General features: G+C 38.1%; 2 protein-coding genes across 3 annotated transcripts; one reads left to right on the top strand and one right to left on the bottom strand.

Annotated features, from left to right (window-relative positions):
• Positions 1 to 47760: 47760 nt before the first annotated feature.
• On the bottom strand, positions 47761 to 283321 carry PDGFD (platelet derived growth factor D; the record flags this gene model as incomplete). 2 transcript variants are annotated; one of them, XM_079707658.1, is made up of 7 exons in its annotated part: positions 47761 to 47886; positions 57125 to 57339; positions 72299 to 72497; positions 76522 to 76584; positions 118569 to 118749; positions 121846 to 122050; positions 283198 to 283321. In XM_079707658.1, the coding sequence occupies 7 exons, from the start codon at positions 283319 to 283321 to the stop codon at positions 47761 to 47763; spliced, it is 1113 nt and encodes a 370-aa protein (XP_079563784.1). The 2 variants fall into 2 exon arrangements, with proteins under 2 accessions (XP_079563784.1, XP_079563785.1); XM_079707659.1 differs by having other exon boundaries at positions 121846 to 122032.
• DDI1 (DNA damage inducible 1 homolog 1) lies at positions 160522 to 161861 on the top strand (the record flags this gene model as incomplete). The annotated part of the gene is made up of 1 exon (XM_079708563.1): positions 160522 to 161861. The coding sequence occupies exon 1, from the start codon at positions 160674 to 160676 to the stop codon at positions 161859 to 161861; it is 1188 nt and encodes a 395-aa protein (XP_079564689.1). The 5' UTR covers positions 160522 to 160673.
• Positions 283322 to 288358: the final 5037 nt, after the last annotated feature.

Here is a 288358-nt window from a genome sequence, read left to right as displayed (position 1 = left end):
TACATGCCAAGTCACTGAGGTGGGCCCTGGGGCTGTGGGGGTCAATAGGAGCAACATCAGATACACGAACTGTTCACAGAAACTATAGATTAGTTAGGAAGTTAGGAGAGTTATGCAATAGCTATCAACAAGCAGGCCACACAGTGCTGGGAGAAATCCAGAGGATTGTTTGTGTCTGCAGAGGAAACCACCTTTCTCTTTTACCTACAGGTGTTAGGGAGAGGACATGGCCCTTGCATGCCTAGACAGTCTTTCTCTCTGTCCTGGGTAGCAGGTCAGTGGAACTGAGCAGCCACTTCCCACTCTTCAGTCCAGGGATGAAGGAGATGCTGTGACTCACTTGGAGCCCTTTCTCTCCTGTGAGTTTTTTCATCGTCTTAACTCTAAGCTAAATAAAAGTCAAGTGAATTAGTCAGGGTTCTCCAGAGAAAAAAAGACAACAGGAAATGTATCATATATATATATCTCATCCTTCCTCATATATATATGAGGGAGAATTTATTTTAAGAAATATTCTCACACAATTATGGGAGCTGGCAAATTTGAAATCTGTAAGGCAGGCTGGCAAGGCTGGAAGTTCAGGTAAGAGTTGATATTGCAGTCTTGCATCTGAAATCTGCATGGTGAACCTGCAGGCCAGAAACTCAGGCAAGATTTCTATGTTGCAAATTTGAGGCAGAATTCCTTCTTTAGGAAACCTAAGTCTTTGTTTTCAGGCCTTCAAATGATTGCATGAGGCCTACCAACACTATAAAGCGTAATCTGCTTTACTTAAAGTCAACTGATTATAAATGTTAATCACATCCACAAATACCTTCACAGCAACATTTACGCTGGTGTTTGACCAAACAGTTGGGCACCATAGCCTAGCCAAGTGGTCACACAAAATAAACAGTTAAAGCAGGGAAGAATAGTGACTAACTTTGCTTGGCATGGTTAAGAAAACTCACAGAATGATACAACAGATTTAATCTTTAAGATTAAAGGAGAAGTTAGTTCTGTAAGGAAACAAAGAAAGCAAAAAATTTTTGTCAGAAGGAGCCACAACCCCACAGAGACATGACCAAGAGATTGTGCTCCAGCAAGAGACAATTTCTCAGTGTGGCTGAGCAGTACAGCCCATGAGGTGGGGGAAAAGCAGGCAAGAGAGGCTGTGTGGCACCTCCAATTGTGAGCAACATAGAAGACCATTTTCACCAGTTAGAATTTGTTTGACACACAACTGAAAACCATTTAAAGTCATTAAATATGAGAGCACCATGGGATGATCTAAGTTCTAGAATAATGACTCAAACTCGAATGCATACAAAAATTACTTAATAGTTGATAAAAATGTCAATCTCAGGCTGCTCACCTAGATGATACTAGTCTATAGGTACTGTTTGAGGTCTAGCCATTGAACAGATTTTTTTTTAATTTTTAAATTTAATTTTGTTTATTTTTTTATACAGCAGGTTCTTATTAGTCATCAATTTTATACACATCAGTGTATACATGTCAATCCCAATCGCCCAATTCATCACACCCCCACCCCAAACCCCCTGCTGCTTTCCCCCCTTGGTGTCCATACATTTGCTCTCTACATCTCTGTCTCAATTTCTGCCCTGCAAACTGGTTCATCTGTACCATTTTTCTAGGTTCCACATATATGTGTTCATACATGATATTTGCTTTCCTCTTTCTGACTTACTTCACTCTGAATGAGAGTCTCTAGGTCTATCCACGTCTCTACAAATGACCCAATTTCGTTCCTTTTTATGGCTGAGTAATATTCCATGTATATATGTACCACATCTTCTTTATCCATTCCTCTGTCGATGGGCATTTAGGTTGTTTCCATGACCTGGCTATTGTAAATAGTGCTGCAATGAACATTGGGGTGCATGTGTCTTTTTGAATTATGGTTTTCTCTGGGTATATGCCCAGTAGTGGGATTGCTGGATCATACGGTAATTCTATTTTTCGTTTTTTTAAGGAACCTCCATACTGTTCTCCATAGTGGCTGTATCAATTTATATTCCCACCAACAATGCAAGAGTGTTCCATTATCTCCACACCCTCTCCAGCATTTGTTGTTGGTAGATTTTCTGATGATGCCCATTCTAACTGGTGTGAGGTGATACCTCACTGTTGTTTTGATTTGCATTTCTCTAATAATTAGTGATGTTGAACAGCTTTTCATGTGCTTCTTGGCCATCTGTATGTCTTCTTTGGAGAAATGTCCACTTAGATCTTCTGCTCATTTTTTTTATTAGGTTGTTTGTTTTTTTAATATTGAGCTGCATGAGCTGTTTATATATTTTGGAGTTTAATCCTTTGTCTGTTGATTAATTTGCAAATATTTTCTCCCATTTTGAGGGTTGTCTTTTCGTCTTGTTTATGGTTTCCTTTGTTGTGCAAAAGCTTTTAAGTTTCATTAGGTCCCATTTGTTTATTTTTGTTTTTATTTTAGTTACTCTAGGAGGTGGATCAAAAAAGATCTTAGTGTGATTTATGTCAAAGAGTGTTCTTCCTATGTTTTCCTCTAAGAGTTTTATAGTGTCCGGTCTTACATTTAGGTCTCTAATCCATTTTGAGTTTATTTTTGTGTATGGTATTAGGGAGTGTTCTAATTTCATTCTTTTACATGTAGCTGTCCAGTTTTCCCAGCACCACTTATTGAAGACTTTCTTTTCTCCACTGTATATCCTTACCTCCTTTGTCATAAATTAGCTGACCATAGGTGCATGGTTTTATCTCTGGGCTTTCTATCTTGTTCCATTGATCTATGTTTCTGTTTTTGTGCCAGTACCATATTGTCTTGATTACTGTAGCTTTGTAGTATAGTCTGATGTCAGGGAGTCTGATTCTTCCAGCTCCACTTTTTTCCCTCAAGACTGCTTTGGCTATTCGGGAGCTTTTGTGTCTCCATACAAATTTTAAGATATTTTGTTCTAGTTCTGTAAAAAATGTCACTGATAATTTGATAGGGATTGCATTGAATCTGTAGATTGCTTTGGGTAGTATAGTCATTTTCACAATATTGATTCTTCCAATCCAAGAATGTGGTATATCTCTCCATCTGTTGGTATCATCTTTAATTTCTTTCATCAGTGTCTTATAATTTTCTGCATACAGGTATTTTGTCTCCCTAAGTAAGTTTATTCCAAAGTATTTTATGCTTCTTGTTGCAATGGTAAATGGGAGTGTTTCCTTAATTTCTCTTTCAGATTTTTCACCATTAGTGTAGAGGAATGCAAGAGATTTCTGTGCATTAATTTTGTATCCTGCAACTTTACCAAATTCATTGATTAGCTCTAATAGTTTTCTGGTGACATCTTTAGGATTCTCTATGCATATTATCATGTCATATGCAAACAGTGACAGTTTTAATTCTTCTTTTCTAATTTGTATTCCTTTTATTTCTTTTTCTTCTCTGATTCCCATGACTAGGATTTCCAAAACTATTTTAATAAAAGTGGTGAGATAGGACATCCTTATCTGATTCCTGATCTTAGAAGAAATGCTTTCACTTTTTTACCATTGAGAATGATGTTTGCCACGGGTTTGTTGTATATGGCCTTTATTATGTTGAGGTAGGTTCCCTCTATGTCCAACTTCTGGATAGTTTTTATCATAAATGGGTGTTTAACTTTGTCAAAAGCTTTTTCTGCATCTATTGAGATGATCATATGGTTTTTATTCTTCAGTTTGTTAATATGGTGTATCACATTGATTGATCTGCATATATTGAAGAATGCTTGCATCCCTGGGATAAATCCCACTTGATCATGGTGTATGATCCTTTTAATGTGTTGTTGCATTCTGTTTGCTAGTATTTTGTTGAGGATTTTTGCATCTATATTAATCAGTGATATTGGTCTGTAATTATCTTTTTTTTTTTTTTTGTAGTATCTTTGTCTGGTTTTGGTATCAGGGTGATGGTGACCTCATAGAATGAGTTGGGAGTGTTCCTTCCTCCACAAATTTTTGGATGAGTTTGAGAAGTATGGGTGTTAGCTCTTCTCTAAATGTTTGATAGAATTCACCTGTGAAGGCATCTGGTCCTGGACTTCTGTTATTGGAAGATTTTTAATCACAGTTTCAATTTCCTTACTTGTGATGGGTCTATTCATATTTTCTACTTCTTCCTGGTTCAGTCTTGGAAGTTTATACCTTTCTAAAAATTTGTCAGTTTCTTCCAGGTTGTACATTTTATTGGCATAGGGTTTCTTGTAGTAGTCTCTTAGGATGCTTCATATTTCTGCGGTGTCTGTTGTAACTTTTCCTTTTTCATTTTTAATTTTATTGATTTGAGTCCTCTCCCTCTTTTTCTTGATGAGTCTGACTAATGCTTTATCAATTTTGTTTATCTTCTCAAAGAACCAGCTTTTAATTTTATTGATATTTGCTATTGTTTTCTTTGTTTCTATTTCATTTATTTCTGCTCTGATCTTTATGATTTCTTTCCTTCTGCTAACTTTGGATATTGTTTGTTCTTCTTTCTCTAGTTCCATTAGGTGTAAGGTTAGATTGTTTATTTGAGATATTTCTTGTTTCTTGAGTTACGCTTATATAGCTATAAACTTCCCTCTTAGAACTGCTTTGGCTGCATCCCATAGGTTTTGGATTGTCGTGTTTTCATTGTCATTTGTCTCTAAGTATTTTTTCATTTCCTCTTTGATTTCTTCAGTGATCTCTTGGTTACTTAGTAACATATCATTTAGCCTCCATGTGTCTGCAATTTTTATGTTTTTTTCCCTGTAATTGATTTCTAGTCTCATAGTGTTGTGGTCAGAAAAGATGCTTGATATGATTTCAATTTTCTTAAATTTACTGAGTCTTGATTTGTGACCCAAGATGTGATCTACCCTGGAGAATGTCCCTTGCACACTTGAGAAGAAATTGTAATCTGCTGTTTCTGGATGGAATGTCCTATAAATATCAATTAAATCTATCTGGTCTATTTTGTCATTTAAAGCTTCTGTTTCCTTATTTATTTTCATTTTGAATGATCTGTCCCTTAGTGTAAGTGAGTTGTTAAAGTCCCCCATTATTATTTTGTTACTGTTGATTTTCTCTTCTATAGCTGTTAGCAGTTGCCTTATGTATTGAGGTGCTCCTATGTTGGGTGCATATATATTTATAATTGTTATGTCTTCTTCTTGGATTGATCCCTTGATCATTACATAGTGTCCTTCCTTGTCTCTTGTAACATTCTCTATTTTTAAGTCTATTATTTCTGATATGAGTATTGCTACTCCAGCTTTCTTTTGATTTCCATTTTCTGGAATATCTTTTCCCATCCCCTAACTTTCAGTCTGTATGTGTTCCTAGGTATGAAGTGGGTCTCTTGTAGACAGCATATATATGGGTCTTGTTTTTGTATCCATTCAGTGTGTCTGTGTCTTTTGGTTGGAGCATTTAATCCATTCACATTTAAAGTAATTATTGATATGTATGTTCCCATGACCATTTTCTTAATTGTTTTGGGTTTGGTTTTGTAGGTCGTTTTCTTGTCTTTTGTTTCCTATTTAGAGAAGTTCCTTTAATATTTGTTGTAGAGCTGGTTTGGTGGTGCTGAATTCTCTTAGATGTTGCTTGTCTGTAAAGCTTTTGATTTCTCCATTGAATCCAAATGAGATCCTTGCTGGGTAGAGGAATCTTGGTTATAGTTTCTTCCCTTTTATCACTTTAAGTATATCATGCCACTTCCTTTGGGCTTGTAGAGTTTCTGCTGAGAAATAAGCTGTTAACCTTATGGGAGTTCCCTTGTATGTTATTTGTTGTTTTTCCCTTGCTGTTTTCAATAATTTTCTTTGTCTTTTATTTTTGCCAATTTGAGTACTATGTGTCTCAGAGTATTTCTCCTTAGGTTTATCCTGTATGAGACTCTCTGTGCTTCCTGGACTTGGGTGGTTATTTCCTCTCCCATGTTAGGGAAGTTTTTAACTATAAACTCTTCAAATATTTTCTTGGGTCCTTTCTCTCTTCTCCTTCTGGGACCCCTATAATATGAATGTTGTTGCATTTAATATTTTCCTAGAGGTCTCTTAGGCTGTCTTCATTTCTTTTCATTCTTTTTTCTTTATTCTGTTCAGCAGCAGTGAATTCCACCATTCTGTCTTCCAGGTCACTTATCCGTTCTTCTGCTTCAGTTATTCTGCTATTGATTCCTTCCAGTGTAGTTTCCATTTCAATTATTGTATTGTTCATCTCTGTTTGTTTGTTCTTTAATTCTTCTAGGTCTTTGTTAAACATTTCTTGCACGTTCTTGATCTTTGCCTCCATTCTTTTTCCAAATTCCTGAATCATCTTCACTATCATTATTCTGAATGCTTTTTCTGGAAGGTTGCCTATCTCCACTTCATTTAATTGTTTTTCTGGGGTATTATCTTGTTCCTACATCTGGTACATAGCCCTCTGCCTTTTTTTTTTTTTTTTTTTTTTTTTTTTGCAATACGCGGGCCTCTCACTGTTGTGGCCTCTCCCGTTGCAGAGCACAGGCTCTGGACACGCAGGCTTAGAGGCCATGGCTCATGGGCCTAGCCGCCCCGCAGCATGTGGGATCTTCCCAGATTGGGGCATGAACTCGTATCCCCTGCATCGGCAGGCAGACTCTCAACCACTGTGCCACCAGGGAAGCCCAGCCCTCTTCCTTTTCATCTTGTCTATTTTTCTGTGAATGTGGTTTTTGTTCTACAGGCTGCAGGATTGTAGTTCTTCTTGCTTCTGCTGTCTGCCCTCTGGTGGATGAGGCTGTCTAAGAGTCCTGTGCAAGTTTCCTGATGGGAGGGACTGGTGGTGGGTAGAGCGGCTGTTGCTCTGGTGGCCAGAGCTCAGTAAAACTTTAATTCACTTGTTTGATGATGGGTGGGGCTGAGTTCTCTCCCTGTTGGTTGTTTGGCCTGAGGTGACTCAACAATGGAGCCTGCAGGCTGTTTGGTGGGGTTAATGGCAGACTCCAGGAAGGTTCACACCAAGGGGTACTTCCCATAACTTATGCTACCAGTGTCCTTGTCCCCACAGTGAGCCACAGCCACCCTCCCACCGCCTCTGCAGGAGATCCTCCAACACTAACAGGTAGGTCTGGTTCAGTCTCCTATGGGGTCACTGCTCCTTCCCCTGGGTCCTGATGCACACACTACTTTGTGTGTGCCCTCCAAGAGTGGAGTCTCTGTTTCCCCCAGTCCTGTCAGAGTCCTGCAGTCAAATCTCTCTAACCTTCAGAGTCTGATTCTCTAGGAATTCCTCCTCCCATTGCCAGACCCCCAGGTTTGGAAGCCTGACGTGGGCCTCAGAACCTTCACTCCAGTGGGTGGAATTCTTTGCAGAAGTGTTCTCCAGTTTGTGAGTCACCCAACCATCAGTTATGGGATTTGATTTTATTGTGATTGTGCCCCTCCTACCATCTCATTTTGGCTTCTCCTTTGTCTTTCGATGTGGGGTATCTTTTTTGGTGAGTTCCAGTGTCTTCTTCTTGATGATTGTTCTGCAGTTAGTTCTGATTCTGGTGTTCTCGCAAGAGGGAGTGAGAGCTCCTTCTACTCTGCCATCTTGGTTCAGGCTCCATTGAATAGATTTTGAACAAGCATCTAATGACTCCTAGGCAGGTATTTTGGAGGTCACACTTTGAGAGTAGCACTGTTCTACAAAGATAACTCTGGCAGCAGAGTGTGAAATGAACAGAGGAGAATCAGACAGCAGGCTGAGCTCAGTCAATGGGCTTTGCCCTTGTGCATGACCTGTGCTTGGGTGCCTCAGGTATCTAGGGTTCGAGGGAGTGGCAGCATTCTCAGGAGACAGATGCGATCATGGGCTCACTGACTGTCTCTTTCCTCACTTGGATGTCATTTTGTTACATACTAATTGTATAGTGTTTCATTTGCTTCAATGTCTTACAGAATGGTCAGTAAAACCATTCTTTGACCTTTTACTTAAAATGTACCACATAAGTCCTTAGAAAGACCAGGATGGGAGGCAAATCCAAGTGACAGAAAATATTCCAAAAGCACAATCCCTACTCCCCATCTGACTGTGTCTAAGGCTTTGTGGATGAGCAGAATTGAACACTTTGATCCTCTTTTTATAGAACTAGTTTTCTCTCAGATTCCTTGCCTCCTGATACAAATAAGTTCCTGATGGGCCTTTTCTACTAGTTTATCCAAGATGACCAGATGTTTTTGAATCTCAGTGGGGAAAAAGCTTAGGCTCTGGGGACAACTCCCAACCTACATAAATGCCAGTAATTCTGTACAGTGTATGATGAATAGATTTGTCCTCCTGTCTTTTCATATGTATTTTCCTGTTTTTGCTTTAGAGCTAATCTGGTTTAAGTATAAATCTGGAGGCTCACACCCACCATAATAGTCGGTCTTGCCACCAGAGTCAGTAGGCTGAGCCTTCAATGCAGCTTGACTGACCAAGTCTTGGACTTCTCCCTCAGCCCTACCACAGCCACTCCATTGTTGCTTGGGCCTTGATTTGCTGATGGGCTTTCCAATTTCTTCCTTGAGACTGCAGGTTTGTCATGAACTATGTCCACTTACTTGGGGCCTGACTCACAGTGTAGCTCTCTCCAGTTCCCTTCCCCACAGGCCAGACTCTGCTCAAAGTTAAGGGGGACATCAGAGTCTCCAACTTTGACCTGCCCCCTGTGTGCCTGGCACCCATCTGGAGCCATACCAGATTACAGCTCTTGAATGGTGATGTTGGCCTGGGTGAAGCTATTTGTTTATTTCATTCCTTAGGACTTTATAATTTGCATTTCACCACACTCCATAGTCCTATTAGTCTGCAGAGAAAGCTCTACCTTTTCCCAGCTCCATCTCTTACAAAACAATGGAAAAGGAGCTAATGGCTTTCACTTTTAAGCCTAAGTAGGATGTGGTATTGCATGAATGATCAAAATGCTGTGGTAGATCAAATATATTAAAGTTTAAGTTTATATTTTAAGTAAACTCATTATTTAAATCCACATAAAATTTCATGAAATACTTTAAAGAGAATCCAAACTTCTATATTGTTTTTCTGGAAAGACTCACTCAGAGCCACCTCTATTCCTGCTTCTCCCTTTTGAAACTGGGCAGGCACATGAGGTCAGCACAGCACCTGCTCTGTAAGCCTAACTCTCTTAAAGTCAAAAGAGGAGGAAGAGGGTTCTCCATTCAGACTTCCTAGTCTTGATCATGTGCTTCAGCACATATATTATTAATAAAATGATATTTTACTTCCTGCTTGGTAATGGTTCCTTGTGTATCCAGCTCTTTGGGTTAGGACCCTAGTGAGAGAGATGGGGTCAGTGGTAGGATTTGGATACCAAATCCTTAACTCTAATCTCTCAACTCTAAGATTATGTATTTGAATGTATTTATGAATGCCAGACTCTTCAAACTGTGATGTCACAATTATTTCAGACTCAACCTAAATGCACAAAGAAAAGTCAATCTGTCCTTGATGATACAACCTACTCATTGTCTCCCTGCAAGGTTTTGGCTGTGCCCCTTAACTAGATCTTTAGGAGAGAGAAGATCATCATTTTCTACCAAGTCCTAGAGGGTATGGAGCAAGGTGACATTGTTAATAAATTCTATGAACTTTTTGGCAGGAAACTACCAGATGAATACTGAGTTTCATTATTACTTTGCAATGTGCACAAAGGGAGCAATTTTGCATTATCACCATAAGGGCAAGAAATAAGCAACCATTTTATTAGTACTTGTGATGCTCTGCCACAGACTCTCTCCAGAAAAGCTGTTGCATTTTGATAGACCATCAATCTCAGCTCTTGGGCAATTGGCTTCCACCTATGCTGATGTGGAAAATCAAACTTGATTCCCAGAGGGTAGAGCAACTGTTACCAAAGGTCATAAAATATTTGCAGTTTGCTTTTCTGCAGCAGTGAATGTAAAAGGGCTTCTGCCAGCCTTGGATAAATTTATTTCTCTGTATTACCCTATGCTCTTCTCTTGGTCAAATTAGGAGAAGGGATGATGGAGTCCAAATCACTGATGATGGGAAAGTCAAACGAAAGGGCTGTCATGAAAAACAAACAAACAAACAAAGTACAACAGAGGCTAAACTGAACTTAGAAATACAGAAAATAATGCTATTTCAAGTTTCCCATGTATCTGGCATGGATTCCGCCTAAAGCCAAATTCAATATATTTTAGCTCTCTTCAACACCCTGATTTCTGACAATAGACAATATCATTCCAGCAGACCACTTAGAATCAGCTGGGGTTTCATTTCCATTCTTCCTTTACTCAATCCAATAGACTGCCAATTTCTATAATTTTTTTCTCTTCAGAACATCTCTCCCATCTATCCCTAATTTTCCTTTCTTTCTGGTGAAATAATAGTCTAGATTTACACTTAGATTACTGAAATAACTTCCTTAAAGGATCCCTCCTTCAAGACTCTTCCCCTCCAATCCATTCATTTAACTCACCATTGCAGGCCTGCTTTGCACCAAGCAATTTTTCCTATACCTTGAGAGTTACATATTATATGCCTATTTAACTGAGAAAAACACTAAGGCTCAGAAAGGTTAATTGTGCAGGACACTCAGAGTCACACACCTAATACTTGGCAGGTCAGAATTTGAACCTGCATCTGAGGGTGCCAAAGTCTGCTGTTTTCCTTCTACCACAGCCATGCCCCTTCCAACTGACTCACTTACTGACCTTCTGCCACAGCGTGTCTGTCACAGCTCTCTCAGAAATCCCCAACAGCTCACCCATTGCCAAATTCCTGTCTGCCGTTACTATAACCCAGTGCTAAAGTCTCTCAGAAATCTTGTATTCCTTTCCTCTTTCTTCGAAGCTTTTCACCTGAAAAGCTGGTCTACAAATTGCCACATTGGACAGCTCGTGTATCTTGCCATTTCTGGACCATTGTTCATATGTTTTATACTTAATTTGAAAAGTTTTTCCAACTCCTTTCTACCTATTAAATTCACACTCATCCTGGAAGGCCAAGATTCATCCCACATCTTCCTAGAAGGTTGTATGATTTTCCTGATTCCTAATGATTTTGCCTTATTCTGAACTCTGGAAACACACTATCTGTACAGATGACTAGATGTAGCTTATGCAGACTTGTCTTCACTATAGATTCCTCTTGGGGTGTATCTTGCCTACAAATCCTCACTGCCCATAAGGCATCTCTATCTGGACAGCTTGAGGTTACTTGACATAATGTGGAGTAATGATTTCCTAAACCCTACTTCCTGCATTTCTACAACTTGCTCCTTTTTTCATTGTATATCTTTCACTGATTTCCATGAAGTTCACTCAGTTATTAAAAAAAAAAAAAAAACTCCATAGAGATCCCTCTCCTCTTCTGCCATGTAAGAATACAGCAAGAAGATGGCCATCTATGAGGAAGCGGGCTCTCACCAGACACCAAAATCTGATGGTACAATGATTTTGGACTTCCAAGCCTCCGGAACTGTGAGAAATGCAAATTTTTGTTGTTACAAACCACGAAGTTTATGGTATTTTTGTTATTAGCAGCCCACGTAGATTAAAACACTGATGTTCCAGGCAGGATAGCAGTTGTGTGTTCACTGTGTGCAATTCAAAGACAAAAATGATTGCAAACCATAGTGAAAGGTGACAGTGCAACTTAAGCACACAAGAGCAAAAAGTGACAGAAGTTTTATTTTATGTATGTTTTCTGATAACTCAATTTAAAAATGTTGGAATTGATAGTTGGCTCAAGAATCCAATCCTCAAACCGAACAGAGAACAGTCACATTTTACACAAGGGTTAGGTTTTAGAGACAGCATGTAAGGTGGAAACTATGCAGAACATTCCTTAGAAAATGTTGCACTGACACACAGTCCATCAGTAAGTCAAACATGGCTATTTTTCCTTTCTTTTTTTTTTTTTTTTTTTTTTTTACTGGCAACTAGATGAAGTAGTTGGCTTGAGTTTAGGACACGTTGTAGGGAAAAAAAAATGTAACTTTAAAGAACTTGCAGAGTTCAGCTCAGCAAAATGCTCACATTATGAAAGTCACATGAGCAATGATACTGGCCTTGGGAAGAGCAGATTTACATTTATTTTAGAGCATAAGTTCATTTTCAGGAATGGCAAGCTCTGCCCAATTATCACATTGTACAGAGAGTTGGCTGCTCCTTCTTCCAAAGCACCATGTAGGTCACATAACAAGTACTCAATAAATGCCTGTGATTAAATTCATGAGTGGTACCCTTGCATTTGAGAAATTAGATCCCTTCTCAATCTCTCTTTCTACCTGCCCATTTCCGACCTTTGTACCCTCATGTACCTGATGGCAGTAGAGACCTTCATTGCCATGGCTTTCACAGCAATGCAGAGTACTCAGGTCCAAGCCAGGCATGAGTATTTCCTGTGTGGTCTTAGATGATGTGGACATTTGCACTCATTTTCTTCATTCAAAGCCAGAAAAAAAGAACTGAAGGCTCACCCAATTAGGGCCTTCTATGGGAAAGTGCTTACTAAGCAAAGAGTAGTTTATGGAAGTACACCTGTGATAAAGCTCTTTAATAATATCACCAGTGTATGGTTCTTAGAAAAAGCACATTACCCTCATGTGAGTGATAAAAGCCCATGGAATCTTTAAATTTCCTAACTCTGAGCAGTATTTATATAGTGGTCATACTCTTAAATTTTCATTAAGGTAGAAAGAATTGTATATGCTTGTCATATCTATATAGGCTGTCCCAAATTTATGAATGGAGGCATCACCAACATTTACTTGTAAGTCACTTCTTTGGAATTTGGAACAATTTCCCCAGTAGCAACAGTGTAACCCGTGGCAGCTCAGGCCCCAGGCAAGCTCACAATAACCTTTATAATCCATGATGTAGGTGAAATTGGACAGATTTCACACCCTAAACCTTGAGTAGCACTAGACCCAGCTTGAGAATTTCAGGACTAATGTTTCACACCCAACCCCCAAACTCCTGTTCCTGAGCCTTGAATTCTTAGGAGGATAAGATTAGAGGCTGGCTGGAGGGTCCCTCAGTTAGATCTCAAGGCAACAGGAGAAAAGCCTCAAAAAGAATCTGAGGGTTGAAGAAGCTGCTGCAGAGGACCTGGTACCATGTACGTGACTTCTCTTGAATATAACAGATGTTCAAAGTCACACAGTGGAAAGGAAACTCCCATTCTTTCTGTCTTTCCATGTAATTTTCTTTTCCTGAAAGAACAGAGATTTTGAAATCTTCCCTTTTCTAATGGGGTGAACTTAGTTACCTTTTTGGTGCTTGTGGCAGGTTATAATAAATAGAATTTAGTTAGCACATAGCAGTCTTTTAATACATAGTAGCTAATATTATTAAAATTATGTTTTGCCTATTAAATTATATAGGAATTTTTAAACCTAAGCAGTTTTCACATGCAGGCAGACTCACTATTGTAGTATTTCTTTAAGTTTAATGTATTAGGTACTAAACCAATCTACTGGCAGCCCTGGAGAGAAAAGAACAGACTCACATGGAATACAAAATGTGCATATTGCAGCACCCTCACTGAGGACAACTCTGCTGACCTTGCTAATGATGAGCAACCTCTCCAAATGGAAGAGACTGTCCTGGTCAGAATAAAGGTTCTGAGCTGCTCCTTCATTAGGAGGTTGGGTTGACCAGAACCCTCCATCTTAGTGTGGTATCCTATCACTAAGATCACTTGTGAGATGAAGGTATGAACCCCTAACCTTGTCTCATTCATCCTCAACATGATCTCACCTCCTCCATTGACTTGCTGGAGATGCTGCCCAGGTCTGCCTTCTACACACTATATCTAGTCTTGTGGAATTTTCAACTTAGCTTCTTTTTTTTTTACAGGCTTATCAAAACTCTCATAGAAATAAAATCTTTGGTTCTGGTTGTCCTCTGTCAGGGAGTCCTAGAAGTTAAAACTGTTTCCTGTCTTGTACTGTGTCTGCTGCTCAGAATTCTAAGATTGGCTCTCTTGGTTCTCAATCAATCTGGCCATTTCTACTAACCTCAGAGACAGGGCCATTGCAAGAAAAACAGTAAGAGCCTTGGGAATTGACTAATCAGTGTAGCTGAAATAGATGCTGGTGAACCAGCCTCTTTTACTGTTTTAACTTTTACAGTTGATAACAGAATCTCATGTGGCACATAAATGATAGAGAGATGACAGGTCTAAGTCTCGAGGTAGTGCAGAATAACAGACAGCCTACAGCCCACGGGAAAGTGGACTCTAACTCTACCATTACTTAAGGTATGACCTTGAGCAAGTACTTAATCTCACAGGGCTTTAATTTCATTATCTGGAATAGAAATGGTACTACCTGCTCCAACTATCTCTGTATCATTTCCTGAATCAAATTAAAAAATAGGTAATAATGTATTTTGGCAAGCATATGGCATATTAAGCAAATACAAGGGACTATAATGTCGACCATCACCATCATTTTAAACCTATTCCATAACCTTTTAACTTCTCTGAAGACAAATTCCATGCTGACCTCCACATATGCCAGCTACTTTCCCCAAAGGATACACTGACCTTTTTGAAACAGTTTTCTATTTCTTGGTCTACTGCATTCCCTGTTTATTGGCTTATGTCCTGCCTTCTCAGCAGTAATCTGATTTCAGCTTTGTTTCTAAACTTCTAATTCCACTTATTTTTCTTTTACTATATGTTAGCATCAATTTGTAAATGTTCATTGAGCACCTACTATATGTGTTAGGCACTTTACTAGTTCTTGGAAGTTCAAAGATGATGAAGGCACAGCCCTCGAACTTAAGAAGTTTATAGTCATTCTCAGGTTGCCACAGTAAAAGAAAGAAAAATAGGAGGCTTATTGAGATATTCTCAAGGGCCATGTCTGGGAATAGCTTTCATTGCTTCCATTAACACTTTATTGGTTAGGAGTCAGCATCTGACCCTAATACAGCAATAAAGGAGGTTGAGAAATATATTTTTTCTGTGTGCCCAGGAAAAGAAAAAAGAGATAAAATGTGCTGACCACTTAGTATTTTCTCTGCCATATGATCATTTAATAATAAAATATGATAATTGGCTGTAGTGTGTGCATAGCGCTAAGGGAGCAGGGATGATGCAGTCACTTAAATCTGCAGAGGGGTTAGAGAAACTGACATTAAAGTGGAGCCTTGAAAGATGAGTACACTTTGAGATTTGAGCAAAGTAGAGGAACAGCACTTTTCACAAGGGAATAGTGTAAGGCCATTGTTGAGGCATGGAAATGCATATGCTTTTTGGGAGAACAGAAGAGTTATTAAGTTAAACTGCATAGCTTCATAGAATACAGGAAAATATAAAACTGGAAAGACGGGTTGAAAGTAGAGTTCTAACGTCCTTGAATGTCAGGTTAGAATTGAAATTTATTTTACCATGCAATGGGAAGCTATTAAAGATTTTTAATGAGAACCTTTGATATAAGTTGAAGAGAAAAAATCCTCTGATGGCAGAATTCAGGGGAAATTACAGCATGGGAGACTGATTAAGAGATGGGCAATACCGATGGTTTATAAACCTAGCTACACAACAGAATTTCTTGAGGAGCTTTAAAAATACAGATGTATGGTCTCTTAATGGACCAAGTCAATCAGCATTTCCGGGGCAAGTGCAGTATTCTTCAAAACTGCTTAGTTAATGCTCATGTAGAGCCAGGGCTGAGAGTCACTGATCTATACCAACGGAATCATAAATACTTTAAGAGCAGACTTGTTTATTAGACATTTTAAAATTCTGAATTTGGCAAGTAATAAAAGACCATGACACTTTAATTGGTTGACTATTGCATACTCCTGGTCATAGGTAGAGTTTTCCTAGTGCAGGCTGGTGTAAAACCTTGGTTTGGGCTCCATTCACAGGAATAAATGACTCTTGACAGAAATTTACACAGGATGGGGGGAACACTTAATATGTCTAGACATTGTGCTAGGCATTTTCACATACTATTGATGTCATTCTCAAATGTTCATTGTATGTACATTCTTAGATGTTATTAAGTGTAGGATTCATTAATAGTATTCAGACACTTTCTGAAGTTTTGTCTGATTTGAAATATCTCCTTCAATAACAACAAAAAAAGATGCATCAGCCTACCTCTAAATCATTCTGACACTTTATCAATTTCATCACACCTTCTCCATCCAGGAATTTATGGGGCTGCTCCAGTTCACATCCCTTACACTTCCCCCAGGTTTTTGGATCCCTAACACTCCTGGTCACCACCTATCTCTTCATGGCAGCACAACTGCTACCTTCCCACAGGGTGATCACAATCAAGAAGAGCTGACATTTATTTTCTCCTTAAGAATGTAGTCCTCTAACTCTGGGGCCCTCTCTCAAAACTCCTTAAGCAGATGAGGTCTAGGTGTTCTTGAATTGTGCCTTTCTCCTTGGATATCCCTTAATGTCTTAAACTTGTCTCTTTGGATGGCTCCTGCTACCCTGTTTGATTGTCTGCTTCATCACAGGACCCAGGCTCATTTAGAGCTTTAAACAGTTCCCAATATCCCCATTTACCATCTTGTCTTGGAAGGTCTCTCCTCAGTGATGACCCACTTGGGATTAGACTGAAGTCTTACTCTCCCAAAAGCAGTACCTCTAAGGAATTCTTGGGACAGTTGCAGGGCTTCCCAGATTTAAAATAATGAAATTCTGTTAAACTTCTATAATTTCCCTAAGGAATCTAGCCTGTGTTGTTCCATGGGGTCTCAGATTCAAGGCCGTCACCTCAGCACTAGGCTGCTGTGCCCTGGTGTGGCAGAAGCAAGTTCTTGGCCTCTGTAGTGCTGCAGTCAAGGAAACACTCCCATTTACCATTGCAACAAAAAGAATAAAATACCTAGGAATACACCTACATAAGGAGACAAAAGACCTGTATTCAGAAAACTATAAGACACTGATGAAAGAAATTAAAGATGATACAAATGGATAGAGAGATATATCATGCACTTGGATTGGAAGACTCAACATTGTGAAAATGACTATACTACCCAAAGCAATCTATAGATTCAATGCAATCCCTATCAAACTACCAATGGTATTTTTTGCAGAACTAGAACAAAAAATTTCACAATTTGTATGGAAACACAAAAAACCCCGAATAGCCAAAGAAATCTTGAGAAAGAAAAACGGAGCTGGAGGAATCTAGCTACTGGACTTCAGACTATACTGCAAAGCTACAGTAATCAAAAGAGTATAGTACTGGCATAAAAACAGAAATATAGATCAATGGAACAGGATAGAAAGCCCAGAGATAAATGCACACACATATGGTCACCTTATTTTTGATAAAGGAGGCAAGAATATACAATGGAGAAAAGATACCCTCTTCAATAAGTGGTGCTGGGAAACTGGACAGCTACATGTAAAAGAATGAAATCAGAACACTCCCTAACACCATACACAAAAATAAACTCAAAATGGATTAGAGACCTAAATGTAAGGCCAGACACTATAAAACTCTTAGAGGAAAACATAGGCAGAACACTCTGTGACATAAATCACAGCAAGATCCTTTTTGATCCACCTCCTAGAGAAAGGGAAATAAAAACAAAAATAAACAAATGGGACTCATGAAACTTGAAAGCTTTTGCACAGCAAAGGAAACCATAAACAAGACGGAAAGACAACCCTGAGAATGGGAGAAAATATTTGCAAATGAAGCAACTGACAAAGGATTAATCTCCAAAATTTACAAGCAGCTCATGAAGCTCAATAGCAAAAAAACAAACAACCCAATCCAAAAATGGGCAGAAGACTTAAATAGACATTTCACCAAGGAATATATACAGATTGCCAAAAAACACATGAAAGGATGATCCACGTCACTAATCATTAGAGAAATGCAAATCAAAACTGCAATGATGTATCACCTCACAACAGTCAGAATGGCCATCACCAAAAAATCTACAAACAGTAAATGCTGGAGAGGGTGTGGAGAAAAGGGAACACTCTTGCACTTTTGGTGTGAATGTAAATTGATACAGCCACTATGGAGAACAGTACGGAGGTTCCTTAAAAAACTAAAAATAGAAATGCCATACGACCCAGCAATCCCACTACTGGGCATATACTCTGAGAAAACCATAATTCAAAAAGAGTTATGTACCACAATGTTCATTGCAGCTCTATTTACAATAGCCAGGACATGGAAGCAACCTAAGTGTCCATCAACAGATGAATGGATAAAGAAGATGTGGCACATATATACAATGGAATATTACTCGGCCATAAAAAGAAACAAAATTGAGTTATTTGTAGTGAGGTGGATGGACCTAGAGTCTGCCATACAGAGTGAAGTAAGTCAGAAAGAGAAAAATAGGGCTTCCCTGGTGGCGCAGTGGTTGAGAGTCCGCCTGCCGATGCAGGGGACTCGGGTTCATGCCCCGGTCTGGGAAGATCCCACATGCCGTGGAGCGGCTGGGCCCGTGAGCCATGGCCGCTGAGCCTGCACATCCGGAGCCTGTGCTCCGCAACGGTAGAGGCCACAACAGTGAGAGGCCCACATACCACAAAAAAATAAAAGAAAGAGAAAAATAAATACCGTATGCTAACACATATGTATGGAATCTAAAAAAAAAAAAAATGGTCTGAAGAACCTAGGGGCAGGACAGGAATAAAGACACAGATGTAGAGAATGGACTTGAGGACACGGGGAGGGGGAAGGGTAAGCTGGGATGAAGTGAGAGAATGGCATGGATGTATATACACTACCAAATGTAAAATAGATAGCTAGTGGGAAGCAGCCTCATAGCACAGGGAGATCAGCTCAGTGCTTTGTGACCACCTAGAGGGGTGGGATAGGGAGGGTGGGAGGGAGATGCAGGAGGGAGGAGATATGGTGATATATGTATATGTATAGCTGATTCACTTTGTTTTAAAGCAGAAACTAACACTCCATTGTAAAGCAATTATACTTCAATAAAAATGTTTAAAAAAAAAAAACCCAGCAAACATCACATTTCTCCTCTCCTGTTCCACACAGGTCACAAAGCATGCACATTTTGGCTGCCTGGAACACCAGTTAGAAATCTCAAGTTTCCCCACAGCAAATAGGCAAATAAACATTCAATAAAGTTCCCAGTTACAGCTGTATTTCTCTATTAACGTGCCACTCTCTTTTGTGAGGCTGTTGTGCATTTTAAACTTTATCCTATAAGGTTCAAAGTGTGGGACTTAGTAGACAGGATTTAAATAAAGCATGCTCACTAAATTTCTTACCTAAGTTTCTGTCAACAATCCCTGGTGAACTGTATTTGCTTTATAAAAACAGCCACGTCCTTATGAAGATGGTCTCAGATGCTGCTTAGGCTGCAGAATTGCAGCCGAGTGTTAGTGTTCAATAGCTCGTGACTGTTTTGTCACTTTTCTTTGTTTTTTTTTTCCCCTTTCAGGAGTGTGAGTTATCGGAAAGAGTTGCAGCTGCCTTGTCTCTGGAGCTTTGCAGGAGTAAAGCTGCTCCATGACTGCTGCTGTGTCAGAGGGTGCATATCAGCTGCAGTGCTGAGCAGGTGGAAATGAGGCTGCTGAAAATTCTGACTATGGTTTTTCAAAATGTGATGGGGCTTCAAGTCCTGAGTCTTTTGAGAAAACATGAGTGGAATACAAATAGTTGACATCACACTTACATCTCTTGCAATCTTTTAACACTGCTTTCAAAGCAAAAAAATTCCACTTCACAGGAATATGAAGCTGGCAAGTGTGAAGCCTGGTATTCTCATTTGCATATCAGTCCCAGAATGCTTTTTCGATCTCATTTCTCCTGAGTTTGCTGTTTTAGGCAGAATAAAGAAAAGGTTGATGACGTGCCCCTGTGCTTTTCTAGTTTTGTGTAAGTTGTACCTCTGATATGCACACAAGAGAAGTAGGAAGTTTTCCCTTTGCCCTAGGCTTATTGTAACTTCAAATGAAAAACTGAGTTTAGAATAAGCAGAAGTGGTATTCATTCACTCATCACCCCTTTGTAACCTTTTGGCCCTTGGATTCTAGTAACTTACAATCTGTGTTTTATCTCTCATTTCAGTGGTGTACCTCATAGATTCAGAGATGTTGAAAACTGGAAAGGACTTTACAAATCTAATGTAGGGCATCCCCAGTCGACGGATCATCCTCGTCTGAGATCACTCGAATGGTTATTGCTGCCATCTCTGTTCTCCCTGAAGTGCCCTTGTTGACATTTGTCTCCAATGACAGCTGGAGTGAGAATACTGTCAGCTGGGGCCATGTCTCACTGACACTGGCTCAGTGACCGGTAAGTACTTCTGACCGTTCTACCACTACCACTTGCCTTGTGAATGTACAGCTTTAGAGATGTGAAATCTTAAGTCTCTACAGGACAAAAATTGCCTGTCTCTATATCCACAAAAATAAAACATACTTTTCTTGAACTTGATTGCTATTATAAAAGGAAGAAAACTGAGGCCAGGATGGGTCAGGCCTCCCCAAAGTATTATGGAACTTTGGTAGCAGAGTTAAGATGTAAATCCAGGTCTCTGGTTCTTAGTTCAGAGCTCACTCTGCATTCCATATAAAGCGACCACCAGTACTGACCATGTGCCAGTCACTGCCCCAGGCCTGGAGATACAGAAGTGACCAAGAAAAGAAGAAAAAGAGCTCTGCACATCAGAGAGCTCACGCTCCAGCAGCTAGCACAGATATTAGTTACAAGCAGTTGCAATCAATGGTGGAATATTATCACAGTTGAAATGAGTTAATTTTTTTAATCCTTTTACTTCCAAGTAAAAAAGGGAAAATCCCTCTGCATTTATTTTTCTTACAGACATCTAGAGAAAGCATGCAGTGAGTGAAATATAATCCTAGGATTCAAGTGCCAAGAAAGACAATTATTTTCAGGGCACTTAATTGATTGTTTAATTAATTCAGTTTATTGGACACTTTTTTATTTGTCACACACTGTATTAGGCAATAGGAATTCAAAGATAAGAAAGAGAGGATCTCTAGCTTAGAGGGCACAGGGCATAGCAAGAAAGAGTCATATAAATGAATGGATATTTAGGATGAAATGCCATGAGTGCTATAGGAATGAAAGTTTCGAAGAGAATGCTATGACAGTATAAATGAAAGATCAATTCAGGAGGTGGTGGTAGGGGAGACAAAAAGGACTTTGTAAGGTAGTGGCATTCAGGAGGGATTTGAAAGATGTGAAATGGTTCACCAAACGGAGAAGGGATAACGGTCGTGAGCTGGACTTCAAAGGAAAGAAACAGCATTAACAAACTATAGATGCATGAGGTTTGTTCATGGCTCTCAGTTTTGCTCGAATTCTACTTTCTAAATCCATCTGTACATATTCCCAAGTAAGGAGCAGAAACTGGAGGAACAGCATCTTCTCAAAGGTCTGTATGGTGGTAGAGCATGCTGGTCACAGACCCTGAAACCAGACTTCCTACATTTAAGTTCTGGCTTTCAAGGTTTTTAACTTTGTGATGTAAAATCTTCTGGCTCCTAGTTTTCTCATCTTTAAAACATGCATAGTAAAAGAACAAGATGGACGATGTGAAGTACTTAAGACAGCTCCTAGCACATCCTCAAGGCAGGTTAATGATCATTGCTTTGACCATGGTGAGAATTAACTAGTATTAAATGCTTCTGGCTCCTGTTCACAAAGGGTATAGCTGTAGGCTCTTCTCCCGGGGCACTGTGGTGAAGATCGTGGATCAGCCGATGCACTCTGTGGGGGAAGAGGGAGAAATGTTCCTTGTTGCTTGAGACTTGCTGCTACCGCCTGGGGATGGGGCTGGAGAGGTGGGAATGTGTTTTTCCTCTTCCTCATTCCTATTTTAACTCATTGTTTTTACCAACATCTATTTACAACAGATGATACATTTACGATGTATCAGATATCTGACTAAGATTTGTGGGCAGCTCAGAGGACCGACCAGAGGGAATTTGGTAAAGGACAGGTCTCATGTGGTCACTGTCAGCTCTGCTCAGCTTCAGGCCGAGGTTCCCCCACTCCTTCTTGTCCTTCCCAACTCCTCCGAAATAAGTTTTTTTTTAGTTTGGTCCGTGGTATTCTTTTTTTTTTTTTTTTTTTTTTTGAGGTACGCGGGCCTCTCACTGTTGTGGCCTCTCCCGTTGCGGAGCACAGGCTCTGGACGCGCAGGCTCAGTGGCTATGGCTCACGGGCCCAGCCGCTCCACGGCATGTGGGATCTTCCTGGACCAGGGCACGAACCCGTGTCCCCTGCATCGGCAGGCGGACTCTCAACAACTGCGCCACCAGGGAAGCCCTGGTCTGTGGTATTCTTATCCCACATCTTACTATCTTCGGCCCATGAAAGGTATGATACTGTCTGCACGTAGGTCAGAGACCTGGATTCCTCCTTGGCTTCAGAACAGACTTGTCATCATAGTTTCCATCCAAAGTCTCTCTTGGGTCAGTCTCCTGACTGGCCTCTTGCTCAGGCTCCTTACTCAGCAACCTCTCCTCAGAGCTCCTTTGCTCCCCGCCTCTCATACACTCGTCATCATCACCATCCAATGTGCCAACCCAAAGTTTCACCTGGCCAAAAATACACATTCTATAAAAATTACATTGACAATAATCCACCTGTATCTCATCATTTTCATGTAATGAAGCTACCTTTCCTTACTCAATCTTTAAGATTTTCATAAACCCATCTATAACAAAAGAAGTATAAACTATGTTTTAAAAGAGACAAATTCACTTTTTACCAGCAAGTATTTCCTTCTCTGGATAGGACACCTAAAACCTGATAACCCAACTTTCCTTAATGGGTTGCCAACTTCCCCACACCTTTGGTCCCTAGCCACTGGCTCTTGCACTTCTCAGGTAAAGTTTATAAATTTATTTATTTATTTATTTTTGGCTGTGTTGTGTCTTCATTGCTGCCCACGGGCTTTCTCTAGTTGCGGCGAGCAAGGGTTACTCTTCATCGCGGTGCGCGGGCTTCTCTTTGCGGTGGCTTCTCTTGTGACAGAGCACGGGGTCTAGGCACAAGGGCTTCAGTAGTTGTGGCACGTGGGCTCAGTAGTTGTAGCTTGTGGGCTCTAGAGCGCAGGCTGAGTAGTTGTGGTGCATGGGCTTAGTTGCTCCGAGGCATGTGGGAACTTCCCGGACCAAGGCTCGAACCCGTGTCCCCTGCATTGGCAGGCGGATTCTTAACCACTGTGCCACCAGGGAAGTCCTCTCAGATAAAGTTTAACACAACCATTAGCCTTTCTACAAATTAAATGCTTGGTCTTGACCGTTTGGGGGATGATTCCAAATTAATATATAATTTTTGAAAAATTGAATATTTATCCTTTCAGAGCATTTTAAGGCATGTTTACATGAAAAAAAGATTGGTTGACTATGAAAATACTGACAGTTTAACACAACTGCATTTGATCAGCAATACAGAAACACACTGTAATCTTATAGATATAGTCTATCTGGAGAGATAAACTTGCTTTGTGCTTTATAGAAAGCTGACCATTTTATTTTCCCTAAAATTATGAGCACTATCTCACAGAAAAATTGCAACACTTTGTACAAGATGAGTTTTGAAGAAGGAACATCTTTGAAGCAGTGATGAATCATATAACTAGTAAGAAAAATGATTAAGGACTCAAAAATAATTTTAAAAACTGTTTAAGCCTAGTAGTTCTCAAGAGAGGTTTGTTTTGTCAGACAAATAAAGAACTTCAGCATTCAACGTTATTCTTCCAATTTCTAAAGGTGACTTTGAACATTTACCTTAATAGCTTTTCCCAAGTAGATGATGAGCCTCACCCTGGTCTGTGAAGTCAGCTCTCTCTCTCTCTCTCTCTCTCTCTCTCTCTCTCTCTCTCACACACACACACACTTTACAAAACAAACAAACAAACAAAGCAAGAACTCTAGCACATAAGACACTGGATTCCCAGGACTTGACTTTTCCAACTTTCTTTCTTCTCATGACCTGCAAGTCCCACTTCCTGGCTTTCAGATCCATTACTTCATGAGATCCCTGGCACATAATTTTGCAGAAGCTTTCTGGCTTTTGTGATTTCCAGTTCTGATGTAGAATCGTAGTCCATGAACATGTTCAGGCAATGAATTCAACTTACAAATTTTAAAGTAAGCCTGCAGAATAAATTCATACAGTACCCACACAGTAAGGGCACGTTCTGGGTGGGTCACATACAAGACCTGAACTCAGATCTTCTATGACCCTGGTCCCACTCTGACCTTTACTTCCTGTCTAACTTTAAGCTAGTCAATTAATCCCTCTTTTAAATGTGATTTTTGTTCAATGCAAAGGAGAGAAAAATTCAATGTCTCTAAATGCCAAGACCAGTTCTGCCACAAAGTGACTAGTGAGAACCGCAGTAAGTTGTTAAATACTGTAAGGGCTCTCATTTTGTTGTGATGTGGTTTGCTATACATAGTCACGTAGAGATTTACATTTTTTGATGAGCTTATAAACTTCAGAAAATATGGTTAGTTAAAAGCTTGATTTTATTTATCTCTATAAAAGTCCTTATAACATGAAAAGAAAAAAAGCAAGGAATTGTATTACAGAATTTATGGTTTAGCACAATTGAATCCTAAATGCAACATATCTATACTAATTTTTGATAGCACTTTATAGAGAATTTCTAGACTATAAGGGTTTAAGCTGGGTTTATCCAACCCTCTTTACTTTTTATTATTCCTGTGACATTGTTAGGTCACTGAAATATCAATTAACCAGGGAATATACTGCTATGGTTCTTTGATTTTTCTGGTCAATAACTAAAAAATGGTTTTTGTTTTTTATTGAAATTCTTACTAAAATTCCCACATTTCTGACATAATACAGGACCTTTTACTCAGTATGCAACAAATAGTGGTAGAGGGCTTGCTCTCCTGTGGGCCAGGCACAGTGCTAAGCACTGGAGACACAGACCCAGGAGACTTGTCCAAATGGCAGTCAGACAGGACAACTTGTCACTGTGCAGGGGGCTACAGGGTCAGAGCTATGTGACCTCCAGTGCCTGTCAGGGGATCCCAGAGGAGAGGGAGGTGTCTGCTCATTCTGGGAACTGGAATGGATGAGACTCTTAGGAAAGAAGAGTCCTCCAAAGATAGGAAAATGCCATGTATGAGGCAGAATTGTATTCAGGGAATAACTCAGCATGTTCAGAGTGTGATAAGAGTGGGAAATGGTGAGAGGTGAGAGTGGAGGGTTATGCTGAAGAGTCTACTCTTTCTCCTAAAGCCTGTGGGCATTGATCCCTGTGCTTTAGGCAAGGAAGTGATATAATCAGATTTGTATCTTAGAAAGGTCTCTTAGCATGGGGGGAAGAACAAAGCTAGGAGCAGAAGGATGGTTTGGAGGGCGTGGTGGTAATTCAGGCAAATGTCAGGAAAGCCTGCACAGGTCGCAGATGGAAAGGAAAAGTAGGATAGGAAAAATCTCCAACAGAGTAGTGATTTCTAATGTGGTTCCCATTACCAGCTACATTAGCATCACCTGGGAATTTGCTAAAACTGCAGATGATTGGATTTCATCCCAGACCTATTGAATCAGAACTCTGGAGTCAGGGTTCATCTTTCTGGTTTAACAAGCATGTCACGTGATTCTGATGTATCATACGGTTTGAGAACCACTGCTACAGATTGATTTACAGGATTTGCTAATTGATTTGACTTTAGGAGACGAGGGGTGTAGAGAGCCTCACAGGTATCTGAGCATCTGGCTCAGTGCTTAGCAAATTGAACCACCAATGACACAGGGCCTCATAATCATTGTCCTCAATATTAGTTAGGAGAACTGGCTTAATTTGCAATATATACCTCCTACCACTCTTTGTCAAATGCACCCTAATCAGCCTTTGTCTACAATGTTCCATAATGACCTCCAGATGCTGAATGAAATGGTCATTTCTAAATCCTCATCCTGTTTGTCCCTTCAGCATCATTTAACTCAATTGGCCAGCACTTTTAAAAATCCTGTTTATTCATCTCCATGACTCCTATATCAGTGACACTGATGGCTCACTCAAATAAGGATAATTGAAGGAGGGTGTATTTACAAAGAGACTAATTACGGAGATCTGAGTAGGGTGTAGGGGAAGGACAGGTGATAGGGCAGAAACGTGGGGCTGTCAAAAATGGAGCTGTCACAATCATTGAAAAGTTGAGGGCAGAAAAGAAAATTAATTATTGAAACTTCAGAGGAAATAAAATCATGTAGTACAGGCCAGCTGGGGAGGAATTGTGACCTTATGTTGAGGGTCACAACCAGGGTGAAGAACTCTTACAGGGAAGAGATCAGGGGAATACATAACCTAACCCAGAGGTTCTCAAAGTGTGTTTCCCTGACGAGCAGCATGAGTATCTCCTGGGAATGTGAAAATGCAAATCCTTATCTCACCGAAGAATCAGAAACTCAGAGGATGGGGTCCAGCACTCTGTATAAGAATCCCTGCAAGTGATTCTGATGCATTCTTAAAGTTGAGAGACACTGATTTAATCTTACGCCTTTTTTTTTTAAGATTTTTTGATGTGGACGATTTTTAAACTCTTTACTGATTTTGTTACAATATTGCTTCTGTTTTATGTTTTGTTTTTTGGCCCTGAGGCATAGTGGGATCTTAATTCCCTGACCAGGGATCGAACCCACACCCCCTGCATTGGAAGGTGAAGTCTTAACCACTGGACCACCAGGGAAGTCCCTTATTCCTTTCTTTTTAATCCCCTATTAATGCTCCTTCCCAAGAACAAAACCCAACCAGAAGCTGGAGGGAACAGGAGCTAATTCCATTAGGATCAGCCTCGTGGGACAGAACCAGGTATAGAATGAAGAGAGCATCTGGAGGTGCAAAGGCAAGGCATACAGCACAGCCCTGCACCCACCAGTTTTCTGTCTTAACATCATTGGCTGTTCCTGCTGGTCATTCACTATCCCGTAACCTCTTAATCAAGGATGCACCAGGGCCTTTAGCCTCGTTTCTATTTACTCTCAGTCCCCTTGCGATTTCATCCAATCTTCTGGCTTTAAATGCAATCTCAATCTATATACCACAAACAGCCAAATCACATCTCCAGCCCCAACTCTTTCCCTGAACCTTGGACTAGCAAATCCAACTATTTACTTGATGCCTACATGGATGCTTAATAGGCACCCTTAAGTTAAGATGTCCAACATTAAGCTCCAGATCTCCCACAGGCAAACCTCCTCTTCTCACAATATTCCCCATCTCATTTAATGGAAACTCCATCAGACCTTTCACTCAGCCCCAAACTTTGGAGTCATCCTTAATTTCATCCTTCTTCTAACATCCTGCATCCTATCCATAAAGAAATCTTGACAGTTTTATTTTCCAAATATATCCAGGATCTGAGCAATTTTTTACCTTCCCTATTGCTACCAGTGATGTAGGCCACCATGATCTCTTGCCTGTATTAGTGTTGCATTAACCACCTCCAGATTTGTCTCCTGACCTCTGCCCCTACCCCCTTTCAGTCTATTCTATTTTTTTAAACTATTTATTTTATTTATTTTTGGCTGTGTGGGGTCTTAGTTGTGGCACATGGGATCTTCGTTGAGTTGTGTGGGCTCTTCACTGTGGTGCACGGACTTCTCTCTAGTTGTGGCATGAGGGTTTTTCTCTCTCTAGTTGTGGCGCCTGGGCTCCAGAGCACGTGGACTCTGTAGTTGTGGCAGGCGGGCTCCAGAGCACATGGGCTCTATAGTTTGCAGCACGTGGGCTCTCTATTTGAGGCGCATGAGCTCAGTAGTTGTGGCGCACGGGCTTAGTTGCCCTGCGACATGTGGGATCTTAGTTCCCTGACCAGGGATCTAACCTGCGTCCCCCGCATTGTAAGGTGGATTCTCTACCACTGGACCACCAAGGCAATCCTGTCTATTCTTAACATAGCCAGAATTATTTACATCTGAGTCAAAATACGTCATTTCTCACCTCAAAATCCTATAGTGACTTCAGGCATCAGCCAAGCTAGGTTATAGCTCAGTATCAGAAGCAGAAACAACAACATCTAATACCACAGATTTTTCTTTGTTTCTAGTGTGGGTCACCAGGGGCTTCATGAAACATAGTCACTCAGGGTACCAGGGTGATAGAGGCTCTACCTTGACATACAATTCATCATCACTGCAGCAGTGGGAAGGGGATGGGAAACTAGGCAGTGGGTTTTTTTTTTTTTTTTTTTTTTTGCGGTACACGGGCCTCTCACTGTTGTGGCCTCTCCTGTTGTGGAGCACAGGCTCTGGACGCGCAGGCTCGGCGGCCATGGCTCACAGGCCCAGCCGCTCCGCGGCATGTGGGATCTTCGGGGACCGGGGCACGAACCCGCGTCCCCTGCATCGGCAGGCAGACTCTCAACCACTGCGCCACCAGGGAAGCCCTGGGCAGTGGTTTTTAAAGATTCCACTCCCACCCAGAAGTGACACATTCCACTTCCACTCCCATTCCATTGACCAAACAAAGGTGCCTTGCTGTGCAACAAACCACTACAATATCTCAGTGGCATGCAACAACAGGAATACATGCAGGCTGGCTGGGAGTCAGCTAATATAGACTTGGCTAGGCTGGGTGGCCTGCTTTAAGCTACAAGTCATCTGTGATAGCTTTGTTGAACATGTTTCCCATCTTCCTCCTAGGGTGGTGGGCAGACAGGACATGTTTTTTCATGGTGATGACAGAAGCGCTGACAGAAGCGCAAGGAGGCAAGCGCATCTCAAGCTCTCATTTGCATCATGTCTACTTATATCCTGTTGGTGAAAGCAAGTCATGTGACCAAAACCACAGCCAACAGGTAGAGAAGTATACTCTGTGTACAGAGAAGCCAGGGCATGGGTGTGGTTACAAAGGAGTGAGGACTTGGGGCAAACGACGGACTCTATCACACATAGCCATATCTGGCTTCAAGGGAACAGGGAAATATAATCCTCCTTGTGTGCCTAGAAGGATGATTGAAAACATTTGTTGAACACCACTAAAAATCTTCAGTGGTATGAGTCGAAGTCCTTACAATGGCCTAAAGGTTTGATGAAATCTGGCTTCTACCAGCTTCCTAACTTCACCTCTACCACTCAATCTAGCTCATGGCATTCCAGCCCCACACCAAGCAAGCTCTTACCTCAGGGCCTTTGCACTTACAATTCTTTCTGCCAGGGATACTCTTTTATTAGATATTTGCATGACTTTCTCACTTATGTCCTTTGGGCCTTTACTTTAGATGAACAACTTATCTAAAATTGAATTCCCCTCCAGTACTGATCCTTTTCCCTGCTTTTATTTATATGTAGCCATAACGCTCATTTCCCTCTCACACACGCATATACATTTTACTTATTTATCTGTCTCCCCTCACTCTAAGCTCCATAAGGACAGGGATTTTGATCTGTTTTGCTCACTATCCCTAGAATCTATAATTGTATCTGGCATATAGACATGTATATATTTAATAACTTTTTGTTAAATAAATGAATGACTGTCTTGGAAGTTGATATTTTTTGTCATCAGAAACAGTTATTGCCTCTGCATTTCAAAAGTTGACTGAGGGATTCTGCTGCCTTTGTAGCCTCATTCAGCCCAGTCTGACTGACGGACCCTCCACATTTACCACAATCTCCTCTCCTGGCAATATTGTTTGGCAAAGGCAACTTTAGAGAACAAATGGGAAACTTCACAGGAAGCCAGGATCTTGTTGCTATCATCATCCTCTAAAGTCAGTGGTTCTCACATGGGGATAAATTTTTCCCTCTGAGGGACATTTGGCAAGATCTGGAGACATTTCTGATTGCCACTAATGGGGGAAAAGTGCTGCTAGCATCTAGTAAGTAGAGACCAAGAATGATGCTAAATAACCTGCAATGCATGGGACAGCCCTCCTCAGCCCCCACATCAAAGATTATCTGGCCCCAAGTGTCAATAGCTCTGAACTTGAGAAACCCTGGCCTGGTAACCTTGTGTCTGAAAGTTGCTTCAGATAATCAGTGTTTTTCTACCTATCAGTGTTAGACTGTAAGTACCACAAGGGCAACAGTTGAAATGGTATTATTCACTGGTACATTCCTAGCAGTGTATACAGTGCCTGAAATATAGTAGGTTCTCAAAAAATAATTGTTGAATGAGTTAATGAAAAAAGGCATCATATTAAAACACTAGATATAGTCTAGACACAGTAAGTACTACAATGATGATTAAGCTGTGCCTGGCTTCCTTTACTGTAAGTTCAAATTTAGACCTATACTATTCACAGCTCTGTAGCTTTTAGCCCATTTTCAACAGCTATGAGAAGAAAAAGGAAAGTCATATTAGTCCCAGTCTTGTGCAAAAGCTTATATATTTTGTTAAAATGTCTGCTGAAGTGATGTTTCCTCCTATGGATGAAACAGGGAATGACTTTAGTTACTGTAGAACCTAGGGGTGAGCTTGAGGTACTGGAATTCAGAGAATTATTTTTAGTTTGTTTTTGAATCCATTTTTGGGTAAATAGTTGACCAAAATATTTCCTTTTTTTTTTTTTTTTTTTTTTTTCAATTTATACACTTGCTGATTTGGTCCAGGTTTTTCTCCACTGCAGGCTCAGATGAGTGGCAGATGTATTTCTCCGCAAAACTAATTTGTCAATCTGCGTACCATTTCTTCTCAGAGCTTTATACTCAAGTGTCTCCATTTAGGCATGTGCATATACAGGGACAATTAGTTTATCACACCAACCTTCAGTTTTTACTTATGTAAAAACCAAGATCTATTTGGTGTTCAGATAAGGTTTGCTTGGGGGAAAAATCAGTTTTTTTTTTTTAACAAAATGAGGGTTTCAGGGAATAAGCAAAGTGATTTACTCCTACATCTTGAGAGCACACTTTGCCCACAGACACAGAAATGAACTTAAAAAATAATTGCGAGACTTCCGGGGAAGATGGCGGAAGAGTAAGACGCGGAGATCACCTTCCTCCCCACAGATACACCAGAAATACAGCTACACGTGGAACAGCTCCTACAGAACACCTACTGAACGCTGGCAGAAGACCTCAGACCTCCCAAAAGGCAAGAAACTCCCCACGTACCTGGGTAGGGCAAAGCGGAGAGATTCCCGCACAGAGGAGCGGTGCCGAGCGGCACTCACCAGCCCGAGAGGCGTGTCTGCTCGCCCGCCGGGGCGGGCGGCGCTGGAAGCTGAGGCTCGGGCTTCGGTCAGAGCGCAGGGAGAGGACTGGGGCTGGCGGCGAGAACTCAGCCTGAAGGGGGCTAATGTGCCACAGCTAGCCGGGAGGGAGTCCGGGAAAACTCTGGAGCTGCCAAAGAGGCAAGAGACTTTTTCTTCCCTCTTGGTTTCCTGGGGCGCGAGGAGAGGGGATTAAGAGCGCTGCTTAAAGGAGCTCCACAGACGGGCGCGAGTCGCAGAAGAAAGCGCGGAGCCCAGAGACGGGCGTGGAACGCTGGGGCTGCTGCTGCCGCCGCCAAGAAGCCTGTGTGCGAGCGCAGGTCACTGTCCACACCGCCCTTCCGGGAGCCTGTGCAGCCCGCCACTGCCGGGGTCCCGGGATCCAGGGGCGGCTTCCCTGGGAGAACGCACGGCGCGCCTCGGGCTGGTGCAACGTCACGCCGGCCTCTGCCGCTGCAGGCTCGCCCCGCACTCAGTGCCCCTCCCTCCCGCCCGGCCTGAGTGAGCCAGAGTCCCCGAAGAGGCTGCTCCTTTAACCCTGTCCTGTCTGAGCGAAGAACAGACGCCCTCCGGCGACCTACACGCAGAGGCGGGGCCAAATCCAAAGCTGAGATCCAGGAGCTGTGAGAACAAAGAAGAGAAAGGGAAACCTCTCCCAGCAGCCTCAGAAGCAGCGGATTAAAGCTCCACAATCAACTTGATGTACCCTGCATCTGTGGAATACATGAATAGACAACAAATCATCCCAAATTGAGGAGCCAGGAGTCAGTGCTGTGCCTCTGAGGTGGGAGAGCCAACTTCAGGACACTGGTCCACAAGAGACCTCCCAGCTCCACATAATATCAAATGGCGAAAATCTTCCAGAGATCTCCATCTCAACACCAGCACCCAGCTTCACTCAACGACCAGCAAGCTACAGTGCTGGACACCCTATGCCAAACAACTAGCAAGACAGGAACACAACGCCACCCATTAGCAGAGAGGCTGTCTAAAATCATAAAAAGTCCGTGGACACCCCAAAACACACCACCAGACGTGGACCTGCCCACCTGAAAGACAAGATCCAGGTCATCCACCAGAACACAGGCACTAGGCCCCTCCACCAGGAAGCCTACACAACTCACTAAACCAACCTTAGCCACTGGGGACAGACACCAAAAACAACGGGAACTACGAACCTGCAGCTTGCAAAAAGGAGACCCCAAACACAGTAACATAAGCAAAATGAGAAGACAGAAAAACACACAGCAGGAGAAGGAGCAAGATAAAAACCCACCAGACCTAACAAATGAAGAGGTAATAGGCAGTCTACCTGAAAAAGAATTCAGAATAATGATAGTAAAGATGATCCAAGATTCGATTTCCCAGATCCAAAATCTTGGAAATAGAATAGACAAAATGCAAGAAACAGTTAACAAGGACCTAGAAGAACTAAAGATGAATCAAGCATCGATTAAAAACTCAATACATGAAATAAAAAATACTCTACATGGGATCAAAAGCAGAATAACTGAGGCAGAAGAACGGATAAGTGAGGTGGAAGATAAAATAGTGGAAATAACTGCTGCAGAGCAAAATAAAGAAAAAAGAATGAAAAGAACAGAGGACAGTCTCAGAGACCTCTGGGACAAGATTAAATGCACCAACATTCGAATTATAGGGGTTCCAGAAGAAGAAGAGAAAAAGAAAGGGACTGAGAAAATATTTGAAGAGATTATAGTTGAAAACTTGCCTAATATGGGAAAGGAAATAGTTAATCAAGTCCAGGAGGCACAGAGAGTCCCATACAGAATAAATCCAAGGAGAAATACACCAAGACACATATTAATCAAACTGTCAAAAATTAAACACAAAGAAATCATATTAAAAGCAGCAAGGCAAAAACAACAAATAACACACAAGGGAATCCCCATCAGGATGACAGCTGATCTCTCAGCAGAAACTCTACAAGCCAGAAGGGAGTGGCAGGACATAATTAAAGTGATGAAGGAGAAAAACCTGCAACCAAGATTACTCTACCCAGCAAGGATCTCATTCAGATTTGATGGAGAAATTAAAATGTTTACAGACAAGCAAAAGCTGAGAGAGTTCAGCACCACCAAACCAGCTTTACAACAAATGCTAAGGAACTTCTCTAGGTAAGAAACACAACAGAAGGAAAAGACCTACAATAACGAACCCAAAACAATTAAAGAAAATGGGAATAGGAACATACATATCGATAATTACCTTAAATGTAAATGGACTAAATGCTCCCACCAAAAGATACAGATTGCCTGAATGGATACAAAAACAAGACCCTTATATATGCTGTCTACAAGAGACCCACTTCAGACCTAGAGACACATACAGACTGAAAGTGAGGGGATGGAAAAAGATATTCCATGCAAATGGAAACCAAAAGAAAGCTGGAGTAGCACTTCTCATATCAGACAAAATAGACTTTAAAATAAAGACTACTAGAAGGGACAAAGAAGGACACTACATAATGATCAAGGGATCGATCCAAGAAGAAGATATAACAATTGTAAATATTTATGCACCCAACATAGGAGCACCTCAATACATAAGGCAAATACTAACAGCCATAAAAGGAGAAATCGACAGTAACACAATCATAGTAGAGGACTTTAACACCCCACTTTCACCAATGGACAGATCATCCAAAATGAAAATAAATAAGGAAACACAAGCTTTAAATGATACATTAAACAAGATGGACTTAATTGATATTTATAGGACATTCCATCCAAAAACAACAGAATACACATTTTCTGAAGTGCTCATGGAACATTCTGCAGGATAGATCATATCTTGGGTCACAAATCAAGCCTTGGTAAATTTAAGAAAATTGAAATTGTATCAAGTATCTTTTCCGACCACAATGCTATGAGACTAGATATCAATTACAGGAAAAGAGCTGTAAAAAATACAAATACATGGAGGCTGAACAGTACACTACTTAATAACGAAGTGATCACTGAAGAAATCAAAGAGGAAATTAAAAAATACCTAGAAACAAATGACAATGGAGACACGACGACCCAAAACCTATGAGATGCAGCAAAAGCAGTTCTAAGAGGGAAGTTTATAGCAATACAGTCCCTCCTTAAGAAACAGGAAACATCTCGAATAAACAAGCGAACCTTGCACCTAAAGCAATTAGAGAAAGAAGAACAAAAACATCCCAAAGTTAGCAGAAGGAAAGAAATCATAAAAATCAGATCAGAAATAAATGAAAAAGAAATGAAGGAAACTATAACAAAGATCAATAAAACTAAAAGCTGGTTCTTTGAGAAGATAAACAAAACTGATAAACCATTAGCCAGACTCATCAAGAAAAAAAGGGAGAAGACTCAAATCAATAGAATTAGAAATGAAAAAGGAGAAGTAACAACTGACACTCTAGAAATACAAAAGATCATGAGAGATTACTACAAGCAACTCTATGCCAATAAAATGGACAACCTGGAAGAAATGGACAAATTCTTAGAAATGCACAACCTGCCAAGACGGAATCAGGAAGAAATAGAAAATATGAATAGACCAATCACAAGCACTGAAATTGAAACTGTGATTAAAAAATCTTCCAACAAACAAAAGCCCAGGACCAGATGGCTTCACAGGCGAATTCTATCGAGCATTTAGAGAAGAGCTAACACCTATCCTTCTCAAACTCTTCCAAAATATAGCAGAGGGAGGAACACTCCCAAACTCATTCTATGAGGCCACCATCACCTTGATACCAAAACCAGACAAGGATGTCACAAAGAAAGAAAACTACAGGCCAATATCACTGATGAACATAGATGCATTAATCCTCAACAAAATACTAGGAAACAGAATCCAACAGCACATTAAAAGGATCATACACCATGATCAAGTGGGGTTTATTCCAGGAATGCAAGGATTCTTCAATATATGCAAATCAATCAACGTGATACACCATATTAACAAATTGAAGGAGAAAAACCATATGATCATCTCAATAGATGCAGAGAAAGCTTTCGACAAAATTCAACACCCATTTATCATAAAAACCCTGCAGAAAGTAGGCATAGAGGGAACTTTCCTCAACATAATAAAGGCCATATATGACAAACCCACAGCCAGCATCGTCCTCAATGGTGAAAAACTGAAACCATTTCCACTAAGATCAGGAACAAGACAAGGTTGCCCACTCTCACCACTCTTATTCAACCTAGTTTTGGAAGTTTTAGCCACAGCAATCAGAGAAGAAAAGGAAATAAATGGAATCCAAATTGGAAAAGAAGAAGTAAAGCTGTCACTGTTTGCAGATGACATGATACTATACATAGAGAATCCTAAAGATGCTACCAGAAAACTACTAGAGCTAATCAATGAATTTGGTAAAGTAGCAGGATACAAAATTAATGCACAGAAATCTCTAGCATTCCTATATACTAATGATGAAAAATCTGAAAGTGAAATCAAGGAAACACTCCCATTTACCATTGCAACAAAAAAAATAAAATATCTAGGAATAAACCTACCTAAGGAGACAAAAGACCTGTATGCAGAAAATTATAAGACACTGATGAAAGAAATTAAAGATGATACAAATAGATGGAGAGATGTACCATGTTCTTGGACTGGAAGAATCAACATTGTGAAAATGACTCTACTACCCAAAGCAATCTACAGATTCAATGCAATCCCTATCAAACTACCACTGGCATTTTTCACAGAACTAGAACAAAAAAATTCACAATTTGTATAGAAACACAAAAGACCCCGAATAGCCAAAGCAATCTTGAGAACGAAAAATGGAGCTGGAGGAATCAGGCTCCCTGACTTCAGACTATACTACAAATCTACAGTAATCAAGACAGTATGGTACTGGCACCAAAACAGAAAGATAGATCAATGGAACAGGATAGAAATCCCAAAGATATACCCACGGACATATGGTCAACTTATCTTTGATAAAGGAGGCAGGAATGTACAGTGGAGAAAGGACAGTCTCTTCAATAAGTGGTGCTGGGAAAACTGGACAGGGACACGTAAAAGTATGAGATTAGATCATTCCCTAACACCATACACAAAAATAAGCTCAAAATGGATTAAAGACCTAAATGTAAGGCCAGACACTATCAAACTCTTAGAGGAAAACATAGGCAGAACACTCTATGACATAAATCACAGCAAGATCCTTTTTGACCCACCTCCTAGAGAAATGGAAATAAAAACAAAAATAAACACATGGGACCTAATGAAACTTAAAAGCTTTTGCACAGCAAAGGAAACCATAAACAAGACCAAAAGACAACCCTCAGAATGGGAGAAAATATTTGCAAATGAAGCAACTGACAAAGGATTAATCTTTAAAATTTATAAGCAGCTCATGCAGCTCAATAACAAAAAAACAAACAACCCATTCCAAAAATGGGCAGAAGACCTAAATAGACATTTCTCCAAAGAAGATATACAGACTGCCAACAAACACATGAAAGGATGCTCAACATCTTTACTCATTAGAGAAATGCAAATCAAAACTACAATGAGATATCATCTCACACCAGTCAGAATGGCCATCATCAAAAAATCTAGAAACAATAAATGCTTGAGAGGGTGTGGAAAAAAGGGAACACTCTTGCACTGCTGGTGGGAATGTGAATTCGTACAGCCACTATGGAGAACGGTATGGAGGTTCCTTAAAAAACTACAAATAGAACTACCATATGACCCAGCAATCCCACTACTGGGCATATACCCTGAGAAAACCATAATTCAAAAAGAGACATGTACCAAAATGGTCATAGCAGCCCTATTTACAATAGCCCGGAGATGGAAACAACCTAAGTGTCCATCATCGGATGAATGGGTAAAGAAGATGTGGCACATATATACAATGGAATATTACTCCGCCATAAAAAGAAACAAAATTGAGCTATTTGTAATGAGGTGGATGGACCTAGAGTCTGTCATACAGAGTGAAGTAAGTCAGAAAGAGAAAGCCAAATACTGTATGCTGACACATATATATGGAATTTAAGAAAAAAAAATGTCATGAAGAACATATGGGTAAGACAGGAATAAAGACACAGACCTACTAGAGAATGGACTTGAGGATATGGGGAGGGGGAAGGGTAAGCTGTGACAAAGCGAATGAGCGGCATGGACATATATACACTACCAAACGTAAGGTAGATAGCTAGTGGGAAGCAGCCGCATAGCACAGGGAGTTCAGCTCGGTGCTTTGTGACCACCTGGAGTGGTGGGATAGGGAGGGTGGGAGGGAGATGCAAAAGGGAGGGGATAAGGAAACATATGTATATGTATAACTGATTAAATTTGTTATAAAGCAAAAAATAAATGAATAAATAAATAAATAAATAAATGGGAAAAAAAAATATTCGCAACCCCAGAATCTAGAGTTTAGTAAAAGACTGTGAGTTTGAAGGAAAATACTGGGTTTTCCATCCCCCAACCCTCCTTTTATCAATATCTTCCCCATTGAGTTAAAAGATTCTAACGTTTACCTAGAAGTCCTGGATCCCTGGAGACATCCTAGACTCCTCTCTTTCCCTTATACCCTATATTTAAAGCTTTGCTTTTCAAATATGTCCTGAAACTGTCTGCTTCTCACTTCTCTACTTCAGTGTCCCTAGATGGAGCCTCCTACCCCTCCTGAGCCTGTTTCCATAAATGGTCTATCATGTTCAAATCTTGTTTTCCTACGATCAACTTTCTACACAGTGAGAGATCTTTTCATAACTTGTCATATTATTTCACTTCCCTCCTCAAAACTCTCTAAGCCCTTCCCAATGTACTCAGAATAGAAACTCCTTACCATGACCTTCAAGACCCCATATGAATTGCCCTGTCTACTTCTTTCACCTCTGGTGTCTTACAGCTGAGTTCCTTGCTCACCTGACCCCAGCCCTCTCCCTGTTCCTCACATGTTCCCTAGCTTGTTTCTGCCCCAGAGTTGCAAGTACTATTCCCTTTGCCTAGAATGCTCTTCTGCAAGATATTTCTACCCATTATTTCCTCACCTCTTTTAGATCTCAGCAAAAATGTCACCTCCTTAGGACAGAAACCTTCCTTTGCCTAACTTGCTTTATTTTTCTTATAGCACTTGTTATATGAAATTATATATGTGTTTATTTTCTGTTTCTACCCTGGTGCAAATTCACTGAGAGCTAGAACATTGTGTTGTTCTTTATCTCTGGTGCCTAGAATTGTGCCTACCTTATAGTAGATGCTCAATTATGATTAATTAAATGAATGAAGCTGGGCCAGAATGTTCAGTGACGACCTCAAGGTCCATGTTTGGAATTGTAATTGGGACGACTTTACGAAGAAATTATTTAGTTTTGCCTCCTGTCCAATGAGTTGGACAGATAGTGTTGCAATGTGATTAAGGATGTGGTTTGCAGAGGAACTGCCTGGAGTTTAGTACCTGTTGACCTTGGGTAATTTACTTAAACTCTCCATGCTTTACTTTTTCATCTTTATAAAACATAACAGGTATAATAACATTGCTTTATAATAAAAATGTTACATGCATTAATTTTTAAATTTCATAAGACCCATTTATCATTGGGTTATTATGAGAATTAAGCAAATACATGTAAGCATCATAAAAATTCCTAGCACATTGTAAACACTCCATAAATGGGCACTGATATTACAGTTAATATCCATTATTTGCAGCTTCTGTATTTGCAAATTTGACCACTCCCTAAAATTTATATGTAACTCCAAAATTAATACACAAAGTACTTTTGTTGTCATTTGCAGACTGTGCAGAGTGGTGAAAATTTTGAGCTGTCCAACACATGTTCCCAGCTGAGGCCAAACAAGGCAACACACTGCCCTCTTGTTTCAGCTCTCATCCTGTAAACAAGTGTACTTTTAGTGACATGTTTTGCATTTTTGTGCTGATTTTGTCATCTAAAATAGCCCCAAAGTGTAGCTGAAGTGCTGTCTGGTGTTCCCAAGCACAGGAAGGATGTGATGCACCTTATGGTGAAAATATGTGTTAGACAAGCTTCATTTAGGCATGAATTATAGTGCTGTTGGTTGTGAGTTCAATGTTAATTTATCAATAATATTTATTAAAATAAGGTTTCCTTAATCAGAAACACACATAAAACAAGGTTATGCATCTATCAGTTGATGAAAAAGTAGTGACTAGAGGCTCCTAGGAACCTAAGCCTGTATTTCCCTTCAGAGCTGTAATTCAGTATTTGCTAACTCAGTGTTCATGGTGATAAGAACCAACTGTTTCTCTCTCCTTCCACTCACTAAGCAAGCTCTCCAGCAGGTAATTGTCATTCAAAACTTCCATTTCATCACAACTCTTCCCTCCACAATACTTCACCATCTGACTCACACCTCAACCACTTGATATTCTCAGAGAACCCAAGAGAGGGATTTGTCCAGACATCAAGACCCACAGGAATGAGGGACTCTCTCAGGACTCTCAGCTACCTTCTCTATGTTGGTGTCATTTTTCCCTCTCTCCCTTTGTAGTATGACTTTTTCTGGTCTTTTTGGTCTATGTGGAAGGAGTATGACTGCCAATAGCCATTGATTTTTACATTCCACCTTCCAAATAACCAAAGAGAGACTGTCTGGATCTCTTCTCAGTTTCACACATCCTGAGAAAGACTTAGATCCCTGCTTGGATCAAGTGCCACAACCCTAGATATTCAGCTGAGATGTGTGTGTGTGTGTGTGTGTGTGTGTGTGTGTGTGTTGCTGTGAAGTGTTATTGTGGCTGCAACATTGTGGGTGATGTCTAGAGTCTAGAGCTGCATTGTCTGATACTGTAGCCACTAGTCACATGTGGCTATTTACCTTTAAATGTAAATTAATTAAAATTGAGTACAGGGCTTCTCTGGTGGCACAGTGGTTGAGAGTCCACCTGCCGAGGCAGGGGACATGGGTTTGTGCCCCGGTCTGGGAAGATCCCACATGCCATGGAGCAGCTGGGCCCGTGAGCCATGGCCGCTGAGCCTGCACGTCCAGAGCCTGTGCTCGGCAACGGGAGAGGCCACAACAGTGAGAGGCCCGCGTACCGCAAAAAAAAAAAAAAAAAAAAAAAGAAAAGAAAAAAAAAGAAATTGAGTACAATTAAAAAGTCTTCAGCCCTACAGTCACATTTCAAGTGCTCAACAGCCTCATGTAGCTAGTGGCTACAGTACTGGACAGTGCAGATATAGAACACTTGCATCATCACAAATTTCTATTGCACAGTGCCACTATAGATAAAGTGGTTTTTCCCAGAAAGGGAGTGGAGGTAGAGGTAGGGAGGGGTGTTTCTGGGCAGTTAAATCAGTAGGTTTCTCCTACATCTTCTCTGAAATACTTGATAAGACTTGCCCAGTCCCCTTGGAACAATTTCCTCCTCTGGCAGTCGGGATATTTTTATACTCTTGCAATTGCCCTGTGATCCCTTTTCTCCTCAATCTTCACCTTCCTCTAAGTGACTCAACCATCCTTGTGGCTTTTAATAGCTACATGTGGATGACTCTTAAATTTATGTATTATTCCCAGACCCCTCTCTGAGCTCAAGACCCACAGACCTAACTGCCTACTTTGTATCTTCAACTGAATATGTCAAAGGCCATTTGGCATTAATATCTTACATTGAATTCTTGATATACAAATCTCCTCCTCTTCCCCTGTCTCCAGTCTCAACAAATGGCATCTCTATCGGCCTAGTCTGTTATGCCAGAAGCCTTGGAAAAATCCTTGACATCTTCCTTTACTTCTCTCTCCACACCCAATCCATCACCGACTGGTCGATTAAACATTCAAAATATTCCTCTAATCTAGTCACCCTTTTTTTTTTTTTTTCATTTCTAGTGTCACATTCTCCTTCTACTTTTCCCCTGGTTAATATTTATTTAATATTTATTCAACTTTCTGTTTCTGCTTCGATGTCATTTTCTTAAGGAACCCCTTCCTGCACCTGATCTAAATTCTACCTTTTAATGTCATCCCATATTACGCTTTTCTTTCCACAAATATAATGAATTATTTACTTTTTTGTTTAATATCTACCCTTCCTTATCTAGTTTGTTAAGAGCAGGAAACATGGTTGTTTTATTGTTCTCTAAATCTGTTATGTCTGGCACTTAATGAGGGCCAGTTAGCCCTTGGTTTATCAAATTTTTGGAACACGTATATGTGAGCTTTGTGAATTCCTCTTTTTTCTTCTTCTCTGTGGTCATAGATGTCTTTTAGGTTCTGTTTTTTATCTTCTCGTGATTTCAGCCTTGCCACTCTAAGGATGACTCCCAGTAAACATTACAAGCCCTGGCTTTTCTGGAAGACATGATCTCTTCTCTCAAAATTACCCTCTCTGTCTGCCTCCCCAGTTTTCTGAGAATACTCTCAAAATTCCAACCCATATACTTCTCTCCTCCAGGACACCCCCAAGCCTGCATTGCCCTCCCCATTCATCCATTATGACCATTGAATCCTCTTGTTAACCTCTTTTGCGGTTGGTTAGTCTTAGTCTAGGCTAACAGCTGCACAACCACAGGGGACCTACAAGCCTTCCGGTCTCTGAGGTCTCACTTTTGTCCTTACTGTCTCACCCCTAGTGTTGTCAAACCCAAGTGTGTGTGCCTAACACACAGTCACACCAAACAAACCAAAATGTAGGAGTTTGGAGCCAAGAAAAGATTATTTGTTGTAGGGCCATGAAAGGAGAATGGGGCGGCTCTTGCTCAAAAGACCTGAACTCTCTGATGGGTTTCAGGGAAGAAGTTTTTATAGGCAAAATCTGGGAGGAGAACAGCAGGGTGTGTGTGACTCTCCCCTGACTGGTTGGTGGTGAGGTAACAGGGTGGTGTTCCAGGAATCTCAATCATCAGCCTTCTGGTTCCAACCAGTTTAGGGTCCAAGTGCTTGTGCTCAGCCTGAAGTCCTCTTCCATGTGGGCTGGGGCCTTAGTTCCTGTAGAAGAACTCAGAGATGTGTATCAAACAGTTATGCACATCCATCCCTCCAGGAGGAATTAGGACCAGGCCCCATCCCTGCACTATTGTTTCTGTATCCTCTCACTCCCCTAATTAGTAACTGTTTGAATCTGCCCTTTGGAACTCAAAGAAGGTCTAGGAGGTGAAAGCCATTTTCCTATAAACAAGAAATGGGGGACACAGAGAGCACTTTGTACCTGGGTGAGGGGCACCACAGGGTCCTGCTCAATTTCAATCCCCCCTTTTCTTTGATACTTCTCAACCTTGAGGGGTGGCAGAAGAACTCGGTTTTAGGGGGACTTGGTTTCACTACAACTTTAAGAGTTTCATTATTTGTATCCCTACCTCTGTCCTTCCGGCAGACTGCCACTTTCCAAAATACAGAATTACAGAATTGTTCTGTTGGAAGGACCTGTAGAACATCTTATCCTTCTAATTTGTAAATGAGGAAACATAGGTCCAGAAAGTGGCGCACTTGTTACGATACCCAAGGCCTTCTAACTTGTCTCTGATGCATTCTGACACTTGCAGCCCCCCACTATGTTCAGAAGCCCCCATGGCTTGCTCTACCATGTGTAAAAGACAAAGCTCTTTGTTAACCAGCCACAGAAGACTTTGCATAATCAGGTACTTATCTATCTTTTCAAACATACCACCAGTTGTTCCTCTATATAGCTTACTCTCCTTTCTGTCACTTTACTCTCTGGTCTTTGAACTGCCCACATTTACCTTATGCATTTTTGCTGGGGGATCTTTAGGTTTTTTTTTTTTGTTGTTGTTGTTGTTTATCTCACGTAGAACATCTTTCTCTAGTTTTATCCCCTGTTGTGGATCTTGAATTTTAAAATTCAAAGCATACATGCATTTTAAAACATTTTGTTGTTGAATGAATATATGAAACATTTAGCCAGCTCTCCTCATATTGCCTATGGCTAAATTCCCTTTGATAGAAGTCAATAACATTCACCACCATATTCTGAAGTACAAAAAATGGACAATATTGGGAAATATTTACTTGACATGTTCAACTCTCAAAATGCAGTGATTTCTTAACATTTGGCAGTTTTAGCCTACTAATTGCTCATTTGGTAAACCATGCATTTGATCTCCTGATCTCCTTAAATGACCCCATCTCCTGTGCCTTCCCAAAGTACACATCGCTCCTGATTTTCTCTGACTTGAAGTCTGGTGGGTAGAGACTGGTGAGAAAGAGGAGGAATGCGGAAGTCACAAGGAGAAAAGGAAAGGCTAGAAGATACTTGAAGATAATGAATTTGTAATATTGCCTCAATCAAAGATAGAGATCAGAGAATATGACACAGAGACCTGAATTCTTAAAAGAGAATTTGTATTACAGGCATTATTTAAAATATAAATTGAACCCAAGAGTGATTTTAACATTTGGTTTCTGGCCACTAAGCCTGGAAACGAGTATTCAACAGTTTAAAATAATTAGAAAATCAAATGGCCTTATTAGAAAATGAAGATTTCTTAGCCCATAACTTGCTGCACTGAATATATTAGCCTTTATTATGGATTCAGCTCCCCTCTGTTCTAATGTGATCTGCTAAAGAACTTTTAGAGATCTCTATAGAATTAAAATTTACTTTAAAAAGATAAAAATTAACTTGCAAATTCTGAACTATAACGTGAACATCAAGCACAAAGTCTTAAATTAAGTGATTAGTTGCTTATCCATTGTTGATAAACTATGATATTCAGGAGATATCCCAGTGTATTATGTTAAGTTCTAAAGGCCTGTGTAGTCTTTAAGTAAGTTGATCATTAAAAAACAACAGAATTTAAGTGAATGTCAATAAAACCAGTGAATTATAAATATTCTCTCTTCTAGCATATTTGATCAGAGCTGTCAATAAATAAAATTGTATTGCCTAGAATTTCAGGCATGAATACTAATCTATGAGTTTAATTTAATGTTCTATCAGAGGACCCTAGGAGAATATGAAAAATTTGGACATCTGTTGAGTTACTAATATAAAACTGGACACATGCACCTTTCAGGAAATAAAGTGAAATTCTTAATGTATTTGCATTAAAATACTGTTTATATACATATGGCTAGCATGATTTTTGTACATGAAAATCCAGGTTAGCTAAATGAACTACTCTACATCCTTCCCCGCTTTCCCCCATACTTTGACTCACACGTTAGCTGGTATTTCCGATGGTAAAATTGATTCTTGCCACAGAATACATGTCTCTTCTCCCTTTCTCCAAACAACTCAAAACCACTAAACTAAATAAAGTGGCAGAGTTTCACCCAACCCTGTGCTGTCATCCTGTCTCCAGTGGGATGATGAAGACTGGGCTACGAGAAAAAGCAAAATTTCTCGCAAAGAGAAGAGCTCTTTTCAGTTTTTGCGCCCCCACTCTCGCCACCCCCACCACCTGCCAACACATCACACACCAAACTCTATAGGAGTGTAGCCCCTAAACTGGTCCAGAAAGTGGCCTTCTAGCTTTCTCTCTGATGCACTATGATACTTGCAGCCCCCCACCTGCTGGGAGGAAAAGTCCCCAACTCCCACAGATCACTTCCCAGCAATACTTACAAATGCTACCAGATTGATCATCTGCCTTCACATGATTTGAGACAGTTCATAATTTACTGTCCAGCTGAAAGCACTCATGTTATGAAGGAAAACTACATATGATCTTTAAATCTATTATTTTAAAATATTTTTGTCACTTTAATGTATGCTTTAGGTTCAGGCATTATTTGGGGGGGTTTGTTTCCAAATAATGAAATAAAGTATTGATTATAAACAACTGAGCTGGTAACACTTGCCCACCAGCTGGGGTGTCCATCTAGAGGGGAAAAGGTGTGAGAGTGGACATAATGTTATTGGTTCCAGGTCCACAAGGAGAGAGAGGCTGTGTACTCTCCAAAGTAAGGAATGTCAGAGGAGAATATCTTTCATTAAAAGGTCTGCAGGGAACAAACAGTCAAACAAAGAAGCAACAACAGCAGCAAGAAAACAACAAAACCCAAGTCCCACTTAATTTCCGGTTTCCGGTGGCTTCAGGAAGGGACAAAGTAAAAGCCTGTTTTCAGGGAACAACGTTCTATAACCAGGCCTGCAGAAATCACCCAATCTTGTCACTTCAAGCAGCTGCATGTGTTTGGGGAAGTAAGTTTGTAACATTGTGCACCTTTTAAAACTGCAGTTGAGTACTAAATAATGGAGTAGTTTTGTTCGTAAGCAATATTTATTTTTCATGAAGATAGGAGGCATATTACATTTGTTATAGAAAATGCTACAAGACGAAAAAGCTGCATGTTACTGATATGACAAAAAACATGAAAAATTCTACTTACAAAAGAGCTCTGCCCTATAAGAACATATTGAACAGAAGGCGTTATTCCAGGTGAGTGAGCCATGCAGAAATGAGGATTTATTAGGATTTATTTTGAAATGTAATTTGTACGGTGAGCTTTGTATCCCTTTGATGGCAGTGAAACAGATTTATTGGCTCCATGTTAGAAGTGCAATAGATAGCAGATAACCAAGGGAGAAGTTTTAATAAAACACTCAGGAAAGAAAAAAAGATGTGAGTGAATATGCCTGCTTACATTTCAGCTAATAAATAAAAAGTACAGATGGGGCTTTAAATGAAAACCATCCTGGTTATTGCAACCTGGAAGGTTTATTGAAACCCAGGTAGAACACTCTAATTCTTCATACTTACAGCTGAACAAGCTAGTGATATAACACAGATTTGGGTGTTGGTACAGGAAGGCTATGTTTCCATAGGAAACTTAGGGGAAGAGTGGTTCCTGATTACTAGAGGGTCTGCCTCAGCTATTTCTGATTGTGCTCTGGGATTTCGAGCAACTCAGCAATAGAGTATTTATTTTTACCAGTCATCCCCTGAGGTAAAAACACTGGACACTTTCAGGGAATTTTTGAAGGAACATCTTCAATAAGCATTGGCCTTTCAAAGAGCTGAGCAGAAATGAGCTCCTAAGGATGGTTGAGAACTTGGTCCTGAAAGCACCACGCTCAGAAATCCAAGTATATTTGGGCCGCCCCTCTGACACTGGGACTTAATGAGCCCCAGTCACATAGCCTTCACTCAACTTGGCTGTAGTCAGTAGGGCCCTGGACTCAGGGAAGAAACGGGCTCTCCTATTTTCTTTCAAGGTGAGAAGAAACTTGTCATTCTCTCTGAGCAGTCCCTGAGCTATCTTGATTTCAGTGTCACTCTCTTAAGAGACTTGCTCTGGGGAATGATGAATCACTTCTTATGCCTGGAGTCAGTCTCTGAGGTCTTAACAGACATTAAGGGGCCGGGGAGGAAAAATTACTCTAAGTACCAATAATAACCCCCAGTGCAAAGACTGTTTCCTAGTGTAGAGCAGGGCTGAACTTGTGCACCCACAATTTCCAATGTGGCTTCTTAGAACAAGCTCCATAGATTTGGAAAGAACCAGAGACCCCAGATCTAATTTCACTTAGTTCAAAAACAGGAATTCATCTGAATTGAATGGTGAGTGAGTACATGATTAGGAATCTACGTCAATAAAACTGGGTTGTTTTAATACACAAAAGCTTCTAGGCTATAAATAGTCCATAATGGCTTGCCAAATATAAAATGCCATTGTAAATCCATGTCTGTATTTCAAAGAGACAGAACACAAAAGCAAGATACGTAAAATTAACTGGCATAATTTGGACAGTATGTATCCAGTATTAAATATGGATCCCATTCAAATATTCCATCCAATTCCCAGTTATGTTAATATTTCAATGTTCACTTTTTTGACTTTCAACTGCCCACATTTTTCAATGAACACTATTTTGAAAGGCTCATGCAGAGTCCTCATGCCATTCTCCAAAGGAGTTACTTCCATGGAGAGGTTTCTGAAAAGAAACAATTCTGCTATAAGCTTATAAATTGTCTCTCATAGGATTATAATAATAAATCTTGTGGGAATTTTTTTGGAGATAGGTGTTAATGAATTTGCATGTGTCAGCAAGACACATAAAAAGAAGCCTTAATGGCTTTATTTCTAAAGCACTTATATTATTATGACATGCTTTTGGAGACAGGTAAATTATTGTCTATACAGCCAAGTATGTAGTACATCTCGTGAGAACAATGGTTAGAATGTGCTTTTCCCAGAAAACATATTTTTTTCTTTTTATATAATTAAGATATATGCATAAGAAAATCTCATTTATTGGTTTTTAATATACAGGGTGCTTTCTTTAAAAGAGCAAGATCTAAAATTGTTTTGTGATTCAAAACTTAAAAATAAACAAATTCATCTTCCAAATCTTCCAAAGACATGTTCCATGTATTTACTATGTCCCTTATTTTGTCAGATTTTAAGGGTCTAGGTAATTAAACCATATGTAAGCTCTGGTGTACCTGGTTATATATACTGAATAAACCATATGATCTATTTACACAGAGACATGGATATATATACATATATATCCTCAGGCACTATTATTAAATGCAATCCTATATTCTTGGATATAGAGATTGATGATACACCTTTCTACTCATGGCACTACCAAAGCTAGGTTGAAACTCAGCAACCACTTGTATTCATTGCTTTGAAGGCTAATAGTAAGTTCGGTTGCTGGTGGGAAAGGGGTCTCTTACCACACCCTCCTTAAAATAAAGGTTCTTTCATGCTTAATGTAAGTATGTGCACACTCTTTTATCGAGGTGGTCTTGAGCTGCAGATACAGTCGCACCGCTCATGGTGATCCAACTGGATGTCAACGAGAGCCATGTGCTTCGCTCTGCCCCTCCTCTTGAAATGGCCAGGCTCAAACTTCAACACCTAGGACAAAAAGCATTTCCTGTTAGAAAGCCCCTGGAGTATAACTCAACTACATACCACTTATTCTCTTTATGACAACTGGTTCTTAAGCCTTTGAGGATCCAATGAAAGCTATGTGCTCGCTCTTAGATTGCACACATGTAAATATTTTTACAGACAATCACCAACTGCTTAAAGTAATGGAGTTCACTGATCATAGAGTAATGTCTCCTGAATTACCTACCTGCAGTACTAAGATGACTTCAGGTGTCTGAGCAGGTATTTACTGAGAGCTTTCTAAGGGCCTGCTTTGTGCCAAGTGCTATCCCAAATATAATCATAAAGATTCTTCTGACCAAAGCATGTGTTATGGATAAATATAATACTGAGAATATTATTATCTCTTTAGACAGGACAACGAATAAAGTCATGAACATAATATGCTGGTATGGTTAAATGTTTGGTTGATGTAAAACATTTTGCCCTGATGAAGGTCATTAGTGGCCATAAATAACTGAAAATGTGTGTATGTTCTTACATATTTGTTAAGATATAATACCTATTACAATTCAAAACAGATCATGCTCCACTAAGATCTTTGTACATTAATACCTGTATAAGAGTATGACATTTCTTGAATTAATAAAGTATATCCTTAATTTTTTACATTAATAGGTTTAAATGTAATTTTTTCAATTATTAAGTTTAAATAAGAGCTAACTCTTCTTCCCTAGTGTGGCCTTCACTGAAGTCAATATTCCATCATATGCACAAATACTGGTTTTCTATACACTCCACAGTCAGTTTAATTGCTTCTTGTTTTATATTCTGAGGCTCCTGTTAGCCTTCATTTTTTATTTTGTTCTACTTTCCCTTTTAGACGTTAAACTCTGCATGACACCACATGCTACACATATTATGTAGCATTTTACGGTTTTCAAAGAATTTGCACAGATGCACTATTTCGTTTGCCCTCAGACAAACCTTGTCACACAGTAGAGAAGGTATCTTTATTCACAATTTATAAGCAGGAGAACTGAGATTCCAAAGGAGGCCAGGTGCCAGAGTCTTCTGGCAACCTGGAGCTGGGAGCAGGGCTTTTGTCCTCTAGGCTTCTAGCACACTCGAACCCAAGGACCCAACACCTCTCCAATGTGGTTACGATTTCCTTTTGTGTCTCAAAGCTGTGTCAGGCACACATGTGAACGAAATGGGGACCTGATGCTTGGTATACATTGGTCCTAGATGAAGATTAGATGCTTTCAAGGCTGTATAACTTTTCATGGCATCCCCACAATTTTTTACTATGGATTGTCTTCCCAGCAATTTTCTCATCCTCACATTACCTGTTTCAAGTCATAAACAAACCAAAGCCATCTACTAGGACACTAGGCCTAGAGTCCTCAGTCATCATGTGTCCCCTTTGCTTTAGCATTTAGCCCTGTTGTTCCATAAGAGTTCTGTGGGGCGGGTCATTTGTTCAATGTTCAATAAAGCTAAGGAGCCTGGACTCTGCTAACACAGAGTGAAATACCGAGTCCCATTTGTAGAAGAGCTTCAAAAGAATATTGTGAATACAAAACTGGGGTGGGTTGGGCAGGAAGGAATGCCCCAGGAGAGTTCATGAGGGAGGCATAAAGACGCAAAACTACTTGATAGTAGTAAAGCTAGTCCAGATGCCAGTTTTGATAGCTAATTATCTTTTTTACCTGCAATTCTAATGCACTTACACTATGTATCACACAAGTTCACATGACGTATGATGCTTTCTCTCTATTAATTGTATTACAAGTGCCTTGAGGACAAGGATAGCAAAAACAATCACTAACATTATTGAGTTTTTACTAGATGCCACACACTGATGTGACTTTGCAAGTATTAAATGTTTTGGATGTCACTGCAATATTATGAGATAGGTACTTTTCTAAGGAAAGAGAGAGATTAAGGTTACAGAGCCAGTGACTGGTGTAACCAGTATTTGACTTCATGTGGCCTAACTACTGCCCTTACCTGGAAATCGAAATTTTGTTTGTGCAGGTCAGCAGCATGTTGGGAACATAGTAGCTGCTAAAGAATGTACCTGGGTGAACATGGTGGGTGATGCTGCCAATGCAGAAGTATAGGCACGTATGTTCACGGTGTCTCCTCCCTGCATCTCCTCTACCCCAACCTCCAACAAACAGGCGGGGCAAAATAAAACAAGCCAAGAAACAAAGCAGAGGCCAAAATGAAGTGGCCTATGCTTTGCATCACTTTTAAGCCTTTCACAATTGTGAAATAAAATTTCAAGTATCGAGAGCAGAATGACAATGACTCTTGCCTTTCCCTGCTCCCATGTTCTCTCCTGCTGGGTCTCTAAAGAAAATAAAAGCTGTTGCATCTCTGTGAAAAAATAAGTAACCAAAGAAATGGATGAAGAGTGTATTGCATTTTGAGGTATTAAATACCCTGCCCATGACAGATATGAAAGCCCTACTGTGCCATATTTGGTCAAAATGCCTTGGAAGAGGTTAAGGGTTGGGTTCCTACAACTTTGCCAAGAATTTCTCTAATATTAGTCACTGTTGTCCAGCCTATAAACCAGATTTGGGAGTTGGAATATTCAGGGTAAGAAAATGATTCCTAAGAAGCTGAGCATATGATAAATATTCTCTGTTTAAAAAAGGCCATTATCAAAGCCTAATATGTTGCCATGACTGATATCTATAAAATCAGTGCTCTGTTGATTTGCTTCCTCTTTTGATGACAAATGAAAGTGTGTGCTTTGGGATGAGAGCAGAGCCTGGCCAGTTTTTCTAACTGGTCTCCTGATTGTTCAGGGATTTTCCCTGTGTTTTATATTAAGCCATGTGAGCACAGTATATATGTGTTTTGCTGATAAGAGGAGAAAAATGAATTGGCAGACACTTTTCCAGACAAGACAGGAAAGTGTTGTTTGAACAAAGTGGAAATTGGACTGCTTTACTGGCTGATCACAGCACTGATGTTCAAAGCTTTCAGACCATGTAATAGTCTTAGACTCAGGTATACAGTATTGAAAGGAGGAAGAAAACAAAGCTGATTTGAGAGAGCATGAAAAGTTAAAAGAAAAATGAAAAGCCTTTATCTGAGAAAGCAAACTGTCTATGGGTTATCTGGTCACCTTTAAAGGAAAGGAACCATTGAATTAATTACAGCTGCCAAAGGACACACTAATAGGTACCATCACAAAATGCTTTCCTATTTTCTGAGCTTTGATTTGCAGCTGCAAGCACACACAATGAAATAAAAATCCACGGAGGAGCATCCAGCCATTTCTTATCACCTATGGGTGAAAATGGCAATCTTGGTCCTTCTCCACCATCTGGAAAATCACATGAAGCCAAGGAAAGTTGACTTTTACTAAATGGAGAATGACTTAGCCTGTTGGCAGCTTTCATACCACTACACAAACTCAAAGATTCTCAGTTTGCAAATTACCATAACATAAAAGATATTTAACTACGGTTACTCGCCTTGTCGCTGATAAACCAATGAATGAATCATTGCTGTAAAGCTATTACACTAATAAAACAATACTAGGCAGAAAAGCTATCTGCCAAGTTGAGTTCTTGTTTACTGGGAATATAAAAAATGTTGTTAAGGCCTTGTAACAGCTCTCAAATTAATGGCTGACATAGGAACACAAGTACATATTTCAGGACACGTGCATTGTATAAACCTGAATGATTAAGAGTTTATTTAAGGTTCTACCCAACTCTTAAAGCAGGTAGCATTCAGTACACATAGTTTCTTATCTTAAGAAAAAAAAAGCTTCATATTTTTTGCTTCCATTTTGATTTCTTTCATGCTTATAGACTTTATGAAAAATGTTAAGATTTTTAAGGGCTGGTAGTCAACTTTTCTGAAACCCAAAGTGACTGCAAGCAAAAATATTTTGAGAAGGGATAACATATTTGCTACCTGCGTCATTGCTCATCTTGCAGGTGATAGTTTCAAGGGAAGATGAGACATAGTCCTCAGTAAGAAAGACACAAATAACAGAGTTCAGCACTGTTTTCCTGACAAGCTAAGTATGAAGGTGACCAAAGGTGGGGGTTATACTATGGGTCTATATAATGCTCATGAATTTTCAAAATGCAATCTTGATCTCTAAAAGTAAGTGGACATTTACTTATAATTGAAATTTTCTGTGAGCACTTTGGGGTATATTTAGCCACAGTTCTACCTTCAGAGAACTAAACAGGTAAATGATTTTGACAGCACTTTAGAGGGTTAATGACTACATGTTCAGCCCACCAATTGCAGAAAACATAATGGAAGCCTAGCTGGCCACCAAATTTCAAAGCACTGCATTAGCACTGATTATCATTCATGCCACAGATAGGTCTTTGTCTACCTGGGGAGTATCATGCCCCAAGGCAGGTTTGCTAAACTTTGGCAGGAAGGCCTAATGTGAAGCCAGAGATCCAAGGGAAAGGATGTATGCACTTTGTAGCACTTAGAGAATCACTTCATCAGTGAGTCATTTGGGCCATAAGGGAGTCAGAACTGAGAAGGCCCAACCACATTCACGGAAAATTCCACCCACATCTGTCTAGTGCTTTACAGTCTTCAGATGCTTTCATTCTACCAGGATCCTCAAGAGATAAGTAGCACAGGTATTACTACCGAAGAGCGAATCAACTTTTTTAAGCATTCTATAAACAGTAACTGTTCCAGATCATATATCTTTGTTCTTTTGCATTTACTTAGCACTTCAACCACCAATTTGTTTACATTCTTAACACAATTTCAGTAAAATAAGATTTAGGGAGTAGGTGAATGGATATCATATAATTTCAGATCTGTCTGGGAACTCAAAATTGTAGGTTATCGTGGGGAGTAAGTGAGCAAACCCGAGGCCCTGGGGAGTTTTAAGTAGCTGACCTTAGGTGGCCTCGCATGTGAGCCCACCTCTTCAGTTGTGTGATTTTTTTTTTCTCTATTGTCTTGTCTCTTCTAGGAACACACAGGAAAGGCCTGCAAGAGAGTTGTCTCATGGTCTTACTCAAAGAGGGAGAAAGGGGAAGAAGCAGGGAGACTCTATATAAGCTCTAGAAATGCTGTTTCCAGAAAAAGAATAGAAAAGAGATTTTCTTGACTTTTGCTATGGTTAGTTGGAATCATAACCCCAAAACTCATTGCCTTTGCCATACAGTAGAAACATTTTGAAAAAAATTGCTTTCCTGTCTCGCTGGTTTCAATTTGCAATTTTACCTAAATTTGTTTCAATGATAGATGTTTAAAACATGGAAAAATTAAAAGTGACATTCTTTTATCTCAAGTCTAAAGCTCAACATTTTATTACCTCTAATTAATCTTTTGTTTCATATATGTAAAGATCTGCTTACATCTTCTAACTCAAATTGTAATGGGCAGCAAATTTTTAATATAAAATTCGTATACTTAAAGTAAAGTTAAAATAAAAAGAATCCTCCGAAGTCATTTTTTCAAGCAACAGGAATGATTCTAGATGTTGTAAATATGCCAGATACAGAGATGTGTCTAGGCTTATGCTGTTCAATATGGTATCCCCTAGTCATGTGTAGCTATTTACATTAAATTAGTTAAAATTAAATAAAATTAAAAATTCAGTTTCTCATTTGCATTACACACATTTCAAATACCCCATAACCACATGTTGCTAGTGACTACCAGATTGGATAGTACAGATACGGAACATTCCTATCACTGCAGAAAGTTCTACCAGATAGTGCAGGTATATCAGCATTGTGACAAAATCATGAGAGGAATGACAGAGAAAATTAACTTCTATCTTTCTCTTCATGTTGCCTCCTAAGTTTTTGGCTGTTGACTGAATGGACATAGCCAGGAGACCAAATGATAAAAAAATAAACCAGTAAGTATTAATTTAAAAGGTCATCATATTTTTAGGAAATATCCCTTCATTACACATTATCAAGGAAAGATAACTAAAATAATAGCATCCTCTAATTGTCTACACAATATGTTTTCTGGAACTTTTTAAGAATCACTACCAAAAGTATTTTTTTATATCTTACATATTCCAAGAAGCATAGAAAGGTTAATAGGAAAAAGGAAAAATACTTTAACAGGATACCTACAAAATTTTGAGAACAGGAAATAATAAGATGGTAACATTTTATTGCACAGTGAAAAACGCTCAGAGCCCTACAGGAGAAGTCGCATGACCTGGGAAAAGAGCAATAATATTAACTTCCTTCTATTTATAATTTCTAATTATTGGTAATTTTATAATTATACGTTTTTAATTTCTTGGATTTTATTCCTTAAATGTTGAGCTTTGAAATATCTGTGGAGTCATACAGGCCTGCTTATGTGACAAGTTCTAGTCACCCCCTTAAGGGTGCTCATCTCTCATGAAAACTCATTTCACATCTCATCAGTTACAACCAGGAGCTGGGGAAACCAGTTTCTCATTTCTCTGAGTTAAGAATACAGACACAGAAGTAATAGAACAGAGGATAAGGATTCTTCCCTAATGAGACTGAGCTCAAGCAACCCCCATTTCTGCAAATGGAACAAGCCCCCTGCTCTTTTCCACAGGGCACTGGACAGAGTGGTCACTGTGACACATTTCAAAGGTATTTTAGGAATTTGGGGGAAGTGTGCCAGCCGTGTGTGTTCCAGGTATGCAGTTACTGACAAAACAGGTATGCTGTTTTGTTCCTTTGTCCAGAACTCAGCAGAGTGATTTTGTACAGAACTCAGCAGACTCCAAGAAGTAAAAATATCATGACATGTTTCAAAGACGTGACTTAGACAGCAGTTTCAAAAATATGCCAACATTTTAGACCCACTCGTGACTGAACAAAGAGATCAAGGGCTTTCCCTTATAGATATTAATTGTGAACAGAAATTTACAGGTAACAACTACTGTGTACAGAGATGAGAATAGACCTAAGAAAAGGACCCTTCAGACTTCTTCAGAGTTAACTGTCTGGGAGGTGAGGGTCCTTTTGGGTGTATGTTTAACTCTGTGTTTCCACAATAAGCAATTTAAAAAATCAAACTGCAACTTCTATCTGAGCCAAGAGTCAAGATGAAAATAAAGCATCAAAGGCCTGAACTCACATGTTTTTCCTCACAGTTAAGACTACGTAGAGATCTTGTCACTTCCTGGCTTATTTTAACTGGAACCAAATTACTGAATTCTGCATTTGTCCTCAGGGTATGACTCAACAATACAAAATTCACTTCTTAGACACAAAGGACAGAGTCCAATCTAGAGTTCATCAGGTCACACAAAAATAAAACACAATGAACACAGTCAACAGCATTCTCTGGATATGAGAACAGATATTTTTTTTTACTTTGAAAGCTGTGGGGTGGAGTAAGAAATTCTTGTGACTAAGAAAACCAGCTCTATGCAGGTCTAAAATCGTGTGTCCCCATCTGTCTGAGGTAAGCAGGGTTATTGTGGGCTCCGACCTCCTGCATTTCCCAAGTTGAAAATACTGCTTATGACGTATCCCTTTTCATTTAGCTCAGAAATTACCTCCTAACTTATTGTTTTATTGTTTTCAGGATAACAAAATTGTTGTATAAAGCGGGAGATTTTTATTCAGGGAGCACCATCTATTCCTTTGTTTTTGGTAGATACTGATGAAAAGCAACTCAAGCAATAATTCCTAACAATAGTGTTTGCGTCATACTTTCTATATATATATATATATATATATATATATATATATATATATATATATATATATTTTTTTTTTGTCTGCATTGGGTCTTTGTTGCTGTGCATGGGCTTTCTCTAGTTGAGGCGAGCGGGGGCTACTCTTCGTTGCGGTGTGCAGACTTCTCACTGCAGTGGCTTCTCTTGTTGTGGAGCACGGGCTCTAGGCATGTGGGCTTCAGGAGTTGTGGCATGTGGGCTCAGTAGTTGTGGCTTGCGGGCTCCAGAGTGCAGGCTCAGTAGTTGTGGCGAACGGGCTTAGTTGCTCCGTGGCATGTGGGATCTTCCCAAGCCAGGGCTTGAACCCATGTCCCCTGAATTGGCAGGTGGATTCTTAACCACTGCGCCACTAGAGAAATCCTTTAGTTTATATTTTAGACATATTTCAAAAAGATGTTTCGCATCTTACAAAATGTACTTCATATGCACCATTTTATGTGATTCCCCAGAGCCATCCTATACGGGATTATAGGATATAATTTCTTAGTCCTATTTCACGCAGATGAAAACCACGTCTCTAAACTTTAGTGACTCACAAAATCAGGAAGTAATAGGGTTGCCGTCAATTTCAAGAGCAGTGCTAACTCCCCTTAAGTCCACTCTTTCTTTAATCTTCAATAAAGTGCTATATATTTTTAACAAAGAGAGCACAGTGTTACTAGTGATAAGAATATAAACTTTAGAAACACTTGATCAGTTTAGGTCCTGGCTCTGTGAGTTACTGACCAAGTCACACTGGTCAATCTACTGCTGGTCTCAGTTTACTCATCTATAAAAAGGGAATAAAAGTAGAACTCCCCTGTCAGCATTGTGGAGAAACTGCCAAGTTAGCTAGTGATTGCTTACAGTGATGTCTGGTACACAGTAAAGGCTTACATGTATTCCCTGTTATTATCATCAAAGTTTATTGCTCTCCTTAAATTTTTGTTCCTCTTGTATATTTAGGTTTACTTTTGTTTATTTTTGCATAATTTCAGAGCTGATTCTTCACAGCACTCTGTCATATTTAGGAAAAATTAGTACTTCTGGAAGAAAAATATTTCCATATTTAGAGAATGAAAAAGTCTCTGACAATGTATCTTTTCTGACAATTTATATTTTGCTATCTTTACCTTGCTTCATTTTTCAATGACTTGATTGAATTAAAGTTTGGCTCTTAGCATTTTCTTAATGTAACCTAGATTTGCAGTCATACACTGTAAATGAATCCCATCATATTTTTATAAGGAAGCCAAGTAAGCTCTCAAATTACTGCATCATACATTTGACTGTGTATACTAACAAGACTGTTGTCAACCCACATAGTATATTATGAATAAGGGTTAGAAAAAGGAAACCCTTCTTCAGGATACACTCTCCCCAGGGCACCTAGCTTGGCAAATTTAGCTTGAGTATAATTTCCCAGTCATCGCCCTGGGAGGTGCCCCTGTGTAGTGAAAAACGTGAACAACCAACGCAATGGCCCTGTTTCCCAGCAGCCTAGAGATTACGGGACTTTTGCAGCTGAAAAGGGCTAAATTCAGCACTGCAACAAGAAATCTGAAAACGGCATACCTCGTGATACTTCTTCACAGTTTTCCCTGAATTGCACGTACAGGACTTCCAGCTGACAGTTCCACAGCCACAGTTTCCCCCACAGCGTTGCACGAGGAGGCAGCGTGGAAAGAAGACCACATTGGTCACCTTCAGCTCCTCTCTCAAGTTGACCGAGTAATTCCTGGGAGTGCAACTGTAACGCTTGACGTCATCATTGAGCCTGTCCAGGTCAACTGTAAGAAACACAGCAGAGTGTAAGCAAGTGCACGACTGCGGCATACACACTCGACACACATTTTTGCGACCAGGCTGGGAAGATTCTGTGAGGACAGCCTTAACCCAGGGCTTGAATCTATCCTTGGGATCTCAGTTACTACCCCAAACACCAAAGATGGAAAATCAAATTTCTCTTTTGATCCTATCTGCCCTTCAAAAAAAAAAAGTCAACAACAGCAAAGAGAAAACAGAAAACCTTCAAAAACTTAGCTAAATCTATATCTTCGCTCAATTTTCCTTGAACTTTTTTAATGCAAAAAAAAAAAGTTCCAAGGAAAGAAAATGTAACATTCAGCAATTTAAAATAATTGTCTTTGCTTTAAAAAATGTGTGTGTGTCTGTGTGTATCTTCTTGATTCTAAATAACTCCTGACTGTAAGCCATTACTTAAATACAATTTGAATTATATCAGGGACACGTTAGGGAGAATTACTCTAATCGATGCACCTGGCAGTGAAATTTTACAAGTAAATGTGAGGAATAAAAAGGTTTTGGCTTCATTTTAACTCTGAGGTCAACCAAAATGTCTAAGGACATGGCTTTTTGGGGGTTGTGAATATGATGGATATTTGTGCATTGGGTCCTAGATGGCAGTATAGCATACTGGTTAAGTGCTTGGGCTCTGCAGTAAAGCTACAGCTGCATTCACATCATGGCTATGCCTCCTTTTAGTTGGGAAGTTACTTGACTGCTCCAAACCTCTGCTTCTTCATCTATAAAATGTAAATAGTATAACTTTACTTATTTCACAGCAATATTTGAAGTATTGAATGCAGTGTGCCTGGTACTAATTAATGCTCGTTATTTTATTCATCTTGATTCATTTTGATTTTTCCTCCAATTTTTTCCTTTAAAGTCAAATGGTCAATAATTAAAAAAAATTTTTTTCAGATCTTTCTCCTCTATTTTTTTCTTTTGGCCGTTATTCTATGTAAATGATTATCTGGGGGGGGTGGTTATTGGGACTTCTATGAATTATGAGCATCACCCTAAATTTTCAAATTAGTCATTAATATTTTACTTGAGTTAAATTTGTATTATTGTAGTATATAAATTACATTTTAATTTGTGGTCTCAAAATCCATCTAATCGCCCATCTATTTGGCATCCAAATCGTCTGGCAGGTGAATGTACATGACTATCTTCTCACAAGAATGCAGTTAGAAGAAAGTTCTTTGCCGCCCCCCACCCCCACCCCATTCCCGGGTTCCACACCATTTCCGAGTGCACTTTCCTTGTCACCAGCCAGGCCACCACAGAAGGAATCCCACAAACATTAGGCAGTTATCATCAGGCTTACTCTGGATTCTAGCCCCATTAAATGTCTTAGTCCTAAACCAAAACTGCTTGAGGAACAGTAAGGAGTGCTCTTTTGGGGGTAGAGGTCAAAGGCTAAGGATGCTGTCAGTAGAATGCATCTGAACGAAACAGAAATAAAAGAAGGCACGAGTGGGTGAAGAGTCCACTTAACCCCATGAAGTCAGCTAAAAGGCTGGCCATACCGTCAATGACCCCTTGAATAAGGAATTAAATGGCAATTGAACTAATGCTCTGCCTTGAGTGCTTTTGATTCTCAAGGGCAGGGATTTTCCCCCAACTGTTATATGCTGAGCCCAGGACACTGTGGGGGCTGAATAAATGCTAAATAATTACTGTGCATAATTTATTGCTTTTTTCTCCTTCCTTTGTAAAGACATGTCATAAGTTTAGCTATAATCAAGCCAGATTTAAAGTGAATGAACTCTGTCTTGGGAAAGGAACCATTTTATTGCTGCTAAAGCCCTGAAAATAACTGCAAGCAAAGCAGAAAGGATTATGTAAATGGATTAAGAAGTGCACCAATCATCCATTACAAGTGTCACCTTGAGATAAATACTGATGCTGGCTGTGCATTACAGGGCTATGGACAGGGCTAATGCAGAGGGCCAAAGCTGTTGCTGGTGATGATGGGAATATATTTTGTCTAACACCTATTAGCAGGAAGGGGTTGTGGCATGTGGAAGGCAGAGAGGGATGGGAAGGAAGTGACAGTACTGAGGGTACTTGAGTTCAGCCAGCCCTCTGTTAGGCACATGATACATAGGACTACCTGTCGTTGTTCCCCACCCTCTTTTTTTTTTCGCCCACCCTTTTGAGATGTGTATTACTCACTCAAAGTGAATACTAAGTAGGAAAACTGGGTTCGAAGTCATTCTCTCTTTTGCCTCATGGTCTCTGCCACATCAGGCAGAGTGGGGGGATGGCAGGCAACCTTATAGCTGAAGGAGGAAGATCGACCTCCCTGGCACTGTATCAAGCTTTCCCGTATGGCATTGTGCTAGGACTGGGGTGGTAAATGGCTACCCTTATCTCCAGAATATGTCCAAGCCAAACTACAATATGATTCCCTGTGGGAATTCAGCTAACCCCCAAAGTGCTGTCAACAAATCAGGATAGGCATGTATGCCTTACTCATCTTGGAGCAAAACTCTTCACATTGTATAACTGTTTTACTGACTAGCGCTGGTTATTTCCATTTCCTACCTGCCATGAAGAGATTGACGATGTTGTCAGTTTTATGCATCAATTCACTGACGTGACTCAGAATTGTGACCCAGTGTGACTGCTGTAGAATCCAGCTGCCCTGCTTATCAGGGGATTGAAACCACGAAGGCATTCAATTTAGAACGAGAACTAAAAGGTTCTTCAGAGTGGATGCAAATAACTTCAAAGTGCCACTGCAGACTTTCTGCAGGGGATGTTGAATTTCCAGTCAAAGAAGACTGACTAGGCAGCACAGCAGAGCAGGAAGCCAGACAAGCGAATGAGTGGCAGTTAAGGCTTCCAGTGCTCTGGTCCGAAGGGAGGCTCTGGTGTGAGGGAGGCCTGCCAAGCAGTACAAACTCAGAGAGGGGAGCTGCCCTTTCCATTCCCGCTTCGGTCTCCACAGCAGAATATTACAGAGCAACAAACACATTCCAAATTTCATTCAAAGGCCCATTAATTGCACCTAGCTGCCCTTATTTCACCCAGGTGTACATAATGTGATAATCCTTCTTTTGACGTCCTTTTGAATTTGAGTCTTGCCTTCTCATGGATCTTTGACATTTGTTACGTCTTTGGGCTGTGTACTGACAACCTGATGGAAAGGCTGAGAAGGCTCCACTGTTGTCAGAGCCTTCCTCTGGACATGGTAATCCAATGTGGGCCACTGCCTAGAACCTCAGGGAGCACCTTTTTTTTCTGCAGCTCTGGCCTGAAAGTGCAACCTAGTCACAGAGGTACCTGGGCTGTGGTAAGAGCTCTGGGATCTGAGCACTAGGGCAGGGATGTGTAAAGCAATGGTACATAGGTGAATGCACTCACTGGTTCAGTTTCTAATCCATTCAGGCTCAGGTTCGGGAGGAAGGAGAGTCAGCCTGGTCTTTTTTACATTGACCATCTATATTCCTAAGTATCGGGTAGCATGAAAAGTTCTTCACATATACAATTGCATGAAATCCCCATCAATGCTAGGAATTACATACTATCATTACCCTTACTTTTACACTTGAGAAAATCGAGGCTCTGAGAGGGTAGGGAAAAGAACATGTCCACAGCCACATACCTAGTCAGTGGTAGAGCCAGAGTCTGAATTCAGGCTTTTTCATTACTCTTGCACTTTTGAGCCCAGGTCTAGAGATTTGAAGGAGGGTGCAAAGAGCAGATGCTACGAGCCCTGATGGACCCTTCCGTCTAGAGGTCTACTCGCTGTCAAATGACCTGGCTTCCCAGGTGCGTTGCTAGGCACTGACCTGTCACTTTCAAGATGTTGTCAATTACATACATCCAAGCATGTACTCCTGGGCACACACATTCATCTATCGGATTGTACTGGAAATGTACACTGGGTTCTTGCAAATAAACCAAGCAATTGCACAGAACGTACTTTTTTCTTTGGTATTGAGAAATACAATGAATTTCATATTTTTTCACCCGAAATGAGAGGACTTTTGTCAATTCATGATCTTCACTGTGTCCTCATTTCTCCTTGAATTCCTTCTTGCCCTTACCTACCTGTAGTCTTTGTTATGAAAACCAATCGGAGGTCCACGTAAAGAGTTGGATGGGACGATAGCAATTGTTTTCAGGGGGCAACAAATGATAGAACTCTAGAGATTCTTTCTAGAGGACAGATAAAGCCAATATTATATTTCACATGCTTGGCAAACACAGCATAGGTGGTGATCAGCTTATGATAAAAATTTAAAAGCCTTTTCTAAATTAATCATTTCAATTTTTTGTGAATACAAAAATTCATTGTGAAACAAAATAATGTCCTCACATTGAATGTAAGAAAACTTTTTTTTTTTCCTTCCCATGCATGTTTGCTTCATGGTTTGTTTTGTTCAATAGGAGGATGGTTTCCTTGGGTCAGTCTCTTCTGGGTGTCAGGTTTATTGGTTGACTTTCACTGTGCTGGCCTTTCATCAGTCTTTATTCTGTTATGTGTGTCACCAGCCTTTTTTCTCTTTATCTTCCTGAATCTGCTAGTGTTCAGTTAAACTTCTCTATATTCTTGGAGCTAGCCAGTAATCATTTTAATACAAGCAAATTGAGCCTTTACAGGCTAAAATTCTTTATGAACTCTCTTAGCAGGCACTCACTAGCAGCCTCTATATCAGTGCAGGTTTGGCAATAGAAGAGCAAGTGCTTGAAGTAGGGCCATGCCTTATTTATTAATCTATCTATCTATCTATCTATCTATCTATCTATCTATCTATGTGGTATGCGGGCCTCTCACTGTTGTGGCCTCTCCCATTGCGGAGCACAGGCTTCGGACACGCAGGCTCAGTGGCCATGCGTCACAGGCCCAGCCGCTCCACGGCATGTGGGATCTTCCCGGACCGGGGCACAAACCAGTGTCCCCTGCATCGGCAGGCAGACTCTCAACCACTGCACCACGAGGGAAGCTCCATGCCTTTTTAAAAACCATGCTTTTGTCATTCTAGTTTACCTTCTCTGGCATCTCAGTCCACTATGTCATTTTAATCTTCTAAGTCAAAAGGCACATTCACCCTACATCTCCTCTGACCCCTTCACTATATACTCACCACACATTCTCTGCCTTCTATTAGAGCACTTACTTTGAGGACTTTGCTTTATCCTTTTCTTTATTTAGGTGTTTCTTGTCCACTAAACCATAAGGTTCTTGAAAGCAGAGTTAATCATATTTTTATCTCCCCTCTCCTAGTGCTTTGCCCCTAGTGGAAGGACCAAATATAGGTCATTTAACTCCACCTCTCCTAAAACCATTTGGTTTCAACAGTTAGAAGCAGCATACTGATGAAAAAACTACAACTTTTTTTTTTTTTTTGTAGTGTAAGCACACATGCCATTTCAGGATATTTGAAATAACTAATTAAATCCAATAAAAAACACCTGGAGTCACTATGGCTCCCCAAGACAAACATTTCTGATTTTTCTTAAATATCTATCTTTTGTGGGATACCCATAAACTTAAAGTCAAAATTAGAAAAAGTTCAGTCCATTTATAGACCACTAGTCAATCCAGATTTTCTTTACAAGGAGTAGGTACTCAGTAACTACTATCTAAATGAATCAAACTGCTGATGGTTGTTGGGTTAGAATTGAAAAACTAGGGTTCTAGAACCAGCTCTATCAAGGATGAACTGTGATGCATGAAGATTGGCAGCAAGACCCATGGGCTCTAGCAGCTGTGCCACATGGGGTAAAGGATGCCATCCAGAAGGCTGGCTCTCTGATACACATCTCAAGGTGCTCAGGAATATGTCTTTTGCCAAATGGGGAGTAGTCCCACAATCTGTTACATAAAGTGCTTTACTATAAACTTGACTTTGATGTTACAACACTAGATTTATGGCACTTTATGTGGGGATGGGAGGTAAGGGGAATATATAAATAATTGTAGTATTTTTATACCAAGCAACTAGGGGCTCTCAGCCTTCTTCAAGTTTCATAAATTTCCCAGGAGGAGTCTATTCCTCTTTATGGACATTACAACCTCACTGTGATTTTCAGATTCCCTCTTCTATAAATTAGCACATAATTGTGAAAATTGTTTCCACATTTCAACCCCAATTTGCAAGTGCAAATAAGTCTGGAAAGAACAATTATCTTATAACTTTTAATGAGGGAATATCAGGGTATTTTAAACTTAAAATCATGAATCTCATGACTCCATTTGCTGGTTTAATTTCTGAAGAATGGAAACATATATCACTTGTATTTATAGAAGTTAACCTAAATCACAGTAAAATGTTCCCACTCAGACAATTCCTAATTGTCAGGGTTTAAAAACATTGCTAAGCAATGAGTGAATGGAAATTTACTGAGCACCTACTCAAGTCTCATGGAATTCTCATAACAAACTGTTCTCTTAGAGACTACTATTCCCATTTGATAGATGTGGAAACTGAGATGCAGAAGAGTTGAGTGACTTGCCTACAGTCACTGGACATATAGTAGGCATTTGACAAATACTTGCTGGAAAATGAATGGGTGAGTGCAAGGATATCTGCAAGGCATTGGATTAGGCATGAAAGCAGCTGACACCATCATAAGGCAATTCTCTGAACTCTAGGGGGATGTATGAGGTACATCTATGCAATGAAAAATAAGAAAACAGGTTAGGAGATGAATAAGAATCAAGGAGATCTTTCTCTTGTCTCTCATTTACTAGACTATGAGTCTCTGAGCTTTACTCATTATTGGTTCCCCCACAGCATTGACTTTGCAGCCAACACACCCAGGTTCATGTCATGGCTCTCTACTTTATAGCTGTTGCTGAACCTTTCTGGATTTGTTTCTTTTATTAGATAAAATGGGAATAACAATACTCTCCTGCCAAGAAATTCACTGAGCTTGAATGAGTTAAAAGTGTTTGAAGCAAGGTCCAGACCTTAGCTCTCAGTAGGTATGCCTCACATTAACCTTGAAATGAGTAAAACAGATCAATGAAGTAAGGTTAAGAACAGAATCACCTAAACCAGAAGTGGCTAAGATTCTGCAATTGGTGATCACTAAGGAAAGGAAGGTCATGTCCACCTCGATCGAAATGTCAGGAAACAATGATGATGTGTTGTTTTTAGTTAAATTTCATGAGACATAGCACTCAGCACAGTCCTTTGCAAGTAAAGACACTTAATGAGCCAGATGTTCCATCACCAGCAGTTTCTGCTTGAATGTGTGCTCTAGGAAGGGTATGCTCCCTCCTTAAGTCCATAGGGGCACTGAGCACAAGGATGCTGCAGAGGATTCCCAATGCTACACAGGTAAAAATGGGTACAGGAACTACAAGGCAAACCCAGTCATCTTTAACAAGAGTGACTGTTGTGGAAAGGGCATATTTGTCCACCCAGACACTAAAAGTTACCTATGGTTTTCTACTGCAAAATGGATTTCCTAATCAATGTACATTTGAATTATATGCCTAGATGGGAGGAATAACTTTGATGATGAGAGTGGGCTTAGGATATCCACAAAGATAGACAGCCACTATAGGAGAAAATCAGAGGCTGCAGTGGCAGTAAGAGAATAAACAACCAAAAAGGTCGTTGTCCCTGTGCTGAGATTTTCTTCAAACATTTTATGTGTGTGCCCACATAGACACATGTGACACTATAAATGATAATATGGTTTTTATTAATGCTTGCTGGCAAACTGAATGAGTGGGGAATCTAGTTACTTACAAATCATATGGGTTATAAAGAGTGGCTAAAATCTAAAAAATAAGCTTTAAAAAGGAAATGTCCAAAAAGCAAAAGGGTACCAGAAATTTCTGGGTAAATATATCATAGAAAAGTTTAGTACTTGGCAATTATTTTGTAAACTTTTAATGAGTTTACTGATTATACAAATACTTAAATATGACAATATTTGGATACTCTGTAGGAGGCTCTCCAGATTACTGATGCTTATCTAAGAGCCTTACAAGGAAGAGAGCAGGGTCCACAGAAATACCTTGGTTCTGTGCAGAGTTCTGTTTTAGAGTAATAATAATAGCTAGCACTTATTGAGGGCCCACGAGGAGTTGGATACTCTGCTATTATTAATCCTCACATGACTTTGCAAAGTTATTATATTTAGAGTCATTTTACCAAATGGAGAAAACACAGGCTCAGAGGTCTACACATAACTCTCCAAGGCCACCATTAGTACTTGAGTTAGAATTTTATTATAAGCTTACTTGACTCCAAAGTCCATGCTCTTTCCACTATCACATTCTTTCTTTTGCTCTATTTCTATCAAATTTATGGTAAACAGTTTTAATGCTGATAAACAAAGCTTTTACTTGGTACATACCACATGGTTCAGGAAACTCAGTGAAGCTAACCCTTATTCAACACAAGAAATCAGAAAAAGAAATCCATTTGATTTAACATCTGTAGTACCTCTGCTTGTTTAATTTACCGATAGATAGTTACAGAAGGATATTTCAAGAGTGACCTATCTGATTCATCACTAGCGTCAGCCAAGGGCTTTCTGCAAATTCTCACCCAGATATCAAATAGGCAGAGAGAGAAAGTTGTAAGCATTCAATTTACTGTGACTTTAGGTCATTTCTAAAATATGTTCATATCTTAATACACTCTGAAATTATTTCCTACATTCTAAATTGTTTTTTAATTATTTTTATGGGTAACTTCTACCAAATATTCACAAAAAAATAACATTTATAAAAAAACATGTTAAACAACAGATACCACGAGGTGTATCTGCTCAAATTTTTTTTTTTTTTTTTTTTTTTTTTTTTTTGCGGTACGTGGGCCTCTCACCGTTGTGGCCTCTCCTGTTGTGGAGCACAAGCTCTGGACGCGCAGGCTCAGTGGCCATGGCTCACAGGCCCAGCCGCCCCACAGCACGTGGGATCTTCCCAGACCGGGGCACGAACCCGTGTCCCCTGCATCGGCAGGCAGGCTCCCAAACACTGTGCCACCAGGGAAGCCCTGCTTAAATTTTTAAGTGTACAGTAGTATTAACCATGAGCACAGTGTTGTACAGCAGACCTTTAGCAATTTTTCATCTTGCACAACTGAAACTTCATACCCATTGAATGACATCTCCAGAGCAAGACTTGGCTCTTTCTAGTTAGTATGACAAAGGGCATGACAAAGAAACAGCAATAAATGACTAATTTAAAAATAAAATATATTTGTATCTAAGAGAATTTAGAACCAATTCAAACATTTTATATGAAACATATTTATTTCATTTACTCATCAGCTTCTTATGCCAGTTATTTACCAATAAATAGCTTTCAAATTAAAGAATCAAGTGTTTTATATCTTACAGCAAAATAATGTCATGTAAGAAATCACAAATTGATATTAGATCCTGGGAAATGGGTTGGTAACTGTCCCAGAGTTACAACATCTAAGCATTTAGAGTCTGTGAAAATCATATATTTCAAACTCCATCATTTGGACTCAATTTAATTTCAATATGTTTGCTTCACTCAATATTAAATTACAGATTTTTTTTTTTTTTTTTTTTTTTTTTTTTGCTGTATGTGGGCCTCTCGCTGTTGTGGCCTCTCCCGTTGTGGAGCACAGGCTCCGGACGCGCAGGCTCAGTGGCCATGGCTGATGGGCCTAGCCGCTCCGTGGCATGTGGGATCTTCCTGGACCGGGGCACGAACCCGTGTCCCCTGCATTGGCAGGCGGACTCTCAACCACTGCGCCACCAGGGAAGCCCAAATTACTGATTTTTTAAAGAAGAATGCACATCAAATTTGGCCCCTGCATCAAAAAATGGTGACTCAGGGGCTTCCCTGGTGGCGTAGTGGTTGAGAATCTGCCTGCCAATGCAGGGGACAAAGGTTCGAGCCCTGGTCTGGGAAGATCCCACATGCCATGGAGCAACTAGGCCCACGAGCCACAACTACTGAGCCTGCGCATTTGGAGCCTGTGTTCCGCAATGAGAGGCCACGACAGTGAGAGGCCCACGCACCGCGATGAAGAGTGGCCCCCGCTTGCCACAACTAGAGAAAGCCCTTGCACAGAAACGAAGACCCAACACAGCCAAAAAAAAAAAAACAAACAAAAAACAAAAAACGGTGACTTGCTCAACATGAAAAAAACACACAACCCAATCAAAAAATGGGCAGAAGACCTAAATAAACATTTCTCCAAAGAAGACATACAGATGGCTAAGAGGCATATGAAAATCTGCTTAACATCAGTAGTTATTAGAGAAATGCAAATCAAAACTACAATGAGGTATCACCTCACACCAGTTAGAATGGGCATCGTCAGAAAATCTACAAACAACAAATGTTGGAGAGGGTGTGGAGAAAATGGAACCCTCTTGCACTGTTGCTTGGAATGTAAACTGATACAGCCACTATGGAGGTTCCTTAAAAAACTAAAAATAAAATTACCATATGACCCAGTAATCCCACTACTGAGCATATACCCAGAGAAAACCATAATTCAAAAACACACATGTACCCCAATGTTCATTGCAGTACTACTTACAATAGCCAGGTCATGGAAGCAACCTAAATGCCCATTAACAGATGAATGGACAAAGAAGATGTGGTATATATATACAATGTAATATTACTCAACCATAAAAAGGAACAAAATTGGGTCATTTGTAGAGATGCGGATAGACCTAGAGACTGTCATACAGAGTGAAGTAAGTCAGAAAGAGAAAAACAAATATCATATATTAATGCGTATATGTGGAATCTAGAAAAATGGTACAGATTAACCAGTTTGCAAGGCAGAAATAGAGACACAGATGTAGAGAACAAACGTATGGACACCAAGGGGGGAAAGCCAGGGTGGGGTGGTGGTGGTGGTGGTTGGGTGAACTGGGATTTTGGGATTGACATGTATTCACTAATATGTATCAAATAGATAACTAATAAGAACCCACTACATAAAAAAATAAAATAAAATAAAATTTAAAAAAATGGCAACTCTTTGGGGAAAATTGAATTTTATAAAGCATTACTGTAGTTCAAAACTATTAAGTTGGAGTGCTTCAACAATTATATCCATATTTTAATCACAATACAAACTGTGAGAACAGGTTTTCCTCTTGCTATTATGTGTTGGATTTTTCTATGGCAAACACACCATCATTCAGAAAAGTTAAGCTCTCCTGGAATAAGTAAAAGACTGCAGCTCACTTACATAGTTAATCTCCATAAATGACCTCTCAATTAATGCCCAGTCTAGTAGAGTTTAAGGCCGATAGTTTTTCAATGTAGAGATGTCAGATTTCATGCTATATACTTGAGTAAATATACATTGCTACCAAGTTCAAAGTATTGTGTTTTAAAGGAATTGCAGTGTAACTTCAGTTAAACTACAGTGGTCATGCAATGATTCAGAGAGTGATTACACAGTTTGTAGAACATCCATATAATATTTTACCTAATTATGTGCAAATTTACTATGTTATTGGCATGTTCATCAGAAGAAGTAAATACAACTTGAATTTCAAATGACTTTTTTTTTTAACTTTTGGGCAGCTTTGAGGTTGAAGGCATGGGGTTGAAATTATTGGCAAAAATTGTGTTTTGCAACTGTACTTATCTACAGAGTTCAATTATCCATGCTACCCTTTTCTCCATTACCCCCTAAGAAACTGAAAGTTGAATATATTAACTTGTCCTATTATCATCAGTCCAGAACGTTTTACAGACAAGTTTGTGCTTATCTATTACTTGTGAATTTGAAAAAAGTGGACCTTATACGCTGAAGTTCTGGCTTCAATACTTGGCAAAGTTATGTCTCTTTTCTCTCCCTCTTCTCTCTAAACTTTTACTGTCCTCTTGCTTCTCATTTTCAAGTCTCTTCTTAAGGAGAACTAAAAACTCACTGTCACCTAATCTTCCTTCAAATAACAGTAGAAGCAAAGCATAAAATTTAATTTTATTAACTGTTTTCTACTTCATTACATAAGTTCTTCACTTAGTGTGTTTGTGCTTTATTTTAGAGTTTATAAAATTTTGTGATTTATATATTCACATTCAAGGGTCATCTTAGAATCCTGTTCTTTGTTATCATGAAAAATGCTACTTTTGATCAGTCTGGGCAAATCAGAAGAATGGATGCTCAATAGATATTGAAAAATGATAAGTTTGTTTCTGTACATCATTAAGAGATTATTATACTGATAGTAGAAAACTTTTTTAGGGATCCTATAAAGTTCACATTTTATTTGACACCTAATAGACCTCCATCATCTATAACTACTTTTCGGTTTTCACTCTTTTATTCACTGTCCCCTTTCTTATACATCAGGATACAAACCATAAATTTGTACTTTTAAGTTCTAAAAGCTGAAAATAACAGCTGAAATATTAAACCTGACTTCCTTTGCTTTTGAGATACAGGCAGGTGGTTCAGCATCGGTGGAATGATAAACAATTAAATCAGCACAGTTATACAAGTGCAGAGACGGTGGTGGCTTGCCAGTGTTAAATGAAAGGGTACAGACCTGCCTTAGGGTCATTTTATACAAGAGTTTAAGAAATGAAATCTAAGCCAACAGGGGAGAGAAATGTTTATGCTGTCAGAAATAAGTAGAATGGTGCCTTGAATGTTCTAGCAAGGTTATTTTGGTAACCAAAGGCATTCTTAATAAAGCTACAATCCTTAGTCTATGGGGTGGGTTTCTATAAATGTTAGAAATATACTAATACTGAATTATTAATATCTTCAATTCCACAAACATTAACTGAGCAGCTAAAATGTGTCAGAGACTGTGTCAATTTACTGGAGATATAGGATGAACCATCTCTCAACCCTGGCTGCCTCTAAGGATCGGTCTCAATCTCCTAGGAGCCATAAAATAATATCAATACCCCAGCCTCGTCCTCAGAGATTCTGAGTCATTGTGACTGGGATAGGACTAGGCACCCGTAGTTTTTTAAAGCTCCCCAGGTGACTTAATATTCAGCCAGAGTTGAAATCCTTAGGTTCTAGGCTCTCATATTCCCTTAGAGAAAACACAAAGATACAAATAGCAATGCAGCAGTAGGATAAATAAATATTGTGGCATCTCAAGTACTCCAAACTTTGGAGTGGTGTGCTTCACAGGGAGACAACAGGGACAAGAAAGCCTTCACCAGGGAAGTGAGGCAAACATTTCAGAATTCTCAGTAGCTACAGCTGGCTAACATTTCTTGAGCAAGTACTATGTACCAAGTGCTTTTGATGGCACCCCTAACAATTCCCGAAAGTAGGTGTTATCATACACACATTGTCAATGAGGACACTGAGGCTCAGGAAGAGTCAGTGACTTGCTGAAAAAATCACAAAACTTCTAAGTGGCAGGGTTAGGCTTTGAACTGAGACACCTTGCCTCCAACTCAACATAGTATCTGGGGAAAAATAAGTAATGAATTTAGATGATTTTTAAATTTTAATACTTCAAAAAAAATAGGTGTCAAGAAGGGCTGCCCTCAAATAGCTATAGTGGTTAAGATACTTGAAGACAGAGTCAGATTTTATCATTTCTTTCTCCAGTACCATTTTTAATATTTTTTCCTGGGGTTTTCGAAACATAGTGAGTATTTTATTCTCCTTCAAGTTGACCTAGTAGAGATCCAAAGACAGCAACGCTTTATAGAAAAGCCATTTCTTCTCTGAGTTGAATCCAATCTGAGCCCTGGGAAAATTTGATTTGAGAGTTACACTGATCTACATATGACATATCTGCATAACATCAGGGCCACCAGTGACTCTGTTGTCCCCACTTAGCTCTGCACTTTAAGTATATAAGATTATGACCTAAGCCACAAGCAGCAGACCAAGGCAGGAGTTAACTAACTAGTCATTTCAGCCTACATGTTTTAATATGTTGTCCTTACCAACATAAACATTATCTACAAAAGGGCCCAGGGTTCCTTTTAATTCCTGAAAGTACCCATGTCATTACAAAGTATAGGAAACAAGCTGTATTGTACTAAATACCTTTATATCTATGATGTAAGCCAGCCTTACAAGACTTGTAGAGAAAGTTTAAATAATAACAGATCTTAAACATAACAGACTAGAAATTATAGTTTTACTCAATGAGGTAATTACAAGTTATTTCTATATTAATTTGAGTTAAACATTCAAATAAACATCCATGTCCTACGAGCATATCACTCAGTTGTAGTACTAGGATACCTATTTTTTAAGAGTGTAAGTATTACTGTTTTAACTCATGATGTTTTAATTCTGCCTGAATATTCCTTTTTTCTCCCTTCATTTTGATTTCCTGAACCTTCCAGCTGAATGTGTGCCCTCACACTTGTGCAAAATAGCCCAGATATTGGTTTCTGCCTTGAGACATTTATATCCTATGAACCACCAAGGGCACAAAGCACATAGTAGGACCTCATAAAAAATTTCAGAATGGACATTGAATGAATAGAGTGAAATCTTCCAGAGTTTTGACAATTACTTTACCAGAAGCCTCTCTTGCCAACAATGACCGAGTCCCGGGCTAATTCAACATTCATATCCATCAGAGAGGCACAGGGGACTGTTACACAGGCACTGCCATTGGAGGCAAGAGAGCATGACTCTCCTTTCCTCTGCATTGCCATGCAGCCTTCGAAGAGTTATTTACCTTCCCTGATTTTGGTTGCCTCTACTGTTTACAGTGGGACTGATAATGCCTTACTTGCCAAGAAACACAAAGTTGGTCCAGATGATTTTATAAGGTCTTTTCTAGCTCCAAGCTATGACAGATCTTTGACTGAATCAAACCTTTCTTAGTCCCATACAAACAACACAGATTGGACAAAACACAGAACATCATTTGAAGGTGCTGTGTAAAAGATATGTGATAATGAACTAACAGTAATCATCTGATGTAAGTGAATTAACTACATTGCATTGCAAATTCTTACTTATTACTATTAGCACTTTTATCTGCTTATGAAGAACCTTATTTGTTTCTTACCTTTTGACTTCCTGTCATGATATGACCTGCCTCGATAATGAGGGGTGTCCAAATACAGATTCTCAAGATCTTCTTGCCATGATTCTGGATTGAAATGCTTGAGCAGATCTTCCACAGTATCAAATTCTGCAACTGTTTTGTCCAGAGTATCCGCAGTGAGAGTGGGGTCCGTTACTGATGGAGAGTGATAGGATACCCCCTAAGAGTGACATACAGCTCAGTGTACTCAGAAAAAGTCCATTGCTATGAAATACAAGAGTCACACAACCATATGGAAGGAACATAAACAGACTTCTGATTACAAGACATCATGTACATAAACATCATGCTAAGCCACTGTGCCATAGTCTTGCTATATTACTAAATAAGAACAAGTAAGTGGTAAATCATAGTCATTCACTTTTTTGCAAATCAAAAACCGGAAGGTCATAAAACATCCAGGTCATCTGCATTGCAATTATTAAAAAAAATATCAGCTAAATGGAAATATCAAAATAAGTCATCCAATTTCTTGGTTCAAAGTCTCAAATCATCATATCCATATCAACAAATAATGGTGAGCAGGTAAATTCGGAACTCCTTTCTATGCAAATCTTGAATAATCCATTCATTCTCTCCATTTAGCCTTAGTGTCCCATCTTTGTAGCTCACCTAGCATTGTAGACGTTCTGTGAACAGGGTTTAAATTTACCCTGGAGACATCTGGATAAAATTTGGCACTTTAACCAGCTTACTAACTGTCAACAAGGATAATAAGCCATGAAACTGGCCCCCTTGACCTAAGAGTAGAAGATTCACATGCGTGTGTGTGCATTTTTTAAACATCTTTATTGGAGTATAATTGCTTTACAGTGGTGTGTTAGTTTCTGCTTTATAACAAAGTGAATCAGCTATACATATACATATATCCACATATCTCCTCTCTCTTGTGTCTCCCTCCCACTCTCCCTATCCTACCCCTCTAGGTGGTCACAAAGCACCGAGCTGATCTCCCTGCGTTATGTGGCTGCTTCCCACTAGCTATCTATTTTACATTTGGTAGTGTATATATGTCCATGCCATTCTCTCACTTCATCCCAGCTTCCCCTTCCCCCTCCCCATGTGTGTGTGCATTTTAAGTGCTATAGTTTGTGAGGGATCCCAGTTGCCATTAAAACATTCTCAGGAATACTCTTCAAATGGGGAATGCAACATCATTGAAAGTCTGGAAGGGATTATGTATTTTGCCATGGAATATACCCCCACTTAAGTTTCCAAGCACTTACTTCACTAACCCTTGTACAATCTAGAGGTAAATGAGCCATGTAGCAAACATCTCTGTAAAAATTCATGACCCATTAACAAGGAAATGGAAAGCACATAGTCTCCAATGATTTCTAAATGTCTTTAAGGAAACTGCCAAACAAATAAGATCCCCCAAGGGCAAATATCTCATATCTCTACAGGAAAAATAGAGATTAACGAAAACTTGCATTTCTGAAACTCAGCTACATTCCTTTTGAGAAATAATATGCCTATGCATTATAGAGTCCCAGACAGTAAAGCCCACATTTATATTCTCACTCTCAGGTAACACATTTTCTTTTTAGACAATCAAGATCCAAAAGTCCCCAAAGGATCACTTGCTCTTAGGGGAGCAGTCTGTCTTTAATAAAACTAAGAGGTTTTATAAAAGCATAACCTACCATTGTGTAACTTAGGAGATTTCAAACACGCCCTGTAGGGAAAGGGAGTAGGTGGCAGACGGGGTTTGGGGAGTAGCGTGTGAGACATGAGATAGACTGCTGAAGGTATCAGGCCAGCTCCTTAATCTAGGAGTGTGTTTGTGTGTGTGTGTGTGTGTGTGTGTGTGTGTGTGTGTGTGTGTCATAGAAGCTGAACCCTGATTGAAGCACATCACTTCTGATTTTCAGATCCCTCTTGGCATCCTATGCTAAAGGTGGCTAAATTTATGATTCAGTAACAAAATTCCAAATTCCTATTCAACTTTGTATTGTCTGGATCTACAGTTTACCTGGCTCATACACAACAGATGATTTACAATTAGCTTTGTATCATGTGGGTCTAAGAACCAAAAAGTCAAAATGAGCTGGCCAAAGTTAGGTGCATGGCAGCATATGAAAGCTTGAAATTAAAATTCTTCCTCTTTTTTGAAACAAAAGCAGGAATGTCAATCAAGCCATTCAGACACAAGCATAAGCTACTTAAATGGCTCTGAGGAACTACTGGCAAGGAGTTTCCTGGGGTTGGTCCTATCAGTACCTAAGGTGTGGTGTGTATTCAGATATCTCTCCAAGAGAAAGCTGTGGAGGGGATCTTAGTCCCTCAGGAGGAGGAGGCAGTTTAGTCTCTTCTAACATTAGTCTGAAGAGCAAATCCAAACCATAGGTAAAATGTAAAAGTGTCCTTGTGTGTGAGTTTTACTGCTCTTTTCAAGTTTTCACTTGAAACACTAATGATATTTAAGAAAATATTTATGAGTGACTAGGTGACCTAATCAACCCACGAGAATATGTTTGTTTCTGAGGCAATTATATAAGAACTATTTTTGAGAGAAATACTAGTTGGGTGTGCCTCTTTCAACTGCACTGTAAATTTGATCTCACTCAGCTTTTGTTATATGTTTGTAAAATCAATTTTAAAGCTAAGTGAATTACTTTTAAAGTAATGATAAAAATCTGTAAAAATGTTCTGAAAACTGTACACCAGTTTCAACAAAAACAAAGAATGGTTTATACAGAAGTAAATGGTAGGTCCAAGGGCCCTTGCTCCTACTCCAGAAGGTTCTTGAAAATCAGAATGCTGAGAAAAGAAGCTAGGTCTCCCTGGTCTTCTTAGAGGACTCAGCAGAACCTGGACTTGGAACTCAACCCAGAAGAGTTTCCAATGGATTTGGACCTAGTGCTGAGCTTCCACAGATGCACCAAATGGACAGGACAATCCTTCTCTTTAAGAGGACCTGGATTATCCTGAATCAGTGAAGGGTCCTTTAAACTTGATTTCTGCCCTTTGGGCAGGAATGATTAGAAAACCCTGAGCTATCATGTATAAGATACTTGAGAAGCCAGAGGATCTCCTGACAGAATAGACCACTATGTCCTGAATGGCAAATGCTGCCACTGGCATGTACCTTGAATTGTCAGTCTTGGGCTGCTAACTGCCCACACCTCTTGCCTAGCCTCCCAGCTCCTCAGTATTACCTGCCTTATTTTAATTTTCATCTTCCTGACAATGATTGCCTATACTCAGCTAGGTTCAGAGCATGCATTCTTGACCATGAGAAATGAACAAAACACTCTTAATATCACCATTAGAGACCTCACTGATCTCGATTAGATCATGTTCTAGTTCAGCAGCCACACCAGGTGAATTAAATAGTCACAGAATCCATAGCTGAAGAAATCCTGGCATCTGAGGGAATTTTTTTAAAAATCCCTCCAAGAACAAAAGATAGAACATCACTTCTGGAAAAAAATCAACTCTGACTCAGCCACACTAACCCACTTTAGAACCATGGACAAGCTTTCTCCATGCTCTTAATCTTTTAAAAAAACAACTGCATTTATTATCTTGCAGTTTATTGCTACAAAAGTGTTACCCATAAGATTGGTGAAAACAAAGTCTGCTCTTTCTGTACAAAGTAGATAAGTATACAGAATACTGGGAAATGACTAAATTTGGGGGAAAAAAAATGGAGCATGAACCATTTTATAGTTTCAGGGTGAGTTGTGTTTTATTTCCAAGCCAAATAGAACACAAGCCTGGCTTGCACTTAAGTTATGTTACCATAAACATGGATTTTTCACATCTGAAAAGATCCTTGAAAATGCAAAGGTTAACGGCGTCCCCTGGAATATTCAAAAAACTATTTCAAAATTCCCCACCTGAGCTTGGGCCCTGAACTGTTTCACACCATTGATATGTCTGGACAGTCCTTTTGTTGCGACATTCTGCTTTGAAATTGATAAATATTTAAGTCATTGTCTATCCCCTGTTCTTACAAGGGGTACTGACATTTCCTGGAAACCTTTCTGAAAGAGGAGAAAAAATGGCATCTGACATAGCCCACTATAACCTAAAAGAAATGGAAGAACACATCATGTTTGAGATCTGGCTTTGGGTCCAGCCATAGGTACTTCATGCAGCTGAAGTCATCCCAGGGTTGACCTTAGCTACTACTCCATCAGTTGTCTTTGCAGGCAACAGAAAAATAAATTACTTACTGAGATTGAGCTTGTGACTGACTCCCAATTGGTCTCTGAGGCTGCTGCGGGTTGGAAATCTTCCTAGAAGGCAAAGAAACATCCATGCAAGTCAGGCAAACCTCTGTTCAATTCATTACATGCACAGTTTCATCTCAGCCATCTGAATCTTCTTCCAACTAAGTGACAACAGGAATACAGGCTACATTACTGCTGAACAGGTCACCATCTGTCTTAAGCACCTCTCCTCAAGAACCCTTGTCACTCAAGACATGGACAACTGCATTCACATTTACTTATAAACACTGGCAAAATGAAAAATGTGGGGACAGGAGTTCAAATTTTAACTCAGCCATCTACTGACTGTGTGACCTCAGGAAATCTACTCTCCTCTTTTCCTCTTCTGTAAAGGGTTGGTATGGGATGCTTAAATTACAGGGCTGTTTTGAGAATTAAATGCATTGGTTATGTAATTATAATTAGCACTTAAAGTGCTTAATAAAGAGTAATGATAATTATTGTCAGTATTAATGGTTATTTGGTTTGAACTACGCTCTGCATCACTTTCAATCTGTGATCTTTTCAAAGATAAATTAACTGACAAAATGCTATTCCTGACTCTATCAAGAAATGTCAGGAAGACTGGCAGGGGGAAGAAAATGGCCATGGGAGGGACAAAGAGAAGAGAAGAAAGTAGAGAGCAGACCTGAGAAAGTTAGTTATCTCAGAAGTCTTAAAGGATTTGTGACCTCAGAGAAAGAAACTTCTCTTATAAGGCAGACTTCTTTCTGATTTGTCTGTAAGTTTCATGTTAATTACCCTAGTAGCAGTAAGTTTTAAAAACATAATGGGGGGGCTTCCCTGGTGGCGCAGTGGTTGGGAGTCTGCCTGCTAATGCAGGGACACGGGTTCGAGCCCTGGTCTGGGAGGAACCCGTGTGACGCGGAGCGACTGGGCCCGTGAGCCACGACTATTGAGCCTGCACGTCTGGAGCCTGTGCTCCGCGGCGGGAGGCCGCGATAGTGAGAGGCCCGCGCACCGCGATGAAGAGTGGCCCCCGCTTGCCACAACTAGAGAGAACCCTTACACAGAAACGAAGACGCAACACAGCAAAAATAAATAAATTAATTGAAAAAAAAACATAATAGGAAGGAAAGCTGATCCTATCATTTTTACAAGTCACAGATACTTTCTTGACCCTGCTGAAATAAATCACCTTGGATAATTTCTTCCAGCCTGATCAGGGAGTAGGAGGTATTTTAAGATGATGCTGATAAAAAATTCAGCACTCAAATCTGACAGCTTATACACCCAAATATACTGAATGAGAGCTAAGTATCAGGTCTAAATTTCATTAGCATTTTCAGAAGCTGGAAATGTATTTATTAAGTGCTCATGATGAAACTGATTTATATATAAATGTCTACATTGAAGAAATTTTAGTTGTTTACCAGAGGGAACTAAGGCAAATGTGGGCTTCAAAGAATGAACATCTATTAAAAACTGGCTGGGCATGACTATTCTAATCTCAACCTCAGGGAAGAGAGGAAAGAAAGAGAAAATGTGGTCTCTGCACCCTGCAAGACAGAATACATATGAAAAGGGCACTGAATTCTCACAGAAGAATGTGTGCAAACAAATGGAGGTTGGCATTTATATGAGTCTTCATAAACTGGTAAACAGGTGAAAAAAGCAAGAAAGCCAATGGCTTCCCCCTGTCTTGAAGAGACTATTGGTGGGAGCACATATTCCAGATAAGAAACTGGGACATGAGCAATTCTCAGATCAGAGAATTTTCATTTTTACTCATTCATTATATATTTGTTAATCATCTACTGTGATACATTCTAAGCTGAGGGTAGAATCACAAGGAAATAAGAAACTATACTTGCCCTCATGGAGTTTAAAATGTAGACACATAAACAGGTGAACAAACTCATGCAGATGCTGATACTAATCAGGATACCACAGGCAGTAAAAAATTCTACATGCAGAGGAAGTGGGCTTTAGAAAAATTTTGCATAACGAGGTGACTCTTGAGCTGAGTCTTGTAGACTCATAAGTAGATAAGTAAGTAGATGGTTATTTGCAAGAAAGGTGGAGTAGAAGTCTCAGTCAGAGAGAGATCTAGACACTGTGAGGAAAGCATGCAGAAAAAGTAGCAAGTTGATGGGGAAAGTTAATGAGTCAGGTTGGACATAAAGTGTTTGAGGTGCTTATACAATGTCCAGGTAGAGATGTTCAGGAATCCATTTGTTACAGGAGAATGGACTTCATGAGTGAGTCTTGAACTTGAGATATACATTTGGGAATCATCAGCATAAAAATGGCTGATGTATATAATGTGTAATTAATTAAAGCAAGTAATGGATTATATCAACAAAATATGAAAATCAGAAGAGAGACAATCTTAAAATCTTGGAAGTGAAAACAATTTTTAGTATTATCTAGTCCAATCTCTTCATTTTAATTATTAGAAAACCAATTCTCAGAGAGATAAATGGTGTGCTCTGTATCACATAGCCTTCTTCTGGGAATGCTTGGACCAGCAAAACCCATTCCTCAGTACAAATTGTGTGGTGATCTTTCACATCATTACAGCTAGCTTGGATAATTGTATGCCTGAGGGAAAAAGATGGAACAGAGTCCAAAAAGGGAGTCAATAGAAAAGCAGGAAAGGAATAAAGCAGAGTATTGGTAGAAGGTTCTATGTAAATTCTATAAGTATTATAAGATAGGGGTCCAATTTCATTCTTTTGCATTTAAATATCTAGTTTTCCCAGCACCATTTGTTGAAGACTATCTTCTTCACTATCTGGGCTACAGGATTCTAACCAGAAACTTTAACAGGCACAAATGATAAAGGATTTCATTAAATCCTAGATAAAATGTAAATTTATCTTCTGTAAGGAACATGAATATTAGATATGTAAAAGAAAGCAACTATCTTTTACCTTATTTCAAAAGTTTGCCATTATTTATAAATGACATTTAAAATAAGCTTATAAAAGGGAATGATATCCCTTATAAAAATAAAATACAGAAACTCCAAACTTTAGCCCTGAATGGAGAATCTCTCCATGGGAAGGAACACAGCAATTTTACTTTCTAAATCTATCCTCACTATGATCATTCTCATCTCTTCCCCCATAACCTCCCAAATCCAAGACACCAGTAAGTCTGCCAACTGCCTGTTAACTTTCTCCATGCTTCTACCTTTCTCCGTAGAGTCCACATTCCACATGGCAGCTGGAATTATCTTTTTTTCCCAGCTTTATTGAGAAATAATTGAGATAAAACACTGTGTAAGTTTAAAGTATATAATGTGATAATTTGATAATATGTATATATTGCTAAATGGTTACGACAATAATGTTAACATATCCATCAACCCACATAATTACAAGTGTGTGGGTGTGCATGCGTGTGTGTGAAAGAGAGTGTGTGGTGAGAACATTTAAGATCTATTCTCTTAGCAACTTTCAAGTACACAATACAGCAGTCACCATGTATTAGATCCCTGGAACTTATTCATCTTATAACTAGAAGTCCGTACCAACATGTCACCATTTCCCCAACTCTTCTGCCCCTCGGCAACCACCATTCTACTCTGTTTCTATGTGAATTTCAATTGTTTTTTTAAAGATTCCACATATAAGTGAGATCATACAGTTTTTATCTTTTTTTACTTAGTTTACCCAGGATAATGTCCTCAAGGTCCATCCATGTTGTCACAAATGCAGGATTTCCTTTTTATTGTGGTTTAAATATATATATATATATATATATATATATATATATATATATATATACATATATATATATACATATACATATAAAATATAAAATATATATAATATATACAACATACATATATATAATTTATATATATCATATTTTCTTTATCCATTCATCTATCAATGGACACTTATGTTGTTTCCATGTCTTAGCTATTGTGAATAATGCAATGAATGTGGGGTTGCAGATCTCTCTTCAATATAGTGATTTCATTTCCTTCGGATATATATCCAGAAGTGGGATTGCTGGATCATATGGTAGTTCTATTTTTAATTTTTCAGGAACCTCCATACTGTTTTCTATAGTGGCTGCACCAATTTACATTCCCACCAAAAGTGCATTAGGGTTTCCTTTACTCCACATCCTCAACAACAGCTGTTATCTCTTATCTTTTTTATAATAGTCATCCTAACAGGTGGGAGGTAATATCTCATTGTGGTTTTGATTTGCATTTCCCTGATGACTAGTGATGGTAAGCATCTTTTCATGTACCTGTTGACCACTTATATGCCTTTGGATAAAACGTTTATTCAGGTCCTCTGCCCATTTTTAAGTCAGATTATTTGGTTCTTTTATTTATTATTTTTTATTTTTTTTGCTAGCGAGTTGTATGAGTTCTTTATATATTTTTGATATTAACTTCTTATCAGATACATAGTTTGCAAATATTTTCTCCCATTCTACAGGTTGCATTTTCATTCTGTTGATTGTTTCTTTGCTGTGTAGAAGCTTTTTATTTTGATGTAGTCCAACTTCTTATTTTTACATATATTGCCTTTGTTTTTATTGTCATATCAAAAAAAATCATTGCTAAGACCAATGTCAAGGAGCTTTTCCCCTATGTTTTCTTCTAGGAGTTTTATGGTTTCAAATCTTACATTTAAGTCTTTAATCTATATTTAGTTAGTTTTTGTGAGTAGTGTAAGATCGGGGTCCAATTTCATTCTTTTGTATTTGCATATCTAGTTTTCCCAACACCATTTATTGAAGACTATCTTTCCTCTATTGAGTATTCTTGATTCCACTGTGAAATACTGATTTATTTCTTGGCTCTCGATTCTATTTCATTGATATCTTTTTAAACTGTAAATCAAGTCACTTTTGTCTTCTGCTTAAAACACTCCAATAGCTATCCATTGTACTCAGGATCTGGTTTTATAAGAGCTGACCACTGCTTGCCTCATCTCCTGGTGTTCTTCTCTGATTTGATGTTCTACAATTCTCACTAACTCCCCTCTCACTACACTGGCCTTCTTACAATCTTTCTAATAACACTCCAAGCTTCTTCTCCCTTTGGATCTAAATTTGTTGTTGGCTGGGATGCCCTTTCTCCAGGTCTTCAGTGACTGGCTCCTCATCAGTTGGTTCTCTGTTCAAGTATCATGTATTTAGAGAATGTCTTTTGAACTCTCTATTTAAAATACTCCCACTCTTTGTCATTCGATTCACATAACTGGCTTAATCTTCTTTAAAGCATTTATGATGAACAGAAATTATTTTATATTTGTTTTATTGCTGATTATCTCTTTCCCCAACTAGAAAGTATGCTCTTGAATGTCAGGGACCTTGTTTATTGTTCTCCATTCTATCCCAAGTTCCTAGCTAATTTTGGTACAGACTCCAGTTTCTCTGGTCCCCAGCGTACTTTCAGGAAAGACGTTCAGCTGCTACCCTCCAGTATAGGCAAGCAATACAGATGGTCCTCAACTTAAGATGGTTCGACTTTATGATGGTGCAAGTGATATGCATTCAGTAAAAACTGCACTTTAAATTTTGATATTTTCCCCAACTAGCAATATGTGGTATGGGTATACTCTCTCCCAGTCATCCACGAGATCACGAGGGTAAACAACCGACACACTACAACCATTCTGCACCCATACAGTCATGTTGTTTTTCATTTTCAGTACAGTATTCAATAAATTTCACGAGATATTCAACACTTTATTATAAAATAGGTTTTGTGTTAGATGATTTTGCCCAATAATAATCTAATGTGTGTTCTGAGCATGTTTAAGGTAGGTTAAGCTAAGCTACAATGTTTGGTAGATGAGGTGTATTAAATGCATTTTCGACTTATATTTTCAACAGGTTTCAACCTTGTCATAAGTTGAGGAAGATCTGTAGTTTATAACCAGAGTCCTTTCTGAGCAGTTGGTGCCTATGTCATACTATTTGTTACATATTTTTAATATCATCCTGGGTAGACTGCTAGTTTTTCGAGCTGCAGTTTAATGAAAGACAAACTCCTTTTTCATTGGTGCTGAAAGGCACTGCCCTTAGCATTACTTCAAGAAATGCTAAAATGGAACAGTGAATAATCATTTAAAATGTATCAAAACAGTCTAGCTTACAAAAACACATTTCTGTTCTTTGTTACAGCAAACTCCAGTAAGTGCTTTAAAAGCCATGTCCCATTCTTCTGAGGAGAGAGAACTGTTTGCTAGGTCCAAGAAGTCAGGACACATTCAGCCCTTGATTTCCTTAGCTCTTGCTCCTGAAAGGCAGTATGTTCCATCCTAGAAGAAAGGAGCTGATATTTTGGCTATTTTGTTCCCTCAGTCAATGTGGGAATCTTAGCCCTTTGGTGCTGTGGGTACCTTACTGAGGTCATCTAGGGTCTAATGCCCTCACTTGAGAGACCAGCAAACTGATGGTCAAAGAGAAAATGACCCATCATCCCCAAACTAATTAATTATTACTGGAGTCAGCACTAGAACCCAATAAGCTATTGTGTATGTCTTAGTCACATGCTCTTTCCAATCCACCAAATAATGACATGTATCATTCTATAATTATAGGCATCTTAATCTGCACTGCCTTAATCTAATAAGAATTAATTTATAACACTATAAATTATAATAACTTACTCTCAGCTCATGTCCTAACACTAAAATAGTTCCTAACTATATGTTGGCAGTGAAACTCATTATTCGGCATTTTGAAATGAAACTCCTTCATTCTCTGCATTTTACTATTTGGAGTAGTATTGAAAACATAGATATGGTTCTCAGATCTTCACTTTTTAAACAGCTTAGTATGCATAGTTTGGTTTGTATAAGAAAAAGTGTTATAGACTAGAAAGTTGGGGAGGTATGTAAAAATAAAATCTTAAAAGTACTGCATAGAATGCAGATAAATATTTATATAATTGTAGTGTGGAAGAGATATTTCTAAGCATGAATGCTGAAGTTGGAAAACATAAAAATTGATACACCTCACATACATAAGTCATTGTATAAATCCAAAAAATACCCAAAACAGAACTGAAAGCATAATGACAAACTAGCAAACATACTGGTAACAGACACAACAGATAAACAGTTGCTATCCTTAAAGTAAAATAAACTCATAAATGAAAAGGTTAAAAAATACAATTTTGCTAGGAAAATGTACAGATTATCTGATTGTACCAGGACTGACACAGTGGGGAAAAAAAAAATTGACTGGGGGTGGTGGTGGTGGTGGTATGCATGTCATCGTTTACCTAAAGCCTTATATGTTATATTATTAGATTGAATGGTATCACCCATGTAGTCCCTGGTAGAAAATAAAAGCCTTCTTATAGAAATGTTTCTCACCAATTGCTAAATAGAGAATTGTTGAAAGATAGAATAATAGAGAATTGTTCTAGAATGATCACATTTGGTTCCACCTAAACCATGGCTAATGCAGCAAACTTTGATGTTTTTAAAAACGGCCACAGAAATATGCAGTTCTTTTTGAAGCAGTATAATTTTATTTTATTTCAGTTTTTTTGTTATTGTTGCCTTCTTTCCTTCTTTTTTATTTATTTATTTTTCTTTTCTATTATGTTTTATTACAGGATATTGAGTATAGTTCTCTGTGCTATACAACAGGACATTGTTATTTCTCAGAAATATGCAGTTTTTAAAAACAGCCACAGAAATATGAAGTCAGCTCAGGGTCAGACAGGCATTTATCTGGCTCTGTTTGTGGACAGTTTGCCCACAGGCTGAAAGCAAATACAGCTGGGGATAAAATAGCATTATAGGTAACGAATATTTTCAATAATAATCTCTTCTATTAAAGTCTACAATATGAATAGGAATTTCCATTTTCAGAAAGGGTATCTCCAGATAACCCTTGCTTGCCGTCAGTCACCTTGAGCCCATCCCAGAGGGCAGGTGGTATATCACAAGCTAATAAGTGAATAACCTACTCATTCCTCTCCCAAGGCAAGCTTGCACACATTTATTCATCGAGTGCCTGCACTGGATGTGCAAAAGAATCCTTCTCCTCTCCCTTTATAGTGGAGTTGGGGACACTTGTCTTTTGAATCTTGTTGCCAGGCCAGTATTCCAAAAATTTGGGATGATTAGTTGTACCACCTGTTCCTGGATCTCACAGAGGACGGCTGTTCATTTTTATCCTAGGTGATTATGCTGTATGTGAGTAGATGAGCCATGAACTGTCCATTGCTCAGAGGTCGTATTCTACCATCTCTTAAAACAAAACATATGCAGTTACTTGGGGTTTTTAAAAAGTATTCAGTCAAAACAATCTTTAACTTACCAAGGATGACTTATTTTGGAAAAGTTTTAAAAGACTTCCCTAATTTTGAAAATTTTCTACTGTTTGCTGTTTTATATTCATTCTACAGAGGCAAAAATTAAAGAAATATCTCTCTTATTATATTTGTGCTTCTTGACTGAATTAATGCTTAAAGGTGTTTCTTTTGAAATGCAAAAGAAACACAGAGGGATTTGTCATGATTCATAAAACAATAATGAGCAAATACACTACAACATTTATTCCTTCAGTGAATTCTTCATTTCATGACACTCTGCTCAGTTCATGACCCACTGAGGGAAATTCAAATAATGCTAAACTTGGAGCCCTGTGCCCTAGGATCACTCTATGGGTGAGATCCTTTAAAACAAAGACTTCTGATACTTCAATACATGAATTTCTGGCATGCAGTCCAAGCAATATATGTGGAAATGATACATCAATGTCCTAGTGTTCATAGGAATAGAATAAAGCAAGTATTGAAAACTCAGTTTCAATCAAACTCTGTGATCCAACCAAACCTTTACAAGTGTATTTCATTATATGCTTATCATCAAACCAGCTCTTTTACAAGTATTAAGGGAAAAGCCTTGGTTGGATGCCAGCTTTTTTTGGCAACAACATGTAACACAAGGATATCAATAATTCAAGGATCAATAATTAACAAGAATCATCAAATGTAAAATAGATAGCTAGTGGGAAGCAGCCGCATAGCACAGGGAGATCAGCTCGGTGCTTTGTGACCACCTAGAGGGGTGGGACAGGGAGGGTGGGAGGGAGGGAGATGCAAGAGGGAGGAGATATGGGTATATATGTATACATATAGTTAATTCACTTTGTTATACAGCAGAAACTAACACAACAATGTAAAGCAATTATACTCCAATAAAGATGTTAAAGTAATAATTAACAAGAATCAAAGAGCATCTTTCAAAGTTAGAGAATTTGCCTGTGAAATTTAATAACATATATACTTAGAGTTATAAGAAGCTGTGGGCATGAGCCATCTGTTATTGGAAATATAATTTATATAAAATAAATATACCTTTAGTAACAAGTATCTCTCAGAGATAAGACATACTTGCAGATTTCCACTGATTTAAGAGTTAATTTTACCACTTTTTCATTTATCATTAGTAACAATGAAGTTGTATAATGTTTTAATTGAAAACTTCTAGGATTCATCAACTAATCATCTATGTATTCTTTTTTTTAACATCTTTATTGGAGTATAATTGCTTTACAATGGTGTGTTAGTTTCTGCTTTATAACAAAGTGAATCAGTTACACATATACATCTGGTCCCATATCTCTTCCCTCTTGTGTCTCCCTCTCTCCCACCCTCCCTCTCCCACCCCTCTAGGTGATCACAAAGCACCAAGCTGATCTCCCTGTGCTATGTGGCTGCATCCATGTATTCTTGATGCTAATGTCAAGATATTTTTAAAAGTTCACTTTTCTTCTTATAAGATAAAAAACTTTTTATAGTTTCTGATTTCTTCAGACAGAATTTAGTCTGGGAAGTTGCTCTCAATACGATAAGCAAAGATTAGAGCAAACACCAGTCCAACGGTAAATAAGAAAGTTTCTCTGACAAGCAGAGAAGAGGTCATGAGAGTCGTCTTGAGAACTAAAGAAGTTCTGGAGGTGTGTTTTCAAATAGAAAAAGGGTGAACAACCTGCAATTATTGTTTATGTACTATGACTTGAGGAAAACATAAGGATCTTGGAGAGGAGAAACATATGATGAAGTAGGTGGTTAAAGCCTGTGTTTGCCAAACAAGGACGTCTTGGCAAAGGGCTGAACAGGAAATTGTAAATTGCAAGATACAACCTTGCTAATAGCTTTCACTGTGCTTGGTACACACAGATGATAAATGAACATTTAATTTACATCTAGAAAAATACTGCCATAGGTCTCTCTGCAATGTGTTGCTGAAAAGCTCGTACATATTTAAAATTTGTGAATAGCTCTTGTAAACACAAGAAAGTTGTTTAATATTAAGAAAACCCTATGATTGTTTTGTAGCAACAGCTGCTTTTTATGGAGCCTATATTATGTGACCAGCACTATAGGAAACCCTTTACATACGCTATCCCACTCATCATTTCTGTAGCTTTAAGAGATGAGAAAGTAGGGAGACAAGGTACTTAAGGAACCTGCCCATGGAATCAAGCCTGGTTATTAAGAGGCTCCATGGATACCTGAACTTGAGGATGATTCTTCATGCTCTTTCATCTCTGCTGAACTATTCCTCCTTTCATTTATAAAGAATCCTTTTATAAGATAAACAAATACCCTTGATTTGTGCTAAGTACAGGTTTTCACACATTCCTTAAATGCATTTCAAAAAGAACATTTGGTTTGGTTCACCAGTAGCCTGAAGATTATTAAAGATTGTGCTTTTGATAGTGCTAAGCTAATCTTAAAGATTATTTTCACTACCAAGCGAAAATGGATGGCTGAGGAAATTACTTTGCTACCTCAGGAAAATTACAAGTTTGAAATGAAGAAGAGAAATACTGACCTGAATCATTCATATTTTCATTTCCTTGCACTTAGCACAATGCCTGGTACACAGTGAGAACACTTTGTTTTTTGTTTTGTTTTAGTTTTTGTTGAGGGAGGAAGTACTGTTTCAAACTCAAAATCTGAGAAACCATTTCACTTTGATTGGATGACTCTGTGCTGATATTCACACTCCTAAGAACTACTAAACTTCTCTGTACTTTAATGGTGTTATATAAATGGATTATCCTTATCTTGGCCAAAAGCTAGTTACATTATTAAGACAAATATTAAGGAAAATGGGAATTACAAACAATATGAAGATTAAGGCCATATCACAAAAATCTTTTAGCTAAAAGCATTTCCTCTATGAACTCAAATGATTGCATTGCTAATTAAAACTCCTAAGATTTTACTTTAAGGAGAAAATACCATTTAAAGTTCAATAGTCTAAACACAGCTTGTCATACTACCAGGAAAAAAGAGCACTGGTGAAACATTATTCAGCAAGTGACAGGTTTATAAAGGGGGACATCTCATAAAAGAATCAGGGCAAGACATGCATAAAGCATTCAAAAAGCTGTTCATTCTTGGTCTTCCCTGGTGGTGCAGTGGTTGAGAGTCCACCTGCCGATGCAGGGGACACGGGTTTGTGCCCCTGTCCGGGAAGATCCCATGTGCCGCAGAGCAGCTGGGCCCGTGAGCCACGGTAACTGAGCCCGCGTGTCTGGAGCCTGTGCTCTGCAACGGGAGAGGCCACAACCAGTGAGAGGCCCGTGTACCACAAAAAAAACAAACAAAACAAAACAAAAAAAAACCTGTTCATTCTTTAAAAATAAAAATATTGCCTAGGGAGGTGACTTTGTGTTCTTGGTGACACATTTTTTTCCTGTACATATTAATCCTTATCCTTACACTCGACCAGTATGCTTTCACTGGTGCTGCAACGCAGCATAATTATCATTTGGCACTACAGGCTACACTGAATGTGAAATATTTAATAGACATGTTTATATCATAGAACTATGTAAATGAAATAACAGTTAATTCAAAGGACAACCTTTTTCTTGACCTGACTGTAAGGGGGTTCCCACACTCATTTATGTGGTTAAACTGGAGAATTGGTTACTGTAACGTTTGAAACAAAAGTGTAGTACCCATCCCCCTGCAAATTACACTTCACAGAGGTGAGATTAGCGCATTCTTGACCTTGCAGTTCCTCTTTCCACTCCCCACTCAACCAGCAACTAATCAAAGCAGTCTGCAGGTTTCGGATCTCTAAAGCAGACTTGCCGTCTGCATTAGGAGCTGACCACCAAACACACAGGTCGTGAGCTTCATCCTGTTAAGGCTGGTAAAGCTTCACCCAGAGAAAAACTCAACACTCTGGCCAGACTCTGGTTAAAGCCAGTGAAGGAGGCCTCCTAGGAACAGATGTGCAACTCAGCCCATATAACTTCATCATCACTCCTGAATAAACAGCTCAACGTCTTCTCCTACTGGTTGGGAAAATCATTTTGAATAGGACAAAAGGTGTTTAGATGAGAGATCCTGCAGTCTGAATCCTATCAGTTTGTATTCATGGGTTTTTACAATTCCTTTCTACCTTTGGTTATCATCAGTTAACTTCTGCTTGTCCTTACATTAGCAGTATTCATCAGCAGTTTCAGTGAGTGAAAACACTAGGCTTTGCACAGCAAAATTTTAATCCCAGATTGGCTCTCCTTTGCTTCCTGCTATACTTTTTTGTATTATCACATGTTATGTACTTTAAGAATTCACTGCTGCATTCATCTAAGCCAAATATAATTACAAAGGTATTTTTGCTGCCAAAGAAAAAAATACAATGCATGCCAAAGTCAAAGAGAAAATACTCTAGGGTTTGGGTAAACTATTGCTTTTTCTCTACTGGACTGGGAAAAGTCAGGGCTGACTAAATTGTTGCCCAGGTTCAAGGATTAGCTGAGATATTCCCTGCATATGGGTTTTTTTTTTTTTAGGAATACTTCATGTCTCATACTTAAACCTTGTACCATTTCTTATTCTCAGCAGCACAATTTTAGAGCTGGAAGTGATCTTACAGATCACTAGGTTCAAAGTTCTATTCTCTATCTACGATTTTTGAATGGCCAGAGTATATAACTCACTGTGCTGGTCACTGGGTAATGCATAGATGCATAAGATGTAAAACTGCCCTTGAGGAATTTACCATCTAGATTAATTCTAATTCCCCACTCTTGTCATTCCCTTTCACATAAGCAACTTTTAGTTCCATAATGGCTTATCATTATGTGAAATTATCTTGTTCATTTATTTTTGTACTTGTTTCCAACCTTGTGTGTTCCCATTAGAATATAAGCCCTGGGGGGTGGGATGTTTTCTAACGTTCTCACTGCTCAACCTCCAGCATTTACAATGGGGTGTGTTAACTAACATGCTTTCAATAAATACTTGTTAAATGAAAGAATAAGTAGACATTGGATTACTGTGAGGATCAAGCGAGATGATTCATGTAAAGCCCTAGCACACTGGCTGCTACACAGTTGAGTGTTAGTTAATAAATATCTGTAGAATGAATAAATGAACAACACAAGATCTCTAGAAACAAACGTCTCAAAGAAGTGGCCTGGAGTTGACCCCTAGATGATAATCAGGGCTTCTGATAGTAAGGGGAGTAGGGAGGTGGAAAACAGGGCATGAACAAAGACATAGAGTGGCATGATCTTGGACCTGTGAGTCTGCCCTGTGCCCAAAGTAGCAGGCAGGAAGTGAGGCTGAAAATGGAGTAGGACAAATCAGGGGGTCTTAAATGCCAGGCTTGGCTTTTTCTTTTTCATTTTCTTTCTTTCTTTTTTTGGTGGGGGGAGGGTAGGGCATTTAACCATTCATTCAACAGGTATTTGTGGACTTCCATTATTAGTGACTACATGACTCAAGTTGCTGCAGATACAGAAATGAAAAAAGCATCAAGGTCACTGCTCTCAGAGAGCTTTCAAACTGACTATCCTGTGCCTACACGCAAGTAAATCAAGTCCCTAAAAGGTCAAGTGTCAGCCTCATCATCAGATCTGATGCCTGGAGCCTAGGTCTCTGGACATACTGTAGAGCATTGCTTTAACTCATAGGAAGCTGGTTACTAATAAAGCCACATCTCCCTTGCTCCTGCTCACATGCATCCCCTTCTGTGTGTATGAAAAAAAAAAAAAAGTTCTATCATCTTGAATTCAGTGATCTTAAGCAACATAATGGAGTTCCTAGAAAATAAATAATAAATAGAAGATAGCTATTCGGAGAGATGAGAATAGTGGAGAAAATTGAAGATAAGAAATTCAGTGCTGTTGGTTTGAAAGAAAACTTTCTGGGATGTCAGTGATCTTCTAAGGCAACCTTAGAATTAGGAGATATTCCTTATTTTGGTAATCAAAACCCTAAAATGATAATAGCATTCTCCACTCAAATACAATTTAGTTCTATTTTATCCCTCAGCAGGATGCAAAATTGCCTTTCTTCTTCAAAGAAGAGTTAGAATGTTTGCCTGATGAGAAGATTCAATAGATGAGAATCCCTTAAGTATTTTATCATGACCCCTGAGGCTGGTCAGCAGGGATTGATTTGGTAGGATTACTAAAAGCTATGTCTAAACCCAGCAGGGATCATAGAGACAGAAGCTAGAACACAAATGGGCATGGATGGCTTTCATGGATGGCTTTCATCAGAGGATCTCTAAGTGCCAACAAAATAAAAGCAAACCACATCTTTAAATGAAGAGCAGGGAGGTTGAGAAACTCCTTTGCTATTCACCTTGCTGAATAAGGATTGAAACATTTTTAGTTGGTAGAAGGGATTTGATAATCAGTGTGTTAAAGCATTTTTTTAAATGTTGCCTTGGAGACAGAACACTCAGAATCAAATTCTACATGGAACACTGACTGTGTGACTTTGGGCAAGGTAAACTGTGCTTGAGATTCCTGATTTGTAAAATGGGAAAAAATACCTTTTCCCCCCAAACAGGGTTAGTTGAGGATTAAATTCGATGACTCATGTGAAACTAACTGGCACAGGTGGACACTTACTGAATACTTTCTGAAACTAGTACAGTCTTTCCAATATATTATCTTTCTACTGGAAAGATGACTATGTAAGACCTCTGCAAAGATGGGAATCACCTGTTACAAATTCTGGAGCCCGACTGAATTGGATCCCAACTCCACCACTTACGAGTTAGAGTCCTTGTACCAACTACTAAGTTTCCCTGTGCCTCGATATTCTTATCTGAAAACAGAGATCATAGTAATTCCTATCTCAAAGGGATGCTCTGAGGATTAAATACATCACTATATGTAAAGTAATAAAAGTGGCTGACATGTAGAAGAAAATCTTTATCCTTAATACATTTTTTCCCTTAGAAGAAATGCTGATTGGTCTATCCAATCTACAATGACCTAACATACTAAATGTACATTAAATGTACAATGGCCTAACATCTAAAATGTACATTAGAATTTTGAAATTTTCGGAAAGCTTAACATCTCATCTCATTTCACTCTCCCCATCTCCATGTGAGCTGAGTACAGATACATTAGATAAAATAATTGTCTGGGTCTACTCAAAGAGAAGCTTTTCTGATTTCCTGCCTGGTCATTTCTACCACTCGGCATTTTCCTCGTGTTAGGATACACCCCTCCAGGCCCATAACTGCATCCACTAGCCTCCCTACAAAGGTAGTTCTGCTCCATCCCCCAGCAAATTACTGAGTGCTTACTATGTGCTAGATACTGTTCTGGGCATACTCCAGGGAATACAGAGTAAATAAACAAACATGGTGAATTTGGCCATATGGGGAACAGATGAGACAGGAACAGATGCAGGTAAAAGTACTCTGCCAGCTGTAAATTACTACACATATGTAAAGGACTGTTATTTATGTATTCTTCAAAATATCAAACAAAAAATTTTGAAAGGGTGAGAACTTGCTTCAGAAATATCAATAGTTGAAGGAATTTAAATCTAAAACCTTTATATGCATATGTAAACTACTGATTCATTCAGGAGTTCAGCTCATTCTTGGACTGGGTCATCTTTGAACCAGTCTCTTATCTCTTGGTAAAGTATTTCTGCATCTAAATGAATTATTGCCTTTTCTAACTCATGAATTAAAATTTGTAATTTTGGAGCTGGAAGGGGCTTCACAAATCATTGACCAGTGCTTTCAGTTTCCAGGCGCTGTGCTGTCCCTCTCCACTGGGTCTGTCTTCTCAGGGCTTCTCCTGGTTGCCCTCCTTGTGGGAGGACTGCACTTCCTGTCCCCTTGATGCAGCCTTGGCCATGTGACTTCCTTTGACCAAAGGAATGTGAGGAGAAGCTTTAAAACACGTCATGTGGTTCTACCATTGCTCTTTTCCCTCTGCTGCATGTCCCACATGGGGCTGATCCTTCAGGCCTGAATCTTTCAGTGGAACACTGTTGTAGGTGATGAGCAGCTGATGTGTAACCTGATTGAAAAGTCAAGCTTTTTTTTGTAAGCCACTGAAATTTTGGGGTTGTTTGTTACTGCAGCATAATTTATCAAACTATGACTATTTCAGGAATCAATGGCCAGAACTATTACTTTCCAATGGGAACACACCTAAACTGATGAGAAAGCCAGAACTAGGTTCCATGTCTCCTGACTTCTAGTCCAGATTTTTTCTATGCTAGCACATGCTTTAAGGAAAGCTAGTCCTTCTCTAAATAGTTCTTCAGACCTCTAGAGTGATTTCTAGCTCCACATTTTTTTCTTCCCCAAACCCAGTAGTGTCAGTCCATGAACACTGCCTTACTCTGTAGTAGTCCTCTCCCAGTTTCTGTTCAGCTTTACCCCCGGTCAATCAGTGTTGAAGAAAGATGACGAAAAGCTTGTTGTTTTCAGAGGCAGCTGAAAATATTGGAGGGATCAATGGCTGTGCTGTATGAGATACACAGGGAACAGGTGGAGGCAGTGGTTCTCCTGGTACAGGGTGGGAGTGAGGTACCCATCTACCGTGAGCCCAAGTGCTACTGCAAGATATACCCCAGTCTTTGTGCTCTGATCCCATGATTGCTGCAGTACAGTGTATACTTTTATGACATTTCAGCCAATAGTATCTCAGGTAATATTTACTTTTACATTTTAAAACGGTAGAAATTGTCCCAAGGGTGGTGGAATGGGGAGGGGTTAATCCCATACTAGATGTATTTGAAAAACACTAATTCTTCTTCCATATTTGATCAACAACATAAGTGTAAGTTCCTTCAAGGAAAAAGATATTGGCATTTAAAATAATTCCTCTGTACAGGGAAACTTGACATAAAACGATACACACGCCTTGATACACAGACACAGGACTACATTCACTCTGCTCTCTCTGCATCTGACATGTGAGAAGTCAGGAAACTTTGTACAATTTAGGATGTTTCTTTTCTTTCTTTCTTTTTTTTTTAAGAACAGGAATTTCTTTTTTTTTATAGTTTTTTTTTTTTTTTTTTTGTAAATTTTATTTATTTATTTATTTATTTTGGCTGTGTTGGGTCTTCGTTTCTGTGTGAGGGCTTTCTCCAGTTGTGGCAAGCAGAGGCCACTCCTCATCACGGTGCGCGGGACTCTCACTATTGCGGCCTCTCCTGTTGCGGAGCACAGGCTCCAGACGCGCAGGCTCAGTAATTGTGGCTCACGGGCCCAGCCGCTCCGCGGCATGTGGGATCCTCCCAAACCAGGGCCCGAACCCGTGTCCCCTGCACTGGCAGGCAGACTCCCAACCACTGCACCACCAGGGAAGCCCTAGGATGTTTCTTTAACAATCATCTTTTGAATAATCTTTTGAAGATGTAATAAACACATCCTATATTACCACATGATCTTTCATTTTACATAAAATATTGAGTTAGGGAGGATATTACGGGTCATTTAGTTCATAGTCTACCAAATGCACCCATTGTTTGTAATCATCCAAAGCTGTAGCCAGTGGTCTTTATTTCTAGTTATGGAAGCTCTATTTTAAAATAAATCCAACCGTTGTAAAATTCCCCCTTGATTTTATTTGAATTGGATGCAAGGTTTTGCACAATATTGTGTACACTGCTATTTAATGGGATGTTTATGGGTAGAAATAATACAATTAAAATTCAAAGCTTTTGTCTACACGCAGAAAAGAACCCAGTGCCCATGGGGTGGGGGGAGAGTGGGTTGGGTAGAGTTAATGCTCCAGCTCACACCGTCTATCATGTTCAAATGCTGACCATAGTAGTCTCAACCCTAATGTGAAATTCATTGCCCTTCAGAGGTCTTTGGTGAACTCCTGTCATTCTGACTGACAGCTTTAGAGGAGGCTTCCTCAATAATAGGAACATCTGTGCTGAGCATAATGGAAAACCCTGACACTTCAACAGCTTCCTGATATCTAGGCTGGGAGAAAGAAAAGCCTCCCGGCCTCTCTCCCAGCAGACTGGATAGGAAATAGTGGCAGCATGCGTGGCTGGTCTCAGACTCTCTTTCATAGAACCTGATTCAGCAAGTTGACAGTATTGAGTGCTTCTGCCTTTAGCACTTAGCTATTCTCAAAGGGAACAAGAAAAAAGAGGGGACCTTTTTCATATTTCCTTATGATATGAAGAGAGAACTGTGCAATAACATTTAATATATAAAAGCCAAAGACGATTTGGGTCAGGCAAAAATCATCTAATTAGAATCATTTTATTCTCAGCTATGTCTAGGACGCTTCCTATAGAGTATGGAGGGTAGAATGGGGGTGGGGAAAAAAGGAAGAAAGACTGTTCAGAGCAAAATGAGTTTGAATTTAACCACTGTCAAATAAAGCTGCATTAAGGAAGCTAGATATTTGCTTGACTGCTTTCTATGGCTCCATTCATTTTTGGTCGTCCTCAGTGGGGCTTGTCAACCTCTACAGTTACTAGTCAGCCAATGTATATATTAGATTTCCTCAGGATAAGAGAAAAACATCCCTGTCTTGTGTTAAGTGGAAGATACTATCCTTTCAAGAGCAACAATAACCAAAAAATGTCACAAACTTTTATAGAAGATAAGAACATAAGTTAACAAGAATCTTTTCTCTGAAGAGAACACTGCATTATCTTCTGCCAACTTCTTAGTTTACTGATGGGATAGAAAGCTGATGATTTACTGTACACAGTAAAGAATATTGCTTTTGGGAGCTGTGTTAGCCTGCACCCCATATTCTCTTCAAAAATAAAAAGGAAACTTTAAATTGGATTTCTGACATTGGTTGAATAGTTTTAGTCTAAAAACTATTGAGTAGATTAATTTTAAAATGGAGTACCATAAGCACAACATCACTTCTGATAGACTACCATTTTGTGATGTCTTTTAGAACCAGGCATCATTGTGGACAAACAACCCTTACACCTTCGAAGCCCTCACTGACCACTCTCTCCTGCTCTCCCCTGAAGATAGTACTTCCCTCCAGGCCTGGCTAATGAGAGCTCTCACTCTGAAACCCTGCTAGGCTGGGGCACGTGGCTGTGGGCTGCCTTTCATCTGGCTTCATTCTGAAACTTCCAGACCATTGATATTTTTAATACAATATATTCATACGGGTCCAAGTCTAACTGTTAGAAAAGGGATGCCACTCAGACACAATCAACATTATGTTTCTTACATATTCTTTTAAAGACATGGTCGGCATATGTAAGTAAACTTATAATCACCTCCTCTGAAACACAGCCACTCACCTATTATTCCCTACTTGCTCTCTACATATTGCTGCTTCTATTAAAGTTCTGGTCACTTCCCCATATTTACTAAGGACCACAGCATCTGTGTTCTGGTATTTCTCTCTACTTCGTTACCATCATCCTGGATGATGTCAGTGTCTATGCAGATAGCATAGAGAAAATACCCTTCACTCTCAACTCTAGTGTCCCTTCTAATATACTCTCATTTCAGCCACTCCCTCTTCATCTGAAATCTGAAAAGCACAGTGCACTCTGCAGCCATGCCTTCCATATCCTTGCAAGCCCTTGCATTACTTGCTGCTATCTCTCTCTCTTCATTCACTTAATACTTCCATGTTCCTCTAAGTTATCAGTCTCCTATTGATCTTAGAGACCTCATAATCCATCACTTCAAGTCCTCTCTTATCAATACTCCCTTACCACCTAGCTGTCCTCGGGTACCCACCCTGCAAAAGCCATTCTCTAGAGTGATCCAATCATTCTTCACCTGGATATCTGCTTGAGAAAAATTACAAACCCATCACACTATGTTGTCTTTCTTTCTCATGTATCTTTAACCTTTTCTCTACCTGCCTGTCCTATATAACCCATAAAAAATGATTGAGTCTCTTTATCAGTTAAAGGGCTATTTCCTTCATCTAACCTCTCTGGGTATCATTTCTTTAAATCTGTGTCCCTTTACACTTAAACTTCTTAAAATAGTAGTTCACCCTTTTTGTTTACTGCAAATTTGATTTACTCTTCATCTCATGGCAGCCTGATTCTTGCTCCGTCACTCACTGATAAAAAGACTCTTATTAATATTTTTAATAGCTTCTGAGCTCTCAATGCATCCTTTCTAACCTTTACTTGACTTGGTTTTAACAATAATTTATACATGAATGATGCCTGACTCTGTATCCTAGGCCAAGAAATCTTTGTTGATATCAGATCATTTTGCCAAATTCCTTCTGGCCACCTCCCATTGGATAGCCCATAATCTCCATAAACTCAACATGTCCAAAATGGTACTCATCAGTTTTTCCACAAAACCTGCTCATCTTCCTGTGTTTCCTTTCCTAGAAAAATACAATCACCTTCACTTAATTGTGTACATCACACATTTAGGAGTCATGTTGAAATATTCCCCAATTAGTCACGAAATCCTTCAGATTATATTTTCTTAATCCTTCAAAACCATGTCTTCTAGTCTCTGCTTTAATTTAAAAGTTTATCATATCTCTCCTGGATGACTATGAGAGCCTCCTAACTAGTCTTTCTCTATTCTTGCCCAACTTCAATCTGTCCTCCACTGACCTGCCATATTGGTCTTCACATGTAAAATCAAAACAAAAAGTGCTATACTATCTATGTAACTTCCAAGGCCCAAATCCCTCAGAGTTTCTGAACAGCTTGCAGTCCTTTGATGAGTACATCAAAATCTTCATGACTTGGTTCCTGTCATCTTCTCCAACTTTTCTAGCCAGTCACTCATATTTCCCCAAGGTTTCAGAATTATTTCATGCTTTATCAGCCTTCTCAAATTTGAAGAGGTGTTCCCTTTGCCTGGAAAGTCCTCCCAACTCTTTCCCATCTAGCTAATCTCACCTCATCATTTAGAACACAAATTGAATCATTCCCTTTGAGAAGCATCATTAGTTCTGATGTAGATGCTCCCAACGTTGTGTTCCTAGAGTATACAAAGATTTTTACAGTGTACTTTTTGTTTACCTTCATGCTTCCACAGTAGCCAGTATAGTGCCTAGGACATATTAAGTTTTCAATAAAGACTCAAAGAATAGCTGGGCTTTTAGGGCATAATGTGACACATGTCCTTCTCAGATTCTTAAAGAGGATCCATTATCTATCAGCTGGGAATTTAATTATTAAGTTTAAAGACCATATTTTCAGGTGGCCAATTCATTTTTAAGCTATCTTTATTCATAAAGGTGGCTTAAAGTTAAAGATTGACTTATGGGTTAATGATTATTTCTATTCTTAAACATTTTAAAATGTGTGACAACTAAATATTCTATAAAGCCACCTTTTGGCAGTGAGACAGCTGTTGACACTTAGTTTTAGCTCCAAAAGTGTTCTTCTTCTTCTTAAACTATTGAGGTATTGTCCTTAACATAAATACTATGAAGGTGGAGTAGCAGGTGACTAATTCAAGTGTTTTAAGGGCACTGTTAAAAAACATATTTTCTCTATATTTCTGTCCTTTGATATCCAAGCTACTTATTCAGGGGATTTTAGTACTGAAATGGAAGATATTACAAAGATTCTCATAGATTCAACTCTGTGAACAGGGTCAAAATCTTTTAAAATTTATTCACTACCCATATTTGATTTATTTTAAGGTGAAAAATGTAGATTCTGATAGCAACAAAATACTCAGACCAAACAACAACGTGGTTTTCATAATAATGTTAATTCTGGAACTGGAAAACTCTAAACTTGAATATTGTGAAAAGGAAAGACCATCTTATAGGATGTAAAACATTTAATATTAAAAAGAAAACCTTAGAAATTTAAAAGAAAGTAGATCATCTTCCCAAAATAGATGATCATGTGTAATCAATTTGAAAGAAATGGAAAAGATGGCTGTGCTAACTATGTACATTGTACATTTCATAGGGAGTAAATTATTAACCTGACAAAGGTCCCTCAGAAACTCCAATAACTTGCATAATGTACATGTATAGGGTCTTTGTGGGGGCAGATTTTGCAACATATTTTAGACATTCTTTATATGGCAATGTTGATATTACATAAGATACAGATTATCTCAGAGCTGAAAGAACATAGAAATTTGTGAAATTATTTCTCTATTAACAATTGCTGCCAAATGACTATTACATTATATCATACATAGTAGAGAGTAAGTGAGTTTTAATTTTAAAAAAATTGTTAGGACTCCTTTGGTGTCACTGAATCTAGAAGTGGAACTACTTTACCTAAGATTTCAGTGGAGAAAGTTCTATGAAATATAGCAAGTGAAAACAAGCTATGGAGGAAACTGTTAAGATGTTGCAAAGTTGTCAAAACACAAGAGCGCTCCAGTCTGAAACTAGGAATCAATTGTTGATCTGTGCAGTGCATCGGTAAAATGGAATCAGATTACCAAATCATTCTGCAAGTACCTTAGTATAAGATGTTGACAAACTTCTGGGGGTTTAGAGAAGAGCTGACTGATTAACAGGCTGAGAAAAATGACTTATGAGACAAGATTATAAAAACTAAATATATTGTTCACCAACAGAGGAATTAAGTACTTGATGTACATTACATATAAAATATTTAGGAGAATGACTTAGGGGTATGATACAAATTTCCAAGAATCCAAAATGTGTCACCATGAAGGGAAAGAACTGTTTACGATGTTCCCTGAAGGCAATAACTAGAAGTCAGAGCATGAAATTGTATAACAGAAAATGTAGCCTCCGTATCTACAAAGTTTTCCCAGCAGTGATATCTATTAAATTGCAAAATGGTCTCACAGTGGAAGTAGTAGAAAAGCCATCCTGTAAGTCATTTCACACCAGAGTGGACAAAGTACTCAAAGACATACCTTTGGAAAGAAATCAACCTCACTCATGTAATGGAGAGTATAATGAATGACCCAAAAGAGCATTCCATTTCTGCTTTTAGCAGTGTTATGTGTTTTTCACTGAGCATCTGTCTTCTATTGTGAATATATTCATATCATAGCTTTAGTTTTATGTTTATTATTTCAATATCTTTTTTATTTTATTTCCCTAAAAGGCCTCTAGTTTGTAAAACCTTTGGTTTGCCTGGACTATACTTTATGAAAATCACATTTGTCGTTAATATCCTGAGCTCTCTATCAGGAAAGTGCTCTGAGGAAAAAGCAACAAAGACAGTTGGAATGTTAATCCATTTTATATGCATCTCAAAATGTATACATCTAATCCTAAACTTGTAGCCTCTGAAAGATGAGACAGCAGAAAGAAGTATTTGTATTTTATTTATTGCTATAAATCCCATAATAGAAATCTTCTCTTTTAATCATTCATAAATTAAATATGTAACCTTTCCATATTGTATTGAACTGCAATTCTTTTGCTCATGGGCATTTAACTGATGAGGAATGGATTAAAGACAACGAATATAAAGAGTAGAAATATTTGATACTTTTTGTACATTGAAAATAGTTGCTTAATCATTTATACTAATCTTGGATATGCAACATATTTTACAATATAAAGTACCTGGCTAGGTAAGAATTTATTGTAAATTTAAAAGAACTGCCAAAGAAATAAGAACCTAGGATGTTATCTTTGTGTTAATATTCCATCTCATGTACTAGATCCATTTAAACCTATTAAGGAATTCTCCCACTATAAAGTTGTTTCTTACTTCACAGTATTGCAACAATATAGTTGTAATATTTACCATACCTCCAGCTACTTAGTTAATTATATCAATGTCAGATTGCCCACTGGGAATCCTCACAGCATGAACACACAGCATTAAGCACACTGACAGTGAAGCTTGAGAGAGGGTCACACAAGTGAAGAAATGGTGATAGGAGGTTGTGATTTGTGCAAAGTTCCCTCTGTTTTCTGTTACATACATAATCCTGCCCCTTCCGACCTTCTCCTTTAAGTCCTAATGGGTCCTCTGTTGCTCCCATTTCTCCTCAAAGCCCTATCTCCAAAATACTCCAGGAAATCTCAAGGGTAACTTTGGGCAGTAAAATGTATACAAATGGCTTTGAGCAGGGCTTCTCAAACTCAGCACTACTGACACTTTGGGTTGGATAATTCTTTGCTGGGGCTGAGGAAGGAGGTGACCTCTATACTGTAGAACACTGATAAGCATTCCTGGTCTTTACCTACTAGATGCCAGTGGATTCCCCCCCACCCCCAGTCCCATTGTGACAACCAAAATTGATTCTAGAAATTGTCCACTATCTCGGGGTGGTGGGGGAGGAGAGGCCAAAGTCACCACTGGCTGAGAACAAGTGCTACAGCAAAGTGGCAAAGGGTAGGAGGAGCCATTTGACTCACTTGCCTTTTTATTCTTCCTCTTGTGTGTTTCCAAGGTTCTATGGAGAAGGCAGTTAATTTCAATAAGACTGGACAGGGATTGGTTGACAAAAACATTGGCATGAAATATCCTCGCCACATGGCATCAGGGAATGAGACTGTGAAGCTCAGCTTTGCGAAAACTCAAAAATAGGTATAGATAGGCTAATACATAGCCTCCCTGAGAAGGGACACCCTTACCCCCTTATTAAGAATGTGCTAGTGATAACTTCACATCTAATTCTATGAGCCAATAATGGGAGCTGGAGTGAGATGGTGCAAATATTAATACATGTTAAAACATATATATACTTATAGTGAGAAGTCTACCATCTAGCAGTATAAATGTGGGTACAGTTCCATTTCATGGATACAGCATTCTCAACTGCAACATGGGGATGCTTCCAGTTTTTGTCTGTCGAGTTTCAATGAACTGGCCAATATCAAAAGAAACTTTTACAAAAGTCTGGCAACAATATTTCATTCATTTGACATATATATATATATATATATATATATATATATATATAGTGAGTGTCAACTGTATGCAAGGAATTTTGCCAACGGTTTGGCCTAAAAAAATCATTAAGACAGGACCCTTGCCTTCATGAAATTTTAGGACTAGATTAACATCTAAAACGTGTCATAAATTGTTATAGATGCATCGTAAAAGAACGCAAGTGTGGCACACACAAGTGGAAGTGAGCAGAGGCCCAACTCAAGAGGTGATGCTTGGAAAGGAGCTTTGAAAGATCAGAAGTAGGTGATAATCCTGCACACCTACTACGTGTCAACCTCTGCAACAGGACATACTATCTCTGGTCTTGACAAGGACACCACAACTCACTATTTGCACTTTATGAGAAACCTCAGGCTTGGAGAGTTGAAAGCCTCATTGATGGTCCTATACTGAGCAAGCAGCAGAGTCTGCATTCAAATTCCAGAGACTTTATGGAGCCTCCTCTAAGCAAAGGAAGCATAAATTAACTTGCAGACACTGTGAACATGCCACAACTATTCCTAGAACAATATTATGCTCAGGATGGCTGGAGACAGGATGAGAGATGAGCCAGGGTGAAGGATAAAGCTAAGGAGCAGGCAGAGACAAACCACAAAATGCTCTGTCTCCAATGCTAGGGTTTGGATTTCATCACAGAAAATGGGGAGCCACTGAAGGGTTTTAAAAAGAGGAATGGCAGATTTGTTTGGGTTTGAGTCTTGGAAAGATCTCTTGGTTGCTATGGGGAAAAGGGGTTCAATGACAATCCTACAGGCAGAGAAACAAGGGGGAAAGAGATTTTTGGGTATTGCCCAGGGAAGAGATTATGGTAGCTCTATCCAGACCAACAGAAAAAGAGAGGGAAAAAAAGGGCTCATAGAGAAAGATACTAAGGCGTTAGGGAGGTAAAAAAGGAGTTGCTCATTAATGAAGAAAAATCTTAGCACCTTTCCAAGTGCAAAAAGAAAACACAATGCCTATACCCTCATTCCCAGTATTTTCTTCTACTGTCCAAAGTGCACCAGGACGGGATAGGGGCTACAAGTGGTGGGACATCTGAGTTCTGTGGGACATCCGAGTTCTGTGAAGCAGTGATCCTCTCTCCTGACTTACTGACACCTCCAACAACAGACTGAATTCTGTTACCCCTGAGTGACCATATAGCACTTTTCTGCACTTCTTTCAAAACGCTTATTCCATCCTAACTGATAACACTGTCAAATATTGTTTTTTCTTCCAAAACTGGACTAGGTCCCCTGAATCCCCCACAGTACCAAACATACAACAGGTTCTCCATAATCATTTGTTGAATCAGCTGCTTCAAATCCTTCTTGGTAATTATAGTATATGAGTATACACAGATGAATCAAATAATATATGTATTACTTTGTTCTACTTTGATTACATTTTCATTCAAATATACCAAGTGTGTCTAGAAATGAACTTTATTGGCAGTCGCTTCACCTATAAAATCAGGGCAGGAATGGGTGGGCCAATTATCACTTATTATGTATTTGAGGATAATGGGATATATTGTTGTGATATTGTGATGAGCAAAATACATTTCTCATGTACATTTGCTCTTTGTCCACTGTTCCTGGCTCACAGCTCCTAAACCTATTTCCTAAGTGTTGACAGTGATAAAGGTAAGTCTTCTGTTATGTTAAAAAGGTGACTTTTGGACCACACCTAAGGATGGGGGCTGGTCACCAAGAGACCACCCTCTGACCTCCAGGGAGGGAAAGGGGCTGGAGGTGGAATCAATTGCTAATGGCCAAAGATTCAATCAATCATGAGTATGTAATGAAGCCTCTATAAAAACTCAAAAGGACAGGGTTCAAAGACCTTCTGGGCTGGTGAACACATGGAGAGGTAGGGAGAGTGGTACATTGGAACAGGGCAAGGAAGCTCTGTGCCCCTTCCCAAGTACCTTGCCCTATGCACCTCCTCCGTTTGGCTGTTCCTGAGTTATATGCTTTTTATAATAAACCAGTGATCCAGTAAGTAAAATGTTTCTGAGTTCTGTGAGCTGCTCAAACAAATTAATCAAACCCCAGGAACCTGTGATTTACAGCCAGTCTGTCAGAAGCACAGGTGAACAGTCTGCAGTGTGTTGGGGAGGAGGGTGGGAGGACAGTCTTGTGGGACTGAGCCCTTAACCTGTGGAATCTGACGCTATCTCTAGGTAGATAGTATCAGAACTTAGTTGAATTCTTGGATACCCTGATGGTGCCTGAGAATTGTTTGCTGGTGTGGGGAACCCTCCACCCCACGTTGGAAATTGGGTCTCAATATACCCAAAAGAACTGTGTATAGAGATTTTTATTTTCATTTAAAAATATGGTTGGTTACTGAGACCACCAGTCTAAACAATAAGGTGAGGCAGTAGTCATTCAAACTGGAATGTGTTGAGAAGCAGAGTTTATAGAAATTAAAGTAGAGGTTATAGAATTATTAGAACAGGGAAAAGAAGGCTGATACTGTATAGTAAGTGCACTGAAAACAAAGTCAAGGCACTCCACAGCCCAGGGGAGGATGGGGAGACGCAAGTGCTACAGTCTCCACCAGTACCCTTATCATACAAAGAGTCATTCTCAACAGCTAAGCAAACAGGCAGTTAGGTGTATTTCCTCTGTGTTAGCAAACTATTTTTAAATAGCAAAATTGAAGAAATTTTCTCTTAACTGAAGGTCAGAACAATAGTGCCTTTAAAATGCAATCTAGTGTACTGAGAGAAGAGAATGGGCCACGTGTGGGGATGGTGTGAATGAGGTAAGAAAGCTGCTTTGCTTTCTTTTTTCATGCACGGATCACAACATGAATGCTGTCTTTGAAAGTGGCCACTGTGCCCACCTCTTCTAAAGCTTCCACACAGAAAACGGACTAATGGAAGATGTGAACCAGCTTGCTGTTTGATGTGAAGGTAGTGTGCAATTAAGAAAACTAGTTAGGGCTTCCCCGGTGGCTCAGTGGTTGAGAATCCGCCTGACAATGCAGGGGACACGGGTTCGATCCCTGGCCCGGGAAGATCCCACATGCCGTGGAGCAACTAAGCCCGCGTGCCACAACTACTGAAGCCTGCGCACCTAGAGCCTGTGCTCCACAATGAGAGAAGACACTGCAATGAGAAGCCTGCACACCGCAACGAAGAGTAGCCCCTGCTTGCCACAACTAGAGAAAGCCCACGTGCAGCGACGAAGACCCAACACAGCCAAAAATAAATGAATAAATAAATAAAAAAGAAAACTAATTAATTAAGAGGTCTCTTTTCATGAGACTTAAATATATTTACATTGATGTAAAAGTGTGAATTCAGCCTATCGAGCTTTTTAATGAAATTAAGAAGGACACTCAGTAGTTTGTTACAAAATCTGGAAACTATGTGGTACGTTTACATTTTACAAAGGGCTTTCCCATATCTTATCTCATTTAATCCTACTATGTGCTTGGTACATAGCACATGTTTTAGAAATGTTCACGATGACTTCTGGAAGCTTACAGAACATTAATTCACTCAGGAACATTTACTGAGTAACTGCCACCCTATTAAGTGATGGGAGTAAGCAACAGACACAGTATAATTAAGGCTTGTCGTCTTTAAAGTGCTCATCGTCCAGTTAATACCAGAACAAGAAATGTCAACACATAAGTGCTGTAAAATAGCTGTGGTAAACGGTGCTATCGAAGTCGTAAAATGAGTAGCAGACACGAAGCTGAGGATGGTATCTTTAAAGAGTAGTGTAAATTCTGGGGCTCTGCTTATAAATTAAGAATTCTTATCAAAGGAAATAGTTTTTTATCAGGGCAGCAATTAGAATCAGTTGAGGAGCTTTTAAAAATAGTTTTGCAGGCCCTTGATTCATTAAGTCTGGGGTAAATTCTGGGCACCTATAGTTAAAAAAAAAAAAAAAAAAAAGCTTTAGATAGTTCTACTGCAAACACTTGATTAAGAATCATTTTCTTGGAACTGTGATGCTTCATGCTAAATTATACTCTATGGTTTAAGCCTGAAATGCTTTTGGTCAATTTTCTTCCTTTTACCTTTAGTATTTATCACTTTTACATGCAAATAACTTGGGATGAGTAAGACTTTAAAGCTGTCATCACGGGCTTCCCTGGTGGCGCAGTGGTTGAGAGTCCTCCTGCCGATGCAGGGGACACGGGCTCGTGCCCCGATCCGGGAAGATCCCACATGCCGCAGAGCGGCTGGGCCCGTGAGCCATGGCCGCTGAGCCTGTGCGTCCGGAGCCTGTGCTCCGCAACGGGAGAGGCCCCAGCAGTGAGAGGCCCGCATACCGCAAAAAAAAAAAAAAAAAAAAAAAAAAGCTGTCATCAGTCAGCTTTTTTGTTCCCTCTGCTTGGATTGAATGATTCCCTACCTTTTCCTTGGGTCAGCTACTGCTTCCTCTGTGACTCATTTCCTGACCATCTTCTCTCCCTCAGACACAATTACTTTCTCTCTTATCCCCTCCCACAACCTCTCAGTTTGTGTTTCTGTTCTGTTATCGCTGGTCACAGCAGGTCTGCTTAACTTTCCTGTCTTGAGGGCAGGTTTCCCATCTTATTTGTATCCCCAGGAATTGGAACTTGACATAGAGATGGAGATCCACAAAAATACATGTAGAATGAATGAGAGACTGAATTAATTAGAGAATTAATTTACAGCTTGGTCTTCATGAAAGATCTGCTTGCCATTTTGATTTGTGAGGAAAAAAACATTTGGGCAGAGGTGGGGTGAGGTGGGGTGGATTAGGGTTTTAGAAGATTCCAAAAGGAAACTGGAGACACAAAAACTTAGATCTGCTTTGCCATTCTGCCCACAACGGGACTTAGAAACATCATTTTATTTTCATATTGATAAATAGCATATGTTTTTGTTATCCAAGGGAAGTTCTTACAAAAGGCACAGAGGAAAACAGATTATTGATAGTTGTGTATTCTAACTAATTGTACCATTAAATCAAAATGAGGTAGTGGTCTGAAATTTTAATTTAGAGCTCTGCCTTTATAACTGATTTTTCTTTAGGACTGATTTCTTGGTTAAGATTTTGTATTCATATTTCTATTCTTTAATGATTAAAAAAACCCTTCCCTATCTAGGTTATCCTCCATGCCTAAAAGAAATGTTTCTATTTCAAATTCATATTTCCTTGTTATCTGTTATAGAGATATTTATTGCAGAGATTAAAATACTGGGGGTGTTGGTGGTTAGTGTCTTTTTCTCCTTGTAAAAATAGCTGGTTTTAGCACTTTAGAAAAAAAAATGCCAGAAGATGGCATTGAGTATTCATAGCTTGAACAACTATATACCTCAGAGACCTGGCTTGCCTTTGAGCCAAAGGGGCTATTTGCACAGTATTTTGTAGATGAGGAATGAATGTCTTTCTATAGGAGTGACATCAAGGAACTTTTAAAATACAAATACACTGGTAAAATTAGAATCTTCATATTAAATGTATAGTTCAAGATATTTTCATGAATAGTTCAAAAGAGATGAAGAGAGTATACATCTAATGTAGCGTAGCAGAATAGAGGTATTAAGATGTTTTGCCTTCCTTTTCTCCCACATCTGCCTAAATCTGTGGGTTTAGCTGGGAATCGGAATCATACTGTCTAACTGTTCCTAGACCTGACCTTACTCCAAGTCCATAGATCTCCCCAGTGTTCATCTGGTTCCAACATGCTAGAGACCCACTGTTGTGTCTCCCCAAAATTGGTTATGTTGCAACTTAATCCTCAATGTGATAGTTTTAGGAAGTGGGCCCTTGGGAGGTGATTAGGTCATGAAGGTGGAGATCTCATGAATGGGATTAGTGTTCTCATAAAAGAGGCCCCAGAGAGTTCCCTGGCCCCTTTTGCAATGTGAGGTTATCACAAAAAGAGGGCTGTCTCTGAACCAGAAAGCAGGCCCTCACCAGACAATGGGTCTGCTGGTGCCATGTACTTAGACTTCCCAGCCTCCAAAACTGTGAAAAATAAATTTCTGTTGTTTATAAGCCACCCAGGCTACAGTATTCTGTTATGGCAGCCCAGATGAACTCAGGCACGAAATCTCTTATAGGACCTGGGATATACCTAAGTTGATTCTAATTCTCCAAAGACATTTAGATGGTAACAGTAATAATAATAGTTCCATCTGTTGTGTATAGTATATTTATCAAACCCATATATTTTAAAGGTGATCCCCAAGCAACTTTATGATGCAGGTGGATCCTTCCCATTTTACAAATGGAGAAAGACCAGCTTGGTCAGTTTAACTGATATGTCCTAAGTCTCACAGACAATACAGTGATTTGAATTTGAGTGTTTCTGACTCACATACCCTTTATCCTGTACAGAAAACCTCAAAACAAATAAACAAGCAAGCAAATAGCTCTGGAGTATTTTAAAAACCTGGGAAGCTCCCGGGGCCTCAGCAAAGACCCTTGGAGTGACAGACACCAGGACCTCAAAGACCTCTGTACAATTAACAAGAAGACTTGAGTCTTTCAAGGCTGCTGACATTCTTCATGAGGGAGGGCAGCTCAGCAGCTGCATCAATAGAGGATCTGAACCGTGTGTGCTATGATGTCACCATTACACAGTCTGATGTCAGAACTGCTGAGGTCAGGCTGTTACTTACACAATTACAGGCTCCTTGAGATTAAAATGTAGTGGAGGCAGAGTTTACAAACAGGATGCATGGTTCCATTCCACAGTTTTCCTGACATTTGATCCCAACAATGGCCCCCACTCCTCCACTCTCACCCCCACCCCTTCCAATGACCAGTGACCAAAGCAACTGAGGGCCACTGGTATGTTGATATGACTGTAACATTAGAGTGAGAGGGAGAAAGTCTTTCTGATCCTAAGTCTGGAAAAACATAGTCAATGGTCTCTTTATACATCACTGGGGATTGCTTTTATATATTGCTTTTACTCCAAACTGTCAGATGCATCACAGGTACTCAATGAATACTTACTTGTTGGTTCAGCTCAGTTAAACATGTTAAGACCTACTTAGTACACAATGCCCTGTGATAGACCTGTAGGAATAAGGCACTCCCAACCCTCATGGAGCTTTCACTCTAATGGAGACAGTGAGACCTGTAAATAGGTTTCCATGGGTTAAAAAATGGCTGGAAAGAATGGTCCAAAATATTCATAGTGGTTATACTTGAATGATGGGAGCTATGGGTGGTTTTATTTTTTACTTTTCTATGTATTTTCAAAAATGTCTGGGATATGTATACATTACTTTTTCTTTGAAAAAAAAATGTTGATAAAGAATAGCAATGTGGGTGCCTGACAAAGGGAAAGAGCATTTGTGCTTGAGGAGCTAAGAACAAGTGGTATATTTGACATGAGTATGTCTTTGACAGAGAGAGGAGGGCTTGGATTCTTGAGGAAATATACATCCAAAAGTTAACTGTCAGAGATAAGAGGGGGAAAATCATGAAGTATTTGGGCCGTCAGGGCATAATGCTGTTGGCCTGGACTGAACCATCTGTGGAGGGAGATGGGAGAACTGAAGCTAGAATGTTAGGGGGATCAGAACATGGAAGGCTCTCAGTATCCGAGTGAGGTATCTACACATTACTCCACAGGAAACTGAAAATCATTCACAAGTTTTCAGCTGGAAAATGATTTGATTACAGCTCTACTCCAGCTGGCAACCATGTGCAGGAGAGACTAAAAGTAGGGAGATGGGATATAGGAGACCAATCAGGAAGTGATTAGCAAGGCCCAGCCAAGAAGCAACCTGATTATTTATTCATGTATCCCTCTTTTTCCATGCCTTTTCAATCTCTCTTTTTAATTTTTTTTTTTTTTTCTGTCTGGCTCCTATTTTCTATTTTGAAATAAGGGAAGAGTCACTTTGACTATGTAGCTCAATTTTCTCACAGGTGAAAGAAGCAATGTTGAATGGAGGTCACGCTCCCACTGATAAAGGGAACGCTAGAGACAGTTATTTTCAAGGCTAGATGAGTCCTGTCTGTATGATTGATTTCTCATTCCTTCGTTCACCTGGGAGAGAAGACTAGAGTTTCCCCAAAGTTCCAGGGATCTTCAATTTCCCTGTCAGAATGGCTGATCCTTTTGTAGATGGAATGGGTCACCTAGCTCTCCTTAGGACCAGAGGTGGGTAGTATTGACTCCCCAAGGACTGTAACCAAAGATGACTGACTGAAAAAATCATAAAAATCACTGTAGTCTTGGACCCTTCAGGGGCACAAAGATCTTTGCTTGCTCTTCTGGAGGAGAAACGCTTTTTTCCACATTCCTGCCTCAGCCCTCAGATATGGAGATATCAACAGACATTTTTTCCCTTCATTAATTTCTTCCCTTCATCACTTCTTCCATCTTCTCTCCCTTCCTCATCCCCATCCCCTTTCCCCATGTCTCTCTTGGGTTTCCTGCTTCTGACACCAACCATTGGGAAGGGTCTCAGCCCTTCCCCACTCCCTGGGTCCATCTGCTGAACACAGCTGAGATTAGAGTCGGCCATCCTGTCCTCCACAGCTCTCCCGCCTGTTTTTGACTATTTGTGACCTTCTATGCAGTGCGAGGGGCATGTAAGTGTATCCCCTAGACCCCTTGAAAAAAATCCTTTGTTCTGAATTTGCATCACAGTTCTGGGACAACCATACTTTGGCTTTGGGTCCCAGCCAAATTCTCTACTCTAGTTTTATAAGAAAGTCCTGAGATTTGGCATTTCATGGACCAACATTAATAAAGTTGCTACTTTGATCATCTTTTGGCTTCTTGTATCTCTTTCCTACTGGCAAGAATAAAGAAAGGATAGTAAGTGGTTAGCACCCTCAACCTGCAACACTTTGGATTAATTCATCAGAATATTCCGAAATGCCTTGCTTTTCTGACTTTGTGCCTTTGTTTAGGCAACACTCCCTTCTCGGGGTGCTATTCCCTCCATGGCCCAGTCCAGTGAATGTTAGTGGAATATGCCACCCCAAAATATGCCACCTTCGCATAAGAATTATTTTGAGCTGAAGGCAATTGAAAAGAAGCAGGCTCAGGAAAAGTCCTCTGTCCTCCCGCTACGTGCCTAGAAGCACATAAATTTGCAAAGGTTGTCCACCATCCCCTCACCAGAGACAACTCTGAACCCTTATCAGCCTAGAGAGGCACCAGAGGAATCCACATAACAAACTTTACTCACTAGTCCTTTGCTTCCATTTATTCTCCCATATATTTACCTTCCCACAATTTGCTGCCCTAGAAACTTAAAAGTCCTTTTCCTTTGTCTTGTCACTTCTCTAAAAATGTGTTGTCCTTTGGTTAAAACGTTATATAGGCCCAAGTTCTAACCACCACTCTGAGTTACTCATCACTGAGTGCTCCCGTGTGTATGATATGCATGTGTTAATGATCTGTGTGCTTTTCTCTCCTTAACCTGTTTTTTGCCAGTCTAATCTGTAGAGTTCAAGACAGAACCTAGGAGGGTAGAGGAAAAAAATACTTTTTTATCTTTCCTTACACCAGCAAGCCCCATCTTTGTGAGGAACACAGCATCCCTTTTGTGTTCCTCCTCCTCCTTGTGTGCTCAGAATATTCCATGCACATTTCATCACTGCAATTCACAATGCTTTATAATTGTGTCTTTCTCCCTCACAGGAATATCATTTTCTTTTTATTATCCACAGTAAGTTCTCAGAAGTATCTGTTGAATTTATAATTGAACATTAGGCAGAGATATTTTTTACTGAGGTGCACCTCTTCATAGCTTTTTAAGAAAGAAATACTGCTCTGTTTTAGGCATATCTTTAATACGCAAGCCACTTTCTAATATAGCCAAATAGCTTTTTCCTTCTTCATCTTTCTCACTTTCTTCATCTACCAAAATATTAGTACATCAAAAAGCACAGTTATAGAGAGCAAGTGGTATGTGTATAAAGAGGCCCAGTTATTTAATATCACTGCATCTTTCCGGTTTTCAAGGATAAAAGTTTACTTGTGGCAAGTCCATATAATGTAATACTAGATAAACAGGATACTGGACTGTCCAAGTGCCATTAAACAGCATCCCTCTCAAAGTTGGAAATGTGTTTACTCAGCACCTGGGGAGTCATCTGCTCATGTGATTAGCACATGGGTTTTATGAGGAAAATTAATTACAGTAGTAAAGTACTATTTCAAACATTGCTTATGTTGGAAAGGATTAGCCAACATGGAAGAAAACATTCCCAAAGTCAGAGAACATGCAGAAGCAATATGTGTGGGGTTCTTAACTGCATCTAAGGGACATCACAGATGAGATTCAGGGGGTTTCCCTGGTATTTTATGCAAAAATTTAGATATATTTATTTTTCTTTGGAGAGGGTCCACAGCTTTTGTGTCTCATTGGATAACACATGTGTGAGCTCCGTGACCACAGACAAACTCACAACCTGTGTTCACCGTTTCATTGGTAAAGTTACCCAACCTGAGTCCCCTGCCTCACTTATAAAATAAGAGGGTTAGCCCAGGCACTGGATCTCTAAGATTCTATATTTTTCTTACAAGCAGTCTTCAGGCAATATACATGGTTTAATAGCAGCAGATTGATTTTTTACAATATGCTGTGTGCTGAATTAAACACTTCATATACATTGCCCCATATATTTAATCCTCACAATAACCCAAAGGGTTAGATGCTATTATTTATGACTATTATTATTTTATAATATATTTATCATCATCATCAGCATCATCAGCAGGACTGTGCCTACCAAATTGTAAGTTCTATGAGGGCAGGAACCTTGTCTCATTTTGTTCACTACTCTATATCCAGTATTTATCAAAGTGCATGAAACATAATAGGTGTCCAGTAAAAAGTCTGTTGAATAATGCATTAAAATGAATACATAACTAGCAAAAATGCCCTGAATTCCTCAGGGGAACATATTATCATGGGATTTCATTCCACCTCACTTTCTTGTCGCCTCCTGCTCCCTTAATCCTATTTTTACCTACCTCCTCCTCTTCCGCTCCCCACCCCCACCTGCAAGACCCCACTTCCCCTTTATTCTCCTCAACCCCTATCATTTGCTTCTGGACCTAGCCATATTCTTTGTCAAATTATTCTTTGCTCTAGGACTATATTACATTTTGCTCTTTACTCTCTCAAGAACTCTATCAAAGTTCTCATTATGTATTCAGGTTTTAGGAAGGTAATCTGATTAAAATAACTGATTCACTTAACCTTCCCAATGAGACTCCTAGTTCATCAAAATGATCTCTGTAATTGGTGAAATTTTAGAACATTTGTAAAGTTTTAAATAAGAACACTTATCTAGCCTTGCCTATAAAATGCTGCAATAATGAGACTCTGGCCTTAAGAATGAATGCTTCAACTAATATCCACTGAAGCTCCTGGGCTTGCCAACTTGGCAGTCTACTGCTATGACATTTACTTAGGGCTTTTGGAGTATGCATATGCTATCCTCCTGTCTGACATGGACCATGCCCCTTGTTTTCTTTCTGCCCCACACTTTGTTTGTTATCTTGTTGATACTTTCTTAGTATCTGCCCCTAGCTCACCCTCTGGTTTTAGCTACCTTACCTGGTCTAAGTACTGAAAGATTTGAGAAATATCCAAAATAGATGGGCTGAGATGAGGATAAGAAAACTTCTTTCTCATGCTTAGCTGAGAGAGCAATGAGCTGCTGTTCTGCTTCCCTCTCTTATGTTTGCCTCCTTCCAGTAGCCTGAATCCCAAGATACCAAAAGAATCATTACTGTCAAAGATGTCTTCTCTTTTCTGTTTCAGGGCTTAGCATTTGCTGTTCTTTTCCTTAAAGCACTTCTCCCCTAGCTTCCCATGGTGTTTCCTGCTCCTTTTTTGGGTATCAATTCAAATTTTACACCTACAGATCTTCCTTGACTCTCTGATTGGAGTGGATCCTTTTCCAGTCACTCTCCGTCACACTGTTCTCTTTTATCTTCTTTCTAGCGTTTATTGAACTTCAAAAAATTTATGTTTGTATGTAGGTACTTACTTCACTATTTACTTAAATGTTTATTGTTTGCTTCCTTCTGCTACCATATGAGATCATGAGGACAGAGATCTGCCTATCCTCCTCATAGCTGTATCTTCAGGACCCTAGACTGAGCTTGGTCTAGCACAAAATAGGCATTTAATAAATAATACCACAGCTCTCATATCACCAAACCTCCAGAAGGATATACCAAAATGTAGAAGCTGAGGTAAACAGAATCTGCTATGTGATTACCAGCCTCACCTTGACTATCCTTGGCTCTATATACAGTCCTGGCTGAAGTGGTCAGAATACCCATGGATATTCAAAACCTTCAACAATTTTTATCTGACTATGCAAATAAAGATGGAATTTCCACATTTTGTAGAGAAAGTGAATGAGGTCCTTTACTCTCTAGCTTTGTTTGAGAATTCGTTTAGGGGAATAATAATGAATTGTCTACCATTATTTTGTTTTTGTTTCACCAACTGGTAAGTTTTAGGTGAGCAAAATTAGAATCTGTGAAAGTTGTTATAACTGAGAATCTTATTTATTAACTCACTGGTTTTATTCCTCCTTTCTCTTTGCATCCTCATCTTCTTTTCCAACCTCTTCCCTTTCTTCCTCTACTTAAAAAAAAATATATTTATAATGCAAAGCCATGATTCATGTGGAGTTTTCATCTTAATGGCAATCTTAACTGTGTCACTTGAAGTTAATTCAAACTGCAGAGATACACAGTAAAAAAAACTGGTGATAAAATTGCTTTTTTATTTTAGAAAGTGTTTAGAATGGGTATTAGTAAATTCAACTTATGAAATAAACTAGAGTTTGTTAATAAAACAAAAAAGTTTTGGAATAGCTTTCAAATAATTTAATTTATCTTAACACAATATTGTAAATCATTTATCAATATATTTCAATAAAAAGTTATAAATAATTTTTGAATTTTTGAATTAAAAAATGTACTTTCCATTAAACACACACACAAATAAAAGGCTTTTTAAATGTTTGTCACAATATACAATAAAATGCTTCTACCTTGGATGAAGGAGGTGAATTATGGTCAGACGTGTGTGTATATGTGTATGCACACACACACTGACAGCTGGGCTGTTTGTACAGGACTGCCAAGTTCATTTATCACCTGATGATATACTAATTATTATGCCAGTGATAATGATAACAATAAGAGCAGCAGATATTTGAGTAATTTACTAAGTTCCAGGCAGGGTGGCTTACAAAATTATCTAATTTAATCCTACAACTAGTTAATTGTGTGTCAGGCAGTGTTATCACCATCTTACAGAAGAGAAAACTGAGCCTTTAGCCAGTGAGCAGCAGAGTTGAAATTCATATACCCATACTTGCTGACTTCTTTGTACACCATCCATTGGGAGCCTTGTAATTAGACACCTTTCCAATAAACTACTTAATGGTCTTCCAAAAAAGATTCCTAACAATCCAATCCATCCATTCATTCCCCAATAAACTAGATTTGAGATGGGAGAGCTTAATTTATTTAGACAAACACATCTTGATAACAATTTGATAACATTATCCATTCTGCTTCATTATGCCCTCTGATGGTATCTATCCTCCTCAGCTGAGTAAAATTAGGAAAGAAAGCTGAATAGGAGAGCAAAAAATTGAAATATGAAATTGAATCATATTTTCTCAGGAAGAGTCAATTCAACAAACACACTGTCTAGCCATGTATAAGGTACTGTGTGGAATACACACAGGATGTTTGTCCTACCCTCAGAATAGTTCATTGCCATTTATCTAGAGGAAATACATATATATATATATATATATATATATATATATATATATATATATATACACACACACACAGATTGTGATGGTAAAGGTAGGATCATTATCACCATTATTTATTGAGCACTTCCACTATATCCTAGGTGCTATGATAAGTATTTGCTATTAATTTAAAATCTCACACCAACTCCAATTATTATCCCTATTTTATGGATGTAAAACCAAAAGGTTAGAGACCCATTCTATATCACACCATTAGTAACTGGGGAAACCTCCTTTGATCCAAAGTGTGCTTTACAGCAAAGCTCTGGTACCCTATGGCTGTGCTGCCTTAGGAAACACTGTGATAGATGCTGTAAAAAAAGTATACAATTGAATTCCAAGCACACCAAACAAAATTGTAATATAAGAATAATTGCTAAACAAAAATAAGTGATCAGGATGTTAACCATTAGTCAGTCTCCCACAATTTGCTGGAGTGAAAAATTGACTAAAAATGTACACTAGACTTGGTGTTCCAAAAACGTCATAAGCATGAACCATGTAGATGTGATTCCAGTGTAATGGGCTCTTATGGTCCTGGGCACCTTTAACTTACAGCCTCAGGGGATGCCCTTGTACAACTGGAGAGTCACTAAGGTAGGAAGAAGAGAAATGTTTGACGGAAGGTTGAGAGATAGAAAGGTAGAGATGAGCAGGGGGGTGGTCTTTACCTATCCAAATAGCTACTTGCCATTTTCTAAGAGCACTGTGATTGCTCGGGAACTATTGCTCAAATTTCCCCAGCACCTGCCATTCCTTAAAGGAGGGATTGCGAAACAGCTGCCTCCAAACTCTACAGGCTTTGTGGGCCTGTACAACATTTAAAAAATCATTATTTAAATATACTTAAAGAAGGCTTGCCGTTTTTACCAGTTTTACGAGATATAATTGACATATGGCACTGTATAAGGTGTACAGCATAATGATTTGACTTACATACATCGGGGTTTGCCATTTTTAATCCCACTGTCTCTCTCTAATTTTATATCTGGCTCACTATGAATTTTGAGTCTGGACTCTGTAGCATTTGAGTTCATAAACTCTGCTTTAAAGTTTCTCCAAGAAAAATTTAAACATGAATAAAATGACCTTTCCAAAACATTGGTCAAGGCATAAATGATCCCTGTTGAACAAGAATCAAATGCAAGAGTTTATCAAAAAGCCACACAGATCTAGAGTTTATATACACCTGAAGGTTAAGCTCACTCTACCTCTTGGAATTCAGCCACCAAAGCACTTTAGCCCTAATTGATCATATTTAGTGCCAGAAGTCAATTAGGAGCGGAAAGAGAGCCTGGAGCTATTTTCAAGGAATGCAGACCAAGAGGCTGTATAACAAAAAAGTTATGACTACCATCATTTCTAAAAACACAATTGAATGTACTGGTGGAGGTGAATAAGTAAGTGAGTGGAGTCATGCCGAACAGTTTACACCCACACTACAAAAGCTGTCCAATATTCCACTAACATTGGCTAGGAAATGAGTGATGAGCCTGCACTGTAACCCAAAGCACCTCTAATAAAAATATTCATTCTTCCCTAAATCCACACCTGCACTGCCTTCTTCTACAAAAAGGAGTTATTTTGCCTTAAAGATATGGTATTAGAGTTAAGGTGTTTCTAACTGACTTATGGACAAGTTAACTTAGTCATAACCAAAGCTTCACAAAAAGTATACACATGAGCACTAACAGGCCTTGATATGTTAAGGGGAAAAAAGATCCTTCACTAAGCCATTCTGACACATCACCATTCCAACACGCTGAGCCTGCTTTGTCCATGAACAATTGAGAACAGATGCATCACTGAACACATTAAAAGCAAAGAAATGTAGAAACCAAAGGTTCACACTTCCACTTTAATGCTGAGCAGCACTGCGTGAGTGTGCAATAATGTATATCATGCTTGATGGATTATTTTCAAATTGAAACTGGAACCAGTATCACCACATGCTCTTTTTTCATTTATAGTATTCTGATGTAGAATTCACTTTGTGTTTAACCACTCATCATAACACACAGAAAAAAAGAGAGAAAAGAAACCACATTAGATGAAAAAAACCAAGATTTTTCCTACTCTAAATTTAACTCATAAGAGGAAAAAAAACCACCAAATTGACTCCATTTGTAGTACTGTGTTCTGTTTCGGCATCCACACTTTGAAAAGGGATAGCAATAAACTGAATGAGAGTTAAAGACGTTGCCAGGAGAGCAAAAGGCAATATGCTATGAACAACTGAAGGATTCAGGGATATTTAATGTATCCTAAATGTAATGTATAGGCAAAATTATCCCAATATCTCCCTGAGCTTCATCTGTAACACCCAGTACTTCTGTCTTACTATCAATCTCAGTTGTTATGGCTTCTAATTGTCATTTCCACCAGACCATCAGCTCCAGGAGGTTCAAGAACCCTGTCTTCTTGCTTGCCTTTGTATCTACTACACCTATCAGAATATTTGTCAATAAGAAGGAACTTTATATTGTTCTACAAATGAATGACTGAGTAAAGAAGACCCATGACCATGTGTGACCCAACAACTAGACTTAACTACAAGGTAGATTATGCTGCAATATGATGTTGAAGATTTTCTAATAGTTAGAACCATATAAAGTTGGAAATGGCTGCTGAGGTGTTTAAGTAGAGGTGAGACCACAAAAAAACATGGGTATAGTAAACAAAAATCAAACCTTGGGTCCTGAATTATACCTTCCAATTTTTAAGATACTTGCTAACCCTGAGGCTCTATGATGATAACATAGGCCCTTCCCAAATTTGAGTCATAATTTAAACTAAAATCATTGGGACTCTTCTGTGATTAGAATTACATAGACAATTTTTTAAACCAAGAGGTTCAATTCTCACTTACCTTCTATTTGGCTGTATATTTATTTAGCTCCAGTTGAATCAAAGGCAATATGGTATATGCTTTACCATAAACTATTTTACTTTTTCTATTCACTATGCTTTCTTTCAAAATACATAGGCCCAAGCATTGACTTAATAGAGCTAAAATGGCATTTCTCACTAAAGAAGACTTTAACCTTTTGACCACAAGGCAGGGACAAAGCATACCATAGACAATTAACACAGTTCATTCACTCTCACACTATTGAATTTAATCACAGAAAATGATCTCTATACTTCATGCAACCAGTGTCTGCTTTTAATCATAGGGTGGTTAAGCTACTTACCACAACAGAATAATAAATCTTGAATCCAGGTTTAGCCACAAAGTAGTCATCAGACTTGAATGTTATTTTAATCTGGTTTGTCCTTGATGTTATCCTTGGAGGAACTTCCTTGTGTCCACACCATCGTCCTCTAATAACGGTGCTGGTTTCAGATATATCTTCAACTTCCACAAAATCATACCTAGTACCAATTTGACATAAACTTTGATTAAAGTAGACTTTCAAATTCATACTTTCACTGAGACATTGAAATTAACATATGTGATTTCTCGTGACCTATCATCTGAAATGAAAATTATAACCTACAGATATTTTAGAAGGAAAACTAGTTTTTGGATTAGGTTTCTCAAATTCAAACTTCAACAATCTATTCTGAGGAAACACCCTTACACACTTTTAGCCATAACTCTTCCTAAATCGTCAAAAATCAAAATGGGCTACTTTCTGAGCATCTGCCTCATAAGGTTTTCCTGGCAAAACTAACAAGTATAATCTATTGTCATATTTTAGGAGATGTAGCTCTAATTATATACCCAAATATTTACTATATCAAGTTTTTAAACAAATTCCCACTTTGAATTATTTTACCACATCCGGTGTTTCTGTAAGAAAGGAAATGATCTATACCTATACAGCACAAAAAATCATTGTAGAAAATAAATGCTAAAATAAAAAAAGACTATTTTCTCTTTTTGGAAATTGTCTTTTGGAAGGATCATATCATAAACTATGACATTTATCATAATGGAAACACATGACTTTGAGGAGGGATGTGCACTAGCCAATATTGGAAATATCTGGGCTATGTGCAAGTGAGGGTAAGACCATGTGTTCATCACGGGCACCAGTCAGAGAAGCACAGAATCCCAGGATTGAAGAAGACAGGAAAGGCATTTTAGATATTCCACAGAGTTGTTTGATCCTCAAAAGCCCTCCACAGCGTCTGACTTTTTCATCACATAATAAGACATCTTCAGTGACCAAGCTGACATCTTCTAGGGATCATTTATTCTATTTTCAGGCACCCAAGATCTTAAAACATTCTGCTTGAGAGCTGAACTCTGTGTCTTTCAGTTCTGGGCATCAGTGTCTCACTCTTCCAATCTACCTCTCCTCAAACGACTTCAGATGCTAAAGTCACAATGCAAACGAGCACTCAGGGTGAGCATTCAAGGTGAACAGTGGCAGAAGTCTCATATCCACTTTATATTTTCCTGTCACATTTCCAAAAGGAATCAGCATAAGAACCAACATGTCTGAATATGAAAAAAATCTAATACAACTTTACTGGTCTTAACCACGCACCTCAGAGCTCTTATTGGATCAGGCAGGGTGATCTAAGGAGGAGGCGAGCATAATAAAAGGGTTACTAAATTTCATTGACAGTGATTTGTGAGTCCTTAATGTCCTTTGACTCAGTTTCCTAATGAGCAAAATAAGAAGGTTTATGTAATTTTACCAGCTGAATATCTCTTGGGTGCTAGGTAAATTAACTATTTAATGTACGGTGTTAAAAAGTGAAAAGCACTAAGAAAGAATCGCTATTCCAGCAATATTACAGTGTAAACATCAAGGAGGTTTGTAACAGATGGGAGGAAATCAATTGCATTTCATTTTATATGCAATATATGTGAATCATATTTATTGCACAAAGCAAGAATCTACTTGAAACTCTGTTAATAATGCAAGAGGTCACTTTTGTTTTTTAAAAAACACAACATCAGCACAATTTTTACTCTGGGTCTGAAGTCAAAAGAGCACCATTTTGGTTCAGGGAGGGTCCTGAGCAGGTCTCTGATCTGCCTCTTTCCCTGCTTCCTCTCCCCTTTACCTCTTACTTCTCTACCTCGCTCCATAAATTTTTAGGAGCAACTTGATTTGATGAAGGGTCTGGAAAAGAAACCATCCTAACTTCCTCTCCTAGTTTTAAGGTCAGGATGCCAAAAGGGCTCAGTCACTACTAGATCAAAATCCTGCTCTGCAGTGGAGACCAGTGTCTCTTCAATGACATCACCTTTAATAATCTTCTTTTTTTTTTAGATATTTTTATTGTAGTATAATTGCTTTACAATGTTGTGTTAGTTTCTGCTGTACAACAAAGTGAATCAGCTCTAAGTATACATATATCCCCATAATAGTAGCTTTTCATTTGTTTCCAAGGTCTTTTTTTTTTTTTTTTTTTTTTTTTTGAGCACAGAAAATCAGTTCTCCCTTTCAAGGCTGAAAAGACACAAGGTCTCTTCAAGCTTATTCTCTTTGTAAATATTAACTGGCTCTTCCTGCATGTATTCATCTCTGCTTTCTGGCATACTTTACCCTCTATGGTCCTAGAAAGTAACAGTCACTGCTGTTACTCTTGAAAAAACAGCAACATAATAAAAGCTGTCAGCATAATAGACATGCAATAAAGGACAGCCAAATTTGAAGTACCCGATTTTGATTTTTATTATTCAAAGTAAAATAAACCTGCTGAAAGAATTTAGCAGTTTAGTAGTAGTTCATTGGTAATGCAGAACAAGTTCGTGCAGTAAAGTACAGAAAGGAAAAAGAAAATCCTCTGCATCTTACACATGCTAATTAAGTGAATAAGATGCTGTGAGCTGACAATTCAGAGAACAACAGCCAGGGCTTTCTCTGATAAACATGCTAAGAAGGGAGAAGATTATCAGGCGCAGCTTTCATCTTCTGCTGACCCAGAAACTACAGGAAGAAACAGACCTCTGAGGAGCACACTGATCCTGGGAGGTGGCCTTCTCTTCTTTCTTACACATACCTGAGGCCTTAAAATTACGATTTCAGGTAAGGACCTGACAGGGTCCTTACCACCATCATCTCCCAGTGCTGGGTCAGTTCCTGGAGCCCAGCAGGGGAATACACTCCTTAAGCCCTGGCAGGCTTGCACCAGAGCCATGTGACATGGTGCAGGTGACCCAGGATATTGGATGCATCTACCTGCTCCCAAAGTTTGTTCTAGGCCTGGCCAAGATAGGGGCCCCCAGATTCCCCCCTTCTCTGGGAGTCACACAGCCTGGCTCTGACAATTGCAGGAGTGAGTTTCTGTGAGTCATGCCAGGTCACCAGGCTTTCTGCAGAGGCAGTCTGCGCTCCAATTTATTTTGTCCGTTAGGAGTGACATAAAGGCTTTTTGAAAAAGAAGTCGAGTATCTCGGATAGGTCCGGAGGGCCCCAAAGAGAAGTTTGATGTGATGTTTTAAATCTGTCTTTTTTTTTTCTACTTTGAAATTTTACCCTAAAATGGATTTTATTTCCCACTTACCTACAGATATCATTTTCCGCTTCCTCTAATCCAAACTGATTGTCAAAGGCTAGCTGTATCCTTGTTTTCTCCTGGGAATGGAGCCTCCAGGTTAGAAGCAGGTTCCTGGGATAGCTGTTTGGGAAGCGGGGACTCTGCACATGGCCGTGTCCTGTCACCTGGATGGTTTCATCTCTTCGGTACAAGTCTGTGAGGTGATTGCTCTCTGTTAGTAGTCACAACTTGTAGAAATTAGTATGTTGCTCCAATTACAGGAAAGCAAAAAAAAGAACAGTTTAAAACACATCACATTTCAAAGCACTTCTTGATTTTGTTTAAAAACATAAGGCCAAATGGCAGCCTTGTGGTTAAACAACCAACATCTATATTTTTTCTATTATCCCCTACCTCCCCAAATTCTTCATAAATCTAGGCTTGATGCCTAATATTTTGTACTTTGGGAGCTCTCTTAACATCATTTTTGACAAACAAAATTAATGATTATCTCAGAACTCAGGCTCATTTCAATTGGAATTAAAATTAAGCAAATAATTTCAAATAGTTTATCCTTCCTCTTTTCCATGTAATACAGCTGACCCTTGAGCAACACGGGTTTGAACTGTGTGGGTCCGTGGATTTTTTTCAGTAAATACATATATGTACTGTAAATGTATTTTCTCTTCCTTATGATTTTCTTAACAACATTTTCTTTTTTTCTAGTTCACTTTATTGTATAATACAGTATATAATACATATAACATACAAAATATGTGTTAATCAACTGTTTATTTAACAATAAGGCTTCCTGTCAACAGTAAACTATTAGTAGTTAAGTTTTGGCAAAGTCAAAAGTTATATGTGGATGTTTGACTGTATGGGGTATTGGCACCCCTAAATCTCACTTTGTTCAAGGGTCAACAGTACAAACAAACATTTTTTTTTTCATTGACAATGTAACAGTATATCTTCAATGATTAGCCCAGGAGATACTCAATAAATATTGTTGAATGAATGAACAACTGAGTGAAAAACAAATTAAAAGAATCTAATGATGTTTAATGACCAGTTATTTTATAATCAAATGACATTTTCCAGTTGTTTCTCCATCATAAAAATCATAATTTTTTGGCCTTCATTTCTGGTGACTTAAAATAGTTCCAATTCTAATTCTATTTTCCATATGTTGTATAATAAAGAACTTGTCTGATCTTTGTCCTGGGTTCCTAAAAGGGAGCTTCTAACCCTTAAAATTTCCCAAGTGATGCAAGTGTCTTTGTTATTCATGGTAGGCCCCTGGGGCCATACCTGATTTTATGTTAATGAGGTGATTCTCTGTGGGCCCTTAAATAGTTTCAGGATGGGGACTGGCTATAACAGAAAGACCAATCATGTGGCTTTGAGCTCTGATATCAGCCTGACTTCCCAACCTCCCTGGGGGTAAGAGGCCTTGGAGCCCTAGCCTGTTGCCACCAATTCAATCAATCATGTCGACAGAATGAAACGCTTATAAAAACTCTTGTCACTGAGTCTTGGGTAAGCTTCCTGGTCCGTGATACACACTGATGTGCTAGGAGGGTGACATGTCCTGAGGATATGAAGCTTCATGATTCGGACCTTCCCAGTCCTTACCCTACAAGTGTCTTTATTTGGCTGGTCTTGATTTGTACCCTTTATGGTAAAACTGTAATTGTAACTATAGTGCTTTCTTGAGTTCTATAAGTTGTCCTAGCAAATTATCAAACTCGAGGGGCTTATAGGCAACCCTGAATTTATAGCCAGTTGGTAAAGAGTATGGGTAACCTGTGTACCTCACAATTTTTGTGGGTGACTGAAGCACAGTCTTGTAGGGACTAGGCTCTTAAGCTATGAAATCTGACCTAACTCCAGGTAGTTTGCTTCAGAATTGCACCGTACAGTGGACCCATTTTTCCTATCTCCCAATGCCCAGAGTTCTTTGCACTTGAGATTTTGGCTTTTTAGACCCCTCTGTAAGCAGAACTCCAGCCACAGTCTATTTATGTCCTCCTACAGAGAGTTTACTCCGAAGCCTATAATTCAATGAGCTTAGTCAGGGAGGCCTAAATTTTTGGTGGAAACCACTGAAAGGTTGGGTTGTGGAGGGTGGTTGTTAAAGCTTCCAAAATAAGAGAGGGAGAGTGAACAAGGAATCAGAATGTGAAATGCAAAGGCTTCTCTCCCTTTAACAAATGTTCTGGTATGTATGAGAATTTCAACTTTTTTCTTTTTTTGGCTAATTCAGTGTTTAATGTGTTGTGCTTGCCCAGCTAGCCTTTGTGTGGGAGACAGTCTCAGGAAGAGCAAAGGTGGCTGGAGGAGCTGATGTCCCCACTCCCTGTATCTGGACTAGGAGATCAGAGCACTGGCTCTGCAGTCATGTCACGGTGCTCTGGTCCCAGAGCTAATGCTCTTAACTTCTGTGTAAGAGAAGGTATTTTTCCTTCTTAGTCTGAAATTTGCTAGAGGAAATTTGAGATTCTTTGCTATCTGTAATCCACTTTGACTTCTGAATCACATTGTTTATATATAATTTATAACTTCATGCCAAATTCAGGGCTATTCTTAGCAGAAGAGTTGTAATGAATTATAGATACAGAGAGCAACCTATTAGGTTAAACCTGAGATAGTTACCAAGTGTTATATACAAAGTCACATTCCTGAATGAAGGCATTTACGTTGGTGTTCCAATAGTAACTGACATTTATGGAGCAATAATTGTGTGCCAGGCATTCCAATAAGTTGTTTAAATTATTTCATTTAATCTTCACAACAACTCTATGCAATTATTAATATCTCCACTTCACAAAGGAGGCTCAGAGAGTTTAAGAAACTTATGACCTCAGGGCACAAAGCAGGTGGTGAAATAAATACCTGACCCTAGACAGTCTATCTTCAGCACACACACTCTTAACCAGAACACTGTACTAGTTGCTAAACTATAAAAATATGAAATATGTCATTTTTCATAGAGGGGGAATAATTTTGATTTATGTTTATATGGCAAAAATCTGTTCTTATTTTATATTTTAATACAGAAGGAGGTTCACATCCTCATAACTTTGAATTATGCATTGGATGTTTTTTAAAAAGAAAATTAAAATGAAAGGAAAAAAGCCAAAATGTTTTGTCTATTCTGTCCCTAAACATTTAAGCAAACTCAGCTCGCCCAACCAAGTATCCCGGGAGCTCATGAAATCACTGCAGGCACTATTACTTACTCTGGGATTCATCTAGAACAACTGTTGTTCTCAAAGTGTGGTCCCCAGACCAGCATCATCACCTGGGAGCTTGTTAGAAATGTAAATTATCAAGGCCCCATCCCAGACCTACTGAAGCAGAAATGCTGGAGGTGGAGCTCAGCACTAATGTTTTAATAAGCCCTCCAGGTGATTCTGATGCTCCCAAAAGTATGAGAACCACTGACCACCTCATACCTTCTATTCTTCTGCTTCTTATTCTTGATTTCCCTGGCTCCTTCACTGCCTTGCTTTGACTCCATACCTCACATCTGATTTTTCTTCTTACCTCCCTGACTGATGATCTATCTTGGATTCACTTTCCTGTCTTTGACCTTGAAACCTTCTCTGGGGCATCGTTTTTGACACACAGTGACCTAGGGTAAGAGCTATGTACCTTAATGTCTTTGACCCCTTATCTAACTTTCCTTATTTCACGGAATAGTCATTCCTGGTCCTAATAGATGCATTTGGTAATCATCGTCACAAATTATGTGCAAGGAGAAACGAAATCACAAATAATGGTAGTACTTTTATTTCTTCTTCTCAGATCATATTATCTATGACAACATAAGATCCAAAGGGTAAATGCTGAGTTATTAGAAGGGTTAAAATATTTCATCAATGATTCCATAGGAACATACAATGATATCTCTGCAGACTGTGCCACCTCACACAAATTCAGTGGAACAGTACAGAAATACTCATTTGTCCCACTGTCTCCATAAGGCATCCAGGAGCCAGCAGCATGACTGATAGTCACAAACCCAATGTACCGCAGCTAAAAGCCAAAAGCAAAGAATGGTCATTGTGTCAGGAAATGCCTAACTTGCAAAGGGATTTATTATAACATTTCATTTGTAAAATGGCTGTTTCATGATAATACCATACATCATAGGAACAATGTTTACCCAGAATGTAGGCTGAGTGTTATATAAACCAAACAGTACCACTTCTGCTGCTAAGCAACCACAATATGACTGCTTAATTTTTGGGGGGTGCAATATAGTTTACAAGCATCCAATTTTGTAAGTCTATCATAAATATAAGTTGACAAAATGTAAATATCATTGCAGTAATTATCATTGCTTTCATTCTGTTTTTTTCTTTTAAATTTATTTTTTTATATTACTTTAACAGGTAATGAAACAAACACACAGAAGTTAAAGTGATTTGCTGTAAGTCAAAAGAATGGAAGGGTGGTATATGGAAGAGTGGAGTCTTGAATTCAGCTCCATCATGTTCTAGTTCTGGTGACTTTCCCCACTACAACAAAGAACAGCATCAGACACATCATGTCATCTTTCTAGCTTCTGTTTCCTAAGCTAATAGTTTAGAGGGCTGGGCTAACATGACACTTAAGATTTTTTTCAGGTCTAAGTGACATGACAACTCAACAATTTTCTTTCAAGAAGACAGAACTGCCAGTGGTTTGACTGTGACTAACAGACATGAGTGAGGCAATAATGAGACAAGGGAACCTCAAATCCAAAATCTTCAGCAGGTTAAACAAAGACTTTTCCCATCTAACAGTGGTAGTATATATAGTTGTATGCTGTCATTGCTGTCATCTAAAATAAGAGTACAAATGGATATTTCGTTTTTTTAAATTTAGTTTTCTTTTTTTAAAATTTATGTATTTTTTGGCTGCATTGGGTCTTTGTTGCTGCTTGCGGGCTTTCTCTAGTTGCAGCGAACAGGGGCTCTCTTCATTGTGGTGCATGAGTTTCTAATTGTGGTGGCTTCTCTTGTGGAGCACTGGCTCTAGGCACGTGGGCTTCAGTAGTTGTGGCACACGGGCTCAGTAGTTGTGGCTCACGGGCTCTAGAGAACAGGCTCAGTAGTTGTGGCACAAGGGCTTAATTGCTCCGTGGCATGTGGGATCTTCCCAGGCCAGGGCTCAAACCCATGTCCCCTGCATTTGAAGGCAGATTCTTAACCACTGCGCCACCAGGGAAGTCTCACAAATGGATATTTCAACACGTTGTTCAAACATATATATGAAAAACTTTCTTATCAACTAGAAAAGTGCCCCTGGCATGTAACTGGCCACTTAGCCTATCAATTTGTGAACACATTGTGGAGGAATGTAAATAAATCCCTTAATGTAGACACAACATATTCTATGTTTTGCTTTTTTAAAATTTAAGTAGAGGCTTCTCTCTGAGGCTGGTTAGGTATAAGGATTTAAAAAAAGATACTAAAAGATGCTTTATAATTTCTTTGAAAGTTTCATAGGAAACTAAAATAAAAATTATATGCAGAATATTACATGTCTTGAGGGAAAGGACTATGTCTTGTTTACCAACGTAACCCCAGAGCCTCACCAGTCTGGGCATATGGAGACTTTCAAAATAGATCTGTTAAATACATACGTAGATGAATGGTTACTGCAAATAATGCATATGCAGAGTTCTTAAACACTGAAAGGCATTTTGAGGTAAGATAACAAATAAAAGGCAGTTTTATCAGAAATAAAGTTGAAAAATACCCAAATATTTTATTTCTAAGAAATTTAATTTTGATGTAGCTGGTGTGCCTAACGTTTGTGGGGACACATCTAGCATGAACATTAAAGGACTATTTTGGAAAGAGTTCCATTGAAATGATCCTGCTTGCCATCTGGCTCAGACATCAATTATAAAATAACTGCCTCTTTTTCTGCACTATTTCCATCAAAACCTATACTACCAGGCTCACCAGAGTCAATCCACACCACCCTTTAAAAAGCTGTGACCAAGAAAGAAGAGAAGAACAATGCTGGACTAAAGCAGGAGAGTTTGTTGCTATAGCTGGGATCTACTCTCAGATCTATCTAGCAATAGATGAAATCAGGTGACTGACTAGATCCCCCAGGTTCTCATCCTATGCAACCGTCTAATTTAGAATAGCAAGCTCAGCAAGACTAATCAAGGGTCAGGCCTGTGACTGCCTAATGCACTATTATTATTATTACTAACCTACCTCTAATAATCTTTGCACTCTCCCTCAACTAATGACATCTTATACAAAAGTGTCCTAGAACGCAAAATAGTACCTTCATTGGCAAGGCATCACGCAGTGTATTGTTGAAGAGGGAAAAAGAAACAAGGGAGAGATGGAGAACATAAAGGAGAGTAGGGCAGGAGTCCCTAATTTTAAAATGAATAAGTCAATTTGTAGAACAGACCCTAAAATAAACAATTAGGATTAAACTGAATTTAATTAGATCATTTTTCATAAATTATCTCCTAACTTAAAAAGCACAGGGGTGGAGTCTCACCCTGTGAACTGCTAAAGGTGAAAATTAGACTTTGTTAAAATCAGCATGAAAGCATTTTCAACATTTTTTTCCTCAGTGTTTCCTGAGGACTGAAGCTTGTAATCAATGAACTAAATTCCTCCTGGGATTGCCAGCGGGTCAATCTTCATTAAGAAATTTTTGGTTAACACCTGGTCCATGGTCTGGCAAAAACCAATCTTCCAAAAGCCTATAACAGCTTTCTAAAAACAACCATTCCCTGTGCTCACTCTGCTTTTAAGCAACTCAAGAGCAAAGCTGATTAAACGTCAGACATTTATTAAGAATTCTCTAGCAGAGATTTTTCTAAGAATAGTAATACAAAACTTTTCTGTTTATAAAGGTTTGAGGAGGAGGGAGTTGGTTGTTTGCCAGTTACATATCTTTTTATTTTTAATGATAATTCCCTTTTGCACAAACCAAAGTGTTAATGTTTTATAAACAAACTTCCTCAGAGTAACAATTTGGAGATGATATTTGTGGAGAATAATCAATTGATAAATCCCTGAGCTCAAAATTATTGTTCTTTAAAAATCTGAGTCCATCGGGGGACGGAGGAAGATGGCGGAAGAGTAAGACGCGGAGATCACCTTCCTCCCCACAGATACATCAGAAAATCATCTACACATGGAACAACTCCTACAGAACACCTACTGAACGCTGACAGAAGACCTCAGACCCCCCAAAAGGCAAGAAACTCCCCACATACCTGGGTAGGGCAAAAGAAAAAAGAATAAACAGAGACAAAAGGATAGGGACGGGACCTGCACCAGTGGGAGGGAGCCGTGAAGGAGGAAAGGTTTCCACACACTAGAAGCCCCTTCGCGGGCGGAGACTGCAGGTGGCGGAGGGGGGAAGCTTCGGAGTAGCCGAGGAGAGCGCAGAAACAGGGGTGTGGAGGGCAAAGCAGAGAGATTCCGGCACAGAGGATCGGTGCCCTCAGGCACACACCAGCCCAAGAGGCTTGTCTGCTCGGCCGCCGGGGCGGGCGGGGCTGGGAGCTGAGGCTCGGGTATCGGGTTTCAGTCGGAGCGCAGGGAGAGGACTGGGGCTGGCGGCAGGAAGAGAGCCTGAAGGGGTTAGTGCACCACGGCTAGCCCGGAGGGAGTCCGGGGAAAGGGTCTGGAGCTGCCGAAGAGGCATGAGACTTTTTCTTCCCTTTTGTTTCCTGGTGCGCGAGGAGAGGGCATCAAGAGCGCTGCTTAAAGGAGCTCCAGAGACAGGCGCGGACCCCGGAGACAGGCGTGGGATGCTGGGGCTGCTGCTGCCGCTGCCACAAGGCCTGTGTGCGAGCGCAGGTCACTGTCCACCCCGCCTTCCGGGGAGCCTGTGCAGCCCGCCACCACCGGGGTCCCGGGGCCCAGGGACGGCTTCCACAGGAAAGCGCACAGAGCGCCTCGGGCTGGTGCAACGTCACGCCGGCCTCTGCCGCCGCAGGCCCGCCCCGCACTGCGTGCCCCTCCCTCCCCTCTGCCTGAGTGAGCCAGAGCCCCCGAATCAGCGGCTCCTTTAAACTCGTCCTGTCTGAGCAAAGAACAGACGCCCTCCGGTGACCTACGCGCAGAGGCGGGGCCAGGTCCAAGGCTGAGACCCGGGAGCTGTGAGAGCAGAGAAGAGACAGGGAAATCTCTCTGTGCAGGCTCGGAGGCAGCGGATTAAAGCTCCACGGTCCGCTTGATGTGCCCTGCGTGTGTGGAGTGCATGAATGGACAGCGAATCATCCCAAAGTGAGGAGGTGGACTTTGAGAGCAAGATTTTTGATTTCTTTCCCCCTGTTCTCTTTTTGTGAATGTGTATGTGTATGCTTCTGTGTGAGATTTTCTCTGTATAGCTTTGCTTCCACCATATGTGCCAGGGTTCTATCTGTCCTTTTTTTTTTTTTTTTTTTTTTTTGCTGTACGCGGGCCTCTCACTGCTGTGGCCTCTCCCGTTGCGGAGCACAGGCTCCGGACACACAGGCTCCGCGGCCATGGCTCGCGGGCCCAGCCGCTCCGCGGCATGTGGGATCTTCCGGGATCGGGGCACGAACCCGTGTCCCCTGCATCGGCAGGCGGACTCTCAACCACTGCGCCACCAGGGAAGCCCTGTCCATTTTTTTTAATAATTACTTTTTAATTTTAATAATGCTACTATATTTTATACTTTATTTTATTTTACTTTATCTGCTCTTTCTTTTTTTCCTACCTTCCCTTCCACCCTCCCTCCCTCTGCCCCTCCTTTCTTTCTTTCTCTCTTTCTTTCCTCCCTCCTTCCCTCCCTCCCTCCTGTCTTTCTTTCCTTCTTTCTTTTTTCTTTCTTCCTTTCTTTCTTTCTTTCTTTCCTTCCTCCCACCCTCCCTCCCTTCTTCCTTTCACTCTTTCTTTCTCTTTCCTTCCTCCCTCTGTCCCTCCTTTCTTTCTTTCCATCCTTCCTCCCTCCCTCCTTTCTTTCCTTCTTTCTTCCTTCCTTTCTTTCCTTCTTCCTTTCTTTCTCTCTCTCTTTCTTTCTTCTACAAATTCTTTCTTTCTACTTTTCCTCCCTTTTGTTCTAAGCCGGGTAGATGAAAGGCTCTTGGTGCTGCAGCCAGGAGTCAGTGCTGTGCCTCTGAAGTGGGAGAGCCAACTTAGGACACGGGTCCACAAGAGACCTCCCAGCTCCACATAATATCAAGCGGCGAAAATCTCCCAGAGATCTCCATCTCAACACAAGCACCCAGCTTCAGTCAACGACCAGCAAGCTACATTGCTGGTCACCCTATGCCAAGCAACTAGCAAGACAGGAACACAACCCCACCCATTAGCAGAGAGGCTGCCTAAAATCATAATAAGGCCACAGGCACCCCAAAACACACCACCAGACGTGGACCTGTCCACCAGAAAGACAAGATCGAGCCTCAAACACCAGAACACAGGCATGAGTCCCCCCCACCAGGAAGCCTACACAACCTACTGAAACAACCTTAGCCACGGGGGACAGACACCAAAAACAACGGGAACTACGAATCTACAGCCTGCAAAAAGGAGACCCCAAAAACAGTAAGATAAGCAAAATGAGAAGACAGAAAAACACACAGCAGGAGAAGGAGCAAGATAAAAACATACCAGACCTAACAAATGAAGAGGTAATAGGCAGTCTACCTGAAAAAGAATTCAGAATAATGATAGTAAAGATGATCCAAGATTCTATTTCCCAGATCCAAAATTTTGGAAACAGAATAGACAAAATGCAAGAAACAGTTAACAAGGACCTAGAAGAAATAAAGATGAATCAAGCATCGATTAAAAACACAATAAATGAAACGAAAAATTCTCTAGATGGGATCAATAGCAGAATAACTGAGGCAGAAGAACAGATAAGTGAGGTGGAAGATAAAATAGTGGAAATAACTGCTGCAGAGCAAAATAAAGAAAAAAGAATGAAAAGAACAGAGGACAGTCTCAGAGACCTCTGGGACAACATTAAATGCACCAACATTCGAATTATAGGGGTTCGAGAAAAAGAAGAGAAAAAGAAAGAGACTGAGAAAATATTTGAAGAGATTATAATTGAAAACTTCCCTAATATGGGAAAGGAAATAGTTAATCAAGTCCAGGAGGCACAGAGGGTCCCATACAGAATAAATCCAAGGAGAAATACGCCAAGACACATATTAATCAAACTGTCAAAAATTAAACACAAAGAAATCATATTAAAAGCAGCAAGGCAAAAACAACAAATAACACAAAAGGGACTCCCCATCAGGATAACAGCTGATCTCTCAGCAGAAACTCTACAAGCCAGAAGGGAGTGACAGGACATAATTAAAGTGATGAAGGAGAAAAACCTGCAACCAAGATTACTCTAACCAGCAAGGATCTCATTCAGATTTGATGGAGAAATTAAAACCTTTACAGACAAGCAAAAGCTGAGAGAGTTCAGCACCACCAAACTAGGTTTACAACAAATGCTAAAGAAACTTCTCTAGGCAAGAAACACAACAGAAGGAAAAGACCTACAATAACGAACCCAAAACAATTAAGGAAATGGGAATAGGAACACACATATCAATAATTACCTTAAATGTAAATGGACTAAATGCTCCCACCAAAGGACACAGATTGCCTGAATGGATACAAAAACAAGACCCATATATATGCTGTCTACAAGAGACCCACTTCAGACCTAGAGACACATACAGACTGAAAGTAAGGGGATGGAAAAAGATATTAAATGCAAATGGAAATCAAAAGAAAGCTGGAATAGCAATTCTTATATCAGACAAAATAGACTTTAAAATAAAGACTATTAGAAGAGACAAAGAAGGACACTACATAATGATAAAGGGATCGATCCAAGAAGAAGATATAACAATTGTAAATATTTATGCACCCAACATAGGAGCACCTCAATACATAAGGCAAATACTAACAGCCATAAAAGGGGAAATCGACAGTAACACACTCATAGTAGGGGACTTTAACACCCCACTTTCACCAATGGACAGATCATCCAAAATGAAAATAAATAAGGAAACACAAGCTTTAAATAATACATTAAACAAGATGGACTTAATTGATATTTATAGGACATTCCATCCAAAAACAACAGAATACACATTTTTCTCAAGTGCTCATGGAACATTCTCCAGGATAGATCATATCTTGGGTCACAAATCAAGCCTTGGTAAATTTAAGAAAATTGAAATTGTATCAAGTATCTTTTCCGACCACAATGCTATGAAACTAGACATCAATTACAGGAAAAGATCTGTAAAAAATACAAACACATGGAGGCTAAACAATACACTACGCAATAACGAAGTGATCTCTTAAGAAATCAAAGAGGAATTAAAAAAATACCTAGAAACAAATGACAATGGAGACATGACGACCCAAAACCTATGGGATGCAGCAAAAGCAGTTCTAAGGGGGAAGTTTATAGCAATACAATCCCACCTTAAGAAACAGGAAACATCTCGAGTAAACAACCTGACCCTGCACCTAAAGCAATTAGAGAAGGAAGAACAAAAAACCCCCAAAGTTAGCAGAAGGAAAGAAATCATAAAGATGAGATCAGAAATAAATGAAAAAGAAATGAAGGAAACGATAGCAAAGATCAATAAAACTAAAAGCTGGTTGTTTGAGAAGATAAACAAAACTGATAAACCGTTAGCCAGACTCATCACGAAAAAAAGGGAGAAGACTCAAATCAATAGAAATAGAAATGAAAAAGGAGAAGTAACAAGTGACACTGCAGAAATAGAAAAGATCATGAGAGATTACTACAAGAAACTCTATGCCAATAAAATGGACAACCTGGAAGAAATGGACAAATTCTTAGAAATGCACAACCTGCCAAGACTGAATCAGGAAGAAATAGAAAATATGAATAGACCAATCACAAGCACTGAAATTGAAACTGTGATTAAAATTCTTCCAACAAACAAAAGCCCAGGACCAGATGGCTTCACAGGAGAATTCTATCAAACATTTAGAGAACAGCTAACACCTATCCTTCTCAAACTCTTCCAAAATATAGCAGAGGGAGGAACACTCCCAAACGCATTCTACGAGGCCACCATCACCTTGATACCAAAACCAGGGAAGGATGTCACAAAGAAAGAAAACTACAGGTCAATATCACTGATGAACATAGATGCAAAAATCCTCAACAAAATACTAGCAAACAGAATCTAACAGCACATTAAAAGGATCATACACCATGTTCAAGTGGGGTTTATTCCAGGAATGCAAGGATTCTTCAATATACACAAATCAATCAATGTGATACACCATATTAACAAATTGAAGGAGAAAAACCATATGATCATCTCAATAGATGCAGAGAAAGCTTTCAACAAAATTCAATACCCATTTATGATAAAAACCCTGCAGAAAGTAGGCATAGAGGGAACTTTCCTCAACATAATAAAGGCCATATATGACAAACCCACAGCCAACATTGTCCTCAATGGTGAAAAACTGAAACCATTTCCACTAAGATCAGGAACAAGACAAGGTTGCCCACTCTCACCACTCTTATTCAACATAGTTTTGGAAGTTTTAGCCACAGCAATCAGAGAAGAAAAGGAAATAAAAGGAATCCAAATTGGAAAAGAAGAAGTAAAGCTGTCACTGTTTGCAGATGACATGATACTATACATAGAGAATCCTAAAGATGCTACCGAAAAACTACTAGAGCTAATCAATGAATTTGGTAAAGTAACAGGATACAAAATTAATGCACAGAAATCTCTGGCATTCCTGTACACTAATGATGAAAAATCTGAAAATGAAATCAAGAAAACACTCCCATTTACCATTGCAACAAAAAGAATAAAATATCTAGGAATAAACCTACCTAAGGAGACAAAAGACCTGTATGCAGAAAATTATAAGACACTGATGAAAGAAATTAAAGATGATATAAATAGATGGAGAGATATACCATGCTCCTGGATTGGAAGAATCAATATTGTGAAAATGACTCTACTACCCAAAGCAATCTACAGATTCAATGCAATCCCTATCAAACTACCACTGGCATTTTTCACAGAAGTAGAACAAAAAATTTCAAAATTTGGTTGGAAAAACAAAAGACCCCGAATAGCCAAAGCAATCTTGAGAACGAAAAACGGAGCTGGAGGAATCAGGCTGCCTGACTTCAGACTATACTACAAAGCTACAGTAATTAAGACAGTGTGGTACTGGCATAAAAACAGAAAGATAGCTCAGTAGATCAGGATAGAAAGCCCAGAGATAAACCCACGCACATATGGCCAACTTATCTTTGATAAAGGAGGCAGGAATGTACAGTGGAGAAAGGACAGCCTCTTCAATAAGTGGTGCTGGGAAAACTGGACAGGGACATGTAAAAGTATGAGATTAGATCATTCCCTAACACCATACAGAAAAATAAGCTCAAAATGGATTAAAGACCTAAATGTAAGGCCAGAAACTATCAAACTCTTAGAGGAAAACATAGGTAGAACACTCTATGACATAAATCACAGCAAGATCCTTTTGGACCCACCTCCTAGAGAAATGGAATTAAAAACAAAGATAAACAAATGGGACCTAATGAAACTTCAAAGCTTTTGCACAGCAAAGGAAACCATAAACAAGACCAAAAGACAACCCTCAGAATGGGAGAAAATATTTGCAAATGAAGCAACTGACAAAGGATTAATCTCCAAAATTTATAAACAGCTCATGCAGCTCAATAGCAAAAAAACAAACAACCCAATCCAAAAATGGGCAGAAGACTTAAATAGGCATTTCTCCAAAGAAGATATACAGACTGCCAACAAACACATGAAAGAATGCTCAACATCATTAATCATTAGAGAAATGCAAATCAAAACTACAATGAGATATCATCTCACACCAGTCAGAATGGCCATCATCAAGAAATCTAGAAACAATAAATGCTGGAGAGGGTGTGGAGAAAAGGGAACACTCTTGCACTGCTGGTGGGAATGTGAATTGGTACAGCCACTATGGAGAACAGTATGGAGGTTCCTTAAAAAACTAAAAATAGAACTACCATATGACCCAGCAATCCCACTACTAGGCATATACCCTGAGAAAACCATAATTCAAAAAGAGACATGTACCAAAATGTTCATTGCAGCTCTATTCACAATAGCCCGGAGCTGGAAACAACCTAAGTGTCCATCATCGGATGAATGGATAAAGAAGATGTGGCACATATATACAATGGAATATTACTCAGCCATAAAAAGAAACGAAACTGAGCTATTTGTAATGAGGTGGATAGACCTAGAGTCTGTCATACAGAGTGAAGTAAGTCAGAAAGAGAAAGACAAATACCGTATGCTAACACATATATATGGAATTAAAAAAAAAAAAATGTCATGAAGAACCTAGGGGTAAAACGGGAATAAAGACACAGACCTACTTGAGAATGGACTTGAGGATATGGGGAAGGGGAAGGGTAAGCTGTGACAAAGGGAAAGAGAGGCATGGACATATATACACTACCAAACGTAAGGTAGATAGATAGTGGGAAGCAGCCGCAGAGCACAGGGAGATCAGCTCGGTGCTTTGTGACCACCTGGAGGGGTGGGATGGGGAGGGTGGGAGGGAGGGAGATGCATGAGGGAGGGGATGGGGGAACAGATGTATATGTATGACTGATTCACTTTGTTATAAAGCAGAAACTAATAAAAAAAAAAAATTAAAAAAAAAAAAAAAAAAAAAGAATCACATGGTTTATTACTTGTGGTATATATATATATATATATATATATATATATATATACACACACACATATACATACATACACATTTGTATTTATTATTAAAATATAAATAACATTATTTAACATGTATATTAGTTATATCTCATATATATATAAACAAATTATGTATATCTATAATTGTACTTAAATGTTTATTAACCTATATGGCTTTAGTGCTATTTATAGATTCAGTCATTTTTCATTACCAGATTTCACTGAATTCCAGAACATTTTTTTCACATATTAATATTTCAAAATGGAGAAATACCCTATGATTACTATTGAAAGTAACTGTCCAGCTGTTAGAAAGTAGAGCAAATTGGGACACAGCTGTCACAGCTTTTGTGTGTGCAAATCTAGTAATGCTCAGGAGGTAACTGTTCATCTGATTTCAACCTCAGATATTTTCACTAGTAGCACCATATGTAGAGATGAATTATAGCTTATATTTGGATATCTTATTGTTATTTAAAATGCCTTTATAAAAGTTGCACTATGATGCAGCACTAAAATAAAAAATAGTTTTTTGCATATAAATGAGTAAGAAAAAAGGTGATAAATATAAATACAATAAAAAATGGAGGAATGGTATCTCATCCTCATTCTCTTGTAAAGAAATAATTAAGTGCTTTATAGGACCAAAGCTAAGATGCTTACAAGTAAATAAAGCTGAATTTTGATTTGTCATTGAGATTCAAGGAAACAAATTCCCTTCCCACCTCAGACAGAAAAAAATAAAGATAGTAGAAATGACTACATATCTCAGAATAGATCAAAGAATTGTCAAAGCTATTAAATATTAATGCAAACAATTCATGTACTGTGATGGTGATAAACATCTATACGCCAAAAACCAGTGACTTTCAAGATAGTTGTTTAATATGTAACTCACTTCAATCAAAAATGATACAACAATTAATTAAACAGAAAATGCATATGAATGCCCAGTATTCTTCAATGTTCTTTAAAATTATTTTGGGCCCTAAAAGTGCTAAGCTAAGCACATCAAGATCTCCCTCTCACTCACACTCACACACACACACATACACACACAGAGGTTTCAAAAAAGGTCATGTTACCTTGAAACTATGTGTCAATGCTGAAGGCCAAGTAATTTGAAGACTTTTGAGACAATTTAAAAAGTCTTGTACTTGGATTTTCACTGAGATAATAAAAAGCAGCCTTTTACTTTAATGGCTAAATTCATGCTATTATTTTGTTTTAAAAAGAGTTTTGTGTACGTTCCATGTGGATCTCTTTTCCCCACAAAAGCTATTAGTAAATCAATGTTGGGTTTTACAATGCACAGCATTTTAGAATGAGATGAGACTTTTTGTTTCCTCATCAAATCTCATGCTATCAAGTCTCTTCAATATTGTTACTTGGTCTGGTGAGCCTCCTCCATGGATTCTTCCCTTGAACTATGCACAGTCATAGAGTAGTATTAGTCATGAGAGGTGAAATCATGCTGGCATAAGCCTCAGTGGTTTTAATAATAAAATTTTATTTCCTACTCACGCTGCATGTCCACTTTGGGTTGATGGGGCTCTGCCTCCTGTTTTCTCACTCTGGGACCTGAGCTAATGAGGCATCGTTATTGTAAAATTAACAGTCATGGCAGAGGGAAATCAGAAGATGAAGAATTGCCCATCAGTTTTAAAAATACTTCTGTTTACGTTTCACTGGCCAAAGCTAATCACATGGTCAGACCTTTACTTCTAGCAGAGTGGGAAGAAAGGGAGAACTGGAAACTGATGAACAGTGTTGGTGGCCACTGTAGTGGTTTACTTGCTTCCCACATACTGAAGTGATGGCTTGACTCATCTTGTTTTCCAACTGGCAGTGTGATCTATCCATACACTAAATAGCACCTCATTGTTACTTTACTATAAATCATCTCAATGATGGTGGGAGACATGGTCAGGAGAGAAAAATAAGGGCAGAGGATTCATAGATGAAGACTTTATGACTACAGGGGCAGAAAAATTGTTCTGAGGTGCCAGAAAAGATATTTGAGTAAGTGTTCTTGATTTTCTTTAAAACTTGTCTTGTTAGAGATGGCAAATAGTTTACCCAGTAGGTAAAGTCAAAGGTAATGGCTTCCTGCAGTACTATCTTAAAAAGGGCTCTGAACTTGTTTCTATATTAAATGGGGAAAAATGGAAATGATTAACAATGTCTAGTATAGGCCAAGAGACAACAGAGACAGAATGGCAACCCTTGCTTATATCAACGATTTTAACACTGAATCATATTTTATGTCTCTTTGTTACTTTATGTTTAGCTTTCTCTTGCTTGTTCAATAAGATTATAAATTTCTGGATAGTATTATTATTCACAGCGGGTATCTGATAAATGCTTGTTGAATGAATATTTGCTTGGAAGTAACATAGGAAAATTGAGTAGTTTACGTGTTTGGGAGCAAAGAAATCTCTGGGCAAATTAAAGTTATGTAGCACATCATTTACATATTCTTCAGAATATTGATGAATGTTAGGTTACAATAATATTCTTCACAAAAGCTAGTATTTACTAAATATGTCCCAGGCATTACAATAAGTGCTTAATGTTTATTAGTCTATTTAAAAGTCAAGGGAACCTTATGCATTAGTCCTCATTATTACCACTTACTCCAAAACAGAAAGTCACTTGCTTATATGTAGCAGACGTAAATTTTATTTTATTCTTTATTTATGACATCATGACTTATTTTAATTGCATCACCTACCCTAAGTAGTAGACAGTCAGATTTCTGTAACCAGTAAAGCGGATCAAGAGGGGAGAACTGAACAAATGAGGTTAATATTCAGTGGATCTTCTTCTCCTTCTCATTTCAATACTTTATACATCCACTCATTCTGGTGCTGGTCACCACCATAAGCAAGCTTCTCTCTGGTGCTAGCACCATACACGGTTCCTAACATTTAGCAGATAACTTAAGTGTTTGCCGCAGGATTAAATAAATGAATGAAGAACTTGTATGAGCTGATAGATGATACTTCAGAGGAGATCATTTCCCAGCTCAAATAAGATTACCCTTCTTACTCTCTATAACCATAACTGTAAAGCAAAAATTTAACAGCAAAGGGTAGGGGGAATGAGTGAAATACCTGGGAGAGATTAAGAGGTACAAACTTACAGTTACAAAGTAAATGCATCATGGAGCAGAAATGTAGAGCATGGAATATAATCAGTAATATTGTAAAGACTTTGTATGGTGACTTGACAGACTTAGTACAAAATGATCATGGTGATTACTTCGTAATGTACAGGAATATCAGATCATTATGTTTTGCACCAGGAACTAACAGTGTCGTAGGTCAATTAAACTTCAATTAAAAAAATTAATAGTAAATAACTATGTTTAACTACATTAAACAAGATATAATCATACGTTTGGAAAATATATACTGTACATCAGCGGCCCCCAACATTTTTGGCACCAGGGACCGGTTTCAGAGAAGACAGTTTTTTCCACAGACGGGGTGTTGGGTGGTGGTTCAGGCGGTATGTGAGCGATGGTTCAGACGGTAATGCGAGCGATGGGGAGCGATTTGGGGCGGCAGATGAAGCCTCGCTCGCCTGCCGCTCACCTCCTGCTGTGTGGCCCAGTTCCTAACAGCCGGAGGCCCGGATAGAGGTCTGCAGCCTGGGACTTGGAGACCCCTGCTGTATATAATGGAGTCAGCCTGTCAAATTACGAACTTGTAAATATTTTAATACATATTATCCTTTAGAGATTATTAAAAATGCTTGCAAAATCTGTGAAGGTGGTCCAAAGGTACAAACTTCCAGTTATAAAATAAGTAAATCCTGAGGATGTAATGTACAGCATGGTGACTATAATTAATAATACTTGTATATTTGAAAGTTGCTAAGAGAGTAGGTATTAAAAGTTCTCCTCACAAGAAAAAAATAATGTAACTATGTGTGGTGATGGATGTTAACAAGACATGGTCGTGACCATTTTGCAATATATACAAATATTGAATCAATATGTTGTAGACCTGAAACTAATATAATGCTATACATCGATTATTTCTCAATAAAAAAATGCTTACAATATACCCTTGGCTTACAAAACATATGTCAATATAAGTCAAGCTTGCTTTCTGGTCAGACCACTCCTGTGGTAATCTAAAATTTTTTTCTTTTTCGGATGAGATAGAAGAAAAGGTGTGGGCTTTAATAAAGGACAAACCATACTAGCATTTAATGAATATTGAGAATGATGGAATTGTGTTTACATAAATTGCTAAAAAGAAATCTATCTGTGAACCCAAATAGGCAACTTCAGAGTTCTACTCTGGTTTATGCTAGAAAACTAGAAGACTATATGGGAAAAAATAACTAATGATATACCAGCATCTGTCTGGCTTCCCTGGGAACCCACATATTAATAATAATTGGAAAATCTCTCACATGTCTAGCAGAAAAGAAATCTGACGTTATTTTCTGAGACAAGACCCAAAGTGGTCCTCCACTCTACAAGCACTGACTGAGATCTTAAAGAATGCCTGATGGGAATCAGGAGCTGCATTTAGACAGTGGAACCCTAAGTACGATGTTTTCACACTAAGATGATTCCACTAGGCAGAACGGGCAACATGTAGGTTCTTCAATTACTACTGTTTTTGCAAAGGAAGGGAAAAGATAGAACAACGTTCTTCTCCCATCAAATTAAGTCCTTCTTGCCAGTCTGTGTGCTGCTCTGAACTGTTATTTTATTCATAACTTATGAATAACTGCTTTTAAATCTTACTAGGTTTTATTCTGAAACACACTCAATGTGTGTTTCATAATGCTAACTTTTAAATTGAGCTAGAGTTACTAATCTTCTGTGAGACTGCTACAGATACCATGCTATTAGAAGCCAGTGATTGAAACAAGGTTCTATTTTCTTCTTAGATTGGCAGGATACTGCTTGAAAAAGAAATGCAGATTTTGTTTATTCTCCAGGGGTCTCAGGTGTGAACAAAGCTACATTTTGAGTTAGAAAATACCAATTTCAGAGGCAGGAAGAACTACAGGTCATCTCTTTCAGTATTTCAAGATAAAAAAGAAAGGTAAAAACAGCATTGCCTTTGCATCTGGGATATTTTTTTAAAAAGCATTTTAAAGCACCTGTGCATGTAGGAAAATTATCTATTTAACATTTTCCTGAAATAAAATAATAAATTCGAAAGCATGACTTTCTAACGTCTCTACATTAGACCTAGGGATATATTTAAAATAAAATAGGGGCTTGGGAAGTGTAAAAACTGAATAAATTAAAAAGTACCAGAGTATTAGTATTCATTAAACCATTAGGATGGCGTGTTTCACAAAATTATGATATCATGTGAGAATTTTGCATGGCTGTCCAATTTGGCTATTTCTATTTTCACTTTTGGTTTAAAAAAGGGACTCAAAGACAATCCTTTCATGCATATAAAGAGCTTGCATGGAAAATACACTGAATACCAACTGGTTTTTACTATCCATGTCATGTTTGTGTTACAAAGTCCAAAGCCTCGATAGAAACACATTCTCTCTCAATCTATCAACTTTTGAAGATTAGTAAGCTCTGAAGAAATATTTGCTGAATGAATCCTTCTGAGACTGCACACAGGGAGAGTCTTTTACTTTATTTGCACAGCACCATATGTTTAATCAATCCACTGATCTTATTATAGGCTAATTTAGGCTGCAAGTAACAGATGAACAAACTGAAAAATGATTTAATAAAATGTGTCCTGTCACATAGGCAATGTAGAGTTAGAACATATTCAGGGTTGGTTAATTCAAGGCTTTGCAACATAGTCATGGGCTTCTACTTTTCTCTCCTGCCATCCTCGGTGTGTTGGCTGTTCTCCTGAAAATGTTCTCCTCCAGCTCTCTCCTCCTCACAGGGTAGGATTCAGAGGCCAAAGAAAGGACTTTTCCCCACATGCGTCTCTTTTTAAGAAATCAGAAATCTTTCTGGAACCCCCATGCCCACCCCAAGCAGGCACTCCCTCTGTCTCACTGGGCATGTTTGCAAGTCTACTCCAGTCCCGGTAAGGGGAATGGAGCTACCATGACTGGCTCATACTCATACAACATACTCCCTGGGCTGGGGGCAGCTGAGCCTCCCCTCAAGCCCATGTCCACCCATCATGGTTCTGTGAGTAAGAAAAAAGAGGCAGGAAAGCAGTTGGAGTGTCCACTAATGGCAGTGATTTAAGAACTAGCATGTTTGTCTGTGTTTTTATCAAGGAATAAAAGGCCACTTGAAAAATACATTCAACCAATACTTCCTGAGTGCATGCTATTTCATCGTGGACAGGGCACCATAACCACTGTTGGAATGAAAAAATTAATATGACACAGTTCCTGCTCTGAAAACTGTGTTTATAATCTGTTTACTGGAAGAGACATTAGTAGAAAAATCTTTCATTCCTCACTGGGCATGGAATGCCACTCAAGAGATATTGGTCATATTAAAGTGAATTCTCTAAGGAAATCTGTGACTTTTTTAGCCCTCAGAAATCTCTCTTGCCTTAAAACAATCTGTTAACATTCCTTGGGTGTTTTTCCTGTCTGTTTTATTATTCATTATATAGAAACAAGTGCTAAGGACATCAGATAGGTAGTAAGATTGACTTCTATCCACCGGAAGCTGAGTCTCGGTCCACGTAGTCAAACGTTAGCCCTCATCTCCTGCTTTCTCCAGTTCAAGTTTCCAGTCTAGCATTCAATATAGCCTTCATCATTGTCCTGTCCAATGCCTCACACCCTCCATTATAAAAATATAGTTCTTAAAATTAGGAATCTTCATAAACCCCAAATGCTTAAACACAAAAGTATTCTATAAACAGTAACTGAAGTTTGGAAGTTTTGATATTTTCTCTCACCTACAGGATTTTTTGTGGATGCCTGACATATGTCTTACAAAGACTTATTCAGCTGACATTGCCTACATCTTTATCTTATTATGTATTTCAGGATACTAACTTTTGTGAAGAAGAGCTGAAGTCTTACATAGCTACACCCATGAGAGCCTTACAGAAAGTAAGTGCACAATATTTAATTGTTATGGGTGTTATAGACAGGATCCCTGGCATCTTCTGATGGGCCATTTTGTACAGGTGCATCTGTCATTTATACCTGTAGAAAGATTTGAAAACTAGTACAGTGACAATTGCTATTCTCACTAGTAATTATGGAACAGAGAGATTTTTAAATTTAAAAAAATAAACAGGGTACCTCATGATGATATGGTAAGTGGGAAAGGGGGTAGGGAATCAGAATTTCTTGGGTCAGGCATTGTGACAAAAAACTTAGCATGCACTGCTTTATTGCCTTTGCCTAAAATACTCATTCGTTTCCAGTCCTCCATTTCCCAGAACGAAAGCTTCTGGAAAATAACGACTGGGTCTTGTTCATTGTTACATCAGGACATAATGGGAGCTAATAGGAGGCTTCCAATAAATATTTTTTGAATGAATGAAATTCAGAGTATTCTTAAAGCAAGATATTTCTGTGCATTTACACATGAGGAAGCAGTACAGGAGAAGTCAAGCAATCAATCCATTCATTGACTGAGTAGGTTTCATTTGCAGTTTTGAAACCAGAATTCACAAACCCTGCAGTAAAACTTATGACATGTACTCCTGCTAGACTGCTTTTGTAAATTAAGGTGTCTTTTTTGGGTCTGGCCAATGCATGTGAGACCCTTTTCTTTGTGAATAGTGATCCAGGAGGTGCCCAGGTGGCCCCCAGTCCTCAGGGGTGAACTACATTCAGCCATGTTTATAACCCACCATTGTGCCCCCGGCCCTTGAACATTCTGCCTGCTATGGTATGTCCTTTTCTGCCTCCCTTTCATGCCCCAGTGAATAAATTAATCCTTGAGTCTCAAATGCATAACACAGTGCCTGGCACAAGATGAGGCTGAGTAATATCTAGAAATAAATTATTCAATGATAATGAAGGAAAAATTCTTCCTTACAATAAACCAAATTCTACCACATTATGACTTATATCCATTTAACCATAAATTATTAACAATATTGATTTAGTCTTTATTATCCTGTGCAAAGTACAATAGTAGATATTATAGGGCATAAACACAAAAGACATAAATCCTAACAAAGCAAGATATATAGATAGAAAATCAAACACATTTAATCCTGAATGCCAACTCCAAAAAATTATGAGATTTTTCCTGGAGTAGTGCTTTGAGAAGACTGCAGACATGTTCTAGGGGAAAGACTACCATATATAATTATTAGCACCTACCCTGAGTGTGGAAGAGGGATAAATGGTCATACACACATATTATATTTGCCACCTCTATTGTAAAAGGGCTAAGGTGAATAAGCTTTCTTAAAAATAAGTATGTTTGAATGGACTGTTCTGTACTGCTTTCTACCTGTGTGTCTTTGGGAAGATCACCTAATCTCAGTGGCAGTTTCTTCATCTGCAAAACAGTGAGGACATTAACTTGTCCACAGGACTCCAAGGACTAAAGACAAACAAACAAATAAGCAAAAAAGACATGTGGAAATGCTTTATAAAATCTAAAGCATAAATGAGAGAAATGTCATTTAGCTAAACAGGCACACAGAAAAATAACACAAAGGAGTAAACAACGAATTCTATGCAGCAAACATTTTAGGAGTTCGGAGGATGGTGAGGCTTAGCCCAATTTATTGTTTCAAACAGAAGAAGTAACATATTTAATAGAATGTAGAGATGGAGACATACACTTAATATTTTAAATTTGGCCCTCCTTGACACAATTTCTAGAAATGTTAGGCCCCAGAGCTATTTCCTTAACTTTTTTCTAATAAATCTGAGATAACTGTGGCTGTTGACATAATACTGAAAATATAAACCCCATTAAGTATGACCTGATTTTATCCATTTAATCTCCCAAAGACATTAAAAATAATTTATTGATAGCTCCTAAATGAAAATAAAAAATGGAAAAATGTTTCAGTCTAATAAGAATGAGATAATAGGTATGACAAAGCACAAAAATATTAATAATAGCAGTAAGTATTTTATTGTATCACAGCTGTAGTTTGGTACTTACCTTGTACAATGTCAGGGAACACAATAAATGTTTCTAGACTATGTTGAAAAAGGCAATGGAAAACATATTTTTCTATTTAGATCTAGGAAAATGACTATATTTTAAGAGTACTGAGCTTAGGATATGGTCATATTTTATACTCCCTTTTTCTTATGCCTTTACATAACTGCCAGGTTTCACATCTAGCCTAATATTATATTATCCCCTGCATGCATCAGTACTACTAATGGAATAGTTTCAGAAAGATAGGACCATTAATGCCAATATAAAGTTATTGAACTCATTATGTTTTAACTTCGGTTCTGGAGATTGTGTATGATCTATGAACTTACTAGACAAGTTCTAGGGCAATGCTATTCAAAGTGCTTATCTGCTGTGTGAATGAAGAGCCTGCTGGGTTGAAAATCAACATACTGCTTCCTTTGTCAGAAATTTCTTGCTATAAAAAACAATTTTAGCAAACTAAACAATGCATTCAGGGTCATAGCTAATTTACATTTGGTGCAAGTTCCTTATCTTATTGTGGACTAAGAACAAAGGATTCATGGGAATGGCAGCAGGTCCACGCATCACATTTGGGCTGCACTGGTCTAGGGAAAACTATAAATGGATTGATTCTCTGAAGTCTGACCTACAGAATCACTAGCTAATTAGGTGGAGTATTCTAGAGCTTCCTCACACAGCATTGTTTTGAGAGAGAAAAGAGCATTGGGGCCAATTCTTAAGTGTATACTATAATAGATTTCATTACTGTTCCAGTTATTTATCCTTCCATAGTTTCCTCATTCTTTGCCATGAGACTTTCCTGTAGTCCCTCTAGAGTCAACCACTTCATTTTCCTGCCCCACTGATACTGCACTTGGGAATATGACTTGACTGAGACAGGAGAATTCATATCTATTAAGTTATAATATATATAGTACTGGTGTGTCAGTTCTGAGCCTAGGCCTTAGGAGTCATCCTGTGTTTCTATTCAACCATCCTCTGCTTCTGCTATTTCCATAAGAAGCACATGTCCTGGGTAGCCTATTAGGCTAACAAGGGTGAGAGACACACGGAGAAGATGTGGGTCCAACCTGAACGTAGGAGGTAACACCATACAAGCCTAGTCTACGTATGTCACACTCCAACTGACCCCAGATACATGAGTGAGAATAAATAATTTTTGTTTTAGGCCACTGAGCTTTGGGATGGTTGTTACACAGCTAATTCTGCAAATAGCTACTTAATGTATATACAAAAGGAAACTTTTAAGAGTCAAGGTGGAGGGGAGTTGCTGAGATGAATAGTGTTGGAAAGGGTACACTCACACCCTGGCTACAGGCATGGTAGAAAAGGTATTAATAAATATGTTTATGAGTAGCACATTCAGCAGATGTTAAAAACTCCTGATTTCACAAGTTCTGAGTATCCCCATCAGGGCTCTTATACAAGGAAGGACCATTCTTCCTTATTTTCTTCCCAAGTTAATGTAGCAAGGAACAAAAACAGAATGTAATACCCAGAGACTAGAAATCTGTTAATGAAAGAAGAATGTTTTGAACTGAGATATAAAAGACTTTAACCATTTACTAGAGAAGAGGAATTTTAATCTAATAATAGACATATATAAAGTTATAGTCTTCAGTTTGCTTTCTTAAAATAGTCATGCTAAAGTAGTAGATTCAACTGATTTCCTACTATTCTTTGTATTTTCCTTTCAAGTTCTAACTTAATGGATCCCATGTCCAAAATTCATAGTTTGACTCAACAGCTCAGAGAGACAACTGCATTAATTTACATAGCTTCTGTGAGCAGACTGGACAAACAGGATTGCTTATAGAAAATGCTTTCAAAAGTATTATTTAGAGTGTGATAGTATAATAACATATACTTTCTGTAGCACTAAGAATGGATTTTTCCCCTCCAATTCCCTAGGTCAGTTTCCAAAATACTTGGTTCCAAACACACCATGAGGAAAGAAAAATATGACCTTAAGATTATAAAAAAGTGAAACAATATTTTATCTTGGTTTCTGTTTTTACAGTGTTAAGCCACAATTTAGTGTATATATCTGAACCTTAACAAATATTAATTAAATTTAGGTCTGTATACACACACTAAACTTACAGGCCATTTTTGCTGTTGTTAAAGTTTCCTGTATACTATTTGATACTATTTGGGTAATAACTATATAAAAAATGTAAAAACTGTTTTTATTTCTTCAAAGGTTTATTTGTTTGTGCTTCCAGTTAGTCAAAAATGAAAAATATGGAACAACTATTGCCCAAAGAAACAAAACATACACAAACCTTTGATTTAGCAACCATAGCAAACTGCAGCAGCTCACTTAATAAAGTGGCTATAGCCATTCTGGGGGGCTCCCCAGGGTGAAATGTTCCACTTTGTATAGCTCTGTATATAATTAAAAATCTGCCGCAACTATGACCTTGAATATCTGCTGGAATAAAGTATAATTAAATAACCAGAATCTTGAGTAAATAGCAGCTGCAAGATAAGCAACAAAATGTCTTCTGAGCAGTGTTTTATTTACATTTTTCTGAACTACAAACTTCTTTTCTCCAATGCATTTCAAACAGCATCCTGTTTTTTCAGGAAGATCTTGATCTCAAAATATTCAATCATCCTTTTGCAGTTAAGGCAAAGTTTCTTCCATCTCACTCAACTCACCTAAGACAGACTTATATAATCATTCTAGATATGCTCCTAACTACTGGGCAATATTTAAGAAGTGTTGATTTTGAGTACAAGGGGAAAAAGATGGCACTAACTTGTATCAATAATTCTGTTTTTTTCATAAAAAAACACACTATTGATCCATTCTTGGTAAATTTCACAATTTCTCCTAATGTCTTATCTTAACATCATGTAAAGACAATACACTGTTAAGAAATGTCACATATATTTTCCTTGAAACACATTATGTAGTCATAGACTAAAGATTACATAAACATGATCAGGAGATTTGCTAAACACATGCTCAGCATTTCCCTTTCAACAACGAGCTAGTATTATAGCCACCATGGACACTCAAATGGAATTTTATAGGTTGGCAAAATGCTTATTGCAATTTATACATTTATTGCAGAAATTCTCTTAGAAATAATTTCCCTATTACGTCTAAAAGCCATACTCAGAGAGAAATTATCACAACTTGTGTCTCTAACATTGGCCATATTTTAATATACAAACATTGCTAATCTAAGGAAAAAAGGTGTACAAACTTGGGACACTCTGACTAATGTTAATATGATCCCAAACGTATCTTCAACATCTTTGCTTTTGACAACCTCTTATAAACTTGAACATATGTGTGATACTGTAATATTAACTAAGGCTATGAAGAATAAAAATCACTTGAGTGAAGAGGTACTTCCCTTTGTGACTCTTGTGAACAAAAACATCTTACAAAGCACATAATTTGGCATTTAGTGTCAAGAAGGAGTTTTCATCTTGGACTATAAATTTAGATGATAAAATAGCTAAATCAAAATATCTCCAAGTATATGCTTAAGAATACATTTGAAGATGATGATATGATACAAAGAAAAATGAAACAAGACGTTTATTCATTACCTATAACGCTGCTGTTCTAACTATATTTCAAATGTAAAACAAATTGGTCAGAGAATATAAATTTTCTTCAAAAAACCACAATAAGTCTCATGAATTGCATACAAATAACTGATACTTAAGTCTGTGTCTCTTTAATGTTTGCTAATATTGTCAAAACAATGAGAGATACACATAAGGCCTCAGTAAAAAATGTGCATACAAATTACCAATTTGCACACATAAGTGTCAAATCTGTATAACCTCTACTGAAGAACTGATCTCAAGAAGTTGTGGGCAGAATACGGAACACATCCTTAATCAAGTATCATAACATGATTGATGCTTAAAAACAAGCCCACAAACTAACGCCAGGTGGACTTCTCAGGAGTCAACGGGATAGCAACACTGAGACTCTTGTTTAAAACATAAAGAAGTTTATGCACAGAACTAAAAGTATCAAAGTGGGGGAATTGAATCTCAGTACATCCAAAGTCCATGACCTTAAGACTTATGTCAAACTGTCTACACTTTATTATATATTGTAATTACCGAATACATAAAACTGTGAGCTTAATTGACAGAGAACTTTCGAATCGGAATCAGCCAATTTAGAGCAACAATTGAGAACACTGTTACAGAACAGATAGGATTAGTGAAAACTACACACCCACATTGAACCCGGAACCAGGCATCAAGATTTTGACCAGATGATGTGAGGTGTAAACACATCATGTTTATCTTTTTGTAAAATATAAATGAATTTTTTGAGAATCTGGAAGAAGTGACTGAAGAAAACCCGCACACAACACAATAGATAAATATGTAACCACCACCACCCCTGCCCGCCCAAATTCATTTATGGTTGTCTCTCCTCAGATGTTAACACTGAGACAAGGATGTGGGTGCAGACAGTCTTTGTTTGGGAGGGCATTCCAGGATGCACGAGTGAGAAGTGGATAAACTGAGACAAGGCAGGGAGAAAACCTAGTGAACACAGCATTGCCGTGAGCCACTGCAGTTCAACACCTCTGAGGCACCGTGTGGAGCGGGCTTCAGAATTGCCCCACAGAAAAATGAAGAAGCTGGGGCATTTATCCACCAAATTCCATCTTTTGCTGCTTGAGAGCTGTTTCTGGAGACATTAGAGCCCCAGGACTTCCAAGCTGAGGAGGTCTGAGCAAGCTCCCCAGAGACATAGAAACTAAGACACAAGGGCTCTGGAAATGGGAAGCTGTCAGCATTTACAGGAACACAAGCCTGGGCTCAGGGAGATGAGCTGGGGCGGCAAGAGTATCTGCTTCAAAAGTACAAGCGTAACAAAATCACAGCTTTGTTTACTCAGCAGTACTGTCTTTCTAAAGCACTGATAAACTTTTCCAGCCACTGGGCAGCAAAGGTAAAGACATTCTGAATCTGCCTTCCTTATCTCCCTCTTTTCTTTTGGGCACACCTTCATCATCTGACTGTCAGTTCCCACGTGGACTCTCTACAGAGTCCCTCAAATGCCCTTTGCATTTTTGCCCCTGAAGCCAGTACAAGAGGTGGGAAAGCTAGGGCAGGCAGAGTTGTGTTCCAGCTGCTCCTGACTCAGTGGCTGTGGCTGTGACACTGTCTTCTCAGCCCATGAAGTGCCATTACATGCATGGTTCTCTGTAATACCTCTTAAGGGTGGGCTTTCTTTAGATACTTGCCTTCCTGTTTTGATCCTAACCTATGCCACCCTGAAAGGAAGCCTGCTCCTTGGGCATACATCCAGAGCATCAGAGTCTTAATTGCTTTTTCTGATGGTCTCAAAAGTAAGGTTCTTGCACCTCCAGATGCATTGGTGAGGGTAGACAAAAAGTAGTATTTAACCGATCCATTTAAAATATCTATCCTTTTTGTATTTTATAATGTTATACAGTACTACATATAGTTTATAAATATACACATATTGAGAATGTGATCAAAGTTTCTTGTTGATTCTTTTCAACTAATGAGGTGCACCATCACAAAGGTTCAAAGGTCCTGCTCTGAGAGACTACATCTGCTGTTCCATGGCCACAGGATCAATGACCACCGTCAAAATATCATTTCTTCAAGGGGACTTCTAGATGGCTGTTACCAATTGTCCCAAGGAGTCCCCTACTGTCCAGTCCAAATGACTCTGTTACATCTACATATAACACTATGGATAGATGTCACAAGCATATTGTTGAGTAAAAGAAGCCACACACAAGAGTACTTACTGTATGAGTCTATTTACGTAAGAAACAGAAACAGTCAAAATGAATCAATGTTGTTAGAAGTCAGGATAGTGGTCGCTTTTGGGACTAAGTGGAGGCTGGATGTGACCACAAGTGTTAATTCTCTTTCTTAAACTGGGTGCTGGATTCATATGTGTGTTTGCTTTGTTAGAAAAGTTTTTTGAGCTGTGTGTATGTGATTCATGCACTTTTCTGTATGTAGGTTTTACTTCAAGAAAGAGTTTCTTGAGTGTTGATTTGCTCAGCTCTGTAAATTGTTCTGAGGATTTGGTTAGAAAAAAAAAAAAAAGGACTTTGAGGAAGGTATGTGGAATGAGGCTCTCTCATTGTTCCATCTAACACATGACCATCCATAATAATGATTCCAAACCATAATTTATGGGAAAGACCATACTTATACTTTTGGCATCAACCTCAACAATTTGGTTGTCTACTAACTTGACTTACTTTGCAACACTTTTAATTATGGTGACTGGATTGTCTTTTCATTATGTTCTTTCTGCTCACTAATTCTGTGAGTGCTTTACAAACAGAACCCTGTTGTGTACTTCCTTTGGTTAAAAACAACACTGAAGAACAGCTCACAGGCTTCTATGGTTAAAAAGGACACTGAATAAGTTGTTGAGATAATACACTCTGAATTGATTTATTTTCAACTTTTGAAGGATACTTCTTGGGGTTTTGAAACAAATTAGTGACAGACTCTTGCTACTACCCTGAGAAGCCTGGAGTGCAAGGTTGAAGAGAGTAGGGACAGTTCTAAAAGCACAAAAGCACCCAGTCCTAGTCAATGAGGGCTTAAAAATTAATCTGCATACCACCTTCAGGATATATAAATTCTAACCTCTCTCCTTAACTTTTCTGGGTTGTTAATTATTGCTTCTACTCATCGAGGGAAAAAAACTTTGGTAGAGTGCTTTTCTATTTACAGGACAAATTCAAATTATCTATCCATTAAGCCCACAGCAAAATCTTATGGAAAAGAGATCATTGTCATTATCCCTATTTTATATAAGAGGAAAATGAGGCTCAGAGAAATGTATGCTTTGTCTAAGGGCATTCAGATAATGTGACAAATCCAGTGAACATAAACCCTCCTTTTTTTTTACTTCAGAGCCACAACAGGATTTGTCTTACTGATCTGTGTATCCAACTCAGTTCTAGTGTGTGTATATGTGTGTGTGTGTGTATGTGTGACTGTTTTTCCACTACTGCAGATATTGAATACTGTTGTTGTATACAAGGATAGAATAATATAACTTGATTAAATGTTTGATACTAGTTTTTTTAAGATGCTTGTATTTTGTTGCTGTTTTTTGGTCACAGAGTCACAATGAGTTGATATTTTCAAAGGAAAGAACTTGCAGCCTTCTTTGTAAGAAGTGATTCACCTAGAGCCTATTTTATTGTAAGATAAATTATTTTTCTCTTATTGAGGTACCTTTTATCTAGGATGATCCTAGCTATTTTAGATGAAGAATTCAATACCATAAAGGGATGATCTACCTAGGATTACAAAAGAGAAGATAAAGAGACCTGAGGCTAACTGCTAGATAAATTTGCTACATATCCATCCCAACAAACACAAAGTATACCTCCTACCTGAAATTGTCACTGCTTTTTAATTTAGGCTGGCTTACTGCAAGTTCAGGAGTTGATGATCCTGTTTGGTTTAAATTTTTCTCTAAAGACATAGTCTGAGAGCACAATCTTAGTATCAGAAACCATGACTTCAGTGGGGCTGCACTTTTTGATGTCAATCTAATGCCAGTATATTTTATGTTGTAGAAGCAGTAATTTATGAGTTATCTTTAACATTTAGTCTAGTGTCTCTTGGTCACAGGCATGAAGCGCTCACCACAATTCTAGATGAAACACACTGAAGGAAGAACGTGAAATCAAACCATGTCTTTGTTTAAGATTACTAGTAATTTAGGTTGTTTTGTAGAAAAATAAGGAAATACAGAAAAATAAGACTCAAAACTCAATAAGTTTTGTTAGGGTTGCCAAAGACATTTCTGTTCCATTTCATTTATAGTTTGTAAAGAAAAGAAAAATCAATGATCCTATCTTCTTTCCCTTCAACATCTGAAATTGGGTCTCTTATTCTGAAAGCCAGGGTATGTGGTTTCTCTGATTAGTACGTGTCCTTTGGAGGCCTCCAAAGAGAGACTATTCACGTTCTGTGAATTAGCAGCACTGAAATATTTTACCAATATATGAGTAAACAAAAGCATATCAGCAGTTAAGCACATTTTATGAGCTGAGTGAAACAGAATATTCATAAGTGGAATGGAAATGACTATGAATAGAGGACAAGCCTGGGAGTTTCATGCCTCTCAGAATAGAGAGATAGCCCACGGAGACATTAACACTCCCAAACCATTCTGATAATAAGAAGGAAAATTCTCTGGACCTGATATCATTTAGATGGCCTAAGAAAGAATTCTCCTTGTATCTAGGCTGCTAAATTTAATTTATCTGAGCAAAATAGGTGAGTTGATTTCTCTTTTGTTTGCTTTTTTTTTTTCAATTGAAGCTTTTGTTTATCAGGCTTTCTCATTTTCATGGTTAGAATACAATTAAATTCTACAGACAGATGGGTTTTAGCCATGTTAATTACCATGGTGATCAATTAACTCAGCTGCTGTTTAGAATGGAGAAAGCTACATAAACAACCTGGAAATTTTTTCTTTTATAAGACAGTTGTAGAAACATCACCTATCAAGAATATAATTCATAAAATATCAAAATGACCATGTTATTGTGGTACAATGGGCTTCTTTATTTATTTGAGATCTTTCCAATATACCTCTCTTCTATCAGGAAACATACATCCATTCTATCTGACCCAAAGTGTCACAATAAATGAAGCGACCTGTCACATTACTGGCTTTGTGGGGGCATGGCTGGTGGCTGGAGGCCTCTTCAGACCCTTCCTGTTTGGACTGCATGCTAATTACTCTGTGCCCTGGGGTTAGATGTCTCATGCGTCAGAAGTGAATATATGTGGACAATGTAAAAACTGGTTACTTTCAGAACGTGTTGCCCTGTATTATCCATATATGTGTAGTATTATCAACACCTTTTTAAAAATTAAAGTATTATATTCACTGATTATATACACTCACACTAAAAGCACTTACAAGGACATTTGGAAATTCCTGATGCAGCCTCTACACATTTTCTAATAAAATATCTCCACAGTCTAGACAGTAACAATCTAAGACTGATAGGAAAGGCAATGTCAAAGTCCTGAAGGAATCTTCACTAACTCTAAAGCAGATGAAGGTGAACTGAGAACAAGACCTATGCAGATTTCAATCCAGGCCTGCATAGGTTTTTCCTCCTGATAAAGACTGTCTCTTAGCTTAACCAGCCAGGCTCTGTACAGAAACAAACATGGACATTCATTATGTTTGTCTGTGTGGGTGCCTGTGTGAATGCTAGGGTTCAGGGAGAAGGCTAGACTATTATTCCTTCCCTGTACCAACCTTACTATTCTACTGCATCCATTTGATAATAGCATCTACAAGGAAACAAAATGAACAGTAAAATGTATGTGTATAAGAGGAGAAAGGAGTCAAGTGTGTGGTATGACACATCAAGGAAAGGATTGTTCCTCCAAACCCAGGGGCTAAGATTTAACTATGGCTGTAACCAAATCATACTTCCTGGTTGAACTCAGTAGCACTTTCACCAGTGAGCTTTCTGCATAGTCCTACTCTCTCCCTGCACCCCTCACCCAAACAAGTAACCTTTATCTCCTCTGAGCAAGCACAGCACTTTATTTATACAGCTATCACGACTCTTACTAATTTCTGTTACATAAAATGATTCAAAGTGCTTGAGTCTTATCTGGCCTAGTAGATATGTTGTTCTTTGGAGGAAAGTGACTCCTATTCATCTTTCTGTCCTCAAAGCCCCTACTAGTCGGCTGATTTGCTCATAGGAAATGGTCATTAAATATTTACTATGAGAAATTATTAACATGTTTCTGAGCTCATCTCCAAGTGGCAGAAAACTGAACTAGTTAAACAAATCTGTAACTTTCCAAATACATATTTTTTTATAACTAATTGGACCAAGCCAAGACACTTCCACTGGTTTCTCACTAGGACTAAGTATACAGGAAGGACAAAGCAGAAAAGTATAGAAACCACAAGGAAATTATTGATAGAACTATTAAAGTGTATTTGAACTTATAAATAGATCCCACTGGTATTTCTAAACTATCGTGACAGTGTTTTTGAGGTGAGCTCATTACAGGTTACTATAAATGAGTAAATGATAAAAAGTGGTTTGAATAATTTTTCTCAGTCACAGCTGAATTCAAAACATAAGGCCCTATTATCATTTCTGCTACTATTTTGTGTTATATGGCTACTCTCACAGAAGGAATAGGAAAATAAATACATTCCTTATCTAAGGTACACTGAAAGTTAAGAAAAGTAATTATCAACCCACAAAGTTATAAATTGTTTTTATTCTATTTTTAATTTGTTACACTAAATTTATTTAATCTATAAATGTTTCCCTCACAAATTATTATAAGTAATCTTCAAACCTTCAATAAACAAGGTGGGCATCCCATAGATCAGAATATTTTTTATATTCTTAAGACATTGGAAGGGACCATAAGTACAAAATCATAGCAGCAAACTTTCTTTAAAATGAAAATACACACACATGTATATTTAGACATGGAAAGTATATATATATTGAAAACACTAAAAGTTATCAAGATATTATATTACTTTCAATATGCAGTGTATACCTTAAAATGCATCTCTTTTTATGATAAGTTGTTAAAATGATAATCTATAAAATAAAGTAATAAATAAAGGCACGGTAAAAATACTCCCTGCTGAAAAGTGACATCATCTTCATTGCATTCTCAAAGTAATTGAAAACATATCCTGAGTGTGTGCTTGCTCTCTCTCCCCACACATGTATGTGTGTGTGCACACGTGTGCAGGCATGCATGGGTCTTCTGTTCATATTCTTCATTTTTCTTACAATAAAGAAAAACCACTAGCTGAGTTTCCAGCAGAATAATTTCTCAGGTCTCATCTGTTTATATATTTAAGAGGACTTATCGTGGTCTTTAAGCTTCAAAAATGGGCAATACTAAACTTTTTAAATAGGGGAAACCTGCAAAGAAACTAATAAAAAGCTTAAACTTCCATCAGAGCATTTTAACGTGTCTATTAAATGATTAACTACCTGAAGAAATAAATGTTATTCATTAGTGGCAGTTCTGGCACAATGTATTGTATTGCAAACAGAAAAACAGTGGGAAAGTTAGTTGCTTAACCTATGAATACAGTGGGAAACTTAGTTGTTCAGCCTATGAATACAGCTTTAAAAATTCTGTATCTTTCCCTAAATGGCATTGAAAATCTCAAGTGATGATTTAACTGTTTTAATAAGTCTCAATTACACTTTATTTTTAAAGTAACACCAGGCATGTATTTAAAGGAAAGAATCAAAATACAGCAAGCTAATATATTTGCTTAATGTTGTTTAATTATTGTATACACTACATAATGACATTCACGTAGCTATATTATTTTTTCAGATAAAAGACATTTGTTTTGCTCTGTAAAGCAAGAGATGGTACTTTAAACATCAACTCACTGTACTTAGTGGAACCATTAATTATCTGGATTTTTGCTGCATTAAGTTTTTATAAAGAAGCAAATTATAAAAGGTATTACTGTGGATTTACTTCAAAAAATAATTTTGGGGTTATTTACTTGGCCAGTATGAAATAAGTGTCACCTTTTCTATTTTATGGGTATTTAGGCTATACAATAAGAATTGATTTTCTGAGTGATAGCCCTGAGACCTTTCAGGTGTCTCACTTATCAAAGAAAGATTCAATTATGTTCCTACATTGTACTTACCAAGGAAGAAAAGTAAGAGTATCTACTTCACAAAAACTCCTAAATAAAAGTTGTAATAACCTTCAGTTACCCAGATTAGTACCCCTAGATAATTCAGACCTCCCATTTCCAAGTGGTCTTTACAGTAAGGATTTAAGGTATAAGAATGTTTTACATTTAGGAGTATCTTTATATACTCCCAATGATCCCCCATTTATTACATAATTAAAAGAGGTTTTTAATTAAAATTTTGAGGTAAGATAATTATACATATGGTATTTGAATCACCAATAATACTGAGTAAAATGAAAAAATCAAAGAATATACAAAAGGAAGTACTAAACAGCCCCAGGAGGCTGTATTTATCTTTTCAGATTCCAGGCTTAAACCTCTGTTGCAAATTGCAACAGAGGTTTAAGATCTAGATGGTTGACTGGACCACAGAATCCGAAGGCTCCCTGCCAATCCTGACATCCTGTGATCTCTGGAATGATGACAGTTAATTGGCCAGACCTTGAGTCTCTTTGCTTTCCACTGTGTGTTCTCAGTAAAGGGTAAAATAGTAAAAGGCACATAAATGCAAAATGCCACCAAAAGTAAAGAATTACAGCAAGATAATAAAACATACTGCATAAAACTTAATTATGTTCAGTGTGAAGACAATGGTAACATGAAAAATGTTGCTGGCTGCTTTTGATGTGAATCCTGAATACCTGCTTTGCCAAAAAAAAAAAAAAAAAAAAAAAAAAAAAAAGCTCTTATTCTACAAAAATAATTTTATTCACTGCTTAAAAAGACAAAAACCCTAGTATTATCTCCCTAACTTATTAAGATTTTAAGAAACATTGTCTGAAGCTGGTTGGGGTGGGGGAAAGGAACGTGGAACTTAAGCCCTACCAACTTCTCATCTGCTCCTTAGCAGATTAATTTGCATATGAACATGTCTCACCTTATAGTTGTTCCCAAACTCAGAGGAAACCACTACTGATCTCTGATGAGGACACTAAGAACCACAGAAGAAATTTATTAACTTATTATTGTTGGGCCAAAGGGCCATCCATCTCTATAAATAGTGAAAGATAGTTCTAAATAATTTATAATTTTCTACAAGAATATTATGATGCTAGTTTTTTTTCCCCTAAATTTTTATAAAATCCTCCTTATCATGAAATGCTGCCTTTCCTGTTAAAGGCTCTAAGTCAGGCAGTCTTCTTCTCAGCCTTGTCCTCCACCCCAGCCCACCCCCACATGATTGACTTGTCATCTTTTTAAGTTCAACTCTTTCAGGAAGCCTTCCTTACCCAACAGTCCTCTCCATATTCTGCATTTGTTCTGCATATATTATTAATTTCTCCCACATTCTGCCAGATTCTATGGCACTTTTTTAAACCCCCAATTTGTGTGTGTGTGTGTGTGTGTGTGTGTGTGTGTGTGTATGTGTCCTCTATTTTAGACTGCACTCCTTTAAGAACACAGCCTGTATTTAACATTATCATGTGCATCCCTGAAGCTTTGCACATGCTTCACACACAGTAGGCATTCAGTCAACATTCCAAACATAAATGAATATGAGTATGAAACATTAGGATAATTAGAGCAATGAGTGAAATATAGTCCTCCACCTGAGACAAACACATGAGAAACAGGGACACCTCGCCCCCCCCACCCCCGCCAATTCTTTAGACTGATGCAACATCTTTCTCTAAGTAATAGTGTAGGTCTTCTGACAAGACTTGAAACAAGGAGAGGGGATGAGGCAGAGGATGTTGACTACCTTTTGGTTCATAAGAAAATACACTTGGGAAGACCAAGCTAGGAAAGCATGACCTCTTTACAGGGCAAAACACATTGTGAAATCTAAAGAAAAAGAACTGGCACTCAAGGATTTCTAGACAACTTCCTTTTGCCCTGAGGCACCACGTTACCCTTGCCTTTGAGCCTCCACTCTGGTATGCGGCAGGGCTGTGACCTAGGGTCAGGAATTGAGGCAAATCTGGCCTCCAGTGTGGCATTCACCATGCATTTTACTACAGAATAGATGTCAGATTGGTCTCCTCAAGGTTCATCTCACTGATCCATTCAAGGTAATGGCCTATTTCTAACCAGTCTCCTATTTTAGAGACCCTCTGTGTTTTCCACACAATTCTGCTCCCCAGATCCAATGGGTAAACATATCCTGTCCATTCTACTCACGAAACACTTTAATTCTCCACTGCCTCTTACATTTTTGTATTCTAGCAAGAGCTCCCTCTTTGAGCCATTGAGAAATCCTCTACCTGGCCCTCCTGCCAAAACGTATGTCTTCCATTTGTTGTGAGAAACCTCTTCCTTAAATCAACTAAATAAAACAAATAAACATCGCAAAGACCTGCTTCAAATCTCTTCCATTTCCTTTCTCTTCTCTTTTTTCTCTCCCTCTGCGCGGGGAGAAGTGTGGGGAGGGGAGGATTCTTGCTTATTGATAATATTTAAACTCCTTGGGCTCATATGTGACTCCTTATAACTTGGCTCCAATGAATTTTTTCCAGCTTCATATCCTGCCATTCGAGTTCATGTACAGATTTATCCTATTAAGACGTTTAATGTCTCACATTTCTCTGGAAATAACAGGCCTTGTCATGAATTCTTGCTTTATACATACAATTCTTTTTGTCTCGAGTGACTCTCACCACTTTCCACATGGGAAATGCTCATCCTTCAACATCCACTTGTCTCCTCTCTCTAAAGACACCCCTCAGCATGCTGAACATGTCTGCAAAGTACTTACCTCCGGTATTGTGATTTACCCATTTACCATCAATCTATCCCTAGAATGTGAGACCCTCAAGGGAACGCACTAAGTCTGATGTATCTTTGTTCATACCAAGCACATAGCCTGATACTTCCCATGTAGGAAACAAGCACTCACTGTTTGGGGGATAAGTAAAAGTACATAGAATACAGTTCTCAAAGAACAAAATGTTAATATGTTGTTTAGGAAAAGCTGAAACAATCTTTTCCAGACCATGGGTTAAATAGGTTTTGAAGGGCTAGCCTTGGAACCGAATGGACTCGAGTGACTTTGTTTCTATGGGAACAAGCATTCTAAGTTCCAAGCAGCACACATACAAATGGACTTCAGAACACACGTGTCCCCTCAAGATTCCACGAGGCCAAGCAGCAGGCACTGAGGCTGGCGGGCGGTCACCCAGACTGGTGAGTGGCTGCATCTCCTGGAGAGGTGAATGAACCTAAACAAGACACCGAGTCGTGAGGAACAGCTGAGCCATCTACAGAGACCAGCTCCATTCAGCCAGTGAGCAACCCAATGCCCTCTGCCCAGCTGGCCTTCCCGGGCCCGTGCCATGCTGCTCACTGTCTACTGTGTGCGGAGGGACCTCTCCGAGGCCACCTTCTCCCTCCAGGTCAGCCCTGACTTTGAGCTCCACAACTTCCGTGTCCTCTGTGAGCTTGAGTCCGGCATCCCCGCCAAGGAGATCCAGATTGTCTACACGGAGCGACTCCTTGCCGACGACTGCCATTCGTTGGGCTCCTATGGCCTCAAAGACGGCGACGTGGTCATTTTACTCCAGAAGGAGAACGTGGGGCCCCGGCCTCTGGGCCAGACATCCAGCCTGCCTCAGAGCGATTTCACCGGGACAGCCGTGCCTGGGATATCCAGCTCCCGGAAGCACCACCAGCACCAGCGGGCACAGTCGGCCCAGCAGTCCCGTGGCCTGGATTCTGGAAAAAAGATGACCTCTGCTCAAGGGCTGGACAGCCCCTCCCTGACCCGAAGCATACTGCTTTCCAACCCCCACCATCTGTCCCTGCTGAAGGAATGCAATCCTGCCTTGGCCAAAGCCCTGCTCAGCAGAAACCTGGAGACCTTTTCTCAGGTCCTGATGGAGCAGCAAAGGGAAATGTCCTTGAGAGAGCAAGAGAGACTTAGCCTCTATTCTGCCGACCCGTTTGATTTGGAAGATCAGGCCAAAATAGAGGAAGAGATCCGGCAGCAGAACATTGAGGAGAACATGAATATAGCGATGGAAGAGGCTCCAGAGTGTTTTGGACAAGTGGCCATGCTCTACATCAACTGCAAAGTGAACGGACATCCTTTGAAGGCTTTTGTTGACTCGGGTGCCCAAATAACCATTATGAGCCAAGCTTGTGCTGAGAGATGTAATATCATACAGCTGGTGGACCGACGATGGGCTGGGATTGCTAAAGGTGTGGGCATGCAGAGAATTATTGGCGGAGTTCACCTAGCTCAGATTCAAATCGAAGGTGATTTCTTACAATGCTCTTTCTCTATACTTGAGGAGCAGCCCATGGACATGCTTCTAGGGCTAGATATGCTCAAGAGACATCAATGTTCCATTGACCTGAAGAAAAATGTGCTGGTGATTGGCACGACTGGCACACAGACTTACTTTCTTCCTGAGGGAGAGTTACCTCCATGTGCTAAGTTGATAAGTGAAACTGGGCAAGATGAGTCTTCAGACAAGGAAATAGCAGATACTATTAAACATTCAGTCATGGATTCAGGATGAAAAAATCATTGACACAGGTTATAAATATGCCATCACCTGAGGGAGTCTCAGGTCTCAGGAAATTGTAAGACATGAGCTCACTGGCAATGTAATCATTAAAAATATCAGTAACCACTAAACCTGGCCTTGGGACTAAGTTCTCAGAGCTGTCACTACGTAAACTGTGATTACTTGATCTTGGCCCCTCCATTTCCCTTATCCAAAAATCACCAAACCTTATTCTAAGAAGGCTCTGGAGACTCCAACTGATTTCCAGATAATACATGAAAGGAAAACCAGCCTCTTTAGAGACACTGCCCTAGGAAACTATAGGATGGCTTGTCCAAACCTGTTGCTATTTTGCAGAATTCCCTGGAAAAAGCCACTGCTGCAGCTGATACAATGCACCTATACAAAACTATTTTAAATCAGCACTAACAAGTGTTTATATTCAGAGAAATACATTTATTTTCACAGACTTTGTTTTCTTTAGGAAAGGTACTAGAAATGGTTGGTCAATTGTACTCTTGAGTTGATTAATATTTATAAATGTCCGTTTGGGGCAGCATCAGGGCCAATTTCCTCATGTTTTACATCTTCCCTTCCCCTGGACTCCTGTGGAGTCATGCTCACTGAAATCCATTCCTAAAGGTTGTTTCTGCCATACCTGAGATAGTGGATTTTTCTCCTAGGATGTCCTAAAATAATTTCCTCTTTCTTCTGAATTCAAAGAAACTCCGGTTGTAAAAGAAAGGCAATCAAATAGACTTTTTTTTTAAATTATCATGCTTCTTGGGAACATGAAGATTGGGAGTCTCGTGGTTGTACTGCGGTGGGAGTGGGAGGTGGGGACAGGCAGTGGTCTAGGTCCCCTAATCCTCTTTCTGGTATGTTTTATATATTAAACTGTTATTACATAAATATTGTTTGAACAAAGGGTTTCACTTTTAAAATAACGTTTGAAAATTTCTGAATGAGATCTCTAATGCCTCATTCAGCTCTATGGTCCATTCTGACAAAGCTACTCTCCATTACTACTGATAGTGGGAAATAGAAGATTCCTGACGTAATTACAATCCACAGCTAAAACCCTGAGAGACAAGGTTCAGCTGCCTGAGGCCATCAGACTCAGAGAAAATGTTTCAGGGCAGTAATCCATCAGGACTAGCATTAGAATACAGGATTCAAAGTCAAATAATATATGTTCTGATTTTAGCTCTATATTAACTAGGCAAATCAGCTTACATATAGTACTACTCAATTTCTCATTTTTAACTGTTTCAGAGGGGAGAGTCATTTTCAGCTACTAAGACTACTTTATGAACGAGGATATCCTTTACGTTTTCTCAACAAGATCTAAAGCCACCCAAAGCCTTTCCAAAGGCTACAGAAAAAAAAAAAAATCCTCCCCTGTAGGTCTCCCTTTCTTGGTCGGCTTCTAGGTAAGACTAATCATCATTTTGTATAGAGTCTCCTCTCCCCTTCCAGCCATCATCAGTTCGCCTCCCAGTATTCTTCTTTATAGGTGTCCCTATGCTCATATCATTTCCCAGACCTTGTCTACATTTGTACCAGGGCTTACATCCAGTAGAGTTGCTAAAAATGACCAAGAGGTAGACTTCTTTTCTCCTTTTGTTTCTAATTAAGTACTAAAGACAAAAGTAATTGACAAAATGAAGAAAGAAATTCAGAGTAAAGCCAGGGATAAGCAGTTAAATGCCTGTGAAAGATGGGAATTGACCTGATAAATGCATGGATTCCTTCACGGATAAAAATTAGCAAACTCCTCAGTATTTTCTGCTGGACTGAGCTTTCAGGTCCATTTATGCAAAAAACATATCTCATATGCATATGTCACATGGGGCTGCTCAACATAAAGGTTTAGTATATGGTGTATCAGGATTTCTAACCCATAAAAGCCAGTCAAAAAAATCATCAAATTTTTAAACTAAAAAGACAGTGTGCATGATATCAAATCCCACCACACTCACTCGCCCTTCTCAGAGGAATATCACTTCTAACGTAGCTATGATGTTTCAGGACCAGACTTAGGTATAATTCTTTGTTTCTTATTTTGAGTTGAACTCTATTATTCCATAACTTCTAAAAAGTTGGTCTTCATTCTTCCTTTTTTCAAGAACACACTTACTTTCTCTGGCACACAACAATCCTTTTAATATATGAAATCAATGTCATCTGAAATAGTCTCTTTTGTAGGCTTTAACCAAATTCTATAACTGCTCCTCATTGGAGAAGTTTGGAATCTCCTAAAAATTTCTGTCATGTTCCTTTGGATATATTCCAGCTTCTAAATATATTATTTGAGTAGATGGATTGGTAAATAAAAATACTTCTTTGGGGCTGCCGATGCGGGGGGTGCGGGTTCGTGCCCCGGTCCGGGAAGATCCCACGTGCCGCGGAGCGGCTGAGCCCGTGAGCCGTGGCCGCTGAGCCTGCGCGTCTGGAGCCTGTGCTCTGCAACGGGAGAGGCCACAGCAGTGAGAGGCCCGCATGCCGAAAAAAAAAAAAAAAAAAAAAAACTTCTATTGAATTGAAGAGCAGTGATCTCCAAGAAAAATCAATAAACAGAGTGAATTAATTAAGCAATGTCCTTGCTGATTAATTTTTTTAAGATCATTCTTTTTCAAATCAGAAAGTATTTTGAAAATTAGTTGTATGGATTTAAAGTCTTAACTCAGTCCTGTGTACACTGAATAGATCTTAATCAATTAACTTTTAAATGGATTAGTTTTAGTAAAAGCCAGCATCTTTTGCATGTCTCCTATGTAAATCAGGTACTATGTCAAGTATTTTACATATACTAGTACCATTAGTCTTCAGAATAGACCTTCAAAAGTGTTATCATTTGACTGTATTTTACAGATAAAAAATTCAAGGCTCAGAACTATTATGAAACATTCAAATATCCAAAGCTTACTGTTTTTTAAACTTTTTTTGACAACAATCTGCATTTTAAATTGTGACCAAGTTTTACATCACACACACACAGGCAAAAGCACACAAACATCTATCTTTGAAACAAAAAGATTCTTGAAGTAATATGAAATGTTTTATCCTTTCCTAGCCTATTTCTTTTAAATGTTATATTTTATTATTTTAAAAATATTTTAGACATGCCCCACTAACTGTACCCAAGTTCTCCTGATCCACAATTTGAAAGGCCCTGACCTCCCAGATTGCCTGATTCAAGTCTTTCTGATTTCAAATGCCACGTTCTTTCTAATATGTAACCTTCTTGACATGACCCATTTTAATTCTAGATACTGGCACAAAACTGTTTCAAAGTTTCATTTTATGAAGACTACCAAAACACTACCAGTAAAAATGGAAACAGAGCAGCAGTAATCAGAATACACTCAGCAATTATTTATTGAACATCCATGAAACAAGCACTGAGCCAGGTTTTTATAAGCATGAAAATGAATAAGGTACAGTTCTAGACCTCAAGGTGATTACAGCTTTGTGTAGAGGTAGGAGACAGTCTTGTGATCAACTAAGAACAAACAAGGTAGCCATGTAATTAGTACTATGTTAGTGCAAATGAAGGAATAAATTTTAATTGGGGAGTTATTTTTTAAATAAATAAGCAAGCCAGTAAAATGTACTTTCAATATGTCTAAAATGACCATCACTGATGCTAGGAAAAACAAACAATGAACCATATTCTCCTCCTAAAGTTCAGGTTGCTAATATACAACTTACAAGTATCTACTCTTGGGAATTTACTACCTGAAAAATGATGAACAGTTCTTCATTTTCTTTCTTCCCATTAGAAATCATGATAAAGTAGACCACATGATGAAATAGACATAAACTGTTTAAAATAACAAGGCATTTTAAAATTCCATCAAGCCTTTTCTTTCACCAATGCCCACTGAAATACCCATCTTACCTAAAAGAAAATCACTTTGTTAATAAGCATGCATTTGAAGATTATAGCAATGCATTCTGCCACAGTTAAACTGGAAGACTGATAATATTTGAGATTAGTAGAGCATATATATAATCCTAACTTCTTTCTTAAAATACCAGGTCATAAAATTTATCTTGCTTCTAGAAGAAAATCCACTCCCCCAAGAGAAAAAGGTAAATGGATATCTGCATGTACGACTTCATCTTCACTGCGGGTATTAAATGTTGCCTTTTTAAAGAAAACGTTGTACTTCTTTCAGAAGGTCATTTGCTGACATCCAACATTCCATAAAGAAACACTTGAGTAAATGATGAGAGTCATCTGGGATTCACACCAGTAAACTGCTGATGAAGATATTAATCAATGCTAACATTTATATTTATTCTTTGAGATAAACAAGAGCCTGGAAAACCAAAGAAGAGGAACAAAGGTAAAGAGAAGTAAAGGAGGAAGAGGGGAAACCCCCCCACACACAGAAATCTGAGTTGCTTTTAACTAATTATCTCTTGGTTTAAGTACAGTTTCATAAAGTAGATAGGGACTGGGCTGAGATCGAGGATTGGCTACATTTCCATAACACTTCATTGGCAAGTTATCTGAAAATGAAAATATTTTCACATTAGACCCTGAGTCAGACTTGCTTTTGAACCCCAGCTTATTTGCATATTTGGGTCCATCCTTTAGAATCTCAGAACTTCTAAGGGTCTGTTATCAGAAAAATGGGGTTCAAGGTCCTGCTCCCCTCTGTATACTTAAGAGGCAATCCTATGGAGATGGGCACACCTGGGGCTGTTTTGTCTCTTATTACTGTACTGAATGTTTTGATGATCACTGCTGCTGCTGCTGCTTCCTTATTCCCCTTCTCCTCCTTTGGAGAAAGACTTTTATGAATCCAGCTTTTCTATATTCTAATGAGTAAGGTTTATTTTAAGAACATCATTAGAAAGATCACAAGGTAATTTCCTTGTGTTAAAGTCCATAGGAGGCAACATGGATTGTGCTCCAGATTAGAGTGAAGTGTATGTTTTCGTATTGTTGACATATTGCTGTTGTGTCCAAATAAAATAGACAACAACTACCAACACAAGCATATTCTAGGTAAAGTAATCACTTAAATCCATCAAATTCTTACCCTACAACATCAATCACCACTCTAAAATCTTACTCTAACGGCACTTCATTTACAAGGACCCCTTGAGATGAAGAGAAAAATTAATTTAAAATTACATTAATTCACCTATTCTCCCTTCCAAACTCATGTCATGTTTAGGGATTCAATTAGTTTATCGGCCAAAATGTATCAGTGTTTTGCATTCACTGATGTCACTAAAAATCCAATATACTTTTTCAAGAGTCTTGTCATTGACCTATGTCATTCAGAGAGACAAAGGAAATGTAAGTTATAGTCTTAGCCTTTAAAAATTTTAAAAGTCCAGTTAGAGGAACTAGAAAAAATACAAAGTAAATAATTCAGAAACAATATTTAATTCAGTGCTGAAACATGAAATACATTATGTGAGTTCAGGGGAATGAACTCCTGCTTCCCATTTGAGATGCTAACTACAACAGGGCAGGACCTATTGCACAAAATTTTACTGAGCACCTACTGTATGTCAGGCACCATTTTAGAGGCTGTATTTCCTTTATGCAGGAAGAGTCTTATGTTGCTCTACTAGTACTCTGAGATGCAGCCAGGCATATAGGAGAATCTGTCACCTCCTCAAAGATGAATCATTTAGGGTCCCTTTGAGATGACCCAACTAACACAACCAGAGTTAGCATACAGCTGATTCTCAGGTTAAGCTTGAAGGTGAAGTGTGTGGTCTGTTTCTGCCTTGACCCACAGTGGCACTATGATCTACTAGCTTCCTATTATGGGCTTAATCTTGGAGAATGGTTCAGCCACTGTACACAAATACTTCTCTCAAAAAGATTGGGGGCTTATACAATTGATGAACAACCAGCAACACAAGCACAAGAAATTAACACCCAGAGATGAGTTAATTTGGTGGAACATTTGTCACATACTTAAACTCCAGGGAATAAAAGAACAGGGGATCTCATGGACAGTGAGATACCAACCAGAAGGCAATTAAATAAATGTTTGGGCATTTAGAAAACCTAGAATGGGGCCCAAAATTACTAACAAAAATCTAATAAGTGCTGGGATTATAACCTTGTTCATAATTATAGCTTTAATTTTTAGTATTTTATGTGAGGCAAACAGTATCTGCTTAATAAATACAGATTATTTGAATGAAAAAATAGACAAAGTTCCATTGTTATTAATAAGCTGACATAGGGAAGGTGTGGCTTTTAATTTAACTCAGTTTTTATGTTAAAATATGTAAGGTAAAACTAAATCATATCTAGAGAGTAAGATTATCTTTGTATAATTAGAATAAATAGGTTTGGGTTAACTGCATGGCTAATATTTATATGCATGGATTTAAGTGTAAGTGATTCAAGAAACCAACCCTTAACATGCTTTTAATCTGGTAAAGTTGCCAACTGTTCCACACTAAGAGCAATTTAACTAGCACTTGCAGTAGCCAAATCACCCCAGTTTATCTGGGACTGTCTTCATTTTAAAACTGATAGCTCAGCATGCTGGCAACTCCCTCAGTCTTAGGCAAGCCAGAAAAGTTGATTATCCTGTAAGTGTTGGAAGTAGAGTTTTCATTTCAAGCACATGAGCATGCTGTGGGCACCTCCAAACACACTGCACTTTTAATAGGTCTGAATGACCAATGTTCCATGTTATTAATATATGTCCAAAGGATCAAAGTAGAATTTCCTAATCTATTTTGTATAGGAGAAATAACCTTATTTAAACTCATTCATCAAATATTTCTGGACTGGAAAGTTAATCATTTAAAAATTATATGAAAATCACATTTTATAAAGAAATATTAAAAGAATTTAATGAAAAAAAGTATGATTTCTTTCTAACTGAAGTCCATGAAACTTCTTTAATTTTCAATACACCTTGCAACTAAAAAAATAAAATGAGTAGAAATTCACATCAGAATATGGAGGCATGAGATAATCAAAATAAATATTTAAATTATCTATGAATTTAGGTTATCCTGAAAAAGCACTGAAAGAACAAAACTAAACTACTTTTTACACTTACAGTAAGGATAATAATAGTCTAAATATAAGTTTCAAAGTAAATCCTAGGTTTTGAGTTTTTAAGGGAATATTTGAACAAAGGAGCAGAAAAAACTTCAGAAAGAAACACAAATAAATAATGATGTTACCTTCATGTTTATTTTAAACTGTCAAGATGCAATGAACGGGATGTAAGGTAGGTCTGTACAATGGGGAGCAGTAAAAGACAAGCAAGTTTTTCATAAGGGTTGTGCTCATAACCTGCAGATGATACCTAGAAGAAGAAGCTTTGCTGAGTATCTGGCTGAGGAGTGGATGAAACATGGAGGGCCCAGTATTCTTTGGTAGGAAGCTGCACAGTGTTGGGGGGCTAGGAAGTAAGAAGAGGAAGATATGACTAGATTATGATGTTGCCATGGAAGCAGAGGTCTGAGAAGATTTTAAGGAAAAATAGGCCATCCACTAACATCCAGTGTACCAAATAATTTGAAGAAAAGCAAAATGGCAAAGTGAGACCTTTACCTTTGCCACCAGAAGGACAAGACAACCTGTGATGAGGGTAGCTTTTGTAGAATTGAGGGAGGGTAGCACAGAGAAGTTAATGGCATCAATGGAACATCAGAAACATATAGAAGGCAACTTTTATCAGTTGAACTGATTCAGTTGTTTAATAACTTCCCTTCTAGCCCATATTATCATGCATTTAGAAATGAATAATATTAAGAACAAACTTATATAAATATACTGGAACAAGTATTTTAAGCTTCATTCTGTCCGAAATAATCGCATAAAGTTAAAGCAACAGATGGGCAGTTAGAGTAAAACAGAAACAAAGATATTCTCTGTTCAAAAACTGCCAACTGCCATCACTTGGTCTCCAAAGTAGTAACTGAGAGAAAACAATCTCATTGATATTCCATAAGCTATAGGAGTTTATGTGCCCATATGGCAAGGCTTCTACTGTCAGAACCTCATTACATAATAATTCTTAAGTGTCTGGTCTGAAAGTGTCTTCATTAATACAATAAACTAAAACAGTGTTTGCTCTTTTTTCTCTAAGTGTACAATAACTAAAAAATCTGTTTAAGTTTTATGAAAAATGCAAAAACCTTTCAATGTTATCCAACTATTCTCAGTGATTCAGGTTAATTAATTTTAAAAAAGTGATTTAGCAAAATCTTCAAAGAAAGGTGAGTATACACTATTAAATGCTTTCTCCTTTAGAAAAACATTCTAAACATTATTTCAGGTTGTAGCTAAGTGCTGTAAAGGCACATGTGGCAGTTTCAAATTTCCATTTGCACTATAACTTTCCATAGTTTTGTGAGGTCTAAAAAACTTGGCAGTCAACCAAATGAATGGGTTTAAGTCCTACAGGAAGTTCAGAGAATAGGTTAGTGATCAGTATCCTTTGAGATGCCATGAAGAACAAGTGAGGGAGACAGATTAAATGCATTATGCTCATTATGTTCGTTTATAGTTGGCCGCAAGGGTTCTAGTGCATAGCCAAGGTAAATCTGCTATAGTTTTCTTTTTTTTTTTTTTTTTTTTTTGCGCTACGCGGGCCTCTCACTGTTGTAGCCTCTCCCGTTGTGGAGCACAGGCTCCGGACGCGCAGGCTCAGCGGCCATGGCTCACGGGCCCAGCTGCTCCGCGGCATGTGGGATCCTCCCAGACCGGGGCACGAACCCGCGTCCCCTGTATCGGCAGGCAGACTCTCAACCACTTCGCCACCAGGGAAGCCCTCTGCTATAGTTTTGATAGTGCCTAAGAAGCACTGAGTTACTTCAGTCTACCAAGATACAAATGAACAAATTCAGCACACATTTCTGAGTGGACTACAGATTCCTGGACTCTATATGTAATGTCTCATCAATGAAAATCTGGGAGTATTTCTCTTAAAGGAACATTTTCCAAATTAAATTTAGTTGTATTTTAATAACTTTACTTGATACTCTAAAAAGCACAGGCATTCAACAGCTCAAATTCTAGGAGGCCTTGCCTTCATCTTAAGGGTAACTTACTGACCCAGAGGAATTTGGTCAACTAGGTAGAAAGAAAAGTACAACTCTAAATAGAAAATATTAAGGGACAGATTGCCCGAGAACATTTAAAATAATATAGGAGCAAATAGGTAAAGCTAAACATTACAACCCTGATTCTTATTCTGTCATTCATTTATTTTTCTTCTACCTTCTTCCTTGAATGAGCAAAGCTCATACTTTTTTTTTTTTTTTTTTTTTTTTTGCAGTATGTGGGCCTCTCACTCTTGTGGCCTCTCCCGTTGCGGAGCACAGGCTCCGGACGTGCAGGCTCAGTGGCCATGGCTCACGGGCCCAGCCGCTCCATGGCATGTGGGATCTTCCCGGACTGGGGCACAAACCCGTGTCCCTTGCATCGGCAGGCGGACTCTCAACCACTGCGCCACCAGGGAAGCCCCGCAAAGCTCATACTTTTAACGTATCACTCACTCTTCTGTCTCCTAGTTCACCTCAAACATTTTATACCTTCTTGTTCTCCCTATGGTGTCCATGTAAATGGAAACCAGCCTAAATGGAAGGTCACCAAAACCTTAACTGATAGCTAGGCGGATATGGGTGTTTTATTTCACAAGTATTCTAAGTCACTTATAGCTCTGGAAAGACCATCCTTTGCTATAGGCCATTCTCAAAGCTACCTTGTTTTCAGGTCATACAAATCTGATTTGAGAGTATGCTGAGACCTAAGTCCAATTAGGTGCAAGTTATTCATTTGTTCATTCAGTAACTAGATATTGAGAGCCAACAATTCACCAGGTACTGTCACTGCTTCAGGAGTTAGAAAAATAGTGGTACACAAGAATGGCAAAGTAGTTGTCCTCTTGAAGCTTATTTTCCAATGGAAGATTCAAACAATAATAAAAAATAACAATGATAATACCTATCATTTACGTAGCACTAGGTGACTCATTTTTGTTAAGCATGCGTTTTAACTCATTTTATCTTTATAACAATATGTAAGTGCTAAACAATATCTCCATTTTAAAGGTTAGGACTCAGAGGAAAAGAGAGGTTAAGGAAGTTGTCCAAGGTCACAGAGTTAGTGTCTGCATCTAGGAATTTGGGATCCAGAATCTATGTATAATATTTAATCAGTCTACCATATTACCTCTCAATAACAGTAAATAAAATATATATAATGTCTAGTAGAGATACATTCTATGAATAAGAATAAAGTACCATAAAGGAATAGAGAGCAATGAAAGAGGAGAGGATTCTACTTTAGATAAAATAGTCAGGGAAGGTCTTTACAAGATGATATTTGAGGAGAAACCTGGGTGATGAGGGAGAGGAACTCTTAGATCTGGGCAGAGAGCATTTCAGAAGAAGGAATGCAAAGGTCCTAAGGTGGAAGTAAACTAGGAGTATCAAGGAAGAGCAAGGAGGTCAGTGGTTAGGGTGGAATAAGGGAGTAATCTAGAAGGGGTTAGATATCCAAGGTCTTGCAGTCGAAGTAAAGGGTTTGGATTTCATTCTAGGTATTATGGGAAGCCACGTAAAGGCTTTTAAGCAAGAGAAGACATTTGGTTTATGTTTTAAACCCTTCTCTGGTTGCTTTGTTAAAAATAGAAGAACTGAGGGCTGGGCCCTTGATAAGCCCAGTAACTACAGGCTGAGCCGAGGAGGTGGAACCAGTGAAGGGGCCTAAGAAAAAGTAAGAAAGGTAGGAGAAAAATGAAGAAAATCACATCTAAGAAGCCAAATGAAGAAACTGTTTCCTGAAGAACAGTGTGGCCACTGTGCCCAGTACTGCTGGGAGGTTTGGAAGAGGGCTGAGAATTCATGGCTGGATGTGGCAAGGTGGAGGTCATTGGTAACGAGAGTGACTTTGTGGGTGTGGTGGGTAAAGAAAGCTTAGTCTGAGGAGCTTGATGAGTCCATTGGACCAGAGGAGGTGGGGAGAGCAAGTACTGCCAGTTCTCTTAGGGAAGAATTATTTCAGGGAAGCAAAGAAACACAATAGTACATGAAGGGGCCATGAGAGCATTCCTTTTCCTATGAAAGGTAACTGAGTATATATGTTGAGAATAATCCAGTAGGAGAGAAAAACTGAGGAAGCAAGGGAGAACAAGGATAACTCAAGGAGTACAGTCCTTGAGTATAAGGGAGGAATTGAGTCTTACGAGCAAAAGCTTGTGATGGGAAGGCGGGCAGAACACACAGGTGTAAAGACAGGCAGGCGGGCAGATTTGAGGGTGTGAAGATGAGCCAACTCTCCTCTACCTTCTATTTTCAGGGTGAATTAAGAAGCAAGGGCCCCAGTTAATGGTGAGATGAAGGTAGGAAGTGTCATAGGATTGAGAAGTAAGGAGAGCATGTGAAATAGTCATTTTATAGAATGAGAGAGAGTTCCTTAGTAGGAAAACTGGATAAGGAAAGTGGGCATTTTGATTCTAGCACCAATGTTGCCACTTACTGGACATGTACCTTTATGCAAGACACCAAACCTCTCTGGGCCTCAGTTTGCTCATAAGTGACAAGGTGTGGATGAGTACCACTTGGAGGCACCCACAAAGGTGTGGGGTACTTTGGGTTCTCCTGGCAACTAGTGACATTTAGAACACCAGGTCCAGCGTGCTCTAAGTCCTTTAGTGTATGGAATAATTCTGCAAGACAAATGGCTCTCCCTCCCAAATCTCCAGCAGTGCCCACCCCTGGTGAGAAACATGGGGGAGAGGACCACACCAGGCATTCTGCCAACTCTAGGCTCTGTCTGTAACTTTCAGTGTTGATGTTAAGGGGAAGCTAGCTCACAGGGATTGATAAACCATATATCCTTCTAATTCACCACCAATAATGATCACCCTCACCCCCAAAGCGATTTTAGACTGAAAACAGGCTGCTAGCCAGACAAAATGAACACAAGTTGAATTTCCCCTTGTTATTTCCTCAGGCCTTAAAAGGTACTAATGAGCACTGAAACGGTCTACAGATTACAGCCAGAGAAAGGAAGAAACAACACAGGGTGATCCAGCAATGAAAATTCAGCTCTCTGTTATTTCAGAAACCACTGTCATTAGCTACCACAGTAATTAAACAGAAGTGCTGCCAGTGCTGGTGTCCAACAGTAGCAAAGAAAGTTTGATACCCAGTATGGCAATAGCATCTCACTACCATAAAAAGAGAAAAATAATTTTAATTGTATTGACCATAAGACCCCCAACATGAACTGAGAATTAGTTAACAAGGACAAGGCAATTATTAAAGGCAATATATCACAGTCTACTCAGTGGGGTGAGTATGATCAGTGGGGTGCTGCAGGCATGGCTGTTAGTGACCTTTCTAGTGACACCTTCATTAATGATGTGTATGAGGAAAACCAGCATGTAGATGGATTTGCAAAACTGATTCTACCTTGGGAGTTACTGCAAGTGCAAGTTTCCAACATCACAGTAATAACTTAAGTAGAAACGAATACAGAGTTTCCTCGTAGGATTTAAAATTCAATGTGGGCATTTATACAGTGAGATAACACAGGCAGATAGGAAAAATTCTAGGTGAAAATCTTAAATAGTAGGATGGTGATTCCTGGGGAAAAAAAAATCAGTGATTACACAGTTTCTCAAAGAGTCTTATTGCTAACATTTATCAAATAAAAATGCCTGCCAGATATTATGTAGTATAAACTACTGTTTCATCTATAGAATGTAATCAATATAGTAAAAGTATACAAATAGTCAATGTGCTTTTTTTTTGACTTTTCAAAAAAATTTAAAAAAAAATTACAATCTTTTCTATTGGGGTAAAATTCATATAGCATAAAATTAACCATTTTTAACAGAATGATTCAGTGGCAATTAGTACAGTCACAATGTGGTGCAACTACCACCTCTATCCAGTTCCAAAACAGTTTCATTGTTTCATTGCTCTGAAAGGAAAGCCTGCATACATTAAGTTGTTGTTCTACTTTCCCCCCCCCCCCCCCAGCCTCTGGCAACCACCAATCCATGTTTTGTCTCTATGGACTGTTGTATTCTGGATATTTCATTTAAATAGAATCATACAATATGTGACCTTTTGTGTCTGGCTTCATTCACTTAGCATAATGTTCTCAAGGCTCATCTACCTTGAAGCATGTATCAGTACTTCACTTCTTTTTATGTCAGAAGCCTATAATTACATTATAATTACAATGTTAATTCAAAGCATGACATGGAGCTACCTCTCAGTTCTGAGTGCCAACAATAAGCAGAACCCAACAGAAATCCAGCAAAACCTACCTTATCCTGATTACTACAAGTCTTAAGGAAAGAAGAGCAAAAAAGAGCTTATTTTATTAATTTTACTATCAGGAATCATTCATGAAACCGAAGATGTTACTGTTAGAAAGTCCTTTCTTTACTTAAGTGACATTTAGATCTTTACTAATGAGACATAATAAATACTCATTAATTATCGATTAACTGGAAGCTTTGGAATTCCCTAGCTAGGATGTAGAAGGTGCCCAGTAAATGGCTGTTGAGTAAATTGAAGTAGGAATCAAAGAAACTACGTGGGGGTTTTTGGTGTTTGTTTATTCTTTTCTATCCAACTAGGGCTAATGCAAGGTGGTTGACATGAGCAAGCAGAGGGAATTGTTTCTTTTTCTGGTGTCAGTCACATTAATTCTCAAAGTTATCATGAACTTGCTTCTAAACTGGTAGGCTGATCCACATCAGGGCTGGTGGAACAGGTTGCTTTTGCATGAAGTGTCCTGAGTAGGCTATAGAAAGAGTCAGAGAGGATCTTTCTTCTTCCTTTTTTAATCTCCGCCTCTATCCTGTGGGATCTTCATTCGAACTATCTTTAGCACAGAATTTCTATATTTTTATTCACTGTCAGAGACACAGTGAAGTAACTTATGAGATAGAATATTGGTCTTAACTGTGATTTTCCATGCTATGATTTTAAGTCATACATTTTCTGTTATTTGCTTTATATGCTTATGATTTAATTGAATGAATAATTTTTTATTATGAGATGTGGAATAGTGAACTCCTTTTAAGAAACTCAGTTCTTTGAATTGAAGTAAGATAGCAACTAACTTGAGTTATTAATGATACCTTTGAGGGGAAAAAAAAGGCCCTTTTTGTATTGCAAAAGTTTCAGAAAGAATACTAAGAAGTTGAGAGTCCATTTACAATGTATAGGGTTTCCTCCAAGGAGACATTATTTTGTTCTCTCTTGTATTTTAGTTAGGAAAAAACACTACGCAAAATAACTGAAATTTAACTCTTTGTTTGTGTCTATCTTTCAAATATCTGTATTTTAAAAACTGTGGCTATTTTATTTACTCACTTAAGTGAGTTGATAAGTCATTACTGCAAAAATTAATAGTTGCCCAGAAGACTTCTAGAATATCATCAACTTATTACAAAAATGCTCCAGATCAGTATACTATTCCTATGGAAATGTGTTAAATAGCTATAATAGGTACAAACTGCAGATAAATTATTTGCATCCTTTAATGAAATTGCAGTCATCTGTAAAACCAACTGCATCCACATAAAAATGAACTTTTGAACCACATCAGTTATTTAGAATATAGTTTGTAATGGTTGATAGAGAACAAGAAGCACATATATTCAACAGAGCAGGATTTATAAACACTTGCATAATCCAGAGAAATCAAACCAGATATGATTCTGAGACACAAAACAACACATGCTCAGTATAAGATTTGATGAATCTATAAAATTGCTTGGAACAATGCCCCATTCATTGGAAGCTTCCAAATTGCAGGACAGTCTTGCTTATGATGGTACTTTGCCACATCACAGAGATAAAAGACATCTACAGTATAGCACGAGGCAGAACATGTAATGCCTCTACATTTATCAAGGTAGATGATATGTGAATTACAGAAGAAGAAAAAGAGGCCAGCAAAAGGAGGCATAGTACTTTTCATGAGATCAACTTTCTGGAAGCCTACAACACCCACCATTCCAACACAATACTGTCAGACAAACAGGTAGTCTCCAGAGAGCTCTAGGTCAAATACTGCAGCAGCAAACACTGCCATACATGGATTACATGTTTACTTCATAAATGGGTTTTGACTATTGGGAAATGATTTCTGGGAAGGAGGAAGAAAGCTTCATGTTTCTGAGAAATAAAGTTCTGGTAAAATGATAGCTGCTTATTTGCATGATATACTTCATAGTTTGGTTGTCCAATGTTCTCATCCACACATACACTGTTGACCTTTACCAGTGATGTTGTTTTAACTTCTTAGTTCTGCCTGATGTTGGTCAAAAGTGGTTAAGAAATCTATTTTCCCCATTAAATATGTGGTAATTTAAAAGAAATAGGGCACCCATAACAAGAAAGTAAGCAAAAGTCTTGAGCAGGCAACATAAACACATATATGAGAAATGGATAAAAACCATATTCAATCATATTAGAAATAAATTAAACACAGGTCAATAAGGTATCATTTGTAACATCAGATTGGCAAAGTCTTTGGGTAAGGCACTTAGACTAGAAATGGAGAAGCAAGATGAAAATGGTGAGGAATAAATAGGAGAGGAGAAAGTAATGACAGCAAATGTAGAGAATGTTTTCAAATTGTTTGGTTTCAGAGGAAGAGTGCCTGCTAGAGGGGAATAGAAGGGCCAAGGGAGAGTCTTTATTTGTTTTTAGATGGGAGATACTGGAATAAGTTAAAATGCAGAAGGAAGACACCAGTAGTGGTGAAAGATAGAAGATTCAGAAGTGGTACCTGAGTGAGAATACTGGAGAGGAAGAGATGACAAAGAAGGTAAGGGGGAGGGATATGCCTTAGGCAAGAGAGGGGCCAGGCCAGGTACAGTAAGTACCTTAACATTCCTAAGCCCAATTTCTTAACTTTAAATTAAGAACGACAATATCTATCACTTAGAAAACGTTATGCAAATAGCATCTGACATATAAAAGTGTACTTTAATAAAAAAAAATTAATACAAACACTACCTGTTACTACCAGTGGCTTTTATGCAAATGTCGTATATATTAAAAAGCAAATTTTCTGGCAGGGAAAAGGACATGCTACTAGATTTTAATACAAAACAGCAATTCATTTCAAAGAATTCATTACAAGGAATTAACATTTATAACATATTATTTAACATATAAATAACATTTATATTTATACATACACAGCATATACTATTTATATAGTGCGTGTGTACACACACACACACACACACACACACACACATATAAACAGCCTGGCAAGCAGAGTAGATTCAGCAGCAGGTATTTATCAGGAAGAATGTAGATGTTAGAGTACACAGACATGGGTTTGAATTCTGGCCCAGTTTGAATTCTGGTCAGTTTCTAGCTCTTTCTTATTCATTGCTGTATGTTTGACATCTAGTGTAGTGGCTGACTTAATAAATATTGTTGAAGGAATAAATGAATAAAGTTTCTTGACTCCTTGAGCTTTGGCCTCCTTATCTGTAAACAGAACTAATAATACTTCTAACTCAAATGTGATACAAGGAACAGAAATAACATATTAAAGTAGTAATACAGTGTCCGGCACATAACTGAAGCTATGTGGTAAATATCATTAGTAATAAGAGTAAAAAAAATAATTATTTGAAGAATTAACAGAAAGGTTTAATGAATCAGAACTTTACTATTAAAATTTGAAATACACCATTAATGTGATTAAAATATTTTTTAAACTTTTCCAGAAATTTTACCAAAGTGATATAACAGATATTAATATGTTATTTCCTCACTTTGAGTCCTTTGGAGGTGCCAACTACAGTGATCCAATGTGCTAAAGAAATTACTACTGAAGCACAAGAATAATAGCACTGTTGCCATAGAAATGGCATTTATATCCTTTGTGCTCTTCATTTGGATGTGCTTCCTTCATGAGAGAAAACACACACACACACACACAAACACTGAGAGTAACTTCTATTTTTTATTTATTTACTTTATTTATTACATTCTGTTTTAAAACAACATGCCTTTAAGTTTGACATAAATGTACTACCATGTGTAAAATAGATAGCTAGTGTGAACCTGCTGTATAGCACAGGGAGCTCAGCTTGGTGCTCTGTGATGACCTAGATGGGGGGGGGGAGGGAGGAGGGAGGTCCATGGGGGAGGGGATATAGATATATATACAGCTGATTCACTTCATTGTACAGCAGAAACTAACACAACATTGTAATGCAATTTTACTCCAATAAAAAAAATGCCTAATAAAAAGCTAAAACCAACAAGCAGACCCAGATAATTCACCCCAACCTCCAAGTTAAAAGATTATAATATGATAATTGGTAAAAACCCACTTATCTCAAAACTGATTATTGTTTTTACCTACATAAATCTATCAAACAATAAAGATTTTTTAAATGTAGAATGGAAAAGAGGGATGAAGTAATCCATGTACATGTCAGATTATCTAGAAATATGAACCCATCATATGTCCCAGTTGTGTCTTTTCTATATTCTTCTCTTTTTTTTTTGCCCTGCCCTGCACTGTTCAAGTCCTAACCCCTCCTTCTCACCAGCCAACTATTTTACATTCGGTAGTGTATATATGTTGATTATAATAAAATGTTTTAAACTATTACTTAATACGAAAGTCAACTTCATTTTTTATGTACTACTAATAAACATTTGAAAATCAAATTTTAAATTGTTCAATATTATCAAAAACAAAATTCTTATGGATGAATCTAACAAAAATGTGTAAGATTTGTATGCAGAAAACTATACAACATTGATAAGAAAAATTAAATACTGGAAGATCCAATATTGTTAAGATGTCAATTCCTCATAATTTAATATATGAAATTAAAGTAATTCCACTCTAAACCCAGCAGGAATTTTTTTGTGGGTAAAAATTGACAATTGATTCTACAATTTATACATAAAACAAAGGGCCTAAAATAGCTAAAATGAATTTGCAAAAGAAAAAAGTTGGAAGTCTCACAATACCTGATTTCAAGCCTTACTGCAAAGATGTAGTAATCAAGATGATTTGGTTTAGCACATAGACAGTAATATACATCCATAGACATGATAGGGAGTCCAGAAATAGATCCTTACATATATGGTCAGTTGATTTTCAACAAAGATGTCAAAGTGATCCAATGCAGAAAGACCTGTCTTTTCAATAAATGGTACTGGAACAATAAGGCATCCATACACACACACATAAATGGATCACAGACCTTAATGTAAAACCTTTAAAACTTCTAGGAGAAAACATAGGAGAAATTTTTTGTGACAAAGATTTCTTACATAGAACACAAAAAGCATGAACCATAAAACAAAATAAAATTGATAAATTTGGCCTCATCAAAATTAAGAACTCTTTAAAAAATGATTTAAGAAACCAAAAAGATAAACTTCAGGCAGGGAGAAATTATTTGCAAAATATATATCTGATAAATATTCAATTATATATATATTAAAAATTTTACAATTTAATAATGAGAAAAACAACCCAATACAAAATGGGCACTAGATTTGAAGAGACAGTTCACTACAGAGGTATGAGTGTTACGCAAGCATGTGGAAAGATGCTCAATATCATTAGTCATTAGGGAAATGAAAATGAAAACCACAATAAGATATCAAGACACATCTACTAAAATGACTAAGATTATACAACAACGTCAACAGCTGACAACACTGAGTGCTGGCAAAGATGTAGAACATCTAGAACTCTGATACACAATGGAGCAGCCACCGTGGAAAATGGTTTGGAGTTTCATATAAAGTTAAACATATACTCACCATACTAGTAGACACTTATGCCAAAGAAATGACATCACAGACCTGTACACAAATGTTCACAGTAGTTTTATTCATAGCAGCCAAAAGCTGGAAACACCCAAATGCCTATGGGCATTTAGATGTACACACCAATTACAGAATTTCCAAACAATGGAGAACAACTCAGCAATAAAAATGAATGAACTATGGATACATGCAAGAACATGGATAATCTGCAAAGCATATGCTACGTGAAGGAATCCAGACACACAAGGCTAAAAATGCTGCATGACTCCATTTATATGATATTCATGAAAAAGCAAACTATAGAGACAGAAAACAGATCAGAAATTGCCAGAACATGGGGTTGGGGGAGGGGATTGACTACAGAGAAGCATCAGAGAATGTTTTCAGGTGACAAGTCCCATATCTTGATTGTGGTGATGGCTATACAACTGTTTACATTTGTCAAAACTCGACCCATACCTAACACTGGTGAATTTTACTATGTGTAAATTATACCTCAATAAATCTGCCTAAAAAGTTATTTCAATGGCAAAGAGGAGGGTTTGGGACTAGGGAGTTTCAGAGTAACTATACAGTAGCATTTGTTCTTCTGAGGCTTTATTAACACTGGTGTGTTCTGCAAAAACTCTGACATTCCAAAGCAAATACAAATCCTAAACATTCCCAAACAAATACAATCTATGTATGTATCTTTTACAAAAAAAAAATAATAAAGACTTGTTAAAAATAACTGTCAGCACTGTCATCACCATGCCATTCTTAAATATCCTGTTTTGATAAACTAAGCACAAAATACAAGTGAAACACCCCCTTCCAGGTGAAAATAGCCCATAAGGTTTTAGTTCAGCTTTGTGATGGTATTATTATAAGATCTAGTTAATTCAAACCTAATTCTATTAATCTAGTTAATTCAAATCTAGTTCTCTAAGTTACTGAGCTTTTCCAATTTACATGGTAAACATTCTCACTTTAGAGCAGTTTCTCATATGCTATTGTATATTTTTTTGTTGTTGTTGTTCTTCTGAGACCCTGTCTGTCTAAGGAACTACAACTAATCCCTCAAGACGGCTCCAGCAGCCTTCCTCCCTGAGCCCTCTGCCACTGTGTCGGGCTGATTCACCAGTCTCTCCCCTGAGCTCTAGGGCATCTAGTCTGTTTCCAGGATAGTATCCCTTTGACATTTTATTTGTCTCTTCTACTAAAATGAGAACAGGGATTCTAGTTTATATATCTTTATTAGCCCAACTCTTAGCAAAGTGTCTAACATCTAGAAGGTGCTAAATACAAGTATGCTTTGAAAATACATCCTATCTTGAACATCAGTTGTCATTTCACTGTATGGGAGATTTAGCCCCTGCAAGAGACTGGCCTAAATGGGCCATAGCCCACGGAGGGACTTCAAAATGAAATGGCATTTGAAGGACAACAGAATAAATTTTAATTTGATTTTGATTGCCTGCTATTTGTTTCTGCCTCATAAAGACGTGTCATCCCTAAAGACCTACTAATGGGGGGGTTACATCAGAAACATGCAGTGTTAGGGCTGCAAAGGATTATACAGATCTACTACATTATGAATCACATTCTGACTGTGTTCTGGCATCTTCACTTGTAGATCTGGGTTTTGCCCAGGTCAGCAACCATCAAGGTCCCAGATGTCCAGTGGCACTTGGGTATAACTGTACCTTTCAGACCTTGCACACGTAGACTGACAGCATCTGACCCATGTGGCTTCCTCCTACCTAGGCCAGGTTTCATCACCTCCTATAGAACAGGTAGGCATGGTCCTTTGGGCCACATGGCTGGCCTAGAAGGCTGGAAGAGTACAGTCCTGTTACACTGGGCCTGGGTCCCCATCTGGGTGGGATGAGGGGGGAGAGGTACCACTACTCTCTCATTACTTACTATTCTTCCCAGCAGGGCTGGGAAGGGCTGAAATACTGCCTCTGAGTTTCTAATTCAGACCTAATTATACTGCCCATGGTAAAATTCTGCAGAGGTAGGCCACAAAGGGGAATTCTGACTGGCTCACTAGTAGAAATTCCTATATACACCTCTGCATGTCCAGCTTATTAGCAGAGCAATAAATGCTAAATACCTAGTTATTAGGTGAATGAACAAACCTATTATGTGCCATATCTGTTTCAGGAACCGCATTTCCCATATGGCATATTTGCATGTGTATTCTTGATACATTTTAAATTAAGTTTCTCTGGTGTCTTTTTTTTTTTTTTTCTTTCAAATTTTAGTGTCATTTTATTTAATTTTTTTTTTTTTTTTTTTTTTTGCGGTACACAGGCCTCTCACTGTTGTGGCCTCTCCCGTTGCGGAGCACAGGCTCCGGACGCACAGGCTCAGTGGCCATGGTTCACAGGCCCAGCAGCTCCACGGCATGAGGGATCTTCCCAGACCGGGGCACAAACCCGCGTCCCCTGCATCGGCAGGCGGACTCTCAACCAGTGTGCCACCAGGGAAGTCCTAATAATTTTTTTTAACATCTTTACTAGAATATAATTGCTTTACAATGGTGTGTTAGTTTCTGCTGTATAACAAAGTGAGTCAGCTATACATATACATATATCCCTATATCTCCTCCCTCTTGTGTCTCCCTCCCATCCTCCCTATCCCACCCCTTTAGATGGACACAAAGTACGGAGCTAATCTCCCTGTGCTATGCGGCTGCTTCCCACTAGCTATCTATTTTACATCTGGAAGTGAGAGAGTGGCATGGACATACATACACTCTCTGGTGTTTTTATTGTTTCAAGTAGTTACAACTGAAAAACTAGCATGCCAAACCAAGATCAGTAGGTACTGTCCTCTTCTGTTTTCTGTTCACATTCTTTGCTGTGCTTCACAGAATAGTTCCTAATTGAGATACCATCCCCTCTAATCAAAGCTAAGCTTTGCACATATATACAATGGAATATTACTCAGACATTAAAAAGAATGGAATAATGCCATTTGCAGCAACATGGATGGACCTGGAGATTATCATACAAAGTAAAGTAAGTCAGAGAAAGACAAATATCATATGATATTGCTTATATGCAGAATCTTAAAAAAAATGATACAAATGAACTAATTTCCAAAACAGAAACAGACTCACAGACTTAGAGAATGAACTTATGGTTACCAGCAGGGAAGAGTGTGGAGGAGGGAAAGACTGGAAGTTTGGGATTGACATGTACACACTACTGTATTTAAAATAAAATGCCTTTCTATAATAAATAAATAATAATAAGTAGATAGATACAAAGCTAAGCTTTTCTAAGCAGGGGAGGAGCGGGTGGGGAGGCTCTTCAGTGATATTTTGTTGGACCTGAAGTATATCGGCTAAAAACTGCTGACTCCATCCCCAGCAGTTCCCAGACAGCTCCCAATGTTTTCTCTGTCACTTGGAAACAAATACCTTCAACCAGCATTCCAGTTAAAACCTTGGGCCAGTTCTTCCTGCGATGTTTCTCATCCCTGTTGTTCTTGGCCACAGAAAAGGCAAACTCTCCTCCTGTTCTTTCCTAATTTGTCCTCGGGTCTGGCTCTGTGCATCTTTTCTCCTTGACTCCATGTAATAAATATTTTTCTGAATTCAAATAAAGTATGTGAAAATGAATAATCAGTGTTATCAACTTGATATGTAACAGCCCATTTAAGTTTTGAATTAAATTATGTTTTTCTGGTTAGATGAAAAAAAATATCCAGGTGGCAGCTCAACACCTCAGAATACCTTAGAAATAATTACTTATATTAATTAAATATGCTTATCCACACTTAAATCCTCAATTTACTGTAGCTCCAAACCAGCTGAGAATTGACATAAAAAGACAATAGATTATTGTGTTACTACCAATATCCTCTTAATAACTGCAATTAAAAAATAGTAAATTCATACCTATTTCCTGGGGACAAGGGGGTATGTTTGAAAATCATGTTAAGGGGAGGAAATAAAAATGTCTTCAATCAGATTAATCACTATTATCCACAACATATATGCTAATGAACTTGCTGATCACATACACAGCTTTCTCTAGAGATACAAATATAGAGTATCTGTCAGGGCTATTAATTTTTTCTCCCACATATTCTCATCAAAGTTCGTGAACATCTATCATCTCTGAACAAAAACAAAACAAAGCAAAACACTCTCATTTCAAACCTCCATGTATTTGGGTTATATAAATACTTTATGAGGAGCTTCCCCTGAGATCCAGCAAACTAGGGCAACTGCCCCAGGCTCCAAGCTTTGAAAAGGACTAATAGACATCTACTCAATTATGCTGCTAAATATTACAGAGTGAGGGTGAAGGGTAGCAGCCAATAAGGAAGGTAATTTTCTCCTGAAGCAAAAGATCTTGAGGCCTTTCTATAAGTACACACTCAGGAAACAGATTCCAGCATCATCACCAGCATTAAGTAAAACAGGATGTTTCTCAGCAAGTCCTTTAATGATTTATCTTCCCTTCTGTACTGTTTTAGATCTGTGTGCATGTGCATGTGTGTGTGTGTGTGTGTGTGTGTGAGAGAGAGAGAGAGAGAGAGAGAGAGAAAGAGACAAAGAGAAAGAGACAGACAGAGACAAAGACAGACCGAGACTTCACTTTGATAAAGAAGCAGAGGAAGAAGAGTAACGACTCCGGGTTCTGCAATAATTAGATATGGAATCCTTGCGAACATTACTAAGTCACAGACTTCTTCATCCTGAAAATTTAAGTGGAATTTTTTTTTTCAGTCACTATACCCGACACCACCAAAAATTCTATATTGCCTCAAAGAGCAGAGGATGAGGACGGTGGAGCACCAGTGGAGGGAGGGAGAGGAACGAGGAATGAAGCAGGCAAGTTCAGAAAATGTGGGTAACTTGGTTGGGGCTTTATGGTCAGTGGTAGAGTCTGGAGTTGAGCCTATCTGCTGGGCTTCAAAACCTCTGAACCTACCCCATGAAGTCCATAAGTCTGTGATTTTCAACATGAAATCAGTGATAAAATTACATGTACATTCATAACATCTAAAATACAACTTTCATGGTGAACTTAACTATGTGTTTATAAGATAGAAACTAGAATAGTGTTGTCTTTACAATGCGTCCTTTCCCACTGAACTTAACAGGACAGAGAGATCACCTAAAGCTGACTATATGTTAATGTGTTAGGGTGATTCATCAAATCATCCTGTGAGAAATACCCTGACTGGGGCTACAAGGCAGTCCAGTGGAAGTGCTGATGAACATTCTTTAGACAGATGCCTACTGCACCTCAGTATATTAACAATTATATAACTACCCTTTCTGCAAGGCTGGTAGATGCACTCATAATACTCTCAACAGGCAGACACAGAATCAGTTAGGATGCCCACAAGGTCAACACAGTACATAAACAAGGCAGGACGAGCACTGTTTATAAAGGGGGGTGGGGGTTGTTTCCAAGAAAGTATTTTGGATTTTAATAAATTTAGAATATTGTTATATACAAAGTAAAAAAAAAAAAAAGCAAAAACAAAACAAACAAAAAAAACAGCCATGTTCTGGTCACTCTTCATTTTCACATTTAATCCTGTAAATGTTACCTCTTTGTACATTTTATATTCTGATTTTAACTTGAAACTGAGGCAATATATAATTGTTCATTCTGCAAATTAACAAAACCTATATACAAACCTACTAACAAAACCTAATATAAATACAATTACTGGGGCACTATTTCTAGACCTCAAGTGTGCATTTCTTTAACTTATGCAGCTTTAACAAACCACCGTTCTCACCTCATGCCTTACTAAAGTTCTAGAATTTTTAGAAAGTTAGCATTAAAAAATTCTTATTATGGAGCATGAGATTCTAAACTACTTATAACTATTTCTCACAAAGAACTGATCAAAGGTAAAGAAATATAAATAAAATAAGAACAGAATGTAAAGTTTCTTAAAATGGAATTGGCTTTTAAAAATGTGTCAAAAAATTAACTGGCAATGGGAAATCCTTAAGTCAAATTCAATATGATAGTGATTATTCAAAATGCAACCTCTGTATGAAGCCATTGTTAATGTTTGTGTAATTCTTTGTTCCACCTTCTGTATCAAGGTTTTGTGGAGAACTACCCTCAAATCATGTGAAAGCATAAAGCATTGACTCCACATATTGTACCTTGTATATTTGCTACAACAAAATTTTATTAAAGTCCTGGAGATGTTTTATTCTGTCCTGAAGGAACTACAGCATATATTTAATAAATACTGAAGTTATGGGGAAAACAAGTCATTTTGACCAGTAAATAGAGTGTAGAAATGCGAAAACATAAATTGTTCCAACATTCTAAATAAAATATCTGTCTGATAAACTGAAATATTTTAATTTTATTTGGAAAATATGGTATCATATATACAGCCTCTCAAACTGATAAAATATAAAGCATGTTTACTGTTGAAACATAAAGAAGCAACAGCAGCATTGTTTATTGCAAATGTGGGGAAATGACTAACTTTTGTAGAAGCATACTGTACCTTCATTATCTTCTAGAACTTTTGATATACCTGAACAAGAATTATAAGCCGTGATTTGTTAAAATCACCAAAAATCCTTCCTCTGGAGCTGTATAACAAAACCACAAAATACATTTCAAAAGTACTGAAAAAAGACCTAGTTGAATTGAATTGGATGGGATGTTTTGTCACATATAGTTATAGAGGTTAGAAATAATCAGATTCTTCAATGGATAAAGAAGTACTAACAATGCATTTCTTTCAGGAATACATGCTGAGTCTTGTAAAACCTGGAGTGAGCACTTAGTAAAACCTCTAAATGAGATGACACAAACCCTGTCATAGTAGCTTTCAGACAACTAAAAAGAAATATCCCTTTACACAGTAGGCAATACACTCCTTGAACTAACACCCAGAGATAACACACTATAAAGTATTTGGATAAATTAATACCTGTTTTAGTCTTAAGAGTTCATAAAGGATGCTGAGGGTATTTGGAGCACATTTTAAGCATATATCAGAAGGAAGGGATATAACATTCCTGGTGCCACTGTATAAAACTCTGGGCTCAGTGAGCATCACTGACTGATCCCAGACAGAACAGTTTGTAGGAACAAATCATATGATCTAATTCCACTCACCCTTTGAGGATTAGCTCCAATATTCCCCTTTATCGAAGTCTTGAAGTAAAAGTACTTATACTACCAAATACCAGGAGAATTTGGAGAATCTCCAAATACATTTTTTACTTTTTAAAAAAAAATATCTATTTTATTTATTTTTGGCTGCGTTGGGTCTTCGTTGTTGTGCGCGGGCTTTCTCTAGTTGAGGTGAGTGGGTTTCTTATTGCCGTGGCTTCTCTTGTTGTGCAGCACAGGCTCTAAGCATGCGGGCTTCAGTAGTTGTGGCCCGCAGGCTCTAGAGCACAGGCTTAGTAGTTGTGGCACACGGGCTTAGTTGCTCCGCGGCATGTGGGATCCTCCCGGACCAGGGATCGAACCCGTGTCCCCTGCATTGGCAGGTGGATTCTTAATCACTGCGCCACCAGGAAAGTCCCTTCAAATACTTTCTATTCCACCCTAAGTTGTATATTCTAATTCTTCCCATGGTTATTGAGTGCCAAAGATGGGGCAGGCACTGTGCTAGGCACTGCTGAGCAAGGGTGAAGGAGGTACAAAGATGACGTATCTCATCTCAAGACTTCGAAGGCAAGGATTATGCCATTTATTTAGTCTTCTCTATAGAATATATGCTGAATATATATACATGTATTGTAAGTGAAATAAAATGTGTGCATTAGTGCCATTTCAGCTCCCATCATGATATACACAAGTGCAAACATTTCTCTAGAGACAAAAATGTCTTAAACTAAGGGAGTTATTTCTCTTTGTGAACATTCTGGGGAATGTAACTGATTTTTTTTTTTTTGAGGCAGGATGAGAAAAGTCCTTGTGGTGGTTCTCAATTACTCGTATCTTTGCAAATAGCAGATACCTGCTTAATGTTTAATAGACTGAATAATTGTTCTAACCATATTAAGACAGCCAGTTGAAAAGTATACTAAGTAAATTTTCTTGCTTTATATATAAAGACAGAAACAAAAGTACTTCAAAATTGAAATTCAGTCAACTTAAACACACACACACACACACACACACACACACCTGCAAGAACCTTTAAACTCTATTTAAAGTATTACCAAATGTATCATAAGAAATATCCTGTTTTCCCATTACTAAGATACAAGACTAGAAGAAAACAAGGAGGTCTGTCAGGTGCCCTGTCTTCTTTAGCAAGCCAGAATAATTCTAAAGAATATTAGATTCAAGTAGAAAAGCATAATTTTAAGATAGTTTGAAGGATAAATGGCCTCTGCTCATGCCCGTGGCCTAACCAGAACTAAATGAATTTCCAGCCTTGAATTTCCTTTCTTTGATCAACTAAAAGATTTTGAATACACCGAGCAGTTCTGCTCATCTGTTATCTGCAGTAATGGCAAATAAAGAAAACACATTAAACCTGAGTTAATTAAAATGTTTTTGCTTTATTTCTTTGTTTTTTTTTTCATGGGAATAATGTTAATGTTTGCAGGGGAAAGAGAATTATATATGTGAAACTGACACCAAAATTTCATTTAAGTGAAAGAAATCGTGTATTACACACTTAAATGTTAACCCATTAAAGAGTAGGTTTCTTTCCCAAATAATTATTTTTAACCTATGAGATCAGAAAACAGCTAGTTTGATTGTATCACTTTTCTATTTAGAAAACTGGAGCAAGGGCAATAATGACAACACTGTAACTCTTTAGGTTCTCTTGTTAAACCCACACCCTGTGTGGTAGAAATCAAAGTCTCTATTTCAAAGATTAAGAATAGAATAAGAATTGAACCCAAATCTGCCTGGCTCCGGAGGAGTGTTTGTAACTAACCAACAAACTGTTTTGCATCTGACTATTTTTTACAGGCAATGGACACATACTTAAGCCCAAATGAGGGAATACATTTTCATCAAAGTATAATCAAATGCTAATAATTATTTTCTTCTTTTGCTGTGACTACCTCTTCCCCAAGTAGCTTTTATAACTTAGGACTTTAAAAGGTCTCAAGATTTCATTGTGTACAGCCATGATTTATTTCCAAATTGGAGATGAATCTGTAGTATGATTTAAATATCTCTCTTAAGTTCCCAATACAATGATAATGTAAACATCTGGGGATATTCATAGAGAAGACATTAACTATTCCCAGATTATGATTTCATAAAGTGATTGACCTTCAAAAATCTGTGCTTCTGTGCATATTCAAGCAATGACTAGAGACAGATAGCAGCTAATGCCCATTGGATGCCTCTGGCAAAACCATGTGACTTTAGCAGGCAGGGACTTTGGGGAAAGACCAACTCTACTCACTTATACAAACTTCCTTCCTTCACTCCAAAGTAGAAAATGACCAAGATCTGGGACCAACTAAAATCCCACTCTTCAGTTTAATATTGCTGGTAATCAGTAAATAGCTAGCCCAGCTATTATAGAGTTTCCTCATTTCATATGGTGTTAAATTGTGATTGACCAATATTTACTAATTCATTAAAGATATTGATGAACAATGGGAAAATACATATTTACATATTTGTGGTGATCTATCACTTTTTTTTTTTTTTTTTTTTTTGCGGTACGTGGGCCTCTCACTGTTGTGGCCTCTCCCATTGTGGAGCACAGGCTCTGGACACGCAGGCTCAGTGGCCATGGCTCATGGGCATAGCCGCTCCACGGCATGTGGGATCTTCCTGGACCGGGGCACGAACCCATATCCCCTGCATCAGCAGGTGGACTCTCAACCACTGCGCCACCAGGGAAGCCCCCAATCTATCACTTTTTAAAGTATTTGGATATAATTTGAAAATTATAAGAGTAGTACAAAGAATATTTGAATGACCTTCACCTTCACCTTCAAATTATGACATTTACTTTAGGCTTCCCTCTCTCTTTTCCCTTTTCCCCTTATGCATATGTTGTATTTTTTCCATAAACTCTCTCAAAATATGTTGCAGATGTAATGTCCCTTTACTCCTATTTCAATGTGTATTTTCTAAAAGCAAGAAATTCTCTTACATAATCATAGTATAATTTTTAAAATCAGGAAATAGACATTGATACAATACTGTTTTCTAATCTACAGATGTTACAAACCTTATTCAGTTTCCAAGTTGTCCCAATAATGTCTTAAGGAGCAAATGAAAGTCCATGATCATGCAGTGCATTCAGCTGTCATGTCACTTTAGCTCCTTTTAATTTGAAATCGTTTCTCAGTCTTTCTCTTTCACGACACTGACATCCCTGAAGAGTGCAGGCTAATTATTTTGTAGAATAACCAGGGATTTTGGTTTGTCTGATGTTTCTTCACAATTATATTCAGTTTGTGCACTTCTGGCAGGAATACCACAGAAGTACTGTTGTGTTCTTCTGGATATGTCATTATCAGGAAGCACACGCTTTCAATTAGACTCACAACTGACAAAGTTGTTTTTTATTATGTCGTTAAGGTTGTGTCTGCCATGTTTTTTTACTTTAAAATCATTTTACCTTTTAAAAATAATGAACACATATCTTATTGAGAGATATTTTAAGACTATGTAAGTGTTCTGTTACTTCTTAAACTTTCACCCATTTCTTTTTAGCATCCATTGATATTTCTTTCCTAAATCAATTATTATTATTACAGCTGACAAATGGTGGTTTTCTAATTCCATCATTCCTTGTACATTTATCAGATGGCTTTCTACTGAAACAAGAGCTTCCCCAGATAGGCTCCCAGGTTATAACTTTAATAGTTACAATTCTCCAAAATCATAATATTCATATCATATTATCCCAGATTTGACCAATTGGGAGCTCCTTCATGTTAGGCCCTGTGTCCTTTTGACATGTCCCTATCATTCTTTGAATACTTCCTTACCCTTTGGCACACAGGACTTTTCAGGCTAACCTTGGACTTTCCCTGCCTTAGTCCTGGAATCAGCCATTTCTCCAAGGAGCCCTGGTCCTTTTTAGTGGAGAATGGTATACAGAAATCAAGCACTAGGTACCAAGTATATTCCTAGTATAGTGTCATGGATTCTAGGCCTTCTCAGAGAAACAAGCTAGAACATAGATGTATCCAGTTATTGAACAATTGTATATTCAATCCATTAGTTCACAATGATACCTTAAATACAAGTCCAACACCACAGGGTTCATTCTGTTCTTCCTTCTTTCTATATTTGTAACTCCCTTCTCCAACAGTGAGAAACCTGTTTCCCATTATCCACAATATATTTACTTATTTGCTCAATCATGTAATGAATATGAAATAGTTTCATAAGGTAAATAAGAACTAATATTTGAGTTTTAAAAAAATGTGCAGCAGATTGATTGCATTAATGGCTGCAACTCTCTTATTCACACTGTTAGTCAGTGCACCCCGTGTGGCTCTTGCTTTGTCCAATGGGCTAATAGCAAACTTGGCACAGTGGAGGCATGGAAAAGTGCTTGCCCATTTCCATTTCTTCTTGTGGACTCCTGCTACCACCATGACAATAAGCCTGGGCTCAGCTACAGGAGGAAGAGTTGGGTAGTACCAGCAGAGTTGGTCCTAAACCAGCTAGTCCTAGTCAATCCATCATTTGGCCACAGACACCCACCTGAGCCACTTAGAACAGACAACACAGCCCAGGTCAGTAGAAGAACCCAGCTGACCAGTGATCTTGTGAGAACATTAAATTACTGTTGTTTTAAGCCTTTAAATTTTGAGATAGTTTGTTTTACAATATTATTGTGGCAACATATAGAAAATGCCTAAAATTTCCTTTTAATGTTTTCTGGTGTCAAGATCTCAAAAATGCTATGCTATTTCCAACAGAAGTTTTTAAATGGAACTTGATAATGGGATTATAAAATTTAAACATATAAGTAAGGAACCATAAATACACCTGTGAAGAAAGGCAGATATCAAGACTGATTATAAAGAAGTGTGGTACTAGCTCAGATACTCACAACTAACCAAGGAAGAATAAGTCACAGTGAATTCACAGGAGTCAGTATGAATGAACTAAAGCAACAGGCAACAATACAGTTGAATCTTAGTAAAATAACATAAAGTGAAAAAGCAAGTCCAGAGAGAGTATCCAAAGTGTGATTATAACAAAATCATATAAAAGGGAAAGCAAGGCAATGATGTGCAGGGGATTGAGGATGCTGCTTGCTTGGGATGGAATACGCTGGTGGATGGGGAAGTACAGTTAAATGTACGTCATTATAAAACTTCTAGCTCTTGTTTTGTTACGTGGGCTCATAAATTCTTATTTCATTATTAAAAAACTAAATAAACTACTTTAAAGTAAACATCTAAGTAAAAGCAGCTCATACATGGACTAAAAATGCTCTGCTATCTAAGAGAGCTGGGAAGCATGCTACAATATGCAATATACATTGTATGTTGGCTGCCATCTAACTTTCTCTTAATGACCCAGGGTCATTATTTTGTAATGTGGTAACATGAAAATACAGCTTCCAAACATGTCTGGGATAAAAGCAGCCAGTAGCAGGGTCCTGTAATTTGCTCTCTTTAAAGAGTTCATATATCTTGACCATTTCTTTCTCACAAACGAATAATAAAGTGAAGTATGCTATTGATGCATTTGCAAGCCTCCTTACTCTAATGAACCATTAGCTGTACTTGGCTTTATAAGCAGAAGCCTTTGGTAAAATATACAATAAGTCTATTCGAATTCACCATTCCATTTTCTAGATTTTTAATTTTAATCCACACTAAATCTGAGTCTTTTTTCCTTTCTTCCCAGTTGTTACTTCATATGACACTGTACTTACTTCATAGAATAATTTCAATAATTAAAAATCTTGGTATATATCCACAATCTGAGTTGTCTACCACCTGCCCCTCTCTGTTGTGAGGTCTTTATACTTGGTATGTGTTTCTCCCACACTCACTGCCAGGTACCATGATGGTCTCTCTCTTCTAGACTAGCTCCATGGTGATTTCTGTGTGCCTTATCTATCTTCACCTCAACAGCATCTCAACACCTGGATTATTGCAAGACTTCATCCTAATAGCTCTTCATTCTCTGCATCCACAATTAAAAGTGCTCCCAGAATTACTACTCCTACTACTAGTATTATTATTATTATTTAGTATGATCACATCACTTTTCAGCTTACAAATCTTCAAATATTTTCCATCCGAGGATAGAATGCTGTTTCTCCAGCTCCTTGCAAAGAACAGGTCTGGGGTCTGCAAGTTCCATATGATATATTTTTTAAATTTTGTGTTTTCACATCAGATCCATCACTTAAAAAATAAATAAGTTCTGAATTACCTGAATCATTTCTTTCTTAACCTTGCGTCATACTGGAATCTTTAAGGAGGTTTTGAAAAAATATCAAGCCAAGGAGGTTCACACCCAGATATTCTGATATATTTGTTTTGAAAGGCCAAATGTATCATGCTTAGAAATTTGGATTATATTCTTTAGGTAATGGCTTGTTCTGGAAGGATTTTTAAGAAAGGGGCCAGACCAAGGTAGACCTACATTTGAAAAAGCATTCTTAATGGCTCTGTGGATGATGGATTACCTGGTGACAAGCCTGCAAGCAGGGAGGTCAAGAAGAAGGTTCTGAGAACAACCAGGTGAGAGATGACAAGGATGGGATTTAAGGCAGTGTAAGTGGAAATGGATAGTAAATTATGAGAGAGAGAGAAACAGAGAGAGAGGCAAACAGACAGACAGACATGCAGGAGTTAAGAAAATAGAAGGACTCTGGTTTGGGCAACTGGTAGTGTCATTTCCCCCAAAAAGAGAACAGCAGAATAAGTGGGGATTTGGAGAAAAGTAATTGAGAAATAATGAGTTCAATGTTAAATGCAGGATTTTTGACATGCCTATGGGACACCCAAGGGCATAAGTCCAGAAGAGATTAGCATTAGAAATACACAGAGGAATAAAACTTTACTTGTAGTGTGCATGATTGTGCAAACTACTGTAGCTTCTTTCCTTCTCTGTAACTGATCTAGATTTTCTCGTGATCCCCTATCCCAAAGGACAGTAGAAAGAAAATTACCTTGCTAGTTAAATGTATTTCAGAATTTTTGATAAGAGCATTATTTTGTACTTATCGATCAATTATAGGTAAACATTCAATTCAAAGTTCAGATTCCCTGAAAATGTTTTTTGGTTTTTTGGTGTTGTTTTTCATCCTTTCCCCTCTCCTTCAAAATGGCATTTGGGTGATCGTGAAAGCTTATGGGTCTTGGGAGCCAGGTTAGGGATGATCAGTGCTGTCCTGCAGTCTCTGCAGACATGCCCCTTGGCCTTTCCGTCTCTGAGCACTAGACATGGTGAGCAATGCCTTTGGTCCTCTCTGGCTTGTTTCATATAGGTCTGCCGCTGTGGACTCTGAACCTTATCATTGACTCTCGAGTCTCCCAGCCTTGGTGTCCTCCTCTTCTGCACTATTTGGCCAATCCACTAAGCACATCCTTGTGCCCATGGCCAGAGGGATGGGCTGGCAGCCGAGTAATGGGGAGCTTGTGCATCAGATGCACAACACACGTGCTCCATCTAACCAGCAGCATTAACTCAGGCTAGTTATGTGGACATCTTTTTCCATTACTGCTTCTCCATGGCTTCTGAAACATGTTGGACAGCATCTCTCTAAAAGGCTGACACATTCACCAACCCTATGCCCCAGGAAGCCAGCCACTAAGTACCAAGTTCTCAGATTCCTCCTTTTCTATATAGGCTGTTTCTAATCTGATGGGTCCACTACCTCTTCCTTCGTACCCATTCCCCTACCCCATCACTTTCCCTGAATCAGACTTTCTTTTACTTCCCCCTTATGTCTTATAGGGGCTCCCCCATAGTTACCTCCTTCCCAAGGTGGTGTTTTCCCTCCTCCCTCCCCAGGACGATATTGCATATGAGGTACAGGAGGAAAAACAAACTTATCCATTAAGAGAGATAGTGTGGGAGGTATTTCAAAATGTAAAAACATCCTTATCATCCACACAATAACTTTATAAAGTTAAGTATTTTAATCCTCTTTTACAAATGATGTGAGACTAAACATGATTAAGGAACTCCCCACTTTTGCAGAGGAGAAGTATCAGAAATGAAATTAGGTATAGTAGATTGCAAAGGTGATTTATTTCCCTGCTTCATTCTGTGTTTGGTGGACCACTGAGGGAGGACATGGCTGGCTGGGTTGCTCTGGCTCCACCACTTAACCACACACAGAAGGAAACATCACAACTTCAAAGGACTTTATTACAGCACTTGCCACTGCCCCTCTTACATGCCCATTTGCTGCCTACCCATGGTAAAGATGCTCTATGCCTTCGTGGCCTTAGCATTTTAGTGAACATATGCTCTCTGTTTGGACTACTGCACTCTACTTTGAAAGTATCTATTTCTTATTTCTTCTTTGATGGGTAATTTATTTATCAGGTATTCTACGTGGTTTAATTCCACAACCTGAAAGTCCAATAAAAGTCATTCAAAAATGCATATGAATATGTTAATGTGGGCTAACCAATATGTAATTCATGTTGCTTTTGGAAGCAGTCCACTAAAATATTATTTCATTTCAATAAATTGATCATATTTTGACAAAAATGGTCTTCAAAGTAATTGTTCCCATAAAGTATTTAATGTTTAGGCAGTCAGCTGTTTACCCATGAGAGCAGAAACATTATAAGTCACATTATTTGTTCTCTTTATATACTTTATATATGTTTCCTGAAGAAATGTCAGATTGAACATTGTCTAGGATTTCTTGTAATTTAAGAAAGCTTTCACTTAGCAATTTGGTAGATTAGGAAGTGATTTTCCATGTGATGTTTCTTAAGGTCTACTTTGGGTACTGCTAAAAATAATTCGTTAAATTACTATTTTTACTTTAGCAGATAGTACAATTTAATTTTCTCAATTCTGACAATAACAAGCACAGATCTGAAAATCTGAAGAAGAAAAAAAAAACTCATCCAGTGAATTCAAACCAATGTAGATGCATTAGCTAAATAATTCAGCATCCACTACTCAAGCAACTGAAATAAGTAATTTGCTTTACTATCTTCCTATCTTTAATCACCTTAGCACAATGTGTAAGTCACTGTATTTACTCAAGAAAAATATATGGAATTACAATAAGCCTATATTTCACCTCATCCTCCTAAAATTATCATGTTGATACCCTGAATATCTTGAACAGATATGCTAATTCTGGCCTAAGACCCACTTCCAATTTCTATTGACAATTCCCTTTATGAATGTTGGCCAATTTTCCCAACACATGTATAGTGATAGAGTAGTTGTAATCTAAACAATTAATCTTTGCATAAATACCTATATATACCACATCCATAAATGAATTATTAATGGCAAGGATGTAAAGATAAAGGCTGAAAATATGGTTTAATGGCATTTATGCATAGCATAAGCTTACATTTATACTATTTATTTATACTAAATGAATTCATAGCTCTGAAATGAATTTCTTTAAACTTAAATTTATATGTTTTGTACATGCTCTGAAGTATATGTCATACTCTCTGAATTAAAAGATAATGGTGCTGACAGTATTATTGCCTACGCATACAAATGTGACTGGAAAAACCCAGTAAGTTACTCTTCATTTTCCCCACTAATTCTACAGTAACTGGGATTAGGTAAAGTGAAAGAGGATTGATACAGTGTGTCTTCTAGAGAAAAGAGGGGATTTTTATTCCTGAATCATTAAAATCTGTTGTTAGCTAGCACTGCCCTGATTTGAAGGCAGAACTTCCAAAGACTGAAATTTATGACTTCTTTGGTCTTTCAACACTGCAGCCTTTTAATGCTACCCATGTTATGAGATATATGCTGATCAACAGTAAATAAATAATGCTTAAGCCAAAAAAGACCACTCAAGTAATATCACCTATAGGCCAGAAATTTAAACTTTAAAATTATACATGGCACTCAGTAATTCAATCATTATGTATGATCCATCTAATTCTTTCATTCGTTGAGCAAATATTTATAAACCTCTGCTCTATTCAGGCACTCTATTAGATGTCAAAATATAACACTATGCTAAGCACAGTGTTGTCCTAAAGAAGCTAACAAACTAGTGAGTTTTCAAAACTGAAGCAAAAAGGGCCAGCTGTGACCCTAAATTGTTTAGCTTAAACAGGAAAGAAGGAAGGAAGGAGGGAAGGAAGGAGTGAGGGAGGGAGGGAAGGAGGGAGGGAGGAAGAGAGAGAGAAAGCAGGGAAAGAAGCTGATTTGAATGAAGCCATTTAAACAAAATAGAAACAAGCTTTAAGTAAGAGAAGTAAACTATTTTGGTAGTTCACAACTTCTGCAATCAAATGAATCAGCAAAAATGTACTGTGTTTTGAAGCTGCAGGAAGTCTAAAGAATAACCTTGTCTTATTTTATTGTTTAATTAGGAAAGCAAGAATTATTCAAGGCAGTATTCAATTTAACTGTTAAGTAGGTGGTACAAGCAGCAACTTCTACAAAAAATAACTAAGAGAGTAATCACTGGTGTTCCTTTTTTCATAAGTACAACAGTATGACTAATATTTTTGTCAATGAAAGCAATACCAAGAATTATATGAGAAGGAAGAACCAAAGTAGCAAACCTTCAATGTATTAAAACCAATTACATTCTAAACTAAGATCAATGAATGACAAATTGCAGAGTTGAACTTTTTAATTTGTGAGTTTTCTCTTCCTCAAAGAGAATATAAAAAAGCATGACATGAAAGGCCTGACTTTCACATCATGATAACCAGTGTAAAGTTATTTATTGAGCACAGATTTATTTCAAAACACATACATTCAACAAATCATTACTTTGTCTCTTATATGTGACTATGCTATTACAAGACAGATGTTTGTAACTGACATGAAACTAGCAGAGTAAAAGCTATATGGGGGGAATTTCAGACAAGACTGTTGTTACTTCTAACTTATCACCAAACTCCCTCTCTCTTCACAATCCCATTCACTCCATGGCCGCCACCCCACTCATAGTGGACAGAAGTTGGTAGGCAAGAGAGGGTTTTGCAAACCATATGGAAAGTCTTTGTGGAAAACAAAGCATTTAATCATGGTTTTAAAATATTGAAGGATTTATACATCTGCAGATGAGAGGTGACTGAAAAGACCTTAGGCTACATAGAAATGCAAAAAAAAAGTCCGAAGATTTATAGAGAACATGTTCAAGAACTTACACATTAATAAGAAATAGTCTGACACTGCACTTTTTTAACTCAGATATTTAGCATTTGTTATGCAGCCAAACCATCTGAAGAAAAGAATTCCCTAAAGGTGCTTTCCAACTTCCCTACCAAAGAATTGTTAAAGTTAGAGGAGAATAAATGTCTAGGCAGCCTGACCTAAATATGATCCGCTTTTAAAGTCCCCTAGAAATCTCATTTAAAATTTGAATTCAACTCCATAATATATCAATTATGTCTTGATATTGAAATGATGACTTAAAATACCTTCTGGAAAATAAAGAGAAATTTTGATATCACTTCGGTTAATATTCAAGATGTACTAAGTCTAAAAGATCTGAAAATTGGACTGAATTAAAGAGATACGACATTCACTGCATATCAGTTTCAGCATCTAGACAATTCCTTGTCTCCATAGTGGTATCACAATATTTCATGACTATACTCTGACCTGGGTGGGAGTAGCCAGCCTCCAATACATCCCTCCACCATGATCCTCACTTGTTTCTCTTGGGTAGCACCCTCACACACCGAATAAGGGTAACTTGCATGACCAACACATATTGAGGAAGTGACGGTGTGTGATTTCACAGAATATGTCGTAAAAGACATTTGAAGCTTCCATGCTGGCCTCTTGGATTGCTCATTCTGGAAGAAACCAGCTGCACTGTCATGAGGAGACCACCGTGGAAAAGCCCACTTGGAGAAAAACTGAGGCATCCAATCAACAACCAGCACTGACCATAACACTATTTATGTGAGTGAGTCATATAGAAACAGATCCTCCAGCCTCAGGTAAATCTGCAGATGACAGATGATAGATATCTATCATCTAGAGATAGATGATATCTTAACTGAAATTTCATTAAAAAATCAGTCCAGCCAAGAGACTCCTAATTCTTAGCCTACAAGACCTCTAAGAGAAAAATGTGTATTTCTATTTTATTTTTATTTTTTTTAGCCACTAAGTTTTGGGATATTTTGTTAGGCACAATAAATAATACACAAGTGAATATAGGCTGTAAATTATTTTTTACTTCTTCATGAACTACGTCAAGGAAATACCTGAAAAAAGGTGCACATGGTCCTAACAGTAAGCTGGTGCAGTATATTTTCAAGGTACTGTTTATAGAAAATTCATTGAGTTCATCTTCTTGGTAAGAGGTAAAGTTGCTTGTTCTATGTGACAGATTGAAGTATTCTCTGAATCGCTATTCAGTTTGCTTTTTAATGTCTTGGAAAAATAAGTCATCAAAAGCTATTTTTCTTTTACCAAGAAGCTTATAATTTCTGTCAAATCTAAATGAACTAAGAGCCATAAAGTATAGTCCATACGATCATCTCTCTTCATCCAACTACAAAATTTCATTTTTATTGTAGTAATGTTGATAGTAAAAGCAAAAAGTTTGCTTTTGCAACTGCAGCTGTTAATAAGTATATTCAGCTACAAAAAATGTGAAAAATAAACCAAATTTATGAGAACAATGAGACTGGCCATTTATTCAAGTCTTTGCCTTCTGTCTTGCTATCCCATACTTTCCCTTTCAAAGGAAAAGCCACAATTCAAACTCAAGTTGTAGCATTTTGACCACTTTTCTCACCTCAATATACATATTCATAGAACTAGTTTTTGAATTCATCTTGCAATTAATCACAAATCTGTCTAAAATTAATAAGCAATTGAAGCACTTGATTTCATAAAATAATTTTTTAACCATCCCATTGAAAATATTTAGAGAACCATGAGACAAAGTATTTAAGGCAGGTAATTCTTAATAAATATAGCAATGGTCTTGATGAAGTCTATTAAGTTCCCCAAATTTTGCTTTGTATAGAGCTGTTAATTATTGCCAAACTCTTTCCCACTTACTTGTTGTTTGGGCAATAGGAAGTTTAATATGTCTTTGCTGATACCATTATATATATGAACAAAGTCCATTAAAGTGTTAACTTTAATAGCTCTAAAATCATATAGCTATATGGGCAAAAACTCAAGCTCTCAACGAGTTGTTTAGGTATACAGTCTCTGATGGTGTTAATAAGGGTGCCTTTTTTCCTGAGTGTCTACCTCTTTTTTTTTTTTTTTTTTTTTTTTTTTTTTTTGTGGTACGCGGGCCTCTCACTGTTGTGGCTTCTCCCGTTGCGGAGCAAAGGCTCCGGACGCGCAGGCTCAGCGGCCATGGCTCACGGGCCCAGCCGCTCCGTGGCATGTGGGATCCTCCCAGACCGGGGCACGAACCCGTGTCCCCTGCATCGGCAGGCGGACTCTCAACCACTGCACCACCAGGGAAGCCCCGTGTCTACCTCTTTTTGACCCAGAAGAATTTCAACTTTATTCATGGCAAGGTTTCACAAAATATTCTCCCATTAAGTGAATATCACTTTCAAAGGTCATTCTGAAATTGGACTTGAAGGAAGTTTCAAGAAAAGTATTATTCTCTGGATTTGGTTGTATTTTTTTTACCAGGTAGATTATAGTTATGATTTTTTTTCTTTTTAGTTACCAAAAATACTAGTGACTTTTGTCCAAAATTTGCATGCTTGAGTTTTTGGTTCATCCATTTTAAAGATCAATTCAAAACATTAAGGTTTAGGTTTATTTGTTATCGTCCCAGTTAATTAAAACACATAAATAAGTTTAAAAAACATCCTACCAAATATACTAGTTGCAGCCAATTGTAAATACTTTCAGGGTCCTCTTTTTGTTAATCATAACCCCTGTATATTTCAGGTTGCTATAAATTGCTCATGAAATGTATTGGTTTCATAATATACTGGTTTCATATGTATATTGCTAGTAGAAAATAAAATCCATGACATTTCTCAAAGTTAGATAAAGAATGGTATAAATTTTTCAAAAGTATCTCAGCATCTTGGTCATTTTTAAACTAGCTACATGGAGAAGTGGAATACACAATAGACATTGATTTGAAAACAAAATACTTGATCTGGCCAAAGCTGGGGAAAAGCTGAAATGATGTATGGAAGCAATATTTTTGATAGAAAGTATCAAGTACCTGGCTTATAAGAGGCAACAGCATAATTTTAAAATTGTCTGTGAAGGTTTTTGAGGGCATTCTAAGAAATGGAACATTCCACATTAGGCAGAAGTTCCATTATCTGTTATTTTCCAGAGCTCTGATCACATTTACTCTAAAGCTCATGTTAATACCACTAGATTTCCTGACAGCACAAAAGTATCACTTTCTCCAGTTGCTAATTGCACAGAAAATTTGTCTAGGCTTTCAAACAACCAAACAAAATATGCTATTGTCCCAACATAGAAAAACTGGATTGTGTTGCTTTATGGCATGCATATCACACATGCATTTGACAAAGTCTTGGAAGACTCCAAAATCTTAAAATGTATCCTCAAACTTTTAATAAAACACTGACACGTGCAGGAAGATGCATTCATACTGTTCTGAGTTTCAGGTACTAGCTGACATTCTGCCACTCAGACAAGTCAGTCCATCCGCTTTGAGAAGAAGGGGCACAAGGTAATCCAATATCCTCTGAGCTGTATTGTTAGATAAAATACAGCACAGTTAAATTTGAATTTCAGATAAGCAGTAATTATTTAGTTCAATTATGTTCCAAATATTGCATGGGACTTATTTATACTAAACATTACTCATTGTTTATCTGAAATTTAAATTAGTCTGTGTGATGGTTAATTTCTGTGTCAAATTGACTAGGCCCTGGGGTACCCAGATATTTGGTCAAATACTATTCTGGGTGTGTGTGTGAGGGTGTTTTTGGATGAGATTACAACTAAATCTGTAGACTGAACAAAGCAGATTGTCTGCCCTAATGTGGGTAGCCTCATCCAATTAGTTGAAGGCCTAAGGAGAACAAAAAGGCTGACATTCCAACTAGTAAGTGGGAACATCTCTTGCCTGACTGTCTTCAGGTTGAGTCATTGGTATTCAGTGGTTTTTGAGCTGAAGACATTGGTCTTTTCAGGCTCAAACTGAAACATAGGCTCTTCTTGGACATCAGGCCTTCAGACTCACACTGGAACCACACTGTTGGTCCTCCTGGGTCTCCAGCTTGCCGACTGCAGATCTTGGGACGTCTCAGCCTTCATAATCTTGTGAGCCAGTTCCTTATAACTCTCTTTATATGTAAATGTAGCCTGTTCGTTCTGTTTCTCTGGGGGACGCTGACCAATCCAGTGTGGATGTCCTGTATTTTTATTTGCTAAATCTTGTAACCTTACCTCTGGGTTTGCCTTCTCTTTAATAGTTCTAAGATTCAGAATAATACTAATAACACTGATACTTCTATTAATAAAATTGAAATTGCTTCTCTTTCTGGTTTTCTCAGAAACCAATCATATATTCATCTACTCTACTGTGCAAAATGTTTTGCTATAGGACCTTTACTTATTTATTTATTTTAGGACCTTTATTTTAGTAAGCTAAAAGTTCATGAATACTTGAACTCCAGTTATAGGATGTAAAAAAAAACTGTACCCATAAAAAGTAGAAAGTGGTAGGCCCCCATGCTACTCAAATCTGAGTATTGCCACTAGATGGTTTGGTAAGGGGCAAGGTAACTTGCCCAACCTCTTGCTGGATGAAAAATTTAAGTAAAGGAAAAGGATCTAGTCAGGGAATATTCTGGATAACAGCAATTCAGTGTCTTCTAATTCAATGTAGCTCAACTAACAATGACTACATTGACTCAATTTTACGATGCACTTTGTCTCAAAGTTTCCAGTGTTTTAGTGTTTATTACCGTCAACATCAAAAGAAACTTGCCTGACACCAGGCATGTGATCTGTGACCCAGCTGAGACTGAATAGACAGATGTGAACTTGGCTGTATAAATTTATTGTTGAATAGGAACTATTATTTCCATTAGGAGAGCCACATAAATTAAGATCATTAATTATTGCATAATATTTTCAAATAAATTACTCACTAAACTAGCACTGGAATAAAGGACAAGTTCATTGACAGCAATAGAAAAAGCCAAGTCTCTCAGAAGTAGTCATTGGATTCTGAACCTACAAGTAGGACTGAGTGATTTATACATCAAAGAAAAGATGTATTATTCAATCACCAGGATTTTGTTTAATGAGTTTGAGTATTTATTACTTTTTTAATTGAAGTATAGTTGATTTACAGTGTGGAGTTAGTTTCAGGTGTACAGCAGAGTGATTCAGTTATACATAATTATAAATATATATATATATATGTGTATTCTTTTTTTACATTCTCATCAATTAAATGTCAGTACAAGATATTGAATAGAGTTCCCTGTGCTATACAGTAGGTCCTTGTTGGTTATCTATTTTATATATAATAGTGTGTATATGTTAATCTCAAACTCCTAACTTATACCCCCCCCTTTCCTTTTGGTAAACATAAGTTTGTTTTCTAAATCTGTGTGTCTATTTCGGTTTTGTAAATTAGTTCATTTGTATCATTTTTTTAGATTCCACATACAAGTGATATCATATGATACTTGTCTTTCTCTTTCTGACTTACTTCACCTAGTATGATAATTTCTGAGTCCATCCATGTTGCTGCAAATGGCATTATTTCATTCTTTTTTATGGATGAATAATATTCCATTGTATATATGTGCCACATCTTCTTTATCCATTCATCTGTCAATGGACATTTAGGTTGCTTCCATGTCTTGTCTACTGTGAATAGTGTGTGCTGTATATATATATATATATATATATATATATATATATATATATATATATATATATATATATATATATATATAAACATCTTTATTAGAGTATAATTGCTTTACAATGGTGTGTTAGTTTCCGCTGTATAACAAAGTGAATCAGCTATACATATACATATATCCCCATATCTCCTCCCTATTGCATCTCCCTCCCACCCTCCCTACCCCACCCCTCTAGATGGTCACAAAGCACTGAGCTGATCTCCCAGTGCTATGTGGCTGCTTCCCACTAGCTATCTGTTTTACATTTGGTTGTGTATATATGTCCATGCCACTCTCTCACTGCATCCCAGCTTACCCTTCCCCCTCTCCATGTCCTCAAGTTCATTCTCTACATCTGCATCTTTATTCCTGTGTTGCCCCTAGGTTCTTCAGAACCCCCTTTTTTTTTTTTTTTAGATTCCATATATATGTGTTAGCATACGGTATTTGTTTTTCTCTTTCTGACTTACTTCACTCTGTATGACAGACTCTACGTCCATCCACCTCACTACAAATAACGCAATTTTGTTTCTTTTTATGGCTGAGTAATATTCCATTGTATATATGTGCCACATCTTATTTATCCCTTCATTTGTCAGTGGACACTTAGGTTGCTTCCATGTCCTGGCTATTGTAAATAGAGCTGCAATGAACATTGTGGTACATGACTCTTTTTGAAATATGGTTTTCTCAGGGTATATGCCCAGTGGTGGAATTTCTGGGTCGTATGGTAGTTCTATTTTTAGTATTTTAAGGAACCTCCATACTGTTCTCCATAGTGGCTATATCAATTTACATTCCCACCAACAGTGAAAGAAGTTTCACTTTTCTCCACACCCTCTCCAGCATTTATTGTTTGTAGACTTTTTGATGATGGCCATTCTGACTCATGTGAGGTGATACCTCATTGTAGTTTTGATTTGCATTTCTCTAATAATTAGTGATGTTGAGCATCCTTTCATGTGCTTGTTGGCAATCTGTATATCTTCTTTGGAGAAATGTCTATTTAGGTATCCTGCCCATTTTTGGATTGGGTTATTTGTTTTTTTGATATTGAGCTGCATGAGCTGCTTGTAAATTTTGGAGATTAATCCTTTGTCAGCTGCTTCATTTGCAATTATTTTCTCTCATTCTGAGGGTTGTCTTTTTGTCTTGTTTATGTTTTCCTTTGCTGTGCAAAAGCTTTTAAGTTTCATTAGGTCCCATTTGTTTATTTTTGCTTTTATTACCATTTCTCTAGGAGAATCACCAGGTTTTTTTAATCAAAACTTTCCAGATTATTTTCAAAGTAGTTGTGATTTATGCCAGGCATATATAGTTACAGTTGCAATACAGAAAATAAAACCCACAAATTTAATCCAGGTCAGAATCTGAACAACCATAAAAGCTGATGCACAGATACATGATATTTTCCCCCACACAGCTTTTTCTAAAAATTTAAATTAATTGACAATATTCTAAAATTAATCGATTTCTACAGAATTCTAGATTCTTGGTCCTCATGAGGAATCTGGCCATTCTCATCACTTCCATATGGTGACTTTGTTCCTGCTTTCCTGTACTCCATCCTAAAAAGTCCTCTCAATTTACACAGATGGCCTGACAGGCATTTGGGTTTGTAGTGCTAGTTTTACAAGAGAGCAAATGCAGTTATAGCTTCAGAATTCTTTACTGTGTCTCAAAAGTACAATTTTGTCAATTCTGAACGCGCCAAAGGGGTCAAGATTTCACATTCAGGTTATGAAAAGCAGTCAAATAACTGAGAACTGACTGACTGAACCCTTCAGACTTAGAGCTGCATGTGAAGAAAGCATAGCTTCAAACTCTGAGGTGACATTGAAGAAGAACCTGTATGGATCAGTGCATTCACTCAGCAAGTACTTAACTAGTTCCTACACTATTTCAAGTATTTGATGCACTGGGAACAGCAGTTCATGCTCAGAGAAGATGCTTGTACTGATGGAGCTCACAACACAGCTCACAGGCAACAAAACAATACATAAACAGGAAATGAAACGTCAGGGGGTGGGAAGCATTAGGGTAAAAATCAAAGAGTGGAGAGCACAGAGCATGACTGAGCAGCTGCTCAATGCTGCATGGTCAGAGAAGCTCTCTCCAAGAAAATGACGTGTATGCTGAGATTGAATGATGGTTCAGAACCAGCCTTGAAGAGATGTGGGATGTGATTTCCAGGGAGAAGCAAGTGCTGATACAAAGGCCCTGAGCTCTGGATACAGAAGAGAGAGGAGTGTGGTTGAAATGTAAAAGGCGGGCAGGTGGCAGATTTATTTATGGCAATGTTTCTCCAACTTTTTTTTTCTATGAACTCCTTCATACTCTTTAAAAAGGAACATAAATTATATACATAAAATACAAAAAAACATATTTTATATTATATAATTTTACATTATACATTACATATATATAATACAGAATTAATAATATATTAAATAATATAGAATACTAATATATATTATGATACTAATATAATAATATATTATATATATTAAATATAGTACGCTTCCCCCCAACTTCCAGCAATGATAATACTTACATAACTATAGTACATTTCAAAACAAGGAAATTGGTGTTGGTAGAATACTATTAACTCAAATGCAGACCTTATTCGGATTTCACCAGCTTGCTTTTTTTATGTATTTCTATTAAGTTTTATCACATGTGTAGATTTGTGTAACCACCATCACCATCATTACAGATCTGTTCCATCACCACAGTAAACCCCCCTGGAAGCCAGGGACGTGTTTTCTATAATTTTCTTAATTTGAGAATGCTATATACATTGGCTTTTTGATTTCACTCAGCATAATATCCTTGTGGTCCACCCAAATTGCTGGCATGTTTCAACAGTTCCTCCCTTTTAATTGCTGAACAGTGTTCCAGGTATGGTTGGACCACAGTTTGTTTTCCAATTTACTCACTGAAGGACACCTGTGTTGCCTTTACACTCCTAAAAATTACTGCAGATACCAAATAGCTTTTGTTTATGTATGTTACATATAATGATATATACACCGTGTTAGAGGTTCAAACAGAGGCATTTCGAAATAGTTATTTATTAATTTGCTTAAAATAGCAGTAACAAACCCATTATGCATTCATAGAAAGATTCTATTTTTATGAGAAGTCTTTTTTTTTTTCTAAACAAAAAAAAATCAGTGAGAAGAGTGGCATTGTTTTACATTTTTGCAGATCTATTTAATATCTGGCTTAACAGAAGACTGCTGGATTCTCATAAGTGCTTCTGCATTTAGTCTGTTGTGATATCACATGTCATGTGACCTCCGGGAACCTCCTCTGAACATATGTGAGAGAATGAGGGGGGAACAAGTAAATAACGAATTGGTTTGATGATGAAAAGCGGTTTTGACCTCGTGGACCCCCAGAAAGGCCTCAAGGGCTCCCAGGACTTCCTGAACCCCTGAGTTAACGTCTTGGATAATAGAGAGGCTGGATTTTAAGGGGAAGGAAGTTTACTGTAGAGTTTAAACAGGCAGTGACTTGATTTATACCTTTTTGAAATATCACTCCTCTGGAGTCTCTGTGCAAAATGAATACCTGGGGTGGCTAGTGACAGCAAAGAACATGGCAAGGGATGTGGAGAGATTGACTAGGAGGTTCCTGATGCTCTCCTGGCAAGACGTTGTGCTAGTCTGGACTAGAGGGGTGACAGTGAAAGTAGCAGTGATGTAGTGTATCTTTAAGGTCTTAGTGATGAAGCAGATGTGGGAGATGAAGGAAAGAGAGGTAACAGGGATCCCTCACATATTTTGTACCTGAGCACTTGCGTATAAATAAAGCCAGGAGAAGCAGCAAGTTTTAGAGTGAATTTGGAAAAAGAGAAAAGTGTGTGCATTTAATGAGCCATATACTTTCCTTTTTCCCCCCTTCCTCCAAAGCTACTATTAAATTGATGGTGTATCTTAAAATCAATGACATCTCATATTTAAGAGACTACACATCTTCTCTATTCCACTACTGTTAAATACAGATTAGAACTGAGTACAGATTTTAAAAACAGTTTTATAACAAGTTTTATAAGTAGGAATGCACAAATGTTTAATGATTCCATTTTCCTCTCCAAGTTGTTAATACCTTAGTTAGAAATAAACATAGCAGAGTTCAGACCAAAGAATATTAACTCTAGGCAAACATATCACCCAAACACTGTAATAATACTCATTTTTCAGATAATTGAAATAAAATGAGTATTATTACAGTGTTTGGGTGATATGTTTGCCTAGAGTTAATATCCTTTGGTCTGAACTCTGCTATGTTTATTTCAACAAAGTTATTTTATTGAAGTGAAAACCGAGGTATATATTTAGACCCAGATGTAAACAGAGATATCTCAGTATCAGCAACAGAGAGAGTTTCACTTGTGTGCCAAGGAATGTTCTTATAACAAATTCCAAGTCACAGGAAAGGTAGTGTCTAAATCCTTCAAAAATAAATTATAAGCACAGAGTCAGAATTGGTGGTCTTTAGCTTATAATGCAGTGACCATCACTGAGTTGATTGAGAGAAAGAGGGAGAGAGAGAAAGCAGTTTTCCTTTTTCATCTCAGCTCTTAGGGCTCTTTTTTCCTTCATCTTTTCAATGTATCTAACATCTAACACATGGTATTAAAAAATGAAATCTATTCCTAAATTATCATATTATGACCACACAGAATCCAAAGGCAAGTCCATTTACCCACAGATTACTGTTTGCTCACCACTTTATCTTTTCCTAAACGATTCAGTACAATCTTAGGTTCAGGATGCACAGGGGCAATTTTTGAAATATTTTACCCCCAACACAAAGAAACTCTGCTTCCATTTGGGTATTTGGTTAATGCCTTGGTGTTGTGTCCCAGGCGGGTAGTTATTAATTATCTGTTAAAAAGAGACCTACACTGATTTTATTTGGAATAATTGGCAGGGAGGCCTGGGCTAGTTAATAATAAAGTTCCATGATGTGGCTTCTTACATACTCCCTGGTCCAGTCAAACTGAATATCTTGTTCCCTTAACATGCTATACACCCTTTCACACAGTACCCTTGGAAAACTAAGTGAAAGCTTACTTTTCCATTTACAGGAAACTGAAGCTTCACATTCTTTGTGAAGACATCTCTTTTCACCATAGAATTAATGTTTTTTTCTGTGCTTCCCTCACATTGGGTCAACAACTGCCTTTTGACTATATGCAAATGAGCAGAGTGAGTAGAGTGAGTTCCTTTAAGGCAGAGCCTGTGTCTAGTTTACTTCTGTGTTACGTGCAGCTGGTACAAGCATTTGTGCATGGTGGATGCTCAGTATGCTTTCACACATACACACACACATACACAGGAGATTTTACAAACTCATAATTACATTTCAATAAATAATAATGTTTACTCTGCCTTACAGAGAGTTCTCCAAAGGTGAGAATTATATAAACCAAGTATCTATACACACCCCAATGGGGCTTAATATCACTTATTTATTGACTGCTTAACAATTTACTTTTAAGCACTCACTTCATCTCTTCATACTGAAAACCCCATTACCTAGAACAATACAAAGGGCAAATGCATGAATACAGAGATGCACCACAGAAAAGAGTTCTGAAATTTAAGGGATATCATGTTTTTTAAATATGAGAGTCCAAAATTAAGATTGATTTGTTTGTTTGTATCCTTGTCTGGATACTACAGCTTGTTATTCACATGTGCCTGAGTAACCGACACCTGCTCTCTGGGAGAAGGGAAGGCAGACTGCTCCAACAAAGTAGGTAACTGTGGGAAGGACCCACAGGCAACAGTGATGGAGAATGTTTAGATCTTCATGGACGAATAGCCAGGTCAGCCACATCAGCTTTGAGGACGAGTGAGGCTACGAGGTATCAGAACAGCCAGATTACTCTCTCAGCTGGGTAAGTACTCTTAGTGCTTGCTGATCCAAAAGTCCTCCCTCTACATCAAGGAAAGTGCTAAGGGTGCAACTGCCCATTAGCTACATCATGCTCAAAGCATGAGCATCAAAGCGGAATAAAGAGCTACAGTAAAAAATCCATTGAGCAGGGAAACAAAATAATTATAGGATATTACTTCTATCTTTAAGGAACTCCAAAAGCTAATGTTAGGGAGGCAACACAAATCAGCTCATTAGACAGTAATAAACATGTGCATCCATAAGTGGTAAACTGGGAATCAAAGACTGCCTTCAAACATGAATCAGGCCATGGACTTTGGAGTCATCCGAGACTATTTCATGAAAGATAAGGTTCTGAGCAGGACCCTGAAATATAGGAACAATTTGAATAGGTGATAAAAATCGGAGTTCATTTGAGTGTCAGTGCATTAATTTACACTGGATTTGGAACCACAGGGATTAGGAAAAAGAAGAGTCAAAAGAATGTCTTCTCTCCTCTGAGGAGCATACAGAGCTTGAACCCTTAGGAGGCAGTCACTGTACTGCCAAAGCTGAAATGGTTGAAAGCAACATTGTTAAGAAACAGTTAGGAGGTGAACACAGCATTCCAGGTGCAGGAGATTATGCCTTTTCCATGCAGTTTTGATGTTGGAAATCCCAAGTTTATAAAAGGTAAAAATTTAATTGTAAAAATAAAATAATATCACATAGAACCTTAATCACATCAGCTCATGATTTAGAGTTTACCAAGTGCTATTGCAAGAATCACATCAATTGATCCTCACCAACCCTCATGGTAAATTATTGTATCCACTTTGTAGATGAGGAAATGGGTCTTGGCAAGGTGAAGATGCATGTCTATGGTTGGCCAGCCGATGAGAGCACCTAGACTTGAAATTTTATTCACTTCCTATCACAAGATGCAGCCTTCTTAACTTTAAGAAAGAATTTACTAAAGAATGCTTTAAACAAAAGTCTCCATGATATGTGTGAAGCATAATCTATCTGTCATAACAAAATTAATACAACTTATCAGTAACATACTTACCATAATATAGCAAAAGAAGCACAAATTGTACAGATTCTCTTGGAGCTGTCCACTCTCTCTAGATACAGAGATTTAAGAGTCAGTTCACCTGCCTGAGATCCAGACAATAGAGTAGAACATACAACTCCCTGCCCCAAATTAATTGAGATCAATATTGACAAACTATTAATGTCCCTATCAATCAAATCTATAATGTAATTTTTAGAAGATTGATTGCAGTGTCATCTCTTCCTCAAAAGACAGAAATGGAAGGTAGAAAAGAAAGAAGACATCTTAAATTATATTTCCTTTCTTTTTTCCCCTCAAAACACTTGGAACCATATTATAACAATAGCAACACTAACAAGCTATGAATCTTACAGAAATCAATTTTCCGTTTTCACATTTGGGTTTGTGGCTTTCAAAATTTCCATCTAAAATTCAGCATTACTGAGATCACTTTCAGTGCTCAGTCACTGCTAAAAACTAAGGTATAGCAGAACAAGGCATTGTGGAAAATTTTGCATTAATTGAAAAGAAAAAACCCACAACACTATTTTTAAAAATATAACGTTTCAAGAAACATTTGCCTGCAATGGAGAAAGACATGGAAATGGAATAAATGACTCTTTGTTTGTGTCCCGTTTCTGAGGCAGGCACATGGCTAAGCAAGAGCCTTCTCCCAACTCTGCCTGGAATGTGAACTTTATTGATCTGCTGGGTCTCACCCAGGAACTGAGGCTATGGAAGCTGCAGCAGTCACTGTGCCTATGATGTAGCTTATATTAAGGCTTTAAAACACATATAGTAACTTGGCCTGTGACTAGTCTTCCAGAAGCCCCTTAGGCAAAACACCAGGTCTAATGTTGAAATCCTAAAGCATTCCCCAGGGCCTCTAAGCCAGCTAAAACAATTTAATTTCCACAGATATACAGCTGATGCCTAGGGTATGAAAAGAAAGAAGCATTGTAAATTAAAATAGAGTCTCTAACAGTCTTTAGCCAAAACCATGCTCGCTTATATGTGTGTAAGCATATTGTATAACTAATTTTATAAATGGTTTTTCAGTTGAATGTATTTAAAAATTAAAATCATGTTGATAATTGCCTTTCCTTTCTTAAAAAAGGATATACATAGTATATAAAGTACATAGGTATATAGTATTGAACTATAGACTCAACTATGAACTCCTTTTCTTTTAAGAGATAGGTACCACAACATCCTTAATTTGTATCTAAAGAAGAGATGCGTCCTCCATTCCATACATTTCCATATTTCAGCCCTTCTCTATTTTTACATGACCCAGATAGAGCTAGTTACAGTAAACATTTTACCCAGTGTGATTGAGCTTATAGCCACTAGGGTATATCCTAAACTGATTCACATTTGATTCACTGCAGCAGCAACACTCTGAGACATGCACTTGCTGGAGAAAGGCTAACAAGTTGTCGTTAATGAGTCAGTTTTCACAGCTGCTGAAAGGTTCCCAAGGTTGCCCTTGAATGAGGAATGAGCTAAGATTTACTCCTTAGGAGTTTGGTTTTATGTACTTGGTGTAAAGCCCATACTGTTTATGTAAAACAAAATGACAATTATCATTATATAACTAATGGCTTCATAATCTTGATTTTGACTTTTTCCAAAATCTACACCTCATTGCAAAAATGATCTAATATGCAGGGACTTGTAGGTGCAACAGATCATGAGGATTGAGTAAGCTGTCAGAAATAGCTACAGTCATATCTGTCAGGATGGAAGCAAATCTGGGTGGCAATAAAGGAGAGGCTGACCTTACATAAGCATCCCCGGCAACTGTTAAACAAACCTTACATATGATGTTTTTCCATATATTTTCTACACATTATCCCACATAATTGTCACATCAGCCCAATGAAGGAAGGATGACTATTTCTAGTTTGAAGATGAAGAAACTAAAGCTTAGAGAAAAAGTGGGGTCACCAAGTTAGTAAGATTAAGTAGGCTGAGGCTCAGAGAGGAAGGTGTCATTCCCAAGATCACACAGCTAATAAGTGACAATGCCAGAATCTGAATCTCTGTAAGTCTGACTCAAAGACAATGAGTTTTCATTGATATCATGTGGCTTCCCAGTGGGTTCGGTAGCTTTTTCGTATGTTTAAACTAGCTTATGGCTACTGCTTACCAGGCAATAACTGAAGTGTTTTGGGTATATGAACTCATTAAATCCATAGAACAACCTTGTGAGAAAGGTAATTTTATAATTCACATTTTACAAAAGAGAAAAGTGCCTGTGCTCACACCCAGCAGAACTCCCCAGAGCCCTGCGCTATCCAGAACCCCAAGTACAAAGACAGCAAAACAGACAGCAAACTTGGCCCATTATTTTTACCTTTTTAAAATCACTTAGAATGATATTCTGAAAAATAATAGCTTTCCTCACAGATTAGAAAATGTCACTGCCAAAGGACATGTTTTTATAATTAATAATCATAGCTTTACTATAAGTTAAAAAAATAATTATTACCTTTTAAAAAAATAATTAATACATGTCTTCAGAAAAAAAAAAAAAAGCACTGATTCTGATCTTCCTGAAAGAAAATGATATCACTGGCACATGCATAAGTAATTATTATCAAAATTTTGAGAAATGTAATCCCCTTTTTTAAAAAGGTACCTCAATGGTGTTAGCTTTTTCTGACAAGATAAATGTGTTGAATTACATAAAAAGTAGAAAATCAATACTGGTTATAGGGAAAACCCAAAACATCATCTTGGGATTTTAAAAATATGTCCTGCACTCTCATTCCCTCTCATGTTTTTAAGGTTGACCCAAGAAGAGAATGAGTCACTCCACAGGAGGGCTGAGAACATGCAGGTCCAACATTTTCCTGTGACATTAAACAATTGCTTAGAAAAAGCAAGTTCAAGCTACTACAAAATTATAAAGTAGATGGAGTTTGCCTCGGTTGTTTTCCCAGTGCCTTCTGAGTGGCTCTCTTCCCTACTCTGTGGTCTCCCAGGTCCCAGGTATGGATATTCATCTTGCTTTCTGTCAGCTGAACCTAAATGCTCTGAGTTTCACAAGCCAGCAGCTCTTCTAGAACTTGATATTTCACTGGGAGTACTGTATGCCTTGCCAGGAACATTTTCCCTAGAGTCAGTGTTTTTAAATGAAGTGCTTTGGAGCCCGAGTGTTCCTCTGAGGCTGCCCCAGTAGTGCCAGGAAAACTGAGTGGGCAAAACACTGCTCCTCCCCCTCTTCTTGAAACAAAACCTCCCTCCTTTTACCAATTTTATACATCAAGATTCGGTGGAATAGTTCTCAAATGGGTACACTTTTCATAATATTCTCCTAGTAAGCTTGCTTTTGTCTTCCTCAAACCTCCCAAACCCTTTCACCCCTCACCTAATTGCATCACCAAATTACAAAACGTTATGGGTCTCCACCCATCTTCCCCTTCTCCTTTCTTAACGAAGGCCAGCTCCTCACATGCCTCTGACTCTCACTGATTAATTCTCTTTGCAAGGTCTTCACTCTAAGGGTTAACCTCTCTCTTTTGATTCTAGCATCTCCCATATTAAAAAAGAATCCTCGGGCTTCCCTGGTGGCGCAGTGGTTGAGAGTCTGCCTGCCGATGCAGGGGACACGGGTTCGTGTCCCGGTCCGGGAGGATCCCACATGCCACGGAGCGGCTGGGCCCGTGAGCCATGGCCGCTGAGCCTGCGCGTCCGGAGCCTGTGCTCTGCAACAGGAGAGGCCACAACAGTGAGAGGCCCGCGTACCGCAAAAAAAAAAAAAAAAAAAGAATCCTCTTAGTCTCACAATCTCTTCCAGCTACTGCCCACTTTCCAATTTCTCTACTCCTTTTCAGAGAAAAAAAAAATCCTTAAAGACTTATCTACACATGTTGTCAACACTCTCCCTCCCCACTCGTTCTTGACCTCCATCCAGCCTTGCGTCAGCCTCCATAACTTCACCAGTTCTTCTTATCTTACACACCAAATGATCTTCACGTTGTTAAATGTAATTGGACGTGCTTTGATTCCTAAATTAGCAGCCTTTTCAGCAGCGTTTGGCACGTTAGCCACCCGTTCTATCTTGACATAATCTCTCTTAGTCAGTGACTCAGCTTAGCTTCTTGACCATCCTCTTGCCTCTTGTGGCTTCCCCAACCCATCTTTCGGTAGCATCTGTTGGCTCTTCCTCCTCTAACCAAACTCTAAATGTTGGAATTCTTTGGTAATCAATCCTGGCCCCTTCTACTTTTCTCTCTGCATATAGTCTCCTTAGGTTGTCTCACCCATACAATATAATTTCTGTGCCAAGAATGCCAAAATTTATACCTGAGGACCACAATGATACATCCCAAAACCCACTTGAGACAGAAGTATCCCAGATTTACCTTTTTCTAAGTTAAACTCTTCACCTTTCCCCTCAAAGCATGTCTTCCTGTTCAGTAAATAGCATTAATCTACCCAGTTGCTCAGGACAAAAATTCTAAGCTTCAACTCTGAGATCTCCCTCTCTCTCACCATCCTCATCCAATGGTTTGCCAAGTCTCATCTAATCTATTACTACACCTATACCCATGTATTCTTTATCAGTTTTATTTTCTCCAACTGTACTGCCACAACTTTAGTCATGACATCATCCCTTACATGCACAAATGCAATAGTCTCCTGGGTGGTTTCTCACATGCACTTTCCCCCTTCCAACCCACACTGCTGAGTGATAGTCTTATAAAGTACATCAGGAAAAAAAAAAAGTACATCAGGTTATGGTGCTCTCCTTTTTACAGTTCAAGAAGGCTTTCTACTAAATTGAAAACAAAATTAGAACTCCTAAATACACCCACAAAACTTTGCATGATCTGACTCCCGCCTAGGTTTCCAATCCTGCTTTCAGCTCACAGCACACCAACGAAACTGGTGTCCTGTCAATTATTCAACTGCATCAAGATCTTTCCTAACTAATATTTCTTTTTCTTGTAGATTCCTCTGCCTAGAAATGTCTTCCCTCTATTCTTTTTTTTATAAACATCTTTCTTGGAGTATAATTGCTTTACAATGGTGTGATAATTTCTGCTGTATAACAAAGTGAATCAGCTATACATATACATATATCCCCAAATCTCCTCTCTCTTGCATCTCCCTCCCACCCTCCCTATCCCACCCCTCTAGGTGGTCACAAAGCACCGACCTGATTTCCCTGTGCTATGTGTCTGCTTCCCACTACTATCTATTTTACATTTGGTAGTGTATTTATGTCCAGGTCACTCTCTCACTTTGTCCCAGCTTACCCTTCCCCCTTCCCATGTCCTCAAGTCCATTCTCTACATCTCTGTCTTTCTTCCTGTCCTGCCCCAAGGTTCTTCAGAACCTTTTTTTTTTTTTTTTTAGATTCCATATATATGTGTTAGCATATGGTATTTCTTTTTCCCCTTCTGACTTACTTCACTTTGTATGACTGACTGTAGGCCCAGCCACCTCACGACAAATAACTCAATTTCATTTATTTTTATGGCTGAGTAATATTCCATTGTATATATGTGCCACATCTTCTTTATCCATTCATCTGTTGATGGACACTTAGGTTGCTTCCATGTCTGGGCTATTGTAAATAGAGGTGCAATGAACACTGTGGTACATGACTCTCTTTGAATTATGGTTTTCTCAGGGTATATGCCCAGTAGTGGGATTGCTGGGTCATATGGTAGTTCTATTTTTAGTTTTTTAAGGAACCTCTATACTGTTCTCCACAGTGGCTACATCAATTTACATTCCCACCAACAGTGCAAGAGGGTTCCCTTTTCTCCACACCCTCTCCAGCATTTAATGTTCGTAGATTTTTTGTTGATGGCCATTCTGACGAATAAGAGGTGATACCTCATTGTACTTTTGAATAGCATTTCCCTAATGATTAGTGATGTTGAACATCCTTTCATGTGTTTGCTGGCAATCTTAATATCTTCTTTGGAGAAATGTCTATTTAGGTATCCTGCCCATTTTTGGATTTGGTTTTTGGTTTTTTTGATATTGAGCTGCAAGAGCTGCTTGTATATTTTGGAGATTAATCCTTTGTCAGTTGCTTTGTTTTCAAATATTTTCTCTCATTCTGAGGGTTGTCTTTTGGTCTTGTTTATGGTTTCCTTTGCTGTGCAAAAGCTTTTAAGTTACATTAGGTCCCGTTTGCTTATTTTTGTTTATATTTCTCTTTCTCTAGTATGTGGGTCAAAAAGGATCTTGCTGTGATTTATGTCACAGAGTGTTCTGCCTATGTTTTCCTCTAAGACTTTTATAGTGTCTGGCCTTACATTTACGTCTTTAATCCATTTTGAGTTTATTTTTGTGTATGGTGTTAGGAAGTGTTCTACTTTCATTCTTTTACATGTAGCTGTCCAGTTTTCCCAGCACCACTTATTGAAGAGGGTATCTTTTCTCCATTGTATATTCTTGCCTCCTTTATCAAAGATAAGGTGACCATATGGGCATGGGTTTATCTCTGGGCTTTCTATTCCGTTCCATTAATCTATATTTCTGTTTTTGTGCCAGTACTGTAATGTCTTGATTACTGTAGCTTTGTAGTATAGTCTGAAGTCAGGGAGCCTGATTCCTCAGGCTCCGTTTTTCTTTCTCAAGATTGCTTTGGCAATTCGGGGTCTTCTGTGTTTCCATGCAAATTGTGAAATTTTTTGTCCTAGCTCTGTGAAAAATGCCAGTGGTAGTTTGATAGGGATTGCAGTGAATCTGTAGATTGCTTTGGGTCATACAGTCATTTTCACAATATTGATTCTTCTACTCCAGGAACATGGTACATCTCTCAATCTGTTTGTATCATCTTTAATTTCTGGCAACAGTGTCTTATAGTTTTCTGCATACAGGTCTTTTGTCTCCTTAGGTAGGTTTATTCCAAGATATTTTATTCTTTTTGTTGCAGTGGTAAATGGGAGTGTTTCCTTAATTTCTCTTTCAGATTTTTCATCATTAGTGTATAGGAATGCATGAGATTTCTGTGCATTAATTTTGTATCCTGCTACATTACCAAATTCTCTGATTAGCTCTAGGAGTTTTCTGGTAGCATCTTTAGGATTCTCTATGTAAACTATCATGTCATCTGCAAACAGTGACAGTTTTATTTCTTTTCCGATTTGGATTCCATTTATTTCTTTTTCTTCTCTGATTGCTGTGTCCAAAACTATGTTGAATAATAGTGGTGAGAGTGGACAACCTCGTCTTGTCACTGATCTTAGTGGAAATGCTTTCAGATTTTCCACCATTGAGGATGATGTTAGCTGTGGGTTTGTTATATATGGTCTTCATTATGTTGAGGGAGGTTCCCTCTATGCCTACATTTTGGAGGGGATTTTATCATAAATGGGTTTTGAATTTTGTCAAAAGCTTTTTCTGCATCTATTGAGATGATCATATGGTTTTTCTCCTTCAACTTGTTAATATGGTTTATCACATTGATTGATTTGTGTATATTGGTGAATTCTTGCATTCCTGGGATAAACTCCACTTGATCATGGTGTATGATCCTTTTAATGGGCTGTTGGATTCTGTTTGCTAGTATTTTGGTGAGGAATTTTACATCTATGTTCATCAGTGATATTGGCCTGTAGTTTTCTTTTTTGTGACATCTTTGTTTGGTTTTGGAATCAGGGTGATGGTGGCCTTGTAGAATGAGTTTGGGAGTATTCAGCCCTCTGCTATATTTTGGGAGAGTTTGAGAAGGATAGGTGTTAGCTCTTCTTTAAATGTTTCATAGAATTTGCCCATGAAGCCATCTGGTCCTGGGCTTTTGTTTGTTGGAAGATTTTTAATCACAGTTTCAATTTCCGTGCTTGTGATTGGTCTGTTTATATTATCTATTTCTTCCTGGCTCAGTCTTGGCAGGTTGTGCATTTCTAAGAACTGGTCCATTTCTTCCAGGTTGTCCATTTTATTGGCATATAGTTGCTTGTAATAATCTCATAATCCTTTGTATTTCTGCAGTGTCAGTTGTTACTTCTCCTTTTTTTTTTTTTTTTTCTAATTCTGATGAACTGAGTCTTCTCCCTTTTTTTCTTAATGAGTCTGGCTAATGGTTTATCAATTTTGTTTATCTTTTCAAAGAACCAGCTTTTAGTTTTATTGATCTTTGCTATCGTTTCCTTCATTTCTTTTTCATTTAATTCTGATCTGATCTTTATGATTTCTTCCTTCTGCCAACTCTGTAGGGTTTTTTTGTTGTTGTTGTTGTTCTTCTTTCTCTTATTGCTTTAGATGTAAGGTTAGTTTGCTTATTTGAGATGTTTCTGGTTTCTTGAGGTAGGACTGTATTGCTATAAACTACCCTCTTAGAACTGCTTTTGTTGCATCCCATAGGTTTTGGGATATCGTGTTTCCATTGTCATTTGTTTCTAGGTAATTTTTTTATTTCCTCTTTGATTTCTTCAGTGATCTCTTGGTTATTTGGTAGTGTATTGTTTAGCCTCCATGTGTTTGCATTCTTTACAGCTCTTTTCCTGTAATTGATATCTAGTCTCATTGTGCTGTGGTCAGAAAAGATACTTGATATGATTTCAATTTTGTTAAATTTACCAGGGTTTGATTTGTGACCCACGATATGATCTATCCTGGATAATGTTCCATGAACACTTGAGAGGAAAGTGTATTTTGTTATTTTTGGATGGAATGTCCTACAAATATCTATTAATTTAAGTCCATCTTGTTTAACGTGTCATTTAAAGCTTGTGTTTCCTTATTTATTTTCATTTTGGATGATCTGTCCATTGGTGAAAGTGGGATGTTAAAGTCCCCTACTATGATTGTGTTACTGTCAATTTCCCCCTTAATGGCTGCTACCATTTGCCTTATGTGTTGAGGTGCTCTTATGTTGTGTGCATAAATATTTACAATTGCTATATCTTCTTGGATTGATCCCTTGATCATTATGTAGTGTCCTTCTTTGTCTCTTGAAATAGTCTTTATTTTAAAGTCTATTATGACTGATATGAGAATTGCTATTTCAGCTTTCTTTTGATTTCCATTTGCATGGAATATCTTTTTCCATCCCCTTATTTTCAGTCTCTACATGTCCCAAGGTCTGAAGTGGGTCTCTTGTAGGCAGCATATATATGGGTCTTGTTTTTGTATCCATTCAACCAGTCTATGTCTTTTGGTTGGGACATTTAATCCATTTACATTTAAGGTAATTATCAATATGTATGTTCCTAATACCATTTTCTTAGTTGTTTTGGGTTTGTTACTGTACGTCTTTTCCTTGTTTTGTGTTTCCTGCTAGAGAAGTTCCTTTAGCATTTGTTGTAAAGCTGGTTTGGTGGTGCTGAATTCTCTTAGCTTTTGCTTGTCTGTAAATCTTTTAATTTCTAAATCGAATCTGAATGAGATTCTTGCTGGGTAGAGTAATCTTGGTTGTAGTTTTTTCTCTTTCATCACTTTAAATATGTCCTGCCACACCCTTCTGGCTTTCAGAGTTTCTGTTGAAAGATCAGCTGCTAACCTTATGGGGATTCCCTCGTATGTGATTTGTTGCTTCTCCCTGCTGCTTTTAATAGTTTTTCTTTGTAGTTAACTGTTGATAGTTTAATTAATATGTGGCTTGGCATGTTTCTCCTTGGATTTATCCTGTATGGGACTCTCTGTACTTCCTGGACTTGATTCACTATTTCCTTTCCCGTGGGAAGGTTTCAACTATAATCTCTTCAAATATTTTCTCAGACCCTTTCTTTTTCTCTTCTTCTTCTGGGACCCCTATAATTCGAATGTTGGTGAGTTTAATGTTGTCCCAGAGGTCTCTGAAACTGTCCTCAATTCTTTTCATTCTTTTTTCTTTATTGTGCTCTGCGGTAGCTATTTCCACTATTTTATCTTCCAGGTCACTTATCCTTTCTTCTGCCTCAGGTATTCTGCTATGATTCCTTCTAGAGAATTTTTAATTTCATTTATTGTGTTGTTCATCATTGTTTGTTTGCTCTTTAGTTTTTCTAGGTCCTTGTTTAACGTTTTTTGTATTTTCTCCATTCTATTTCCAAGATTTGGGGTAATCTTTACTATCATTACTCTGAATTCTTTTTCAGGTAGACTGCCTATTTCCTCTTCATTTCTTTGGTCTGGTGGGTTTTTACCTTGCTCCTTCATCTGCTGTGTATTTCTCTGTCTTCTTATTTTGTTTAACTTATTGTGTTTAGGGCCTCCTTTTAATAGGCTGCAGGTTGATAGTTCCCGTTGTTTTTGTTGTCTGCTCCCCGTGGGTAAAGTTGGTTCAGTGGGTTGTGTTGGCTTCCTGGTGGAGGGGACTGGTGCCTGTGTTCTGATGGATGAGGCTGGATCTTGTCTTTCTGGTGGGCAGGACCACATCCAGTGGTGTTTTTTGCGGTGTCTGTGAACTTATTAATTTAGGCAGCCTCTGTGGCAATGGGAGGGGTTGTGTTCCTGTCTTGCTAGTTGTTTGGCATGGGGTGTCCAGCACTGGAGCTTGCTGATCATTGATTGGAGCTGGGTCCTAGCATTGAGATCGAGTCTCTGGGAGAGCTCTCGCTGACTGATATTATGAGGGGCCGGGAGGTCTCTGGTGGACCAATGTCCTGAACTCAGCTCTCCCACCACAGAGGCTCAGGCCTGACACCTGGCCAGAGCACCAAGACCCTGTCAGCAACACGGCCAAGTACATGGTGAGTTTCTTGCCTTTTGGGAAGTCTGAGGTCTTCTGCCAGTGCTCAGTAGGTGTTCTATAGGAGTTGTTCCATATGCAGATGTATTTTTGTTGTATTTGTGGGGAGGAAGGTGATCTCCAGGCCTTACTCCTCTGCCATCTTCAGATGGACGAATCTCATTCAAAGATTCAATGCTTACAACTTTACATCCTCCAAATCCAGCAAAAATCACTTTCAATGGAAACCCACTGCACAACTTTACATCCTCCAAATCCAGCAAAAATCACTTTCAGTGGAAACCCACTGCACAGTCGCTTAGGATTATTTTCTGTTGTCTGAAACTCTTCTTGTTCACGTCTTCTGGGACTGCTGCACAGAGCCTACTTCCATCTCAGCAGAAATCCCATTCTAGCCTCTCTTGTGGTTCACATCGCAGGCCTCTGACTTCTCAACCATCCCGGTTAACAGGGAGCCAATGACGTAGAAACTGAGAAATGTTATTCCCTAGTGGTCAGCACTACAACGGCGCTCTCCTGGCCTTAAGACTTCAATGATCCTTTCTCTGGGTCGTTTCCAATTGGGCCTGGGTTTTTTCTCTCTACCCTCTATTCTTAACCTCACTCACTTCTACTTATTCTTCAGATCTCAGTTTAAATATTATACCCTCAAACGCCTTATCTGACAATCCACCTAACCTAAATTAATCCCACTACTCTCTCATTTCAGTATATTTATTCATTTTTGTTTGTTGTATGTCACCCATCTAAACTATAATCTCCATGGTTGCAATAATTAGATGTTTATTTCTGAAATGCTGTATATCCAGCACCTATCACAGTACAGACAGGAGGTGATAGGAGGGGAGTTTGGGGGAGAATGGATACATGTATATTTATGGTTGAGTCACATTGCCGTGCACCTCAAACTATCACAGCATTGTTAATCGGCTATATTCCAATATAAAATAAAAAGTTAAAAAAAAGAATTATGTGTAAATTATAAACAGAAAAGGTTTTGACTATTGAAAATCACTCTTCCCACTGAAGTGGGCAACCTGCCCAACTCTAATCTGGGCCCTATAAAAAGGAGGTTAGTGGGAGATTTACAAGCTCCTGCTTTCATTCACAGCAAGACTCTGCCATCTACGTCTAAAATTCCCATTTTAATATCCATTTCTTGTCACATTATCACTGACTGTTTAGAGACAAAAAAAGACAAAGGAAATGAGAGGAGGAGAAAGAAAGAAAGATTTAATTTTTGTAGCTGAAGTGAATTTGATATGTAAGAAATATTCTCGCCATTTTCCTTTAAGATTTGGTCTATAAAACACACTCCATAGAAAAGCCTATCATCTCTGTAATGAATACCTGCACATGCAATCTCCATTACTGTTAATGTTTGGAAAGGCCAGATATACAGCACCAATCTTTAGAAAGAAGCATACTACAATCTCTAGTATCATACTCATCTCTTCATATATTTCATGATTGAAAGCAAATCCCTCTTATTGATATATGAGGAGATAAAAACGTGAGTTAGTGCTCTTAGTTCTGGAGTAGATTATTTCAAAACCCATACTTTGAAACAATAACTCATTCAATACTCCCCCAGTGGCATGAAAAAAGTAATACAATCTGCAGATGTGCCTAAACAATTCCCAAGAGAATTACTAAGGCACTTAAATAATCTAGCATTAAGTTCTAAAACTCCAGATATTACTGCAGTTAAGTTTTTGTAATGTGTACCTTGAAAAAGTAATAATTTCAATCTAAAATTACTAATTGAAGTTATAAAATGAGCCACAATTTGAGTTTTCCCTAAGCACTTGTTCAAGAATCCAAATGTTTAATAACTATCATATTTTTCCTGCAAGAAGAAAAACAGAAAATAAGGCTACAAGATTGTAAAAGAAAAAAAAGAGAAAAGCAGCTCTCTTATCTATAGCTACCATAATGAGGGTATTGGTCAAAATATCAGGAACGATGGAAAAACTGCAAATGGAAAGCATTGCACTTATTGTGTAACTTAAAACCAAATGTTAATGAAAAATAAGAAAAGCAAATGGTGTATTTATTCAACTCGATTTCATCCTAGAATGAGGAAAAGGAAGCAATGGACAAATTACAGTTACCAATAGTCCCCACACTTCATTTCTTCATTCAGCAAACATTTTCAGACTCTACTAAATGCAAGGTACTCAGCTTGGAATGAGAGAGGATACATAGAAGATACAGGTCCTTTCATTCAATAAGTATCCTGTATGCAGTCATTCAAAAAGCATCTTTTACAAGTGTCTTATTATATAGAGGTTTCCAGGATTGCGATTAAGTTGCCTCATTCAAGAGCGGTCAAGGGCTTCCCTGGTGGTGCAGTGGTTGAGGATCTGCCTGCTAATGCAGGGGATACGGGTTTGAGCCCTGGTCTGGGAAGATCCCACATGCCCCGGAGCAACTAGGCCCATGAGCCACAACTACTGAGCCTGCATGTCTGGAGCCTGTGCTCCACAACAAGAGAGGCCATGACAGTGAGAGGCCCACACACCGCAATGAAGAGTGGCCCTCGCTTGCCACAACTAGAGAAAGCCCTTGCACAGAGACGAAGACCCAACACAGCCAATAATAAAAATAAATAAATTAAAAGAAGGCTCAACATTAAAAAAAAAAAAAAAGAGTGGTCAATATTTAATAACCTGGACAACAATTCAAGCTATCTTTTGTAACTAGGCACACATTTGTACATGGGACTGGTGTAGGATGTAATCATGAGAGATGACGTCCATGGTAAAATTTTATCCAATGGTTTAAAACTCCTTCTCCAATAGGTATAAAACTCCAGTTGTGCTAAGGAGTAGTGATGTGACCAGACTGGCCAAAAGGAGATGGATTATATGGTTAGGATTTGAATAATTACAAGGTGACTTAAGTGAGGTCACTATTTATTTCCTCTTTACACAGCTTTTTATATTAAATCGTTTTGTTCTTCAACAAGTCATCCCTTACAGTACTTCTGGAAACCAACACTACTCTACTCTTTTTTTTTTTTTTTTTTTTTTTTTTGCAGTATGCGGGCCTCTCACTGTTGTGGCCTCTGCCGTTGCGGAGCACAGGCTCCAGACGCGCAGGCTCAGCAGCCATAGCTCACGGGCCCAGCCACTGCACAGCATGTGGGATCTTCCTGGACTGGGACACGAACCCGTGTCCCCTGCATCGGCAGGCAGACTCTCAACCACTGCACCACCAGGGAAGCCCACTACTCTACTCTTGAATGAGAGGGTAAATGAGGTCAAAATGTTTGCCCCAGACTTCAGCCAGAGCCGCACACTCAACAGAGTTGTTGATTCTTTGCGTAATTCTTAGATGATAGCTCATATGGTTTCAAAATAAAGTCATAAGCACATCAGGCCATGTACATCTACCAAACATGCTACACATATTGAGGCATTTATTAGGGTATTAGTACATCAACAGTTTTTATATCACAGTATTTACAAAGAAAGTTTTATTATATTCTTTCAAGACGTGATTTGTCACATATAGAGGCATTTCCAAACCTTTAAAATTCAGTACATGAACATTTTCGCGATAACCAGAAACTGAGACTTTGCATTTCTCTGTTTTTCCTGTGACGAGGATATAATAACATCTACTGGTTAGTGTTGCTGGGAAAAGAACATGAAACTTCTAGAACAATGCCAGGAATAAACAGGGTGGTCACTAAACGGTTAGGATCCAGGTCCCAAACAGTTCACAGAGGCTAATGTTATATAGAGGCTACTCTGATACTTCAGTAAAAACTTAATAATGATAACGTATTTGTAGAGTAGTAATTGTATTCTTCAATTGTGCTAAGTACTTTACACAGACTTTTCTAAGAATGCCCACCCCAACTCTATGAGAAGGTATTGCTATTATCCTTATTTTATCAATAAACTGAAGAAACTGAGGCTTATAATTTCCATCTGTCCAACTGGTAAGCAACTGGGCTTTGACCTGTACCAGCTCTGTTCTTATTTTAACATAACTATAGTACTTGTTCCAAGCACTAACCATTCCTGAGTGGGGTCTATTGTAATATTACAGCAAATTTCAGACACTTGCTTTCCAAGAGTCCCAAACACCTTCTTCCTGCACCACTCTTAATCATCAGAAAAAAGAATCACCCCCTTAAAAATGCCATCACAAATAGTACTTTGCATAAAAACATTTCTGTCATTGTTGAGGTGAGTTACCAACTTCTACTTGAAAACAGGCTACTTCAACCACATAATTTGTTTAAAGTTGGATCAAATATCAAAGTATCCACCTGGTGCCTACCACCTGCACAGCTCTGGGCTAGGCTTTTGTTTTGTGAGAGAAAAGTAAAGACATGACAGCTACCCTCCTCAATTCTCATACCTCTTTGCTGGGTTTGAGGCTTGAGGCCAAAGGACCTGGACCTTCCAGAAGAAAAGAAAGAAGGAGAAGGAAGAGGTGCATGGTGTGTCTGTGGTGGGGCAGTTCCACTTAATTTGCACTTTTACTTGCTCTGATAAAAGTATTTGCTAATCCAAAACAGTATAAAGGCCATGAATCATAAAAATGGAGGGGAGCATTTTTTTCTTCTGCTTTTCTTAATTTTATTCACCAAATACAAAAAAGAAGGAAAATGTAGTGTGTTAAATAGAAATGGGCAAGCCACACAAAAATTTTAAAATCTGTTGGAGAAAATTTTTGTCTTATTCTTGAGAAAGTAGGTGAAATTCCTCAAATAAATTGTTGAGTGATTTTTTTAAATGGTCATCTTAATAAAACAGCTGAAGGCACTGAAAATTAAATAAAATAATAATACCTAACTTCTGTCTGGGGTTTTCTTGGAGTCAGTTCTCACAATAACACTAGAAGGTGGACCCTTTAACACCTCTATTTCAGGGATGAATTGAGACAAGAGCACAGCTAATTTGAAGAACAATACACAGCTAATGATCAGGGGAGCCAGAATTTTAAGCCAGGCTGTCTTGGCAGTAAGAAGGACCTGTGTTCTTAACAGAATTTCTGAAAGAGATCTTGTTTCTTAATTCATACAACCTCGAAAAACACTAATAAATAATCAAACGAACAAAAATTATAACTATAGGTACCATATAGAGTAGAGAAGGTGAAATCTGGATTTTATAGGGTCTCAAATTTTCCTTCCAAAAACAAGTAAAAAGATAGGAAAATCATGTGGTTGCTCAAGTTCAAACTCTCAAACATTTAGATATTTGAAACAGGCCCATCCTTTGCCCACAGCAAGAGTATAAATGGAGGTCAATACACAGGAAGTCTAAATATTTAAAAGTTATAAATTGTTCAATGAAACATACTTCATCCTACCTTAAAAATACAGCTTAAATTGTTTCATTAATATTTTGAAACTTTGAATCATATTGTCTTCATAATTACTGCAGAATAAAAATATTTACAAATCTAGTGTTTCATGTCCATCTATAGTCGCCAATGTAGGTGTCACACCTTATGCAAGTTATATCTAAGTTTATATGTATATTTTAAAGAATAACATGGATTGTTTTATTTTGCAAAATGTTAATTAGTTAGCATGTTTTGAATACCACACTAGAGGGTTAATACCTCTTGAACCTGAAATTGGAACAGGAGCAGAAGCAAGAAAATGGATGTTCACAACTAATAGAGAACATTCTATTTTTCAACACAATAACAATCTACTTCATGCATGCCACCTGGGAAGAAGGATTTGGCAGGTGAATTAATCTTCTCCCTTACTTAAGCACTTCCACCACTTGAACCCTCAGAAGCAGCTTCCCTCTGCCACTGGCAGCCCACACACCTCAGGACATTCAGATGAAGATGCTCTGCTGGGGACTCAGGAAAAGAAATGCCCAAAGTTGTTTCCATGGCCTGAGTGGGCTGCAGGGCACAGTTCACCAGCAGAGACCAAGTGCTCATGTTATTTCAGATGTTTCTGTGTGTGGTGTGGTGGTGGTGGTGGTGGTGTGTGTGTGTGTGTGTGTGTGTGTGTGTGTGTGTGTGTGTGTGTGATTAGCAGAGCTCACTAAAACATAGGGCCTAGGGCAAAGGTCTCTATTTCTTGGGTCAAAGGTGGTATCACTTGGAAATATGAGAAAAGACCTTTTATTTTGAGCTAGTAAATTGGCTTAAAGCAGAGGTTCTGGAGCCATACTACACGGCTTCAAATCACTATTCCCCATACGTTAGTCATGTGACCACAAACAAGTCACTTACCTTTTCTGTGCCTTAGTTTCCTCATTTGTAAGATGGCAATATTAATAGTGTCCACTTCACAGAGTTGTTTTATGAGGATTAATGAACTAATACACGTGAAGTGCTCAGATGAGTGCTGTCATATTGTAACAGCTGTGTAAATGTTACCTTTTGTTCTTTATAAATAAAATGAGTTTGTTGTTTTTTCTTAGCCTGCTCCATAGGTCTGTTAAATTCTATCTATAGGGACTTCCCTGGTGGTCCAATGGTTAAGAATCCGCCCACCAATGCAGGGGACACGGGTTCAATCCCTGGTCCAGGAATATCCCACATACTGCGGAGCAACTAAGCCCATGCACCACAACTACTAAGCCTGTGCTCTAGAGCCCTTGACCCACAACTACTGAGCCCATGAGTCACAACTACTGAAGCCTGAAGCTAGAGTCGGTGCTCCACAACAAGAGAAGCCCACACAGAGCAACGAAGACCCCACAGCCAATAAATAAATAAATAAATTTATTTTTAAAAAATTCTGTTTATAAGTATTTATTTTTATATAAATCTTTCACCTGAACTGATTTCTTTTCCTTTCTCAATAAGTAAAACATCCAAATAAAAATAGAAAATTGTGTGTGTGTATGAAGAATCTATCCAAAATTGTGCAAATATTCCATTAATGATTTACCATACTTCTACATAAACTTCTCCAAACAAGAAGTGTTCTAAGTCTCCCAGTACTATGCCTTACCAAAAACAGGTGGTAATATTCAAAAGTACCTTGTAAATCAGTTGTTTGTTACCTCGAACACTGATACCACATGCAAATTTACATGTATCTACAAGAATACTATACCAAAAACTCTTATTTTTCACCCGTAAGGATTTCCCTCTTGCTGCTCATCATATATATCAGTATCATAAATGATAAAATGTAATGATAATAACAGTTTACATTTCAGTGAAACAATGTATGTGCCATCACTGTATTAAGCACATTACATGCATTATTCACACAGGCCATACAGCAGCCCCACAAGGGAGTGGGGAGGGGGGCTCCATGATCATCATTTTATAGGATGAAGAAACAGAGATAAAGATCATCTAAGTGGTAGCTTGTCTGAGATCAAACAGAGAGTTAACAGCTGGGCTGGTAGTGAACCCAGGTCTCTGATTTGAAGCTTTTCTCCCCTATACGTAGCTATAGCAAGGAGGGAGTGTTAAAATTAGGTCTATACATTTTAGTTCTCATTATGACGCACTGCTCATCATACTATGTTTGTTAGCAACTAGTTTTCTCAAATCACATGAGCTAACTAACAAGTCATAGGCCCTAATAAAATGCCTGCTGGATACAGTCACCTCACTTAGACTAAGGAATCAGAGCTGAGAACAAACTGTTGGAAGGAGAAAAGTAAACCCTGTCTATGTGGGTAAAGGAGAGTATTGGTCAGTTATCTTTCAATCCACATAAGACCATTCTTGTAAAAGAAAGAAGAGGTGTGTGTCTCCAGTTATTCGAACAGTATTGTAAATATTTTCATATTTTCCAAATGCTTATTCAGCTTTACATGTCATTGACATGTGGAGTCAATGATATTCTGTATAGAGGTGATGGCTCATATTCAACTGTGCAAGCCAATAATTTCCAAAATGACAGAAGAAAATAATGTCACGAGAAGACAAAGGAGAGGGACAGTAAAAGAAGATGAAGTACAAAGCTATCATGTAAAAGAATTCCTGGAAATTTTTCTTGGGTCTTGATGGAGAATTCATACTCCTTCAAAGAAAAAGTAAACTTCTAAGTTTGTTTTATATAAGTAGATGTTTATAATATCATGAATTATAAAAAAAAACCTTAAACTTGAGACAGGGCTACAAAGAAGTCCAGAATGACATGTGTAGTTGTCAAAAATTCCTGATATAATGATAATTAAAAAAAAGTGTAAGTTTATAAAAGAGTAACTCTAGAAATTTTGTTAAATATTCACTTCAAAAATGAAACCAGAACCACAGGGATTTTTAAATTATGCATATATTAGAAACATATATTTTTGCTCTGAGGAGAAGAATAAATCCTTGGTAGATAACTTGAAATCATTCAGACAATATGCCTTACTAAACTGTGGAATCTCAAACTTCCATGAAGCCTAGTTGTAAACAAGATGAGGTAATTCCAATTTTTCCTCATGAACCAACTAATTGATAGCATATGCTTACATTTTTCAACTCTGAAGAATGTTAGCATACCACCAAGAAACACAGCCAGAATTGTATCATGACACAGGCTGTTTTTTTTTTTTTTTTTTTTTTTTTGCATTACGTGGGCTTCTCACTGCTGTGGCCTCTCCTGTTGCGGAGCACAGGCTCTGGACATGCAGGCCCAGCAGCCATGGCTCACGGGCCTAGCCACTCTGCGGCATGTGGGATCTTCCCAGACCGGGGCACGAACCCGTGTCCCCTGCATCGGCAGGCGGACTCTCAACCACTGCGCCACCAGGGAAGCCCTGTTTTTTGTTTTTTGTTTTGACAAAATCACTACCTCTGCATTAGCATAACTTCCAAACAATGTTGGCAGAGACCTCTGTTTCTAAAAATAGTCATAATTTATATTAATAAAGATCATATACTAATAAGGACTCTGGGTGAAATGCTGGAATTGATATGCATCAGATAAAAATTTCACCCATTCAGTGAATTCAGTTGATATTGATTGCCTATTCCCTGCAAGACATTTTGTTGTATGTGGTGGGCAAAATAAAAGCTGTTAGTTCTAGGCCTTTCACAAGCTTAAGATATAGCAGTAGAAATGAAGTAAGTCCTCCTTATTGTAAGTTGTGGTATCCAGAATTCTAAGCCATGCTTTTAAACCATTTATTCATTAAAACAAAATTTTTGAGCACTTCACAATCCTTTTCATGACAATGCCCAGGGCAGGTATTACTGAGAACTCTTGGCAATTGAGGTAAAACTGAGATGTCATGCTGGAACTAGAGATGACTGAGATAGGAAGCCTAGGAAAGCCTCAAAAGATTTGAAGAACCCAACAACAGCTTGGCATGTTTTTTATGGGCAAAGGAAACTGTGAACCAGGCCATCCATACTATGTCTATTTCCCAAGCTGTTACCTGCTGCTTCCTCAAATTCATAGCAGTTACTTTAAAAGCTGCTGCCTGAGGATCAGGTTTCTAATTTAGCATGCATCTAGGAATGACTAGAAACCAGGGAAGCTGGAAGGCACCCACTAGCCCACTCCAAGTCACCAGTATCTCCCTGGGAAAAGCTTGTACACACATCTGGCACCCCAGCTATTGTGGCTGCCACCTGAGAAACAGGCCACTGGGTCACGTGGCTCTGCCAACAGGGCTTGCATTCAGGAGTTCCACAGGACTGTAGCAAATAAAGAAATTCTTAACGGGCTCAGGAGCACCCTCCTCCCCATATATATATACACCCAGGCCCCACTCAGAGGGAACAGACAAAAATGCCCATCTCCCATTTTCTCCTTAGAAGTGGCCTAACTACATACTTTCCCAAGTGCTACCTGAAAGCCAGCTTCCAAGCAGCCTGCATCTCGGTGCTGAGTGTAATCCTCCCTTTTGAGACACCAGTGGGTCTTGGCACACTCTCAACTACTGAGATCCACTAAGAACAAAATACCAGCTTAGATGATCCAAAAGGTTTGAGAAACAACCAGGAGCACAGGCTAGGCTGATTGACAAGGTCCATCTCCTATACAAAACCACTAGGTCAAGACAGAGAGAAGTACCTGTTTTATCTAACATTGAGAAATAAACACAGAGAGTCAAGGAAAATGAAGAAACAGAGGCATATGTTACAAGCAAAAGAACAAGACAAAACTCCAAACACAGATCTTAATGAAACAGAGATAAGTGATTTACCTGATAAAGAGTTCAAGAATAAGTCATAAAGATGCTTACAGAGGTCAAGATAACAATGCATGAACAAAGTGAGAATATCAACAGAAAGACAGAAAAGATAAGAGAGTTCCAAACAGAAGTCACAGAGCTGAAGAATACAATAAATGAATTGAAAAATTAAATCGGGGGTTCAACAGCAGATTAGATCAAGTGGAAGAAAGGATCAGCAAATCTGAAGACAAGGCAGTGGAATTCATCCAATCACAGGTGCAAAAGGAAAAAAAAAGAATGAAAAAGAGTGAGGATAGCTAAGGGACTTAAGAGTACATCATAAAGTGGCTCAATATGTTCATTACAGAGATCCCAGAAGGAGATGAGAGAGAAAAAGGGACAGAAAGCTTATTTTAAAAATAATGGCTGAAAACTAACCAGGGAAGAAACACATCCAGAACCAAGAAGCCCAGAGAGTTTCAAAAAGAAGAATCCAAAGAAACCATATCAAGACACAGTATAATTAAAATGTCAAAAGTTAAAGACAAGGAGAGAACCTTAAAAGCAGTAGAGGAAAAACAACTTGTTATGTACAAGAGAACCCTCATAAGGTTATCAGCAGACCTTTCTTGTCAAAAATATGAGTTATAATGAATGTTGTGGAGGATGAGGAGAAAAGGGAGACCTTGTGCACTGTTGGTAGGAATATAAATTAGTGCAGCCACTGGGGAGAATAGCAGGGAGCCTCCACAAAATATTAAAAACTAGAATTACCATATGATCTAGCAATCTCAATTATGGCTATATAGCCAAAGAAAATGAAAACAGAAATTTGAAGAGATATCTGCCCTCCCATGTTCAATGAAGCATTAATCACAATAGCTGAGATATGGAAACAACCTAAATGTTTCATGGATAAAGGAAAATATATATATATATATATATATATAAATACATATAAAGATACATAAATACACACATACATGCATATATGTGTGTATATATATATACACATAGGATATATATAAAACCATGAGAAAGAGGGAAATTCTGCCATTTGTGACAACATATATGGACCTTGAGGGCATTATGTTAAATAAGTCAGACAGAGAAAGACAAATGCTGTATGAACTCACTTATATGTGAAATCTAAATAAGCCAAACTCATAGAAAAAGAGTCTAAAATGTGGTTGCCAGGGGCTGGGAGTGAGGTAGAGGATATGGGGAGATGCTGGTCAAAGAGTATAAAAACTTCCAGCTCTAAGATGAATAAATTCTGGGGATCAAATGTATAGGATGGTGATTATAGTTAATAACACTATATTATATAATTGAAAGTTTCTAACAGAGTAAATCTTAAATGTTCTTACCACAAAAAAAGAAATGGTAATTATGTGACATAATGGAGATGTTAGCTAACACCATGGTGCTAATCATTTTGCAACATGTAAGCATATAAATCAACATTTTGTATATCTTAAATTTACACAATGTTATTTTCAATTATCTCTCAAAAAAGCAGGAAAGAAAAATAAAATAAAATAAAATTCACATAAGTGGTGTTACAGAACCCTAATCATGACTTAGTGATGGCAGCATCTATGAGGTTAACTGTTTGGTCTATTTGCATTTTTGTCCCCCTTCTCAATGGTAAGAAGATTATGAAAGTTTTAGGAAAGATTCCAAGAATAACTAGAATCTCAGGATAAGATATTTTGAAAACAACTGGAATGGAGGAAGGTATAAAGGCAAAATAAATTCTTTTTAACCATTACATATATCACCAAAAATGCTTCTTTCATCCTAGTGTAAATAGTTTCAACTTAAGAAATACATTTTTTCTGTTTATTGAGTGAAACTGTATGGGAGGAAAATATTCTTATGGTGGTTATTATTTAAAAGTAGAAGAATTCTATGTACCTATTCATACAACAATAACAATGACTATAACCACACAAACAGCATGATTCCTAATAGACTCAATGTTTATTTCCTACCTTTCTCCTTAAATTTTCAATTCAGGAGAAACTAACATTTACACATAAACAGCATTAATAACAAATCCACCCTATAAGATCTGTGTATTGATTATTTTTTCATGAACAATTAAATCCCATTCTCTACCATTCTAGGTTCTGGATAACTCTGGCAATAATCTACTGAAAGAAACTAAGTTGGTGAAAAAATTAAGAAATTCTGATGATAAGAAAAAAGCAAATTTTATACATAATGCTCATTCTACAGTTTAGATAAATTATCCAGTTTAGGATTTATAGGAAGCAGGGTAAATAATAAGTGACCTCTTAAAATATAGAAACCATAATTAAGTAGGAATTATAAAATTAAGTATGATTATAAGTCAGGGTAAAACAGCTCAGACATTTACACATCTATTATTACCACAACTAAACTGTCTTCAAAAAGAATCAATAGCTTGTAACCTGTATAACTTGCCACAGAAAAAAACACTTCCATAAATTGCAAGTCTTCAGACTAATGATTTTATTGGTCAAATCCTAATTACGCTGGAATCTCAAGAATGTAAGTCAAACAATTTTCATCATTGGTATGATGACTGTCATTTCATAAAATTATAAATGTGAAGGTATTTATTATATTTCCTAATTAATTCAATTAATGAAAAAATGTAAAGCAGAATTAGAAAGATAGGAACCAATCACGTGACTTAATAAATTAAGAATAGGATCTATACCTGAAAGAGGGCCCTAGTCAGTTGAAATGTTTGGCTAGCATTGACATAGTTTTTCATAAGGGGTAAGTTTCCAAAATTAGTTTCACAAGGAAGGTTGTCTATACCAAAGGTTATATAACTTCCCCAGAAATCAAGAAGGTTTATTCACTCATTTTTCAATCATTAAAAGAAAATTGATTGAGCACATCATTTTTTGCTCGACATTATAATGGCCACTGGGGATGCAGCCATGCCCAAGCCAAAGCTCCTGCCCACATAAACCTTACACTCTACTGAGGGAGACAGACAACAAACATGTAGCCCAATGACAGAATATGGAGAAGGATATGTGTAATTTGGAAAAATAACACAGAATAAGAGGTTGGAGAGGGCAGAGTGACTGGACAAAAAATTGGGTAGGAAAATGGTGGTTAGGCAAGACCTGTCCAAGAAAGTACTAAAATCCATAAGTAAATAAGTGGTACGCAATCCTACAGATCTGTCAACTAAACCACTGTCTGACTTAATTTTTGGAATAACTTTAAAGGATTCTATAATTTTTTTTTTGCCAAAACAGTAAAAATGAAACTTACAGTATTATACCCACTAATGCTATTTGCCAAGGATCAACATTAATGTGAGGAGGTATCAAAGACTACAGAACAAGACTAACTTTTTACAAATCAAGGAGAAAACCATAGATTTAACAATAAAATATGATACAAATCAATTTTCACTGCAAAATAAAGGATCTGTTACAGTGGAGGATTACTGGACTGAATGTCAATAATATGACATAGTATGAGTGTGTTTTGTGTTTGGTAATTGCAATCATTGTTGCTTTTGTTGTGGTCATCCATTTACAATGCTTGGTGTCAGTTTATCTCTTGTAAAAATAAAATACAGTGTGCGTGTGAAAAAAAGAAAAATAAAAGAATAAAATATGAGTATAATACAATTAATGTAAAATCCAATTCAATTAATATGTTTCATTATGGCAGAAATTTTTGTCTGTTTGGTTCATTGCTATGTCTCAAATGCTTAGAGTAGTACCTGACAAATAGTAGGTCCTTGATAAATATTTGTTGAATAACAACAAACAAAAAATTTGAACATCTTTTATTTATACAAAGCAGTAAGGATAAGGCCAAAAAAAAAAATAGAGGAAACCATTCCTTCCATCATGTAACTTATAGGCTAGTCAAGAGAAGCAGAATAAAACGTGGCAGGATGAAATAAGAATGGTTCTGCAAGCATAGGGAAGAGAAGAACAGGGAGGGAGGAAGAGAGATGTATTTACTGATTGATTCCAACAGGGAAAACGAAGAATGACTGCAAGAAGGAGATAGCACTTAAGTAAACTGTGGAAAAGGAAGGATTTTGGAAAGGGTTGTGGGAAGGAGAAAGGGTATGATAAAGACTCTCTCCTTGACCAAACAATTTTTTCTTTAACAAGTATTATATACCAAATAGAATAGTTGTGTAAAAGCACAGAGAAAATAATTAGTGAGACCTACTCAGGAAGGAGCAAATAGTCAGCCATCACTGAGTGAATATTAAATGTGAGGAGGAGCGGAGTGTGCTACAGAGGTCCTCAACACCACCCTGTGTAATCTGAGATTGAGATGGAGAGAATTCTAAACTGGAGCTGTTCCCTTAGAAGTTTGCCAAGGGCAAGTTCTGAACTCAAAGTGGCATCAAATACATATTTAAGACAGGTATCTCGCAGAGTGTATTTCAGAACACACCACTTTCACCTAAGCAAACTAGGGGAGGACAGGTGCATACTTGACATGAAAAGATCCAATCTGTTTTGTACTGAAGGTACACCACAGTCTGGAAAACGTATTTCTAAGTGATTAATGCCACATCTTGCTCTCATCTACAGGTTTCCAAAACATCATACCCTTAGACTGACAAATGTTCCATGCCCCACATCACCCGTCCACCAATAAAAACAAAAAAAAACATCAAATACTTCCTCTAAGTGACACCATCAAACTTGGGAAATTCTATCACCTAGGATTAAAAATCCCAGTAAATTAGTTATTTGCTTGCACATACTGTCAACAGATAAATATAGAAACATTTAAAAATAATGTAGAAAGCTCTATCAATCCAGAGGGTAATTTTCTATTCAGAAATGATGGAAAGTTTCTCTCTCTGGGCCTCATCTTCCTTAGCAGTGAAAAGCAAGAACTACTTCTGACGTTCACCCAGCTAAGCAAGTCACTAGTTCTGTGAAACTTCCTATCCATGGCTAAATGAAGGCTCTGATCTAGTCCTTCTGCTTTCATCAGAAATCTTGGTACATCATTTTTTTCCACTCCAGGTAACATGATTCCCTACTTTCCCTTCATATTTAATAAGTTCTAATGCTTACTAACTTTAGTCAAATGACAAATGAATAGGAATTTGCAAAATGGCCAAGTTAAAATCGAACCATAGCTACAATAAAAATGAATGAAAAACAAAACCCAAAAAGCAAAGGGAGACATGCTTTAAGGATACCTTAGTTGAATCCACAGAAAGCACATACGAAAGCTTCTTCAAATAGAAACAGGTCTAACAGCTTTATGCTAGTGTAAAGCTGGGTCTTTCAAGGTCAATGAAGTAGCCTATGGGAGTAAATATTTTAACCATGGGATATGGACCGTATTACTCAGTTACTTCTGCATTTGGAATTTCAGAATCATAGGTTGGAAAACATCAGAAACAAAAGAATATCAGAATCCAGCCAGTGTATGGAACTATGTCATATCAGAGATGTTTTTACTGAGAAGCCAATAAAGATTCAGGATCCCTCCTTTGCAAGGGCTCCTACCAAGGCCCCAGGAGAGCACTAGCAGTGTGTTTACAAATCATATGTTCTAGTAAAATTTGCAAAAGTAAGATATTTTTAATGCAATCACTTAAGACCACTGTCTCTTTCCATTTTTACTTAAGCTCCATTAGGCTCCCTCTCATGTTGGGTGGTGATGAAGTGTGAGGAGGCATTGAACGTCCTGCTAAGGAAAGTTGAGTTGGGAATACATTTAGTTTGGGTTTAATGGCTATATTTATGTGGTCCACAGCCATGTCCTTGTATAGTCAAGTCATTGATAACTGTCCTGCTGTCCTAGTGTAGGAATGGCTTCCAGAAATATGTTACCGCCCTCTGTGCTGACTCCGTACACACATGCTGTCAGGACACAGAGTTGCAAAACCAGAGGTTCTGCAGAGATATGAAAAGGTCTTCTCCTGCCTGTTACTGTAAGAACAGAAGTAGTGGAGAAGAAGCAAAGTTTGAAATGCATGGAGCCAGCAGCTGGACTGTGGAAAAATCTTCTAAATCTTTAAGCTCATATATGAAAGACACTTGATGGAGGTTTGAAACAACCTTAAAATTTTGCATAGCATTGTTAATTACAAGTTGTGACACTGAAAGAAACTTTTCTAAACTATCAATAAATGAAAAAAACAACCAAATTTTAATTAGCCATGCTAGAAGACAGACTGCTTGATCTTTCAATTCTCTTTACAGAAAGGAAATGACAAAAATCATAGTCATATGAAGAAATAATCCAGAGCACATAGTCAAAATATAGATTAAAGCATTATAAAGACGTGTCGGCCATTTAATTAATTTAAAAGTTATACTATTTTTCTAGTTTTTTTTAGTATCAGTGGTACTTATTAGCATTTTTGTTAGTAATCTCTTAATTCTTATTCTAAATACATATTCAGTTTCATCTTAAATTTCTATTTTTTTTTCTTTTAAATAACACGCCCCCCCCCCCCCAATTGTATAAGCTTACAACCACACAAAACTTGGATTATGCCGTGACCTCAGGTCAGTTTATGGTTCCTATCTCTCTTGATGACTTCATATAAGAAAATCCGATGGGTAATTTTTAACATTTTTAATTTTTAATTTTAACTTTTAATTCATATGTAGACCATAGAGGGGTGGGAGAAAGGGAGAGATTAGTACATTTTTGCAGCTCTCTGTTCTGTGACATATCAATTAACAAATACTTTGGAAAGAGAGCATTATCACTGAGCCCAGAGAGGTACATCTCCTCCTGGCTGGGCTGGTGGCCCCACATGAAGCCAGAAAAGAGGAAACAACAGCAATGCCTCTGGCAAATGCCTAGCTGCATTAGTTTTCCATGGCTACTACAACATATTACCATGAACTTTGTGGCTTAAAACAACACAAATTTATTACCTTACAGTTCCAGAGTCAGAAGTCCAAAATGGGCCTCACTGGGCTAAACCAAGGTGTCAACAGAGCTGCATTCTTCTGGAGATTCTGGGGGAACTTTTTCCAGCGTCTAGAGGCTCCTCATTCCCTGGCCCCTGGCTCTTTTCCTTTTTCAAAGCCAGCAATGTCAGGGCAAAATGGTTATGCTGCCATCTCTCTGGTTCTCACTCTTCGAACTCCTCCTTCCACTTATAAGGACCCCTGTTGTTATTGATACACTGGGCCCATCAGATGCTCTATGAAAAATCTCCCTGTCTCAAAGGCAGCTGATTAGCAACCTTAATTCCATCTGCAACCTAATTTCCAAATTAACTTAACCACCCAGAGCAGGATATTTAAATTATAAGTTGTGTTTTTGAGAAGTGAATGATTTCCTTTCCAATCTAACAAAAGCAATGGGTGACACAAAGTGACAGCACATGTTACCATTCACTTTGTAATCTCCCACTGCTTTTCATTAAAAACAGATCTTTGAATCCAAACAGATTAGATTTTAAAGAACAAATTGCAAGTTTAATTTGTCAACAATCCAGACACATTTCTCTTTTCCTCAGGCACCTGTAACATCTTTTTTAATCCAGGTGACAATGTGAACAAATATTAATGCATACATGTTTGAAATTTTAATTTAGTGGAACTATTTTCACTAAATGCAATGTTCTAAAAACATCTGTATCTATTGTGAGTACATCACAGTGCTCTGAAAAAAATTGTATAGTTTATCCAGAATTATAGAAATTTAGAGCTAGAAAGATTATCTCAGAGGTTATCTAGTCCAGTGGTACTCAAACTACCTCTGTGCCTGGCTTTTCTTTTCAATGTGCCACTAATTTTGTAAAACATAATAAAAATGAATCACTAAAAAATAAAATAATAAAAAAGCAAAATCTATAAGAATACATGTTTCCATTTTTAATTATTAGGTTCAATAGACATAAAATTACTCTAGCAAATTATGTAATATTTATAACATACACTCTCAATTTCTGTACTTATATCATTATAGATGAGTTAGTTCATTGGTCATTACTGGTTCCCAAACCATACTTGGAATGGCACTGGTAAAGTCCCCTTATTTTATAGAAGAGCGAAGTGAGAACCATGATAATTTCTTTCTTTTTTCAGCACTGATTAGCAGTGATCTAGATTCTTCACATAATTTATTTTATTTAGTCCTCAAAAAATCCTTTTTAGGTAAGGATTTTAGGTATCCTCATTTTACAGCTAAAGAAACTAATGTCCATAAAAAAGACACATCTAATAACATAGTTAGCAGCGAACCCAGAGATATCCACGTATCTTATTCTGGTCCTAGGTGATACTTAAAACACAACCTTCAATAAATAAAAATTTGTTCTGTTCTTCAGCTAATCAAAAAGGCTGTGAAAGGGGCTTCCCTGGTGGTGCAGTGGTTGAGAGTCCGCCTGCCGATGCAGGGGACACAGGTTCGTGCCTCGGTCTGGGAAGATCCCACATGCCGCGGAGTGGCTGGGCCCGTGAGTCATGGCTGCTGAGCCTGCACATCCGGAGCCTGTGCTCCACAACGGGAGAGGCCACAACAGTGAGAGGCCCGCGAACCACACAAAAAAAAATAAAATAAAATAAAAATTTAAAAAAAGGTTGTGAAAGGAGAAATAAACTTGCCCTTAATTTCAGTTTTCAGGTTTTTCAATCTTAAGAATTTATACAGCTTGGAACTGTACCTGGTCTTGATGATTTCGTCTATATAAGAGGAACATGGAACAAAAGGTTAGATGGAGAAAAAATGGATATAAAAGGAAAAATTACTCTTAGTGCCAGCTGGGGACCCTAGATCTCCTACAAACTCCATGCAGCTGTGTTTACATTTTTTTCTACTAACGTTAATCTCAACAACGTAAACCACTGGAAAGTTTGGTAAATTATATTTCTCTCCTTTTTTAAAAGAATGTTTTCCTGGGAACTTCCATAGTAGTAAATATTTATTAAATATGGTATCATACTTGGGAAATAATTCACTTTAAAAAAATACTAACATAAAATAAGTAAAAGACTAGCAGCATAGCACTTTTAAAACTTCTGACCATACCAGTGATTAGATGATACCTGGGAAATAATGCTCAGGTCCTAACAGACATAAAATTACTCTAGCAAATTAGGTTTTTTCCCTATAAAATGGCCTTTAAAAAAAAGAAATAAAACGACATTCTATCTCTTTGCACATGAAAAGCAAACAGGGCATGAGGGCAATTATCTAGACAATTCAAGTAAAAAAGTTCTTGAAATGTCTAGTTAATTGCCTCAAACCACTGCTTTGTCTATGGAGACAAAACTATGGTTGCTTAGTGAATGTTAAATAATGAGTACAAGCATCTATTATTAATAAGTCTTCTATCAATTCTTAAACATAGTAAACTATGAGTCAATAATATCCTGAAGTTATGATTTCAACTAATTAAATATGTTTAAAGTGGCATTCATTTGTCTTTATTCTGAATTCATAAATTCAAAGGAAAAATAACTTGTTAACAAAGCTTGCAATTTTAATATAGACTTTGAAAGATTTTTCAAATGGCCTTTGTTTTGTACACACCTGTATTCCTTTGTGTTATATTCCTCCTGGGATTTGATATTTCTCTAAAACACTTTTTCCTTTTATCTATCTTAGTATCTATAAAGTCACTGGGTGCTAACTCCAGATAATCAAGAAAAATAATTAAAAATTTGCTTCTATTCGGCAAAGGCCCAACTGGCACGGTTCTTCTGTAGTTATTCTCTGCATCAGACTTTGTGGTCTTCTCTCCTCTTTGCTTGGTAAGGCCAAACCAATACATCAAGCCTCAGTTCAAAGGTTGATCATTTATTTGCTCACAAAGAGTCACTGACTGCCTAGTCTATCTCAGATTCCCTGGTGGGAAACAATGGTGAAAATGTTGTCCTTTACTCATGGAGTTGACCGTTTAAATCTAAGAAAGCAGCCCCTGTACTGCAACTAAAACTGTGGGAGGGGGTTAAAGGCCCCTAGGGGCAGTCAAGGCAAGACAGAGGGTTTCTGCAGAAGGAAGTGTGCATGAAAGACCTAAGTTAGAAATAACCAGGGAATATTCAAGGAACTAAAAGGCCTGCACGGAGGTAGAGAACAGAGCATGGAGCTGGATCATGCAGGATCCACAGTGATGTAGGCTAGAGGTAATAGGGGCTTAGACTAGGAAGGCTGCAGTGCAGATGGAGAGAGAAAGCTTTAAGAGCTATTTAGGAGGTAAAAAAGAGTTTGTTGATAGATAAGATACGGAAAGTGAAGGAGAGGGAAGAATCAAGCAGCCCTCTCAAACGGCCAGCTCAAGTGATTGGCTGAATAGCGGAGCTGCTCAATAAGATACGAAACACAGGAGGAGAAGCATATCTGGCAGGAAAAGATGACTGCTTTGTGTCATGATCAATTTATATGATATGGTGACATTTACATGATATTGGTGAAATACGTAAATAGGGATGTGTGTATGCAGCACATACAGAAGTGCAGCTGAGGAGAAACACCTAGGGATCAATAATGAAAAGATGGTAATTGCAGGGATGAGCATTAATAAGATTACTCCTAAAGAAAGTATGCAGAATGCAAAGAGAAGGGGGCTTAGACTCCTGGAGAGGAGTGACCTTGAATTTAACCTTTTTCAATATGATGTCAATAGTACTTTCAGGTGGACCATACCAAGCTCCAAATGCTGTGTTTTCCCAGGTATTTCGTTTGGAGGCTCAAGCTAACAAAAGTCCTTACCTTTCTCCTCTCCTCCTACCTCAGAGACAGAGAACCTCTATGCTTATCTCCCCCAGCACAAATATAACAAGTATAAAAGGCACAGAACAAAATAAACACCAGCATATTTTAGGAGTTGTCAGGATGGAGGAAAGGGTTATCTTGCATATTCATCTGCTAAGTCAGAACAATTTGTGGGCATTTCTAGGAAGTAGATTCCACTTTAAGAAATGAAAGGACTTTCTTCCTCTGGAGTCAATAGCTGCGAATGTGCTGTATGAAGTCCTGTCACAGAGGACACCTTCATGAGTAGAAGACCAGCAGATAATCTTTAAGGCCCTCAGCATCACTTATTATTATTATAAATGTTTATATCCATTAAACCAGGTATGTTCACTTATTTCTCATTTATTCAGAATAGATATATAAAATTCATAGACCAAAGTGGCTAGAAGAAGTTCAGAACTTTGTACTTGTTTATAATGAAACAGTTTTGATAGGCAAATGTAACTATATTAATGATATAATGAATCCTTTTCTGTATTGTTTCCAGCCCAAACCATACCCTTTCCTAAAGTCTCTACAAAAAATGAGGGTTTCCTCTCCTCCAGAAAAGATGCACTACAAGCAGGCTTTCCTCTTCACATAAACTGCTTACGAATTTAAAATAAAGGATCTTAAAGAGACCAGACAAGTCAGTAAAATAACTTTTTATACACTGTCAAGCAGAAAACAGTAAAAACAATCATTTAGCTAGCACTTCTTTTAAAGCAGATGAGACAGAATCACTAATTTTTAGACTTATAATTGCCTTTTACTATTAAAATTGCTACAACGAAGAAGTACTCTGATGATCTTTATTACCAAGATCTTTATTACTAAATAAATTCCAGCTTCTTCTGTGGGTAGTCATAAGCTTCAGGAATAGCCAGGACTTTTGATTTTTTTAATAAACTTATTTTTATTGATTGATTTTTGGCTGTGTTGGGTCTTCATTGCTGCACGTGGTCTTTCTCTAGTTGCGGCGAGTGGGGGCTACTCTTCGTTGCGGTGGGGGGGTGGCTTCTCTTGTTGCGAAGCAGAGGCTCTAAGCGCGCGGCCTTCAGTAGTTGTGGCGCACGGACTTAGTTGCTCTGCAGCATGTGGGATCTTCCTGGACCAGGGCTCAAACCCCTGTCCCCTGCATTGGCAGGCGGATTCTTAACCACTGCGCCCCCAGGGAAGTCCCTAGCCAGGACTTTTAAAGTAGTAATGGAGGAGAACGATAGGTATGTACCAACCTATTCATTGGTTACAAGCCTCAGGGAGGGTTAGAAACGTGCCTCCTTCACAGCCTGACTTAGACATCAAGAAGCACCACGTGCTTTGGTGTCTGAATTTCCTGCTTACCAGCTAGTCGACCTTGAACGACTTCTCTAAATTTATTTCACTGATAATAGGGCTAAATATATACCTTATAGGGTTGTTTTCTGGATCAAATAAAATAATGCATATAAAGGGCTGCACATAACAAGAAAACACTCATGCACTCTTTCTTTTTATTATTACTACTACATTATACCGAGAGAATTTCTACCTTAAGTAGAGTGTTTGTGAGAGTTCTCAATATCAGATTTTTTAAGGTGTTCACATGAAAATTATCAGGGACGCAGTTACTTTAAAATAGTAATTATAGATTATATGTATTCAGACCTAGGTTCAAAAAAAAACCACACGACTTTATCCCAAAATGTCTCTTGTTTATAGGCTCTCGAAAATATACCACTATTAGGAACATTTTAAGAATCAAATTACATGTTATTATATTACTGTGTATTTACCAATGACTCTTCACAACAGCACAGAAAATTCTCATAATTTTATTTGCAAAAATATAAAACTCCCTATAATTTTGCTAGCAAATAAACATATGGCATGAATACTCCTGATGCTGAAGATAGGCAGTGGTAAAGTTATTCATACTATGACCACGGGTGACATTGTCACTGAACAATTAAGGTGCAAGATGTTCATTTCAGGACCCAGAATAACAGAGAACATCATTCATGGTCTCATACATATCGTATAATGAAGACTAAAGCTCAATGGCTGAGGGTACAGCACTGCAGAGTGACCAAGTGCAGTCACAGTGGTGGTGAGGGTTCGAGGGAGGAATCCTTTCCCTCCTGACTCCTGAGGTTTCCTTCCAAGTGGAGAGAGCTCCATGAGGATATCCCTAGCCTCTCACATCTCCCTTACTCGTTCTCAGAGAAGAGTAACTTGGTCTACACTTAGTAAGTTTGGAATGAAAAGCTGGGCCTGACTATCCTCACTGCCTGCAGTTCACTGGAGCAGGACACTGGGAAGGCCTCCCCTCCATCAGGCCAACAGAGCCGGGATCCGCGACTGGGATTCCATAAGCAGTAAGAAACCCACACTTAGAAGACATACTCCAATACCAATTTTATCAAAAACCAGGTGGAAAAGGCAAGTATTCTCACTGGGTCTCTTTAAACTCAAATAAATTAAGTTATCATTCAGCTGATTTTTAAGAAGAAAAACAACCTTTGTTGAACACTTACTATGTGCTAGGCATTATGTGAGACGTGAAAGAAATAACTAAATGCAATTCGTGTTCTTAAGGAGACTAAGGTCTAGTAAAAGAGGGACACATATATAGAGCATATCGATATAATGTGGCAAGTGCTATACACCTGACACCTCATGCCCACCCTTAGCACAATCTGCTAACAGAGGCTGCGAGCTCTGCCCAGTTACAGGCGCCACTACGACGCCACTCTTCTCCCTCCCATACAGCAACACACACTGCAAAGCAAACAGCAGGAGTTACTGAGCTGTGGAAGAACTCTGATTTGGAAAAACACAACATTTGCAAACTATAGTACCCTTGGAGTAACAAATTACATGAGCTCTCCCAACTGCACAGGAAGTTTATTTGAAAGTGAAAGTGCTACAGCAGTGATGTTTAAACTCTGCTCTTTAGAGGTTTTTTCTTTTTTTTTGGTGGAGGAGGGGGAGCTCTTACAGACCTTCAGGGGTTCAAGGCCCTCTGCCAGCACCAATGTCATGAGTTCCTTAGCTCTGTTTTTTCCTGTTTTATATACTGTGATTCCACAAAGAACTTATCCTGACCAAAAAAAAAAAAAAAAAAAGAAGAAGAAGAAGAAGAAGCTGAAGAACGATAGAAAAGCATTATATAAGAACTTAAGTATGAGGTAGGAAGTGGCCAGAGCTGAGCCTGGCATGGGAGCTGGAAGCCACAGAAGGAAACCTAGTGCCTTTTAGGCGAGTAATTCCCAAATTCTGCTGCAATTTTGCTGCAATTTGGAATTGCCAAGGCATCTTTGAAAAGTACTGATGTCTACATGGCACCTTTGGACTTTCTGATTTAATTATTATGGGTATGATCTGGACTTTGATGTATTAGAAAGTTTCTAATGTGCAGCAAGTCGAGGGGAATGAAGTGACAAAACCAGATTCACTTTTCAAAGAGGCCAAATTCATGCTGTGTGTAAGCCTAGATTCTAATTTGGTTCTAACAAGCACTTAACATTAAATATTTATTAAATTTTAAACTATCTGTGCAAAGGTAACTATAAAGAATAGCCTTCAACACCATATTCTAGTCCTAGGACACTTGTATACCAGCCAAGGTTTTGCTTGCTGGTTTTGCAAACAATGATTATGGCTCAATTAAAGAATAAATGTGGGCTTCCCTGGTGGCGCAGTGGTTGAGAATCTGCCTGCCAATGCAGGGGACACGGGTTCGAGCCCTGGTCTGGGAAGATTCCACGTACCGCGGAGCAACTAGGCCCGTGAGCCACAACTACTGAGCCTGCGCCTCTGGAGCTTGTGCTCCGCAACAAGAGAGGTCACGATAGTGAGAGGCCCGTGCACTGTGATGAAGAGTGGCCCCCACTTGCCGCAACTAGAGAAAGCCCTTGCACAGAAACAAAGACCCAACACAGCCATAAATAAATAAATAAATGATTTAAAAAAAAATAATAAATAAAAATCAGGATAAAGAACTCTCTGTATATTTATTAAAAAACAAAAACAAACAGCTCTTTAGATTTGCAAACCATACATTTCATATAAATAAAAAGAATAAATGTGTGTGGATATGTAGATTACACACACACGCGTGCACACACACACACACACAGAGCTCAAAAACTGAAAGAAGAAATGAACAACCAACCAATACTGAGAAGAACAGCATCCAGGGAAGCTCTGAGAACTTCAGCACAAAAATTCATGGACCTTCTCCCAGTCGGCAGCACTGCCATTTATTAGTTATTTAGTTTTAGTGCTTGTATTAACATTATAGTATTCCAATACATTTAGTCTCTGTGCCTCTCTCCATTTCTGTTACAAATTCTGCAGAGAAAGACGATAGCTCAGCGCAGATCACAGGAATAACTACGGATAATTAGCCATGACAAGGAACTATACTTAGAGAACTGCCATCATGAACTATGCAGCATCCAATCTCCCAACACCCCCACTCCCAGTTTCTGTCCATTACACGTTCTTTAGTGTTAAGTCTACCCTGGTACACCTGAGAAGAGGAGAAGAGTACAAAAAGGACACGGGGAGGCTACCTGTGCTCACTGATAAAACATGGTATAGGTTGATCATACCTCAGTAAAGGCTCTGAAATCCTGAATAAAGAGAAAAAGGAGAGATTAAATTTTGGTCTACAAACGAATGGACTAATCTATCAAAAAGTGCTGCAGAGCTTCATTTAAAATTTGTACCCAAACATAGCTCCATCTGGAGAGCAGATGCCCTTTTCTTTGGTCCACATCCATTTAAATACCTCTGTTCATCACAGCAACCAAAACACCTCTTGTGATTCCAAACACCTCTAGCATAGTAGTATCGCCCCCAGTTGAGACTGTGGGTACATGGAAAGGCTGTCACAAATGGATGACTCCACTCATGATTATGAGTGTATTTCTCCTTTCTTTTTTGTAAGCCTGCCATAAACAATAAATAAGAAATGTTTGCTATTAAAACACACTGGTTTGGCATGGACACATATACACTACCAAATGTAAAATAGATAGCTAGTGGGAAGCAGCCACATAGCACAGGGAGGTCAGCTCGGTGCTTTGTGATCACCTAGAGGGCTGGGATAGGGAGAGAGAGAGGGAGATGCAAGATGGAGGGGATATGGGGATATATGTATACGTATAGCTGATTCACTTTGTTATACAGCAGAAATTAACACAACACTGTAAAGCAATTATACCCCAATTAAGATGTTAAAAAAAAACCAACATACAAATTCAGAAGAGGCAGTATAGTATTGTTTTGTTATGAGAAAAATCTGTTTTGGAAATATGGCTTCTCTTTTGGGAAATTTCATTTACTGAACTCTAAAACGAGGGCTAAAATCACACCCATCTGGAAGATTTACGGTGTGGATTTAATGAGATAATGTACACAGATAATGCACATGAGGTTCTTGGCATTGTTCTACCACATTAAAAAATGCTCAATAAATGGCAAGGATTATTATTTTGATGTTGCTGCTATATTGTTGCTCATAATTCTTAATGACAATACTGCATTCAGAAATTAAATTATCCTCATGGTGACCTAGAAATGCAAAGTGCAAACATCCAGTGATTCAGCAGTTTCCAAATAAATGCTGTGACCACAGTTTTATAAGTCAATATTGAAATGTTCTGCAGGTGTATCTTCAAATTTTTTAAATTAAACTGGAAACTTACATAAACCTTAAAAAAGCTGCAAGGAACCTGGCAAAGCACAAACAGAGAGCCGCCTCCAATTCAACCTCTATATTTTCCCGACACCTAAGTTCTCACTCTGCCATTGTCATCTATTTTTTTGTTTTTCCTTTCTCCTTTTGGCAACTTCAAACAATTTTGTTTATCTTTCCAGGTAGCACTATGTGGCAGCTATTTAGGCACCCTGGAGAGTGGTTTAATAATGAGGAAGCCAGGACACATTTACCTTCCACCTCCTGAAAATAATACTCATGAAAATTTTACGGCATTTCTTGTCAACTTTCCCCTTAACCTGCAACGCTTCCTCCTGTGGTCACCTTGAGTCATGAGCAGGCACATGGAAGTAAATACCTGCCTTTCCAGTCAAGTCTCTTAGGAACATGCTATGTTTCCTTTTTATTTATAAGATGGAGGGAAGGGAAAAGGAGTAGAATAAAACCTTGCTATCATGATGGCAGGGAGCATCACGCACCAACATTAGGTGCATCCTCGGAGAAGCGAGGTATGAAATTTACCATCTTAAAAGTTGGTACCAGAGTGCCTCTTGAAGAAACCTCACATTAAATACCTTGATCAGTTTCTGGGAGGTGGAAGGTGAGACATGAAGGCAGGAGTTGAAAGGAAATAATAAGAGGAAGAAATAGTTAAACCACTCAGCATAGGAAAATTAAGGGGGGCTGTGGGTAGGGCAACAGAGAATGAGAGAGGAGAGACAGGGAGGGCCTGAGAAGCATAATATGAGGCTACAGTCCGCAGAAATTCAGGTGGATGGAGGCTCACAAAGGGTATAAGATGAGTCAGAAAGACCCTCTAAATTCTAAAGTCTTTTTTGATCCCCCTTTTCTCCATCAAAACCTCGAGTGAAGTCTAATGCAGCCATGCATCCTCCAGAGACTGGACTATGGAGGGAGACACAGGCATTACCAGAAAACAGCAGGAATGTTGTGGCTGTTGGCGGGTCTCTGTGTGGTGACCTGCCACAAAGTGGAAAAACACCCACGGCAGGGCTGCGTGTGACACAGAGAAACAGTGGGACTAACTGGAAGTGGGCATGCGATTAGCTCACTTTTCTCCAAATGCACCGAGAGGTGATCTCAGCTACTAGGGAAAGGGCAACATCTGAATTACATAAGTAATTCTCCAGCTCCTTAAACAAACAGGAGGTAAAAATATCCTTACATCAGCCTTCGTTGCATTCAAGTATACTAGGCTTTGCTGGCTGAATATGCCACGTGTGATTGTCCTTAGGGCCTTTGAACTTGCTGTCTCTCTCTCTGGAATGCTCTTCTTGGAGCATGGCTCATTTCTGTCATGGCTCAGATATCCTCAGAGAGAGCTTCTCAGACCACTTCTCTGAACTACCTCACCTCCCCTGGGTCCAACCACTTTCTAGCAGCTTATCCTGTTTTATTATTTTCATAGATCTTATAACCACTTGGTATTTTTTGGTTTATTAATTGTATTTAATTGAATCCAGGAGGCCATCAATTATAAAATGCACCAGTATTATGTGTATTCCCAATGAAGCAAAATGCTGCCAATTAAGCTAAGACACAATATTTTCTTACCATTTTGAATTCTGATTGTAGAGCTAATTAAAAGAAGTTCTTTTAGACTTATTTAGCCATTGATTTTTACCATAAATAACTCTTCTAAATAGGAACATATAAATGAGATATGGTGTTTACTGTTTGTCAGTAAAATATTGTTTTAGTCATTCTTTCAAAAATGAATATTAGCTTCATTAATATCAAATATAATGCTGTTTCTAACCTTCCTGCAGAAACAATAACTTTCTGTTTTAATGTCAAATCATAGTGTAATCTTCATAAAAACATTTTAAATGGCAACTAAACTAAACCTGTGTGATACTAACAATATAGATAATCCAACTCAATTGGCAACAATGTGCCCATCTTTTAACAAGTTTGGGCATAAGCAGGAAATGACAGGCATGTCAGACTGCTGTCTGGCCAGTGGTAGGGAAGACACCTTCAATTGTGAGTTGCATCTGACTTCAAAACTGCTAAAACATGAAACAAAATGCGTATCTTAGACTCAGCAAAATAATCTAACTGATAATTTACCACCTCTCACATAGCCCCTCTGTCTTTAAAATATAAGATCTATGAAAGCAGGAAACTTACCTATATATCTCTACAGCCTAGAAAGCAGTAGGTACTCAAAAAACATTTATTCAAAGAATGAGGTATGTTCTCTCCTAAAACTGCTGCTTTACCATCCTGAATGATGTAGGATGAGGTAACCACTACAAATGCAATTTCTCTGTCAACTTATAACAACAACTGGCATTTCTGGTCTAGTAATTATGCCTTAAAGGTTTGTTGCTGCTAATGAGAAGAAATGTCATATAATCTCCATAGACAGAGACACTATCCTAGTGTATTCCTTTAAGTATACTAGACAGCAATGAAATGTAAAAAAAAAAGGCTTCTTGGTGATCTACCCTTTGATGAGATAACCTCCAGTCTGAAATTCTCATTTGCAGAAGCCCAGTAAAGTACAGATAAAATTGACAAGTGACAGCAGGATGAATCTTTGGATGTACATACCACAGAAGCTCCATTAAAAACATACCATCCCCTTCAGGTGCGGGCACTCTAGAGATCTAAATATGCACTGACATGGCAAGCATGCCAAAGAACAAGAAACTATCAGAAATTCAGGTAGTATTAAATAAATTCTCATCCTTTTATTCAATTGGATGATTTAATTCAAATTATTTATTCTTAGGTCAACTTCTCATCGTTTTCTCTGATGCTCCCTCTTGTAGTTCCCTCATTATAGCATACTGAATAGATAAGAGTTCTGACAAAATTCAATAAAAAACTATGCATCTTTTTAAAAAAATCTGCACTAGTAACATAATCTTGACATGTAACATACCCAGATGAATTTCAGATGTTTATTACTACACGAACTTCTTGTTTTTGTTGTTTTTTCCCTTCTTAGTACAGAAATGTAACAATATACTTACCTACTTTCCTACAGCTAGACATAAAATACTCAATGGCCTCAGTTTGGGTTCCCAGCAACCTCTTTTGCAAACTCTTTATATGGAGGTTCCTCTTTCATGTTGATTTTTTTCCTGGCATCAATTATTTGTATTACTTTTCAATTCTCCTCTTTATAACATGAGTAAAGCAGACTTATAAAACCCTTTTATAAAGAAAGTTATCTAATGAGTAAGTTACTACAGATAATATAATTCTATACAGCATTATTTTAAAGAATTCTTCATGCTTAATATTTATGTTCTTGTTGAAACCATTATCTTCTCGTGTAACCAATGTTTAGTCTTACATGGAGACTTTAAGATTACAATTAGCTGATCTGTCAAAATAAAACATACTTCCTTACTACTAAACCCACCATTCCCCATTATGTTCCAAGAGTATACCAAGTGAATAATATGACTGCATAACATACTATGCAGTGACTGTATTCGGATAGAAAAGATTCTACTGCATAACAAAATAACCTTGACATCTCAGGAGCTTAAGTCAAACTTTGTTTCTCATTCACATACAAAGCATTTTGGGTGACCCTCTTGTAGCTCCCTCATTTGGAACTCCAAGGTTACTGAAGTAGAGGGAAGAAATTAATGGAAGAGACACACTAACTTTTAACTGCCTCAGCCCAGATTTGACAAATGTCAATTCAACTACTGTCCATTAGCTAGAATTAGTTATGAAGATTAAATAAACAATAACTCATAAAGTAATGCCTAGCCTACAGTAACATTCACTGATATTTAGCTATTAAATTCATATTATATTTAAGTATTACTAATTCAGTTCACTATTGTTATATTAATATAATACCTAAGTGTTACCATTTCATTATTACTATTATTATTAAACAATTCGGTTTCATGGATTGATTCTGAATCCTGGTCATTTTATAATATTATTTTCCCAAGTAATGAAAATTGAGTAATATGGATAAAATTTTTCTTGAAATCAATAACACATCCTACTTGGATAATAAACAAAACATGTAGGTTCTTCACGTTTAGCTTTTGTTAGTGAACTATAACAGGGAAAAATATAAGTGCTTTTAAATATTAATATTGAATATTAAATATTAATCAACTTTTCTTTATCAGTTAGTCACTTTCATCATAATGCTGGGTTATCATCAAGCAATGGTAAAATGTGAAATGAAATTTTATTCTGATTGTCCTTGTAATATCTGTACCACATATACTTCGGAACATGCAGGGCTATAGAGATTCTAAAAACCCCAAAATAAGGAGTCATGCTAAAATTTTCAGGGGAGGAGTGCATGGACTGGTACATTCCACAGTATTCTCTAACACATTTCCTCAAACTCCACCAGAAGAGGTATTTAGTCTGCCCATCACTCTTATACACAAGCAGTCTTATCTCCTTCCAATTACAGTGAGCTGAAGATACCTAAAATATCTTAGAAAAATTCCTTAGTAGTAACCCATTTCATACATGATTTAGTTTGTTTAAAAGTAAAAGAATCATGAAAATTTATCAGATTGTATTTCCTGTCAACAGGATGAACACAGTTATTTTTCCCTTAAGTTTATAATTTTACTTACACTCAAAGCAAGGTACCTCTGTCTTTAGGTTCCACAATCAATCCATTAGTGAGTTTTGTTGGCTCTACCTCTGAAATATAATCTGAATTCATCTAAATCTCTCTGTTTCTACTGCTTCCATCCTAAACCAAGCCACCATTATTTCCTGCTTAGATTACTGCAACCGAACCTTAACTACTATAGTGTGTTTCCACTCTTACTCCATCCTTAACCCTTCCCCACCATAATCTATTTCACTCCGAGTGCCAGGAGCCAAACTGATTTGCTTAAAATTCTGCAATGCAGGACCTTTTCACTGCACTTAGAAATCTCTATAACCCTGCATGACCCCAAGTATTTGCGGTACAGATATTACAAGGACAATCAGAGTAAAATTTCATTTCACGTTTTACCATTACTTGATGGTAACCCAGCATTATGATGAAAGTGACTGATAAAGAAAAGTTGATTAATATTTAATATTCAATTTTAATATTTAAAAGCACTTATATTTTCTCCTGTTATAGTTCACTAACAAAGGGTAAAAGTGAAGAACCTACATGTTTTGTTTATTATCCAAGTAGGATGTGTTATTGATTTCAAGAAAAATTTTATCCATATTACCCAGTCTACAAGCCCCTAAAAAGATCTGCTTATCAACTATCACTCTAGTTCTCACTCATCATGTATATTAGTTTTTTAAGGTTGCTGTAACACATGATCTCAAATTTAGTGGCTCAAAACAATAGGAATTTATGTCTCACAGATTTGGAGACCAGAGGCCAAAATAAAGGTGATGGCAGGGCCATGCTCTCTCCAGAGCCCTAGTGGAAAATTCATTCTTTGCCTGTTCCAACTGCTAGTGGCTGTCATCACTCTTTTGCTTGTGGTTGCATCACTCTGACCTCTGCCTCTATCTTCTCCCTGTTTTTTTTTTTTTTTTCTCTTCTGTGGGTCCTCTCTTTTGTCTGTGTCTAATCCCCTGCTGCCTCTCTCTTATAAGAACACTTTGTGATGGCATTTAGGGCCTACTTGGGCAATCAAAAATAATCTCCTCCTCTCAAAATCCTTAATTTAATCACATCTGCACTGACTTTACCATATCAGGTAACACCGGCAGGTTCCAGGGATTAGGACATGCCATCTTTGGGTGGGTGCAGTTCAGCCCACTATACCAGAACGCAGTGCACTGGACCTCCTTCTGTCCTCCTGCTTTTAGGTGTTTGTACTTGTTCCCACTGCCTGGAATGTTCCTCCTCCCAATTTTCACAAAGCCTATTCCTTGATATCATTCAAATGTCGCTTCCTAGAGTTTATTCTTCTACAACCTGCCTAATATTGCCACCTCTCAACCCCATTAATTGTCACAGCGCCCTGTTTTATTTTTTCCAAGGTACTTCTAAATTTTGGAGACCATCCTGTTTACTTATTACTATGTTGCCTCTTCCCTAACTAGAAAGTTAATTCCATAAGAGTAGGGGATTTGCCTTTCCTGGCCATTATTATATATCCAGGACTTAGAACAGTGCTTAGCACTATCGTAAGCACTCAAATATCTGTTAAGTAAATGGAAGAGTAAATGGTTGCCAGCATCCAGTAAATGACGTGCAACAAAGATCATTTTTCTAATTTTGATTAATTTGAACTTTTATAGCTCGTCAATAATGACATAGGAATTGTGAATAACTTTATCAACAAGATTTTAGTAGGATTTTATAAGCTAAGCCTTCTGTAGATGAACTTTTGAACTATTTCTAATAAGTTTTAAGTGAAGTTCTGAAGTTCTCATCACACTTTCAGCTTCTATACTGAAGAGAATACAGCAGGGAGGTCCAAACGTATTTACACATTTGGAGTTGGAGTTGTCTAGCATGTGATAGGTATGTTCTGCATGTTCAAGTACGGTGATGTTATCTGTGACAAGTGCTCTAGTCCTCGGCAAGTGCTATCCTTACTGACATGTTTCACTATGGGATTCACTTTTTTTAATTCACAGTAACTAATTAACTCTCCTTGAGAGTTAAACAGCAATAATAATCACTAGTATTTACTGAGATGCTACTATGTATCATATAATACACTAGACTATATAGACTAGTCATTTAATACATGAATGCAAGATCAGCGTCATGAGTTCCATTCAGCTTCTTAAAAAACAAACCAAAACAAGAAGAAAACTGAGGATCAAAGGGGCTATATAACCTATTATGTAACACAGCCCTGAGCCCTGGTGTATCCTGCAACCAGGGTTTATCTGTGCATATCATTCACCAGGGACATGATCTGGTAAAACTGAAGAGACCTAGTAACCATCAAAATGAGTACCTCTTAACTATTGATATGGCTCCATGTTAGAAGAGATATCTGTGTGGATCATGCCTATGCTTACTTCTTGTTTCACCTAATGAATCTCTGACAACCACATGCATTTCTGTAACATTAATCATTCCTTTCACCTACTAATAAAATATATAGGGAGCATGAAAGTAGCAATTAAATTTTTTAAGAGTTCTGTTTCTATTATCCTTTGCAAGTATAAACCCAGATACGTGTAAACAAATGGGTGTTTAGAAGTTACACACACGCACACACTCACACACATTATTTAATACCATCTTTGGAATACTATATACTAGGTATCTGATGAAAAATCAGCAATGGATTACACACATTAAACACTTAGCCTTAATTTTTTTCAGATGCTGAGCATCTCTAAAGACACCCATCCCATTAATCATAGTTAGAACATCCTAAGTATACTATTAAAAAGAAATGATTGTGTTAGATTAGAAAATTTATCACATATACAAAATGAAATTCTAAACTGGGATAATAAGATTCATAAAAAGCCCAATTAATTCAAGTGGTACAAACCGAGTAACACCAGACATAGGGAACAACACTATGGCTTTGACTGTCTGAAGGTACCCAGTCCATAGGATAGAGTGAGTCATCCATCCATTCATTCACTCATTAAACACCTCCAATGTATCGAGACAAATGCTAAGCTCTGAGAACTCACACTCCATGTCCCTAAGAAGCCCACAATCAGTATTGTGGTTAAGATCAATACCTTAATTAGGGATACGTTGGTTTCAAGCAATAGAATATTTAGCTTAGGTAAAAAGGAGAATTTAGGGGCAGACACACAGTGATCTCCTGGAACCCAAGGCAGAATGTTTTCTCAGGCTTCATGAGGGGCTGAAACCCCTAGCTCAAAGTCAGAACCAGAGGTCTGCTCTTTGCCTCCCCAGGCCCCATGGGCTACTTATCTCCAGTCTCCTTTCTCTTTTCTGATTGGCCTTCTTTACTTCTGTACCCAAAGAATGGAAAGCAGCCATTCCTCTCAGCTGAGCTTCCAGTGACCTCCTACATCATTAGAGCTTCTGAGCCGAAATTCAAGCTTTCAGTGAGAGAGAATCTGGTTGACCCAGGCTGAATCAAGTGTCTGTCCTTGCCCAATGTCCTGAGGCCAGTGGGGCATGGCAGGGGATCCACTGCCCTCTCATCAGGGACTATGGTTAGTCTCTGAGAAGCGTCATAGTTAAGGCAGGTAAACTGACAACTATGTCTGTTATATTAGTGATTAGACAATCACATTTAGATGGCCTACTATCTGTAAAACAATTAGTACAATTCCTGGATCAAAACAAGTTCATAATAAACAGTGGCTAACCTTCTCAGTGTCTATTACACCACACAGTGTCAGGTGTTATGGGGAAAGTAAGCCCAGAGACCTGAGGCAGCCCACTGCAGGGGCACTGTCTCAGTTTTGAGGGAACTCAGAAAGGGTTGTGAGATGAGCTGGTGAAAGAGGAGAAGGAACTACATAGATGATGATGGGAATTTGTTTAGGAGGTGGAAGTAAGGGGGCTTTCCAAAATGGTGCAGTATAAATGAAATCCCAGAGGAAAGAGAGAACTGCTATTTTCCATAAATCCCAAGTGGTTTAGGATGCCAGAAGCCAGGGTGCATGTCTGTGCAAAGGCTTGAGGGGTTTGAAGAAGTCAACACATGGGCCTTACCCAAGGCTATTCCGTTGTATTGGAGGATTTTAAGAAGGGAGGGGACCTGCTCTGATTTCTACCTGCTCCTTGCAGTGGTGGAGGCCTGCAGATTAAATGACAACAGGAAGGGAGTGGGACTCTTCTTAATAGGAGTGTCATTCACCAAGATACAGAGCACTGAAGGGAAACTGACTTCAGAAAAGGCTAGAATGAGTTTAGCTCTGTGCTCAGTGAATTTGAGGTACCTGAGAGACAGCTATGAGGTGTCTATAAGGGAATTAAAGATAAGGGTCTGCACTCAAGGGAGAGGTCTAGGAAATGCATTGAGCACTAATAAGAAAATATATAAAATACTAGCACCAAGAGCTGTGGGAACAGAGATGGAGACGTCAACTCCCGGAAAGGCTGGAAAGTGCTCTAGACAGAGAAGATAAGGTAACATTGGATTTGAGTTGGAAGGAAAAGAAGGGGTGTCCAGGCAGACAGGTGTAATAGGATGGTGAGGGAGAGGGAGGCATTTCCGAAAGAGGGGAGTGTAAATGCAGAGGCAACTCCATGAGCCTCATCTTTGGAATCTGAAGAAGGAGGACATCGGGCACCACTCAGCTCTCATGTACACTGGAAAAGACCTAGAACTGTCTCTACAATTCAGTCTTTGAAGACTAGACATCCAAAAGAGCCAAGGATATCTATGACTTAATGATCTAACTACTGTCCATAATGATTCTATAGAAACAAAAATAAAACATCTCTAAAATCACATTAGCAGTCTTCCCATTAAGCATGACAGATTGAACAAGCATGTTTACCTTCCCTTCCTCTCAAAACCCATGAATCATCACCTCCCAGTGTAAAAAGACAGTAAATGATGCCTAAAATTGACAAATCTAGAAACAGAAGTATATGCAAAGAAATAACAAAACATTTGCCAATTAAAGAAAAAAGCCAGAATACTCGGGGAATTGGGATTTGCACATAAAAAGAGATTGGAAGGATCACTGTTCATTACTGTAAACGCTGAGAGACTTCTGTTTGATTTTTTAGCTATATACATATACTGACAAAAATAAACATTTTATAAATGACAACATCAACGACATGAGAATGAGATTCAGCTTGCATGTAACTTTTCACAAATACATCTTCTCCAATAATAAATAACATGAAAAGCATGATTATGTCATACTAAATCTATGTCAACATTTGCTCTGCCAGGTGCGCCTGCACCAATAGCTATCTGTCGTCACTTTTATGCTTTACTGTAGATAAATGTAAAGGATTATCCTGCCTGCCAGATCAAGTACTTTTAAGAAACACTCAAACATTGGGGTCAACTCCCTAAAAGACTTTACAGTGATATTTTACTTATACACACCATAAAATTTTAGAACTAGAAGAGACTTATAGTATAACTAGCCCAAGGTCCTCATTTTGCATATGGAAATACTAAGTACCATCCTAGAGAATTTGCTAGTCATCAAACAGCTCAGCAGGGGCTGCACTTAAAGTTCCTTCCTTCCATTCTTTGTTCTACTAACCTAGCATTTCTACAACTCTGGTCTACTGAACACTAGGGCCCATTATACCAAATGGCCTGCATAAAATATTAACACTATTGTAAATATTAAGCGCATTTTAAAATTTATCTGTTGTTTAGAATGTTTAAAGGACCTTTAAACATTGGACCAATACAGAATTGCATCCTTAATAAATAATATGCTCCAGCACTCTCCTCATGACATAGCTGTGAATAAGAGATTCAGGTCATTGCCCTATAGCTTGTCAACATACATTCTAGCAGGAGAAAGGGGGATTAAAAAAGCAAAAAAAAAAAAAAAAAAGTAATAAAGTGTGATGATCAACGCAGAAAATACTTCATGGGAATTGGAATATTCTGCCAAACCCTGAAATCATAAACATGCCTACAGATACAAAATTTACAGCATTGTTTCTAGAGTAAAAGTAAAGCTTATTTGGCAAATTTTATCCTTAGCACAAGGAAAAGCTATAGTGCTCCAAAGAGTACTGAGCCTTTTTAGTACTCCACACTTCAGAAAGTTACAGTTCAATTGGTAAAATCTCACTTTGTTGCCATAGACCATCCTGACTTGACTGGGTCACAGATTGACTGGCTGACTTCCACATAACAAATTCTGTGATGATTGATTATGATTTTCCATTGTACCTGAAATTATTCTGCGAGCAATGTACATAACTTTTTTGTGTCTTCTTACTTACTGAATGTCTAGAATTCTATGGAATTCTGTCTGGCACTCCTGCCCTTCCAAACAGGACCACTTAACACCTGGCTCAAGCTGCTGTCTGCCATCTTTGCTGAACCCACACTACCTCCCCACACCCACCCTTATCCAGAGCAGAGAGCTTCCCCTCTGCAGAGAGATGCCAGGGTTTTGTCAATGCTTATGAAAAAACGCTTGGTCTCCCCAGAAGAAAATGAGCTCCTAAAAGCAGAAACCATGCCCACTCATCTTGTATCCTCCATATTTAGCTAATTCTTGATACACTGTAGGCATCCCCAGCCTGGCCTCTGTTATGGAGATGAATATTTTCTGAAAATTTTCTTATTAAGAACAAATGATATTAATCCATGATAGCTAACCTGCTATAATAATTCTACATGTTAAAGGAAAAAAATGAAATGATGTAACTACCAAAATTATCATATTTATTGAACAGAGAAAAAACTGACAACAGATTGTAATTTATACATTAACTCTTTCTTTAAATTAAAAATCCACTCTTAAGAAAACTCAGTGAGGAAACCCATGTTTACAAAGCAGTTATTTTAGACAGAAATTTGCATTACAAAAGGTATCACTACAAAGCTTTTTTAAACAGCAAAATCCCTGGTTAGATTAATTTTGTTTTCCAGTTTTTACAGTGCTTTGATTTTCCAATGGGATTAAAAAATTTCTTATGCTTCCTCCCAGACCTATGTGTATTATCAAGAATGCATCCACAAGTGGTGTAAACTTATATATATGTACTTTTAAATTCTTCTAATATTTGACTAGGGAGAAACCTGCATTAGTTCTTTAGTTCCTTGCTACTAAGTGTGTGCTCCACAAACAAGCAGAATGGACATCAGCTAGTAGCTTGTTAGATGCACCATATCAGGCTCATGACAGACCTCCTGAACCTTCAGAATCAACATTTCAACATTATCCCCAGGTAGTTCATATGCACAATATATTTTGAGATGCACAACTTTAATCCATCTACCTTTCCTTCTCTGTGGTCTGAATGTGTCATTTCAAAATAAATAACTAAATATCTATAGCATTAAACATACAGTATGATTATACCACACATTGTATGGTACTTCGAATTTTTTCAGAGTGATTTTTTTCAGAGTACTTTTTTTTTTTTTTTTTTTTTTTTTTGGCGGTACGCGGGCCTCTCACTGTTGTGGCCTCTCCCGTTGCGGAGCACAGGCTCTGGATGCGCAGGCTCAGCGGCCATGGCTCACGGGCCCAGCCGCTCCGCGGCATATGGGATCCTCCCAGACCGGGGCACGAACCCGTATCCCCTGCATCAGCAGGCGGACTCTCAACCACTGCGCCACCAGGGAGGCCCCAGAGTACTTTTAAATTCGCATGATCTCCTTTGATTCTTTCATTATCTGCTCTAACAATACCACAGAATGGTGTTATTTCCAATAGACAGATGACCCAGGATTCTGTAGTTCGTGAAAGTTGGCAGTGAAGCTTATGGCAGCTAATTCCTAATGCAGAAATAGGATGCACTGCACTGCGACCTCAGAGCATAACAGGGGTGGGTAGAAGGGATATAACTTCTAATGGAAATAGTTAAAAAATAAAATGAATAAAAGTAACAGGAGATACACGGGAAAAGGTGAGCACCAGGTGCCCCAGGAGAAATTAATATTTGATAAGTTTAATATCTGATAAACCATAAGGTTTATATGTATCTGAACTGAACCAGAAATAAGCTCCTGGGACAAAAATTTAATTACAAACACTAAAGACTAACACCAACATTAGTGTAGAAGCTATTGCTTTCAACTGGACAAAGGATAATCCAGTGATTTTTCACTTGAAACAACAAACACTTCACATTCAATGATGTAATTGGAACCAAGTGCATAATTCCTTGGTTAATAAAGAAAACTGCCTTCCCTGAAAACCAGTATTAACACTACATACAGTGACAAAACTTTGAACCCTGGCCATGTCTTAATAAATAACTTTCCCTGAACAAAAAAAGTAAAAGAAATATCGGGATAGACTACTACTCAGGCTGATGTGCAAATTAAATCCTAATTAAACTTTTGAATATCAGAACAAATTTAGCACAAAACTGTAATGCCAATTAGCATTTTGTTTATCAGTCATTACCATAGAACAAAGAGCAAATATAATCATGTTACTTTAATAAGGTCATAATTAAATTACTTTAGCACGAAATGCAAAGAATCATAGCAACATTCACATAACAGTATTACAGTAGACACAACAAAAAGAGATTGACCTCACTTACAATCAGTGTGTGAAAAATCCTGTGCATTAAATAATCCTCTGTGTCAAAAAGTATACTTTCTAAAATATAACGAAAAAAGGAAGCTTAGTTCCCCTAACCCCTAAAGGAAGGAGTTCTCTAAGATGGTAACTTTAGAGACATTCTCTTCTTCCCCTACCCTTTCATCCCTCTGGATGTCATGCTGGAAACTGAAGCAACACATCCAAACCCAAACATCATTTTAATCTTCTAATTTCCCTGCTGTTGTTAATGCCCTAACCCTCTCCCAGTTATCCATGCATTTGGAATTCTCTTCAATGGAATCTAAATTACTGCTGAGATCTCTCCCTTCCTTTCTATTCTCATGGCTAACAGCTCCATGTAGGCCTTGGTGAGGTCTCACTATGTTAATAGAGTCCTATCTGGTTCTTACTCGTTCTCCCATCATTTTAACTTGGATGCCCAGGAGCACAAGGCCTCCGTGGCCTGGCCCCTGACCCTTGTTCGTTTCCCTCTCCCCTGTCCTCTGCACACTGCTGCTCTCCGACGCTCCTCCTTGTTACTGGATATGCCTTCTCTTCTTGCCCCTACATCTCTGGTTAGTTTAGCTTCTCAGCCTGTAATGCTCTCCTCAAACTCAGCCTTTGAAAGGTTCTCATCTGTAGGGGGTTGAATGGTGGCCCCCCCAAAAGATATGTCCACACTCTAATACCCAAAACCTGTGACTAGTACCTTACCTGGCAAAAGATACGATTAAGTTTAAGACCTTGAGGCGTTTACCCTGTACAGTATTATTCACCTGAGTCCTACATACAATCTCAGCTGTCCTTATAAAACGAGCCAAGAGGTAGTGAACACACAGAAGAGAAGGCAGTGTGACCAGGGAGGCAGAGTCTGGAGTGATGTGTCCACAGCCCAGGACAGCCAGCAGCCAAGAGAAGGCCAGAAACAGATTCTCCCCGAGAGCCTCTGCTGGCTGTGCCTTGCTGGCACCTCGCTGTTGGGCTTCTAGCCTCCAGAACTGCGAAAGAATAAATTCCTGTTGTTTTAGTCACCAAGGCTGTGGTAATTTGATACAACAGCCCTAGAAAATATATCATCTTTATGGTCTGGTTCAAACACCATTTTCTATTCTATAAAAGGATTCCTGATTCTCTGGGGTTAGTAACTCTCCCTAATTAGAACTGTTATAGCATCATGTTTTAACACTTACCATACATAATTAACACTGCCACATTAATGATATCACATATGTTTAGGTCATGTATGAACATATTTATGATATGTGTAACATACATTTGAACAGATAAATAAGTGTGCAGGTATGTGTATACCTGTGTATATACATATATGTAAAATGTATCATGTATCTGGGTATATGTGTGTATGTGTGAATACATACATAATATATAAATGCAGAGATGATCTAATAGATTGTTTAAATCTCCATCTTATCTACCTAGTGCAGTACCCTACTAACAACAGATGCTCAGTAATTATTTGTCAAATAAATCAATGAGTTTTCAAGTCTTCTGTGAGTTCTCTTATCACCAAGTCTCCAAGTTCTTGATGTAGTTAAGTGAGAGTTTGAGATGTGATTGACCATGCTTTCAAAAAATCTAAGGCCTAAGAACTTTTTTGTGACCAGAAGGGGAAAGAGTTCCAAGAAGTGATGGTTATTCCTCGAAAATCCTCTAGAAAATGTAGACTGTCCATAAGTCACTCAACACAGCCAATGCCTTCTGTAGTAGCCAACATTATGATGCATCAAGGAGCAAAGGTGTGGGCCTTGCTACAGCATCTCCATTATGGATTCAGAACCACCTGCTGTCAGGGTATCGTGAGTGAGGCTAGGAAATCATTCCTGTAATGACAGGGAACTCTCCAGGGAAGAGAGCTGCTCTCTCACAGAGATATGTCTCACTGAGATCACATGGTCTTGAGATCGCTCCCTGGAAGATGATGGCCTCATTTTTAGGGCACTATGGAGATTTTCTTTCTAGTGCATATTTCAAGAATAGGGTGTTGTTATCATTAATATTTTGTAAAGAAAATTAATTGCTTTCTCTACTAAACATGCTATTTTCAAAGGTCCACCATATTTTCATATGTGATTTTTTTTTTGGATAGGAAGCTGTGCCTTCCTTTTGGTATTAGGAACACCTCTAGATCAGGAATTGTTTGCTGGGGCTGTTTTAGAAACTCATGAATTAGATAATAAGATTTATACTAAAACAAATATCTATGTCAGGCCTATGCATTTCTGAATACACTGGAGAAGAGGAAACATGAATTAGGGATCTTAAGTCAGTGCTTATAGAATAAAGCAGAAACCCTGTCCTTTGTGAAATTCTTATTTGATATTGGCCTCTATGAAAATATGAAATCTGGCTGCTGATTGATTGGACTTCAAAGATTTGGTTTTACCTATATATTTCTATCCTTGGAGGCATTATTTACATTTTGAGGCAACGTAAAGCATTTTGGGGAAGAGTTTTGGGGAACCACTCTTACACTGGTTCTGGGATGGAGGTTCCTCCCTCAGTGCTCTCTTGGCTTGTTTAGCTCAAGGCAGTTACTCTGGTGCCTACAATCTACTGGCCTTGAGAGTCTCCCCACCATATGAACTCCCATGGTGGAGAATCATGTCTCTTTTACCAGCACATCTCTAGCAGCTAAAGTGCCTGGCTAGATATTCAGTAAATATTCTGTAAATGACTGATAAATCAAGCAAAACTCACTTCCGAAGTGTTGCTTAAAATCCAGGAAAGGATTTACTTTTTTTCCCTTGATTACATTATAAAACTGATTTGTCCACTTTTTAAACTCAGTTAAGATTATTTAAGGGAGCTTAAGTTTTTGTCCTTTCTCTTAAGCTTAGTTTGTATATATTGCTTTTAGATGTTAAAGGAAGCTTTGTTTGGCAACTCAGAAGTGGATTTCATCCTGACTTTCAACTTTATTTAGATTCATGTTTTATACACAGAAAGCAGATTGTTAAAAAATCAAGTATCTCCTGAACAGGCTGCAAACTAGCTTGATATCTTTGACTTAAAAATACTCCAGTAAGCTGAACACTGAAGGTTAAGATTATAAATAAAATTTTTAAAAAGAAGGAAAAAAAAGGAATAATCACAAATTCTCAATTCTTATCACTACTTTTTAGTTCAAAAAAAATATAGCCATTATATTTGCCATAAAAAAGCCCAAACTGAACACAATGCTGGAGGGAAAGATAGACAGTATTGATGATATAATCAGTAAGAGGTTGGTGAGGCCACTTTCTTTCATTCTTACCTCCAGTCTTTACTGAAATTGCCTGTTGTCATACCTAACAAGAGACATGAGGCATCTGTAATACTATGGAAAGAGTAACAGATGAGAGGTTAGAAAACTTGTACTTGAATCTGATCTACTGTGTGACTTTAGGCAAGTCACTGCACTTCTCTCTGTGCCATGGTTTCAACAACCGTACAGCAAGAAGATGGCCTAGTCTACCTCAAAGAAGCCTTCCAGCCCTAAAATTTAGTGAGTCTATGAAGTCATCATATAAACATGCTCTAGAAATAGCCATTACTACTACTTGTAGTAAGGTACAACTTTTATTATTTAATGTATACTCTGAAAAAATGTTGAAATGTGAAAAAACCCTGATAAACAACTTAATGCAGACATCTAAATACCCTATTGTTTATTAAGTATTGTTTCTTTAACATTGTGTTAAGAGCTCTCCATCTAGTAACTGATCTTCACATTCACTTTATAATATAGGTGTTTTTCTCTTTTTTGTTTATTTGTTTGTTTTTTTGTTTTCAGTCTCTGAGGTCTGAGGGGGTTGAGTAATTTCCCAAGAATATGTAGCTAGCAAGTGGTAGGGGCAGGATTTCAGCTCAGGTCTTGCTATCTTTAATCATTATTCCATACAGCCTCTCATCAGGCTAGATTTCCTTTTCATAATAATACATTTCATTAACCTCTGTTAGTATAAATTGGATGTGTCTCTTTAAGACATTATTTTTCTTTCTTTTTTTTTATTAGTTTCTGCTTTATAACAAAGTGAATCAGTTATACATATACATCTGTTCCCATATCCCTTCCCTCTCGTGTGACATTATTTTTCTGTATACACATTGGGAACCCTCTTATCAACATAGTTGAAACAGCAATGGATTGATCAATTTAAAACACCAGTTAAAATGGAGAGTTTTATATTTTATTTTAGCTTAAATATAAAAATGTGCGTTCCAGTGACCAAGTTCTGATGAAGTACAAAGATCTTTTCTTTCAGTATGTCTCATACTGATAAAATCTTTGTAATCTTTCTTGAATAAGCCACGTCCATAACTCATCCATAATTTCCAATTTTTCTTTCTTGAAAGTAGAAAAAAAATTAAAGATACATATGAAGTAATTTATAGATGGAGTCCTTCAGGCTTCTTAGACTTATTTTATTTGATTTTCACTCTGGAGAATAGTTCAATTGTCTCACTCATACCTAACTCAACAACATATTTTTTTAGGAACTCATCATTAAAGCTTGGAAAAAGTGTTCAATTAAATATTTTTGGAAACAAAACTCTCCTTTGTTTTGTTGTGTCACACAATATTTAAATTATGTAATTACATTAATGTGTACAACTGGAAGACATATGTTTGGGAACAAATATAGTAGTCTCCCTTATCCACAGGGGATACAGTTCAAGACCCTCAGTGGATGCCTGAAACCATGGCTAGTACGGAACTCTCTATATACTCTGTTTTTCCTATATATACATACCTATAATAAAATTTAATTTATAAATTAAGTACAGTAAGAGATTAACAACAATAACTAATAATAAAATAGAACAATTATAGCAATATACTGTAATAAAGGTTATATGAATGTGTAATATGCTGTTATAAAGGTTATATGAATGTGGTCTCTCTCTCTCTTACTCTATCTCAATATCTTATGGTACACACTTAATGTCTTTTCCATCTTAACTAAGCACTTATCATGCACCGTGGCCTTAACGTTTGCAGTTTGAGATGCAACAGTAAAACCAGCAAAATTTCATTTTCCTTCTTCACAATTTTATAGATAGAAGGTTTGTTCTTACCATAGATCTTAGCAACCTCAGCATATGATATCTTTATTAAGTTGAGAACTTTCACCTTTGCACTTAAAGCAAGTACTTTAAGACTTCTCTGGCATATCTGAATTGCCAGCATCACTATTCTTGGGCTTTGGAGCCATTGTTAAATAAAATAAGGGTGACTTGAACACAAGTGCTATGATACCTCAACATAACCTGTGATGGCTACTGAGTGACAAAAGGGCTTTGGACAAAAAGATGATTTACTTTGTCAGCAGACTACAGTGGGACAGCAGGAGATTTCATCATGCTACACAAAATGGCACTTAATTTAAAATTTGTGATTTTTTTTTAATTTCTGGGAGTTTCCATTTAATATTTTCCCACCACAGTTGACTGCGTGTAACTGAAACCATGGAGAGAGAAACGGTGGATAAGGGGGGACTGCTGTACAACAGACCCGTGGTGTGTGTGTATATATATATGTATATATGTCTTAATCATGGAAGCAAAAATACATACAAGGTAAATAACACAGAAGCACTGCAATCACTGTGCTCATCAATCTGTCAGAATGTTTTAAATTAAGACTAGACCATGTGGTTAAGCCAGCTCTTGGGGTAACGGAGTCCTGCTGTACTAATTTGTTTATCTGGTAGAAGATATTTTCACATTTCTTCAGAATAAACTCAAATGGCAAGATATGTACCTTAATACCAAGAAAGCATTCAGATTTTGTGGGGTCTGACACATACAATTTGGGATGCTCTCTTTAAGAAATAATTTTATATTATAAATATAAAATTAGATAATAGGGTCTTGGAGGGGACCTAGTAAGGGAAGGACCCTGAAGCTTAAGTTTCATTAGCTTCCAAGTTGGTCCACCACTGCTACCCACAGACCTTGCTCTTGCTTCAAGACTGAGCTTCATCTGAATTGCACTCTGCTGATGTTCATCCAATCATTTAGCAAATACTTTCTGAGCATTTCCTATACACCTAGTACTATTCCAGGAGCCAGGCATACAGTAGGGAATAAAAGAGACAAAATCTCTATCCTAACAGAGCTTAGATTCTTGGGAGAATAAAGAACATACACAAATAAAAATGAATGATACAATTTCAAGTAGAGGTAAGTGAGAAGGGTGCACGAGGGCATACTAAAAAAAGTCACTGTTTTCAAAACCACTTCTTCACTGAAAACAAAAAATGTCTTATGAATAAAATATTTTCCACAAAAATAGTCACGCTGTGTCCTGACATAAAGAATTGTTGAAGAGATTCTGAGCTCAGGAAGCAGTGCCTTTCTTAGCCTTCCTTATCCTTTCCAATCTTGGGTGTTTGTTTTGAAAACTAGGTACAACAAGCTGAGGTCCTTCCTGGGATGAGACATCAAAATGGGCAACTCAGGTTGCAACCCCCACTGAAAGAAATACATTTTACAGCAATGAGAGTTTTACATAACATCATTGCATATAAGCCTCTCACAGGAACACAACCCAATGAGATGTTTGTAAAATCAGTTAAGGAAAAAAAAGTACACCCTTACAAGCCATTCTACTTGATAGAACACTTTTGCTTGCCCAAATTACAAGCAGATTAAAAGGCCATGCCAAAAACATCCAACCAAAAGCTTGGTAGAAATATGTCACTTAGGAAAAGTAGAAATTATTTATATTTCTGTAATAACTTTTATTAATCACCTTTCACTTCTTGGTCACGGAGTAAATGAATGATAGATCCGAAATTTTAAAATGCAAAACCACAGTTTTCATAACATTTAATTTTCCTTAAAAAAAAAGGCATGCTCCAAATATATGCTGTCCAAAGCTTCTAAAGCCAGGGAGATATGGGTAATTTAATAAAAATCTGTACCAAATATATAATAGGTTAACCCCCTCCCAAACACATGGCAGTATTTTGTTTTTTACAGATCTTTTACTGATCAGCCAGAAAGAGTAATTCTTTAAACTGGTCAAGTGATAAAAAGAGAATGTTATCATTACTTAAGTCAAATTAAGTTGTAAATGAAAAGGAAAACCAGTGCTGGTTAAACACAGCTTTTTTCCATCCATAGCAGAGAAATGAAGTGCCAGCTGCTGTTTTCAAAAGAAGCTTCTCAAATATCAGAAATTTTGCACCTGCATATAATATAAACTGAGTAGCCCGGTTGACTGCAGGTTTATGAGATGACTGCAAAAAAAATTTTTTTAAAGAGTATACATGAAAATAACCAGAAACGTCAACTCTAACGATGTTGATATAAGAAAACAAAATATAAACCACATAAAACTTGCCCATGCTGGGTTATTAATTCACCTAAAAAGTGACACAGTCAATTTAAACACGTTGCCACAAAGGGAGATATAGTTTTCATAAGTTCAATATTTTTTTATGTTGGAAAAACACCAGTGATAACTTGTGTTTGTCTACATAAATAATCTTAAGATACCGTGTTGTTCAAATCAGTAATGCCTAGCATCATGTGGTTACTGAGTATTTGCAATGTGACTAGTCTGAAATAGGATGTGTTATATGTATATATAAAATACATATCATATTTTGAAGGCTCAATATGATAAAAATAATATAAAAAGAAATCAGTATTTTAAAAACATTTATTAAACATTGAAACAATAATATTTGGATATAGATTGGATTAAATAAAATATATTATTAAAATTAACTTCATGCTTTTCTTTTTACTTTTTAATATGGTTACTAAAGTTTTTAAAATAACATTGGTTTGCATTATATTTCTGTTGGACAATGATGGCCTACAGTGGCAAGAATTGGGTTCAATTTGAGCTAAGGGAACTGGGCTCAGAGATTCAACTGGAATTCTCTGACTCTGTCCTAAACTCCAAATTTCTAATAATCCTAATATTTGCAAATATGTCATCTAGAAATATCTATGTTCCATCACGTAACATATAATATCATCATTGCACTTACACGTATCATATTACATCAGCATACTCACCATACCAATAAGTACTCTGTGGATGGTAGCTATTATCACTTGATTATCATATAGTTAATTAACAAAATAATTATTATCACATCACTTTCAACACTTTGCCCCAGAACTTAGTATAGAAACTGACACGTAATAGTCTCACGACAAACTCTGTGGCATAAACAAATGAATAAACTATGAGCCAACAAATGCATAAACGACATATTTAGGTTAAGGGAAAATTTTAAGAATCAATGAAGATATGATGAAATAGGATCACTGTCCTTTTCATCATGTCAGGACATAATCTTATCTGAAAAATAGGTAAGATTTGGAACCAGAATTTCCTAAATATTCTGATATGGAATTAGGGCAGAAGTAAGCTTGTCTTACTAGAGAAGTCTCAAAGGCAGAGATCAAAATGCACCATTAAAATGTCGATACAGCTTTATTGGCCAATGAAATTTTACAGTTAGAAAACTGCTCAACAAATAGGCAGTTCAACCATTCGTCTTTCACATCAAAGACCCTTTATTAGTTTCCTGTGAGTGCTGTAACAAATTGTCACAAGTTTACTGGCTTAAAACAACACACACTTATTCTCTTAGAAGCCTGGAGGCCACAAGTGTGAAATCAGTTCAAAGAGCCAAAATCAAGGTGTTGGCAGGGTCTTGCTCCTTCCGGATGCTCGAGTGGAGAATCTGTTCCTTGTATCTTCCTTGCAACTGGTGGCTGCTAGCATTCCTTGGCTTGTGGTCGTAGCAGCACTCAAATCTCCGTTTCTGTGGTCACATTGCCCTCTCTTCTGCCTGTGTCAAATCTCCCTAGGTCTCTCTCCCATAAGGGCATTTGTGATTGCATCAGGGCCCATTGAGATAATTCAGGATAATCTCACCTTTTCAAGATCCTAAGCTAAATCACATCTGCAGAGTCTTTGCCATAGAACATAGAAGTTAGGTACCAGAATTAGGACGTGAGGGTCATTATTCAGCCTCATACAGACCCCAATACATAGTTTTCCAATCTGCCCTAAAGCATTCACTAAAAGTGGTCATTTTTGTATACCACTTTGAAATTTTTATTAAAGCTGGGTGAACACAACCAAATTTTTTTAATGTGGAATTATGTGGCTATTGCACACCCATAACTGATTACTGCTCTGCATCTAGGTAGAGAGCTGCAGGTTTCATGTTCCTACACTTTTATGTGCTCACCACTCTGTCCTGTGTCTCCTTAGGATCTCAGAAACTGCAACGTTCAGAGAAGATGACTTCTCACTTCTGATATCATAATTATGCTTTTGTCCCCCAAAGTAACTTATTTTTGATAAACCCATTCACCTGACAAGTAATGAGGAGCCTCCAGAGACTTACTGCAAGTCTAGAGTGGCCAACTAGCTGGACATGCACTCAAAGGAAATTTGTCAACCAGTGGCTGTGCACATGCTACTGTTGTTCAGAAAATGATTTTCAACTAATCAATGTTTCTAAGTTGGACTTTCAGGAATTTTATACATGCAAACTAGATGAGTAAAGGGTACAAAGCAGTAAAATAGTCATGTATTTTCAACATATTTTAATTATACTTAAAATTTACTGTGGTCATATGGACTATAATAGTTATATATTAATGACAGATTACCATGATTTGTAGTTTATTCTTTTCAATGTATTTGGAAAATATAAAATTTCCCTAGTTGAACTGATATGCCCAACCAAGAGAAGGAGTTAAAAAAAAAAAAAAAATAGTATGCACAAAGCTGTCTTTTTTCTGCTGCCATCCAGTGGTCAAATAATCATAGTGCATATCACATGTTAAAAAGTCTTCCTGGGTAGGTAAGTGAGCCCCTATATTTGTTTTTATGGTTCAGAAACATTTAGCCTAAAATCTAAAACCAAGAACGTATGACTCCCAGTTCTACAATTAAAAGTTACTTTTCTGCTCAAATCTTAATTGATATAATAATAGTAATAGTAATAACCAATAAAGGATTTGTCTTTCAATCCTCAAGTAGTACTGTGCTCAACAACAGCTTAATCAATATCATTTTTTTCTGAACTAAATATTAGGAGAGATGATTTACGGTTACAATTTGCTCAACAGGACAGAGTATTTTTAAAAAACAACAACAACAAAGTAACATGATGGTGGCACACAGATGGCCCTGTCTTGCCCTTTGTTTATTCCCATGAATACTTTATCTCATCAACTGAAGTATAAGCTTTAACAGAGTAGAGAGTGTGCCCTAGGTTTAACTGTTTCTGCCTCAGTGCTTCATCCAGAGATTTGCATGTAGTCAGTACTCAATAAATACTTTTTGAACAAATGAGTAGTGTTTATGTTTATTGCAGTTGGGTCTGGTGAAAAGCAGTAAACTAAATAATTGAATGAAAACAATATAAAGCCACAGAGGTTCTTCCTGGGGTATTTAAATAATCTCCGCATATGCTGTACTTAAACTAAATTCCAAATAGCTCTCACACCATCTCTCTCTCTCTCTCTCTTTTTAATTAGCAACTATCTAAAAATCTTTTAATTCCATGTTTAGCAACTTCATCTATGGACTTTTTGTTTTCATAGGAAATGTATACTTTTTTTTTATTCCATTCAATAGCAACTCTCTTATTTAATCCTCAGTAAAATAGTGTGAACATGTTCTCTCTCTGTAGATAAATCTTTAAACAGAATGGAGATGCATTACTCTTTCCTTAGCTTTCCATAGTCAATCATCCTGACTGAACCTTAAGACTTGTTTCATGATCCTTATTTATTTCTTCTTCTTTCTTTTGAACTTTATTAAGTAGTGGGAACTTCACATAAAAGTACTCAAATACTAATTCTGGAAAGGAAAGTATACCAAAAAGGAGTTGATTCTAGTCAGAGTATGTGTGAGGTTTTTTTTTTTTTGGGGGGGGGGGGTGTTGCATGGGGGAGAAACAGTTGAAAATTCTCCACATTTCATTGATATTAATCCAAAATTAACCCCAAAGTGTCATGCTTATGCCTAAGGGAGCAGTCTAAAAGTATATGTGATCTTGAAATTTTCAACAAAGTCATTCGGAAAGGACCAATTCTTTACACCAACCACTGTCTATAATGGCTATGAAAGCACTTTGTCATGTTATAAGAACTCTAGGAATATCAGCTATTAGTATTATACACCCACAATCATGAATACCACTTTATTTTTCTTTTTTTTACTTTTTTTACTTTTTAAATTTTAATGCAATTTTTGAAGGTTACTTTCCATTTACAGTTATTACAAAATATTGGCTATATTCCCCATCTTGTGCAATACATCCTTCAGCCTATCTTATACCCAATAGTTTGTACCTCCCACTCCCCCACCCTTATATTGCCTCTCCCTCTTTCCCTGGTAGTCATTAGTTTGTTCTCTATATATGTGAATCTTCTTCTTTTTTGTTATATTCACTAGTTTGTTGTATTTTTTAGATTCCACATATAAGTGGTATCATACAGTATTTATCTTTCTGTGTCTGACTTAATTTCACTTAGCATAATGCCCTCCCAGTCCATCCATGTTGCTGCAAATGGCAAAATTTTGTTCTTTCTTATGGCTGAGTAGTATTCCACTGTACACATACACCATATCTTCTTTATCCATTTATGTGTTGATAGACACTTAGGTTGTTGCCATATCTTTGCAATTGTAAATAATGCTGCTATGAACAATGGGGTGCATGTATCTTTTTGAATTAGTGTTGGTGTTTTTTTCAGATATAAACCCAGGAGTGGAATTGCTGAGTCATATGGTAGTTCTATTTTTAGTTTTTTGAGCATCCTCCATACTGTTTTCCTACAGTGGCTGCACCAATTTACATTCCCACCAACAGTGTATGAGGGTTCCCTTTTCTCCACATACTTTTTTTTTTAACATCCTTATTGGTGTATAATTGCTTTACAATGGTGTGTTAGTTTCTGCTTTATAATGAAGTGAATCAGCTATACGTACACATATATCCTCATCCCTCTTGCATCTCCCTCCCACCCTCCTTATCCCATCCCTCTAGGTGGTCACAAAGCACCGAGCTGACCTTCCTGTGCTATGTGGCTGCTTCCCACTAGCTATCTATTTTACATTTGGTAGTGTATATGTGTCCATGCCACTCTCTCACTTTGACCACTTACTTTAAGAACATGATAGTACATAGTTGATTACTTCATGTTCACTGTGCCTGCATTTCATGCAAATGAGTGCTTCTCTATTACCTCCCTCCTCTAGATTTCATCCACATGGATATTGTACAAGCTCCTAAAGCTTAAAGTAGCCACAAATTAATTTTCTACCTTCATGACCTTCCCTCATCTGTTCTTCCTCTTCTAATCCTTATCCTGTTCAATAATACAAACAGCCATCCAGACAATTAACAGAAAACTTACAGTCACCCTAGATTCAGAGTTTAAACATCCTTGCTCCCATTCATTTACAATCTGATAGGGCTCATGTGGCCCAAATATCAGTCATAAACAGAAGACAATGATTGGTTGATTTACTGACTCTTCAAACCTTATTGAGGAGAAGTCCTACATGCCAAGCAATGAAACAGACAATGAGGTACACAGCTTCATTAAACATAACAAGTATGCTCACATCAGCAGATGGCAGATTTGTAAATAAATAAGTACCATGGAAACATTGGGGAAACAAAGGAGTAGCCAATTCTACCTAAGGAGGATTGGGAGTCAGAAAAGGCTACATAGGGTTGTGCAATTCCTGTCTAAAATGTGATACCTGGTCAGCACATTCACTCAATAGTTCATTCAAAAACAATTATGATTGTGTCTGGAAGAAAAACAACAAAAGGATTAATACTGCCAAGGAATTCACCATTGGATGAATAACCCAATATTTAAAAAAACTGATAATTTCACTCTGAGGCCTACTGAATCAGAGCATTTCCTCTAAGTGCCAATGGGATCACCCACTGCAGACCTCAAGAAGTGAAATAAAAAGACATATCAAAAGCTCAATAAACAGCAGAAGCAGTAAAAATAGATTTACACATCATTCACATATAAGTAGCAATTGACACTTTGGAAAAAACTAAGATCCTCTTGAGACTAACAGTGAGGAAAAGTGAGAAGATAAGGCTAAGGCCAGAGCCTTAAGGGCAGACAGGAAGATGAAGACTCCACCAAGGAGACAAAAAAATAAGTAAAAGATCACTCAATGATATAAGGGAAAATTTCTATGTGGTTATTCAATGTCATATTTCTAGAGTATAAGTATTCTGTTTTTTAAATATTATAGGTTTATATAATGTATATGTACATATCTACCTCCAAAATGCTTCAATTGTTGAGCTTGATAGCTTATAATATGACATTATGTTTTAACTTTAAACGTTGTTTCTTTTTATATTAACAAGATCCCAATTATATTCTCAGATTTTCCCCACTACTTTCACTATTCATACTGCTTACAGGGACAGAACAAAACATAAGATACACTTTTTAAGCCTTTTCTAACCTTGTTTCTCCAAAGAACCTAGACTAAGTACTGTGTTAATTCTGGCTTCATTTCTATCACCATTTCAAACTTACATTTAGGAATAGTTAAGGCAAAGAGGGGTAGTGTCAAACCAAAGGAAGAGATCATTTCAAGAATGATTACAAAGGAGGCTACAGATCACAGTGACCTCACCCAGAGTGGTAGGGATGACTTCAAACTGCAATGGGTAAGGGAAACAAGAAGTAGAGACAGTAAGGCATGGTGAGACCGAAGAAGTTTATATGGTGCTAAAATGAAGAAAAACATTAAAACAACTTATATATGTTGTGGGAGAATGCAAAGACACAAACATATGTGTGGGCTAACAGGATGGAGACAATAAGACGGGAAGTTTAAATACAGGAGAGTAGTAAACTCTGTGGGTTTAGGGCATGGGTTTGAAGGAGTCAGAAAGAGGCGGAATCCTGCACAGGAGAGAGACCAAGAGCACAACACCCTCATGCACGACTAAACAGAGTCTAATTTATAAGAGCACTGCTGCCTCCCTGATCCCGATATAGTATTAACACTAATACCAGTTTTACACTGTTGTTGTTGTTTAGCAACTACATCATTTGTTGAAGCATAAGCTGTGTTCAACTAAACCAGTTAGAAGATAAAGATATAGACATATCTCTATCTATCTATCTATCTATCTATCATTCTTTCTATCTAGCATAGCATAAACTGAAATTAATTCAAGTTATTCCATTCTGTAATTATGAAGTTGTTTTTATTTTCTAACCAAAGAGGTAGATTTTGCATTTATCCCTGCTGAATTTCATTTTGATAGGTTCAGCCCATCATTTCAACCTAAGAGTATGTAGATTCTCTAATTCAGCAGTCAGCAAACTACAGCTTGCAGGCCCACTGCCTGTTTTTGTAAATAAAGTTTTATTGGAACACAGCCACACACATTCATTTATGGAATTCCTATGGCTGCTCTCATGCTATAATGGCAGAGTTGAATAGTTGCAACAGAGATCTCATGACTTTAGGAAAGCCTAAAATATTTACTATCTGGCCCTTTATAGAAAAAATCAGCCAAACTCTATCTAATTCAACCTGTTAACTATTTTTTCCAGATAAAATATGCAAGTAAATGTGTTTTCTGTGTCTTCATTCAAGTTATTCAGAATCCTGAACCCAATAGGGTCTAATCCAAAATGCAGATAAAAATTCCTGTTCACCTCCCTCTTGGTTAACACAAACCTATTAGTTATCACTAAAAGAATGATAATAACAGTCCATTATTATCCAGACTATAATTGTTCTTTTCCACAAGGCTGTCATAGTAAGCACTGTCAATTTTCTGGTTGAAATCCATATATACATAAGCTAATACCATTTCCAGTTTATGATCCTGGTAAACCTATTAAACATACAATCTAAACTTTCCTTTATGACTCAAGAACATCCTCTAAAATCATCAGTTTTACTGGGCTGTAATATAGTACTTCTGCAGTGACATACAGAAAGAGGTTATAGTCCATTTGGGCTGCTATAACAAAATTCTACAGAATGAGTGGCTTAAAACTACAGATATGTATTTCTTATAGTCTGAGAGGCTGGGAAGTCCAGCAGATTCCATGTTTTTCTGCTGTCTCCTCATGTGGTGGAAGAGATGAGGATATCTCTGGGGTCTCTTTTATGCGGGCGCTAATCTCATTCATGAGGGCCCTGCTCTCATGATTCTAATCAACTTCCAAGGGCTCCACTTCCTAAGATCATCACACTGGGGGTTGGGATTTTGACATACAAATTTGGGGGGCACACAAATAAATATTCAGCCCATTGCAAGCTGGAACTATTCTCACCTGATTCAATAAGAAGCCTAAGCCAGCTGTGCTTGCTCAGGTCTTATGAATGCTTTTCAAAGCCTGAAAAAATTAAGAGGAAGCAGGAAAACAACTAGCTGTCACTTCTCAATGCTAATAGTGTGAATATATCGAACCCATCCTGTTCTCTATTCTAACACCATGCTCTTGCTGTGCTGTGGACAGAGAAACCACATATGCAAGTGAGATAGAGCTACATGGAAAGTAAAGGAAAAGGGTATATAAGTGTCTACCACAGGAATTTTATGACTTCATTTATACACGTTGTGACACTGATTTGGCCTTTAAGCGGATCTGTTGCACATATATTAGTTCATTAGATTGCGTTTTACATAGTTGAAGCTGCTGAATGTGAAATTCTGTAAAAGTAGGTTCTTGCTATATAGCTTATTAAATGTTTCAGCAAAATGCAGAGCTTAGCAGCAGCTTCTCACATCGGATCTGAAATGACCTGTTCAAAACTAACACAGCATATTCAACCCATTCTCAGAGCCCACACTCAAGAACTGTCACTGAGCTCCCTCAGTCCAAAGAAGGCATGCTAGATTTCAAATTTCAAAAATCAAGAGTCCTAACATACAAGGTTTCAAATCATGTTTGGCTCATATTTATAGACAAAGCACCGCACCCAAAACTCTCCATTTTTATAAACACTCTACAAAATGTGCTCAAGTAAAAAACCCCAAACCTGGGACAAGATCACTCTTCATAATGAAGGACAGCTCATGTGCTATGACCTCTCTGTCTGCACACGGCACAAATCACAAAAAACCACAGTGTTAATCTATAAAAATTAAAGCTAATAAATGAATGTCAGCATATCAGGATGAAGAGCAAAGATATATTACTATATTCATCATCAATGCTTGTAAGAAACAAGGCATGCTCTATTCTTATTCTGAAAAAAGAAAATTCTTGGAAGAAAATATTTCTTCCTGTCTGTGCACTTTTTTTTTTTTTTTTGCAGTACGCGGGCCTCACTGTTGTGGCCTCTGCCGTTGTGGAGCACAGGCTCTGGACGCTCAGGCTCAGCGGCCATGGCTCACGGGCCTAGCTGCTCCGCGGCATGTGGGACCTTCCTGGACCGGGGCACGAACCTGCGTCCCCTGAGTCGGCAGGCAGACTCTCAACCACTGCACCACCAGGGAAGCCCCTATCTGTGCACTTTTGCACTTTAGTGTCTCACAGGCTTATTCCTTTATTTAGGACTTACATTTGGTCCTAAAATACTATATGGGGAGTCAGAACATTTTTGCTGCAGCATTTGTCTTGTATTATTTCCTTTTGCTACTGTACATCATCCCCCTGTAGCTTTATGCTGAAACTGTCCTTCATGTAAAAGTTATATAAAAATGTCCCTTTTAAAATTGCATAAATTCTGAAATGTAAAAGTTTGAAATAACTTAAAATGTAGTCAAACACTAACCAGGTTACCTTTGTGATTTACATTACCCTAATGAGACCTCAGATCCAGTTAATAAAATCCAATATCTGGCATGCTGTGCTGCAGAGGGGCTTCCAGGGTGAGGGGACCTCAGTGATATCCAGGCACTGGGCACTTTAAATTTAGAAATTTTGAACTAGCCTCCTATTTTAATGCAGGAAGAATTTTATTAAAATGTTCAGCTAGTGCCTTTTTACAATAATCATATCATTTCAGCAAAGAAAGTTCAAGAGTAAGTTCCTGAAGGAAGATGATTTGCATCATGACTCAGCTCTCAAGGACAGAGACATAAATGTCTATATCCTCTAGACTCTCAGAATGATGGGATTCTCTGAGACCACATATGCTCAGGAGTGCCATGTAAGTGACTCTGGGGACATTGCTCCATTGTTTGACCCTATGGTACTAAAATAATAAAGGTTTGCTTTCATTTGCTGAAAGGGAAAAATCCTGTATTCAAAAATCACTGTCATTCAATGAACACACAATGGTTATTAGTATAACTCACAACCTTATGGCATCTTCCACTATACACTGTGGTGATATCTGGCTAAACTCACCTCTTTAAAAGAACCTCTATTGAGTAATAGAACCTATGGTGGCAAGTCAAAGCCATGTTGCATTTAAAATATGTAATCTCCATTACTCTCTGTAGCCTTAATACACTTAGAGTTGAACAGAAAAATATAAATACAGAAGAACCTCAGATTTAGACACTAATGTGATTCTTAGCTTTCAGACACTTTAAAACTAATTTGTTTGAATTACCCTCTGGGTTTTTTTTTTGCCTTTCCTTTAAGCTCTGACCTTTGCACCAAAGTCAGTGTGCTGTCATCAATGAGGACAATAGAAACATGTTAAGAAATAAGCTTGACCACTTAAAAAAGAATCTCAGACCACAATTACTAATATTGCAGGCCAATCACAAGATAATGATAATAGACAATAGACACTTCATGTCCTGGCATACTAAACAACCAAACAGAACTATATTCAGAATCATTTACCACCAACACCTGTACTTTCTGAATGCAAAAAAGGGTCAAGAAAATGAAGAGTGCATCTGTAATCTTAACCCCATAAGCAGGAAGCTCTATCTAGTTAGATTTAAAAATAAGTAAGCAATACTCTCAGTTAATTGCTACCTTCACACTTCTTGATTCACACTCTGAGAAACACCAGTTGTGGCCGGTTATTATAACAAAAGCACCAACTGCACAGGCACTAAAATAAAAATATGAAGATGCTATTGTTAAAGGAAGATTTTCTCTGTGCTAAGAGTTGGATCAAGAATGGGATTCAAAAGTAAATCAGTTTGAGAAAGAATAACAAATATGATATAAGGAAGCATAAATACTCAAGCACTGCAAACTGTTATATTTTAATTCTTCTTAGCTATAGAACCTATTAGTTTCCTCCTGGAGACAGGGACCAAATTCAACGACCCTCTTCCTTGGGTCACCTTTTGTCATTCTGCAAGTCCTGGCAAGGGCTCTACAGACATCCCTTTTAGAACAAGAACATAATGTGATGAAGAATTCTGAAAGGCCAGGAGACTGCAACAGAGCAGCCTCCTACACTGGGTAGAAGGAGACTATCATTTACCAACCTTCACACTTTATCTCCAATTCATTTCTTAACTACTTCAGTTACCTGGAGCTATTAGGTACTGGGAAACCAAAAAACAAGATTTTGTATCAGGCTGGATAGGATCCAACATACCTCATGCCAAGAACAGGGGATGCCTGTCATCATTCTTCCTTTCTTAACCCCAACATTAGGCAGCAGCTAACAGGGTCAGCAGAGACAAAACGATGGCCCTCAAGTGTAAAGACAGCTCCGTCATTAGATAATGACTAGGGGTTTTGAAACCCCTAGTAAGGGCCATATCTAATCTTTTGTTAGATTTCCTACAACTTGTAATCTGAGGGCCAGGTCTTCTAAGGACCCTAAATTAATGTTTGGAAATTTTTATCTTCTATCTTCCCCTTATTGTATTCTCTGCTTATGTCCTCCGCAAACTTATAACCTGTCTTAATCGGATCAAGAGTATTGCCCCCTTTATTGAGCCATTAAGGAACTTTGAGAGAGCAAGTTTAAAATGTCTGGAATCAGAACAAGGGTTTAATTTAATAAGTTATTACTTTCTCTCATCAGCTCAATTGTTGCCATTAAAATTTCCCAGTGGATATCTAAACTTTTTCAAAGACCCTTTATTCTTACTCTCTCACCAAAACTCTACAACAGTGTTTCTCAACCTTTTCTTCATATCATCACTTCCCTTGTTAAGAAGTCTTTTTAGAAATTCTTTTTTTTCTAATCACATCTGCTCCCTATGAATTGCTAATACTACAAATGTACTGTATATCTTTTTATATGTACTGACCCTTTGGAGGACCACAAACCATTGTAATTTCTAAGACTTTTTTTCACCTCCTAAGATCCAACTGTTTTCCTTTGGGGCAATATTACCTTTTTTTTGAGAATGTCTCTCTATAACAAGAATAAGCTGTCTTTTGAAAATTGCCCCAACTAAAAGTTCATTATGAGTGTTAATTATTTTTACTCTGTATACAGTTTTCTTTTAATCCAACTACCTTTCCCCCTTCCCTAGCCTTATTTATAAATGAGATTGACACTGAGCTAAGTACTGAGCAATCTGAACTAATCAAAGTGTGTGTGTGTGTATGTGTGCTGAAACTGCAAAACAGCTCTAGCTAAAATATGAAGAAATAAATCCAGGGTAGTTTTCAAATTTTAATAAAATAAAGTATTGGCACTTCTTGTATAGACTAGATAGATGTACAGAGTTTTAACAGCAAAAAGTAAAATGAGGTTATTCTTTTCCAAAAAACAGAGATATGAGCTGCGTGACTTGGTTTTAGTCAGAATCTTGGGTTAATGGGCAATGGTTACATATTTTTCATTTTCTGTCCTTGATTTCTTGTAACTCATACTTGGGAAGCTAAGGATTACAAAATTATGGCTATGAAGTCATGCAAATTATAAATGGCATTTTACTCTATGTAGCTGAAAGGGCACATTAAGTGCAAACATTAACAACTCTAAAAACTCAATGAATAGAAGATTGTCCCTGGTGGAAACATTAATGAGTGAAACAAAGCTATAAAAGTTTAGTCTTGAGCCTAAACCTTTTTTTTTTAATTAATAAGAAAATTTTGTGCTTACACTAAGATGAAGCATTATCAGAAATGCACTGTTAGCATATTTTACACAAAATACTGTGATAAGGTAATTCTATAAATACAGGGTGACCTTCTGCCTGGAGGTTACTCTGTGGCTTCCCTGTACCCCCTCTGCTTCAGATGACTTTAGCACACTGAAATACACAGCATACTTGCCATCAGAAAATATAATAAAGTTTTTGTTTGTTTGTTTCAAAGCACAGAAGCCTTTCAGTGATGTCCAAATTAAGGACATACCAAGAGAGAAACTGATAAGAAAATAAGAAGGCTAATATGAATTTACCAGAGGTGAAATGTTGCCAGCTCCAAGAGTGAAGCCATTAAGAATAGCTTGGTGATCTCCTTAGGAGATCTGTTAGAACTTTAAGCAAGCAGAAGGAAAGAAAGATATTTTTGATGAAGGGAAAAAAAAACAAACACAAAAACCTATGGGTCAGTTCAGGTAGATGGTGGAAACAGCTGCACATTATTGGCAACATCAGCTGTACTTGAGAATTCAGGAATAAATCAACTTCAGACCTTGGTGGAGGCCCAGAAAGTAAATAAATGCAATTAAAATCGCTGGGATCCAATGACCCAGGTGTCCTCCATAGTAAAGGAAAACAAACAAGCCTGCTTGGGACCTTGCTTAGGAGAGCTGTTTAAAGATCTTTGCTTCTTGCAAACAGTTGGAAAGAATTCTATGCAAGACAACTAATAGCAGAAGCCAGGTCCCCCTGGGATACAGATAAAACTCCAAAAGGCATTTTCTCCCAGACTCTGAGTTTCTGAGCCACGCTGAAGTCCACTGGAAAAATCACTCTGGGGATGAAAAGGGCAACATACTGCACACCACAGTATGCACACCACAGTCTCCTCAACATAAATAATACATAAATAAGTTGTCACTCTGTTCCAGCTGTCATTTCCTCTGAAATGAATCATTCCCTCTCCCCACACTTAAGAAAAATAAAAATAAATCACCCAGAGAAAGACACTCTTGACGTCCCTCCACCTATCACAAATGCCCCATCTATCCGGGTTTTCAGTCCAAAAGGTGAAGAGCCTGACCGTGGTGCGGCGCAGCCTGCAACTTTCTTCAACTCTGGGATCCTAGCATCAGTTGACTGTTGGGCACCAAAATGACTTCTCTAGGGTCAGGGAGATGAGCCACCTGACCTCTCCGATCCCCTCAGGCACGCGTCCCACACCCCTCTGTCCATATCGGAAGAAGCGGCTCTCTCGGGACTGGAGACAGGACCCGACCCCTCTCCCTCCCCCCACCCGCCCATACACACAACCAAGGTTCATATGAAAGACTGAAAAGGGGTGTGGGACAACAATGATGACAACAAAAAACGTGATTACTTAATTTAAAAAAAATAAAATCTGAGTCTCTTACCATCTCGCCTGAGGTTGGCGTTGCGCAAAGCTTTGATGGATGCGCTCTGCGGAGTTGCAGTAGTGTCCCGGTAGCTGCAAAAGTTTGAGCAGACTAGCGTGTAGACAAGGATGAGCCGGTGCATTGGGATCAGCGACCTAGGGACAGCGTCGCTCCAAGAAAAAGCCGGGACAGGCTCCCAGGACCACGCCGCGCTCTGGCCCCCACGCTCGCCCTGCGCTAGCCCGGGCCGCCCCGCCGTGCTAGTCGCCGAGCTCTCCCCAAACTTCCTGCATGCTGAACTTTCCGCGCGCGGGTGGCGGCCGCACTTCCTTGTGGTGCTGAGAGTTGATTAATGGTGACGGGACAAACAACAGGTTGACGTTTGTTCGCCCCCTCCGGTGGCCGGCAGCTGCAACACAGGCTGCAGGGGGCGGGTGGCGCGGCGTCCCGGGCGGGCGAGCAGAGAAGCTGCGTCCTCGGCCCCAGCTGCGGCGGCGGCCCCTGAGCTGCGCGCAGTCGGGCTCCCAGCCGCGGCGCGCGCACAAGGCTGCCCTGGTCCGGCCGAAGCCCGCTCTGCCACTGAGCGCGCCCAGTGTGACCGTGGGACGCAACTCTTCCCACCACTCTGGGCTTAACCCTAGACGTTAGACCAGAGGGACAGCGGGGAACAAGGAACTGGGTGGCCGGGAGGAAGGGAGAGGGTAGAATCCCCAAACTTCTCCAGAGGTGATGGGCTCCTCCACCCATAAGACATGGCTCCTGCTTGGGTGGTGGTGGGGTTTGGGGAGGAGGGCTGGAGTTGGAAGTCTGTCGTTTACAATCATCAAGATCAGATTCTCCTCAGTCAAGATTTTACTAAGTGAAAAAGTGGAAGAGCTCACTAGTAAATGAGCTTGTTTCTGAGCTTCCTTTGAGCTCCAGTAGGTGTGACCTTGGCCAAGTCAAGGTTAGTTTCTCAGGGAGAAACACAGCCTGTCCTTCCTATCTCACAGGGCCCTAGGTATGAGGGGCGCGTGTGACCAAGTGTACAGTAAATCCTCAAGGGTGTTGGTATATGTCCCACCCCCACCCCCTGAAAAGTAGAAGGGGCTAGAAGTTGGGTGGGGTCGAGCCAGGACAGACAGGAAAGGTGAAGAAGTTGAGGGGGAATTGTGTTGTATTCATGGTCCACAAAAAGAGGTGGGGCACAGCCAGGACTTTGGGCCTCCCTACTCTGAGTATCTGGAAGCTCGGAGGTCCAGAGGAACTGCCTCTGGATTCCAAGAACTTCTAGATCATGCCTCTATCTCCCAGGGGTAGTGGACTGTATATGGAACAGGAGCGAATCAAGACTGCTGCTCACTAGCTTTGTCACCTTAAGTCATTTGACCTTTTGAGCCTCAGTTTCTTTACTTAAAAAAGGTGAGTAGTCATTCTTTAGTTTGTATGGTTGTGGTGAGAATTATATGAAATAACTTTAGTATTTTGCTTTGTTTGTACCTGAATCCAACTCCAGATTTACATAATTTCTCAGCTGCTCAAGGAAGAGACATTTTCCAGTCTCTTTCAGGCCTTTCAGCTCCTGAAAGTCTGGGGTATGAGAATATCTCTATATATGATATAGAGAGAGAGCTGGAAGCCCTGAGAAGCCTAGGAAATGTAGGAAAATTTAGAGTTGAGATTACACCATCTAAGACTGACTAATACATGTGTTCTTTCTACATACTCAAGAATTAATGTGGTTTACCTCTTGGCATTTTTGTCTAAAGCAGGGTTACAAACTGCGTGTTTGTGCATTGTGAAATAAATTACAAGACCAGCATTATTTTTTTTAATTGACTTTAATTTTTTAGAGCAGTTTTAGGTTCACTGCAAAATTGAGAGGAAGGTCCAGAGATTTCCCATGTGCCCTCTGCCCCCACATATGAATGGTCTTCCCCATTATCATATCCTCCACCAGAGTGATACATTTGTTACAACTGATGAACCTGCATTTATGGTACACTCTTGGTTACGTATGGTACACATAAATGTTACATTAGCTCACTATTGGTGTTGCACATTCTGTGGGTTTCAGCAAATATAAAATGGTGTATTTGCCATTAAATATTGCATATTTGCCAATATTCATACCATATTCATCATTGTGGTATCATACAGAATATTTTTACTGCTCTAAAAATCCTCTGCTGCAACATTATTTTTAAATAAATATCAATAGAATGAAATACAGTAGCTTAGGAATTTAATTATCAGATTGTTTCATGACTATTTTGTTTCAAACACACATAGACACAGGGATATAAGAGGTATTTCCGTCAAGCCTGATCAAAAAGTTTGTAAGTCACTGGGAAAAGAGGTCTCAAAATATAATCAGTCCCTGGAAGAGGTACCGATGAGGGACATAAAACCTGGGCTTGCATTCGATCATTTATTCACTCAGCAAGGTTTAATTAAGCATTAGATTTTCCCTCTTGCCATGGCCTACTCTAAAAACCCTGGGGATAAAATAGTGAACATGAGAGATAAAATCTCTACTTCCTTGGAGCGTACATTCTAATGGATGAGAGAGATCATAAACAAAGATATATGTATTAATAAGAGAAGAGGGTCAAAGATTGATGGGATAGGAGGAGGGTAAGTAAAATATGTGATACCACTTTTAAAAAGTGGTTGGAAACACTCATTAAATTTCATCCATAGCTCCTGACATGAGAATATAGGAAATATTAGAAAACATGCAAGTGGCTTATGTTATTATAAGCAAAGAAATACTCAGCAAGATTATTTATCTCAATATCTTATATAAAATATTGAATTTAAAGCACTCAAAGTAGTTTTGTCCAAGATACTAATACTGTGCTCTCACAAGGTATTATTCACTCATAATGTCAAATAATTACCTGAGAATAGTAAAGGATGTCACACATAAGCAACATGTTCTTCATTTTAAATTTTTTTTTTATTTTTTATTTTTTTGCTATGTGCGGGCCTCTCACTGCTGTGGCCTCTCCCTATGCGGAGCACAGGCTCTGGACACGCAGGCTCAGCAGCCATGGCTCATGGGCCCAGCAGCTCAGTGGCATGTGGGATCTTCCTGGACTGAAGCACGAACCCGTGTCCCCTGCATCGGCAGGCGGATTCTCAACCACTGCACCACCAGGGAAGCCCTCTTCATTTTTAATATCAGTAAATACACCAAATCAACTATAAAACCAAAAAATTAGGCACCTGAGCCTAACCAATTGTTCAGAACCTTGTTTTCAGTATTACCTAATACTTATTTCTTATAAATTATGTTGATTATATGAAATAAGGTATCACTGTACACAGAGTAGAGTTTAATACAAATATATTGAGAAAATGGGGAAGGTCTGGTATCAAGATAATAGATAAGATTGTATCAACTAATTTTTTACATGTATCTCAAACTAACTTACCAACAGACTGAATTTACCACTCCATTTTTTTAAACATTTTTATTGGAGTATAATTGCTTTACAATTGTGTGTTAGTTTCTACTTTATAACAAAGTAAATCAGCTATACATATACATATATCCCCATATCTCTTCCCTCTTGCATCTCCCTCCCTCCCACCCTCCCTATCCCACCCCTCTAGGTGGTCACAAAGCACCGAGCTGATCTCCCTGTGCTATGCGGCTCCTTGCCACTAGCTATCGATTTTACATTTGGTAGTGTATATAAGTCCATGACACTCTCTCACTTTGTCCAGCTTACCCTTCCCCCTCCCTGTGTCATCAGGTCCATTCTCTAGTAGGTCTGCATCTTTAATCCCATCCTGCCCCTAGGTTCTTCATAACTCCTTTTTTTTTTAAACTCCATATATATGTGTTAGCATATGGTGTTCATTTTTCTCTTTCTGACTTGCTTCACTCTGTATGACAGATTCTAGGTCCATCCACCTCACTACAAATAACTAAATTTCGTTTCTTTTTATGGCTGAGTAATAGTCCGTTGCATATATGTGCCACATATTCTTTATCCATTCATCAGTCAATGGACACTTAGGTTGCTTCCATCTCCTGGGTATTGTAAATAAAGCTGCAATGAATATTGTAGTACATGACTCTTTTTGAATTATGGTTTGCTCAGGGTATATGCCCAGTAGTGGGATTGCTGGGTAGTATGCTAGTTCTAATTTTAGTTTTTTAAGGAACCTCCATACTGTTCTCCATAGTGGTTGTATCAATTTGCATTCTCACCAACAGTGCAACAGGATTCCCTTTTCTCCACACCCTCTCCAGCATTTATTGTTTGTAGATTTTTTGTTGATGGCCATTCTGACTGGTGTGAGGTGATACCTCGTTGTTATTTTGATTTGCATTTCTCTAATGATTAGTGATGTCGAGCATCCTTTCATCTGTTTGTTGGAAATCTGTATATCTTCTATGGAGAAATGTCTCTTTAGGTCTTCAGCCCATTTTTGGATTGGGTTGTTTGCTTTTTTGATATTGAGCTGTATGAGCTGCTTGTAAATTTTGGATATTAATACTTTGTCAGTTGCTTCATTTGCAAATATTTTCTCCCATTCTGAGGGTTGTCTTTTTGTCTTATTTATGTTTTCCTTTGCTGTGCAAAAGCTTTGAAATTTCATTAGGTCCCATTTGTTTATTTTTGTTTTTATTTCCATTTCTCTAGGAGGTGGGTCAAAAAGGATCTTGCTGTGATGTATGTCATAGAGTGTTCTGCCTATGTTTTCCTCTAAGAGTTTGACAGTGTCTGGCCTTACATTTAGGTCTTTAATCCATTTTGAGTTTATTTTTGTGTATGGTGTTAGGGAGTGTTCTAATTTCATTTTTTTACACGTAGCCATCCAGTTTTCCCAGCACCACTTAGTGAAGAGGCTATCTTTTCTCCATTGTATATTCTTGCCTCCTTTATCAAAGATAAGGTGACCATATGTGCATGGGTTTATTTCTGGGCTTTCTATCCTGTTCCATTGATCTATATTTCTGTTTTTGTGCCAGTACCATACTGTCTTGATTACTAGAGATTTGTAGTATACTCTGAAGTCAGGGAGCCTGATGCCTCCAGCTCTGTTCTTCTTTCTCAAGATTGATTTGGTTATTCAGGGTCCTTTGTGTTTCCATAAAAATTGTGAAATTTTTTGTTCTAGTTCTTTGAAAACTAACAGTTGTAGTTTCATAGGGACTGCATTGAATCTGTGGATTGCTTTG

This window comes from Hyperoodon ampullatus (assembly GCF_949752795.1).
Source record: "Hyperoodon ampullatus genome assembly, chromosome: 7".
NCBI lineage: Eukaryota > Metazoa > Chordata > Mammalia > Artiodactyla > Ziphiidae > Hyperoodon > Hyperoodon ampullatus.
The sequence above is the reverse complement of the archived record's forward strand: the minus strand, read 5'-3'. Positions and strand labels throughout refer to the sequence as shown.